At 40.4% G+C, this 248,552-nt stretch overlaps 8 protein-coding genes and 2 long non-coding RNA genes across 18 annotated transcripts; 6 read left to right on the forward strand and 4 right to left on the reverse strand.

The window, feature by feature from the left end:
* Positions 1–3,493: 3,493 nt before the first annotated feature.
* paip1 (poly(A) binding protein interacting protein 1) lies at positions 3,494–7,513 on the forward strand. 2 transcript variants are annotated; one of them, XM_088433733.1, is made up of 11 exons: positions 3,494–3,894; positions 4,539–4,690; positions 4,773–4,970; positions 5,037–5,149; positions 5,242–5,353; positions 5,485–5,610; positions 5,694–5,800; positions 5,869–5,983; positions 6,056–6,110; positions 6,264–6,348; positions 6,761–7,513. In XM_088433733.1, the coding sequence occupies exons 1-11, from the start codon at positions 3,684–3,686 to the stop codon at positions 6,846–6,848; spliced, it is 1,362 nt and encodes a 453-aa protein (XP_088289859.1). In that variant the 5' UTR covers positions 3,494–3,683; the 3' UTR covers positions 6,849–7,513. The 2 variants fall into 2 exon arrangements, with proteins under 2 accessions (XP_088289859.1, XP_088289867.1); XM_088433741.1 differs by having other exon boundaries at positions 4,617–4,690.
* A 3,970-nt stretch (positions 7,514–11,483) lies between these two features.
* itga2.2 (integrin, alpha 2 (CD49B, alpha 2 subunit of VLA-2 receptor), tandem duplicate 2) lies at positions 11,484–30,194 on the forward strand. The gene is made up of 30 exons (XM_088429101.1): positions 11,484–11,633; positions 13,686–13,809; positions 14,174–14,283; positions 14,397–14,488; positions 15,472–15,586; positions 15,725–15,852; positions 16,020–16,168; positions 16,272–16,422; positions 16,747–16,912; positions 17,022–17,098; positions 17,425–17,563; positions 17,651–17,796; positions 17,881–18,024; positions 18,671–18,874; positions 18,948–19,078; positions 19,365–19,528; positions 19,622–19,773; positions 21,345–21,455; positions 21,938–22,023; positions 23,060–23,201; positions 24,449–24,532; positions 24,609–24,685; positions 24,783–24,866; positions 25,352–25,454; positions 25,537–25,647; positions 26,782–26,892; positions 27,013–27,126; positions 27,195–27,284; positions 27,375–27,491; positions 28,494–30,194. Exons 1-30 carry the CDS (start codon positions 11,594–11,596, stop codon positions 28,575–28,577), a joined length of 3,546 nt encoding a protein of 1,181 aa, XP_088285227.1. The 5' UTR covers positions 11,484–11,593; the 3' UTR covers positions 28,578–30,194.
* Positions 30,195–31,126: 932 nt separating this feature from the next.
* fsta (follistatin a) lies at positions 31,127–39,497 on the forward strand. 4 transcript variants are annotated; one of them, XM_088424269.1, is made up of 6 exons: positions 31,127–32,256; positions 32,792–32,989; positions 33,129–33,347; positions 34,244–34,468; positions 35,622–35,852; positions 35,991–39,497. In XM_088424269.1, the coding sequence occupies exons 1-6, from the start codon at positions 32,166–32,168 to the stop codon at positions 36,050–36,052; spliced, it is 1,026 nt and encodes a 341-aa protein (XP_088280395.1). In that variant the 5' UTR covers positions 31,127–32,165; the 3' UTR covers positions 36,053–39,497. The 4 variants fall into 4 exon arrangements, with proteins under 4 accessions (XP_088280395.1, XP_088280380.1, XP_088280372.1 ...); XM_088424254.1 differs by having other exon boundaries at positions 38,320–39,497; XM_088424246.1 differs by having other exon boundaries at positions 32,792–32,983; positions 38,302–39,497.
* Positions 39,498–40,487: 990 nt separating this feature from the next.
* On the forward strand, positions 40,488–58,936 carry ndufs4 (NADH:ubiquinone oxidoreductase subunit S4). Its single transcript, XM_088421934.1, has 5 exons — positions 40,488–40,639; positions 42,355–42,433; positions 57,143–57,315; positions 57,405–57,478; positions 58,732–58,936. Exons 1-5 carry the CDS (start codon positions 40,545–40,547, stop codon positions 58,833–58,835), a joined length of 525 nt encoding a protein of 174 aa, XP_088278060.1. The 5' UTR covers positions 40,488–40,544; the 3' UTR covers positions 58,836–58,936.
* A 14,317-nt stretch (positions 58,937–73,253) lies between these two features.
* Positions 73,254–183,142, reverse strand: arl15a (ARF like GTPase 15a). Of its 3 annotated transcripts, XM_088414461.1 has the most exons (6): positions 174,215–174,471; positions 134,641–134,785; positions 133,448–133,507; positions 121,538–121,746; positions 113,006–113,045; positions 73,254–76,700 (listed from the first exon to the last, which is right to left on the reverse strand). In XM_088414461.1, the coding sequence occupies exons 1-6, from the start codon at positions 174,266–174,268 to the stop codon at positions 76,684–76,686; spliced, it is 525 nt and encodes a 174-aa protein (XP_088270587.1). In that variant the 5' UTR covers positions 174,269–174,471; the 3' UTR covers positions 73,254–76,683. The 3 variants fall into 3 exon arrangements, with proteins under 3 accessions (XP_088270587.1, XP_088270578.1, XP_088270568.1); XM_088414452.1 differs by lacking the exons at positions 113,006–113,045; positions 174,215–174,471 and adding an exon at positions 182,731–183,142; XM_088414442.1 differs by lacking the exon at positions 113,006–113,045 and having other exon boundaries at positions 174,215–174,460.
* Positions 91,182–92,396, forward strand: LOC148429541 (uncharacterized). The gene is made up of 3 exons (XR_015867078.1): positions 91,182–91,282; positions 91,760–92,211; positions 92,280–92,396. It is a non-coding gene; the product is annotated as an uncharacterized LOC148429541 (long non-coding RNA).
* Positions 183,143–185,470: 2,328 nt separating the features above from the next.
* snx18a (sorting nexin 18a) lies at positions 185,471–195,697 on the forward strand. 2 transcript variants are annotated; one of them, XM_088414430.1, is made up of 3 exons: positions 185,547–185,598; positions 185,678–187,236; positions 194,783–195,697. In XM_088414430.1, exons 2-3 carry the CDS (start codon positions 185,814–185,816, stop codon positions 195,034–195,036), a joined length of 1,677 nt encoding a protein of 558 aa, XP_088270556.1. In that variant the 5' UTR covers positions 185,547–185,598; positions 185,678–185,813; the 3' UTR covers positions 195,037–195,697. The 2 variants fall into 2 exon arrangements, with proteins under 2 accessions (XP_088270548.1, XP_088270556.1); XM_088414422.1 differs by having other exon boundaries at positions 185,471–187,236.
* LOC148429543 (uncharacterized) lies at positions 188,904–196,812 on the reverse strand. 2 transcript variants are annotated; one of them, XR_015865563.1, is made up of 4 exons: positions 196,651–196,812; positions 194,793–195,012; positions 189,601–189,703; positions 188,904–189,336 (listed from the first exon to the last, which is right to left on the reverse strand). It is a non-coding gene; the product is annotated as an uncharacterized LOC148429543 (long non-coding RNA). The 2 variants fall into 2 exon arrangements; XR_015865562.1 differs by lacking the exon at positions 196,651–196,812 and having other exon boundaries at positions 194,793–196,641.
* Positions 196,813–202,605: 5,793 nt separating this feature from the next.
* On the reverse strand, positions 202,606–225,950 carry cspg4ba (chondroitin sulfate proteoglycan 4ba). Its single transcript, XM_088433677.1, has 10 exons — positions 225,804–225,950; positions 220,406–220,569; positions 215,217–218,777; positions 214,644–215,117; positions 213,259–213,435; positions 209,442–209,640; positions 208,774–208,905; positions 207,624–207,796; positions 207,364–207,547; positions 202,606–206,612 (listed from the first exon to the last, which is right to left on the reverse strand). The coding sequence occupies exons 1-10, from the start codon at positions 225,895–225,897 to the stop codon at positions 204,550–204,552; spliced, it is 7,221 nt and encodes a 2,406-aa protein (XP_088289803.1). The 5' UTR covers positions 225,898–225,950; the 3' UTR covers positions 202,606–204,549.
* Positions 225,951–227,202: 1,252 nt separating this feature from the next.
* Positions 227,203–232,498, reverse strand: LOC148429545 (uncharacterized). The gene is made up of 8 exons (XM_088419621.1): positions 232,355–232,498; positions 231,694–231,843; positions 231,492–231,612; positions 229,853–230,065; positions 229,660–229,743; positions 228,506–228,647; positions 227,596–227,758; positions 227,203–227,514 (listed from the first exon to the last, which is right to left on the reverse strand). Coding segments are annotated over exons 1-8 (1,110 nt in total). The 5' UTR covers positions 232,357–232,498; the 3' UTR covers positions 227,203–227,279.
* Between the last annotated feature and the right edge of the window lie 16,054 nt (positions 232,499–248,552).

Genomic DNA, 248,552 nt, shown 5'->3' on the forward strand with positions numbered 1-248,552 from the left:
GATGGATGGATGGATGGATGGATGGATGGATAGACAGACAGACAGACAGACAGACAGACAGACAGACAGACAGACAGACAGATAGATAGATAGATAGATAGATAGATAGATAGATAGATAGATAGATAGATAGATATTTTCCCCTTATGACTCCAATATCATGTATCTTAAGACATGTTCATACATGGGATTTTTGGTCCTCAGGATGAAATTAAAGTACAGGCTAGCCTTGAATTTTCTTAATTCATTCCTAATGGGCCCTGATACTATGTAATGAGGCACAAGGGAAATAACCCTAAATGGAGGTAATGAATAGCGGCCTTGTAGGGAGCACGGTCTATCAGCAGAAACACTTGTGTCGAACCCTCCTCCACCATTAACACGTTAGTCGTTTGTCATTTTGTGCACTCCCCAGACACTTAAAAGTGTTCGAACTTCCTCTGGGATGCTGGCATATGGGGGACAGCAATAAGTGAAGATAGCAGCGTAATCTTGTATCAAAGTAGGACCTCGCATTTTGGCGCGGGAATTCACTGTGGCATAATGCGATCCAGCTTTGGGAAACTAGTGGAAAATGGCTGGAGGCTGAAAACAACTAATGAATACTTACGCTGAAGTCTGGTGCAACACATGTTTGTAGTGGATCACTACTGACTGAGCTCGGAGTGAGAGAGAGACGCGTCTTAATCCTGCATATTCAGTGAGGCAAAAATGTGTTGACTACATTACAGTAAACAATGTCACAAAGCAAAGTCTTCATTTTTATTAGATTTGCCACAATAACGCAAATTTTACCCATATAGTTAAGGAGTTAGAACTGTTACTAACAGTGAGAGGTCTCTGAGAGGTCAAACTCACAAGCCTCTTGTAGGTTCATTCTAACATTGTGGCAAAATCACTCCAGTGGGGTACATTTACAGTATCGTCTGTCAACATTTTAGAATTTGAGACTCCACAGGTCACAAAGACCTTCACGGGAAATGAAAATCCCTTCAATTTCTTTGCATCACAATGAATACTTGTTGGCATAAACTGATCATTTTTGAAGCGGCCTCTTATTTTTTTCAAGAGGTTCACTTATTACCAATGAAATTCTGGAATAACTGTGCGTTTCACACCCTGCTCACAGTTCAGAGGTCCTGTGTTCAATTCCAGCTCGTGCCATCCTTTGTGGAGGTTGCATGGTCTCTCTATGCCCCCGTGAGTTTTCTCCGGGTACTCGGGTTTCCTCCTACAATCCCCAAAACATGCATGGTAAGTTTATGGGACACTCTTAGGTGTCCCTTTAGTTGTCCCTTTAGGCCCTCAGGTATTTTCGTGAGCGTGAGTGAGGGTTTATCTCTGTGTGCCCTGTGATTGGCTGGCAACCAGTTTAGGGTGTCCCCCGCCTCCTGCCTGATGACAGCTTGAATAGGTGCCAGCACGTTGGCAACCTTAGTGAGAATAAGCAGCTATAGAAAATAGATGGGCGCACGGACGGACGGACGGATGGATGGATGAGGTTGAATTTATTTGATTTGTGGTCACAACGGCCCCCTGAAGAAAACTACAACTCTGATGTGACCCGCCATGAAAACGAGTTTGGTAACCCTGGTCAAAAACTTCGACGTGTTTGATTGTCCACCACACTTTAGAATACATACACTCTGTTTGGGGAATAAGGGGTTAATTGTTTGAGTTGAGGAATTCAAGATGAAATGAGTTTTAAACATCATAATAAAAAAAGATTAGAAACTTTTTCACATCGTTTTTAATTTTGTGTGCAATTGACTGAATTGCAATAAAAGTTTTACTGAATTCTTGTTTTTGGCATTGCCATTGGGCATTTACTATAATCATCTAGCTACAGTATTTATGTTTTACTGTCATTGTGCTTAAACTTGAGCAGACTTTGACAGATGGGTTGTTTCAAATTCTTTGGCCAGTACGGAGGCAAACTGTTGAAAGAGCTAAGATGACCATATGTTCATAAAAGTTGATTTACTTTCAAAAAAAATGTTCTGCAGCTTTCATTCTGTTATTTTCACAATATGAGTTGGGCATGCATATATTGTATATGCACATGGCATGCATATGACAATACTATACTTAACACCGCCATGAACACATTTTTACTGTAAAAGAGATGAGTAAACAAACAAAGGACGATGTTAATGTTACAGCATGCATGTCCCAGTGAATATGTGAACACCACAAGGAGGCAGCCAGTGTATGTTATTATTTTGATGCTTAATTTGCTTAAACTATTTTTCCAGGGGATCAGGGGCCATTGATATAGGGAAAATGTATATTTATAGTATAAACAAAAAAATTAAATGTGGTACAATTAATTTTTCAGTGATGTGTTGCATTATGCAATGCTATTCACGTTATGTATCCATCATACATGTAGAAATTAAACCTGGATTTGAAATACGTGCATGAGCTTGTGAGAGCGTGTGTGGGTGTATACAGTATATGTCTATCAGCACCAGCCCTCCTAATCTTTGATTTGGTTAGATTTTTTTGAACATATAAACACTATACAAGTTGAATCTAAATTAAATTTAATTTAATTTTTAAAAAAAACTTAAATTAAAGAAGGAAAAAAACATCAATATAGATAAAACTGTTAAGTAATTTACATGTTCAAAAGGAGTAGGAAGAAGTTCAAGAACTTGTCGGGTCCTACCCCTTGTTTTCTCTATATTGCTGCATGACTTTTTAATAGTAGGTAAATTATACATAGTAAAATAATGTAATACTGTATGTCATAAATAAAACAAAACAAAACTACACTCCTCTTTACAATTTTCTACAGAATATCACGTTTTATAGATGATTCATGTATTTCATACTTTTTAAACATTTCTTTCAAAACAGTATATGACTCACTTTTTTTTATGTATTCCAAAATCATTCCATGTGAACACCTTAAACAGAGACGCACATTTGCTTTTTGTTGGTTATTGTCTTGGATTTTTTTTTAAATCATTTTGTGCCACTCTGACTATCACAGCCCTCTTTTTTTTCTAAAGACTTCTAAATGCTGTGGCAGAGTTAATGGTTATATCCTTTATACAATAGTTGTGCTGTTTTGAATTCAACCAATAAAAAAAAATCGACCATGTTTCATCTAAAGAAATATGAATTAGTTTTTTCTGGATATTTCAAATGGTTGATCATACATATAGCTTTTTTGTATTGGAGACAGGCGCAGTGTTTGTTTTATAAATATCTCCCCATATTTCTACACAGTAGGTAAGGTATGGCAATAAAAATGAACTATATAATATATAGTTCATCTCACACCTGTTTCGATCCACCACTGAATTGATTGTGCGGTCTGATGAAAAGGTTTCAGTATGTTGTATAAAAGGTTATGAAACAACATATCAAGTTTTTAATAAACAAACGGCCTTTGAATTCCTCATTTCACTGTACAGTATTTTCACATATTGTTGCTGCGCTTCCACTCCACACCGCTAGAGCCCGACAACTCGCCCGCTAATATTAACACAACAACGCGTTTGTTTTCAGGAAGTGGGCCAAAAAGTTAATAATGGACTAAACGCCAGCACATCTAACATGATCTAAATATTGGTGCTTGAAAACATTGAGAATTTTTTTTAGGAAGCACGGACTTTACTCTTGGTCTGTAGATGTTTCCATCTGAGGGTTAGATCTGGAAAAAAAAGAGGGTCATGAACGACAATTTTAACAGAGCTCCCGGGGCAGGGAGAAGCCGAAATGTTCCAGCAGACGACACACTCCCAAGCACGGGTTGGGACAGCGACAGTCAGTTTTCATTTTTCAACCAGCGGCAACCTTTGAGACAGCCTCGAACATATCCAGCTCCCGGGGACTGTAACATTGGCACGGCCACCGAAAATGGCGCTGCAGGTGGTAGTGGCGGTAAGGAGTATTCGGTATTATGGCTAACGCTAGCTAGCCTTTAGCGTTCATATTAAAAAAAAAAAAACTGCTATATTGCACTTCGTAGTTAGGTTATGGCAGGTCACCCCTTTCTAAACATATCCCATTTTGGCATTCTTTTCACTAGAAGACCAACGACTTTCGCCACGTTCGATTAATTGTGAAAGTGTCATCGCGAGCGCAAGCCGAAAATAACCTCCGAATGGAGCTAACCTAGCACTTGGCATATTAATGTTGTCTCGGCGATGATGACGTAGCTTCAAACTAAAACTATTTGTCATGTTGGTCAATATCTGCATTCAACGTATAAGACCATTTTGAAATGCACGTCTCAGGAAAACTTGCACAAAAAGAAAATAAGAGGCAGCCGTATGTTGTGGTCATGTGACCTGTGTTGCCAAGTCACTGTCCATCCAACAGGACCCGCTATGTTGTTTACGAAAATGTATGTTCATTTTCCATACGTTGTTCAGTATCTTTAAAAAAAAATGCTATATTTAAAAAAAATGTTTGTGTTACTCATTTTAGGGTGAAAACCATGTTATAAAAGTTCCCTGACTGGACTCAGAAATGTACTCTGTTTGAGATTATGGTGTCAGCAATCTGCTTTCTTCTACTTTCAGACAGTAACAGACCGAGCGTAGGCCAGCACAATGTAAACGCCAATAGTCTTTTTGTCTCCATGGGGTGTAATGATTTAGATTCCTTGGTCGAGTCGTCCAAGCTTTCTGCTAGCGCTCCAGAGTTTGTCCCAAATGCTGTGTACCAAAATGATGTAAGTAGTACAATCAATTTAAAAAAAAAAAAAAGCCCAAAGTGATGATTCACTTGTGTTGTTTTGCCATGTTGCTGTCAAGGTTCAAACTTACTATGAGGACAGCGATGAGACTTTCACTGCCCCGTCTTTGGCCGACATGGTGCGGGACTTCCTTTGCCACCTGCACTCCTCACCAGGAATGTTTGAGTCGGACGTTGAACACATAACAAGCGTGCTCAATTCCTACGTTACTACAGTGGAATTGTTGGCAGAGCTGGTGGAGCTTATCTACACAGAGGTACGGCTGTTCCTGAGCTGCAAGCTAGCTCGTCTTTTCCGTGATTTCATATCCTTTTCATTGCAGTCTACCGCCATTCCCAACTTTGCTTATACGGGCGCACGGCTTTGTAACTACCTGTCCCATCATCTCAACCTCAACCCACCCAGTGGTAACTTTCGTCAGCTGCTCTTGCGGAAGTAATATTCCTTTCTGCAATAGTCCTTGGTAGTTAACACCCACCACAAAGAAAAAAAAAAAAAAATCAACAACAAAAAATTTTGTGTTGTAGGTGTCAAAAAGAATTTGAGCAGAGAGATGTAGCTGTGCAGGGAGACCCTGACACACAGAAAAAGTTCCACGCATTTGTGCTCTTTCTTGGAGAGCTTTACCTTCATCTTGAGGTAGGAAGCCCTCATTTCATTTTTCTGTAGCATTTGTTTTTCTATCTTCGCCACGTGATTGTTTGGCCATCAGTCGGTCAACATCCTGAACGTCATGCAGCGTCACGGTTTTTTCCCCTGTCTTGGTTTAGTTAAAGAGTAGCAGAGGAACTTTAACTCGAGCTCATATTCTGCTGCTCGCGCTGAAAGACCTGCTGAACACTCTGCTCTCCAGTCCTGCAGATGCAAGCATCATCTGTGCTGTCAAATTGCTCAAGGTTTGTAACTTTTAATGACACCATTGAATTTAGCTATGGCTGCATTGGCAATTAGTGTGCTCATTTTCTGCCTGTGTTTGAAGCTGACAGGGTCCGCCTTGGACGATGCTTGGAAAGAAAGAGGAAACCCATTCATGGAAGAGCTGATCCAGAGGATAGAAACTATCGTACTGGATGCCACATGCAGTAGGTGTGTGCTTGTAATGTATCAACAGGGCAAAGCATCGCAGCTTTGACAAAGTTTGCATTCCACCTCAGGGATGTCCGGCAAATGCTTCTAAAGCTAGTAGAGCTGAGGTCCAGTGACTGGGGAAGAGTTTGCACTGCAGTGACCAGCAATGCTACGCCTGACAATGACCCAAATTATTTCATGGTGAGTGTGATGTGTATTAGACTCATCCTTCTTTAGTCCTACTTAGTCTTTTTTTTTTTTCCCCCATGACAGAATGAGCCCACGTTCTACACAGAGGATGGAACTCCTTTTACAGCAGCAGACCCAGGTATCGATGTGGTGTGCCAGTGGAGTAACTATACTAAAGCAAAAAACCTGATTCAGACTTTTGCTGAGACTTTTTTTCCCCTGCTTGACACACTATACAAGTCGACAAATTTCTCTCCTCTTAAGTGGGACTACGGTATTTTACTCTTGACAGAATATGCTGAGAAATACCAGGAGCTCATGGAAAGGCAAGACTATTTCCATGATTTCGGTGGGGAAAATGAAACTGAAAATGATGAGTAAGTAGTCATCTCTTTTTTTTTTTTAAGGGTTTGGTGGGCTGAGGTGAGGTAGAAGAAAAATGTTCTTGTAAAATAATTCAGCATACTGTAAAAAAAAGATAATTAATTTTCTTGCTTTAATTCATTATGTGTAATTCAATTTTCATCAACCAATCCAATGATATAAATAAGTGTCAACTGTTTGTATACAATTGTTTATTTGACTGAGATTTTATTTATATTTTATTTACTAAAAATAAATTACTTAATATTGAATAATATCATTTTTTATGACCAATACAACAGAATAAATAAAATACATTCTCAACAATTAACTCACAATTAAATCAGATGTCATAAAAAAAATCGGAATCGAGCATTAAGTCCTGCGGTGTGAACCTAGCCAAAATCTCTCCTGTTGGGTTCACAGATACGACATCGATGACGAGATGGATCCTGAGATTGAAGAAGCCTTTGAGAATTTCTGTTTAGAGTCAGAGAAGAAACGACAGCAATGACCGACGACCACTCCCAAGTATTTTGCCGTCGAGTGGTGAAGTAAATCAATGGCCTCCGAATATTATTTGACTTCAAAGAATAAGTGTTTTAACGAAGATGTTTATACTGAAGATACACATCTGACTTTTTTTTTTCTAGTCATAGTAGATTAGAAAATGCAGACAATTGATTGGCTCTTAAAAAAAAAAAAATCGAATATTAATATAATTTTGTTCTTGGACATTTCCATTTTTTTGTTAGTTTGTTTCATTCAAAGTATCTTTCAGCCTTCTTGAAACTAAGTAAAAAATAACCACCAAGAGGGATGTTGAGTGCTGTGGCGTTTGGTTTTCTCAGAATTGTTTTCCATTTTGTTCAACGTCACATGTCTACAGTAGTTCAGCGATTTAAAACTTGTAAAAAAAATCCTGAATGTAGGCAACAATCAGTAGATCCAAATCCACTCTGCTAAGCATTCATTCATGTCATCTGAGACGCGAAAGACTGTTTAGCAAGCCACACAGAGTGTATAAAAGAATATTGTTTTATATATAGTGTGCACATTTTATTTATTGTATTGTTTGCTTGCAATAAAATCTTTACAATGTGACATTATGTTAGTTTTGAATTCTGCCTATGTAAATTAAGTAGCCTATTACATTAAATGCAGTGTATTTTGGAAGTATATTTAGAACTGCAGTTTTTGTGTTTGGTAACGTACTTTTGTGTGAGGGTTTGTTCACGCTTATGGAGAAGCAGGCCCCTTATGGCCTGTGTTTTGTGCCATTATGCCTAAAAATGTTTTAAATTTCAATCATGCCATTATTTGGGATGCATGGTTATCTGTTAAGGCAAATGGCACCCCTTTCTCATCCTGAAATTCAAGTTAGCTGACCTTTACTTTCGCTGCCGTGCACCTTGATCACCACGGCTTGGTATTCGATTATTATTCTGTAACAGAATACACAACCATTTGCTCCTGTGAACACAGATTGTCACATTCTCTGTTGCCATTTCTGGTTCCACTCAGCTTTTGAAATTAGCCTTAGTGCACCCAAACCAACTCAAAGATGGAGAGAAAAAAATCGGATTTGCACTGAATGCCATTCAACGTTACAGTTGGCAGCAGACTGTGGTGCTTGTCTCAGTTTGAAATCTTATGATATAATGTATGCAATTTGCCAATTGTACTATATAATCAGGGGCTGCATTGTTCTATTGAAATTTAAAAAACACCGGACAGTAGTTTTGTCTGATTACGACGATCCAATAAATCGGCCAATCGCATTTTGTAATGTAGCGCGCCCTCTGTTGGTGAATGGGTGTAACACCTTTGCTCCAAATTCTTCCTCAGTGAGTTGAACGATTGATTGATTGATTGAACGCGTTGATGTGTCATCAAAAACAGATGATAAAATAATACAGTATGTCGTAATATGCCTACATTTCCACTGTCCGCTTTGGGGGGGATTAGACTGTTTTTCCTTTTTTTTCTGGAAAAAACATACAAGATGAAAGAGTTTTTATTGTCATATGAATAGTATTATTTTACCACACAATGAAATTCTTATTCCGTTCACCCCCCGAGTAGCAGACTACATTCCATGTTCGAGCAATAAATAAATAGATCAATAATAAAACATAAACATTTTAACTTTCAGATATTTATCTCGATTAAATGTTCTCATATCTTTGTTGTTGTTGTTGGCTCATTTTACTCTGCTGAAATGCTCTGTGCATGCTACTGTGCATCACCGAAACGTTGGATACACTTCGTGTAATAATATACTCGAATGTATGTGTCAGTCTGTATGTCTGATCAAAAATGAACTAATATGTGTAAGAGTTTTCCAGTAGAGTATTATGTAATGAGAACATTCCTAGTTGTGTTTACGAGTGCAGATATTGTAGTGGCGAGGGGCATTTCATGACAGTACACGACGTGGCTGTCCACGTTGTCGTCCTTCAAGTGGATAGTAAAATAGCAACTTACAGCTGTAAAAAGTTTGACATGACATTTGAATGAAATTAGGTTGATAACTCAACTATTTTTCATGGACCTTTGCTTGAACTCCTTTAAAACCACCTGAAAATGACGTCAAATATGCTCACGGCTCGGGTCGGCTCACCGGTTTACGTTATAGCATTTGACATTCGCAAGCTGATTGGTTGTTACCTGAGTCTGTCTGTCTGTCTGTCTGTCTGTCTGTCTATCTATCTCTTCTGAAAATGGCAACATAAGTTAAACATCCCTTTTAATGTGCAGTCTCTGAGTCATAAGATCCTCTATACATGCTGGATTGTGGGTGCACAATGTGAGAGGGAAAAAAAGTCACATGGGTCAGCAAATGAGTGCAAAAGGGGATTAGCTCAGTGTTGCAATCCATTCACTCAGAATTCCGATTGTGTGTGTGCTTTAGTAAACCCCAGTTGTAAAACTGTTAAATGAATCACACATTGTCCGCTGGCTACATAGACATCAAAGTGAAACAAAAGTCCTGATGGAAAGAAAAAGATTGTTAGTGACTAATAATGTAAAATGTTTGAGAGAGCATTGACGTTTTAATATCCTTATTTATATGAGGCTAAGTGACAAACATTGATGTGACTAAAACAATCCCAATAGACATAGGGACAAAGTCCACAGATAAAAAGTCACTGATGAATCAGTGGGGATTTTTAATGACTTGCCTACATTGTTGCATTTGCTGGAATCCATGTAACACATTTGTATCACTGAACATGAGTCAAATGCATGAGATAAATTGCTCAAACTACATACCTTGACGACTTTTGTACAAGCGCACACCACTGTAATGTCCGTTAAAACCCCCTTTTCATAGGAAGCTACAGGACAAATACTCCTCTTCCTGAGGAAGTTGAAACAAATTCAGTGTTCATTATATAGGAACACAATGCCATTGCTATAGCTACTGTAAACTGCATTGGGGTATTACCCGGATGATTTTTCCAAGCAAGACACTAATATTTGTATAGCACGGTTTAAGTTAATGTATAGACATGAAAGTCAACTCGACAGCTGATGGGAAGGATTCAAGTGGAGTAATATATCCTGAATCAATCTAATGTGGTGTATTGGACCGGAAGGGACCTGTCAGTATTCGCTAAATGATGATACAAATGATCTTAGCTGACTTAGCATGTGTGAGTAGTCCTCCACAAGCTTTACACTCCATTCATAGAGTACAAACAGAGCAAGCGCTTGTATATGTCTCCTCAATGTCGCTTCATGACTTGGGCTGAATCATTAACAGAAGTTTTGTTTGTCTTATCCTCCCCCGAGACTTTTTATAAGTGCGGACACTGGTCTGAGACAGACTGCTGACTAACGTGACGAACTTCATCATCCCTCACACCTCTTTTAAAAACATGTTATTAATGCCGTCTGACATTCCGCCACCTTACATGGTTATTTTCCGTCTGACGTAGGCATAAGACGTATGTTCCCAGATCTCAAGAAGTGATCATCTGAGCAAGCCAAGTTTGAAAAAAGATACACAAGTCCCTCCCTTCTCTAACACTGCTCAGTTGTTTGCGAAAGACCCTTAGATAGCGATCTAGATAAAACCACGTACAGCAAGTGTATATCACGGTCTTTTTAGTCACTTCCCAAACGTCGTTTCTCTTTTACTGTCAACTTCAATCCCAACATCAAGTAACTAGTCTCTTAAGACCCTATACATAAAAGCCACATCTTTCACATTCCACATGGCCTGTCCACAACAAAGACATTTTTGTTCCAACTCCATATTGTATGAGTTTTAATGATGTCATCAGGGTTGCCTCATCCACACCAAGAGGAAATGCAGCAACTTTAAGAAGTCTTCCTCAAATGCATTCAATGTGCAGAATCTGACGTTTGCAGCCGTAATTATGCAACTGGAGTGACTTTCGGGTAAGTTGCCCACTTTCAACATCGATGAATCCAGAATGGAATGTTTGTCATTTTATTCAAATTTCTGAAACAAATGTACTTTGTGCAATATTTTAATTTATTCGGATGCAAATGTGGGTGTAAGATAAATTATTATGTCTTATTTACACTCAAATGTGCCTTTTTTGTACTGTGACTATTGCCTAATCCATCCATCCATCCATCCATCCATCCGTCCTCACTAGGGTCACTGGTTTGCTGCTGTGATTGGGTGTGTGAATGCTTTTTTTTTTTTTTTTTATCCTTCTGTGCCCTGCAAATAAATGGCTGGCAATTCAGGGTGTCCCTTGCCTACTGCCCAAAGTCAGCTGGGATAGGCACCAGCAAGCCTGCAAGCCTAGTGAGCATAAGCAGCTCTAGAAGATGGACCAAGAAAATAAATACTGCAATGTTAATGAATGTTATATGGTTGTTAGCTCTTCCATTAAATCTCAAAACTGCATTATTTGCAGATGTACCTAATGGTGTGGCCAGTATGTAGAGTGTGGACTAGTCCTGGCAATTGTGTTTAATCTTTACCCCTGCTACTATTTACAACAGGCTATAACTACAACCGGCATGAAATGTTGTTTTGTAGTTGTTTCCTAATTTGCTTCCTTTTCCCCCTTGCCCAAGCTGACAATGCAGGGGCACGCTCCGGTCTGAGTCAAAGTTACCACAGACGCAAACAGACGCACATGCGCACGCAGCAGGAAGAAGAGGAGCAGGTCCTTGCTTCGGAAACGTGCGTCAGTCCCTTGCGAAGATCCTTAGGCTGCGTCTTGCTGCGGCTACATTGAAGCCCCTCAGTCAAATGGAAAAAAGTTGACCATGGACTACCTCGTTTTCTTCTTTGCACTGATTGTCATGAGTGAGTATAGAATATTTTCTCCCTCTGAAATCGTCTCTACTGGGATGCGCACGCTCCGATCTGCTGAATATGTATTCCCTTAAAATCACATAGTGTTATTTATTTATTTATTTATTTATTTATTTTCTCGAGTTTGGTCTGTTGAAGATTTAATGGTGATTATTCAGCATTTTTAATGAAAAACATTCCGATTATGCTTCGGCGCTATGGAATGTTAGAAATGCAGCTAGTTTTTCCTCTCGGTAGCAAATATAATTGTGACTTTGAAAAGTGATGTTAAGGTAAGTTAATGTTGGTGGCAAACGGGCGCGGTTGTGTGAGTGAACATTCACATTCCTAAACTCCTGTGCCTGTTCGGACTTGCGGGACTGTGATAGATTCCGTGTCCTCAGGGGGCAAGTTCAAATGGATGCACTTCCTACTGTATGTGGAGCAAAACATTCTTACTCCAATGTGGACTTGCACAATGAGCAGTAGGACCTCACTTTTGTAGCCCAGCTTTTTGTTGTGTGTTACCATAATGAGTGAAACTGTGGTCATTTAGTCCCCGAAGAACCCCTTTATTTGAGACAGGGACATTTTGTACCATTCAGTTTTCGAGAGTTGTCTTTAAATCTTACACAATATTAATGGTATTTTCTTGGGGAGTGGTGGAATTTGGGAAATCCGGGCAAGATCCCGAATGACCAGCCCAATCCAGGCCAACTTAATTGATTAACCAATTTATTATATCTGATTTTTAAAATAGGCCATTATTCCTATATTATTTCCAATATACACAGCTTCTTATAACAAAATTACACACTGCTGTCCAACACATGCGTAGATAAATATTGTTCAACACATGTAGCACATGTTTTTGAAAAATGCAAAGAAGTCTATGTGGGCTACCTGGATAATGTCCACGCAAGCACTGGAAGATCATGCCGACTCCACCTAGAAAGGTGAGCCTGGATTTGAACCCAGAACCACAGAGTTGTCCGGCAAGCTTGATCTCCACAAGAGATTAGTTTTGAAACTAAACAAAACACACGCAAAAAAGCAACCTCTGTTTAAAACTGTCGGAATGACTCAACAATAACACATTGGTAAGTGGATCTGTGAAAAAAATAAAATAAATCAAAACAAACCTCTCTGTCCTAATCTTGTAACACTTTATTTTTTGACTGCACCCAACGGAAAAACAGTCAATCAGAGACAGAGGGTGTGACTGACGGCGTGTCAATAATTTGCCATGCACTGGCAGGCACATTTCTCTCGCGGCCTTCCGTTTACCCCTTACTTTGGCCTTGGGACGTTTAGCCGAAACTACAATGAAATATCATCATCCATTAAAAAAACAAAAAAAAAACAAAAAGAGCCTATCCAAAGTTTGTCTACAAAACACCACATGATTTGCTCTCATGTCAAAAGTTTGGAAGCACCCACTAATTCTGTATTTTCCCATTATTTAAAGATTCCTGAATTTCAGGTTAATATGTTTGGTATTTTGAATAAATATTGATGGAATGATTTCCTAAACAAAAATGATTACCAAAACATAACATGATCTGTATAAATTCTTCAAATTAGGCACCTTTTCCCCAGATAACAGCTTTGAACTAGAGCTGCAACTATCATGTAATTTGCTAACCAGATTTCCCGCCAAAAATATACCGTAATTGGATTATTGGATTAATTGGATGAAAATAAAAACTTTTTTTGCCTGTTGAAAAAGAATTGCTATCACAGGATACCAAACGATATTAGTTCACCCATTTATGAATGACCAACCTTTATCATTTTTAATGATATTTTTTTATTGTTGAATAACATTTTTCTTTGTGGAAACACCAGCAAGATTTTAAGACAAAACTGTCCTCAAAAATTTCCGTCAGTGAGACAAAGTGACGTCAGAACCACACAATCAATGTTTCAGGCTGAAACAGTATATTTCAATCAGCCCTATTTGTTAAAAAAAAAAAAGCGATCAGTAGAAACAACTACATTAAATGGGGCACTTGAGGATTATACTAAATGAAGCTATAACTCCGAATGTGTGTGTTCCTCCAGCTGACAGAATCGGCCTTTCACACTCTTTCAACGTGGGCACTGCGGGCGCTAAGATTTTCAGCGGGTCGCCGGTCGAGGAGTTTGGCTACACCATCCAACAGGCCGCCAACCACGAGGGCAAATGGTATTATTCATTCACAGGTTTTCTTGAATGACCTGTCATAACTTCCTCATGCTTACAACAGCGTTGTTGGGAATGTTGAGGATTTAGTTCAGTATGTGACAAAGCTGTCCTCAGCACACACTGATTCATCGTCTGGAGGAGTGTCCTGTTTGCTTTCATTGAACTTTGAGTTTTCAACTTTTGAGAAATGGGACTCGAATATAGTGTACTCCACTGTTGTTATTTTTTTGACCAAGTAAGCCTCAGACTATTTGCGCAAAACATTGTGACGAGCAAAAGCCTGTGTGTGTGTGTGTGTGTGTGTGTGTGTGTGCGTGCGTGTGTGTGCGTGTGTGTGTGTGTGTGTGTGTGTGTGTGTGTACAGGCTTCTGGTTGGCGCTCCTTGGAGTGGTTACACTCAAAACAGGAAGGGGGATTTGTACAAGTGCCCGGTGTCAGGGTCCAGAACCAGCTGCGACAAGCTCAACCTTGAAGGTGAGGTGCGGCTTCCGGCTGGACCTTTGAGCCTCACCCGCTGCTGCTCTGAACAAATATTAGCGAATCCAGTGCGCTCCATTCTAAAAGCCAGTTTGCTACCATCCCCACAGATGCTATCAATATTCCAGATGTGACAAACATCAACGTCAACATGTCTCTTGGCATGACCCTGACTCGCTTGCCTGCAGTCAATGGTCTACTGGTAAGCCTCCGCTGCCTGTCTATCGATGAGCATTTTTAAGGACATACAACTTTAGAAACGCAAGATGAGAGGGACAGGAAGGAGACTGAACAAGTGAGCAAGGTGATTAAAATTAAGGATGAGCTGGTAACCGCCTGCCTTGTGAACACCAGAGGAAATGGGTGACAAGAGGATGCTGATAAATATTAGCTCACCCGCACCCCATGAGATAATGGTGGCTACTTCAGAAAGCAACAATGTACAATATTGAATGTAGCATTCAGTTGTTCGAGTCTGTATTTGTATGCATATAATTGTCATTATCCATTATACGGGCACAATGCATTTCGATTTTTAGTTCAAATGAATACATGAAACTCATCCAGATTCATTACATGCATTTGCTGAGTATATATTTAAACCCATTTTAATTTTTACATGTAAATTTAAGGATCAAAGTTCACAAGGTAATGAAAACTCAATAATATAAAAAATAATTTTGTTACATTAAACAATCACATTTTTTATAATATTACTTTCTGCTTTATATTACCGATATAGATATATTACATGTTTTATTTTAATTGTATTTATTTTTGAAATGATTACGTATATTTTATTTTATATTATATTAACAGATTTGCATATAATATTTTGAATACAAAAATTATGTAAGGATTGGCCTTCTAAGAGGTATTGAACATAATGTATGTTTAATGTATGGATTTCCGGTTATTTTGTTCTTTTTGGGGGGAAGGAAGGAAGGGGTCTTTATTCATTTTGTGTTTTTTCTTTTTTTTTTTGGTGGAAAGGCATATTGAATTCAGATTCAATTTTGTGGGTTCAAAAAAATATTTGGGGGGTAAAAAAATTGCCCGCCCACCCCAAAATTCCTCAGCTAAATCTATAAAAAAAAAGGATACCATGTTTATTACAGTAGTCATTAAAAAAATGAAACTATACAAATAATTAAAAAATGCCTTCCAACTTCTATTGCCATGCAGACATGCGGTCCCCTTTGGGCACAGAAGTGTGGTGATCAAAACTACTACCCTGGAATATGCTCGAGACTGAGCCCCCTCTTTCAGCCTCAACCTGCCTTCGCTCCTGCTGTCCAGAGTGAGAAGCCATAAAATAATTATCAACATTAGCCCCGCATGTGAAACTGTATAGTAAGACATTTCAGTCCAATTAAACTTACTATAATATCAGTAGTGTAAGGCTATGTGCATTGGATGTTTTTTACCTCCCTCCCAGCTTGCGGCGGGCCGATGGACATTGTAATCGTACTGGACGGATCCAACAGCATATATCCATGGGCTCCAATGAGAGAGTTCATTGAGAAACTCTTACCAAGCCTTGAAATCGGACCTCAGAACACCCAGGTGACACCATGTTTGGTCCTCCATTGTGCTATCTGGATGGATGGATGGATGGATGGATGGATGGATGGATGGATGGATGGATGGATGGATGGATGGATGGAGTGAGTATCGACCAGATGAGACAATGTGTCATCATCTCAGGACACTGTGTGCTTGTTCGTGGCCAGGTCAGTGTGATCCAGTACGCCGTTGAGCCCAAGATTGAATTCACGCTCAACCAGTACAGGACCAAAGCTGATTTGATGAATGCAGCATCCAAACTCACACAAATGCAAGGTTCTTCTACCAATACATTCCATGCCATTCAGTATGCCAGGTTGGTTTTGCAGTTTGTCACCTCCTATTCTGCACTTGGTGTTTATTTTCTTGTATGCTCTGTATATTTTACAATTGTTTATCCATATGTGTTTATTTTGAAGCCAGTGGGGTTTTAATCCAATTTATGGTGCCCGCCCGAGCGCTTCCAAGGTGATGGTGGTCGTCACAGACGGCGAGTCCCATGACCAAGCTTTCAGAGATACAGTCATCAGTGATTGTGAAAAGCAAGGAATCACACGCTTCGGTATCGCTGTAAGTGTTGGCCAGCAGTGCCATGTTTTTATGCATTGTGTAACCCTAATATTGAAGCTTTACCCAAGTCTTGACGTTTGACGCACAATCAATAAAATACAGTTTTGAAATACAAATTCAGTCCTGTGGCCAATATTTTAATACTGTATTGTAAAACTCGTGTGTTTTTGATAAAACACAACATAACCAGTCATTTTTGACTGCCAAAAAGAATGTACAAAAGCAAATGAATGTGTTCCCAAACACTTTTCTCAATATCTAGCAAAATTATTTATGCAATAAATAAAACGATGAACCGATTTATCATTTTCCTGTTCTTTTTAGGTGCTGGGTTACTACACCAGAAACAACATTGACACTGAAAACCTCATCAAAGAAATCAAGTCCATTGCCAGCGCGCCCGTTGAAAATTACTTTTTTAACGTGTCTGAAGAAGCGGCCCTGTCCAACATCGCTGGAACACTGGGCAGTCGCATCTTCAACATTGAAGGTGCTCGGTATCATTTACTCAGCACATTGTGATTGATACTCATCGACTGTAAGTAGGTCGCTACACATCTTCTCTTCCTTTCATTCGTTTTTATTTGTGTTCACTAAAGGCACAGGAAAGGGTGGTGACAATTTCGAGATGGAAATGTCCCAGGTGGGCTTTAGCGCTCACTCCTCCAAAAAAAAGGTACACCGATGCTATCATTTGATACTTTGAACCTCGGTGTTCATCAATGATGGTATTTAAAAGACGTTCCCCTTGGACTTGGAAATAAAAGTGTGCAGCACCAATTGTTGTAGCTCTATCTTGCTGGGTAAAAAAAACACCACATTTTAGTCGTCTACATGTGTACTCCATTTTGCTTCCGTTGCATCAAGACCTAATTCATCAACATTCAATTCCTGCAATTAACAAAACTAACAGTAACAGAGAACGAAATCATCATTAGGCCTTCACAGCACTTTTTGAGTGAAAAGTTGCTTGAAAGATCCTTGTTAATTTTCCTGTTGAAGGACATGTTGATGCTGGGGGCCGTGGGCGCCTATGGCTGGGCTGGGACCGTCGTCCACCAAACTGGCTCCAAAGTGGACGTTCTCCCCGTCTCAGCTTTTGAGGGAACGCTTCAAGATAGAAACCACAGCTCGCTACTGGGTATTCAGCATTGCACTGACGAGTCACAATATATAGCTAACTTCAGATATTTGGTGACTTATTTTGGTTGACAACATTTTTTTGCAGGTTACTCTGTCTGCATGTTGAGTGATGGCATGACAGAATACTTTGTGGCCGGCGCGCCTCGCTCCAACCACTCGGGACAAGTAATTGTCTACAGCTTCAACGCCCGGAAGCAATTCACTGTCATTGATTCGGAACGTGGGAAGCAGGTACTATGACATCCCGGATAGTATGCCACAAATGCCCAGTTTGAAGTCAGTGGTCAGCGAGCAGTAGCGGCTCTTGGGTTCCAGATTGGAGCTTATTTTGGCAGCATCCTGTGTTCGCTGGACGTGGATAAAGACGGGGTGACCGACCTGCTGTTGGTTGGCGCGCCCATGTTTATGAGTGAGCAGAAAAGAGAGCAAGGCCGCGTTTACCTCTTTACCGTCACCAAGGTAACGATGATCGGCACTTGAGCCTTTTTCTGTTGTACGCTGCTGTTCGTGGCCTTAAGGGGTAAACCTTTCCGCTAAATGGCCACATTTGATTTTAATATTAAAGCAAATAAGCAAGTACTGCTTAGATGTCGATGTAAAAATATGAGCTTGTTGCCTTAAAAATGATATAATCAGCATTTTGTTTTGATTTTGGTTTTGATGATAAATGTACTTAGCTTGATAAAACGCATCAAATAGATGAGCTGTGATGAACTCTGATGCCATTTTCAGTCAATAGCAGGTGACTAACTGGCCTCCTCCTGATGATGGATAAAAACGCATACATTTTGCCGCTTCATTCATATTCCTCCAATGTATTCAGAATACTGTGTTTAGACTAGTGAGGGCACATAGAACATATTCTTGTGAAGAAATGTTTAAATTGACTTTTGTTTTAAGATGCCTTTCGCAAGACAGATGTACCAGCAGAAGCTCGTCTTGAAAAGAAATGAATCAGAAGTACAAAGACAAATAAATGATAATAAGACTTGGCTAAATGGGAACCGTGTGCAGCGAGCCTAGGCTAACAAGCAGACAAATGTATTTTCTGTTGTATCATAGTTTTTCAGAACATCCACGCTATTTTGTATCTTTTGTTCTGAAGGGTATCCTGAATGAACTGGGATTCCTCAAAGGCTCTCCTCCCACCGAGAATGCACGTTTCGGGATGGCCATGTCGGCAGTTCCCGACCTGGACCTTGACGGTTACAATGACCTCGTTGTTGGAGCGCCCCTAGAGGACAAAGGAAGAGGTGTCATCTACATCTTCAATGGGAGGAAAAGGACATTAGACAAGCAGTTCTCACAGGTATAGACATATTGTAGTGCTGAAAGGATGGATGCAAATTCTATTCATGACTGGCTGTTTTCTCTTTTTCCAGAGAATATACGGCTCTAAAATGGATCCTCAAGTGAAGTTTTTTGGGAGATCCCTTGATAGCTACACAGACTTGAATGATGACACTCTCACAGATATCTCAGTGGGTGCATATGGAAAAGTGGTACAGCTCTGGTGAGGCAAAGTTCATAACTTGTACTATAAACCGATTCAAACAATAATCTTGCTCATTCTCCGGAGCTTGAAGTTTGCCTGTATTCCCTCTGTGCTTGTGTTGCGGTTTTCTTCAGTTACAGGACTTGAGCTTTCTCACGTTTAAAAAATATTTTAATTGTCCGCTGGTGAAAAAGAGAAATTGAAAAGTTGTTTGTCTCTGTATTGCAACTAAACACGATACGTTCCTTATTAAAAAAAAAAAGACAAATGAATTGAGGTCATGTTTTGTTGAATTGTCCTCCAGGTCCCGAGGTGTGGCCACACTCTCTGCCACTGCTTCCTTTGAGCCTGAGAAAATCAACATTTTCAGCAAAGCTTGTGACGTCGGTGGACGCAAGATGTCGTGTTTCAACACCAACCTCTGTTTCAGCCCAACCTTCAGGCCTAAAAATCCTGTTGGACCCCTTGGTAAATCCATCTTTTTTCTTTGCAATTACACTGATCACATAAATTACTGTCTAGCTAAAACACTGAATCTTAAGGTGTGTTTCCTTTTTCTAGATATCACCTACACATTGACGCTAGATGCTGATTTGCAGGCTTCTCGTGTGACCTCCAGAGGACTTTTCATGAAAAATAATGAGCGTTTGCTTTCGGGGAATGCCAAGATATCATCCGCAGCGCTGTGTCAAGACTTCCAAGTCTACGTCCAGGTAGTGGCTGTAATCCATACAGTAGTTTCTGTATTGAATATCCTCTCTATAAAAGCAATCATTTAACCACTTAAGTGTATCAATTTTGTCATTTATGTTGCATACACACATAAACAAGCTCCCTCTGTTAAAGGGACAATGTGTAAGATTTAGACCGTTTTTCACTACGGACAGCAGGAGGTGCTGCATTTACTATTGTCCCTAGCTATAACAGACAGGGCAGCCTCCAGAGTGCCATCCCCCATGTAATATCATTTAATGATAACTAGACTTGCGATCATATTTAAAACATATTGATGGTTGTTAAGAACACATTTATTTGCAAGTAGTTGAAATGTCTAATCATTTAATTTATTAATTTTTAATGAAAAACGGTCTAAATCTTACATATTGTCCCTTTAAGACAAGCGGATCTGCATTACGTGTTGCGCTGAACGAAGTTTGGAATGCCGCTTTTTGCGCCTAGTAACGTCCATGACCGCTGCTGAAACACTACTTTAGACGGCTATTGATGACCAATGTTCATGTTGAAAAACACCAGATGCCGTTTGGAATGGCGCTTTTTACACTTGACGCTGATTGGCGTTCCTAATGCTGTTCGTTGATGTTATGTTCCAAATGCCATCTGGAGTTTTTCAAAATTAACATTGGTCAGAGCTAGGTATCGAGAGACGGCGTTGAGAACGCCACTTTACCCTCGGTAGTAATCTGCAGTAGCTTACCGTATTTTTCGGACTATAAGTCCCTCCGGAGTATAAGTCGCACCAGCCAAAAAATGCATAATTAAGAAGGAAAAAACATATATAAGTCGCACTGGAGTATAAGTCGCATTTGGGGGGGAAATGTAAATATAATGATAAAATATATGGAGCGTGTCGACGTGTACACAGAGTGGTACTGAAGCTGACGAAACCAATAAAAGGATGATGTGACTGTCTGCTGCAGCAGAAGTGAAGTCACCTGTGATACCCAATGACAGCTACACTCAGCTGTACATTAAGGCAGATGACGCGAGAGGGTAAAAAAAACACTTTTACCCCAAAAAATGTTACCAGATTTGACAGACATGGACGGTTTTAAATAAACATGACTTCTGAAACTGCAAGATATTGCCAATCCAGTTATCATCCTATGCCTATGCCATCGAATGAATGTATATTGCAGAGCTGATGCCATAAACACATAAATACTGTCACAAATACTGTTATGGGAAAACATTAGACCACTACTGCCTGCAGTATACTACTACTTCCCGATCAGTGATGTTAATCATCAAGTGATGACATGTTACGCAATCCACTTGCTCAATCCTGTTGCTAACTAGTAACAGATGAACAAAGAAAAGCAAATATGTGATTTGGTTTAGTTCTACAACTGTTATTTTTTTAAATGGTTGAGCTTCGGTATTGTTGAGATATTGTTTGTAATGAGACATTTTGCTAGGAGAGAACAAAATACTGTACTGACCTGTACATTGGAATGACCAATGATCAGACTTGCACCTAAATGATCATTGTGCCTTTATAGCTCTGTTTGAAAAGAACCACCTGGTGTGTTTGTTTTGCAATCAGGAGACGCCGGATTTTGTCAATTCACTCAGTTTAAAGGTGGAAATCGAGCAGCAGAATGCAGACGCAAACCCTGTCCTTGATGTCTTCTCTCTGACTGCCTGGGAGTTTTTCGTAAGTTGTTTTTTATGCGTTGAGGCACCAGAGTTAATCGTTATTTTGCAGACACTTGATAAGATGACATAACCTAAAGATTACTGTCTTCAGGCACTTGAATGAGTCACATAACATAAATGCTCACCTTTTACAACAAGCTCTAGTTTTGCAATACAGGAAGTGTTTGTCACGCACGTTTGTCTCTGACGGGTCTATGACAAGCATAGATATGTTTATGTTGTATATCAGCCTTGAATTTGGTTCAAGTAAATTCAATTTTGAGTAAGTTGTGAATAAATTGTTGTAATTTCTTTTTAGAAATATTTTTCATTTTTGGTTGCTGGTGTTGCAGTGAACTTTTGTGTCCCTTGTTTCAAACAAGATGTGTTCTCGATAACAACATATCGAGAACACATCTTGTTTGAAACAAGGGACATTATTTACAGTGTAAATAATATTGGAGTAACAACGTAGATAATGCATGTTTTGATATGTTTCAGATCCCCTTCACTAAAGACTGCGGCTCTGACGAGGTGTGTGTCAGTGATCTGGTGCTGAATGTGAAAACTGACACAAAGGGGTCCAGGTGAGATTGACTTAATATCTACTGTGTGTAATATTTAAAACACCAATGACCTGTCTAGTCTAAGAATCTTTTGTGTAAATATTAACTATAAAGTTTTGCTTGATGCTTAATCCCTGAAACCACAGCTTGTCTCAGCTTTGTCTATTTGATGTCATGTTTATGTGTGTTCAGAGTCTAGCTTTTGGTCAGAACAATGAAAACTGTCACAGGTTCTTGGTAATTTTTTCAAAATCTATTAAATGTGGAGCTTTTTTTGATTATACATGGATTTTCAATGCATCGCATGCAGTGGCCAGGTTGATTGCGAAGATACTTTTGATAGATCGCGTGACCGCGGGACATGCACAAAAAAAACCCACAAAACAAACAAAAGACACAGCCGCAAAGAACAGTGCTGAAAGCTAACTGCATGTGCACACAGCAAGTTATGTAGAGTATACTATGAATCTCACTTATGTTCCTGGTAGGATTAAGAATACATTTTTCTTTAGTCTTTCTACATGGCTAAGATAGGACATTTACATTGACGTCCCTATATTCTCACAGATTAAAGCAGTAAAAGTCAGTGACAGTAGTTGAGTTGGACAAGATTGATTCATCCATTGTAAAGATAACCCGCATGGTTTTGTGCTTATATTGTAGTTTCTAGTTGATGTTTAGGCCTAAGCTAATATTGCTAACACCGTCAGACGGACAAACGATTGGCTGACGGAGCGATGGACTGGCAGCTCGAAAGAGTAGATTGTGGGAAGTTTGCTGCTGGAAAAATAATTATTGGTGAAAAAAAAAAATGGAGACCACTGGTATAGTGCATCTACATTTTTATGATCAAAACACAGTCATGTTTTTAAGAGGCTACTAGTTGTTTGTCAGCTCTATCTTAAACATTTCTGACTATGGATACTTGTTTTCCTTGGTTGACAGTGGAACACTGATGATCAAATGATTGCTTTTATTTACAGGAAACACGCAATTTGATTTCCAAAATGGTCAATTATGATTGCATCCCATAATAACATACGGTTATGTGTTCCAGCTCAGCTCCCTTTTTGGTGAGCAGCAACAAACGGGAGCTGTCATTCGAGGTCACAGTCAAGAACAAAAAAGAAAATGCTTATAACACTCAAGTGTTGGCCACATATTCAGCCAACCTTTTCTACTCCTCCGTATTTCCTCCAGTAAGTAGCATCTTTGTGTGTGTATTTTTTCTGTATCATTTAATTTCCATAGAAATGGCATATGAATGCAGCAAAGTTGTTGCAGAAATGAAAGGCTGTGAAGTTTATTGAAACATTTTCAACTCCAGAATGATGTAGTGAGGATAAGAGGCTAAAAAAAAGGGATTAAAAAAATATTTTTAAACAGTAACTAAAGGAAAAAGCAATACAAATCAACTTTCAACAATGTCAATTTTACCTTTTACGCCTTAGGTCCCAAACTCCAGTCCTCCAGGGGTGCAGTCCTCCATGTTTTTGATGCTTCTGTCTTAAACACACCTGATTCAAATTATTAGCTCATTCAGCAAGCTCTGCAGAAGCTTGGAAATGTTCCCAATCATTTGAATCAGGCGTGTTTGCGAGAGCAGCACTGAAAACATACGGGATTGCGGCACTCAAGGACTGGCGTTTGAGACCTATGGTTCACAGGGTTTGTACAGGTTACACTCTAGTTGAATCTGAAAATTAAACTTAAATTGCATCAAACCGCTCTGAAAAAAAAATGCCAATCCTTATTTAAACTAGAAACATTTTTTGACAAACGAGTATGTTTGATGCTGAAAAAAAATGAACTCATAGAATACTAAATTCACAATAATAATAAACTGATCTGCACCTTTATCATTTTAACCTGAAGAAAAAGTATATATTTTTTTCTAAAACACATTAATCATTGATATGATTCATAAAAATATATATATTGTTGACAAGGATTTAAAAAGTTTATACCTCTCCAAACAGACTTTGCCAATGAGGTAGCATCTAGTACCATGGATGTGCAATAACACCTCACCGGAAAAGCAAACCTGCTCCCCGGGGTCATAACCCCACCCCCCAGCATCACATATTGCCCCCCAAGGGGTGCCCGCCCCAATGTTTGAGAAAGGCTGATCTAACCTAATGAGAACTGATTAAATGCTCACAGCTAGTATGCTAACATAATAGCATGATGACCACTTGAAAAGATGAAGTCCTCATGCTAAATGATTATGCGTTTAGACCTCTCCTTGAATTCTGATTGTATTTTTAATAAGAATTACTGAAATGCTACAATGCTAACAGTTGCTATTCTATCATACAGTATATGCTAACAACCTTAGTACATGGAAGGGTGAGGAAAATGACAGAAAGTCTCAAATGGCACCAGGAAAGTTTAAATCATTTGAGAAGTGGAAGTACAAATATATCATGGAGTGAATCTTTTACAGACAGAAGGAGTCAAATGCACCTCAACCCAAGAGCAAACTGTGGTTTGCCAAGTGGGCTATCCAGCCTTGAAAAAGGACCAAACGGTAAATGCAAAAAAAAAAGATTTTCTTTCTCTTTCACATGTGCTTGTTTGCTCAAACTTGTGTTATTTTTTTCTAGATGAAATTTCAGCTCAATTTCCAATACAACCTCAATCACCCGCTGAATCAGGCAAAGGTGAAGTTTGAAGCTAAAAGGTAAACTATTGGCAATAATGACAAAGAAAAATACGATTGCTGTGTTCCTTTGACTATAAATTCATGTTTCTCTGTTGCCTGCTCTCCTGCTTTGCAGTGATAGTAAAGAGCAGGTCCCCGCAGACAACCAAGTGGAGATGTCCATTCCTCTTCAATACGATGCAGGCATTGTTTTATCCAGGTGATATTTTGAAATTAATTTATGAATTAAAATCTCTCAAAATGTAAAAAAAAAAATGCAGTAGTGTGGGACGCCTTGTTATTAAATTATAATACACTTGTTGAATTCCAATTTCCTTGTCACCAATTGTATGAATCACATATACTACACAAAATATCCATGGTTAAATGTACAATTTCAGCAGGTGCAGCATTAATCCTTAACTGAAGAGACTTGCAAAATGCTGTTGCTTTTTTATGCTTTTATCGTAATTGACCACCAAGCTGCTAGTTTTTTTTTTTTTTTTTATAACAAGGGCAGTCAAACAGATCTTCAAAAACGATGATACTGTACTGAGTAAGAATTTCACTTATTTCAAGAGAGAAACAGCAGCATCTAGTGGGGAAATGAGCTTCCTAACACGTTAGCCTCGTGCAATAAGACAATTTGATAAATAAGCATGAATAAATGTACTGAAAGGATTTCTTGTTTTTTTTTCTTTGCAGGAAATCAAACATCAACTTCTATGTAGCAAATTCAACCACTGCACCGGAAACAACGGTGAAAACATTGGATGACATTGGACCCGAGTTCAACTTCACAGTGAAGGTGCAATTCATAAATATGGTGTACTTATACTGTATATGAGACCATTCCTAATCACTTCACTTGAACTTGGTTCATTATAAAGATTTCAACAGGAAATTTTCCAGTCAGCCTCCTCTACTTGACCATCTCCCTACCAATGAGCACCAAGGGAGGAAACCCGCTCCTCTATCTCACCAGTGTGGACACACAGCTTGTGAGTTGTCACACCCATTTTAAGCATCAATAACAACTGCGTCCGATGCTTTACAGTTGCAGTAACAGCACCCCAGTTTCTTTCCATTGCACAGAATTTTGATCTTAAAACTCTAAACCCTAGTCTGAGACCCTACTACGAAACCCCAAGCCTAGTTTGAAACACTAACCTTAGTTTGAAACTCTCCCTCGACATCCTAACACTAGTTTGGCACACTTGTAAACCTTCACCCAAGTTTGAAAGCTTACTTTGGATCTTGCTTAAAAACCTTTGCTCACACATTCTGACATTTGGATATTTTAGTAATAATTTAAAATCTTATCCTATTAAAGTATAACCCTAGATTAGAAACCTACTTTGAAACCCAAATCTTATTTTGAAACCCAACTCTAGCACAACTTTGACACCCTAACTTGATTTTGAACCCATACTTTGATACCCTAACATTAGTTTGAAACACTACCCTAACCCTAGTTTGAACACTTATTTGAAACTCTACTAGTTCAAAATATTACTTTGCAACCGCAACCTTAGTTTGAGACCCCACTTTCAAATGCAAGCCCTAGTTTGAAAGCCTACTTTGAACCTCTAACCCTCATTTGAAAGCCAGCTTTGGAACCGCAACCCTATTTGAAACCTCACTTTTAAATCTTCTTTGAAATTCCTTCCCCGATTTTGAAATCCTAGTTTGAACCCATACTTAGAAAACCTAACCCCATTTTGAAGCCCCACTTTTGAACCCTTGCTCTATTTTGAAATTCTCCTTTGAAACCCGTCCCCCGAAACCATACTTTGAAACCCTAAGCTTAGTTAGAAACCCTACTTTGAAGCGCCTTCTGGGTTTGGTCATGTGACATTTGCATGCTGAGCCGCGATTGGTTGTTACCTGAGCCCCGAATGCAATTTTCAGTCTGGAGCAAATGACACAATGAGTTTTCGGAGGTATTAATTCTACATGGGAAAACACTGAAAATATTCAATTAATGATTGGCAAAATTCTAACTTTTTACTGCTAAAAATGGCCAAAGAAATATCCCTGTTTTAAGGAAAACAGTGGTTTGAACAAAGCTCGATCCACCTACGGTCATTTTATCAAACATTGGTATCGCTTAGCTTGTCGTTGTCCATGTGCAGGGCGGTTCCATCAGCTGCGATTCCAGGGGTCTGGTGGACCCACTGAGGATCGGCGTCAAGAAGCACCAAGCCTCCTTCACTGAGGAGAGCCTGCGAGGCATCGAGAAGCTGGTCGGTCACCGCGCACAACTTGATCGTTGAATCGACGAGAACTAAATGACTCTTCAAATGTGACAGGCTTTTTTTGCGCCTTTGTTGAGTGGTGACTGTTCCGATGCTTTTCGATTCCAGGATTGCCAGAGTGCAAAGTGCGAGCAGATCAAATGCCTACTCAAAGACGCCGATGTCACAAGCGACTACTATGTGAAAGTTAAAACAAGGATTTGGAGTGGGACCTTCATTACGGTATTAACTATCATGAGCCGGTGCCGTGCCACGTTACATTAAATTTAATCGTAAGTGTCTTTGTTAAGGCGGCCTATCAGACCACGGAGCTGATCTCCACTGTCGAAGTCGAGAGCTCCGACCCCGATTTATTAATCATCCGCCTCAAAGAACTGCCGGTAAACTCACATGCAATCCTGTTTGTCAATTCAAGTGGGATCGAATGTATGAGGAGACTTGTTTTTGGGGGTGGGGCTGGATTTTAACAGGTGGTGGTCACAGTGAGTAAACCCGGAGCGACGGGCGATATCCCGGTTGGTGTGATTGTTGGCAGCGTGATCGGTGGACTGGCGCTACTGGGCCTGGCGGTTGCTCTGCTGTGGAAGGTCAGCTCATGTCAACATTTCATTTCGTCCAATTAGTGAGTGAGTGAGTGAGTGAGTGAGTGAGTGAGTGAGTGAGTGAGTGAGTGAGTGAGTGAGTGAGTGACAGGTAGATTAGTTTGTGAAATATTCGATTGATATGTAGCTAGCTGGTAATTCTGTTAGTTAGTTAGTTAGTTAGTTAGTTAGTTAGTTAGTTAGTTAGTTAGTTAGTTAGTTAGTTAGTTGTCTGAGTGGCTGATCAGCAGACGGTTTGGTTGATCAGTTGGTCAAATAGTTAGGCAGTTTGTTGAGTCAGTTAAACAGGTCAGTGGTTCTCAAATGCGGGTACTTGAAGGAACTCCAGGGGGGGACTTGAGATTTCAAATAAATAAAACAAGCATAGAAAAATCCTTTAAAAATAAGTATTGAATTAGTTAAATGTTTCAGGAAAGGATAAGTTCATTTAACAAATATTATGTTCAGTAGGTTATTCAATTTCATTTTTTTAAAACCCGGGTTCTCCCCCATACGAGTGGTTCGACCCAACCTGTCACATGACACCTGTTAAATTAATGATTTGTTTTTTACTGAAATCCCAAAAGATGATGCTTTATGTTTAACATTTTTCTGTGGAAAAATATTTATTTATAATGATTTATTTTTGAGAACAGGTCTGACACTTTATGTTGAGGATTTTTTGTGGACAAATATTTATTAATAATTAAGATCTAATAATTAAGTAATAATAAAATTGATTTTTGATAACCAATCTCTTCTATGATCCAAAAGGGGACACTCTATGTTCATTATTTTTTGTGGACCAATACAAAATAAAAATTGAAGGGTTCTAAAGTTTAATAATTCAGACACTGACGTCATGTTTTGTATTGTTTTTTTTTTGTTTTGTTTTGTTTTGTTTTTTTTGGGGGGGGGGGTTATTTTAAACAAAAAATGTCAAAATTTGGTTTAAAAAAATGTTACTCTTAATAACACTTTCTGAATTGAACTTGCATTTTTCCTTAGTTTGGATTCTTCAAAAGGAAATACCAGCAGTTGCAGAAGGATGCTGATGCGCAGAGCCGCGCAGATGAGGATGGGGTGCTGTGAGCTGCCATTACCTCAACAAGGTTGCGCTTTGCTTTTCCACCAGACGTTCATCCAGTGTACTTACTGGTACTACTCAAGCCCATTGACCAACTGGAGCTCGCTCCCTCTTCCTGGTTGGTCCTTTTGCACAGTTACGTGGTATCTTAGAGACTACGCTCCAATTTCAGCAAATGCATATTGTCATTAATGTGACAAAACATGATGATTTCTTATCGTTCGCATCAGATGTGTGGTTTTGTAAAGAAAAAAAAAAGTGCATTAACTACTGGCATGACTGATCCTCAGGGCTTTTCTTGTTTTGGGGTTAATTGAATTATGGTGGGGCATAGTAGAATAGAGTTTACTGTAGCAAATCTTCCTGATAGTTCTGAGGATTGAGGTTCCAATCTCTGATGCTGTTGGCCTGCTCTCCCTCTTTCCACATACATACGTTAGGATGACTGAGAATCGTAAAGTGTCTTTAAGCGTGAATGCGGGTGAAGAATGGCTCCAGGTGGCAAACTGGACTCGCACATGTCAAAAACCAGCATGCGATAATGAGTATGTGAGAGTAAATAACTGTTCATCAAAATGAGGGCAAGCACCATAGAATGCAAAATTGAACAACTATTTTTATTTGTATATTTTATTGTATATACTGTACTGTAATATGAAATGGTTAAAGTTTTTATGTCTGAATTGTTCAAAAGATTGTGCCTGAGTAATATTTTTGTATGTACATTTTGGGACTTTAAAACTACATGGTTGCTGAATAGGCACTGGAAATGCCCCCATTTTAACGAGACCATCAAATGAGAAAATTGCCAAAGCTAACCGAATACCGAATAACTTTTTTTTTTTTTTAATGTTTGTAGTAATGTTTTTTGTCAAAAGGGGGCGGCATAAGTATGTATTGGCACACGTTTACCACAAGAGAGCAGCAAGGTCTAAATTACTGTTTGTCTTTCACTGTCTCTTCATGACTTGAAGTTTTCTTTTATAGATCATCTTAAAAGAAGACTCGTTCGCGACATTGAATTGCGTTTCCTTCTTTATACAGAAAAAAATGAAACTTGCAAGGAACATAATGTGGCGCTTGTAATTAAGTGTACAAGTCACTTTTCCCCGTGGATATCAATAGCGTCGTGTCACTAACAAGTGTCACTAAGTTTCAGCTATTTGTTTATTTTGGGTTGTCCTACAATTGCTATTAGAAAGTGCGTGGTTTAGAGTTTGGCTCTATGGGGAATGTTTTTGTATCGTGTATATTATAAAATGTCTTCTTCCACACGACAGTCCTGAATATGTGGACATTGTTGGTTTAAAAAAAAGGACAGAGATCAAGAAAGTGACGATAGGTACAATGTAAAGTGTAAATATTTTTTAATTCTCCGACTTTTTAAAAACGTTTTTTAAACCTTAGATTGCACTTTCTGGTTTTAGTGTTGGGTGTTTTTCTTTGTGTTGTGGAATGTTTTTAAATGTTTTCCAGGCGACTTCTTTTAGATCTAATCTTGAGAACAGTATGAATCTTGTTAATGGGCTCCGGCTAACCACACAGTATTTCTTTTTTATTTCTTTTTGTTGTACAAGCAAGTTCAAGATCAGTGAATAAATGCCTTGGCGTCAACAAAGTCATGCTAATAATTGTCCACATTTGATTGACACTGTCAGACATGTTCTCTTTCATTTACAAATTATCGGTTGTGGTTGTATAATTACAGTGTATCATATTGAAGCGCAGTAGGATAGTGCTGCAAACTGCGCCCATGGTTGATAATTATATGGTTAACTTAATGCTTGTCGTAGCAATCACAAGTGAGCATTAATTATGTTGTAGTTTCTATCAAAATAACTCTTTTGGAGCTCTTCTTATCTGCAGGCCAAATGTTGCTTGAATGACTAGCTGACGAGCATCATACACATGTACATGCTTCCTGATTGGATCATTACGCTCAGAGGAATGGTTTTGTCATGTACATCCTAGTTGCAAAAGTATGACTGGCAACCATATAAATACAGTTGCATAGCATGATTTAGCTTTCAGAGAGAGTTCTGTATTACTGTACAGTTTTACGATTAATATATTCTGAGATCTGAGGTGTCTTTTGCTACATGTTATTCAATGCACTATAGAGAGATGACATCAAATAGTTGACATCATAGAATAATTATGCAATTGGTTTGATAAGGAATTTGTTTTGCTTAAATTAGAGGTCACGCGAATCTTTTAGAAACGGCGTGACTTTATTACTGATTCATGTGAAAAACTACCAGTTTGACGGTTAAACAAAACTACATGTTACGCTACACGTTTGATGTTAAAAGATATAAAGGTAAGCAAGAGGCAAATATGTCAGTAATTATTGCTTAAATCTCTTTAATCGTTTACACTTGAATGATCATCAACGTTTCTAGGAAGTCGCGATGTCCCATCACGGGTGAGCTATTTTTACTCGTGCAGTCCTTGGGGGAGAGCATTTTGGTGACCCTTGGCCAAACTAATGACAGCCAATAGAAGACGTTTGCACTTGGGCTGACTGGATCTTGTCTGCAGGATAAGCCACATGAAGTCACGACAACTCACTTTTTTTTTTTTTATGAATGACGCCATATGGAAGAACGAATGAATGAACTATCTTTGACTACGCGTCCGCGTCGCAAAGGTTTGTGTATACGACATGATGTATTGAGGAAGAAGTGATCACCGGGGTGCGGACAGGCACATGGCGTTTGTCTGGCCGTCAAATTGTCACCTCTCGGTGGCATAGTCGTTTCTCTTCCAGGATGACCTGACTCCTGCAGAAGAGGTCGCACAAGGACTTCTGAAAGGTACAAACGTTGCACCGCGTTGTGAGCCTGCACGTGTATGCGGGTGTGTATGTGTGCGAGCTCCATTCAGTGAAACGTAACACCCGGCTCATCTGTCTCAAGCCCCTTCGGAAACAGGTTTGATTATATTTAAAAGCTTGACCCCGGAGTGAAACCCAAACAACTGTCTGTACTAATATTAGACGCATACGCGTCTGTGAGGGACCTGGTGCACGGAGGTGGAGAACGTGGGGTGGGGGACATTATTCCATCCTAAGATTTACCCATTTGTCTGCAGTTGGTAGGGGGGGTAAAATCACTTGAAAGCCTTTTAATTGGAAAGACGGGTGTCCGATAATATTGCGGATAAGCAATGAGAGATGAGGGTGAATGTTATTATTATTATTATTATTATTATTATTATTATTATTACAAGCATTTGTTCTAAAAGTGCATCCATATTTTCTCTTTTGGTGCAAGAGAAAGTTGCACCCATGTCACCTGACAGAATGGAGCGAAAGAACTTTGGTAAGAGAAGAAAGAGAAGAAGAAAAAAAACATCTCCCCACCCCCACGGCAAAAGGAGACCGCCCACCAGAGACAGTCAACCCGAGACCCCTTATAGATTTAAAAAGAGAGGCTGCATTCTCAGACTGACACTTATTCAACAGTGCTACCTTAAGCAGATTAGTTTTTCTTTTTTTTGCGCTGCCTCGCAGGGTCAAACAGGCTCTTTCGTGTTGCTGCTGCTTCTTCTCCTCCTTCTCCTCTCTTTCCACTTTGCTTTATTCCTCCATCATGTTTGGGATGCTGAAAGATCACCTCCAGCTGAGCTTTTTCTTCTTCTTCGTGTGGTTCTGCCACCTCATGGAGCATCAGAAAGTTCACGGTAAGCTTCGGTGTCTTTTATAAACTTTTTTTTCTCAAGCTTAGCATAACTTCACATGTAGCGCACTTGCAACTTCCCCCATTTTTAAGAGGTAAAAGTGCGTAAAACAGGTGCTGTTTTAAATGGGATAAGTAAGGTGACAAGTTTTCTGTTGTTTGGACTAAGTTGCGCCAAACTTGTGAGGGATATTATTCTTGACTCTTTATATATTTATATGTTTATCATTAAATGTTTTTGGACGTAATTAAATCTCCACGCATGTGTCCGGTTATGCAAATCACTTGTTGGATAAGGGAAAAGCGTGTTCTGCGCGTCACTGCGCGCCGCTGCTGCTTCTTGTGGCTCTTTAGTGCTGCATGTCTAGACGCTCGGATCCGCGGTTGTGGAAATTAGGAGCACCCCTCCCGCGCGCTGTCAGTCACACGCAGCGACTGCTGAAATAGCGTGCAGCGGAGAATGTCCGGGGCTACTGATTTGTGGGTGTCGAAAAGGCAACTTTTGACTTTGGATGTTTTGCGTTGTGTGTTGTCTTCAGCTGGTAACTGCTGGTTGCAGCAGGGCAAGAACGGCCGCTGCCAGGTGCTCTACATGCCCGGGATGACTAGGGAGGAGTGCTGCAGGAGCGGGAGGCTGGGCACGTCCTGGACCGAGGAGGACGTCCCCAACAGTACGCTGTTCAGGTGGATGATCTTCAACGGTGGAGCTCCCAATTGCATACCTTGCAAAGGTGGAGGTGCACTCATTTTCCTTTGGTTTGCACTTTTACACGCATGCGTCTGTTCTCTCGTCAAGCCGTGCGTAATTGTTTTTGGCGCGCGAATTGTAACCGACTTGACTTTGTCCCCCTCCCCTCCAACTCCGCTGCGCAATAGAGTCGTGTGATAATGTGGACTGCGGGCCTGGCAAGAGGTGCAAGATGAACAGGAGGAGTAAGCCGCGGTGCGTTTGCGCGCCAGACTGCTCCAACGTCACGTGGAAGGGACCCGTGTGCGGCTCGGACGGGAAGACCTACAAGGACGAGTGCGCGCTGCTCAAGGCTAAATGCAAAGCGCACCCCGACTTGGACGTGCAGTACCAGGGAAAATGCAAAAGTCAGTCGCTTCCCCCGCTATGTCTGTCCGTCTGTCTTTCTGTCTAACTATGGATTGTCCTTCATCTATCTTGTCCTGTAAACCTCTTCTGGATGTTTTTTTTCTGCAGTTTGTCCCTCTCAATGCTCAACACTTTTCTATCTTATATCTGTCACTACTGGATGGAATCGTCCCATCTCCAAAACATTTTTTAAAGAAAAAATGTTACAATATTAACATCAACATATTTTGAGTTATTGATTATTTTGAAGCTATTTTTTTTTATCACTTTAGAAGTGATATCGCAGGGTTTTTTTCCATATTGCTTTGGTAAATTTCAGAAATTTTGCAAGACAAGTGCGTTTCTCAATAAAACTATTGCAAATAGCAAAATACCACAGATCACCTGCAGAAGTCAGTTTGTTTTTCCAAATTCTTCGTTCAATTCTCAAAAGTAAATATCTGTGTATTGAAAATAGCAGTGGCATCAGAATGACAAGTTAATGTGATATTTTGTACAAAAAGGACAGTCAAATTTCTTCATTGTGTTGTCAGTATAACAGTGTACTATGAAGGGAGGGATATTCTGGTGTATACTTTTGGAGAGGACTATATACGTCAGCTCCCCTCCACCAGGCGTGCCAAAAGCATTTCTAACTTGTTGAAAAAACTGAGAAACAGCTTTTTTTTCATGCGCAAAAGTGGCACCATAATCATGTGAGGATTGAAGAAAAAGTGTTGAGATTTTTAGTTCTGATCCTAGAAACGTACCAAAGCAGCTGTGAAAAAAAAACAAAACATACAGCTCACAGGTGGAACTAACCAATAATATTGATTTGATATACGAAGTCTTCCGCCTGATAGCATTGATTTGCTAAGTTATTTGAACTGCGGTGTAACACCCCTCCATCATGCAGAAACATGCCGTGACGTGCTGTGCCCGGGCAGCTCCACCTGCGTGGTAGACCAGACCAACAACGCCTATTGTGTGACGTGCAATCGGATCTGCCCTGAGGTGACGTCCCCTGAGCAGTACCTGTGTGGCAACGATGGCATCGTGTACGCCAGCGCCTGCCACCTGAGGAGGGCCACCTGCCTCCTGGGTCGCTCCATTGGGGTGGCCTACGAGGGCAAATGCATCAGTAAGTCACCCCCCCCCCCCCCCCCTCCCACACACACACACAAACCCGAACCACCTCCTCGAATGAGAATGTTTATCGCTGCCAACATTCCATGGTGGATGGAGACTGTTTGCTCAAGAAATGATGGACACTTGATTATTTCCTGATGTTGGCAGCATTTCTCCTTATGGGGGAGTGGGGAGGAGCAGCAAAGTGCAGTACAGGGGGGAGCTAACTCAACCAAAAACAAAAATTTCCCTACTGTGCTTAAGGACTTTTTTCTAGGTATCCGTACTTTGTTTGAGGATTGATAGTTCAGGGTAACTTTTTTACTTTTACAGTGATCCCTCCATTACTGTGAAAGATACGTTGCAGACTACCTTATGATAAATAAAAATATGCTATGTAGAGGATCGCTCTCCAAAAATATTTTACCTAAAAAAAAAAAGACCAGCTATTCAGAAGCCACCATCACCCATTCATAAAAGTACATGGGAGTTTTCTGCCGCAGAACTACATTTAATACAAAAACCATTGCAAAATTAAAACTCAATAATTCATTTACAATGTATTGCTCATTAAAGGTCAATAACAGTTGTACCTAATTAAATGTTTTCAAAGAGACACCTACCGAAGCTTGAATACGAATGGAAAACAAATTTAAAAGTGAAATACAACTGAACTGGAAGTGATTAAGAGATATTACATTTTGAATACTAAAAAAGCTCTAGCTGTGAATGTACGACTTTACCAGCAGCCCAACAAAATAAAAAATCTGTGAGACTGCTTAAATGTTTATTATTTTATATAGCTACTTAATTGCTTTTTTATTGCAATTACATAGTTTTGTTTTCAATATCGTACTGCATTTATGTTGGCATATAAAAAACTGTGAAAAAATATTTATACAAACCAAAGCATGCTAGCAAAAAAAAATCTCTTCCTTAAAAATTCTCAGTTTAATCTAAAAAAATTGAACATATATACAGAATGTTTTTTTTTTTTTGTAGTCTATTCACATGCTAACTAATGCATGTCTAATGCAAAATATGACTAATATTATACCAGCTAACAAAGCTCATCAGTAGTCCGGTCAAAAGTTGTGATGACAATTGACAAATGACAGTTGTGTGACAATTTTTCCCTAACCCCCGACTGGTCTCTGTGCCCGCAGAAGCCAAGTCGTGCGATGACATCCAGTGCGGCGGCGGCAAGAAGTGTCTGTGGGATGCCCGCATGAGCCGAGGACGCTGCTCGCTGTGCGAAGACACGTGTCCGGAGAGCCGGACGGACGAGGCTGTGTGCGCCAGCGACAACACCACCTACCCCAGTGAATGCGCCATGAAGCAGGCCGCCTGCTCCGAGGGGATCCTGTTGGAAGTCAAGCACTTGGGATCTTGCAACTGTAAGTAAAAATGACAACCGGACGGAAAAAGAAACACCCCCTCTCCTGTCCAAGGAAAAAGACACGATTCCATATTGCTTAAAAGACCCCTTACCCCTTCCTCTCCTTTCCTTTCCTTTCCCTAAAATCTCACCCCAGACACACCACCGAGCACAGCTTTCGCAAGGAGAACGGACTTGGAATGGAATGGACTTGCATGATCTTGTCCTTTTTTTTTTTTTGAATCCCCCCCATCTAATTCCTCTGCAAAACATTGTTACAGAGAGACTCATTCAACACGAGTGATGTGGGAGTTTGCAGTGGAACAATCGTCATATGTAAATATCCACATGAACGTCATGAGCGCCAGAGTATATTTTGCCTTAAATTTCATTCTGCCGAGCAACTAATGGAACCATTCTGTCACACGCGCATAGCTAGTTAGAGATGGGCATTTGGACTACATTCATTTTGCAAATATAGGTGATTTAGCTAGCCTCTGAATGTTCTGAACTCCTGTTTCCATGCCAGTGTTATACTGGGAAGAAAAATGCTACGCAGGGGAGTGTGCACTATCCATCCAGCCATTTTCTAAAGCCCTTGACTTTCATTAGAGTTGAACTGAAGTCTATCCCAGCTGACTTTAGGGCAACAGGCGAGGTATGAGACGGACCTATTCACTTATTTGCAGATATTTACGTGGTTAAAAAAAGAGGGGTGGAGTTTATAATGGTTTTGTGGGACCGCAAACCCAATTTTTATTTTTATTTTTTTTGAGGGGGGGGGGGCATATTGGAGGTTTATCAGTGTTTTTGTTTTAAATATTTTTTGTTTTAAAAATATCCAATGCAATTCAACAGAGTCTATTGTACACCAATTTTTCTATTTTGGAGTATTCACCCGGTTTCCATCCCTCCACTATACCAAGGACGTTCAAACTCGCATCTGTGGACATTTTCATGTCTTCAATGAACTTAACATGCTTGTTTTTGAAAAGTGGAATGACTTTGGGTGTACAAACAACCTTTCACACGGTGCGTTCAATATTGGCAAAAACTGTGCCAAGACGCGAGCTCTTTCAAAATTCAGTAAAATGATGAAAGGGAAAGTCAAGTCTTTTGACACGACTGTCTTTACAATAATACGTTCCATGTGCGCCCATTAATCACAATTCTGATCATTAATCATTCTGATGAATATTGTGTTAGTGGAGTACGACAAGCAACGGAATTTGCTGTTTTCTGAGTATGGTCATGTGACATTCGCAAGCTGAGCCCTAAGCAACTGTGATGTCCTTCTCAGTCAAGAGCAAGTGGCAAAATGGCTGGCCGCTGAGATGGATGAAACAGGTGTATTTTACTGCCTAATTTATATTCTCCTTGCAGGCTAGTCGGGCTACATTAGTAGGGCCGCAAATAATATGTAGTTATAAATAACAGTTTTGACTTGAGTTCCCCTTTAATGATTAGCCATTATGCCCATCTATAGTCGCAAATTCCCCTAATCACCTTACTATTGTATTTGTGGGCTTTTGGTTAAGCTTCTGTATAAATATGTTTTTCGGTCGGCTGTAACTCAATCATTTCCACTGTTTCTTGTGAATATGCGGCCAACCCTTCCACGATAGTCACGTGATGGTGATTGTACCACTGGTGTCGTCATAGGTCAAAACGAACGGCGAATTTGAACCTTGATAATCGCATGTAGACAACCTATCTATCTGTAGAATAGACAACGTTTGTCGGGGGGGGGGGGGGGGCTTGCTGGGGGAAGGCGTGGGTTGCGCTGGAGGTTAAGCGATGTTGAAATTGAGCAAGAGCCCTGAAGGAAGTATCACATTTACATTCCATGTTGCTCCACTCAAAAGAATGTCTCATTGTTAGGTTCTCGTGCTATGACACCCGAGGGACCAACTTTACGATCACCTCATGGGCTGAATATTTCTCAATGTGATATTTAACATAGAAAGGTCACCCGCATCCTCCTTTCGTCGTTAAAAAAAAAACAAAAAAAAAGTTTATTGTCATTGCTGTTTTCCACTGAATGTGATTTATCGTGTTTGAATGTTGATGGATTGATGAGGGATGCCTGTGCGAGGTTTTTTTTGTTTTTTTTTTAATACTGTCACCCTTGTTTTGCTTTGATTTTGTGTGTGTGTGTGTGTGTCCAAAATGTCAAGAAAAAGAAAAGGAAATACCTCAGAGTTGTGTTGATGATGTTTGGAGCTGCTTGCTGTGACACCTCTTCCGCTTACCAACCAACAACACCAAGCAACCTACCGAGCAGAAAAGCAGCATTTTTTTCACAAATCCACCCCGATCCACTGGACCCCAGATCCTCTCAACCTACCTTCCCTCACTGACATTTTCCATCCATCAACCCCCCCCCCCCCCCCCCCCCCCCCCCCACCACCCCTTTGTAGACCCTCTGACTCACAGGTGATGTTTTGTGGTCCTCATTCATACAACAGCTATATTCCTTCATATAGCCATCAGAGAGGAGCAGGAAGAGGAGGAGGACGATGACGACTACAAGGCCTATGTGCGTTTATCTTCTATACTGGATGGATAGCCCCCCAATCAACCGCCCATGAATCCCCCACCTCCCCCTCTTCCAATCACGCCAGTCCCAAGCAAAACCATGTCCATACTGTACATGACGTGTATGCTTATTTATTTTTAAACAAAAAGGAAGTATACATATAGTCCAATCTGCTAGATGTTTATTTATACTTTTTTTTTCAAGTTTTCTTATTTATACATTTACAATGTCAGGCTTACAATCTACCACTCATTTTCTCCCTTTTTTTTTATTGTTGTTGTGGATTTTACTTTTTTTTTTTAAATTTTCATGAAGAAATATATTTGTCCAAAGAGAAACAGTGTTATTTATTTGTCACGTTACCATGTAAGTATGAGTCCTCGACAAATGCTGTAAATTGCATTCCGCTTTCATTCAGCTGTAAAAAGAAAAAAGAAAGAAAATGAAAACCTGCTTATAACTGTCAAATCTCTATCACAGATGTTTATGTCACACTTACATAAATGCATGGCTGTATGTTTATTTATTGGGAATATATCAACTTTTCTTTTTTAATGTACAGATGTGTCTCTGGTTTGTTTACAGATCATAATAATAACTGACCAAAGGGAGTCTCTCAATGGTTTCTTTTGAACAGATGCAACACAGCAGCAATTAAAACAATGGATGAGAAAAAGAAAAAAAAAGCAATTTGATTGTTTTTTCCTGTATTACAGTTCTTTTAGTCTTTTAATTTTGTCAGTGTTCTATTGACGCATTAGAAAAAAAAGAGGTACGTTTGGGATGATACTTGATGACTTTGGAAACAATGTGCCATTAACATTTGCGCGCTGTTGTCTTTCTTCTATGCCAATGTTGCTCTCGCAGAGTTTCGATAGGATTAACTCGTACTTTACTGCAGTATTCAACACAATATCACACTTTGTCACTCTGTTTCTTTTCTTCTTTTTTTCCGCAAACTGATTTTCTTTTTATTTTCAAGCATCAGCAAGAGAAATACAAAATTCTGTTATGAATATATAGTTTTGTATTTTTTATGTAAATGTCATATGTATATACAAAAGGTTTGAGGGTATTTGTACAGATATGAAGAGTAAAACAATAAAAGTTTTTTTTTTCCTTTAACATTTTCCAGGCTGTTTCTTGTGGATCTAATCAGAAACATTATTCATATATAATAATGCCCTGCCAGCTCAAAAATGTATATAACACCTATCAGTAACTATCCTCTGATTGTTTGATCAGAGCTAAATAGTCTTGCAATTTTTCTAAATGGATAAAAGGAGAGGAGAATGTTAGGGATATAACTGCGATATAATAAATATATGATAGTATAATAGGTCGGGCAACATTGTACCTGGCTGTCTTGTTTTAAACTGAAAAAAAACATTCGTGGAATTTGTGGAAACATCTCGGGTAAAACCTCTTAGAAAGTTAAGTCTCTTTAAAATTATGTCTCTTGCCATCTGATAATAAGGAAAACAACAGTTAATTCTAAACTATTACAGAATAAAAGTAATTTTGAAAATATGTTTTTCAGGTGCCTTACTATCTATAACAGGGTTGCGGCAAAAAAACAAAACAACTATATATATATATATATATATATATATATATATATATATATATATATATATATATATATATATATATATATATATATATATATATATATATATATATATATATATATATATATATATATATATATATATATATATATATATATATATATATATATATATATATATATATATATATATATAACTGCATCTCATGAATTAAGTTCCCAGAAGGGCAAGGAAAAAAAATGAATTCCTTGCATTTCCATTTAAAAAAAAACTGAAACTTTATTACGTTTACTTATATATTTGGGTCCGTTTATAAAATTGGTTATTTTTAATGTTTATTTTAGCATTATGGACCAGTACGAGTACTCGTAGTTTACAAATACCTATTAAATGAGCTCAAAGTTATTTTTTTCTCGATTGAACAGTTATTGTTAACATTTGCGTTTTCCTATTTCATTGTACTGTAAACAAATTTTGTTCTGACTCGACATGTTTGAACAAGTGACATGAAAGGTTCACTTATGCGACACCACTCGGTTACCGGTTACCCGTTCCGTAGCTGCGGTTTATTTTGTCCTGCTGCGGCTGCCATACCTGCTTAATGACAACAAACATGGCGGCCTCAATGTCACTTGTGGGACTGGGACGTCTTTCTATGATCAACGCTGCTTCTAGGGTGTTCCCGAACCCCCTCAGGTAGACATTACGTCAGCCTTGTGTTATTTTGACAATCGTTTGTGTTGCTCCGAAATGACTTGAAGTAGAAGTCTTACTTCTAATCGATAAAGAGAGCGTCGCACGCAGGACGTGTGGCTAGCGTATCACTGGATAATAAAACGACTCCGATGCGTTCATGCCCTACAAACTAAAGGATTGTAAATTCAACGAATGGTGAACGTGTTTCAACAATTTGAACGATTGCGGTAAGGCTAAAAAATGTCCCTCCACATTCTTTGCCGTATCAGGCAAGCCAGCTAACTACTCAAAGCTAGCTTAGTTGCTAGCGGAATTTCTTGTTTTTGTGGAGGAGAAACGTGCGCTAATAGCTATTTGTGGCATGACACCACCCCTCGACCCTCCTATTAAAATATTGCAAGAGGTAGTTGAGCCAAAAAATTTACCCACGGAAGAATATTATTATGAAGCTACTCGGTGTACTGTTAAAGATACAATGCACACTATCGACGAGGAAAACTGTAATCAGTTCAGCAGTTTTCTCCTTTAGGATTTTACACCATATGACTTCCGCCAATACCAAAGTCATTTCAAAAATCGAACCATATCATTGAAATTTAATGCCTAGAAATGGCTTATTGACACGCGAAGATGTGAACAAAGATTGTGGCAATACAAAATGCATTGCTTTGTGTAATAAAATATGCTATATTAACTATATTGCATGCTTATATATATATATATATATATATATATATATATATATATATATATATATATATATATATATATATATATATATTACGCATGGGACGAGATACAAATCCCATGAGACGAGATATCTCACGAGTCGATAAGAATGAGATGATATTTTTGCAAATTTTTTACACAGAAAAAAAATATTGCTATTTTTAACCTTTCAATTTCAATTTCAAAATTATATATTATTATTGAGCAGGGTGCAAAAAAAATATTCAGCTGAGAGCTCTCAGAATAAATGAAAATCAACAAAACAACACTTTTCACATGCTGTTTCAAGCAGCGGAACTCTTTCAAAATCGAACATGAAAAATAAATTGCACTTCTGGCTCAATAAGCCTACAAAAAAGTGAAAAGGAAATTAATCTCGTGGCTTGCACGTGTGAAAAATCTCACGAGGACGAACGCCGTGAGATTTTATACAGTACATTCTAGCTGAATAAAATTAAGATTGGCCGTTTTAGGATTACTTTTTGATGCCTCTTTTATTTATGGTGACGTTTACCTTATTATTTGAAATGTTAAAATAAATTTATCAGCCTGATTAAGTGGCATTGATGCCCGTGGTATCAGACCATGTTTTTCAAGCCCAGCAAGTCGAGTTAGGCCAACAGTATCAGCACCAACAACTGTTATTGTTCTCTGAACATCACTCGAGATGGCAAAGCAGAGTGTCTTTATGGTTGATCAAAAAAAACGGTGCTTTAGAGACGCTTTGCACATTGACAAAGAGACACAGTCAGTCCTCATCGGACAGTTGACAACAGTTAACACGAAGCACGTCCAGTCATTAGGATGAATGCCACAGTCGGCCAGAAATTCACCAGACAGAACTAATAGCTGGCAGTGTGGGGATTTCCACCTTGTCGCTTCATTTTCAGAGATTGCCCGAATTGCGTAATTGTCACTTTCGCCACTTTTCATGCATCTTATTCTGTATGACTTTTTGAGTGTAATGCATGTCTAAATGGTGTTAGGTTTACAAGCACGTCTGCGCAGAGGCTGGCAGAGGAAGCAGCACGAGACACACAGCTTATCACAGTTGATGAGAAACTGGTAAGGTTTCCCTACTTGCTACAACGTGACACACAAATTGATGTTTGTCTCATGTGCTGATTTGCAACCACACAATGCTTTTATCAGAGGCCATAACAAGTACGCTTTTGTGCAAGGAAATGTTACAAACTCGTCTAGTCGCCTGCCAAATTGACCCTGGAATCAGTCAAATTGGAAACTGTGTGAAATCCTGGCAAGCGCAGTCATTGTGTTACAATGATTTGTACTCATGGGCAAGGTACATGCTTATATGCTTAAGGTATGGTAAAGTAAAAAAAAAAGAAAAAAAAAAAAGAATATCAAGCCAAAAATATCAAGATAAAAAAATGTACATTTAAAGTCACTGCAATTGCTTTACATTACATTTACATTGCTTTATAAGCAGCAGTCCTTCAATCCACATGCACTAAATATTTTGATTATAATTTACCAAGAGTGAAAACAGACAACCAAAGAACGGGGTCATCCATCCATCCATCCATCCATCCATCCATCCATCCATCCATCCATCCATCCATCCATCCATCCATCCATTCATTCATTCATTCATTCATACATATTCTCTATATAGGCATATAGGCTCATATAGGCAGGGCACACCCAAGCTTGGCCATTTGTACCTATTGGCAATTTTATGTGCGAAGGTTGCGATGATCTTAATGTGCCAAGTTTTTGTAATATGTGAGGAAGACCACCTGGAGAAAATCCATACAACCACAAAATAACCCGAACCCTAACCCCAAAACTCCCAACCGTGAGGCAGATGTTTAACCATGACTACACTGTGCTGCCAATTAATATCTTACACTTTGATTTAAGCTTCATAAGCTACTTCATTAATAAACTGTTACTAGACATGGACTCAATGGTGTAGCTTTTGTCAAATGATCCAGTTGGAGATTTATCTTTGCTGAACTTGGAATCACTCATTTATTTTCCATGAACTTGCTTATATTTTCCAGGTCAATTTGATCTTGTTTAAACACCCCACGCAATGTGTCATTAATGGATTTGGTCATACTTTTGATATGAAGAAGCAGAGTTGTAAGCTATGTGCAAAATAGAAGCAGCATCTTTGAAATGGTGGAACCTCAGAAGCCATAAGAGACTGCAGTAAAACACTCCAGGAAGTCAAGGCCCTTAATATATATAGGTGGAAGAGTGGTTAGAATGTCTGCCTCACAGTTCAGAGCCCTGAGCTCAATTCCAGCTCGCTCCAGTCTTCCTCTGTAGAGTTTGCATATTCTCCTGGAGCCCGCGTGGGTTCTCTCCGGGCATTTCGACTTCCTCCGACACTCCAAAAACATGCATGGTAGGTGCATTGGACACTCTAATTTGTCCTGAGGTGTAACTTGGTGTGTGAATGGTTGTTCGTCCCAGCTGGGATGGACACCAGCAAGCCAGTGACCCAAATGAAGACAAGTGGCAATATAAGCGAGAGATACATGTGACTGGTATGATCACTCCTCCCCTTCTCCTCCTCTGACCACGAATGCACACATTTTCTTTTTCCAACGAGCATGCCGCAAACTGTACAGACATGAACCATGTGCCGTCTGAACCTTAGCGATTGTGCAGCCGGAACCGTGGCAATTTATTCTGTGCAGAACACGGATTAAATCCAATTAAACCTGGCAATCTTGAACACAAATGAACTGTGGTTCAAAAACTTGGACTTGGGCAGGCGCTTCATTCTCAGTTTAGTGATTCCTTGTGTTTACACTAGGCGCAAGGTCCTAAACCACTTTCAAGTTTTGGATTTCTTCTGTGAATTTTATTTTTTGGCTGAAGGAAGGTAAAAAGGTTGGTTAGGAATTGTACAATATTTTCGGGACGTCAAATCCCTTCAGAGAAACCCCTTTTTTCTGCAAATAAATAGTCTAAATGCCAATATTTCTTTCTGGAATTTCTGTGTTTATGTAATAAAAGAAAAGCGATGTTCATTCCACAAACAGGTACTTTTAAATAGCGAACTCAGAGTTGTCTTTTAATGTTTCCAGAGCTTATTTTCACTTATTCAACAAAAAAAAAGGTCAATTGGTTATGAACAAATTGGAGGTAGAGCAGATTGTGCTGGATCCTAAGAGGATTTGCTGTTAAAACCATTCATAGACAAGTGAAATGAAAGATAACAAATAGGGTGTTTGGTAGCAATGAGGGAGTCTGTTCTGGCCTTGTTTTTGGGTTTTGCTGGGTCGGGGGTGGAGTGGGGGAGGCTTGATGCTGTGTGTGGGCAGCGTCAGTGTGCTTTTGTCCCTCTCCAAAGCTGACCATACCGGCAGACAAACCTTTGGCTGGGTGGAGTGTCTGTCTCGGTCCTCTCAGTGGGGGCTACTGAGAGGAACAGCGGAGAGCAGGAAAAAAAAGGGCCTCAAAAATGAGGAGGGGGGCGGCGGTGATAGAAAAGAAGCTTGGAAAAAGTTTGTGAGACACCCTGAGACTTGCGAAAAAAGACAGTGGCCACTTCAGCGTTGTCGGCCACAGAGGTTTCTTTGTGGCCCGCTGTTGAAGAACTCCAACACTTGCTCAGACAGCTCCAAAAAGAGAGGCCCTCAGCTGTTTACAGTACACTGGTCCCCGTCTCACATGGAAGAGGCAAATGGGAGCACTCTCCCGTTCGGGCATTCAGACTATGTCAGCACGCTAGTCATTCATCCGTGCGTCAATAAGTGCGAATTGCTTTCTGGTTAGACCGATCAAACAAAGGTCTCAGTCCATCGAGAGGTTATGTCGGGTTTGCAGGCGAGCTCCCTCCCGAGCAGCCCCAGGAAAAAGTGCTGTCCCGGTGCCAACTCTTCTGAATAACCTCATTTAGATGAGCTTGCATATTGGCCGCGGCCAAACGTCCTTCTAATATGGCGCCAAAAAGTCTTGTCTGAATCTTTGGGTGACATTTGGTATCTTGCTCATCGATCTCAACTGTCCCAAACAAAACAAGGCTTACAGGAACTTGCGTCTGCAGTTTGTGCAACGCTCATCTCCATTACAGATGGATCGGAGTGCCTGGGGGGGTGCTGTGTCCCCTGGAGCTCAGGATTTTGCTGGAGCTTAGAAAGAATACAGAGATGAATAAAGCAATTCTTATTATAAAGCCTTTATTATTTGAGTATTAGTGAAACAGAAAAAAAAATCAACATTGTGAGGACTTCTATTTTTTTTTTTTTAATACTTCTTGTTATACATCTGATTGGGACATTTCGATTACATTCATTTAAAGAGTTACGCTGTTCCCGCCATCTTCATACACTATGTTTTTTGACTGTTTTGTCATTTGCTAATAAAGGACCTGTCTATACGCACACGTCAATGACATTCTTAGTGTTGTACAAAAGAACTACACCATGAGATTTATCGGATAGGAACTATTTCTCCTGCCACCCATTTTGAAACAAACAAAAAATGATGCATCCACACATCCCCCATTCCTAGGGGCCATTCATATTCAGAGGAAAGAAAGAGAAAATCTATAGAGATTGAATAAAAGAACTACATAATGACAATAACAGCTTTTAATGCTTACCCTTTTGTGCAAAAAGGTTTGACATGTCTTTGAGCACATTGTGAAAAAAGCGCCTCAATTGAGACCCTACAAAAAAAAAAAAAAAAAAAAAAAAAAGCCCTGCGTGATGGAGCCCCAGTGCCCAGAGCTGTTCCCTAGACTGCCCATGCCGACCTGCTTTTGTTTGTAATTACTGTTTGATTAAGCATGCTGGGCAGCTCCCAGCGTTCGGCTGGCAAGCCACTGATACACAGCTTTACACGGAATGTCTGCGACCTCTCTCACTTGTGGCTCAGGCTTCTGCTTTGCTTTCTCGCCCTTTGGCAGAGATCATTTACACCGCGAGTCTTGGAAAGTCCGTAAAAGAAGTGATAATCCAATGCCAATATGTCTGAGTATCTATTTTGAATTTAGCCATGAGCAAGCGCATTCCCTCTCCCCACATAAAGACAACACCATGATCTTAAAGTGCTTGTGAAGCCTTGTTATAGAGTTCGCTAAAGGAACTTGGGTTTTACAAGGGAGAGGAGACAGGTTATTGGTGAGAGGGGACTTGAGCGGGGAACTCACGAAAAGACATATGCTAAAGCATGAAACTAGTTGGACTATTTGGTGCTTAGCATGGCGACCCATGGACTTTGAAAATATTTACTATAAACTGCAAATCAGACATTATTTGTCCATATGAAATGATTTAAAATCATTCTTATAATAGAAGAATCAGTGTAAACATGAACAAAAACTCATCTCTTCAGTTCTACTTTCTTTTGGCGAATGGCAAACAGTTTGTTGCATTACCATTCCTGCATTTTCTACCCATGCAAAATATAAATGAATTAAAAACTACCTCTGACCTTGAACTTAGAAATATTAAATCTCACACTTGTATGGTTTAGCGGCTCGCATGTTTTCTTCTGAGAAAGCAGATGACGAACGTATCTGCACAGGCATTCTCTGGCAAATCAGGTTTTGGTCCATTTCTTCTGACGAAATGTAGTCAAGGTCTTTGTTGACATGTTTTTAAACTAAATCCCATTGCTTACATGCTTGAAGTCAGTTTAGGCATCTCTTAGAATTCTGCTTGGACTTTAGGAAAAATATGAAGAAAACACCCATATGTAAAAGAATAAAAATGCTGTACTTGCAGTAAATAAATGGCATCATGCATTTTGACGGAAGAACAAATTCTCATCCGCCGCCATTTACAGTTATAGATGTTAAAGATTAATTTTTACTGGGCTGGGAATGAATGAGTTAAAGGGAGTATTTGTAATTTTTCGCATGCGCCTGTGGGAGCTTTAGGGGCATTAGGGTAAATGCAGCAATACACACACTTCCTCCGGCTGTCCGTAGCTATAACAAACATGGCGACCGGAGGAGTGCCACCTCCCATTTAATACAATTTAATGATAACTACACTTACGATTTTATTCAAAAAATATTGTTGGTCGTTAAAGACATATTTATTCGATGTTTTTTAACTTTATAATTCATTCATTTTTAATGAAAAACGGTTTAAATCTTACACAGTGTCACTTTAAAGGCGATTTTGATGGAGCATATAATACATGCGTTTGTATTATACACTGGATTGTATGGTACTTTTCTGTACATTGGAGGTGTTGGCTGATCACCTCAAGTCCCATTGCAGCAAAGGTTTTGCAGTTTAAACGGCAAGGATTCAGTATAAAGGCTGATTAATGTTGTCTATTTCAGTCCTAAGATGTAATCAAAATAAAAAATGTCAGATTGCCAATCAGCGTAAATGCTGCAAAGACACAGAGTACATTCATCATAACTACAATTATTCCTCAAATAGTTGGGTGGTAATAGCACAAATGTAGCCAGCACGACAACTGCTGATTGTCAGAAACCAAAACGCATCTTTCTTGGCACCAAATCTGCGCCGTCTTGTTATGAAATACACGACGGCTCTAAGATGCATCCAATTATCATCGTCCTGATTGTGTCACAACCAATAACGCTTTTGCTTAGTTCGTATGGCATAGGAAAGTTTTGGACCGTGGTGTTATTCCATTTGCCAATGAGGCTACAGTATGTTCTCATTGGTGCGAGTAGGGGTGTAAGCAAAAGCTACCCACCTTAGCCAAAAGATGTAGTGGCGCGGTGGTTTATGTAACTTAATTGTTTTGCATAAATACACCTTAAGCGTTTATACAAAAACAGTATTAAAATTCTACCTTTCACAAAGACGGAAGTGCAAACTACGAATAGAGAGCCCCTCAATAGGGATTACGACTCATGAACACATTTTTGTGTTGCTCAAGAGCATCCCAGCCTCAAGTGGGGGGAGGGTGGTACTCTAGGGGGATGGGGAAGCTACTCATTCCCTCCCTATGCATTTATATTGTTGCTGGTGGAATTGTGAATTCCTCACCCATGGCTGGAACAAAAATCTCCAAGTCCAGTGCTGATTTGAAACCTCTCCAATACTCTATACTAGAAGTGCTATGATTCATCAATTGGCATTTAGTCAATCACCAGTTTAATTGATTCATCGTTTTGAGATCTAAAACTGTCTAAATGTTCAGAATTTTAGCCTCTCGAGTGGAAATGTCGGATTTCTTTAGACTTGTATGAGAGCAAACTGTAAATCATCGTGTTGATTCAAAATGAAACATTTACAAGCATCTGCTTTTACTTTGGAAAATAATGAGGAGTACTTTTGCCAATTTTCTGAGATGTTACAGACCACACACGCATCATCAAATCATTAAAAACCTTCTGCATTGTCAATTTAAAATAATTTCCTTTTTTTAAATATGGGATATATTTGAAAGCATGTTTTTTGTCCATTTATCGACAAACTCATTGATAATTAATTATTTTTATTGTATTTGTAGTTCTTTGTAGACCTTTGCAGAAATATATTAAGAATAGGAACAAAATGTTCTCCCGTTTACCATTGTGTTTCCTCTTCATCATTTCAAAGAAAAGTTTAAGATGAGATTTCTGCATGATCCTGCTACCTGCTTACATCCTCTTTAGTTAGACCGGTAATTCTCAAATAGTGGGGCGGGCCACTCTTGGGGGGTGTGAGACGATGCCAGGGTAAAGGATTTGTTTTTGCCATGTGAGGTGTAATTGTGATAACATAAGGATTTTTTTTTCAGCTGGCATTTTTATGCACTTGGGTATTTTTCTGCTTAAGCAAACCTTTAACCTGTATAAATGCTGTAAAAAAAGTAGTTAAGAGTTGCTGAAAGTTGGTTCATATTGCTTTTTCTTTTTAAAGATGTTCATAAGGATACAGTTTTAAGTATACGTATTAACTTTTGATTGAAAAAATCTATTTATGGTATGTGTGGCAAGTGGTGGTGTTGGTGGTAGGGGGGAGGCTTTTGCAAAGTACAATTGAGAAGCACTGGATTAGACAGATAAAGATGAACATAATAATCAATCCAAACTGAGCATTAGTGTGATTTATATATATATATATATATATATATATATATATATATATATATATATATATATATATATATATCACACTAATGCTCAGTTTATATATATATATATATATATATATTATGTATGTGTGTGTGTGTGTGTGTGTACACACACCATGGACGCGGCAGTAAAAGCTACTATTATTTATACAAGAACGAGGTGTTATACCGACAATATGACATAAAAGTGAAAGAAAATGTGTTGTTACAATAAAACACAAACTGCTGGCAAGCGGGCTATACTTAGCCCAAGCAGTTTAACGCTGCAGTCCCGGCCAGGGTGTATGTTCTTTAAGTCTGTCTCGCCTCAGACGAGGAGCACGTTGGCGACACCAGACCCAACCTCACCCCCCGCCCCCTCGCTCCCATCCCAGACAACTGAAGTGTGTTTTGTCTGGTCTCCCTCTCGAAAGGCACGTGAAATTAAAAAAAAAAAAAAAAAAAAAATGTCAGCTGTGTCTGCGGACGTCTTTGATGGGTGTCAGACAAGTGGCTTTATTTTTTTTTTCATCATACACTAAATAGTACTTCATTCATTAAGACTCCCTTCAATAGGGACGAAGCCACTTAAGAGGAATCTTCATCCCTCTCGGTGTTGACTAGTTTTATAAGACGTTACCGAGTGCAGGGTGAAGGGTGTAGAGGGCAGAGTGAATAAAAAGCTCGCATGTAATCCTGTTTACTTCTAATATTTGGCTACAATGCCAGATTTCATGTGAAAGCCCACCTTTTATCTCTCTCGGCTACTTAAAAAAATACAGCCACTGGATTTAATCCACTAAAGGGTAATGTATCATTGTTAGATGTGTTGGAAGACTCCAGACGACAGACAGACAGGATTAATGAGTGACAAATTCTAATTGCTGGTTCCATTTCGGCTCGCGTTTCAGGTATTTAGACTCAGGAAGCTGTCATTCCAAATGCAGTTTCTTTGGGGCTTGTCAGGCGCTAACAACAACGCATCAATTGCGGTTTTTATATGTTGCAGTTCAGTGTTTGCAAATCAATGGACCTGGATCGGCGGATTTTTAATAAAGATGGATGCCTCAAAGAAACTTTGGCATAATCTCGCTCAACATCTGTCCAAAGGCTTGAAGCAAGCATGCATGGGATGTTACACAGACACGATACCCACAAAGAACTTGGTCCATCCGGCCTTTTCCATCCCGCCGGTATGCGTAACGTGAGATTTGAGATGACCCTCGCGCCAGCTGCTTCTTGTTTTGTTGGCCACGACCACTCCTCATGCATGAACAAGCAACCTGAGATATGTTTCTATGTCCAATCGGTAATTGGCATGCTTTTTACACTTCAAAGATGTTCCGAAGGTGGGAATTGCGGAGGTTGTTGAGTGAGGGTCTGGATCTGGGCACTGCCTGGACATCGGGGTGGGGCGCGGGGGTTAAGGCTGATGTGTTTGGGCTTTCAACACACGCTGACTCAACATAATTCAGCTCCTCTGACCCCTTGACCTCTCCGGGCTGCCGAGCTGCTGCTTTGTCGTACGGATGTTTGTGCTACAATAGTCTGACCGCATGATCGTCGTGTCCTAGCTGTCGTGGCGTCTGCTGCAGAGTGAGACATTTTGTTAACAACCAGGCTCCATCGGTCAGACACTTAAATCGATTGCCTTATACACTCATTGACTATGTACGGAGTCATCGCTTTACAATACAGTGTTACGAACTTAATCCGTTCAGCGGCTAGGCTCGTATCTCGAATTGCTCGTATGACGGGCAATCCAAACCTATGTTAATTAGTGAATGCGTGCAACGCGTGCAAAATCCTTAAGTAAAAACATCACAACTTTATACACATATTAAAAATTAGTAACATAATCTACTGTACAGTTAAATTAAATAACATAAATATACAAAGGAAAAATGACATTTACCTTTGGGGCGACGTGACTTGAGCTGGTGGTGGGTGGAGGCGGAGGGGAGCAGAGACGAACCCGCAGAATTTATTTATTTATTTTCTTGAACTTTTCTAGAACTTTTCTCAAACGAGAACATATCACCGGCGATTTCCTTCTCTTTAATCCATAATAGAAAAAGCCTCTCCATTTTGTTGTTGACCGAGGTCCGTCCCCTGGCAAGGAAAGTCTTACCCTTAGAAGACTTGCTTGCTTTCATAGCTTCCTTGTTCTTGAGCGGTTACGGCCATACTCACTAGCAAGGTTAACTATGCGTGCGCTTCTTTCGTATTTTTTTATTATCTCCTGCTTGATTTCTATTGTCATCATCCTCTAACTTCTTCCTTTACCGCCACTTGCAATTTTGGAAGCCATGTCTAACAGATAAAGTTTGCAAAGTCTTCACAACACAACGACCAGCTGTGCCATCAAGCTAGATGAAGGCGTTCGGCCAATAGCGTATCGGCATTTCTGTGATCGACGTGACGCCGGCCAATAGCATATCGGCATCTCCGTGACTGAGACCGTGTCTGTGACCTTAATCCACCAATGGCATATCGGCATCTCCGTGACTGAGACCGTGACTGTGACCTTAATCGACCAATAGCATATCGGCATTTCCGTGACATACGAGAAAAGTTTTTGTTGATGCAGCAAAGTGAAAAAAGCAGTGCCGACACACCGACCGGCATGTTGGATGGTTCGTAAGACGAAAGGTTTCTGCGTAAGAGGGGGACAAAAAAACGCCGCGGTCCACATCGCAAGATGAAAAATACGTAAAACAGGGGGTTTATAAACCGGGGGCCCACTGTAGTTCGATTATTTGCTGGTGCCTCATTTGAAATCATTTGACTCAATAAAGAAGAATGTTGTAAACCTCAAAATAAATGATTTATTGCGTTACCTCAATAGACCAGTAGGTTAAATGCAGAATGCTGAGTGAACTGTTTAAATGAGAAACAGAGACACATTGAATCATTAACGCATCATTAATCAGAACACTTTGTTTTAACCAGTGGGGCTGCAAAGCGCATTCTTCAGTAAAAGTTTTTTTTTTTTTTTTTTTTTTTGCTCCTTTAAATACCTTTTTTTTTTTTTTTTTTTTTAAGTCCTACAAGTGTAAAACGTAACCGAAACTGTATGCCTTAAGACACCCTTCAATAATAAAATGTCATGCATGGATGGGCAGTTGCAAACTTTGTTTTTTTTAACATTGCTAATTGTCATGTGTAAGAAGAAATAAACACTTGTAAATATAAAAAAAAAATATCTATGTATGTTTACTGTCCATACATTATTTCTTGAGTCCTACTCTGCAAACGTTAGTTCACCTCTTGGCGCCGTCGTGCGCAGATGATTTTCTAATAATTGAGCCGTCAAGGAGCAACACAAACAGATGTGAATTTTCTTTTTATGGTTTGTTTTAGGACTAAAATAATCCTCTTCGTCCCAATAGCCGCGAGGAGAGTATCAAATGCTGGAGTGAGGAAAACGGGGCTGAGCGAACGAGCAGTAACCCTGCAGAGGACGCGCCGCTCCCAACTCATGGCGACGTTCTGCCAAAACTCCGTGAGGTCCTTTGGTATTAGCTGCTAGTCTTCATCCCCCACGCGTTTTCTACCTTCATCCAACTTGGCTGCCCGTCATCTCAAATGAATTGTCTAGTGCGTTTTCTTGGATGTCGTTGGGAATATTTTGGAGGCACTTTTTTTCCATTTATGTTTGCCACAAAAATCCTTAAAATGTCCCCTAGTTATTTTTTCTAAGTAGCTCTGCAAATGATATCAGCCAAAACGTTGAGCGCAGATATCGCAGAGGAGGCGAAAGTGGCTTTGGATTTCCACTGTAGAAAGTGTGGGAAATGCACCACAGGAAACGTGAACGATCTTGTGTAAATCATTCAAACAATATGGACACCATTTTGGCCCGAGGACAGTTTGTGTCTGTCAAACATACACAGCCAGACTCTTTCTCAGCCATAGTAAGCTTCTTTAGCTGTGCCTTTATAGTTTGGTTTGGAAACAACTCTCAGAGTCTGAAATTCATGCTCGTTAATGGCAGATTGGACGTAACCAATTCGGGTTAAAGGAGTGGAGGTCGTCCAAGTACAAAATAACAAAATGCTTCATTGGACAGGAAGTCAGACTTGACTCGGAATGCCAGAGGAGTACCGAACATCTTTGATTTCACGGATACGGTACGAATATGGACGCGGCGAAATTGTGCTTGCGGCGGCATGCGCGGCACCCCGGTGCAACGGGCCCCTACGGGACTGGTCCCAGTCAAAGCGTTTGGGGCTACCGGCTCTCAGCGTTGCGATGGGCCCGGCCGGGAGCCCCACCGTGACAAGACCCCCGTGCCCTCGATTTGGCACGCAGCCAGGAGGTGTCACAAATACCGACACGCTTTCACGTGAGGGAGACTTTAACGCCCGTGCCCCCCGCACTTAAGCTCCGCATTCTGTCTGCGCGGCCAGGTATTGTCGGGCCCCGTGAAGGCCCTCTGAATAGTGTCAAACTCGATAGTTCTCATTTTGCTTCCTGTACGTGGCAGAAGAAAAAGTGCCCACCGTGCGGGTTTTTCCTTTTGTAAAGGCTGCCGCCTAGTCCTCCTGGGAACCCAGCGCATTCCAGCCACAATCGTTCCCTTTGTGAATCCCAGCATTGTGGCCCACAGTCTGTCGGCCCGATAATCTTGTGAGTGCTCGGTCTCATGCGTGCAGCCATGGTTCGAGTCTAGACTGCTACTTGTGCTTACGGTGGCCCGTAATGAGCTAAGAGCCTTTCCAGTGCCTTTGTTTTGACACATCCCACCGCCTTCGTGGAGGACCTTTGAGTGAGATGTGATTCAAGCAACGCTACATCCGGATGAATCACTCGCCGTACGACTTGGCTAACGTGTGGATGGGCAAATCGGAGCATCAAGTTGTTTGCACCGTTGCCGCTGTGCGCTGCGTGTATTCCTTGTAGTCCAAAAGTTTAAAAAAACAAATATTCAGATGAGCGATTAACACAAATCTACCTAGTTACAAATGGCCAACTTTTTAAATCAACTTTTTTTTCTACCTAAATTACTGTGTTTAACTTGACCTCTATTTTTACCTGTAATTTACTTACTTAAAGCACTAGTTTTCTCTCTAGAAAATGTAGATTTTAGACACCTCTTCCTATAAATTTTGCTTTTTAAGAGACAAGTTCGCATGCCAAGTTTGAAACGGCACAACTGAGTCAGCAATGTTTCTCAAAATGCGAATAGTAGAACCGGCAACTGTTAGGCTGTGAGAATCAAAGTCTGCACAGTCAGTTACAACTATCACAACAGCCTATATGGAGGCCTATATAAGGCATTTGTGTCCATATATTATTTGGTATTATAAGATTTATGTTGAAGTTGACCATCCCACTGCATTGCCAATATTTGCGTGCGCAATCACAATTTTCTTTGTCTATTTTTTTTTTTTTAACTATTCCTTTTTTCAGACCTTTTATGTTCCAATTATGATTTCTTGTAAAAATTGATCTTGTGATTTATGGTAATTTTTGGAAATACTATTTTTTTTCAGAGGCAGCAGCAATGACGTTTTTATTTTCCTTAAGCTCATTCACACTAATAATTTTCTTTTTAATTACGTCAATGTCCAGAGGTAAGCTTTCACTCCAAGGCCGTAGCCTGTCCAAAAAATGGCGGACGTGAATGGCGGGACTCAAGTCACAATTTGTTCAAAATGCCGTCTCTTGGATCCTCGCGTTATCCGCGCACAATCGCTCCGTAAGTCCTGCCGACGGCAACGTTTCCAAGTACGTTTGCTTTTCTTCAGCAGCCCCCTACTTGCTAACCAAAAAGGAAAGGAAAACATAGGCGTCTTAATTTAGTTGCACTCTCACACTGTCTCGGGTGTTCTTATGTCATCAGCCTTCCGCCGTTCTCCCTTCGGGTGAAGAGAACATGTTTTTCTCTTCTTGGCGACACGCAGGAATTGTTAAGGTTAAGTAGATGGGGCACACGGAAATAATTACCGAGCACTTGCGAATTCTTCTCCCCCTTTTGTCCCTTCTTTCCTCTTCCCGATCCTTTTAATGTGCAGATCTTATTTATGATTACATCCAGTCCCAGCACGGCCAAAGATGTTGAGTTGCCGAGGGGTCGGACCTGTCATTTACAAAGCTTAAATAGCGTTGGAAGCTCTTTTGCTGCAGCAGAGAGCTTTTGTGTGTGGAGTTCATGCAATGCGACCCCGCCTCCCTCCGGCCTGCTCTCTCCAAATCGAGCAGCAGATGACAGACAATGATGAAAATTTGATTCTTTGAAGTTGTAATGGCCATTGAAACGTGTAAAATTCTTCAATTGAAAGGGAAGGCCTCAGTCTTGGGTGGCTGCTGTTGGCGGGATGGGCGCCTCGTCTGGGTTTTGTCGCCCACTTCCCTTCACTTGTTTGCTAGTTCCAGCAAGAATTGGACCGGTTCCTTGATAAAGTTTGAATGGGCGCCCGTCGCTCAGGAATATCCAGCCCCTCCACCAACCACGCTCGCGTCTTCTTGTCAGCGTGGCCTCCTTTCGCTCGCTGTAAATTAGGGCCCTTGCCATCAAATAATCTGAGAATCTCTTCTTCCATCCATTCAGTGAATGCAATTTTATTTTACATTAGAGAGTATTATAAAACACATTTTTCCCAATTACTTAACTAATCGTTGTTGTTTGTTTGATATTGCTCCGTGACTTAAAAAGAGCAACCTTACAGCAATTCACTTTTTGCAGACTGCTTAAGTCGTTGTAATTTGGTCATTGTTTTTTTTGTTTTTTTTAAAGTAAAGGAAGTGTTTCCAAAAGCAAGGCTTGAAATAAGCCGTTTCACAATTCTGTTTGCAGCGTAAATTTTGGACTTGCTTCATTGCGAGCTGGCGGTGCCAAATGGTTTTTGAATGACTGTTCATTTATGTTCAACAGTGCGAGGTTTTGATGGACTTGATCTGCGATCCGTATGGAACAATTCATGGTTCGGGACGCACATGGTTTGTGAATTTTTCGGCGGGAAAAATAAGCTATCTTCAAAATAAGCGCACCAAATAATACATGGACATCAATGAACTGGCCTTATCAGGGTTCTATTTTGAAGTTTTTCCTCCTCGACACATCCTCGTGACTCCTCTATCCCAAATCATTTCCATCGCATTATAGTGCTACCGACATCAAAACACCACCATTAAAGAATATCCACATTCAACTTCTGAATAAAGATGCTAAGATAATAATTTGGGTGGAAAAGGCCCATCCATCACACAGCTGACTGGCATTTGCAGCGTCCCGTAAGATTGTGTCCTATGTTTAAAAGAACTTAATGCAGCCAGATGGCTGAAGGCAACTTGAAAGCTATATTTCCCTGTATGGAACACAGACATTAAATTATGTTAAAAATGACTATATACTCAAGTCAGAAGCAATAAAACGTTTAGTGTATAGCAAGTATAAAAGTTGGCCTAAATGTTGTTGACGCATTACAAAGACTCTGATTTACAAGTTAGTTTACGCTGTCTTCTGTGATTTTGGCAAGGAGAGACCATTAGCATTTTTCGCAAACTTTTGAGCACCTGTAATTTAACCTTCTTACATAGCCCCCGTTCGCAAATCTGTCATGTTCAAATGTTGAGGGGGAGATATCATTTAACAAATCGAATGAAAGATCCCGGAAGAGCGTCGTTTCGCAGTTTGCCAAACAACATAGCATTTGAAGCAGATGTTGTTCACCTCAGTTCACCCTATCAACTGTGTTTGGGTCTACATATTGATTTCTCATTTTATTTCAATGGTTTTTGCCCCTCTGTTCTCAGGACATCACTTCTGTGACAGGGGTGCCGGAGGAGCATGTGAAAACGCGCAAAGTTCACATTTTCGTGCCCGCCAAAACCGCAATGCAGTCGGGAGTGAACAGCACCAAGAAGTGGAAGATGGACTTTGACACCAGGGAACGTTGGGAGAACCCCCTGATGGGCTGGGCCTCAACGTAAGAACTGCCCTCTAATGAGTATCTTCAGGCCTACAGTGCTTTATGTACAAGCATCTTGATGCTTTTTTTTTTTTTTTGGTGTGCAGTGCTGATCCTTTATCCAACATGGTGCTGTCTTTCTCCTCCAAGGAAGATGCCATTGCCTTTGCTGAAAAAAACGGTAATTAGCTTTCATCCTTTTAAGCCTCCTTCAACTGGTTAGGCGTGGTTTTATATATATATATATATATATATATATATATATATATATATATATATATATATATATATATATATATATAGGCATTGCTACTGTCCACACACTGTGTTCTGTTGCATGCGAGACAGACGAGATGACTAGCAATTACCACAACACTCCTCAGACATCGAACTACTACAGTACACATATTTATTTAAATTATTAAAACATATAGTAACTGGCGAAATCAAGCTTAAGTGGCTATAGTCTCATGGGAGAGCTGCGGTTATATTAGCGGCGCTTGGAAATTTAATTAAAGTGAAGCCTGTAGCTGACCAAACATGACAACAATCACAGTTTACACTTGAAATTCCAATTTATTCCAAAAGAAATCTCGGTAAGAGATTTACAACGCTCCGGTGAAGTCTCTTTCCTCCTATCCCTTGTGTCCATTTAACATTGTGTGTGTTTTATGACTGAGGCCGGCACTCCTCTCTTGTTCTATCTAACAAGCGTGAGTTCGGGCGGGAGTAGATTACAACTCCTGCCCTCATTGGTCGACGGTTGCGCCGGGAGCCAATCACGTGTCTTGTAGGAGTGCCCATCTCCCTCCTAAAAGTATTTGTGAGTGTCCTACAAGACACTTGATAGGCTACCAGCGCAACTATCGATCGCTACTTTGCAGTTTTTCACTTATCGGGGGTGGGACGTCCGGTCCCCATTAATCAGGAAAAACGAGGGATATATACACACACACACACACACACACCCACACCGACAAATTGTGAAGGTATGAGAATTACAGAGCAAACCTCAAGACAGACCACCCCTGACTCTGACTGTACTGTAGACTGTGACCTGAGCTTACTGAGTCACGAAGTTGACCCTGCGGGTCGTGAGCGAACAACAACCCTCGGTCCTTAAAACTTTCTATTTAAATAACTCTGCATATTACACAAATGGCTTACAATTAAATTCGGATGGAATTGTGGCAGGGAACCTCAAATAATTGCGTCCAAAGTGTGAGGGCGTGGACTAGAAGCAAAAGTTCAAAGGTGCTGATGTCACCCCAAAGCATCTGGCAAAAAGATTGTTGAAAGGACGACATTACTTTGTTTATGACTGGGTGACAACAGCCAGCCCGCCAATGTCCACCTGATGCCTTCACCGCAGTTGGAAGTCGTCCAACGGCAACATCCTCGCTTACCATCAGTCACGTTGACGCTTCCCCCTAGGTTGGAGCTACGACATCACCGACAAACGGACCCCGAAGCCCAGAGTCAAATCGTACGGTGCCAACTTCTCTTGGGACAAGAGGACCAGGAGGTCCGCCAAGTAAACCCGAGAGGCATCCGTTTGTCGGCGTGACCTCTCATTGTACCGCTCGCGTTCCTGTACAATTCCCGTCAATAAAAGCTTCATCAGACATTTAAACCAAAACCTTGCCGTCATTATCTCTTTTGTTTTTCAAACATTCACCTCATTACCGACTTCCTAATGTTCCGCACTTGATTCATGAAGTGTGACGAGGCGCGTACAACAAAGAGGAACATATTAGTACAGTCAGAACCTGTTTAAACACCGGGATAAATATATGTGTTGGCTACACCTGCTGTGTTTGTCTGGGCGACATTTTGTTTCCATCTGCATTCAATTAGGGTATGGGGGGTTTCCTTTTTTTTCTCTCTTCATAGATGATGCTTGAACTCTGATGACGTGTGCACTGTGAGGTCTTTGTTATTTGCTAGCTTTATTCCAATAGGTAGCTTCTTGCACCACCTTTAAACCTCAAATGGTTTTGACGGCAGGAAAGAGTAAAGGCAATAGTCGAGATGATGAGGTCCTCGAATGGTGTCATCAAGGGGCTCAAACTGCCAAAATTGTCTATCTTATTTGAATGTATTGCCTACAAACATTGTTCTGTACTTACTGGTGTGAGAACATTAGCGTAGGTTAGTGGTTAAAATTGCCATGGGTTCTGACCTACAAATCCGTCAAAGCAGGAAGCCCTAACCCTCTGCAAAAAAAGACGGGATGGTATTTTAATTGTTAAATCAGGGCAACAAAACAACTTGACATGCATCTTATCTCTTTTGCTTTCGACGTAATCCGGGAAATCAATGTTTACAAGTGACAAAATGGCCAATCCCAGAGATGAATCAAAACGGGGTGATTTTGCTGCTCAGTTCATATCGACCCAGAACAAGATCTCCCCAAATAACAGTTTTACTAATGAGTTCCTTTTCCTATGCGAGTGGCATCCCACAGATGTATACCCTGAAATGCCATATAACACAGATGTACATGTTTTTAATATACCAGTAACTTTAAAACAGTGGTATATAATCCGTAGTTTTTGGGGAGGCCGGTTGTTTGTACTGCCAAATTCTCCTAAGTATCTTATGGTAAAAACATGAACATTCAAATCACTGGCAACAACTCTGGCGGACATTCCTGCAGTCAGTCAGCAAGCCGACTGCAAAACCCGCCACATAAAAGTTCACATTTTAGAGTGAGCTTTTGTTGGGGGCAGCCAAAGGCACACCTGTGCAAAAATGATATTGTCCAAACAGCGTGTCGATGTACCAGATATGCGGATTTGGTGTGTAAAGCCAGCTCAGGAAAAACGGTACTCATTCCTTGTAAATGGCTTATTTCTGAAATGACACACTTTGTTCACCAGAATAAGCGGTTTGTTCAACACTCTCTGTTCTTTAGAACAGGAGTTGGTTTCACCAAAAACTCATTTCTGACCAATAAATACTAGCCAAAAATACTTGAATACGTGTTAAAATTACAATTCGATTGGTCATCTCATCTAGTTTTTCCTCAAGAAATCGAAACGCACAACTCAGCCCATAAAGTATCAAAACCCGCCGCCGCAGCGACGTGGCGATGTGAACTAGCGGCGGATGGTTTGAAAGGGGGGCTTCACACTTGGCCCCCGGAGCTTGTTTGCGGCCTTTGTGTTCAATAAACAGTGGTGTTACTCTGCCGCCCGGTCCCACTCTGCGTGACTGCGCTGACGTTCACATACCAGCCGTGGGTGCCTAATTGGTATAAGCCTTCGTTAATTAACGCACTGCGTTGCAAATCTTTCACAGCCTTGTGCTCGCTATTTATGTTGTTCCGTCGCCGGGCGCATCAAAGGCCCCGATCTGATATGAGCGTAATGGTCCGATGGGGTCGGCGGGCCGTGAATGACGGCAATGTCTTGCTGTTAGCCTTTCAAATGCGCTCGGTGAGAAGCGGCGCGGGAAAAAGCGTCAAAGTTGAAAGCATTATAAGGACACCGATGTATGCGCGATGAGAGCGCTGATTGTACAACATCCTCATTATGAGCGCCTGCCCATTGCTGTTCAACGGCAGATTCAACGTGCGAAAAGGCCGCAAATGGAATTACTGCCTTTCGAGGGGACTCATTAGAACGCAAACAAAAATGGCGTTGCTCCTAAAGGAAAGCAGCAAATTTTCAACACGACGGTATATTGAATTTTTTTTAAGGTGTTTTTTTTTTTTTCAATGAAAACATTTTGCTATCAGTGGCTTGACTTCTGGGCCATCAGCCTAATATTAGGCCTTTTTCTAGAGAATCTTTATGTTCTCAGCATGTTTTCTGTTCTGTTCCCACTTTTGTTCTGCGTTAATATTGCCGCCACGATAGCATTTATAACATATGATGTAATCTCGTTGCACCTGCTCATTAGTATGGCGTCTTGAAGTGTGGTCTGGCAAACCATTTTATTGTCATATTGACTGTGATGAAACAGCTGGGAGATTAAAGTGGCACGCTCACAACAAAATAACCATTTTACACTTCATATCCAAATTGAAAAGCACAGCATACGCTAATGACATTTTGATTTCGATCCGCAAGGTCTGTCCGAAGGCCTGCACAACAAGCAAACTGACATGCTGCGTTCATACTAAACACGAAGACATGTTTACAGGTTGGGTAAAACGCATCAAAAATGTGTACAAAGGTAATCAGATTTTCAAAATTAAAAATTTCGCTGAAAATGAAATAGGCTGTTCTGCTTTCGCTTTGTCAAATAAATCTAATGTTTCCACGTACCCTCTGCAATGTGCTCACAGAGTCGTCATTTCTGTTTGGTGCTTTGAATTAGTATTGCTATTGACTTTTGAGAGGTCCTACTTTATGAGCGGTCATTGAACACATCTCCAGTCGACTCCGTGAGTCAGTCCGGTACTCGCTTTCTTTTGCTTGCCCGCGTAGTTTTTGACCGTTGAATGCAACGACCGACACCCCCCCCCCCCCCCCCCCTCCCGTGATGTCATTTCCCATGATTGTCGTGAATGTGAACGTAAACAGTTTAAATTCATTTTTTAATTGTTTTATTGTATGAATCGCTATGACCACTTTGTGATTCACACACACGGCCTGAACAGCTTCCTTGCTGGGAAAAACAAAAACAAAACAAAACTAGAAACCCGGAACGTTGGGATGCGACCTCTGTAAAATTGTGACAAAAGAACAGTGGCGGTGAACTCCCTCTTGAATCAAGGCGCTACACCATACCGGAAAAAACACCTGAAAATTCTGAGTTTCCCGGTTAGTGCTTAAGTGTAATATAATGACCATAAAAAAAACTGGGAGAAGGAGATGCGTGCATATGTGAGGGAGGCTTTCGAACACCCTAACCTAATGATCGAGATGGCTATCGCTAGCTATAGATGGCTCCTGTCTTATTTTTTCGATGAAGCAACTGAAGGAGAAAAGCAGTGGAGTTATCCTTGAGGGCATTCGCAGATTTACAACGATGTGTAGTGGAGTAAATTGGAACCAGTTGAAAGTAAGTGAGGCATGCAGCTCGATTCCCCGTGTCTTTAAAGGGGGGGGGGGGGGGGGGGGTGACTCATTTGAAATGGCGAGACGTGTTCTCTCTTTTTTGGGGCCTGCGTTGAGCTTCGGGGTTAGGGGAAGGCCCTCTCCTTCATTACACAGTCATGTTTTGCCATTAATTCGCCTGTGCCGCTTTTCCCATTCGCACCAATATCAGGGTGTATGGGACCCCTCCGCACACCTCACCCCTCCCCAAAAGAGATAAACATTCTCTTTCTATCAAGTCTACCCAGCTATAGTGGAGCATACTTTTCAGACCCTCTGGCAATAGGTGAAAATCAACAATTTAGACCATATAAAAAGCAAGGGTTCTTTTGTTTGTTTGTTTTATCCCTCCCACACACTCAATACACATTTACTATTATTATAATACACTTTTTAAAGTATATCTTTATGCTGGTTCTAACGTTCACATAGTTTCCTAAAGAAGAGTCAAAGTGTGCTTGCTTCACTCGCTTTGTCGCTCCCAGTACTATATCAAATTTTATTTTCAAGCACCAAAATGTTCAACCATACCATTTCATTTATATTAAATTTGCACAAATCTTACGTGTTGAAAACAGAGTGAATCGAGACTTCAACTTTTGACAAATGTTGTCTAACTCGCTTCTTTAAGTCTGCAGGAGCCTTGCAGCGCTAGGCAGCCTCAAGATTGAAATCCTCTATGTGTTATTTAAAAACGAATGAATAAAAATTGAGGTGACGAACATTGACTTATCGAATTAATTATTTGCAAAACTTATCTCTGCAATGCTTCATTGCAGCAGCTAGCCTGCGATTCACAAAGGTAAGTTTGTTTGTAGATCCATTTCCAGCTATTTCGACAGCCTGGTCAGCTCAGTGCATCGCTCATGTCTCTTAGATCTTTTAAATAGTTTGGAAAGATGACCTAACCTCTCTCTCTCACACACGCACACGCACAAACACACAAATCCACATCTTGTTTATTTTCAACAGATAATTATAATGATTGATTTCAGGGAAGTGACCGTTTCTGGTAATTAAAGCTATATGTAAGTTTTATGAATTCATATTGAAAAGTAGTGTTTTGGAAATGAGAAGATCTCACCCTGCAGTGACCATAAGCGACAAAAGATGACCATTCATGTTTCTTGCCACCAGATTGAGGTTTACTGTCAATTTAAAACCAAGGCAATTACAACTTGTGTACCTAAGACAACCACATACAATAGGTCCTGCTAGCTTAACACACTAATTAGCATCTATGTTGCAGTACCCGAGCTTTAAAAGAGAACAAGGAGAAGGACAAATACTGTACTAGTGCTGTTCTGATGATCCGCGAGGACTCAAAAATCCTTATTGAACAATATACCTGTATTGTCGTCCGTATAATCCCAGGCGGAAATGCAGCATAATCGACCCGAATGAGGTCATTACTTTGTATTTAATTTAGCGATTCCAGTAATTAATTATATAATTAAAACCGTATTAAGGAGGGCTTTTTTCTTTACTTAAATACACTCTACGACATTGCAATAATTATGTGAGAAAAGATGCGTGGGACGAATGGTATTTCTCTTCAATAATAATCGTAAATTACGACACGTTCGGAACTAAAGGCGTCGCTGCAAAATTGAAAACGATCGCTTGTAAGTCTGCGACACCGCGGGGGCGCGATCGCCGACCGGCGGGGCGATATCGCCGGGGCTCGCCGTATGCTCGGAAGACAAATTAAGACGAGCGGTCGGCGTGCCGGCGAGCCTCCCGAACATCATTTATGCGCTCGCGGAGTCTGGAAAAGCCATTCATTTAGCGCGCGCGTTTGAAGTGGACCGGGGCGCCGCGGGCGATGATGAATTGTCCCCCGAAGAGTTCATTGATGGCCCGGCTCGGGGCGCAGGGGAGGGAAAAGTTCACTTTGCCGCCGTTTGAGGGAGATGCGAGTTGGCAGGGCAGGAGAGGCTCCAAGACGAATGTGGCCAAAGGGGGCTCTGACAGCCTTTCCGCCGCTTGCGCTTCTCTTGGGTGGCCCGATTGGTTTTGGATGTCACTTTTGCTACTTAATCTTGTGTATGTCAAGCGGGCGCGGCGGGAGGGGCCGAGAGGTGGGCCGCCACGGCCGACGGGCAGCGCCGCTGCAGTAAACGCGCTGTTTGCTACGGGCCGGTGGAAGAGGAACTCTCGGGGCCTGACGGTGAATGTGTGACGCAAGTTTGTAAACACGCGCAGATGTCTTTGTTTTCATTCATTCAAAACACGGAACTCGGGTCACAAATGCAGAAGTCTAATCAAATTTGATAAATACCTTTCACGTTCATTCGGTTACTGCAAGCGTGACCTCGCAAATAGCAGGGGTCGATTGAAAACACTTTGTTAAAATAAAGTTCTTTTTCCGTTGTCAGAATGCATTATAAGGCTCAAGGCATTTAATGAACAACGTTATAAGAGGTGTGTGTCACATTCAGTACGTGAATGCTTCGTTTATGCCGTGCTCAGTGTCGATGATTTTTTTCAAATAAACTTTAGGTTTGCGGGTCAAGTTGTGGCATCCAGGTCAATTCCTTGCACAACTCCCTCACATTGCTAGTAAAAATTAAAATTTGCTTTGTTTTGGAAGACATTCACAGCATGACCTTATCAACAAATTTCATGACGCTGTCCATAATTGAGCATACAAGGTGGATAGATTTATCTGTAGCAAATAACAACAGCAATGTTACTCATATCAAACAGCCGTAAATGGATAGGGAACAAAACAAATGTAAAAATAATGGGCAAATATTGGACATTTTGCCAAGGGCAACAATCAGTCGATCGGTTAGGCCTTACTCGTGTTTGTTTAATAATACAAGAAAAGAGGACCTTTGACGAAATTAATCATACATTAAAGCGCAATCTGAATATTGAGCGTGAGGAAAAGTAAAAATGAGATCAAGCGAAATATTTAATTGTGGAATGAGCCAAGTGGTAGTGGAAGAGGAAGTCGAGTCAAAACATTTTTGGATGGTTTTTGTTGCTTCTCTATGTACACAGTATTTGGTTTATTAGAGTATGAATAAGGCAGCAAAATCCAATCATTTTTGAATCCATCGCAAGGAGCAGCCCGGTTGCCACTTGCTGTCGATTAAAAATGACATCGCAGATGCTCGGGGCCGATGTAAAGTGAAATCGTGGCCACGGACTCGTATATTATTAGGAAAGCCGGCTTACCTGCCGCAGCGCAACGTGAACCCGCTGGCAGCCATCTTTCGTTGCCACTCGTTAAGTGGCCGGCCGGCCGCCCTCTGGCTTCAGATGCCAGTTAGTCCACCAGCGCGGTCAAAGTCGACCTTGCAAACATCACATGGCTAAATCGGCCATTACCTTTGGGACTGTGACGTCATTTTCAGGCGACAGCAAACGACAAAATGGCCGCTCCCTTTGACGGTGGTAGGTTTTGCAACTCAATTCATGTTCGGCAAATGCAATCTGAATGAGAGTTTTTGGACTAGTTGTTATAATATATTTTTTGTAAAGATATTTTTTGACTTGACTTCCCTCTTAAGAGGCGCAGTTTCTTTTCCTCTGGGTCTTTGTGCCGTTAATCCAATTAGGGGATGTTTAGGCTCCGTCCCCAACGCAAACAGTAAACACATGTGATCATCATGTGATCAACACACCGGAGACATTTCAGCATTCTCACGCATGAGCAGCATGTGTTTGTGTGTCCGATGGCTTCGACGCACCTTGACCTTGAATACTTTACGTGTGAGAGGTGTTCCGGAGACTTCAACGTTTCTTTTTCTTCCCCAGCCAGCCATGCGTAAGCCAAACTAAACTGGTGTCTTCCGTGACCCGTGTGACCTTTAACCCTAATCTCCAACCACCTTAAACACTATTTCTGGACGCAGCTCCAGGCTTATTGGCCGCCGTCGCAAAGCTGACTCACGGCCACCTTCGCTGCTTGACGCTTGCGCGTCTGACTTTGCAGTTTCCCGGCGTGAGTCATGCCGCTCGCTCACCGACCGATCGCAGAGAACGCAGGTGTTCTTTCTCCGCGCGCCGGCCCGTGTTTACTCGATTGTCCCCCACCAAAGAAGCGGCGTTTTCCTTTTTTTTCCCTCTCTCTCTCTCGTTTGTATTGTGGAGACGCGCAAGCTGCCCACAAGAGTGTCGTCGGCCGTAAACTGTTTGGATTCAATGAGCTAATCCACCCACGGCGTTTGGCCTACCGCCACGCGCCACGCCGGACTCGGCAAAGTCATTTTGCCAAAGGCTGCATTTTATAAGCGACGCTTGAGCAGTTGCGGCTCAATATTAGCGGTTTATTCACTGCAGCCTTGTTATGGAAAATCACAGGAGGCCAAGGCTTGTTAAAAATGTGATGTGTTCTTTTTATCTTCATATTAACAAAATGTAATTTAAAGCAGAAGCGGAGATTCGTTTGGGTCAGTGCAGCGTGCTCGGTGGTACTTCTGCCTCTCAGCTTGCTCATGATTCGACTCTCAACTTTGGCCTTCCTCGGTGGTGTGACTGGACAAAACAAAATTTAGAAAATCGTTGAAAAAAAAAGGCTACAAGTTGTTTATTGATACCAGTCGAACATTACTGTCAAACTAAACATAAAACATACACCTTGTTTCGTTTAAAAGAAATGCATAGGCTAGGCTTTCAGTGAAATGCGAAAAGTAAATAGCATCTTCCTTGTGATGCCTTAACGTGTAAGCAAATGAGTCAACACAAACGGAGTTTAAGGGACAGAACACAAACGGGGCAGCAACACATAGAGACTGCAAACAGTCATGTAGACTTTATCCTCGAAGAAGACTCATTGAGACTCGAGGCGGCTCCGGCTCACACGTGACCCTAATAAGAGTGGTAATGGAAATGAATGGATGGAAGAAATGGAAACATACTTTTCTGTTATTATAACATGCACATAACTTTCAATTCAATAAAAAAGCATTTCAAAATATTGTTTAAACCAGGAATCATTTTAATTTAAATTGATGGAAAACAAAGATGAAAATGACCATTTCTAAAATGATAGACACTGTTTAGAAACACACACACTACCCCCAAGAGCTGCCCAGTATTCTCTGCAGTTTAGTAAATGGATCTCTTTTAGTGAGTTTATGCGTTAATGACGGTCTTACACGCTGCCACTCCTCCTCCTTTGTTTTGTGACTTGTAAAGTCACAGTCTGATAGGCGGCAGCAGGATGGGGACTCCGGAGTCTAGACTGGTCGAGACGGCCATGTTAGGGTCATGCTCATAAAAGCCCCCCCCCCCCACCAAAAAAAATCACCTGCCCACTCGGCTCCCGAGCGACTGTGCTACTGGGCCTCAACTATCCATTAGATAGTGTAGTTTGTTAAAGGAGACGTATTTGGGAAAGTAGACTTTGTATGCAGTTGTTCCTCGAGATACAAGTGAGCCGACTTAAAGGTTTTTTTTGAGATACAATCCTTTGTGCGGCAAAAATTGTGCTTAATTGAGGTTCAAGCGCTGTATCACAGCAGCTTCCCTTTGCTAAATAGTGACCACATCTTCAGAAAATAGCCTTCAACAAAGCTGTTAAATGTCACTCCACTGTTAAAAGATATATAAAGCAATTTGCGGATTCAGAATAGCCGAAAAAAGTCGCTTATAAGACCACTAGCTTAACGCTAACGCATAATAGGGAATATCAAATACGGGCTAGCGAACAATGTCTTTGTGGGGATGAAAAAGTGGATTTAAGCCATTCAAAGCCACTCCCAGTTGACGTTTACAGTCAAATTAAACATGAAACAAAGAGAACCAAACCTTGTGGATTCTTACAGAACCAAGCAATATTACCCAATGAATGGCCTGCTAGCTTGATGCGAGCATGAAATGAAATGATGTGGAAAATACCATTGGCACAAACAGCGCACATGTAGAGTTATTGAGAATCATGAAAATACTCGCAAGAATAGATTCTTTATGGGCCACTTACTGGGCCACTTACAATTGTTGTGAAAGTCTTCCTGTCTTTGCATAAATGTATTTTACTGCCCCCCAGTGGTGAGGTCGCACACACCTGAAGGAATCGCAAAAACTATCCACAAACTGTTTTACTGTTTACGTTCTGTTTCATTATAAGTATATACTTTTATGAAGTGGAATTTTTCTTTTGCATTCCTGTTTCAGCTTTACGCACACGTGGCATGATTGAAAGCTTGATTCACCATTGGCCCAGGAGTATTTTTGTTCCTTGTTGTATTTTGATGGGGGCGTATCACACAAATGATGAAGACACGCAGGAACTGTGAAAGTTGTGCAATATTTATTTGTCGTTTAGGAACCATTGCGGGATCTCATAGTTATGTGCTTCTGGATTCAAACCTTGGCCCGGAGCTTTCTTCTCTATCGCAGGTGTGAGGATGAGTGCGAATTTGTCTCCATACTGTATGCTGTACGCGGTATGGAAGCTAAATGAAGGCGGATGCAGGTGTCCTTTATGCACTCATAGAGAAGGCCTGACAATAGACTCCATTTTGAAGATGAAAATGTCCACTTCCTGGGCCCATTTCACAGCGGCGACCGCCGTTGACTGACCTTTCCGAGGAATGCGCCGCCCTCGCTTTGACGGACATTTGCTTTTAGCGACGGACGGGTGCAAGAGGATAGCAGGGAAGGGGGGGGGGGGGGGGGGTCGCGAGATAAACCGCCGTGCCCTCTGCGCCTCAGACAACAAAGAAAGTGAGTGATGTTTGTCTGAAAAGCAAGAGGGCCGCTCTCCCTGTTCTTGTTTTGATGTGGTGGGGGGCTAAGTGGGGATGGGGCCCACCTGGGATGCGGGTCTCCATCAGCACCCGGGCCATGCGGAGAGGAAGAGAAACACATTTAGACAGCGGGACAAACAACACGAATGATGAGCCAGGCACGGAAAACACCACGAGGCGTTCGGGTGGCCTCGGAGAAACGCACGCTACAGGGCAGCGACTCTTAACCTGGGTTCGCTGGAGCCATCACAGATTTGTTGTGAGTTCACGCACTACGTTGGTTTGAGTTCTTTGACCAAGATTCATTTAGTGCAATCCAACAAGATTAAGGACCGCTGCTGTAGGATGTACTTTTCCTTTGTGATGATGTGTGGCTGAATACGTGGTTTCTATCAAATGTTTTTTGGTTGAATGAAAACTTTTTGGGAACATCTTTGGAACAATTGCAATGTTGAACGAACCTTGATGAATCCTTGAACGGTGCATTCGCCGCCTTTGTCAACACTCGCAAAATTTAGCATCTCGGTGGGATAGAAACCCTTTTTGATTTTTTTTTAAACCTTTATTTAACCAGGAATAGATTCATTGAGACGTACATCGCTTTTGCAAGGATGTTCTAGTGACAAGTTGACAGAACGTGGACTTGAACAGCGAGATCAGAATTTGACAAAGGTTCAGAAGGGTGAGAGAGAGGAAAGAAGGACAAAAGATAATAATAAAAATGATAAACGAATAATAATAAAATTGACATGAAAATTGTTAACGATAGCAGTATTGACCACAACAATCTTTAGTGTTGATTATGTTTTACTTTAATTTCATGTGTTGATAGCAATAATTCAAGTCACAGAGACAAGTTTACGACGAGTCAACATCTCCATGAAAAGATAACGCCGTTTCTCATTTGTTCCTTTGTTTCCATTGACAGTATTTTTAGTTGGAGGTGCTAAAAAAAATAAACAGGAGCGAGGTGGTGAATAAATAAATAAAGGGATTAAATTTGGCCACCATTTGTTTTTCACATTTTCCCAATAGTCTTGCCGGAACGGTCCCCACCATGGGCAAAAGTGGAACAATCCTTTTCAACCACCAACTCTTATTTTAAACATGATGGCTTTGCTAGGAGATTATCCCAAGCGATCGTCTTGCGGTGCGCGCTGCTGCGAGAGTAATTATTAAAAACGTGCGTACCCGCAGACCGGTTTCCGACACATAAGCGTTACGTGTTGTAAAATGAATGAGTTTGCATTTTTAAACGGAACAAGGCCCGCGCACGGCGACGAGGGATCCGAGGCAGACGAATCGTTAATCTGCGCCTTTGACTTGCATTTCTGGATTCCCATTCAACACACCGCAAATCGGCTGTCTTATGCATGGGCGTACTGTAAACGAAAGGCGCTGGGGACAGATATGACTTGTGAGAAGCGGTTCAAAGTTCAACTCATTAAGAGTCAGTCAGGCATTAATGACTTTTGCAGCTCGGAGCGACCGGATCGCACAAAGATCACGCAGAGGACAGGAAGCCTCTCGAGAAAAAAAAAACAAAAAACTTAGACTGTCTGTTTACTCACTTGGACTTTTTTAATTTCTTGCTATGTGACATTAATGGTTGATGGCACAAGTGCAACCCTGAAAAGAAGCAGAGAATCCTTCAAAGTATCAGACAGGATAGTTCCACCGGAGTAGACTTGGCAGCACATTTTTTAAGACAGGTTTGTGTTCATATAGTATGTGCGATTAGGAATGAATCATCGTGGAATGATTGAACCTTCCTGTTGTAGCATGGGCCATTTTTTTTTTCAGATGAAATTCCATATCTCCTTATTTTCCCTTGAATTTAATCCACCTGTTGTATTGTAACGCTGCTTTTTTATGTGATTACATGTACTTTAGTATGATTGGCTGACCTTTGGCCCAAAGTCAGCTAGCATAGAGATTCTTGGGGAGATAAGCGCTACAGAAAATGGATAGATGGACATACAGAATGTTGTAAATATTTTTGAAGGTATTACCGAAAATTTATCCAGCCTGCTTTTTGTAATAGAAGGGCACATTTTTTTTCTCGTGTGCCAGAAATTTGGCACTAACCAAATGTATGCACGTAAATTTAGTTGACTTGTTTTTTTTCCCCATTATTTTTACCTGCCCGTACCACTACTGACTGATTTGACATTAAAAATAGTTTCATCATGTAAAACTTTGATTTTAAATAAATTTGTATTTCAGGGTAGTTAGGTGACGTCTGCCTCACAGTTCAGAGACCCGAGTTGAAATCCACCACGCTCTGGCCTTTCTGTGGGGAGTTTGCATGTTCTCCCTGAGCCGGCGTGGATTCTTTCCGGGAACGGCCTTGGAACGCTTTTATTTTGAAGTTCCTCCCAGAAGCCAGCTAGTGACAGTGGTTTACTACTTGATTCTCTTTGCCTCTCAGCGAGAGCAGCATCGGATCTAAATAAAACTGTGTTTTTTTTTAAATAAATCTGTGTGTTTTTTTTTCTTCTCGCTTGACGTTCTTTTTTTCGGCTGAGTTTTTCTTGTAAGATGTGCGATGTCATGCGGGCGACTAACAATAGCCAGGTGGGCCACCGGTGTACCGCGATTGATACAATGAGCACCACTGGTATAAACGGCGCTTTAATTGGGCCGGAACTGGTACGGCATACCGGCATTTCTCAACGTTACTTGAGGGACATTGTTTGACGTAAAAGGACCTTGTTACATTCCTCGCTTGCATTTTGTGATACTCAACTGAAAAGAATAATCATTTAAAAAAAACAATCAGAAAAAAGTTTAGGTTAATTATACATATGACTCTTGTGAGAATAAGTGGTTAAGCTAATGGATGAATGTAGGATACACTTCAGCCTCCAGTGTTGGTGGCTAGCCGCTCACGGAAGTGTTGAAATCTAATGATGTGCATAAATCATAAAGTGGATTCAAAAGTAAGTAAGTATGTATGCATGCATTTACCTACCTACCTACTATTATAGATGGGTCTGATTGATTAACTTATCTGCTGTTACTCACTGCCTAATTTTCTCGGGTCCAGTTGACAAGGGACTACTAACCCACTTAAAGCACTGAGTATAAGTGACGAATAAGCCTCACTGGGAGGATCCTGGAAATGCAGTGTTCAGCGTGGACCCTCATCATCAACAGTGGGAAGCAGAGCAGGGGCATGGCGCCCAAATGGATGTTGGGCTAACATCTGTTATCATCACGGCGACACAAACACCCTTGATGGAAGGAGACAGGGAAGATAGCGGCTTGGCATTCTTTGTCGGGTTTAAGAAAACGCGCCTGCTTGCGTTTGTCTTGTAAACACGCTTTTGCATGTGACGAACTCGCAGGGTTCATCGAGGGGAGTCTTCGGAGGACTTTTCATAAAGTTGGTAAACAATATGTAGCCGTGTACCTCCGGCGGGAGCACAACGCAAGTGAATACCGCTGACCTGAACTGTATGCCCCCCGAAACATGTCAAGCTATTTTGATTTCTTGGTCTAAAAACTTGGGCCTGACCGATACAGACCTTTGGAGTAGACTTGATTACCGCAATGTGCTTCTTCAAAAGATGATCAAACATCTGCAGCTCGTTGAGAATGCCACAATTCAGGCCCCGACTGGAACAAAGAGATCGGAACATACAGTATTACTCAAGTACTAAAGGCTTTATTTACAGTGGCGCCCAGTCAGCTGTGGAAGAGATTTTAAAATTCAGAAACCGGCCAATAAAGGACCCAATGGTTTGTGGCCTGACATTTATTAAGGAAATGCTAATTGAATAAAAAGCCAGTAGGGCTCTGATGTCAATGGAGCCGAGGTCTCAAAGTCAACGCGGTGAAGCAGCGCGCAGCTGTTATGCTGCATGCAATTAGAATAGAAATGCTCTTAAATACACTTTTAAAACTAAACTCTCCAAATATTAAAATTATTATTTTATTCAAATTGCAATCCAAAACAGTAAAATGTATTGTTTTGTTGATGTAAAAACTGTCTGTCTTATAAATAAAAACTGTCTTTATTTGATGAATTGGCGCTTTCTCTGACAAAAAATTGTTTTTTGTGACTTGTCCCCACATAAATTGCTTTAAAATTGGAGCATGTGAAGCATATCAAAATGTCAAACAAGGTGCAATACAATTTGTAAGTGTCAAAAAATACATTTATAAATGAAATGCAGAGGTAAAATTTGAAGATTTGACATGGTGATGAAGTTATTTTATTTTTTCATCCCCATAAGATGAAAACGTGTGGTTTATGCGCCGTATAAGGCTCACCAGATGATAAGACGCTCTGTCTGCTTGAGAGAAAATTCAAAGCTTTTAGGTGTGACTTATAGTGCGGAAAATACGGTACAAGAAAAACGTTTGACTGTTTTACAATTCTTTTTTTTCCTCTTGAGTCAGACATGTAAAAGGACATCAGAGTTTTGAAAAAAAAAAAAAAAATCATTCATCTGTAAAATAGAAAGGGGCGGGTGTCAGAAAGAGTAGACAGAGGATCCAGCCTCCTCGTCCAACGTGGATGCTCAAAAGTGATCCAAGTCTCCTTGGGCGTGACCGAAGGCCGAGCGGAGCGAGCCGGAGCGAGGGACACGGGGAGGGATTTAAAACAAACAAAAAAAAAAAAACAAAAAAAAAAAGAGGGTTTCTCCGGGGAGGGCAGCGTCTTGTTCAGGTGCTGAGCTGCGCAGCAGACTGAAGAGAAGCACGTCTGGCCCAGAGGCACACACTGGAAAACAGGATCAAAGGGCCGGCGCGGAAACCTGCATGACACACATTGTGTTCACCACCGGGAGCTCGGTGAGAGAGATTTATCACCGGTAGTGCCTCTCTTACTTGCTCCGATGTCTGCACCTTAGTTGTGTTCTTCAGGCTCATTTTCCTTAGTTTTTATGGGTCCTACTGCAAATGGATGGCACTTTCCGCCCATATACGACACGCACTTCATTGTTTTTCTATTAACCTTCCTTCCCTCCTTATGATCATCTTGCTAAATATAATATGTATCATTTTTAAATCAGATTCGTTGTCTTTGGTACGTATTTGCTTGAAACATTTTTTCATTGACGTTTTGTATAGTAGTTCAATTCTAAAGTTGTGTCTTTTTACACACAACTGTTACGTGAAGTGGTTAAAAAGTTGCCATTTTTTTCTTAAAGACGACATACATTTTCAGGTTTTCTATTAACGACTGAAAAGTAACAACCAATCATGGCTCACCTCTTTTGTGGGTTTGGTCATGCTGAGCCATTTTGGAATGTGGGAGGAAACCTGTGTATCCAAAGAAAACGCACACAGGCTCGGGGAGAACATGCAGACTGCGCGTGGGAAAGGTCAACAATATTATCTTTTTTCTGTATCATTCAATTTATTCATTTCCTCCTCCGCGAACCCACAGTCATGCCGCCCAATAAAGAACATCTGCCTGGGAAGGTTACGTCTTAATTTGTCTTTTTTTTTTGTGTTGAGCTGTTAGTTGCCGAAATGAGAGACACCATCACCGCCACGTAGATGCTAATTGATAGCCTTCTGAAGCTATGTGGTCATTTTTAAATAAGTATCATGTTTTTAGCTTCACTTTGACGGTGAAGAACATTTCCTTCTATCCGAGTGTGGTGAAGTGGGTTGCGTAACCTGCCACCGTGCGGTATCAGTTTGTCAAATTTGCGTGAGCAAGTCAAAGCAAACCTCTTCCAAACTTGAAAAACTCTCCGACATATCACGCATAGCTCGAGGCACCACCGGATTTACTAAAATAGGAGTTTTCTCGCTTTTGTGACAGATTGTAGTCCGTTGTTATAACAAGTCATATTGGCATGACGACAAATGATGTGGTCTTCCACAAAGCGCAAGGGCGACAGTTTGGATTTTTACAAATTTAATAGATGTAGACAAAAAAGAAAAAAGGAAAAAAAAATGAGCGCAAAGAGTGAAAGCTGTCCTGTTTGAAGATGTCGCCCACTGGATGACAGGTACATGACTTGAGGATGTGCGGCGGGGGTCTGGGCCGGTCTGGCCCAGAGGGGGGTCTTGGCAGACAGTTGGAAGGCATTAGGGTGTCAGACAGGGACTCGTCACACGCAGCTGTTGCCGCGGCTGATTGATTGACTTTGTATTGGGGCGCCATGGCAGCAGACTGCGCGCGGGCAGCGCGGCTTACGTCAAATACGACAACGAAAATAACAAGCCAACCGACCGGGAGGCCAAAACACTCAAGTGAAACACATCCAGTGCCCTAGTCAATACATCCAGTCTGCGCAATTACCATCCGAGTGGGACAGGCGCACTGAAAAGGACAAAAATTGGCAAAGAGAGTAATAGCTATTAAGGTCAGATTTTTGGAGGGGAAACAAGCTCGCGATATTATGCGAATCGTCTTTAGTTTTGAGCGAGAGGTCAAATGTGATTTTTATTAGAAAGTAATGATTTAGGTCTCATGTCTTTATTCTTGTGAAATGACGTTTTCTTGTAATATTACACCATTATGCTTGTGCCAAAATGGGATTTTTTTTTTTTTTTTTTTAACACCGCTTCAAGGTCATTCTAAAAAAAAGGTATGGCTTCAAGTACAACAGAATCTTTGCAGAATCATTTCCTCAACAATTTTAGACTCTATTCTTTGAATATTGACTTCAAATTTGCAATATATCCAATTTATGCTTGTAAATTTGCAGCATTTTTGACCATCTCTATGCCATCTTAATTAATCTCCTAAAATGGTGACTCGATTCTCGTAGTATTCCAAAAAATACAACATCCTATAATCTTTACAAAATAAGCGCAATTTCCAGTACATTTCATCTATTTTTAGTGATCCTTTCTGCAATCCCGACATTTTCAGTAGTATACAGTAATTTTATTCTCATAATCCTTAAATTTGATATGTTATTCCATTAAATTGATGATTTTCTTCATAAAAACATAGTTGTCATTCAGCTGCAGTTTTTACTTCTTAGTGAGCCCCTAATACTCGTATCAGCCATCAGGTGTGATATGTATTTCAAAGAAGACGATGATACCACATTTTTCAAAAGCACTGAAGACGTCTGCGCTCTGGCACGGTCACGTGACGATTAGCACTCCTGGCCGAGATCACGCTACAAGGCTCGTGGTTAGATATGGCGTGGCGTGGCGCGGGCCGACACGGACGTGGAACCTATGTTTACTCGGCACACTCCACACATACGGTGGACACGACATCAATAGTTCCCACTCGGGCACCCTGAAAAGTAATTAAAGGAAGAGTTAAACTTATCTACAGACAACGTGGGCTCCACTTTGTGTGCGTGAGTGCGTGCATGTGTGGGTTCATGTCAGCAGGAGTGCAGCTAGAGATAACAAAGTCCACCTCGCGCACAGTGAAGGAGGAGCATTGTAACAACAAGGTTCTAGGCGGTTCTGAAGGCCCCCGGAAGGTGGTCCAGAAGGAGGGGGGCCGTGGATTCGTCCGAGTGGGACCTTTGGGCGCGTTTGTCTCTCTCGCAAATGGACGGCGTCATATTCTGGCGCCCTGCGTGTCTTTGTCCTCCAGCAGACTGATGAACTGGGCGAAGCTTTCCTTCACGCCGTCCATGTGGTCCGTGCTGCTGCCCTCCAGGATCCAGCGCTTACCCCGGGCCAGCGGCTCCAGCTCAAGGTACTTCTTGACCTGCGTGCAAAAAGACACAAAATATTGCAGTGGTTCCATCCATCCATACAATCCTCCGCGGTCAGGTCTTGGGAGCAGCAGCTCCCGCGGGGAAGCCAAGACTTCCATTCCCCCAGACATAAGAGACATAAGCGGGGCATGCCTGGAACACCTCACCGGGGAGGCATCTCAAACCGGATGCTCAAGCCACCCCAAATGGCTCCTCTCAACATGGAGGAGCAGCGGCTCCATTCTGAGCCCTCCCCGGCTGGACGAGCTTCACACCCTTTCTCTGAGGGCCAGCCCGGAGGAAACTCATTCCGGCCGCTTGTATCCGGGATCTCGTTCTTTGGGTCACGACCCAACCCCCCGTGACCATAGGTGAAGGCAGGAACGTAGATCGACCGGTAAATTGAGAGCTTGGCCTCACGGTTGGACGCTGCACAGATCTGCCTGTTGATCTCCTGCTCCATCCTGCCCTCGCTCGTGAACAAAACCTCGAGATACTTAAACTCCTCCCTTTTGGGGCACGGAGAGGGCACTGCACCCTTTTCTGATTGAGCATTGTCATCTCAGATTTGGAGGTACTTTTATTATCAGTCTACATGTTCTTCTTTCTCTAAATTATACAAGGTCTTCAATCCTGGTCTTGATGATTAGATAATCTGCAAGGTCTGCAGAATCTAGATACTGACCCTGATCAGTTGAGTTAAGTTTGTTGTCGCGGAGACAAACGTCACAGGAATCGGCCCTCAAGGGCCAGGATTGAAGCCCCCTGCACTTAATGATCAAACGACCATGTTTGGTAAAGCATTTGTCTTTTGTTCTTTTCTTCATCCTGTTTTGTTTTTCCTTCTTTTTGCAAGCCCTGATTGTTATGTTTTCTCCGCGTGTCATTGCAATGAATTCTGTCATGTGGACCAATAGCAGCTGTCTGTCTGTCGGTCGGGGTCCACTTTCCAGTGCGCCAACGCACAACGAGCAGGGAAAAGGAGCACGGTCACGTCCGAGCCAGAAAGGAACATACGTAGGGAATCACTGTGGCTGGCTGCGGCATATTATCATGCATCTGTGCTGCAATTTTAGTGATTTGTTTTTCCTTTCACTAAGCACCTAAAACATTTCTTGTACATAACTAAAGGTTTGACGTCGCAACTGATTATTTCCAGTTCGTCCCGATGGGATAAATAATTTTGTAATAAGAACAAATTGGACGTTGTTCATAAGTCTGCACATGTTCCTGTGCGAGCAAGCCAAAGCTGGAGATCTGAGGGGCGACACCAACCAGGAAGATGAAAATGGAAGCAATCAATGCAATTCTTTGGCGGACAAGGTTGTTTTTCAAACAGCCATGAGGTCAGCTGGCAAGGAAGTCAAGATCAAATCGGAAACAGCCAACTGATTATCTTGAGTCTTAAAAAAGAGAACAAGCAAACAAGTGCAGTTGACACATCATCAATCTAATGTGAATACACTAGTTTGATATCAGATTTTTTTGGGGGGTGGGGGGTGGGGAGGGCAGTTTCATATCTTGCCAGTTTCACAGTCTGCCTATAAATAAGGTCCGGGATGAGTGACTATTTCCTCATTATGAGGACCCATTAACTTGAAATTGCTGAGCATGTTCCAATGTATTCGTGGAAAAAGACTAAATCTGTTGACAGTTCTTAAATTTTTCATGCCGGTGATTAATGACTGATTGGACTGCTGGGTCATTTTATTTTCCAATATGACGTTCTTGGACAGGGGCAGTGACCCCCGCATACCCGAGTGCCTTGAAGTGAGATTGTTCCTCCCTGCAGCATGGCGTATTGTCAAGCTGTGCCATGGTGTGGGGTATGCCCAGGATGAAGGGGGCCGGGGTGGCGGGGGGGGGTCCCGCGCCTGCTCAAATGCAGCCAGCCGTGCCAGCGAGTGGGAGAGCGAGCGCCGTCTCTGCCCCCCGAGCAGAGTCTCTGTCCGGGCGTAATGTGAGTTTAATGACAGATTAAGTCACCTCGGCCGCGTTTGGCTCAGGGGCCCGGCTCGAAAGCCGAGCGGACCCAAACATTGTTAACAAATCTGTCTGGGTAACATGAACCGCTCGGGTCCAGGCAGTAGCCTCAGACCTGACTGCAGACGATGCGGCTGGCTGCCTGCGTGTCTGTCTGGCCGGCCGGCCCGTACCAAGGCCCTCTTCTGGAACACTCGGGACCCTGCACTGGCCGACAGTCAAAAGGTCTGCAGCGTTGTGTGTACGCAGGCTCCGGCCTCTCTCGCTCCTCTCCCACAATTCACAAAAGGGCAGCTGCCTTCTTTAGCATTGGCAGACAAGCTCTCCCATCAGCACACCGGTCGAATTATGTCCTCCTAGTACAGTAAGAACATGAGACCAAAGATTATGCGCTAAAGGTCTTTCATATTATTACCCTACTAAAATGAGTGATGCTGATTCCAGGGACTGATGCTGCTTCCCGTGACATTTTTTTAAAACTCCTCAAGCACCATCTGTTCACCAAGGAATACATTTAACTGCGACATTAATAAATGCGGCCAGCATAGTGGAAAAGCGTTTGTGGATTTGCTTCGACTTCCAGCCTTCTTGTGTGGAGTGTGCCTGTGTAGGTTTCCTTCGGGCACTCCGGTTTACTCCCACGCTCCAAAAACATGCAGGGTAGGTTTGTTGGACACTATATCAGGAGTATATACCCTAACTGCCAAGATTTTTGGTCGCTCGCATGACATCGCACTTAAAAAAACAACAACCTTCAATTGAGAAAGGGTTTGCCTGCTCACTCCTGGAACCAAAGATTCTCATGTTGGTTGAGCATTGTCGTGGCTATGCTACCAGGAGGAACTTCAAAATAAAAGCATACCAAGGTCTGTTCCATACGTTACTTGTATCATAAGTACAATTTATTTGGAAAGTGTAATTGTGAGTGCGGGTGGTTGTTCGTCTTTGTCTGCCTTGCAATTGGCTGGCGACCAGGTCATGGTATAACCCAAGTTAGGCTCCAGCACGCCTGATGAAAATGGGTGATAATATCTGTTAAGCTTATTTGAAACATAGCTTTTGGCGTCAACTCGATCTTCTTTGACAAAATATTGTCTAATATGTGAACAACTGTGAAGATGAGAACCTTTTTCCTACCATAATAAGAAATAATAAAATGTTTTGACTTTTTTATGCTGTTCCATCACATTTGTATTTGTGAAACTGGTCTGTGGTGCAAAAAAAAAAAAAAAAAGACCAATTAATTGACTTCATACCGACTTTCATCACATTATCGTTGACTAGAAAACTATCTTTAACTGTTGAGCACCTACACCGCACTGTAATGCCCTTAGCAACGGGGAAGGAGAGGCAGTCACCAAGTAACTTTTCAGCTGTATATTGAATGACGTAAAACAGTCACAGCTCACAGCCAACACTTGCATAGACTGGCCTACACAAACCACCTCATCCCACCTCTTAAAAGCAATGACATGAAATTATATGCACTATGTACTTTCCAGTTGTTTATTCTCCACTAGCCTTACAAAATTAATTTGTGTTGGATGGATATCACTTTTTTTATGGTCCCTCAAGATCACAGATTTATATTTATAACTGTTGGGTCTGGAACATCTTCTTAGCCCATGAATTATTCTTAACTGTTCTTGAGTCCTTTAAAAGGAGCTAAAAATCGAGTTAATATTATTGTCTTCATAATTGTGATACAGAGAGACAGGTTTCGTGGTCAGTGTACACTCAATCCAGAGGTTTTAGTCCCAGCAACAACAGGTGGAGCTTTGGCCTCCAAACCGCTTTAGTGTTAGGCGGCTGAAGGAACCCTGTGACCTAACGGTTGGCCGCATCCACGCCGGCTCGCCAACAGCGTGGCCCGAACCCGTTTCTTTAAGATTAAGTCCTCCTAAGCGCACTTATGCTTGCTTAAGGAATTGCGTGAGGCAGCGGGAAGGGTAAGCCACAAGTACGCCGTTGCCAGATGGCTCCTAGAATGACCAGTGGGTCATTCAGTCTAGCGTCTTCTAGGTCATATACTCTGACCTATACGTAAGAGAAAGCGGCTTATATGTACGTAAGGAAGGGTGCCAAAAGATATACAAACATCTATTCACCGCCTGCATGACATGCATTCCCGGTAGTGCTGGAATCCAAGGTGACTCTGAAGAGCGCACCGGCAACCGATAGTGAACTTGCACTGCAAACTTGTGCAAGGCAACTAATACATCACACGGTATTTGTTACGAGACAAATGCAGTCATTTGATTTTTGGCTTAGTTCCCGTCAGTCAGAGGTCGGTCGCCGCAGCCAGCAACTTGCGTGCACATACCAGTCAAAATTCCAGTATTCTCATACTTAGAATAAACATTTGCAAAGACAGCTCCTCCATATATGTTTAACTGGTTATATTTAGCCACAGCTACAAAACAGGGCCACACGCTTCAATACAAAGAGAAGAATGATGTGAAATTGTTAATACAGGTAAGCATTCATCAACAAAATTGATAGTTAGAGGTGTTTAATTTATAATGGTCCTGAGCATATAGTATCTTGCTTTAGATGTTATGAAAGGCATGCAATGGAGTAGGCTGGGAAGTGACCTAATAGCACTAATATTCACTGTAGCTACGAGCTTACAATTAGTAATCGAACAAAGTTGTTGATAGCTGAGCCAGAAGAATTTATGGTATCAATAAAAAAAAAAAAAAAAATCAGTAGTCAACATGTGTGGGGTTTCAAACATGTGATAGCACTCTTGCTTGCACAGGCCCAACCCCTTACTCATTCATCCAGTCAATTCAGATGCTTGCTCATCCGTTCACATTCGACATTCTGCAACACAGAAGTTTGGAAAACTCTTAACAAAAATGCACATAACACAACTGTAACACTGCTAATCTTTACAGTATAACAACCGTACATATAGATAAAACGCTACCATATACAGTAGCAAAGCGCCAGTTGTGCAATGTGGAATGTTGCAGGCAGGGGCGGATGTACATGGTGGTGGGCTACCCCCACTCCTCTAAAAAAAAGTTGGATGTCTGTGATTTGTCTGCCATTTACACAGGTACATACATGCAATGCTCTTAATTGGAACTAAACTATATCATTTATATTAACAACAGGTTTTTAAATCCACCGATCTGAGACGTGAACATCCATCTGCAAATGATGCCAGTAGGGCAAAAGTAGGGGAAAAACCCAACTGCACTTTGAGAGGCAAAAAGCCTTGTATGTATAGTTAACTTGTAATCCAGACACTGAGTAAAAAAGCTATACTCAAATGAAATTAAACTCTTGCTTTCTGTCATAGAAAAACCAGATTGAAGATTTTTTTTTTTTTATTTTGGCCATCGACGTTTGAGAATGGACTTACCATGCTACCATGCTATTAATGTCAAAATGTGATTGTCAACGAAGCAAAGCATTGACAAGTCTGTCAACAGTGCTGGCGCTGGATTCCGGTGCCGACTGACTTAAAGTTAGATTGCCAACATAAGAACAAGGAAAAAGCTCTACCCAGTAAAATTCTCACTGTAAATATGAGGCAACACTGACCCAATCTGTGTAAGGAACGGCTGAACACTTAGTCAGCTGTGCATAAGCTGCAACCCTGGCAAATCTAGTTGCGACAGCTTAGAGCACTGATGGCTATGCATGGCACCTGGCTGCCCGGTGGCCCATGCCAGGTACGCTACATGTGATTCGCACTAGTAGACTCATGTTAAGCGAAGAGGATATCCTGTCAGAATAAAGAGGCTTGGCCGCCGCCCTCTGCCAGTTGCTGCCTCCAGGCTATCTAGACACGCGATGGAAGAGCGAGACTGAGTTGAAACAAGGACCGCACCGATAATGCCGTTGCGTGTGATAGACACACACACAATTGCAGCAATATTAGCCCTTGTAGGCGCTAGGTCTTCAAATTAGTGCCTTTCTCACAGGTGTCATTGGAGGGCCAAAGGTAAAAGTACAGTAAATGAAGATGTACGGGCTATTTTCAATAAAGCAACCCACTTTCCGTTATCTAGTGATATGCTCACATATTTGGAAGTCGGGGCCAGCATTCTTGCAGCGGATAACAGCAAAGCCAGATGGAACACATGTAGGTCTGCAAGACACACTCCTGCAGCAGCTCTGTACCAGAGAATAACATTTAATGGCCCACACTGTAAACTCTGGATTTCTTATGTAGAGAGAGCTATTTGTTGACTCTGGCTATTGCGTTTATTTGCTCGAGGTCCCAGAAGTCTGAGAAACAAATCTAAATTAAATTCAATAATATTGAATAATCCTAATAATACTCTTCCTGTTTAAGTAATAGGATCATAAAAAATAACAGGAAATGTTCACTTGAGAAGATTTGCCTTCTAGCCTTTCGTCGCAAAAAAACAAAAAAAAAAACAAAAGGCCAAAAACAGGAGAAGCCATTGAAAAGGCTGAGTCAAAGCGATATGCTATCCTTCAGACGCTACTTTCCTGCAGGCAACATCAAAACTGCTCTGGAGCAAGGGGAGGTTTACTCAATAAACTCATTGGAGAGCCGACTTGATTTCAGCCTTGAGGTTTTCATTTGAGTAACCTTCAGCATGGGGCTCTGCTCAACAAAAATAACATCCTTTTGTTCCACTTACAATCTTGTGAGCATAACAGACTTACGGGGGAAAAAGAATAATGCTGCCACAAAGCATCTTCAAACAAGATATCGTTTTTATTCAGGCGACGCTTGGAAACGGAACATGCTGCTTTAAATACAAAGATGTGGGGTCCCTGTCTCTCAGAGGAAGAATTGCGACTTCTATGAACTAGGGAAAGTGGCATACTCAAATATCGAGACAATCAATTACCCCGTCCCTTGACATGTCGGCCCCTGCCGAGATATCAGTCACCTGGAAAGTGGCCCACACTGGCGACTGCATTGAAAAGGCGGGGTAACAGGAGATCTACTTACCATATAATAGGTATGCCTTTGTTTGCTTTTCCGGCTTGTCTAAAGAGTCTAGAAGACATGAGAAAGCCTAGAGGTCCCTGCAAGGGGAGCACTTGGGAGGTCAGTGGAAAAAACAAACATTGCACCGCAAGCTTGTAGGAGGTGTCAAATGAAACGGCGCAATGGCCAGTAAATAAAATCCGTTGATGCAAGGCCGCCGCAGCTCGGGCAAGGCACTAGGTGTTTTCAAGCGATTACTGTTAGGCTTTACGTGGAAGACAGTCGAGTTGACGGACCAGATCAGAAGATGGACCAATGTATTTAATTGGGATGGCCTGATCACACTTTTTTGCGTCCGAGCCCAAGTCCGAGTAACCTGACTTTGACGATCTGCCGAATGTAGAAAAGTTATGGCTACAAAAGAATATCCGTTGCACTGGCCATTTACTGGAGTATGCGCAGTACTTTTACTTAAAAATGGAGACAAAACAAAAGGAAGAAAAACATGAGGTGACTTGTGTCGTTGAGCTGTGGGACCACTGGCGTCAGCAAGTATCACATTAGGATGTCGGTCTCTAATGCCACGACGCGAAGCTTAGCTGCAGTAAAATTTACTGTCTTGTTCCATTGGGGTGGAAGCGGGGGTCTCTCCCAGGTTTGGCTCGATGCGTGTTCAAAGAGATGCGTTGATGGTACACTTCTCTTCAAAGCCCAGTGGCCGCCGCCATATCCGAGCCAACCCCTCAGATGTGCTGTAAATCTGAGATCGACCGCACAGGAGACTTTCTCGCTGACCCATTCGCTGCGCTCCATGCAACAATGCTACTGGTCTTAAGCAAGGCGATGATGTCCTTTCCATGCAGGCATACAAGATGTGCACATTTTCCAAATTACAAATCGGGAAAAATAGTTTTGCTAAAATTTTCACCAAGGGCTAGTGATAACAAATTTAATTGGGAATCAATCTGACGACATGCGGTTGTGTCATTTCAGCTCATGCTAAATGCTCACTTGCTTGACAGTTCAACAGCGCCAAACAAGTCAATGCACTCACCATTATACAAGGTGTTGTGTCAATGTATAAAAACTTTATCACCTGCCCCTGCAACTTGAATTGACATGCAGGTGTTCTGATTTTGGTTTGTCGGATGAATAATCAAATGTTTCCATGAACCCTCAGTAAATGATAATGTGTTCCCCATTGTTTGGTGCATTGAATGTGTATTTGTATGTGTATTTGAGATGTGTGGGTCATTGAAGGTACCTCGAGTCAACTGTCAAAAGCAACTGACAACAGTACTAGCTTTTTTTTTTTGGTAAGCACTATTCATCTAGGTAGATTTCCCATGATTCTTACACTATGAAAAAAGAAGTAGTAGAGACTGGGCAGGACCTTAGTAACTGGGACAAACTAATGAGGAAGACAAAACCTGCCAGGACTCGGGACACAAGGTTCAAAACCAAACCGGGATGTCCATTTATCCTACTTTTATTCTATATTGAGAGTATAGAACGCAGTATAGAAACCGGGATGTCCATTTATCCTACTTTTATTCTATACTGAGAGTTTATTTATGTATGAATTTTTTACAAACACAATACAGCTTCGCGAAATCATACATACAGTAACTGTTGGGTGATGGTGGCCTGGGTCAACGAGAGGAATTCAAATCCGATTCACATTAGAAAAAAAAATCAGAATGGAGGCTATTAACAGAATGTTCCATCTATAGATGTAAAGTCTATACTGACTGGCATGATTTATAGTCATATACAGTAAGTCACATACTACATGTCGAAGCTAAAGATTTCAAGGAGCATAACACCAAGTATGAATAGTTGAGGTCCAATCCTCTCATGTGGGCTTGAAAATAATGTCAAATTGAGCTGTGGCTCGGTGACTGTGGCCCCTTCGACGGGGGCTGACCTGGTCCACAAGAAGAAAAGCCTGTGAGGATTAACTACCTGGGAAGTGTGTGTACAGTTTGAAGCGTGGTACCCGTTTGGCTCATTGCAAGTGTTTGCTAAAGGCCCACGGCGCCCTGAGCAAGAACATTTGGTTCTTGAGCAGGTAGGCTGGCATCTCCGTCCTTGCGCCACGCTGCAGGGGGGCAACGTGCCAACAACCTGCCCCCCCCCCCCCCCCCCCCCCCCCTCCGTTTCTTGTGTGGAGGCCTGCCACGTCGTGGAAGCCCACACAGAGGCTTCCTCCGAGCCCAGGCGGTCCATCACAAGCTACCCTCACCCTCCCTTCTGCAGGACCCCCTAGGAAGACCCTCCGCCCCCTTTCACTCTGAGGCCCCCTTTCATGCACTAGTCCTGACAGTTGACCAGCTTGAAAGCTGTAGCAGGCCCCCCACTTCAGCGCACAGCACGCGGCATTACAATCAAAGTGCTCGCCTTCTGCAAAAGATTCAAACCATGCGTCACGTTGGGGTCTGCGCAAACTTTCACTGAGGGAAAAACAGAAACGCACACGCAGATGCCATCATATTGAAAACTCATGCTGCTTTCTAGCCTGACTGCTCTGCATTGTCAATCTTTGCATTTGCTATTCATCAACGTCCTGATTCCGGAGTCGCTTTCATTTTAGTCAAACTAGATTTGACTATAAAAAGGCTGTGTCCAATTGCTGCTCAACTTGTTTAGTAGCTGCCTTACTTGGGCTTAGCGAGCAGCAAAAGCGACGTCCTCTTGGAAATGTGTTCATCTGAAAGCGTCCTTACCCACTGCAGAAATGGATCCTGGCTATTTTAAATGACTTCCTAAGAATCCACGCAGAGCGAATTGAGACTTGACACGAATAGCACTAATGACTATTTTCATACTACTGCAAAACATAAAAGCACACACGAATCAAAGACACGACAAAAGACGTAAAGAGGTGCCACTTGAGTTGAAGACTGAGCGAGCGGTGGCACGACATGCCCACAGACCATTGGACAGTTTGCTAAAAAGCTGGGTTTCAATAGATGGCCCAGAGGTTCCGAGTGTTTGATCCCTGTGAGTCAGCAATGGAACCAGGGGTCAAATCACATGCTGAATAGGCTTTTCGGAAGTCTTTTCTTGGCTAGCCGCGGCCAGTCGTCCGACCCTGCTTAAACAGTGCATAAAAGGGAGGGCACGGGCCACAATTGGATGGGATTTTTTTTTTTTTTTTCTCCAATAGAAAGTGTAGTTTTCAATAGGGTCTGGCTGGCTGAATTCCGTTCCTCCCTGATTTTGAGAGGACCCGCTGAGGTCAGGGTTCACCAACATTTGACGCGAGCTGTGGGAAAAGGCAAGCTACGTGCCCGCACAACCTGCCGACAGCCTTCTCACCCAAAATGCCCCTTAACCTCCCAGAGGGGCGGACCACCGGCCCGGGGATGAAAGGATGAGAATGGCTGTGTGGGTGGGAAAAGAAAGAAAGCAGAGATGAAGATGAGTGGGAGGGCTGCAGGAAAACAAAGATGCTTGAAAGGTATAGAATAGAGATCAATCAGCATCAGAGGTGAAAGATTTTAATGTTATTATCTGGAACAAGCGTGACATGGCAAACCCAACAAACAGTCTCCAGCAAATTGTCAAACTTTCTTTTAAAATGTGTCTTTAAAAATTCTCTCAGCTTTTTAATTGCGTCAAGTACAATTTTCATTGATAGAGTGCGTGTCATTTAGTTCAGTGCATTTCCGCCAAAAACAAACAAAAACTCTTTTCATGTTACTGAGATGTGATCCTTATCTCCGCTCGCGCCTGCTTTTTTGTTTAATGTGCATAGTAAAGTTGTCCAAATTAATTTCAATTTATTTTGATAATCGATTAACTGCTTAGAGCCATCGTTTAGGTTATGATTCGCATGCGGCCATTTTAGAGCACTTTGACATTTCTAAGATTAACAACATTATTATATTTACCTTCAAATCTAAAATAGGGCATTGATGCCATCTACTGGTAACTGTGCAGCAGTAAAGCATTTTCCATTATTGAAATTTACAGTTGAAAAGTATCAAATGTTTCCCCGCCCACCTCTGTTGAAAAACGTAATTGGCAGGGAATGAGTTTAAATGGTTCAATCATCTAAGGTATCCTTAAGTTAAAAATAATATGTATACAATATGTTCACTGTGACGCAACACAGCAGTCTAGTTAATACTGCATTCAAGCAGCAAAATGCACCTGTTTTGATACACTTGCTGTCGACTGAAAATGACCTCACAGTTGCTCAGGGCACAGGTAACAACCAATTATGGCTCACCTGTTTTCTAAGTTTGGTTATGTGATGATGATGATTTTAAAATAGTTTTCTCAATAGCCATTTTTCTTCGAATTCAAAAGGCAGTTTTAGTCGTAATCAAAATACTGTAGATAATACAGAATGCTACAATAACAAACATTTACCATGCCAAATGAAAATAAAGCTGTAAATAAACCTACCTTCAGTTATCAAAACGTGATTACTAAACAATACATGTATGCATGAATTCTTTCTGACTGAACACATCCAATCTAAACTGAAATATGCATGTATACTGTAAAAATGCAGCACAATATTAAAAAATGACTGATTTGAAATCAACTAAAAAGTAAACCATCACTCCAACTACTTTATGTCCCGCTTAATAGTAAAAGGTGCAGTCTTCATGGTGATGAGTGTTTATTTTCTGCACACACACACACACACGTTCCTTCAACTAAACTTGTGAGGACGTCAATTGACATAATGCATACTCCGCTTTTTCAAAAGCCACAATCTTCCCGCACAGCCGGTTAACGGCACATGCCCACAAACTCGTATATCTTTAAGAATAAATATATTTTACATTTACTTTACACGAACTCAATAGCTCCCAAAGCCAACATTATTTACATCGCTTATGTCACACTGCTGACCCAACAGACAAGGTAAAATTTTGATCTGATGGCTAGAACGCCCCATTTCTGACCACCGTATGAGTTAAAAAAACTGTAGTCATGAGACAATGTGGTGGAGCAGGGTGGGCAAACGTGGCGGCCGGCAAGATTTTTCACGCATCGATACAATTGCCGATCTCAATGCTTTCCGTCCCGGGATGTAGCGGATAACCGGCCCGGGATGCTCCATTTTTCCAAGTGTGTATATCAATAACAGTGGCTTCCAAAGTGGCATGCATACTGGTGAGTGTGAAGACTATCAGGATGTCTACAAGCATGCTCTCTGAACGAATGACTGCACGTCCAGGTCCAAGCTGATGTCAGTTTGCACGGGAGCCTCGTTGCAACGTAGTCAATTTGTTTGTATAACTAGGCTATAGAGCCAAAAACGGGGGACAGAACGCAGCAAGGTCACCTGCGCCTCATCCATTTTTCCACTGTAGCCAGCAAATCGCAAGTCGGGGTGGGGAGGGCTGCTTGCTGACCAACTTCAGTCTAGACGGCTCAATACGCAGTTGACTTTTTAAACCCGCTTGTCTGGAAACAGAGCAGACGTGAGGTAAGGTAGGGGGGAGGGGAGGCAGGCGACCGCCGGGGGATGTGCGACAGCAGAGATGCGGCGTGTTTTAGCTGCCGCAGCAGTGGCGGCGGCGGCGCCGAGAGCAGTCGTAGTTGGGGGGGGGGTGAGCGAATGAAGGCAAAAGGGAAAGATGGAGAGCTATCCCTGTCACTCTCTCTGGCTCCATTGTCAAGGTCAAGCGAGCCGCGGTGTTAAAAATCCCACCGCCATACGTCCCTGTTCCTCCTTGCTCGTCCGCTATGCTATCGTCCGAGCCCTTCTCCGCATCAGTACTTCCATCAACCTACAGCTCTAACAGTAATACTGGATTAACTTAGTATTTTGATAACGTGCTTTCATTTTGTCCTATTTTTTAAATCTATTGAATTAAGTTTTCTGCCTTGATTAAATCATGTAATAGAGATGCACTATTTCTTTCCGCTTCCAATACACTATGATTCATTCATTTTCTGAGGTGTTCTGGTTACCTATTATTTTATAATTGACATGGACTAGCAAAGCATCCATCTACTATTTGTCTATTTGCATTCTAATGTGAATGAGAGGAAAAGTTGCTTTGGTGGGATCACTTTTTAACAGATGTTTGTCATCCACGTTCCATCCTCCATGTTTGTCATGAAAATATTACCTTAGCTCTAAACAATGGCACATGAATGTAGTTCCTTGTCTTTCCCATATGTTGTAACCCAAGCTCGGGTGATATCACATGATATCACATGTACCCAGGGCTCAGGTGACAACAAATTACAGCTCACCTCTTTTCTACAATACAATACAATAGTGTGAATGTCAGTCCGAAGTTGAACGTGGAACATTTTAAAAGTCTGCTTTCAATTGATTTATCGCAATAGTTTGGTCTCCATTTGTGCAAGTAGGAGTACCGAGAAACAGGGCATGAGCGGTTGTAAAGGGCAGTCTGTGAGGGGGATTCTCCAGTAAAATTTCTGCAGCTGAGCAAGATGAGAGCACATTTCATCTTCATGTAGACAGGCTAGGACGGTAATGTAGCAAAATTTAATAAAACATCCCTGACTGCACTCATTTTCATTAGTCCCAAACATTGGCCCTCTAAAGATAAGGAATTGGTGACACTGCAAAATGATCTCATCTTTACGGGACTGGCAGGGCGCCCTTTTTGCAACTTTTCTTAATCAATATTCAGCAGAAAGAAAGGGAGGAAAAAAGTGCAGCGTTGCTCAAGTCTCTCAAGGCAAAAAAAAAAGAAGCAATGAATGGAGGAGACATCTGCTGAACCAATTGACAGGAATGCAGCAAGCCTTTACGTGGGGGCCTAAGACATTATCTCTTGCGATCCACTCTATAACGAGGATTAAACCGACCTGTGATAAAGCATGAGACAGAGCATAGGTCCACACAACAGTTACATAAAGTGCGACATCACACATCACTTTGATCCAAAGTGTTTATGAAGTTGCAGGGACTGTGATGAGCACACAAGGCTCTTGGGGACTGCTTAGGGGAGGGACATTTTGATGAGAATTAGGTAAAAGAACGGGATGTTTTGTTTTTGCTCATATTATTATTAAAGGATGTTCTTGTCAGGCGTGTGTGGGTTGTATCAGAGAAGCCAGGCTTTGTGTCACGTTCTGCTGATCTGATCGAATGGACCGAATCGGGATACGTTTTGAATTTTTGTGCTGAATAACTGGAGAACGCTTGTAGCGTCAGAATTTGCCGATTGATCCGTGTTGTTACTGATCGGATATGCAGAATAAGGCACAACTAGGACTCACTCGAGGAATCTTCTTGTTACTCATTGAAGATTCCCCACCATATATGGTCTTTCTTTTTTTTTCTCCCCAATATTTTCAATTTTTGATTTGTGGGGGGGATTTGGTCTGATTTTCCTACACACATTTTTTAAGTGTTACTTTTCCTAACACATTTCAAAGGACTGTACAGTAATTACAAAAGTTATTTAAATACATTGGATGGATTTGGATGGATCTTTTGATTTTTTATTTTTTTTTAACTTAATATTTTTTGTTTTACTGTCCGATCAGTCACTGGCTCTAAAATCCTGACTGTAAAAAGCCTAATGAAGACATCCATGGAACACTCTAAATTGTCCAATGGTGTGAATGTGCCCTCAGATTTGCCTGGAATCCAGTCTGTGGTATACCGTGATTCTTGCCTGAAGGCAGCTTTGATCGACTCCAGCTCACCTGGAACCTGAATGAGGTTAAATAATGGTAATATTAATAATGATGATGGATCATCAAAAGCTTGTGATTTATTTTAAACAGAAAATACCACAAGGTAACCACTAATAATTCACTGACTGCACTCACTGAATCAATTTGTTAATTTCATGCGAGTTTGAATTAATACAAGATTAATTCAGGAGCTCGCAATATAGTCATCATGCCACTTTTTAATTTGAGGAAAAGGTTAAAAAAGAATTAGCCGCTTAAAAAGCAACGGCAGATGCAATTAACAGTTCTAAATCATCTCCAGTAATTCAGAAACCCAAAAGCATCCACGTATTTACCAGTGACTAATCTGCAACTTTCACTTTGTTCCAAACTGCGAGTGAGCTGGCAATAATCAAATAAACATTTCCCATCAGCAGTGACGCAAGTGCAAGGTATAATAAGGATGATCTTAACAAGTAACTTCTGAGACATTTGGTGACAGAGTTGCTCACGCTGTGTTGTTTCCTTCAAAAGGTTCATTGATTGGCCCTCACCTGAACCTCATCGCCGGCGCATCCAATCAGCGAATGGCGGAGAATTTAGAGCCACGGACGTCATCGGCCTCGATGACACACGCGCCATGTGCCAGACGTTGGATGAAACTTTCAGACACAGGGTGCCACATGAGTCACGCAGCACAGCCACCACCCAACGTGTGCCAAGACCTGCAAGTTCACCATGTGCACAAATGTGACGGAGGACAGTGGTCGGCGAGCCGCTTCCGTCTTGGACCGCGGCCAGCGCAGTTTGCCCCAGACCCACCGCCTCAATACGCCTTCCGCACTTTCCCTGGATAAAAACGCACATCTTACATGGCGGCTCATCCAAGGGGATTTTTGTGCAGAGGGGACTTGGTAACCATTTTGCTTGCTGCGATGTGCCTCCTTGACGCCATTCCACAACAATTCCATGGCATACGACATTGTGTAAGTATCCTGTCATTGTGATAAATTAGCCTCGAATTTAACAAATCACTTGCTCCGACACTTTTCAGGAACCATCTGTAATTCGAAATCATGCAAATGTTTGCTGTGATTGGGAGGCACAGGCAAGATTCTGCATGAATCTGTTTTCAAAACTTGTGCGTGGTACGACATGCAGCGGCCTACTGTTTACTTGGCAGCATACTTATTCGAAAGCTACATGCACACAAGGTAACGTGAACTACTGAACAGCGATCTAACAGATCAATTCAAAGTTCAGCTTCCTTACTTCATATTTACTGAGAGCACATATAATCACACTATTAATCAAGGTTTCTGAATTTTATAAGTCAGGTCACTCCGCCCATCATGAAGGGCCACGTGAGTCACGATCTCCAAGCAAGTATGCAGTGAAATAAATCAATCAGTGCAATCCAGACACATTTTAGGAGGCCAACAAGATGAAGATGTTTGGAGTCAGGATGTAACATGTTTCACTGAGGGATCATCTGATACCGCAGTCAATTCCAACTTTCTGCTTATGTGAGGAAATCCTAGAAAAGTGGTGCACCCGCACGGTCCGAAAGATGGTTGTGATCGATTTTCTGAAGACGCTTCCCGTCACCCTGGACACATACCGTAAACAGGATTTTTCAATGAGGTCTTCAGGAGGTTTATTTATAACATACTGCAGTGCATACATTATATATGGTATATATTATTGCAAAAGCATTATTCTGTGCGAGTACAGCGGGCCCCCGGTTTACGAGATTAATCCGTTCCCCGGTTGGGATGGTAACGTGAATTTGCCGTATGGCGGGCAATCCAAACCGATAATAATTAGCTAATGTGTGTAAAACCCCAGCTGAAAACATCAACATTGTATAAACATATTAAAAATTGGTATCAAAATAGTATAGTAAGTGCTACTTACAGTATACATGATATACATACTATTTAATAGCATTATAAATAAAAAAAAATATATAAAGGATTTATTTAGCTTTGAGTGACACTTCTTATGGCCATATTCCCTAGTAAGGCTAGCCTAGGCTAGGCTAGCTTAGCTTTCCACATATTTCTTGATTATGCCTAGGTTCGTTTCCATATAAATCATCTTCTTATTTCTCTCTTTAACCTCACCAGCAATCTTGAAAGTCATGGATAACCAGTTCAAACTTGAATTATGCACCAAAATGCAAAATAAATACGATATTGAAAGCACTCTCACACAAGATCAAGTCTTTAGGCAGCCATCTTTGTGACCCCGCGCACCGACCAATTGCAGACCAGCATTTTCGTGACCCCCATCATGCTGACCAATAGTAGACCAGTATCTTAGGGAGTCGAGACGCCGACCAATAGCAGACCAGCATTGTAGGAACAGCGGAGGCAGTTTGACGCCAATTACCTAAAACGCCTCAAGAGGGAGGCGAAACAACAAAACACAACCAACCCCGCCGGTCATGACAGTTGTTGATGTTTATCGTAAAGTGGGATAAATGCCTTAAAGAGGGGAGGAAAAACTCAGTATTCCACATCGTCACGTGAAAAAAACGTAAGCCAGGGACGCCGTAACTACTGTATACTGTATTACACTGTATACCCTTACTACTTGAGCGACACATTCCAGTTGTACACTGTACAGAACACTAGAACCCTGAAAAATGAAAAAAAGCAGTACCAGTAGTAGAACGTTAAGTAAAAGAAGCGCTTGTAGTTAAAAAAGAAGAATTGATTTCAACTACTGTAAGTCAGTCTAAAAAACTCCAGTTTCAGTGTGGAGTTTGCATGTTCTCCCGTGCTCACATGGGCACTCCGGTCTCCTTCCACATTCCAGAAACATGCATTGTAGGTGTATCGGGCACTGCATAATGCCCTGAGGTGTGATTATGTGTGAATGGTTGTTTGTCTCTGTGTGCCCTGTGATCGGCTGGCAACCAGTCCAGCGTGTAACCCGCCTACTGCCCGAAGACGGCTGGGAAAGGCACCAGCAAACCGGAGTGAGGATAAGCAGCTACAGAAAATGGATGTATGCCATGTAATCCATTGGGAATTACTTTATTTGACTGTATACCATCTGATGGCCAACAAAACTATCAGGTTCCAATGATAAGCTTTAACCCAAATTTTATAATTACCTTGTGAATGAAATAGACCAACTTTTTGTCAACTGAGAGACGTTTATTGAAGTTTATTAACGATAAGACAAAAGAAATCTGCAAATAGCAAAGAATTTCAATGCATATTTAAACACTTTTACTGAAGTGTGCTTACATCCGAAATGGCACACAACCATGCACTTCTGCTGCTATGCATTTAGGGTGGAGCAACCCTTGAATGTGGGTGTTCCCTGTTAAATATGGCCGAGGGTGCGTTTTCCCAAAGACTTAAGCGCTTTTCATCGCCGTATGATTTAATTCAAGTCACTGCTCCCATGGCCTGGCGCCTGCCTGACACGCTAACACTTCTGCACCATAACTGCCAAACATGCATAATATGTCCCGACACAATTTTGCAGGTGACTGTATATCGAAATAGTCTATCATTTTAATTGAAAAAATACTTTTTATTCACCTCTGAGAAGCATTTCTGCTTGCTGCTGGTGGCTTGGAGTCAACTGCTCACTTCAACTAAAGTCATCATAAAGTTACCATGGGGAGGTAGATCTTGAATGATTTGTTTTTATTTGATCTTTGTCCGTCATCAAAAATGTTCAATCGATTTGACCGTTGCAGGGTGTAACAATACATTTTTGGTTACATGCTGATGCACTGACTTGGCCGGGAGTGACATCACTAGTGTGAGATCAAAGAGAATGTACTGCACACGCTGACATACACAGGTATAATTGAAGTTTAAGAGTCTGGTTGGGTCAAGTCCGTAAGTAAGTCTTCATGCGTAAACAGAACAAATTGGAATTGAGGGCAAAGAACATCTTTAAAATGGCAAACGCACCCACGTTTTGTATTGATGGAACTCAAGCTTACAGTCAGTCGTCAGCAGAGTTTTCTGATTTAATTGCTGGATTTACATCAACAGAATAAAAAAAAAAAAAAAGATCTCATTCACGTCACCGGCGTGTTAGCGTCATAAGCGCTAGTGAAAAGAGCAATGGGCACATCCTTGATTCAGCAGTGTAGCGATGACTAACGTCCACCTCAGTATATGCTAGGGTAATTAATTTCACATTTAAGGCTAGCCATACTTTCAAAACATCTTTCTTTAGCAACTCAGTCAGAAAAACTCCTTGCCAAAAATTACAGTAACCCTCAAATGAGCCTTTGCATCCTTATTCCTTGCTTACACTTACTCAGATGAACACAGCAGGTGTGTAAGAAGTCATTAATGGAGAACTGTGTAGTTTGAAAGTGCGCAACTCAGAAATGTAAAAACAGACTGGCGCATTTATAGGAAAACATGGCCCCAAGTGGCCAGAAAAAGTCAACACACAGACATGCTTGTGGTGCAGGGTGCATAATTGAGTCGACTTGCCTGAGAGTAAACTCTCTTGAGGATCATTCTGATAATGTCACATTCGAGACTTTTACCAACCAACCAATCAGATTTGGACTGGGTGAGTCAGCTCCCTGTACATTTTGTTCATGGTCTTGTTACGCACCTAGTGCCGGGGGCTGTGACGAGGTGGTCTAACCCTCATAATCTACATTCTATTCAAATAAAATAAATATAACAAATATATAGTTCAAATCCAGCTCTCTCCGGCCTTCCTGTGTGGGGTTCGCATGTTCTCCCTGAGCCCTTGTGGGTTCTCTCCAGGCACTCCGGCTTACTCCCACACTCCAACATACATGGCAGTTGTATTGGACATACTAACTTGTCTTTAAATGTGATTGGGTGCGTGAATGGTTGTTTTGTCTGTGTGTGCCTGCAGTTGGCTGGCAACCATTTCAGGGTGTCCCCTGCATACTGCCCGAAGTCAGGTGAGATAGACAGCAGCAAGCCTGCGACCCTTCTGGGGATAAGCGGTTCTAGAAAATGGATGGAAATGAAACCTTCGTGAGTGATAAAAAAAAAATCAGCTTTCTACAGCACTTTATGTGTTACCCCCCAAAAAGCCTTCAATATTTCATCTGCATGGTCAAATCCAATTTTTTCCAATAATGAGGGGGGCAATCTGGCATTGCGCAGCTTTGGGCATACAGTATAATTAAGCAAACCCAAAACCAAACACTATCAACAGTGAGTTACAGTACACCTTTCCATGAGCTCTTCTGTCTTAGCAGGAGGATGTTTGCATAGGAGGTGTACAGCGGTTCAGGTGTATGCCCCCAGGCTGAACTAATCCCGCTTTGGAGTGCCCATCCCATTAGACCATGTAATCAGGAATGTGCCGCGAAGCAGGTGTGTAAATAATTCACATTCAATAAACGTTCGTTTACCACCGTGTGCTTTGGATACCTGACGTGAGTGACGTCATGGCAGGGACGGATGGAGGAGAGGAAGGTGGAGATAAGGTTTGTCAGGAGTATTTTCACAGACTTACGAGTCCAGACACAGGCACAGCGAAAATAGCTCAAGGGGCAAACAAGGTAACCTCTTTCAAAAGACGCTTCAGGGGGTGTCTGCCAAGTCCCACACAATACTGTCTGCACTGAATAGCTGTGCTCGCAGTCTTGCTTTGCAGAACAAACCATCTTTAAATGTCTGGGCGCATCAACTCTAGCCTGAAGCTGCTCATCTGAATACCAAAAAATGTTCACCTCATCCCTTTATGTTGCTTGTTCTCCACGTAAAACGCCAGAATTGCTTTATAGCACAGTTTTTGGCTTGTGGAAAAAAAAAAAATATATATATATATATATATATATATATATATATATATATATATATATATATATATATATATATATATATAAAATGGGATCCCGACTTGAGACCACTCATGAGTCAAAATTTCTGTCATTTGTGCAAACTGCATTTTACCCAGAATTTTGATTTAACTTATTGTGCTGTCTGATGTGGAGCAAAGTTTTTAGCACACTGGAGAGATGAATGAAGAAGGAAGCATGAATCGGTGTCACTGGAGTGTATGAGATCATAATGCAGGAATGCAGACCCTTGACTCCCCTCTGGTGCCCAGGGTTAAGCCTCGTGCATAATCATGTTGCGCTGAGGTCATGGACGTGTCTTGTGCTCGTGACAGCACAAGCACAGAATATGTCACTATAGTGCTATAATCAGATCGTCTACATAGTAACCAATGTCAGGAATAAGGCACGAAGGGTAACACTGCCCAATGTGCTGGAAAGGTTAACATATCCCTTACAAGACATGCCTGTGAATCACAGGGAGGGCCTCCGGTTAGTGGCGGGGGCAATGGCCGGACAACAAGTCCCGACATGTCGATGCCAGCCCGGAGATCCCCATCAAGGGGCTGCTTGCCTCTAAAAGTAGAGAGAGATAGTGCGCATGGATCACATATCCGGTTGTTTACAAGGTGTTTGCCCAATGACACAGATAGGAACTTGCGGTATAAGGAAACAGGTGATGCACCATTTTGCCCCTGCTATTAGAAATACAGGGTGTCTAATATCTGATGTGAAAGTACTTCTAGGACAGTCTTGGTCAGACTTCGGGGGTCACATTACTTACCAACTCATACCCATTTGGGGGCACGAGTACCCCTACGGATACGTGAAAGCATTTCAAGGTATTTGTGGGATATGAATAGGGTTCCTGCAAGGATCAGCAAATCTAATTTCATGTTTTTGTTAATGCTGGGACAGAAACACAATCTATTTCTTTTCAAATGAAGAGAAAGTTCATTGGAACTTGAAGCAACTTTAGATGTAAGGGTTGTTACAGTGACCCCTTTGCAAAATGCTGGATGTTTTTAGTTTACGCCATCTATTGTCTGGATTTGCAAATTCAAATATGCCTAAACCTGCCTAAAAAAAAAGACAGCTGGCAGAGCGCTCTTTTTTCCTGCCATCCAAAACCTTCCGCTACTTGGGGGGTGCTTGCCTTGAAATATCATTTTGAAGGGGTACACAATTGGAAAAAAAAAATGTTTTTTTGACCGGCCAAGACTGTTGCCTCCCTTTGGTCTTCCCACATTAACTGTGGCCCCCTGCCCTTATTGTGGAGTCCATTTTAGGAGGGCAGCAACAGGAATGCCCAGAATTCCTAATCTCTGGCCACCTATTTCATCTTCATTGGCAGATACCACTGAGCGTGTACTTTGCACAGAAGGAGTTAACTAGGAAGCATCTGCAGAAGGTGCCAGACACACCTCAAACGACACTTCTTGAAAAGCAAGAAGTTGATTGAATATTCTGAAGCCCGTCATGACTTGTGATCCATGACTGATGGCTATGTATAAAAATTCTCCCAGACAGAAAAAAGAAATTCTCACACTCAAAAGTTGCGTAGCAAATCTTAACAGTCAATTTTATAAGCAACACTTGTAAATGTGGTGCATTTTCACACAAAGGTGGATAGCGGCCAGGCTGCAAATCGCAAAATCGGTTCCATTCTTTTTTCTTTTTTTTTTTCACTCCACGTAAGTGTAATGGACAGGTGACCAAATACTTTTCTCGTGATGTACGGAAACGAGGTGCCTTTAAATGCTACAAAGTGAGTGGATGCGGCCTTTCTTTGTTTCCTGAGGCCAGAGTGCACCATCTGTGAATCGGGCCAACATGCGCAGTCCTCATTCATGGGTAATGTAGCAGACAGAACAGATGACTCCTCTTTCTTCATTCTCTACGTTCACCAAAGGAAACCCTCTCCGTCAGTGCCTCCTCACCCACTTTCTCTCATGTGTGCCGACGGCACCGATACTCCTGACACGGAACATTGAAAGCCGTTGAGCCAACGGTCGCATGGATAAAACGACAGATTCCAGAAAACCTGAATCGTTGGGATTTTTTTCATCATGCGGTACAAGTTAAATATTACTCAAATAAAAGGTGAGCAAAATGGTAGTGTGTTGTTGTCCCACATATTATCCTATATTCCTCTGCAGATCCATTTGAGGAACACGATTTGTTTTGAGTGGCGATAACAGCCGACACACAGATAGCAATCTGTAGCTAGTGTTTTCCCAAAGTACTTCAAGAGCATTCTGAAGAGTTCCCCATTGGTTGTGTGCCACAGACAGTGCTGCGACCCTATGTTGTGTTTACACACGCTCACTCATCCATCTCACACACAATGGTGATGGAAGAGTGTTGGGCAATGAGGCATATAGTCCATTGCCTGTTTGCTTCCAGTGAACAGTGGCTGTTTAGACACACACACACACACGCACACACACACACACACACATATACTCATTACTTGTGTCAGAGTTGGGCTGAGTCAAGAAATTTGTTAAACTTTTTTATGAGGGATAAGGTATTTGCTTTTAAGGTATGAGTCAAATATAGGAATGATGGCAATTCATGACTTTCCTGTATCATGTTTTTGTTTTGTTTTTTAATTGTTTCAAGCTGACAGACTCACCGTACAAAAATTGCTGTTAAAACAATTTATGACTTTAATTGTAGCCTACAATGTTCAATAGGTTCCCTATCATGTAACAGCACAGACGAATCTTTTGCCAGCGACTATGACACTGCCACAGAGCGAAGCAGACACGGTGAAAAGACAGCGTGAATAAAGAGCTGGCATTTGAGTAAGCCCGACAGGTTTGGCATCAAGGGACCTTGGCAGAAACAGAACTTAAAGTGGCTGAGTGCATTCTCAATCCTGGCAGAACAAATGGAAGCGTTGTTAAGGTTCAGATGAGCTGGCTCTTGGAAAGGACACTGCAAGAGTAAGGTGGAGGGGTGCGCGTCCCAGACACGGACAGATGAGGACACTTGAGATCTGGCTCACACCACCCACCGTGACACAAAAAAAAAACAAAAAAAAAAACAAAACAAAACAAAAAACTGCCAACGTGTTTCCAGAAGAAAAAAGTAGGTGGACTTGAAGTGTCATAATACTGATAACTGGGCTCTCCACAGGATTCTTATTTATTCTTTTTTTTCATCAGCTTTGAAATATACGTGTTGAATTTATACTTTTTCACTTTGAATTTAAAGGCAGCATGTGCGATGCGTACGCATTCGCGGGACACGGTGTGAAATTCTAAAGCGGCCATGCCAGCAGACTATCCAAAGTGAAGATTTTCGAGACGCAGGCATAGAGGCATAGGACAGCTGGCCAACCGTGCTGCTATTTTGCCAGATAACCACTGATGCAAATGAAAGCGCCCAAGTTGTTATGCAGTTGGTGACTGTGTAAGCTAGCGCTTCATGCTGGAGTGTTATTGAGCATCATTTTCGTCATACCCCCTGAAAAGTTCTCACGCTGTACTTTTTCAAAAATTACCACTCATGTAAAATGTATTTTGAAATAATTCTTTGAATTTACAGTTCATTTCATGAAATTACACAATTAATATAATGTTAGCTAGGTATAGGTGTAATTAGCATCGTTATTTGTACAGTAACCACCCTTTGAACATAACTACTGGAAGTGGTCCCAGTAGGTAAGGTTCTGACACAACTAAAAATTGAAATTAAAAGTCAAGCTGCCGCCTAGCAATGTTGACAACTATTTGAAACATTTGAAAAAGTTAAACAATTAAAGCCATATTGGGTTATGTGGTTCATGCGAAAAGGCGATGGAAATACGGCTGACCTACATGTTCATGCTTGTTGCCAAAAAGCCTCTCGGAACATTTGGGAAATCTGATAAAAACCTTTCAGAAGGACTGCCCCCATCTGTGTGTTGCTGAATTAATTTCCCATCAAGACTTCTCTGAATGTTGTCTTGTGTGTTCAACCAAATTCGTGTCAATACATGCCAGATTGGATTAACGATTATACAAATATCTTTTCCACTGGGACATCATTTTACTCCCGAGGGTGTTTTTTTGGTCAGAGCAAAATACAAATATGTGCAAGTAGACCGCAACAAGTCAAGTTTGCAAACCTTGTCCAACAATAAATGAGAGTTTGGGTTTGAAAAACTACTGTCCATGATATCACACTAGACCTCAGCGCACTCTTACAAGTTGAGCAAAAAAAAAAAAAAAATATATCTATACCTTTAGTATGCATTATTTCTGTATGTTATCGCAAAACGGGTTCTAAAATCCAAAGGAAAGTGAGGTCAAATTCAATTCATTCAATAGCAAACAGATTTCAGTTATTGTAAACTAATTACAATTTTCACAGTTATACAATTAGTATGGGATTAATTATATAATAAGGCATTTGTGGCCTGCCATGTGGTTGGCACAGTGTTGCAATATCTTAAAAAACGCTATCTGAAGCCAGGAGCAGCTTTATCAGCATCTATTTATTTGACTGATTGATTTGATCGAAAGATTAAACTGTTCCTGTAAACGCGTGGAAAAACGAAAGACCACAGTCACTGGAACTCAACAAGGAAAGTATCTGTCAATGTTTTATGAAGAATAGGCTGCACCTTTGATTGTCTGCCAATCCTGTCATCACAATTTATTTCCGCAGACCTTTCCAAAGGCACGCCATGAAATTCAGGTTACATCATGTTACACTGCAGAGCTAATCATTCTTCCAAAGGGCCATAAACTCTCAAGGTATAGTCAAAAGTAAGCACTGGAAGTACTTTTCCACAAAAAAAAAAAAAAAAAACAATGTCTTTCACACACCGCACAGAGAGGTAGCTGTAGAGATAATTTTGTTGTTGCTTTATCATGGCCTGGGGGAGTGCTGAAATGAAAAGCTGTATAAGAACTACAATTGTACCTTGACTGTTGGGATAGGTGTTTTCTATAAAGAAAAAATATGCACTTTTATTTAAAAAAAAAAAAAAAAAAAACGACTTTGCACAGATGTGACAGACTAGATCAGATTAGAAGATTTTTTTGTATATTTTATGCAGTATCTGTGATTGGTTGTAATGTCACAAATTGCTGAATGATCAGTGGCATCGATTCAACCTAGTGTTGAGTTATCTTTTTTTTTTCACTTGCTGCTGGGTTGCAAAATACTGACTTGTGTGAATGCTAATAAAAACAAACAAAAAAAAATAAAATAAACAATGAAAGAACTTTTCTTTTCTTTACAAATTGTAATTGATATGCACCACTTATTCTCGATGGTCGGGTTTAGTCGATGCGGTATTCTTAAGTCCTTTCACTTTGCAGAGCTAACATAACATCCGTTTACAGTATTTATTTGTATATCCACAACTAAATTTTTCGTCCCTTGCCTCCGCATCCTTTTGAGACTGAGACACCATAATCAAGTTGACTTTAGCCTTCAGAAGAAGCTGACAAACTCGTCTTCTTAAAATGCAGCTAAAGAAATAGTTTCTTTATGACCTCTTCCTACAAGATACATTTTGATCACTTCATGTTATTGTATTAATTTCAATTCTTTTCACTTTATTGCATTCCATTAAAAGCAAGTGCAGTGTGAAGACAAATTTCCCCCTGAGAACAACAGAGTTCATCTTATCAGAAATGTTGAATTTGAAACCGTTCTGTGTCAGATTACACATTACCCTAAGTCTGAAAAACAAAGAAACTAAATAAGAGCCTGCGATTGAGTGTCAGGACACTGTAAAAACATAAAAAAGGTCATTGGGAGTGAATGAGTTAATTTACATGACTGCTAGATATTTGCATTTTATTTTATCGGCGATAATATTGAAGCAATTTTGTGTTTTCAAAACAAAATGTCTTTACAAACAGAGAAATGAATTGTTATACTTCTCACGTAGGACAAAGGGATAACGTTAAATCCGGACATGTCTTTTCGTCACTATCGCCCAGCACATAAGACGCCCATATGGTATTGGTAAATTGATCCATAAAACTGTGCAGAGGAGTGAAAAAAAGCTTCCCCATCTGCAAGCATTTCTACTGATTAACACTAAACACTTCCCTTGCGCATGACAGCTACAACAGGTAACAGCAAATAATGGCCATGAAAGCCGATCCCGGCCGACGCAACACAACATAACCGCCTCCCTCCCCACCTCGCTCTTGGCAGAGCGCAGCAATTTCCACCTGGATGGCCTTCAACTATGTGCCAAGAGGATGTCACGGCAGCTCCATATCCTCTGTGTGACAGTGTAATTCCCTCTGCCCTGCAGCCATGTCTGCAAAACTCAGACAGTTTACATGTTCATGTGGCTACATCTCACTGGGGAAGAGTGACATGCCAAGTATTCGGCGCATTCATTTGATTTCTGGCACTCGCAGATTAACCCCTCCGACATGAGCTGTCAGAGGTGTGATAAAGTCAAAGCGGGAGGTGTGTTTGATCTTTCATTGAGTCTAGGGTAGCGCGGCCATATGGCTTTGTTACTGGCTGACTGTTGAGTCTTCTGCTTTGTTACATTTTAATATATGAGTACCGCAAGCTTAGTGGCACAGTAATGACAGTATTATGTGAGTGAAACGAATGGGCATGGAGAGCAGGAATCTGTCCAGCTCCAGACATTATCCAATGCAGATATGTAGAAAGAAATCGCACATAATTAGGTAATTATCTATTTCACACTTGATTACAGAGAAAAGTGAATTTAATTACCTTTCAAAAGGCAAGGCGAAGAAGTAAAGAGCACTCACTATAATGCGATGTGACTTGTCATGCTATGGCCAATTTAGGGATTGCCCAGTAAAATTGGGAATCTTTTTGGTTGTTGTGTTTTGAAAAAAAGCTGACCTGACCGAAAGTTCAAAAAGTTGATTAGGGCCGGGCACTAAATCGAATTCATTTGACTAATTTGCCATTTTAAAAATTGAAGATTTAAAAATGAGTTCAATCATGAAATTGAGCTTTTGGCTGGATGTGTTTTACAAGACATGTTTACAAGAGGCAAGAAAAAGAATTGGAATACTAGTCGATCTAGAGTATTAGTTGACCCTTATTACTGCAATTTGGGTGAATTTGACAAAAACCTTAGGCTGAGTAGATCAATGACTTTCATGGTTAAATATATTATTGCTGTCCAATCAAAACACATCATGGTGTGTATTATTAAAACAACAAAAATACTTTTAGAGGCATTTCTACATCATATATCGCGCTGCATATGGTACCTGACTGACTGAATGCACAAGCGCCACTCCAAATCCTTGCTTCCTCTTTGCCCACTTCACCAGGTCCAACAAGACTACAAAACCCTCAGACGCTGTGCACATTCCCAAACACGCAACGCCACTTGGCCCCAGCTGGCCGTTGCCGTTCAGTGCCGGCAAAACATGCGAGTTTGTAAATGGTAACATCAGGGCAATATACCCAATGTTTCTTTTGTAATGTCGTTTTTTTTTTGCCTTTTCATACGCAAAGCGTGAATTAACTGAAAAAAAAAATGAACTCTGCGGCCTCGTTTTTGACCATAAACAGACAAGATGGCGGTGCTTGACCAAAGTGGATATTTGCAATGTTAGCGGTAAGCAAGTACATATAATCATTTTACCCCTTGTACGTGACATGATAGGGAAAGGCAACTTAACCATTTTTAGCCATAAAAAGTTAAAATTTGGTCTATAACTTTTAGTACCAGTCGTTTTAGACACCACTTTTGTCAACACTTGAAAATATTTGGGGAAAAAAAAGATCAATAAGTAAATGGAATTGAAGGTTTGGACTCTTAAATGTAAAAAAAATAAAAATAAAAAAGTAAAATACGAGTGTGGGACTGAACGAGTTAACTGGATAACAATGATTTCACATTCAATTAATACTTTTAAAATAATGTTTTACTTGCAGTCGATTGAAAATGAAATCACATGTGCTGAAGACTCGGGAAATGACCAATCAATCACGGTTCAGCAAAGGCATTAGTCTTTACTCAAGCTTTGCGAACAGGCGATGTATTTTCAGTCAACAGCAAGTAGAAAAAAAGTCTTGTTAAAGGTTTTCAATTTGGGTTACGGTTAGGCACCCTGGCACTCAATCACACCTAAGTACAATTTAGAGTGTCCAATAAACCTACCATAGCCGGAGGGAACCCACGCGGGCTGAAGTATGAGGCGGACGTGGTAAGCAGTTTGCCTCCTTTGCCGCTCCTATTCGCTTTTCATTGCTAAAAATGGCAAAATAAATGGGCTTGTTAACAACATTATGCACAAACTATAAATGTTAAGTTTACTTTAAACCTGATTTTAAATCAGCGTGGATTTTTTTCTAAATATTTTGAAAAGGGTTGCATTTTTAAATGCATCAAACCTTTGAATAAATGTGTGCTGTATTATTGTCTACCATTACAACTGAATAAAAACGTAATTGTGTAGAATGATTGAAGAAAGAGATTTTTAGGGCCATATCACTCAGCCCTAAGACTGATGTCACCACAAAACACATTGTGCGTTTAGTTCAGAATGATCCGGTGCAAGCGTCCCCTTAGTGTGTTCAAGTTTAATTTAAAAGCTGAGACGTGTGAAGCAAAAAACAAAATCCTCGCACAATTATCCGTGGACATGACAATAACTGATGATACGAACAAAAGGAGGAGGGTGTGCATGGAAGATTTTGAATCTTGGGGCGTCAGTCTGTTTGCACGAGCCAATTAAATATAGAACAGAAATGACAGTAGAATCAATTATTTTAGTTTGTCTCTGCATGTTACCATAGGGAGAAACAACAGAGTTGTTTTTGTGCTCTCATGTTTACATTTAAACACTAAATTCAAACACAACAGTGTATAATTTTGTTTAGCAGGATAGCAAAATTTGGTCTTCTATTTGGTTGCATTATTTGGCTTGCGAATGTAATTTTTTTCTTTGTAAACAGTCAATCGAACAACCCTTATCTGACGAGAAAGGAGCCTGGTAAATATATATAAAAATGAGTGAGTATAAATATTGGTAAATATATGTATCGGCCTTATCCTAAGGTTAATAGTACCCATTCGCACACACCCTGCCTCACCCATACAATTCAAATGACAAAGACCCGTGAGAGAGCTGGATCAGTACACCCAAGCCATTTGAGACTCATTTTATAATATGTTAAATTATTGAACCGTTTGCATTTAATACTCATTCATTAAGGATCGTGTTTATGTACACGAACAAGTCGAAGCGTTTGTTTTTTGTTTTTTTCTCATCTTCAAATTACATCGATAATATTTCTCTGGAAGCTGATGCAAGTAATTCTGGATCCAAGAAAAACTATTTTGATAAAAGGTTCAACGCGTATTAGGTATCAGGAGAAACTAAATCAGAGGGAAAAAAAAGCTCATAGCAAAAAACTTGGGGTAAAAAAATTCTCACTGTCATTTAGTAGTTCTATCAACAAGGGAGCATCTTCATCAAAAGCAGAAATTGGATCGTCACCAGTGCGACATTTGTTGAATATTTCATATAACTACCGGATATGGATTACAGTGTATTATGTGCGATCAGAAGAATGGCTTGACATGATTATGACCCGGTTTGTGCACATACGTATATCAAGGAGGCAGGCAATAAAACAAAGACTCCTAAAACCGGTTCAGATTTCAAAGCAGGGTGAGAATTGCAACACAAATTTCTTGAAAACAGGATGTTGCAGTCGTTAGTGGCAGCTTATGTCAACTAATGAACATGAGTCGAAAAACGGGTAATATATTAAGCGTTGCTCATTGAAGACAGAGCCATGCAAGAACCAAAAAAAAGACCAGCCACCCCCCTCGTCCACGCTCCACCCCAAGCTAAGACATCACACAACTAAAGCTGCAAAAGTAAAATGACCCGGTGACTGGAAAAGCTCTTGGGAGAGGTATGTCTGCTTTCCCGGCTCATCCATCAACCCTGAGACAGCATTATTTATACTTCACAGACAAAAGAAGACTGACAGGATGCTCACACCTCTGTGAAAGAGGCAAATGGGAATGAGCCTGTTGTGTTTCCAGATTAAGCTTTCTCGTGCAAATTTTCTCAAAGGGTGGATATGAACGGCAAAAGGTCAAATTCATTTCCTTATATTTTCACGTCTGAATTTCAGAAGATATTCTGACCTATTCTGCAAAGTAAATTAAATCCAAACTTAAATCACAGTGTCTGGGTGAAATCTTTAAATCATATCGCTTGGCTTCATCGCCCGCCACAGACGGGCCACTACACTGTCCCGGTCCTGCCCTCCTGGCCTGCAGGTCACTGGACGCGCCTATTACCCACAAGTCCTTGACACAAGACAAATCTGTGCGCTTTCATCTGTGTCGGTGGGTCGCCCCTCAAAGCCTTGTTACAGGATTGGCGCTTGCCAATTAGCACAATTAGCTTTTGGCAAGCCGCCGGGGGCGTCACATGGCACCGGCTTTGCACTGATGGTACCTGACAAGCCCACAGATCAAGTCATGTCTGCCATTGCGGGGGGTAAGATGCTTCAAGCATTGAGTACAAAATGAAGAAAAAAAAAACCCAAAACACTGCTTCAATGAAACAAAAATACCTGTGGATTTATGAGATCATATTGGCATATTTTTAACATTTTTTATTTGTCAAAGAGAGAAAAAAATCATCAGATAGTGGCTTTATGAGTGTAAATTTGCTCAAGGCCTGAGTTTCTCCATCTCATAATATAAATGCGTATGTGGTGTGGGGGCTGAAGCAGAAGAGGTGAACATCTGGAGGTGGTTGTGCCATGAAAGAATGCAGATGCTTTCAGTAAAAGGCTCTGGATTGAGTGTGGATTGTCATTGTGTCAATATACAGAATGTGTACGTGTGTGTGGGCCCGGTTTATAGCATTTAATCATTTAGAAAATATACATCAACATCTGACTCGTCAATGTTGCTGATTGAGGCCGACGGCAGCCATGTAACAGGACGCTCAATGCTGCTAGGCTAGAAGCTTGTTCCAGTTGCAATGCTGAGATGCGAGTCAGGATTCGGATTATGACGTGTTATGAACTATCATAATTTACGCAAGAACTGACCTCTATTTTGAAAAACAACTAACAAGGAGACCTACTGCATGTATGAAAAAAGTGCATAACTCCAGACCTGGATAGCATTGCTGTGCTGATAAAACAAACTCAGACGATTGGTCGAGAGATAAGTGGAAAGCAAGGTCTGGCGCAATGTGTTCTGCTACAGTGCACTCTGCTACAGTTGAATGTTTCTTCCTTCACAATTTGCAGTTTAACCTCAGAGGCAGGCTGGACTGAAAATTTTAAGCAAAAGCCGGTCAAGATTGGTATCTTCCATCAAAACAAGTAGCCAGGAAGTGTTCAGTCTGTCATTAGCAAAATTTGCCCAGCACTGTGGGTTTCCTCCTAGCATCAAATGCAATCGTTTCGGACTCTGTTCAGGACACCTTGTGCAACGTACTACAGTTTTTAAGTCTTTAAAACTGAGGATATGATGAAAACTACTGGCTCTTTGAATGCCGATGTTGTTTTGTGGCACTCCGGAGCATATGCAAGGGCTTGACTTGGTTCGCACTTAAGTCCCCAAGTTGGAGTTGCTTGACTCAAATTTTAATTACTCAGCTTGACTTAGACTCAAAGTAGATGACTTAACAAGTCTTGTTTAATACGCTTGAAAACCTCCACAATCCCCCCCCCCCCCCCCCCCCCCTCCATTTTGAAAGAAGCTATGATTTTTGGTGTACAACACACAAAGCAGAGAGCCCAATAGGATTCTTTGATGCCGAGTGCAAAGATATTTATGTTTTGATTGAAGGATTATATTTTTAAATATTTAATGACAACACACAAGGTTTCCCCCACCCCAAAGAAACATGCTAGCAATTTCATCTGCAATGAAATCCAGAAGGAGAGGGACACAACAGTTAGCCACAGTCTAGCTAACCATTTACTGGTCAAAAAATAACTTTATGTCTATTAAGTTGAGAAAACAAACAAATTGACAGTATGAAGGCTGGTTTAGGACCATTAATACAACTGTAATTGAGAACGTGTCCGTAGCTAAATAACACAAGTGCAGATACTGAGTGTGTTGTGGCCAATTGGTGACGAATGACTTGTGACTGAGCAAGAATGTTTTTACTTGCTTAACCCAAGTAAAGACTTGAATAGAAATTTGATAAATTTGTTGAACTTTAGAGGAGTCGACTTGCTGATATTTGCCACATTTACTTGGGACTTAAGACTTGATACTCATTATTTGCACATTATACGATTTTTTCAATCTCTGTGCCTAAGGTTTTGTCTACATGTATCCAAATCCGCACATCCTCCCCTCTTCGTGTGTTTAAAAAAAAAATCCTTCATTGGCGTAAACAGATTGCTTCAATTGCGTAAACAGACTGCTTCTACAAGCAAATGTAAGTGCGCCTTTGAATTCATTTACAAGCATGCCAAGCCACTAGGCGGTAGTAGGGATGATTTTTTATAGCTTAATTTAAAAAAAAATGCAACTTACATTAACAACTACCATATCAACTAGAAATAAACAAGCAAAGCCTATGATACAAGTCAAAGCATAAAAACTAATAAAAGAAAAAGAAAACACAAGAAGCCTGCCAGTGGATAAAGGAAGCAGGAGCACATTTTTCCCTTCTATAACCACAGTATCGTCCAACGTGGAGCTGTGTAATTTTGCATGAGACCCAGAGCAGGTGAGCTGCACACACGCAGTTACCAAAGGCGAGAGGTACTTGCTTGGGATATTCTGTGAGTGAAGAATATAAATCGATGACTTAAAACTCTGTTTATATTTGAAAGTACGCAAATTTGGGGAATCTCCACTTTGGCTGGTGATTTTCGAGACCTTTTTTTTTAATGTGGGGAAGAAATAAAACTCCCGGCACGTTTAGAAGACAGGGCAGACCCTAGATGTTTATTACCCATTTGCAATAACTCCAGCAACATGTAGACCACGAGATATCCCACACCGCCAGCCTGCAGCAGAAAACTTTGTTGGTGTAAACACAACAGTTGGATCACGTGTGCAGACATCTGTAGGGCGTGTCATATATGGGAGTGCTGGAACTACACACCTTTTAAAAAAATACTTATCTCATCAGGTGGTCCACATAAAGAGCAACTTAATTAGCTTGGCCAAATACCAAAGTCGCTCGAACGAAAACACTTTCACACCAGCTTATTCCCTCTCTGATCATTTACTCCTCTCTACATAAAATAGCTGTATTGTAGAATGTTCGCAAAAGCCACAAAATAAAGAGAACATTTCAATGTCTCAGCGTTGTTAAGAGTAAAGTATCTCAAATAAACACCACAAATCTGTGATTTGTAAAGTATGACAAGCATACAGCTGTTCTGTGTAAAATTAAACCTAACACTTCGAGTAATGGTTTATTATCCCAATCCATGGCCTATTGTCCCAATACAATTTCATGATCGAGATGGCAGAAGACATGCATGATTATTTTAGAGAGGAAAACTCATGTAACCAGGTCTATAGTCTAACAACTGAATGTAGTTGAGTAGACATAAAAGACGATTTGACGTCATATCATATGTAGCAAACACGGTGCAGTGCCAACATAAATAAAAGGGTGGTACCTGTCCTGTCACAACATTCAGATTGAGCCCTGAAGACAGACACCGTGTTATCCTCTTATTGAGATGAAGAGTAGTACTTTGCAGTCTCCAGGAACAAAAGCTGAAGGAAAGTTAGCCTTAAATCTTCTTTGGGGATAGACTTATACATGACGGACAAACATTTTAAGCAGGATTGGAGTTTACACAATGGGATGAAGCCACTCCCCTCCACAAACACAGCAGCCGTAATTTTGTCTCTAAAATTTGTAACCACATATCAGGAACAAAAATAGCAATATGTATTTTACATGAAGCACAATTGAAAGTACCATATCACTTCAGACATGTCCCACAACATTCAACCATAGACCTCCCAGGCTCATTACGCCACTCTCCACTCAAGTGGAAAAAGCCCCACACCCCCAATCACTTTCACCACAGTATCCTCACTCTTGATGGTTCCCAGTAAACATCCACCCCTGTTGCCCTCCCTCAAAAATATCCTGGAAGAGGTCAACTGAGAGATTAAGACCCTTCAAATGGGGTCATGGAGATCAATGATCAAACAGGGAGCCAGCCCCCACGGCCCCACTCCACCTACTTTATTATCAGGCTTACTGAAATAGAGACAAAAAAGATGGCTAACAATTACTTTTCTAAACCATGACCAACCCACCTTCCTAATCTGCAACGGTGGTGTCATCAATGGCTGTCGCTGCCCCAATCAACGATCACGATGTCTCCATCACTTGAGAGTGTGATACAAAACTGTCGAATCCGAGTGACGTCATTAGCGAAAGTGCAAAGCATTCAAACACTTATTATGTTCTTTCAAATCCTTGTTTGCCCTTTCTAAATTCCAGCGGAATTTATAGACACTCCGTTAATGATATTTAGGACTTTAGGAATTTGTAGTCTTACATGATATGGCAAACAATGAGGATATTTTGGTGGGATTTATAAATTTACCTGTACAGAAGGCAGCCTTTCATTTTAGAAACTAGAGTAGTTAGGCCCACTTTAGGCTTGCAATCTGCAAGCCATAAATGACACATTTTGCACCTTATATGAAAATATTAAAAGCAAAACTGCAAATGAGTGTTCAGGTTGGACAAGAGATCACCTACACGCAAGAGGGCAGAAGCGAAGCCATTTGATTGACAAAGCGGGAAGACTGCGAAAGTCTGGGAACATTTCAGACTAAATTACAAGCACCACGACAACTAATTGTACGAATAAGGACATTGCTCTCCACCAAAGACCCTCAGGTTGAAGCCGCGTACAACTAGAAAAAATTTGGAATGTGATGCCCATCATCATTATTACATCACACAGGGTACGTTTTGCTCAGTATCAGCACTAGGAAATTTATCACATATGGCCAGTGAAGCGCTGTGAGACGGGCTGCGGAAGGAATTGGGAATTTGGGGAGTTTCCCGAACAACTTGTCAAAACCTCAAGCCAAGATTGAACTCTGAAGTGCATGAATGAAAATGGTAAAACTAGTAGTGTGTTAGGGATACTTTTTTGGCATTTACCTGAATAAGATTAGAAAAACAAAACAAAGCAAAAAAAACAGCTCCCATAAAAACTGTTCACTCCTGTTGGGACAGAACATCCCACAGCTTAAAAAAATAAATAAAATAAAATTGCAGTGGGTATACAAATCGTAGCAATGAAATGAAATGGGATCCCAGTGGTTAATTACAGACCTATCGAAAGATCCTAGTGGCATTTAGCATTTTTTCCATACGCAAGCCCATGCTAGGCCAACTGTCAACAAGGTAGCTTGCGTTTTACATTTTCCTGTGAATTAATGATCTAGTGTTGCGGAAATATAATGATATGTGCGATATATGTGTTACAATAGATTTCACTGATTACTATGGATTGTAGGCATTTGGTGGGATATACAGTCCCAGTGGTATTTCTTGGCGGAAGAATGCATCCCAGTGGTATATATACAGTAGGTACGTATTCATATGTGCCCTTGTTCATGTTTGGCAACAAAGTAACTGCCACTTCTATGACACTTTTTTTGTACAAGTATCAAATTCTATGGGCACTACAGTTCCAATGGTATTTTCATGCATATTGCTAATATGCTACTATAGACCTTATAGTAGTGGAAGTGGGACTTTTTTTAATTAAATATCCAAGTGTCCCAGACTTACAGACAAGTAAAATATGCCATAATTTTTATTAAAAGAAAAAGAAAAAAACAGTAAGGAAAGGGTTAAAAGTCACCTGCTACTACGAATGCTTAACCTTATTTAAAATGCAGGCAAAATGGAATCATAACTGCCAAGGAATTATTACCTTTAAATAAACATGAAAACTCAAGAGTGAGTCACGTTTGCAGCTAGTACAAAGCAAGAGGCCTTTACCTTCAACTCCTGTTGAAATGTTTATTCGACGACGCAGATCCTAAAAACAAGGGAAGAGATGTTTTTAATTGGGCGTGCAGTTCTGTCAACAGTGGTCAAGAGGAGCCAAGACATAAGCTTCCATTTCAGAGAGTGAGCAGAAAGCTCATACGTGAGATGTACAAACCGTTTGCGTCAGTGAGCCAGAGTGTGTGTGTCTGACTGTTACTGCCAAAAGATGGCAAATTGATGATTACTAATCGTGTGTTTGCTGGTCTAGTGTTGACTGTCTTCATTCTGCTTCTTGATATTGTTGTCCACGTGGCAGGGAAGTTAAAACAAGTAAGGATTCTGTACGAACTTTTTTAAAAGTGACAGACTTCATGTATTTCAACTTTCCGGTTGTGGAAGAGGATTGATTACACATTAAAGTTGACGCTTGTCAATGTGCTGTAACTCTGTCACGATGCAGAAGCAGATCTTGATTTTGTCCAGTGAAAACAGATGTTCTGCAACTCATACCAGGCATTGTTTTTCTCACAGTGGACGAAAGTTTAAAGGGATGATTCAGGGCCAGATTACCTTGGGTTTGAAAGAGTGACCGAGTCTGTTGGAGTGGGCGATCTGTTCTGTCATCTGGGGATTTGACATCAAAGTTTGAGTCTTCGTGTTCTTGATTTTAGACTGGAGCGGCCATCATTGGTAATACGCTTGGATATATGTCATCAAACCTTCTTCTTTTCAACTTGATCATTTTGGTCTTTCCATCTATTTCCCACAAAGGTCAGCTCAGACAATGATTTGATTAAGGGATTACAGAGTGCTGTATCACCAATGTCAAGTAATACCAACTTTGTCATATTCCTCTATCTTAGTTAGCAAAAGTGCTAACAGCCAGTGAGAGCTCCGCATTTAGCCTCAAACAGAGACAGCATTTTGTAAAACAAGAGCTTCACGTGGACGCAGTCCATTAGGCCCAACCATCTATAAACAGACCTGCTTTGTTGAGGTGTTATATCAACAGGGTGACCTCCTTCCACTCCTACCCGGCTTCCTTGGGGCCCCCCAATGGCAGGAGATTGATGTCAACAAGGAATTTTGTCCTATGTTTCCTTCGCACTCCTCCAGACCCACCCAGCTCCTGACAAACACTTGCACCAGCACAGAGAGCCCCAGTGAGGCCTCAGCGGCCCTGCAGAGCCGTATTAGGCACCGGCACCTTCGTTCACCCCTCAACTCAGGCCCTACAAGCAACACCCAGTCACTCATGTGATGCTGTAAACAAGGCATTCCATTAGAAAACAGCATTAGCCAATGCCAATGTATTTGTATGTTAAGGAAATGAGACACCTTTTCGGTCAACACGCCAGTTGCTGTGAGGAGGCCAAAATAAGGACGTCATTTGTATACGGTGTCATCGACAGGGTGCATTTGAATTTTTGAGAACTGAAAATTTTTTTCTGTCAAATATTCCGAAGAACCTGAAAAGCTGCTGATATCGTCAGAAGTCAGAGAAGTTCACGTGGAAACCAAATGCAGACCCCAAAAATCTCTGTACTGAAACAATTTCACACATATGGTGGCAAAATCAAATAAAAAGCAAATAAAACACATTCACAAGGTTAATAACTGCCTCGGCGTGGTTTTCTATAAAGACTTCAATCAGTGGTTGTAAAGTCATACAGATCCATGTAATGACTGTGAGTGTTCATATTTATAACAACATTCTTTTAAAATCCACGCAGCAGGAGTGCCCAAACATTTGATCGCTGTCTACTGGTAGACTACATGGTGATCCTGGGTCAACCATGAGCAATTATTTTGTTTTAGTGTACACCAGCCTGTGTACCAAATCAATGTCACATTCACACAAATTATTTCTTTTGCATGACAGGAAGTTGAGTGTGGTCAGCAGTAAAACAAAGTATGTGCTTTAGAGAACGTTTCTACTCGGTACAGTACATTTACTGCATTTCTTTTTCTAGAAAAGTCATAGAAACAAATTTTAGTCACACGACAAGGGGTGTATGAAAGGTTTAAGCATCAGAAAAACTAAAAGGGATAAAAGACTTTTTCCACTTGTGTTTTTTCAAAAAAGTCCCAGTCAAGCACTGAACACTTGCTCCAACGGAGCCGAAGCGCTTTTATCCCAGTGTAGAAGACACTGTTGAAACTTGACCAAGACAAGGCTTTAAAGGGTTATAACTCTGGATGTCAAAAATTATGGTCATTTTATATATCATCTTGCATCATGGTACTTGTTCCTGAAGTAGTTAGCCTACTGGATGTGTCATGACCACATACAGAATGTAAAAAAAAGATTAGCTTCAGCATCGAAAAAAGTTTACTTGAAGTAGCTCCAGTGGCTCAAAACATCTGAAAAGAAATGTGCACTGACCCTGAACACGACTTACATGTAAAAAGCTAATGGAAATTCGAATGAATAATGAAAAGATACATAGCATAGGGTATATATGGGTTTTCCTATAGGGCACATGTGACATCCCATCAGTATTTTGGGGCGAAAAGGCTATGTGGTGAGTGTGTGTGTGTGCGTGTGTTTGTGTGTGTTTTTTGAATATGACTACTTCTTTTTTAAGTTTACCTTCATATTAAAGTTGAAAAGGCAGAAAAACGATCTTATGAAAGAAATGTGTGGTCGTAATTGTGTTGCCTGGGCAATTTTGATTCTAAAACAATTTTACAACAAATAGAGCTTCAGCTACAAAAAAATAAATACGTTAAAAAATATGAGCCATATAATGGAAACTACTTCACAGTCTAACAATTCTGAAACAAGATGGATCCTGTTGGACATTAATGTTTCTTGAACTAAACTTTTGCAGAGGAGACAACTGCACTTACACTGAGCCACTAGTGAGACATGTTTCAGACATTTACCTGTGTACTCTAAGTGTACCTGTCATTTAATATTAAGCACCTTAGTGGAGCATCTTGAACTTCATCAATGAGTAATGCCAAGACAAACAATTGAAAAGAACCTCTTATTTTCTGAATAATTTATCATAGAAAGTGTATTTCTAATTCAGAAGCAAATGCCCGTTTTAGTAATATGGGATGTGATGATCACAGTACATAGGGAGATGATTTGTTGACCAACTTTGCTTATGTTCAGTCTTATTTTAAATGACATGAGGTTCATGAATGGCACAGCGGATGTCTGCTGACATGTAATACCAATTGCTGAAATGATGTCATGGATTAGCAGCGCCTCTGCTGCTCGCGGCCAAGTTGCTTTAAGATATGATGCACTCATTCAATCCCAAAGACATATTTTTACATTTGAGAATCCGGTGCTTATAGGTTAAAAAATGGCCATTTGCTTGGCCAAAGGAGGGGCTAAAAATGGCTGATACCAAAGGAACAATTCATTCAATTAAAAACAAAAAAGGCTCATTTCCACTCTGACCTGCCTTTAGGAAGTTGGAAAAGACCTGGGAAACTCCTAGTCATTTTCAAAGAAATAAGTACAGTGGGCCCCCGGGTTACGAACTTAATCCGTTCAGCGGCTACGCCCGTGTCTCGAATTGCTCGTATAGCGGGCAATCCAAACCCATGTTAATTCGTGAATGCGTGCATCGCACGCAGAAGCCTTAGGTAAAAACGACACACTGTATACATATATTAAAATTGAGTGACATAATCTGCTGTACACTTGCATTTTATAATAAATACATTGGATAAATAGCTTTTACCTTTGAAACGACGAGACTTGAGCTGGGTGTAAGCATAGGGGGCAGAGTCCAACGTTCAAAGTTAACACGGCGATAGATATGCTATTGGTCTTACAGTGTTACAGTAACTCTTTCAGTCAGGGTGCAAATCACGCAGATACTAAAACATCATCCTCTTATTTCTTTCTTTACCGCTGCTAGTAATTTTAGAAGCTATGTCTAACAGATAAAGTTTGCAAAGTCTTCACAACATTCTGTTTTTCACTAATTTTCTCTGCTTCCTTCCATCCTGTCCCTTCAAGCTAGATAAAGGCGTTCGGCCAATAGCATATCGGCATTTCTGTGATTGACGTGTGACGCCGGCCAATAGCATCTCCGTGAGTGAGACCGGGTGACCTTAATCGACCAATAGCATATTCGCATCTCCGTGACTGACTGATAATTATTCGCACTTTTTTTTTTAAACGGTTGGAATGTATTGACAATTAATTAAAAAAAAACACATTTAAACCAATGACAATTCTTTGTCCTGCAATCGGCACATTTAATTTCATGTCAGCTGTTTTTCCCTTTAGCTGTACAAACACTACACTTAAATGGTAATATATTTAGACACCGTGAGTGAGACAGTCAGTGTGACGTTGTAAGACCAATAGCGTTCACGTAACTGCCACAAGTATCTACTGATGATTGATGATGTCGCTACTGTTGATTTTATTGACGCAATTAAACGAGAACATTTCTACATACTCAATGGCCGGCATGTTGAATTGCTCGTAAGGCGAGAGGTTTGTTCGTAAGCGGAGGACAAAAATCTCCCTGATCCACGCTCGTAAGGCGAATTGTTCGTAAATCAGGGTGCTCGTAAGCCGGGGGCCGACTGTACTTTTATAATGGTTCTACATTTAGATTATGTCTAAAACAAATAAATAAATAATAAGCACTTTTTTGCATAAGCACTATTGCAAATATGAAAATATGTGCATTTTGCACAAAAATAAAACAGATTGATTTCAATGGAAAAAAGTTAGTGAAACATATTTTTGCTAAGTTATCGTACTGTCTGAACTACAAGTTCCATTTTAACTTCAATTGGGTTATTCAATACTGTACACCCGTATAGGAAGGAATCAAAATAGAAAGAAAACTATGAACAAATATGACTTGTTTGCTCGTTAAGGTCGATATCCGTTCTGTGCACTGCACACATACTGTACCAGAGGTGAAGCCAAAATCTCTTTCAAGAGAACATAAAGTAATAGAATGAGAACCTGAGGAGAAGTGTAAATAAAGCCTCTGAGACCCCTGCAGATGTTGAGAAAATGTTTGGTTAACATATGGCGGCACGCTGCTTTCTTCCGGCACACTTGAGTGGTCGCGCAAGTTTACTATTTCCTTGTGTCTTTTCAAGCGTGTGGGAGGACAACATAGTCTGAAGGCAAGACTGCCGTGACTTCATTGACGGGAAGCGGTACGGAGGCAAGGGAGCACGTGGTGTGGGCAGTGACTGATTGCGGTTTCATCTCAGCAACGCTTCTTTTGTGAGTCACCGAATACCAAGTGACGCAGCCCCGAGCCAGTGATAGCACAGTCACACAGTCAGAATGCGATCTGAAACGTAATACAAATGGCATCGATGACTAAAGACATCATGCTAACACTTGGTAATCACAAATGAATTCGTGTTGCCATTTTTTTTTTTTTTTAAATGAAATCGCTGTGGAAATTTTGTTCAGGTTAAGGCCAATTAACGAAGCAATATTTGTCACATATTTTCACTCGTCAAATAGTTTCCGCAGTTTGTAGAAAGTGCGTCAATAATTCTACAGGACATTCAAACATAAACTAAATGAGTGATTTTGTTTCCTTTTCGGGTCAAACTAGGACCTGACTATCCCAAGAAGTCTCCTTGCAATATGTAGAGTTTGCGCCTACATCATATTCTGAGGATCCTCATACAATATGTTGTACCAAACATGTTTTTAATACACAAAAAAAATTGAGTCCCAGTCAACTCAAGGAAGACAAAGACTGCTACAAAAAAAGATAAACAAAAAAGGGGAATAATGCAATTCAAAGGCCTAACCCTAACCAGTATCAAATTGTCATTATGGTTAAGTATTGTAAAACACAAAATGTGGACTGTACACAATACTTCTCTCAGATGTCGGTGTGTGGTGGGCAGCTGCGTCATGCTCGCTTATAACCCCAAAATGGATTTTGTCATCTGTGTGAAAGCTTAATTACGTTTTGATGGGCTATCATTTGTGACATCGCTATGTCGCAAAACTGCATTTAATATTTTGAGTGACTGCAAAATCAGGGTTTGAGATTTGGCCACTCGTGGAATGTTGTGGCAGAATTCTGCACACTGCACATTATTCAATGTGCTGCAGCCATTAAATGCTGGAGAGACTGTTTACACGTCTGAACATCCTGCATGTATATCGTTCCTCTCAGGCTCAAGGAGGTCATCGATGCAGGGAAAAGAAGGCTAGAGAAGTGAGATTACTGTATTAGAAAAGGCTAGAAAAGTGGGATTACTTCTCACTGAAAAAAAACTTGTAGTGGGGATTTGAAACACCTGGTATTTTCTGACACACCTTGTATGATGTGTACATGTAAACCAAAACGTTGATATTAAAAGTCATTTCAATGCAACGAGCAGATGAAATCTGAGAAAGGGCTTGCAGTTGCCGGTCATAAGTAATGTAGAAAATAGAAATATAAAATAGCAACATGATCATCAGAGCTTAAATGTCCCAAAGATGGATTTTACATAGTTGAGCGAGGCACACATCACATCAGTAATAGAAACAGACCTACTTTTTGTAAGTCATTCAGTTGAACTGACATGGCCTTCCCAACAAAGTGCAAATGAGGCCTTAGGGCAACATCCATCCCCATTCATACATCCAATATCAACCAGTCACACGTGTCATTGGTGTTTGCAAACAGTTGCAAAAAGTCAATACTTCCCGTAATTGATACAACGGAGGGTCAAATATGGCAAAGGACACATCACGCCAAGACCAGCGATGCAGTGTGTGCAGCTTAAGCGCTGGATTAACTGGCTAGGTTATGGGCAACAACAAAGAGAGTGCCGTCGTGGCGTCCGCAGCTACAAGCGCTTGCAATTGAAACCATCAATGAGATTAGTGGCTTTCCGTGATCGTTGTGACTTGTGTGCAAATGCAATCAATCCATACTAACGACTTAACCCAAGTTAAACTGATTGAGGGGCAGTCAAAAGGTTCCAATTGGGGTCATATTAACAAAATCTCAAAATTCTCTCACCATCGTCATCAAGAGCGAATTTCTCATCCTGTTGGAGCCCTAACAAAGGTGGTCTGAACAAGGAAATACAGATGGCCCTTGAAGCAGGCATTCATCTGAGTGAATCCTTCAGGACATTATAATAGTCCCTGGCATATGATGGATCTGTGGGTGAATGCATTTGTCGGAAAGTGAGGCTCCAGTTTTGTTGAAGTGTGAGCGGGAGTCGTATTGGGCACGCTAGCCATAAAGACTCCTGCGAGGGAGGTGGAGTGGTGAACCAAGCAAGAAGCACACTAAAGAAGTGAGAAGAAAAAAAAAAAAAGGTAGACCAGACTACACCAGACTCCCTTTTTTTAATCCCTGCCTCCACAAAGAATGATTAATTGTGTTTTGCAGGGAGGCGATAACACGCCCTACAACTCTATGACTATTCCATGACATTTATGCCTTTGGATTTTTTTGTCAGAACAACAAATTAGTGATGATACAGGAGGACTTAGAGGCGCAAAGTGTTCAATGAACTTCAGTGATGCAAACAAAAAAAAAAACAAACAAATGTGGCAGCAACTGTAGCAACAAAAAACAAGCAAAAAACTGTAGAGTTCCAATATAAAAGTTATATTATATACAAGAATTGGCCAAATGGCAAAACAGTTTTATGTGATTCAAGGGAAATAGAAACATGGAGGGTCATTAAAAAAGGAGGGGGAAAAAAAAAAGGGGGGGGGGGGGGTAAATCAATGGAATTTGTGTGCTTGAGCCCCAATTTGCTAGCAGGGACAAAGAGTGAGCTAAAAAAAATAATAATAATATTTCACTGCTTGTTCTGGACCCCAAACACACAAGTACACGGTAGTGCCTTGACTTCTAAGTAAGTAAACTAAAAGAGTAAGCATGGAGCTGTACTATTAATAGTTTTTTGGCGAGAATCAAGAATGTACTAGAGAACCCAGCATCAGAGATGAGTTAATATATACTGTAAGAAAAGCACCACCACTCCAATATATGTATATATCTCAACATTCTCCTAACCCTCCTACAAATATGCATGATTGTATTCCAAAGTTATGTGCAAATCAGGGGTGAATATATTTGTGGGTCAGGTAGAATATCTGTGAACCTCTAAGAAGAAATAATTCGTTTTTTTCCCCAGCTGATGGAACATCCGTGTTCTGCAACATGTGTGGTTGACTTTCAAGGTGAATCCCCAGATATCAATGCAGCAGCACCACCCTAATATCTAATCAGTGGTGAGAACAGAGCAGAGCAGTGATCAGCACGTTCCCGCATATATCTATTAGAGGCAGTCAAACAATTTAGCCTGGACTCATACGATACGTGCGCCCAACAAACCTGTGGTGATATCCTGTCACTCGCTTGCATCCTTGACACTATGAGTGGTTGTGCTAGTGTCAAGCCAGTTGAATACCAACACATACAGAATATCTGACGGTTTATTATAACCGCGCAGAATAAAGTAGAATCCAATATAATCCTATTCCATATTGGGTCAAAGCCTTTAATGTGGGGAAAGTAAGTGGAAGAGATGTGTTGAGTTGGCCTAGGGGGCCGGCATTACCTGATTTGACGTCCTTGCAGCTGGCTTGTCCTGGTGATTGGCGAGGATGAGGAAAGGCAGTGTGCAGAGCTGAGGGTGCTGCAGGGCCGAGTGCAGCTCATTACGCGCTGCCTCAAGGTCCTCGTCTGATGAAGCGCTGTCCAATACAAAGACGACACCCTGCGACCCCTGGTAGTAGCGGCACCAATATTTCTTGATGCTGTCAGCTCCTGTGGAAGGACGGGACGCCATTAGATGGTCAACTTTTGAAGGGAGTCATTGTCATTAATGATGTCACTGTTGGTATGTAAGAAAATCAAATGGCTATGGTGTGGGAATTTCTCCAAAATAAACTAAAATGTGAATGAAATATAAACATTTTAAAAATGTGTTAAAGTTTCTGTGCAGCCCAGCTGGTTCAAGAATCCTTCATGTAGAGGGCAGTAAAATAGATCCCATGCCAATACAGTATCATCAAATAATCTATACAGTAAATTTCATAGTGTAAATTTTACCCGAAATTTAACTTTTTGAATATTTTAACCACATTTCAATGTTAATTGCTCACACTAAATATCTCCAAAATGTTATTTTTCTTCACGGATGCATTTCGAAGTTTGAGCACCAGCCCCGCTTGAGCAGATAATAAGTGCGGTGTCTACTTGGTACATCACAGATATGAAGAACGCTGTCGTATCACTTCTACACTTGTCGCTGTAGTGCCGTGATTAAATATGGGGACCCCTATACGAGAAGATGTTTACATTTTTATTTTTTTTTAAACTTTTGGTTTCATTCGGTGGTTGGGGAGAAGAGACTTTGCACCGAGTCGGCCAAACAAAAAATACATTTCATTCATTGGTTACAAAGTTGTATTATAGAAAACGTCCAAGTGGCGAAAATAGGTGTTCGGGAGCACATGTCTGGACAATCAACATTGTAGTAGATAAGGTAAAATTCCATCATTTATGTCCATATATTAAACTGTGGGATGCTTAAAATACGATGATATAGGCCATTTAACATTAAAAAGCTAAATTTACACTTGTTAGAGTAAAATCTGCAAAGTAAATTGAAGTGTAAATTGCATTACACTTTTCAGACCTGGACCACATAGAAAATGTATTCTAGAAATTTACTGTGTACAGATGGAAAAAAAAAAATCTGATACACCAGGTACCATTATTTAAAAATATATTTTGAACAGTTCCTTTGCGTAAATGTTTTACAGTTGTTGAATATTATTGACCTTGCAGGTAAGTCAAAACAATCAAACATGAAATCATCTTACCTGTTAAAATTAATGGATGAACAAGTGTCTTTTTTTAAAACAATGGAAAATGACACTCTGTAATAACAAAATATAATATAGTCCTGCAGACGCAAAGAAAAAAATGGGCTCGAAACTATTTTAAGTGACCCATCTATGGTGTTTCCAATCATGTGTAAGCATTATGCTGGCAGACTTCAGGGTTGTCTTGTTTCAAATTCACATGTAATTTATTTTGTTCCACGTTTAATCTGACTGTCCACTTCAACTGACAACTTGACCCTGTTTTTTTGAAGAACTCTTCCCTGACAAATAGCTGATTGTTGTGAAGAGAGTTGAGCTCACTGCCTCTGTGTATTGTGTGATCTCGATTCTTTTTACTCACAGTCACGATTAGAGTTCCATTCTAGTCTGAAAATTAATTATGTATGGCGTAATGTCATTGATTTCCAACAGATGGATGGGAGCCAAGAGATTCTGGGGGACTTCCACATTAGCAATCCTCCAACTGTTGTTTTTCCATCACATCAAATTAAGCAAGGAAACTACATGTTGACTTCATATGGACAACATGAGGGACTGATTTTAATAGAGACATAAATCCTTGAAACACATTTGTGAACTTCTCTCTCCTAGTGGTGTAATTCAATCCCAATACACAATGGAGTGCATGTACAAAAATGGAGTGAAGAAGATATTGAGATGGTCGGGTGCGAATAAAGCTGGAAGAAGAAGAGATACCGTCAGGTTTACGAGTAGTTTAGAGTTCAAAAAACAAAACTGAAATCAAAGAACACGATGCAAAATGTGAAATTGCCCCTTCCAAACAAAAACCCAGAGGAGACATCTTCCTTTCCCTTTTCTCCCCCCTCCCCATGTGCTCCCGCTGCCTTGGTCCCTTCCTCCCCCTCCCTGCTGAGACCTCCAGCTGAAGAGGAAAGCTGTAGGACTAAGTGCCACTTGCATTGACCCTCTCATCTCTGCCATGTCCGTCATGTCTCATTGACTCTTGTTGGAAACTTCTGCCACCTATTGGTGTGACGGCAGGACAAGCTCACAACTCACAGATTCCAAATAGTAAGAGCACCAAGGGAGACTTAAATGAGATGAGGTCTCTTACATTGTCTCTTTTGCCCTAAATACTTGTACAAATAGAGGGAAGTGTGTGTGTGTGTGTGTGTGTGTGTTTCTGTACGGCTATACTTGTGAGAACCGGTTTGAGTTGTCTACCGACGTAGTGAGGACATCTTAGAGAAGTGAGGACATTTAGGCCAGTCCTCACTTGTTCAGACCTCTTTTCGAGGGTCAAGACTTGCTTTCAGAGTATAAGTTTGAATTCAGTTAGTGTTATGGTTAGGGTAAGGGTTAGGCAATCATTTCTGATGGTTAAGGTTAGGGGCTAGGAAATGCATTATGTTAAAGGTTGTCCTCACAAGTATAGCCTTACACACGTGTGTGTTTGTGTGTGTATTCCGTAGGACTATTGTTACATTACACACTTGTGCAGCTGTCCTGGACATAACTCGATGAGAGAGACCTCAGAAGGAAGTGGCGCAGCCACAAGACCAGGAATTCCTTGACAAGTGGACCGTAACATATTCATCTGCGGTATACAATTCTAACACTTATGAAAGTGTTGAAAAGGGGAAAAGAGTTAACAAAGAGGGGTCAAAGCGAGGTCTCTGTGGAATCAAATGGCTTAACATCTGATCTGAGGCAAACACGTCAAAGCAGCCCACCCACTGGTCCCTCCAGCTCCAGCCCGGCCAAGAAATACTTTGTCAGCCCTCGCTCGCAGATGAAGACAAGCTGAAACAAGGACTCCAATAACTTCATCAACATGACACATTCTCATTTATTTGGGTGTGCTGTGAGGTCAATGAGAGATCACTGAAAGTGAAGGTAAATGTGAGAGTCAACACGTTTACTAAGCAAAATAATTCAAAACAAGGAAGAGGTTTTTGTGCTTTGCAGCGGAGGCAAAAACAACAACAACGCTCAAAAGGAGGACGTCTTGTTCAGGGATTGATGGGCTTGTGTTTGTCAAGCATAAGTCCTATAATTAAGCCTACAACACATTTACTGTGAACCACTTCTCGTTGCGTTTTTCATTTTAACTCGGTTGAAAAAGCATTGCACCGTGAGCTACGCGGAATCTCTTGGTAAACAGATTACTCTTCCTGACAGTGCTAATAAAATCCAGATAGGCACACTTTGTTTATCTTGGGCTACAATTGAGATTTTTTTTGTTTGTTTGTTGTAAGAATTTGACAACGGTTCCGAGCCAACTTGAAACATTTTCTCACACAGCCGTGGACTGCGCACCTGCCATTTGCATTAAGTCGCGCTAACTGCGATTCTCAAATATGAGTGAATGACTCAATATCACAATTGCTTGATTTTCTTAATCCAATACAGTAGATTTGTTAATTTAGTTGTTTTTAACTTTTTCGCCCCAAACATATATTTAGACCAATGTTTTTTTTTTAACTTAAGTTTTGTAAGACCCCATTTACCTGTAATGTTTGTTTAAATCACATGCTTGTAGAGCTAAGCATTTTTTAAGGTGTCAGGGTAAAAAAAAAAAAAAGTCAAAGCAGAATCAAATCAGCTCCAAATGAATGAAATTTGTTTTATAAACAAAATGGTTAGAGGGACTTTGGGGTGTCGAGGACCAGCTCTGGCAGTTTGCTTACTTCACTGACGAATGAGCCGAGTGTGGATGCAGAGCTGTGACGTTTGAAGCGCAGCTGTTTGGAAGTAAACAGTAAACAGGAAGTCCTGGACTGACACATGTGTTAGACCCCCGGCAGATGTATGTGGGAGACTACACTAGACTTCACAAATTAAATAGGGTAACTAAATATTTGACATACAGTCCTCCACATAAGTGAGTGCATCTCAACAGTTTTTAAAAAACATTGACATTCTAGTGCACAAAAAAGGTTTTCTTACTCTAAAGTTACCAAAAAAAAAAATGTGTTTAAAAAAATAAATAAATAAAAGACTGATCTAAAAGCTGTAAATGAGTAGTACAGCTACTCATCAAAGGCAATTTGCAAAATATTCGATTGGACAGCTTTACAATATTTAGAACATTTGAACAAAATTAAGTTGTGATCCACTCTGGGTTTCTTAGAGACCAAATGACACGAGAACCTCTGAAGCCAAACTCCCCGTCCGTCTCCAGTTTTAAATTAACCCCACCAATAAGCCATTTAAAACAGTCAAGTATAACTTCAAGAATCTGAAAAGTCGGTTACAGTTTTCAACCTAAAGGCATCGGTGAGCCGTAAACTATTCTCAACTTAAACATTTGGCAACCTCTGTCATGAATATTTGACGAGATATGTCGGTGTATCTCATGAGACAGCAGTGTATATCATTCAACTTTCTTTCCTCATTTGTCTTTACATCATATCAAAACAACAATACTTTTGCTTTCTTGAATCTGTGACATGGCTCACACCAATTTATAAAATAAAATTTGGGGAACAGCAATTACAGAGTAGATCTAATTCTCAACTTCTGCCAGAGGTCTAAGATGAGAATAGCCCTGCATCGGACTGAAGAGACCAGTGCATATGATTTACTGACATCTTGAGGTTGAAGTTTGCAAAAATGTATACATGTAACTGCAAGGATGGAGGAGTGACACTATGTCATGTCCGTGTCTGCCTTGGGATATCAGCATTTCAACATACACAAACTCAGCATGGAGCTTGATAATCGTACAAGAGGCAGCTGCACTCTGTGTTTCCAAAATGTAATGCTCTGTCCCAGTGGAATCAAACCAGTGTGACTGCCAATTGCACTTCTGTACATTCAAAAAAAGCAAGGTGAAAAAGCAATCCCTAGTGTATGGACAGCACTCAAGATCAGGATCTATGTTGGCAGCGAAACTGTTTAGAGAACAATGAAACACATACCAGGACTTCTGATGATGATGATGATGATGATGATGATGATAATAATAATAATAATAATAATAATAATAATAATAATAATAATAATAATAATAATAATAATAATAAGAAGAAGAAGAAGAAGAAGAAGAAGAAGAAGAAGAAGAAGAAGAAAAATAAGATCATAAAAATTGTTTTGATTTCTTTTTGTCACTTTTTGTTAAACCTGATCTTAAAAGCAGAACATAGCACATCATTGTGAGATTTTCAATCAATTGCAGCCTAATGACTATGCAGTGTACTTCTACATAGAAACATTGTTTATAAAAAATATGTGCACAGCATGTGCATATGGTAAATCTGCCACTGTATTTCCGGTTATGACAGGCATGATTCTAAACAACAGTGATGTGTGTGTGGATTATTTGGACCACCTCTTCATCAGCTGTCATAGTGTGACATCAAAGCAGACTGTGAAATGGTCTGTCTAGACTTGACGTCACGTCATAGTCCAGCTTGCGCACATACGGGCACACACACACACAAATACAAACGCACTCACACACACACACACACACACACACATACAGGCACACACACACTTAAATACATGCATTGCATTCCTGCCACGATGTACATGGCAGCATCTGAGTGACAAATATGTGTCATGTTTGCAATGGACAAGATAAAGTATTCCAATGATCAAAAAAGATATGATCACAATTGATTTACTGCATAACAAAATGGGATGTTAGTCTCGACCTATAGTGGACACGTTCATAATGGGTACAGAATGTCTTGATTGCTGAATTTAAGAATTGTGCAAACAAGTACTGTTTGCAAGACATCAAAGCATTCCATGATTTATAAGAGTTTTCTGAATCATTGAATCACTGAATTTTGAATCAAGTAGGCAAAAGGTATTTGGATGGTTTATGTTGAACGGTATCACAAAATTATTCTAATCAATCAATCATAAAAGTCACCTAAATTCAGATACATTGCCTTCACTCGTTTACATTAAAGACCAAGTGTACCTTCAGATTTACAACCTACAGTATTTAGACATTTTTTTTGTTATGCACTTCAACAAGAAGTGCTGTTTAGTGACAGTCTAGAATTATGACACTGAAAGGCAGAAACTCAAAAGAGGAACTCAATTCAAAATTTGTCTTGACAATAATATGTGCCTTCAGTAATATTGGAGGCGGCCGCCATTTTGTTACTTGCTATTGACTGAAAATGATATCAGTGTTGCTCACATGTTTTCTAAGTTTGGTCAAGTGATGTTTGCAAGTTCAGCTGTGATTGCTTGCTATCTGAGCCCTGAGCAACTGCAATGTGATTTTTAGTCATCCGAAAAGCTAAAACGAGCCACTGGCAACAAAGCACCACCTGAGGGAAAGATGTATGTTAGCGACAGGCCATGTTAGGAGCACCCCAAAGTATTACAGGCATCATACATCAGGGTTTCCTGCACATAAGCCGCTTGGGCTTCTGGTTTAAAGGACAGCTTGATCCTACAACTGGGCCAGTAAACTCAAATGCAGAGAGTTACACACCGGGCTTAACAACAACAGGGAAATTACAGGTGAAGATCTGTGGGTAACCGTATTAAATATTCTTTTCAGGAGTAAAAACTGCCTCTTCTTCTTCAATGCTTACGCCTGCGTACTTATTAGAGTTTAATGGTGGCGATTACAGTGGTATTTGGAAAACCCTTTTCAACGTGATACTTGGAGTATAAACTTTTGCAAAGCACCATTCTAGGGAAAATGAAAGCAATTCATTGTTAATTTCAAACCTCCCATAAAGATGAGCATCTTTAGTTTCTCATGTGTAAAACGTACTATTTCTTTCCCACATTCATCCACAGGCAAATAATTAATTCAACAGCTGTGTCTCTGTTGGCCTTTTGAACCTCTTGCACTTAAAATACAACTGTATGTACGAGGCTTGATGCATAGTTCTTTTTACATCATAGGGATGGCGCATCCAAAGGAGCCTTCCATTGCAAAAAGAAGCAAATACATAGAAAGTGCTTCTTGTGTTTTAACAGACGCCCTCTGCCCATGCCTTAGTCAAGGCTGAGTGAGCAGGACAAGCCACAAATGTAGCGTGTAAAGCGTGTTCTAGAAATACTGACGCTTGTGCCTCACATCTTGTATCGTTTTTCCGCATCATTGCAAAGTAATGCAAAATATCACAAAGCTAACGCAGGAATGTTTGCTTGTTTTAAAACCACTGGGGGAGAGCAGAAAATAAAGAAAGGCAAAGTGTTGAGCAAGCTACAAGGGGCCATTAATCAGGCAATCGGAAAGACTCATTTTGCACACTGACAAACGGAACAACAAGCAGGTTTATGAGTTCCCCTTACGCCAGGCTTACGTCACGCACATTTAGAACAGGCGGCGTGACTCTTCACTCGACCAAACATACAGGGAGAATGTCAACATTTCACCTTAACTGGCAGCTTCAACCACATTCCCCAAATAGAAAGCTGTCAGTGGAGGCGTCAAAACATCGGAGTACCTTTTTAACGGGGTGTGGTGCCACTTTGATGGACGGAACCACAAAATCACAAGGGATATGCTAAAGGAGGATGCCCCAAAATTCAAACCTGTAACAACCTGGAAAAATTTATGACAAATGTACAGGTATACGCATATTAAACAAGAAACTGATGTTGAAATGGAAATTAGAAAAATGGTCAAAATCGGCCAGCGATCCATTTCCTTCTTTGATTCAGTCACCAAAGCATTTGCATTACAAAGAGTCTTGTAATATTTGATGAATTAAGTTACGTTGTTTTTTTTTTAAAGGTATATATTTATGATTCATAATAATTAGATAATTTACCTGATGTACCAATGTAAAAATACGTTTTTATGTGTTTTATTGAAGAGTTTGCACAACATAGAAAGTATAATTAAATGAATCATCAAAATCGAACGCATGATAAAATTAAAATCATCAAAATCGAACGCATGATAAAATTAAATGATGAAATTTACGACTTGGCCCAACTGTCTGCTTCGTGGACGTTGAACAACAAAATATTTTGTCAACTTTAAAACAATAAATTAATCAATGCCATAACTGCTATTTTTTGAGTGGTTCTCAACTATTTTTGTGACAATTTCTATCACATAGTGTGTTTTCTAAGCTGGGGCATTGTAGCTAGGCTCCAGGCAATAAGTTTTAATTGCACACATAAATTTATTTTATTTTAGGATACATTTGCTAAGAGTATAGTTTTGGTAAAATGTTTCCCTCCCCTTTTAGCAGTCATGCCGCCATTTTGAACACTGATGTCTGTGTGTATTGCCGTTGGTGTGATGATGATGACTTTGAAAGGTCTTGTTCGCGCATTACATTTCACAGACAAAGATGGAGATTCGCATTGCATCATTGCCTTTGTTTTTTGTTCCCAAGGTACTGCAGACCATAATATTTTTAAACTGGGACAGCCGCAACTGATGTGGCTAACCGCTATGCTCTTCCACATCTGATAGTAGAAAAAATGTTCAAATGTTTCCGAAGAACACTGGCTCTAGATTTTTTTTGGAATTTATAAAAAAAAAAAAAAAAAATAACAGAACAGCACCAGTGCCAACTTAATACAGAGAATAAAATGTGTCCTACTGGAAGTTCTTCTGTATTTACAAGAATAGAGCAACATGCAACCGAGGTTGCTAGGAGCCGGGAGGACAGAAAACAAGCCATCGGATTCCAGTATATACGCTAACTCCTTTAAATCAAAAGTGTCATCCGCGAGACAACTGTTATTTTCAACCACAATAGTGTCCCAGCAGACCGGCTTTGACTCAAACCAGAAAATCCTTTTTCGAACCCCCTCTTATGTGCTCTGTCCAAATTTGGTAGCGCTCGCGTTGGTGGTCCCCCAGTGCCTCTTTGTATGTGCTGTACATGTGTTTTATCTTCTCAGGAGGCTATGTTGGGTGAGCCTTCAAAGTACACACTGCACCTGTCACTTGCAGAGTGTGCGGAAGACAACATTAATCATTGCAACGTTCAACAAAACAGCTAGTGTTGCAGGCCTGCTGTCAGGAGAACTTCGAGCACCTATGCGCCTAAGGCTCCCTTTAAGGTAAGGGGAGGTAATTCCCCTTGCCTTCCAGTGTGTTTACGCTTCTCCGCCTCAAGATCGTGCATCTGTGCTTGTTAAACGGCTTCCTCGAGTGCTGTGCATTTCCAGGAATCACACCATTTAGATTGTCCAAAGCAACACGAAAGAAAAACAATAACAGATCTGACGTCTGTACGAAAACGTCAGCATCACTATCACGGGGAGAGAAAAACATGCAAAATTAATTAGAGTGTCATCTTTAGAATGGTGAGGATGCAGAGCACATATTATTGTAAAGAAAACATTAGAATTGACAATCTTTAATATAGCTTAGGGAAATTGTTTACCAACTATGGCAAGACTGCACACTTGAAATTATCGAATATGCTTACGTATGCATCTTGCTGTTTTGCAGTAACCCTTTTTTATGCTTGATGAAACAAACTAACGTGAAGTGTCTATTGGGGAGAGGAAAGTGTTAAAAATGCATGCTGCACTTGGAGACTGTGGCTCAGCATCTGTTAGAGGTATGGTCACTAAATTATAAAACCTATTTATTCCGTCAATAACTAATTTCACTAACCGTTTTTAATAGACAATTAATACCTTTAAAAACACATTCCCTAACTTGCTGTTAACTGAAAATTACATCACGTGTTTTCAGGGATCAGGTAACGAGCAATCACGGTTCAGCTCATAAAAGTTACATGACATAACCCAGAAAACAAGTGAGCCCTAATTGGTCGTTACAGGAGCCTTGAGCATGGGAAGTCATTTTCAGTTGACAGTAAGTAGAAAAATGTGTTTTTTAACAGTACTACTTGTGCAACAAATACAATTTAGTAATGAGATTAAGTATAGACAAAATATGATCATTTAAGGGCGCCTCGGTGGGGCAGTTCAGGGACCTGAGTTTGAGTCCACCTCGCTCCGGCCTTCCTGTGTGGAGTTTGCATGTTCTCCCCGAGGTGGCTTCCTCCCACACTCCAAAAACATGCACGGCAAGTATATTGGACATACTAAATTGTCCTTAAGTGTGATTGGGTGTGTGATGGTTCTTTGCCTTTGTGTGCCCTGCGATTGCAAAGCAACCAGTTAAGGGTGTCTCCTGCCTACTGCCCGAAGTCAGTTGGGATAGGCACCAGCAAGCCTATGACCCTTGTGAGGATAAGCGGCTGTAGAAAATGGATGGATATGATCATTTTCCAGCTGAAAATGTCTAATTAAGTATATCACTTAACAATAACGTTTTAAAAAGAGTCTATGAAATAACATTAAAGTCTAGTTTTATTGTTAACCTTGCCAACAACAAGTGGCAGAATTCCCCTCTATTTCGACCCAGTTTGTGTAGTTTTATTAGATGTACTTATAAACATTTGTACAAGTCCCTTCTAGGCATGGGCCAATAAAAAAAAAAAGCATGATTATTTAAAACTGTCCAAATCTTGTCAAAACCGATAGTGCTGCACAAATACTCGAATTTTAATTGCAATCACGATATTGGCTGCCACGATTAATTAAGTTGATCCTTGGAGATATTAACATTAAAAAGCCGACGCTACATGTAAAATCAAGCACTTTGTCAACCTACCACCAGGAGGCAATGTTTCCCTCATGTTTGCATGACAAAAGCTTCTGCTTTTCTCATCCTAATATAATATTTACCAGTGTGAAATTGTGTTGAGTTTCTCACCTGATTCCTAGTATATACAGTGCTAGCTGTCAATTGAGACCCATTTTGAAAAATGCCGATTAAAAGAAAAGAACAATTGTAATAAATTCAGTTTGAAATTGATGACTGCTAATGGATTAAAATTGGCTCAAAAGTAAATAATGTGCTTGGTTCTATGTAGGCTTAACTTTTATCATTGGTTTGCACTCAGCAAGTAAGTTAGCTGTGTTCCCCTGTTTGTTTTTGCCATAATTATTATTTACTTTACTTTATTTAAATTTACTCGTATTATTTGTAAGTAACAAGCCTTGACACCATGTTTATATACTGCTTGTTTGAAAAAGGGCAATAAATAGACACGTTTGACCAAACACGATGAATAATTGTGATTCATAATCGTAATTTCAATATTGACCATTATTATTTCGGCCATAATCGTGCACCCCTAAAATCCAGTAAGGTCCCCCACGCCACCCCTACGTTGTCTGCCAGAACAGGCAATTGCAGCGGGAGCCTCATCTCATTGTGACTCATACGTGAGTGCTCTTCGGCTGCACCAGCCCATCACACTCACTTCCTGGTTTGTCAGCATCAGTACCACTGTAAGTTAGCTAGTGTGTGACTGTGCTTGCAGTGAGTAAATCATGTATACGTTTACTGGTAAGCACAACCTGTTTTGCTCACTGAAGGTTTGTGATTCTGATTCTGATTTTGTTTGCATACTGTACTTATTTTAATTTAGCATGGTAAATATTTGTAAAGGTAACAAATGCTGTATTATGTGTTTTGTTTAAAAATAAAGCTGTTTTGATTTAGCAAAAAAGATGTTAAAATTATACATTTTTGAGCTGTAATTTTAATATGTGATACTGTGATAGCATATATATTTATACTCAAGTTTATCATACTCTCAGATTCTGATATCATCTCATGCCTAGTCCCTTCATAAAAACAATATCACAGAGAAACTTTAACAACCAATAAACTGTCTTACCTCCAAGTTCTTTTACATTCAAGATGGCATTAGGAAATGGCACTGCTTTGATGCTAAAACCTAAGGAGAAACACAAACATCATTGTAATGAGTATCAAATATGGTGGCATTATTCCTAGATAGTCCCCAAAATAATTCCAAAGAATGTTTCCATGCCATTTTGTTACCTCATTCAAAAGGTATTCTTGCTGGCGGGTCAATGCACAGATTGAAAACATATTTGTATGACATAACAACAACAACATTTTGTGTGGTCCAATTTGAGAGACTGGGGGGGAAAAACATTATGAGTTAAACATGTATTGTGCAGTTCACATGTGGTGTGAGAGGAAAAAAAGCAGAGTGTGTGTGTGTGTGTGTGTGTGTGTGTGTGTGTGGGGGGGGGGGGGGGGGTCAAGATAGCATCTTGATAATGTCCACATTTTATTGACTACTATTTGTAGAAACTAACACAATTTATTTGATTGTGTTTTGGTTTTAAGTGCATTACAGCAGCGAAAAACTATGAAGGCAGATGTGGGTGGGAAATGGCAGGCGCATCACTTACAGTTTTTCCCAGTAGATTTTGGCAGATGGACATGGTGCTGACAGCTAAATGTAATTTCAGAGAACCTTACTAAAATAATTTTCTGCTGAATAAACAAACCCAATATTTTATCTATGGCAGGTGCAGACAGATTTTCCTTCCTTTGAGCAAACTCATGCCAAGAGACACAATCGGTGGCCATCGGCAGCACATTTCTCCCAGTTAAGGTACACAGTGACTAAATCTGTAATGGGGATTCTGCAACAGCTCAACGCTGATTGCGGACAAAGACAGTGGAGGGAGGAGGAATGTCAGTGACCTTGAGGGTTCGCATTACGAGTATGGAAAGTGGAGTAGTGACTACCAAGAGACTCGTGCGCTCACCACGAAGCCTCCTCTTCTGGACATGCTTAACACCCACCTCCCACAAGATTGCAAGGGGGAATCTGTGTATTGGCTGGTGAATTGCAACAGATTTTCTGGCCTGACTACGGGACAGATGTATGAAGACACACCGGATAGCTGTAATAAGTGGGTTTGTTCAAATTTGAAGGACACCAATACAGTATGATAGAAGGACTGGAGCCGTTCAAGGCTTGAAAATCAATTACTGGAAGGCAAAGGCGATAGACTTCATCTTCTAATGACAATGGTGTAGGGCGCATACCTGTGGTGGGAACGATTCCGTCGCTGCCTTCACTGCAGAGGCGTGTCAACAGGCTGGTCTTTCCAGCACCTGTCAGGCCAATGCACACCACATCATACTCCGGTCTTGGCGGCGGCGGTCCTTTACAGCACAGTGCCCTGAAACACTGAAACGAAAACAAACACGGCCATGGATCGACTGGAGAAGGGATCAAATTCTTCAGCGAGACTGGAATAGTGATTAAGTTTCTGCACTTGGAGTCACAAAAGCTCTGAAGGAAGACTCTTAGGGGACTCTCAGCAGTCATCATATGAAAAAGCAGGAAAAACTTAAGAAAAAAAAATAACGTGTTTGCGCTATGAAGCACTTTCGGAATGGCAGCTGATGTAAGAGAGTCAAATACTTTAAAGTCTAGAGCACCGGAATCTTAAACGGGGATTGAGTAATGACAAAGAAGAAAACCTCAACTCTGATTTGTTTCATGTCAATGTGTCGTATTGTAATAGAGGTGTGCATTGAAGCGCTGGTGCATATTTTTTGTATCTTCACTGTGATGTCTGTGTGTGTGTGTGTGTGTGTGTGCGTGTGTGTGTGTGTGTGTGTGTGTGTGTGTGTGGGACTACCCTGTCTAACTGGGCCCTTATGTCAGCCAGAGGCAGACCTGACACTCAATGAATCACGGCTTGCAACTGAAGGCCTGCTGTGAGACATTAAGGGGAAAATGCAGGGTGAACCGTGAATGAAATCTTTTTAACTTGTATGCAGGGATCTATATCCAGAAGAACAGATTTTTTTTCTTACTAGCGAGACAAGAACTAGTCTGGCCAAGGTGAAGCAGAAACACACAGTGACACTAGTCTTTGACCATCTAATATCACATTTCAGGGGGAAGAAGATCAAAACAACTTAGCTTAAGGCTCTTGTCAGTTGATGACCCTGTTCAAAACATACTACCCTTTTCAATCAAAGGCTGACAGGAACAAAAACATGACAGAACACAAACTGCAAGCACATTCACCAGGTGTGCTTAGGCATGGCATTAAAAACTTCAGCATTTATTTAAAAAACAAAACAAACCAAAAAACATGTCGTACCTGATTTCTCATTAGATAGACAATGGACTTTGAAACTACGTACATCACCCTCAGTCAGGCTCTAGTACGGTGAGATTTAGCACTTGGTTTCTCTAGAATCGTTCACAAATGAAAACACTTCAGTGATATAGTGACTCCTTTACAAAATGTTCTATGCCTTTATTTGTAGTATTACACTGATGAGCATTGTCATTAGTTATGGAATTTTCTGGCAAATGAGCTAGAAATAAAACAGATGACGTTACACAGTTTATCTTAAGGAGTGGTAAAACAAAATACGCCTAAAGATATCACAACAAATGTAGTTCCAAAGTTTAATAAATCAGACAGGGACGACAGAGCACTCAAAATTTAGAGTCTTTTTTTTTTTTCATCCAAAAATTGCTCTGCTCTTCATCACATGTACATCATTGAAAAAAGTTGAGAAGCACTCCTTTAGAAAATAACCTTACGATGGAGATGCCTCGAGTCGTGTGGAGATTCCAGACAGCAGTGACCAGCAGGGTCAGCTTCTTGTTCTGTGCCAAAATAGAGCTGCCGTTTGATTGAGATGTGGGGAATCTGCTTCAGCAGAACCAGACGTCGACTGAGCAACCCGACCCCCCGACTCCTTCATGAACCCATAGGTCTACTCAAACAGGAAACATTCTCTACTTCCAGAGAAATGGGAAGATCAGAAGCGCATGCACACACACACACGCACACACACACACATACATACCCCCCCCCCCCCCCCCCCACACACACACACACACACACACACATAGAGAAAGAAAAATACATGTAAAAAGCTGGTTTGATGAGGTCGTTATATTTGGTACCGCCCAGCTACTTCCCCCAAAGACTGCATGTAAAGATGTCTGTGTTGAGGGTCAAATCATCCCTCAGCTGTCAATCCTCTGCAATGACAGACAAAAATGCTAAACGTGCAGGGCCTAAGTTGATTTGGGTGATAAATATTTGTTCACCCATTTGATGGTGTAATAAAAGTGTTCCAAACTGCTGTTGAATGAAGACAAACTTCTTTCTGTCACGTACAGTGGATATTTCACAAGAGCTACTACAGGAGCTTCCAGTGCCTGACCCCTAGGTCCTGATCCACAACGGGTCACCACGAACAAGAGAAATGGTAGCTCCCACCTCTGGCCCTGCTTTGACAGCGCGGAGATTGACGAGCGGGAGCTTGGTCAAAAGACACTCAAGAGAAAAATAAATACATCAGAAGGCCTTTACTGACTTAAAAAGAGTCAAGAGATGACCCCGCCATGTCAGATAGACTCCCAAAGATCGGTGAGCCAGAAATGTGTTGTACCAGAGACTCAAAAGTCAAGTGTTAGTCCTACAGTGACTACCCGCACTTGATGCCAGATACATTTAAGCAATGAGAAACGCCTACAGTGATTCCAAAGTGCAGATAGATGTGGCCATTTTATAATGACTTTGCCATGATTCTTATACCCATTTAATTTCATTGTATAGTATATGTCTTCTAACGCTACCAAAAAAAACAAGAACTTCCTCAGACCATCCGTACAGATAATGATTTGCCTTTGAAAACACATATCTTTACCCAAGATGCACATCACACATTAAACCTACTATAGTTGTTAAAAAACGGTATTGTTAATAACTGAAACCAGTAATTTCAAAATTATGCCAAATAACTGTAAATAAATGTGCCAAATAACAAGGAAATGGGCACTTCTACTCTGCTCAAGACGCCAGTGGAAACTCCGGCTTGACCAATGAAATTGGCCGATTACAGCTCATCAAACACTGGCCAAATATAATAGTCTAAATGGCTGATACTTGCAGATTATTTGAACTTTTTACCTTTATGTACGCCAAAAAATTTACAGCAGTTGTGTATACATGTGACACCAGGGTCATTATTTATTACAACTAAATTCATACCATAAGCTTGCGTCTTTAAATATAGTCATTGCTTTACAATCTCATTTTGAGTCTCTGTCACACAATACAAAGCAAATATTATTTTTGTTTTTGGTTTGATAGGTGAGGAATGCAAGGAATTTTAAAGATAAATTACCCATAAATTTGTTAAATATGACACCCACACAACTACTAACACTAACATATGAATTAAGTGTCATTCTAACTTTATTAATTGTGCCACGCAGCACATTCTATGAATATATTTACTGTTGACTCACTATTCGAGGGGTAGAAATAGTTACCAGTGCAGTTCGTGAATAGTGAAAATCTGCATACAATTTAGACACACACTTGGGCACAGGGAGAACATGCAAACCACATACAGTAGTGGGGTGGGAGCAAGGGTGGGAGCAAGCCGCAATTCAAGAGATTCAAGAGTGTAAATGTCACATGTATAGTATTATTATACCACACAATTAAATTCTTATTCTGTTCAATTCCCCGGGCAGCATCATTCCATGATCGAGCAATAAATAAATAGCAATAAGAATAGCAATAAACAGCAACAAAACAACAACAGGACTCTGACTTGTTAGGCCAATATGCTAACTCTTCCACCGTGACGCCCCATTTCTACTCCTATATAAGAAAATGAGGCCCAATGCTTCAGTAGAGGCTTTTCAAGCAACTCTGGTATATTAATGATGTCATGAAAATTCCAAGGATGCATGCACTAAAAACTGATCTGTAATAAAAGTGTTGTAAGCCCCTGCCAAACATTCTCCATTAGATAACAGTTTATTGATTGTCTGTCCCTTGTAAGATTGGGCTTGTGATTGCTTGAAAGGCTAGTCCGAGACGTTACCTCATTGCTACTGTGAAAACTAATTTACAAGGCTTTATGTAAATGAATGATTGCAAAATATGTAAATTTCACAGGAATGTTTTATTTTTTCCATATGAAGGATCTCCTAAAAAAAAAAAGTATATGAAAGAAAGGATGAAAATAAAAACTCAGTGATTCCAAATTAAAAAAAAAGAAAGTAAACAAGTGAAGATTTGAATGGGTGACATTACTGGGCCCTTGGTAGCTCTTTGACAAACTTAAAGACATTTCGTGTGCTTTGAATGTTGCAGGAAACATTTTTTGGTGACATTTGAAACGTTTTACATTCCTGCCTACGAACACTGTTCAGGAAAGTTTATAGTAAATTACGTTAAAGGGTAGGCAATCCAAAAGCTATAGACGCTGACCTCAGATGACCGTTTGTTGATTTGCACTTTTATATCAGGTCAGATCCATGGATGTTTGGGCTGTAGAGTGATGGAAAATGCTCAGGGCGCTGGATTGAACCATTATCAATTGGAGTTGAAAAATAAAACGTGAAAACTATCCCGCCAATGGGTCGACAGTCGTCACCCGACGTGTTGGAAATACACCTGCTGTGGCCGGACATAACAGGAGCCAGCCTCATTTTAGAAAACCCCTTTGTATTTTTAGAGGTAATAAATGTAGGTTAGAGGGAAGCCACTACTGTTGCGGCAGACTGGTTCATGTTTCACTCCCATAGTCCACGGCTACCGTTGGGACACCAAAGGACATAAAGCTGAGCTGAGACATCAATGTGAGCATAGTCCAAATTGAGGCGCCCAACCAAGCGTCCAGTTTCTTTTCCCTTGTGAAACCACTGTAGAGTGTCAGGGTTGTCACAAGGGCACATGTACTTGTAGTGTATGTCAATTTGTTTCCGTTAGCCATTAATGTTTGCTTTTATATTAACATTTCTGTTCCTTAAAGCTGCTCTTTCCAGGCCGTTTCAGGTAAATCCTTGTTGTTTTTGTTCTTAATAGTTGAATTCAAATGTGTGGAATAACTGAAGTCAAACCAAACCGATCATCGTGCCCCATCGAACACTTTCTTGCATGCTGCGTGGAATAGAGTTGCCTCCCCCCTTTTTATCTTCCTTATCCTTCTCGGCATACAAACCTTTTTTTCCTCTTTTTTCTGTTTTTATTTACAACTGGCTTACAAACCACTCGGCTCCACACAAGACACAAACACCGACATACAAAACACAATTTTTTCTTCCTTTGCTTTTTGTCACTAAAAGAGACATGACAGCCTCCATCTGAGAAGTGCCCCTCATTTAATATAATTATCGATAACTGGACCCACAATTATTAAAAAAAAATGTTGCATCTGTATGTTATTGAAATTTATAGTGGGTTTTTAAAATGAGTAATTCATGGAAGTTTATGCACTATTTACCTTTAAAGGGGAAGTCAAGCTCCAAAAATGATTTGGAGGTGGCCATTTTGGTACTTGTCGACTGAAAATGATATTGAAGTGCTCAGAAAACAACCAATCCCATTTCAGCTTGTGTCACAAGACCAAAATCAGAAAACAAGTGAGCCACATCACCAGAGTTCTGAGCGACTCTGATGTCATTTTTACCTGATAGCAAGTGGCAAATTGGCCGGACATGGATCAAAACGGGTAGATTTTGTTGCTTAATTCATATTCCACAAACTCAACATTAATGAGAATGCCATGTTTCACCTAGTGGAGGCACATAGAACATATTAAGATTTTTTTTATACCCTTTCAAGCAACATTCAGAAGAAGTACCTATGAGATGTGCTTTACAATAAAAACTGCAGAGAAATGTACTTCTAATGACCATAATAATGAAGAATCAAACACCTGCTCAGAACCCATACAGCCTTATTGTTGGGATGCTACATAAGCACACAGCAAAGACATTAATTGTGATTGACAGTAGGGTCGCCAAGTGAAAACCAAAGAAGCCCACTGCTACTATGATTACACTATCCAGTCACTAGTAAATTCTAAACCGTCACTAAACTGTAACAATTTTTTATTAGATTGATTTATGCTTGAATCATCATCATCTTGTTAGCTACAGACATGAAAGTAACATACATTTTTAAAACAGACTATCACTGCGGTGTGCTATTATTGTGCACAAATAAATTCTTACTCAAGCATTTGGCATGCCAATGGGAAGATTGCGCAACAAGTGTGTTGAAAATATTTGCAAAAATAATGGCTCAAAAAAGGTTTGGAAACACTAAAAATAGCTATGCGACAGGTAGTCCTCGTCTTTTCTAAAAAGGTGGAATGGGTACTTGAAAATGCTCTATTATACCCCAGAACAAATATATCCACAAAAAAACAACAAAAAAAAAACTGCTTTTGCAAACGACCTATTTTTTAGCCAACCGTAATCTTTCATTTGCATCTTTCATTTTTTCTTTGGGCAATTGTCAGCGATTGAAAAATGAATTTTGACACTGGCGTCTCAGAATTTTGGCCTGCCCTGAGAAATTGGCGAATATCTTGAACTAAAACTTGTCAGCCAATCTCAGATGGACATTCCCTGAGTAGAAGATGAAATGGAAGACATGAGGAGAATATTGGGAAATACAAAAGTTCTATCGGTCTACATGAATTCAAAGGTGGTTTTTGTCCAGATGTTCAACAGGCAATAGCAGCAAAATCGTTCCCCAAATATGCAGTTTTTCCCCACATAAAAGGCTCACCTTCTCCGGAGTACTTCATCTAATTTTCAATATTCTTTGTCCACAGTTGAATGGCTTTTCCAAAGCCAAATGTTCATTTTTAAAAAACCCTGTCAGTTTGATACTAAAAGCAGACTATGAGGGTAGAAAGACATACAAGATACCAGCGCCTGTGAATCATTTCCACAAACAGGCGGACATGAGACACGAACTGGCTACAGAGCCACTTTTTTATATTTCCAGACGACATGTCGGGACAACACTTGCGTGCAGGGCTCACTTCTGACCTTTGGAACTGACAGTCCTTTATATGGTCTTCCATCCTGACATAGGAGTGACGGTAACAGATTAGCGTGTACGCAGTCATAACACGGGCTCGCAAAGCCAGCAAGAGAAAGCAAAGGCAGGCGGGAGAACGGCCAGTTGGGGATGTAAGTGAGAGTAGTGGGGAATTGGAAACAGGGAAGGTGAAGCGACTGGGGGGGGGGGGGCATTCATTCATCCTCATTCATCTTCTCCCCCTTCAGTTGTTGTTATTTGCCGCTTTGAAGCTGGGTGGGGGGATGCACGGTGGGATTCAGTACAGTGAGGCAAGTAAGGGTGAGTTGCATGCCATTCTCATTAAGGGGGGGGAGAAAGACATGCGGGACACATCACGGCAACTGGACTTTTCCCATGCTTTGTTGATGCTGTGTCAAAGCTTAGGTCCTTGCCACACAATGCCCAAACCATCCAACTTATTTTATTTGAGTTACAAAGATAAACTAAGAAACCGGAGTGTGAAAGGCACTTGTAATATCCATCCATCAGAGCAATTCACTTTGTGTTCACACTAACAGAAAAAGTACAAGACACAACTTTCAAACAGCAATATGCCAAACGGATCGCTGTCTTGCAATATTTCTTCAAAGAAATACAGTAGGACAATCACAAAAAAATTGTCAACAAAAATTTCTCTCAACTTCTGTATTATTAATTATTTGATTAATCTATGGAATCATCAATAGGATAATCTATTCCAAAGTGGCTGTGATTAGTTGATTAATTAACAACTCGTCAATAATCTATTTAATTGACCATTGTTTTTGATTAATGACTAACGATTACGTAAGCGAAGCTTCAGAATTCCAGCCTTTCATCAATAAATATTCTCTGGTGTATTTAGTCCTCAATAAAAGCAGACTGTTTATCAGTGTTAGTTTAAAATGAGATATTTACAAAACATTTGCTTTTAACTGGGCTTAAATATTGATAATTGATTTCCAGTTTTCTGATTTCATGGACCAAATCTGTAATCAAATAATTAAACAAAAAAATCTTAGTTTTCTCAAAATGAAAAAATTGCTCTTTCAATTTGAGAAAATGTCCAGTGTTTGAAAGAGTAAGTAAGTAAGTATTTTTTTTTAATCCGATGTGTCAATTAACTGACAAAAGACAGACTAATCAATTATTACAATAATCGTCAGTTGAAGCTATAAACAATTCTAATGAGATGTTTTACTGACCTCTCTGGCCATTTCACTGTTAAAGAATCCTGTGCTTCACTGAACTTAATATTTTTCCGAATTGCCTGTTTGTTGTTGTTGTTGTTGTTTTTTTTTTAAATGGTCATTTTAACACTAGTCTATGGGCAAGGTAATATTTACATTGCTGTTTCACTAAGCTGCAATCTGGACTCTATGCCTTCTCAGAGTCAGGGTCTAACTGTTAGTCGATCAGATGAGAGCTTTTCCAGTTGCACATTAAATGACTTGCACTACCATCAAAGGTTGTTGATGTGTAGCAACCAAGAGTGTGTACACAACCTCAGGTAAACAATTCTTTTACTGTCAGGCGTCAGTGATCGAAGCTTTCAAGCTTATGCAAAAATTCATATTTTCATTTATTTTAATGTGACCTAATATATATGTCACATCTGGGATGTTGTCAATGTTAATTTAATTAAAATCTAGGTTTTAATGACATATTCTAAGCTTGACACGTCACAGGTACAGTTACTTTATCCACCGCTAGAGCTACCAAAAGTGATGTTAAAATTGCTAGGAGGCAGGCTGTAGCATCGAAGTATGGAACAATTTCAATGGCGAACGTTTTTGAAGGACAAACATGATGCATTAAAACGCCTCTACAACGAAACCTGCATGAGCAAAACTACTCCCCAGTGTGAAAAAAATCTTCATGCATTCAAGTCTTTCTCTATTTCTTAGTTAGGAAAAATCCCCGTTGCATAATCCGAAATGTTTTTCTATGCATTGAAATTCACTATAACGTAAACCACCCTGCAGTAAAAGTCTAGCTTGGTTTATGCTTGATGCGCCGGCACACGTTTTGCAGCACTTTATACTCAGTGCAGCTTTCCCCCGCAGTCAGACGATATTCTCCCATACTCCAGGTGGAAGCAAATGGAATTTACAGCATAAAAACAGCACCACACTATAACAGAGATAGAGAATCCCAGTAGATTCGAACGATCTTCAAAAGTGTTTTTTTTTTTTTGAAACTCCTCATCTCTCCCCAATGTGGTGCTCAGGCAGGAGTCGTTTACGGTAGTTAGGTCACGGTAGTTCTTTTCAGCCGAATCATAAAGCTGTTTGTACCGGCAAAATTCCATAAGCAATAGTTCGTCCGCCATGTTTTCCGCTTGTAAAGAAATTACAGGCGGTACGTGTTGCAGAAAATCTGTTCAGCACGGAGGGGCGTGGTTGCCGAAAAAAAGTCATTTGATGTGCAGAGCTCGTGGACGCGTCAGGCGTAAACCAAGCTTAACACTTGAAGACAGGATAAAGTAATGAAGATGAAAGATGGATGAATCGAAGTGAAAGACATTATACAAGAAATTGAGAAGTATGAAAGTGAATGTAAATTTGGCAATTTCTTTGGCAATTTTTCTGTTTATTTTTTCTTTTTAGTTGGATGGTTTTCAGTCAAATTGTACATTGTACAACATGTTTTTTATGTTTACGTTCGAGACGTAGAGTTTCGATAGTGAAAAGTCTCCTGATGTGAAAAAATTCAGGCTGCATACATGATTTCGTTGTAGAGTTCAATTGTATGTTGAAGCTTCAACCATTCACCAACAGAGGGTGCTAAAACACTGTGAAACAGCCACAAAATCTCTTTTCACATGGCCTCTGTGGCATCAAAGCTCCAGAAATACCCAAATACGCCCGGGTATGTGATTCAAGCTGCAAAGGAAAGATTCAGAACTGTTTATCTTGCCGTATACCCACTATCTAATCACTTTATAATGACAATTACGCTTTGTAAAGGGATTCTATTCAAGAAAAAGTTTTCCGTTTTTGCTCTCTTAAACCAAGGAGTGGCCACATGCCGTTGGGCAAGAAACATTTGTTACCACAGCACACCTGTATGCAAAGATGCAAGATAAAAAAAAAATGCATTTGGTAATACACTTGTCTGTTGACACTGAAGATGAAATTCAATATTTATTATGCTTTAAAAATGATGGCCTACTAAGGGCACTAAAACAGGTGCCAGCCATTACCTCCCATATCAGAAATAGAACCCTGTACAAACAGACAGAAACACACGACCACAAGGACGGACGGACACACACACACACACACACACACACACACACACACACACACACACACACACACACGCACACACGTAGACGAGAACCTTTGGGGGATACAAGACACTCTGCGCCTGAACAATGCGCTTCCAGTGGTGTGGAACGATTCAATGACTGTAGAATATGTCCACTGTTTACTTGGATGGCTGAAAGGGTGCTATCGCCCAGACGGAGTGGATTGAAATGACAGACATGGTGCAATAATAAGACGACCCCGTCTGCGCCAGCTCAATATCCCGTCTGGGGAAGTAGACCGTGTCTTACCTGGGTGGGCAAAACAGCCCACGAACTATTATGCTATGTGTACCCCCGCCCCCTCCCAGTTTGAAAGCTGATTTTCTTGTCACCATTTTGCAGGCACATCTTCCCCTTATACTGAAGCCATATCCTCTCCCCTTCTCCCTCGCTCTCTTTCACTCTCTCCTATCACCCCTGCTGCCTAACTCATTCACCCCACTTCTGTCTGTCTGGCCTTCATTTCAGAGCTTCGACACTACTGCCCTGACGTTAAGGTGTCTGGACAAGGAGACAAGCTGGAACTCACACGTGCACACATATACACACTACACGTAAAGAGCTATAGTGATATTAGAGCGCCCCCTGGCTTTCCTACAGAGCAAATTACATTTAGACTGGTTTAAAAAAAATTAAGTCACTAATTTGTACTTGAAAAATTCAAGTCCAACATGTTTTACACAGTCCCATTGGTCTAAAGATAGCATTGTGATAAATATTGTGATGTGGAATATAAATTATGTGGCAAAATACTTTTCTATCCTTGTGTGTACCTTTGAGGGCGCCCACTTTATCACTTGCAGTTAAGAGAATGAGATCACAGTTGCTCAGGCCTCAGGTAACAGCCAATCATAGCCCACCTGTTTTCTGCGTTTGACCATGTAGCATTTTGCAAGCTGAATTCATAGTTCACAAACCCATTAGAATAACCCTTTAGAATAACCTGTTTAGACTACTTATAAAACTGCCATATAAAACTTAGTGTGAGAAAGAAGTTTGATTTGACTTGTCCTTTAACTCATTCTACGCCAGGGACGTATTTTCATGTTTTTTTTTTTTATTTTTTTTTTTAAGAGTCCAGACATTTGATCCCAGATACTGTTAAGTATTAAATTGTTGATGTTTAATTAAATCAAGGACATTAAATCTCTGTATTAAATTGATACTTAAGTATCTAGAATTGATTGTCTGGACTCATGTCATGTTTGTAGAAATTCCTATCATGTATAGAATATGCACTTCTGTAAGAAAACTGTAAGAAATCTGATAAAAACATTCAACTACTGAAGTACATGACCTATTAGTAAATGGTAAAAACGGTGAATGGACTTACGCTTATCAAGCACTTTTCTACCTTAGGTACTCAAAATGCATTACACTGACAACTCATTTACAAACTGATGACGGAGGATCAGGAGCAACTTGGGCTCAGTATCTTCGATATAATCATGGCGGTTGAGAGATCGAGCCCACAACCTCAGTTGGTAGACTACCACTCTTCCACGGAGCCATGCCGCACCTAACTTTGGTCTTCTCCCTATTTGAGCTCATTTTGACTAGCTACTTGAATAACCCCTTGGAATTTTGTGCATAACAACTTGAAGCTTTTAAATTGAAAATTGTCAGGAAGGAGAAGGGGTTGCCAGAGTAGCAAATGAAATGAAAGGATTGAGAGTATACTGTATGTTAGTTAATAATCAAGACGGATTTGTTTTAATCTAATTTGTGGAACCATCTGATTATGTCATGGTAGGCACCCTAGGCATGATGCAAATGAATGTGTCCTTCCATATGATTATTGTTTCCAGGATCCAATCACATGATCAGCAATTTGGGTTAATCATGCAATTATTAGCTAATTGGTAATAGGTCAAAAAGATTTAACATCACACTTGATTTTTAAAGCCCATGATGTGACAAATTAATCCTGACGTACAAGATACAGTGGTGCCTTGAGATACAAGTGTACTTGATTTGATGCTTTGTGAATCAAAAACCTTCATCTCAAAATCTGACGGGTGAACAAAAAACAAATATATTTTAGTTTGCAAGAAAACCAAGTCGCATTGACAGATGCTGCATTTGACTGAATGTCTTTAGAGTCCCAGGTCTTTCTGCTCCCTTTTTCAGGGAGACGTACCAAGGCAATCCTTTTGCTTTGACAAAGTGGATTGCGAGCCGAGCATTTTGGGTTTTTTTTTGAGGGGGGTGGCAGGGGGGCATCAAAGGCACAGAGGTAGCCTTGGAAAAACATTTGGGCCAGAATGGTACAGACGTCTGTCATGAGTTCTTTCCCACCAGGCCCGGATGCTGGATATCGAGCGGCACACTTACGGCTAACGCAAGAGCTCTGGCCGCCATCAATAAAGCGTCTGCTCTAGAACCTTGTCCTTCTCACCAACACCAACAACAGAGCACCCCCTTAAATCCCCAAGCTGCACAACAGCCCCCCGCCCCCCCACCAGCCCAACCCTTCACCCCAAAAAACACTCAGGCTTCATCACAGAGGATTAACCGGAAACCTTGACACAAGCCATTGTTACGGAGGCAGAAGGGGGCTTGTGTGCTTTTGCCATCCTGTGTGGGTCTTTTTTTTTTTTTTTTTTACCTCCACTTAAGATTGTGAGACTGGGGTACGCTCAGCCCTCTCACTAACCTCCCTGAAGCACACACATATTTACACACACGCACACACACAATCTCACCTTTCCAACTACAGGACGCTATGAATGTAACTTCGATGCGAAAAGATTGGCGCGTGAAAAGAAAGTGAAATGGGGGGGCAAATGTGCTGAGGATGAGGATTGTGTGTGTGTGTGTGTGTGTGTGTGTGTGTGCGTGCTACTGTTTTTGCGTGTGTGTGTGTGTGTGTGTGTGTGTGTGTGTGTGGTAGGGGGTGAAGAGTGCTGTAAATCTTGATGTCACTGACAGGAAGACTGTTTCGGGCCATTACCATAAATCTGACAAACGCTAATTTGATGGGAGGCTTTATCTGTCTGCTAAAGGACCAGTCTAGACGCTCCTATTGAGGGGTCCTACAGCGTAGCACTGTTTGTTTCCAACACCATCTGGATGTGGCAGTAAGTGTCTGCTGTTATGGTTCACATACACACAGCGACACACACAAAAACCAGTGTACAAAGCGCACCATTCCAACAGCCGCTGCAAAGGCTTTGACATGGATATTGCTGAAGCAATACTGGGAATTTTGTGTAATTTGGTGTCAATCTATTCAAAGTGTCCTTTCAGGCGAACATAAAGTTACCTACTGTATGTGTATACAGTACATGCACATTTATAGACAAACAACATATACATAGTCTATAGCAAGGTGACAAGAAACAAGAGCTTGTGAGATCAAAATGCCCCAGGATTTTCCGTTTCAAGGTCCACAGCACCAGGTCTATTTTTTTTTTGGCTTGTTGGGCAACGAGTGCAATGGAACACATAGCAGATTGCGCTGCATAGGAAAAATCACGCCACCAAAGATGAGTGAGAAAGCCAGCCGACAAAATATATCTCACCATACCAAATAACGTATGGGCACGATGACCTTGTAATGCTTTTATTTTCAAGTTTTTCACAGAAACGCATGCTGCATCCTTGATGACAACACTGAACAACTTCTGCGAGTCTAGATACTCAGTGTAAACAACCAACACAAAGTTGTTCAGAAATCACATTCAATCACCAACCCAGGGCACTAAAAAACGACTTCATTATTGTGATATTTAATTGTACGGCGCCTGTTGTCAGTATTTAACTCAGCCTCTAGCATAAATTAGCCACTAGCTAGCATTGTTCAAAAGACCCTGAATGCAGCTGGATTACTTTTCAGACAAACAATCTATTACGTAATAGTATAATAGACGAAAAGCAAAACGGCACACTTCAATGCTAATATTCTGACATGTTTGCTGTTGGTAATGATCACTTTTGAACATATCAGCCAGAGTTGAAATGTGTCTTCTGTGGTTCTGACGTCACACTTGGTCACAATGAAAAAAGACTTGGGGAGACTTGAGCAGATGTTGAGCATTTTTTAAAATACGATTGCTTGTTTGGTGCATAAAAATACATTCCAGTATACTTTGATATACAAAATCTATTTAGTGGCATGACCACACTTGTAACTCAGAACATCCATCCGCCGATTTTCCGTAGCCGTTTATCCTCACTAGGGTTCGCTGGCTTGCTGGTGCCTATCCCTGCTGCCTCTGGGGAGTAGGCGGGGACACCCTGAACTGATTGCCAACCAACTGCAGGGCATGTGGGAATTTGCGACTCTGAATGTACTGAATGTTCTGCCACAGTGCCACTCTGATAAAAATGTTTGACCTATCGAAATGAATGAAAATATTATCTTCCCAACCCCTCCCCCCAAAAAAGTGAACAAAACAAACAGTGGACATAACAGAATAGAATGTTGAAAGAAATATATTGTTTCAAATGAAAGAACATTATGATGTACATTCTTATGAGTGCACCTTGTCCACCTGGGGGACAGCAGAATAAAGACACACATTTAAGGGCCTTAGTTGGGTAGACTAAATAACGGCACATCTTCAATTTTGTGCAGAAGCAAGCCTTTTTTTCTGTTTGGGAATTTAGTAGATCATATTGCGCATTACTGGGCGTCTCAGCACACAGAGAGGCCGCTCCCTGGGCGCCTCTTACATTTGGGCACAAAGAATAAACTGCCCAGTGTATAGAAAGTGGTGCATCCTAAAGTTAATGAGGGTACAGGTCCAGCCTGTTGTGTTTCGGATAAAGGCAAAAGCTTTTCCTCAACAAGAATCCTGGTGTGATTCTATGTTCACAGCGCATTTTGCAATTTTTAGACCAAAAGTAGAGAAAATAAACTAAATGCAGATCAATTTCGAGGCGCAGACAGCGTAACAAAAATTAGATGGATTTGTTAGGGGCAAGCAGGTAGCAGGTAGTTTTAGCTCTGGGGACTTGTGTAGTGCATTTCATTCATAAATATGAACAACGGGCATATTTTTTTAGTGTCAACCTACACACACACACATACACACGCAAACACACAAAGTGACTGAAAATAGCACACGATCGGGGTATGGATAGTGGTTTCTGTGCCATCAACAGCAGCCAAACGAACATCTTTCATAATCCGTAATGGAGATCATCTTGCACATGCAAATCACGCTGGCTGCCGAGGTGCACTCTACTCTGTGGCACATTTAAAGGGAATAAGAGGGGCTTTTTCCATTGGGTGGCAAACAAGGTCTCAACATTCCATCCCACAAAAGCGCAAAAGGATGGATAACTTATGACTGATTGAATGACACACTTTTTATTAAGCGTTACTGTACTGGTGTAATAATTTTAAAGTTTGTATTAATGGTGTGATCACAGGATATTTGTTGGCCTGCAAGAAACCAAACTCTTTCTTGCATAAATGTGGATGGGGAAAACGCAGCCCCACCGAACTTTGCCCACTACTCTTCACAGAGATCCACTAGTTTGCCCTTGGTCCTCGGTCTAACGTCATTGAACTGCTTCTTACAGTGGACATGCGGTTCTCAGTGTTCCGCGGGGGGACTCATTTACATCAGTTGGGACTTCCTCCCAGGCGAATTTGAAATCATGTGCCCAAGGAGGTTCCTTTGTTGCACTTCGACGTCCTGGACAAGCACATTAGATTCCTCTCAGGTAAAGTTGGGTGTCTTTCCCTTTTCCGCCATCTGGAATGTCCATGTGAATCAGGTGCACCACATTTAAAGGGATAGGGAGGGGCCGCTTTGCTTGCACAACTGGAGCAGCTTTGACGTGCAGCTGGCGCAGACCGTCTCCATCTAACTGCACCAAGCTGTGCCTGTCTACCAAATAGCCAAATATGGGCCTGGTCCCAACTCGATTACATCTGTGCCGCGCCATTCACTAGACTTGTACCTGAGCATGAAAATAGTGCCCATACATTTTTACAATTGACTCAGTAAGCTGCAGCAGTTTTATCATTTCAATATGGGCTGAATAACAATGTTGTAACATCCCATTGCTTCAAAGGTTATATCAGTGCAAGTGTTATGCTATTTGTTAGAACCAACCATGCCGTTCTTCATTGTATTTGGTCAATTTCAGGCAATTCCCACTGGTTCTTTGATACAAGTGTATTCTTTTTGTTTTATGCTTGGTTTGACGGTAAACTAGGAGTGGCCCCAAACAGCTGGAAGCCTCTTTAGCAAACCGGGAGTGGTAACAAACAGCTTGAAGTCCCTTTTTTGAAGACTTGTTCAGACTGAAGGGACTAAAGGGCCACCGCTTCCAATACCCACCCTGCCCGACACATTTATCTGTCTGGAGCCTACCTGGCAGCCACTGTGCGTTTCTGCAAAAGTACATTAGGTAGACAATGACAGGAGGGGGGTGCATTAAGGGGCCCACCCGAGGGCTGTTTTCATGCTGCCCCCCCCCCCCCCCCCTTCTTTTTTTGTACAAGAAAGCAGGAGACCGAGGTGGTGGCATGGCAGCTGCATTCAAAGACAGAAGACACCTTTGCTCTGTGGGACATCCGGAGGGTAGATCAGGCAGGCACAGAATTGAGAGGAGCCATGGGGCACCATTATGGTGTATAAATCTTGTAATTGGAAAGGGTGATTAGCTAGGCTGTATTAGCATATGGCGGCAAAAACTTTGGTTTCATGGGCAAACTGTTGGGCAAAAAGATGTTTTTCCATACCCATGTAGAGGATCAAAGCTGGAGGGGCCCCCTTTTGAACGCCCAGAAACCAGTGTGCAAGAACCGAGGGGGGTGCAGGGAGCCCCATGTCATAGACATTAAGAGGGTGGATGGGGTGGTTACTTGTCCCATTTACATCAGTTATAGCTCATTTTCATATGCATCTTGAGATGACAAACTAAATTTTGATAAAAACAAATCTTTGGGCCCCCGCTCTCACTGAATCAAGTGTGGGAAAGTTTGCTGTTCAAGGACATTGTCATTAAATATGAAAGCATCTACCCCATCAACTATTTCAAGGCCCCTTTGAGACAAAAAAAGGACTTGATGGGGACCAAGTGAACAATAAATCTGTTTTTAAACATGGAGAATCGTGCTGATGAGTGGGACCCACAAACTGGGAAAACCTTTTCAATGACTACAAGATCCTTGCTGGATACGGCACATGCTTGTTTCCTAAAATAGAGGAAACTAATCCTTATATTGTATCACATCACAGAAACAAGGTCAGTCCACAGGGACCAGTTTCCAATTAACCTTGTGTAACATTGGACGAGCAAACAAGATACAATAATATACATGAATTATGACAAAAGCATGGCATAATACAAAGAATTTACAAGAATACTACTATAATACTAATGTTAGTATTCCTGCTACTACTGGTTCTATTACAACTACTACTACTATTGTGCATTGTCAGTGTATTTATGTTAATCCATAACAAAATGTACGGTATGTTCCGAAATGTACAAATCCTTAAAGATTGAATCCAGACAGGTGGATTCGTTTTAAGTTTTTCTTTTCTTGTTTTTCAAAAATTCTCCAAGTATTTCTCATGAAGTCATGGACAAGGCTATCGAATGAAAAATGGTGGGTGAGCCTTTTGCCGTGACTACCGTAACTGGGCCATCTTTTGTAATACTTAAACTTAAATGTTCTACCCTTTTTAACTGATAAGCATGTTCATAAAATTCATGAATTTTACTAGAATGATTTTGGTTTGTATTCCTTTCTATGGAAAACCTTGGATGCGATTTGTACCACGGACTAACCACACGAAACCAATAACAATTTTCTCAAGAGTTAGCAAAAATAAAAGTAGATACTGATTTGTCTGCACTGTGAGCTATTAGCAAGACATGAGCCTTACTACTATAAAGGATAATATTACCTATTTTTGAGGTATTAAATGGCAATGACAGCCAGCTGTTCAGAGATGCCCCAATGGGAAAGTATTTGCCTCTCTCACAACACACATCCACTGTACAATATTCTTATGACTTCATTCTGGTGTTTTACTAACCAAGAAAAGAGCTACTCCCACACTTGGCTCATATTAGATGTCCATTCCCAACAACAACATACTACAGTATATAGTAAAAATCTAACAGTAATCCCACAGGCTTTGCTTTTCCTGTGACATACTTTATTCATGTGAAGCGGCTGGCCTATATGCACTCCATTAATGTGCATCTGGTAGGGAATGTAGCTTTGGTATAGTTTTAGCATGTTGTATAAATGATGTCTGACTTCAAGTCTCGCCTAGTTTGCAGATGTAGAGGAAGTTTAGCAACATCCATGAAGAACTGTCACACAATACTCATTTTATTTGCTTGACAACACTCACATGGATTCAAAAATTCCAATCTTTGAGTGATATGTCCATCACAGTGAAAATATTCAAAAGTAACTGCAGGATTAATACAACATCCATTTTCCACAGTCAGTCATAAAAACGTCAATAAATACCAAATACCAATCTCGAAAAGATAACGCTGGCATGTGATGAGCACATGGTGGACCTTACTTAGCTTTTGCTAACTGTCCAACTACTAAAATAATGCACTGAAAATTACAGAAGTATAAATAATTATTCTGCGACCATGTAGTTGTAGGTTGATGCATCAATGAAGAAAAAAAAAAATCTGACAACATCGCATGCCCATTAATAACAGGGTGGAACTGAATGTTAAGGGAAACATACAAAATGCTCAATGTGCTTACGAAATTGGAAAGTAAATTATCAAAATGACATGTTTTCTCAAACAATATTGTGGACCATAAAACCATGCAGGGAAAAAAAAAAATATTTAGCCAAGCAGGGTGTGATAGCAAAATCGGAAAACAACTAAACGAAATGAAGCAAAAACATTTGAAGAGATTCATCATTATGCTAGTCTGTGGGAAACTCTTTGGTCTCTTACAATAAGACCTCAGTTTCATTATTCCCCTGCATGATCATAATGAAGGGGGAGTCGCAAAGCATCAAAGGCACTTTGCCGTCACATGGACCCGGTATACATGTTATCGGAGTTTGTTAGGAAGTAGATTTAAAAGATTAAAAAGTCCATATTAAGTCAGTGAAGTCTGTGGATCGTGAATGATAACAATAATAACGGATGTGGCGGTATGTGGAAAATTGGAGGTCGTTTCGGATGGAGTGTGATTCTTTGTCAGAGACTAAGCAGACACATTGTTTTAACCTTTGTCGGAGGAGCCTGTGTCTCATTCCCAGGGCCTGTGTAGAAGGGTCAAATGACTTCAATAGGCCTTCATTAAGCACAGTTAGTGTCAGCAGTTAATTATGTAAATTAGGAGACCCAGTATGAGTCCATGGCCTTACCCTTTCATTGCCTCCTCACATACACAAAATGTACCACCCTGGAGATGTATGCCATAACCCACATATGTGCGGGACCGCCTTTCATTCATTATTTTTGCTCCTCACTCACTTCTTGTCAAGAAGAATCAAAAATGTGCTATGGTGCCGATACATAAATGGAGGCCAACAAGGCCCCTGAGGTCTCCAGTGGCTTTTCTTGCCATCAAAGAACCTCCGGAAGATTCTTGCTGGGTGAGGCTGAAAGCCCACCAAGTTCTCCTCATCAAGACCTGGCGTGTGGGGGGGCACGGGTGCCTCCTCGAAAACAAAACTGAGGTCAAAAAAGTGCATCAAAATATTTAACTAGGCAAATAAAATGCATGACAGCCAAATTCAGCTATTGTTTCAGGGTGAATGTAATGACAGGCCTTTCCATACATGTGATGTCAATGGACCCCATGACTCTGCTGAGGCAGGGAAGCCGAAGCCATCAGTAATTAAGAATAGAACGCCTCAGGCCCCTCAGTTGGGTCTAGTCAAAATCCTGACTCCGATGTCACCAAGTAGGCTCTTCTCAATACAGATACTGCTGGATTGCAAAAACAGGCTGGACTTGGGATTAGGTACGTTGTTAGTCAAATATTAAGCGGGGGCTCTCTCCAACTGTTATGCGAGCAAATTTAAGCAGCCCAGTCCTCTGTCTAAACCAGTTCACTTCTGACTAATCGGGGAAAAGCATGGCGTTTTTGGAGGGAGCTAAGGACGTTTTAAACATCACGTATTTCGGATGGATCTCTCAGCGGCCCTTTTGTTGACTTTACTTTCCCAAACTAGTAAATAAAGTGCTCGATTCTAACAAACAACAGACTAAATGCTCTTACCTAAGAGAAAATGAGAACCAGGCAGACACTTTCCAGATGTCAACCTTGGAATAGGCGATGGGTGCAGAGCTCCACTCTGCTCGCGCTGCGATGTGGGTGTCATCATTTTAATGATGCGCATCAAGGATCAATGTCTTGCACTGGTTGTGTGCCCTTGTAGCAAAGTCATTCTGTACCATTGATGTGGATATGTTTGACATGGTTTTGGCTCAAATGGATTCCATTTGATATGTAATCTTTAGCAAAAGCGAACGTGAATTTCAACGTTCAAAGTCGTTTGAGGTGTGAATGACTCATTCATCAAGTGTACCTGGCTGCCACAAGCAGTTAAATTGCAATTATAGGAATGAGATCTGCTCTGACTCTTGGGGTTTGTGGTGTTACTCAGAGACTTGAAAAAATCTCTGGATGCTCATCAAGCAGGTAATTCCTTTTTTTTTTTCTTCTTCTTTTTTGTAAGGGGCGGGGGGGCTCCTCAACTTGCATTTTTTTTTTCATCCAAGCGGATTCCAAGGAATAGGTTGCTTGCTCTTTGAAATTGTTTGAACTTTGAATTAATTGGAAAAATAAAAGTCGATATATTGCCCAGACCTAGCCACAATTGTAATAGATTTTTTAGTATAGACAGTATTTTCATTTTATTTACATGTATATGCGTTATACGTGTTTGTGTATTAAGTTGTAGTTTGCATACATTGTTTTGTATTTTATTTTGTTTTACTTTGTTTTGTGGGCATGCTCAAGTTTTGTGTCGTTAGTGTTAATGTTAGTTTTAGTGACCATTTGCTTTTTGTTCTGGATAAACATTTGTTTCTGCGTGATTGGAAACTGCGATAGTCACGGGAAAAGCCACTTTTAAGACCTAAACAATCACCGAATCTGTTACGGTCGAACCTCATTCGTTAGCAGCAGAGTGAAACGTTGCATTCACATTCACAGCCATGTGGCTTTTGTGGGTCACACGATTTTGCAAAGCGTGAAAAAACTGCGTTGCTTTTGTCCACGCATCACTTTGGTGCCACTCTGCTCATTTTGGTCAAGGCACTGGCAACTTTTCTTTCTCTTTATAAAGCAGGATGGTATAGTGTACCTTTGCTCCGGTATCTATAACATGTAGCTCAATCACCCGTGTTCCACGACACTGGGACACTATTTGGAAGTGCTTCCATGAACAGGACGTAACAGAGGCTTTTGCCACTGGATGGTGTATTGGGTTAGTGATTCTGAAATCATTCAGACAACCCCTCACTTGGATGGGCAGGCTGATGTCACCAATTTTTCAGGTCGCAGGAGATATTGACCAAAACTGTATTAAGTATATACTGTATCAGGAACACTCTATACAGAAATAAAAACTGATGGGGGTGACCATGTGTTTCTTTTCCACAATGCATATTTGCCCTAGTATCACATTAATTTTACTTATCTTTGGTTCAAAAATGTACAACATTTATTCACAAAGCGAATAAATTAAAAAAAACTGCAAACATTACAGCATCAAGACACCAGATTTCAGTAAATAATGAGATACAGTATTAAAACAATAATGCTGTTGATAACGTCATGACTTCCCTGCTCCAAGTCTGGCGGGCAATTTGTGTAATATGCCCAAAAACGAAACAAACAACAAGCCTTTAATGCAGCCAGCTGTCGAACATGTCTGGCCCATTAACAATATGAACATCAACCATTTTTTTATTAACTATAACCACAATTGCTACAAGTAAATACGACTATGCTTATTTTCGTTATAACACACACTGTGAGGGTGTAAATCTTTGCGCTCAACCAGGATGAGCCATTGTTTGTTTCCGCCATTGTTTGTTTGTCCTGTCGAGCAAGCTTGACTTTCCAGAACAGGATGCGTGGTAACGTCATTACACATGGCGTAGTATGTAAACTGACAGGAAGCGGATCAAGCTTTTTATCTGTAACATCACTTCTATGACATTTTAAATCAATTCTGAATCGTAGTAAATGAGAATCCTGATTCTTATGTGAATCCATTTTTGGCACACCCCAGCAGCTATCAAGAGTCGCCTTATCACATCAGTTTTTGGTCTAGGTCATATTCATCTATTAGTGTTCATGAATTACCAACAAATGTGGCTAGCAGTTTAGTGTTATTTAAAGACACTTTGAAACAGTGGTGTCAAACAAATTTTTATTTTGGGCCGCATTGCAGCGATAGTTTCTGTCAGAGAGCCGCAATGACAGTGAATTCAAATACATTTTAAGTGTGTTGATCACACATTTACCAAGATTTGATATCAGAAGCCGTCAAAAACTGTTCAAAAGAGATTTGGAGAAGAAGAAAATGTTTGTTTTTCTTCCCCCAAATTTTTAAAAGTTAAAGACAACTTGCAATTTTAAAATAATTGTAGTCTGTATAGTATATAATCATCTATATCACTACTATTTCAAAGATAAACAAACTTTAAAGCTAACAAAGTGATCCCTGCATACATGTAGCCAAATCTATAGATATTCCACGGAGGTTACTTTAATACATTCATGCCACTATCGTGAGTGACAAATAAATGAATGCGTGACCAAGGATATATTTTGAGCGCAGAAAAATATATTGAGCAGCTCCCTTGTTGGTTTTTGTACTTTAGACATAAGCGAGCCAAATCTTTTTCTGTTCTCGCAATCTTTCAAATCTATCATTGCTTGCTCGAATATAATTCCACAGGAGGCCCACATTAGGAGCTGTTATACAAGCACTTTTTTTTTTTTTCGAATGACTTTTCTTGCACCTCCTGAACTTGGTGTATAATTTCACAGAGCTAACGTGCGCAATTTTGAAAAATGTGCTGCAATTCAATGTAATGCCTTCCAAAGCAATCTGTTGAGTGCTACTCCACCAACATGACAAGTAAAAAAATAAAAATAAAAAACAGTGGAAGTGACGACAAGTACTCGTGATCTATTGGTGATAACCTGGGAATGGGTGTGCACATATCAAAGAAGCTTGATTCAATGACATCCCACCCTGGAGACACGAATTATGCCTTTTTCCACACTGTATTTTCTTTTTCTTGGCGTTTGCCATGGGAAAGCAATGACAGAGTTTTCCCATATTTGGAAGTGCTTCCATGAACAGGACGTAACAGAGGCTTTTGCCACTGGATGGTGTATTGGGTTAGTGATTCTGAAATCATTCAGACAACCCCTCACTTGGATGGGCAGGCTGATGTCACCAATTTTTCAGGTCGCAGGAGATATTGACCAAAACTGTATTAAGTATATACTGTATCAGGAACACTCTATACAGAAATAAAAACTGATGGGGGTGACCATGTGTTTCTTTTCCACAATGCATATTTGCCCTAGTATCACATTAATTTTACTTATCTTTGGTTCAAAAATGTACAACATTTATTCACAAAGCGAATAAATTAAAAAAAACTGCAAACATTACAGCATCAAGACACCAGATTTCAGTAAATAATGAGATACAGTATTAAAACAATAATGCTGTTGATAACGTCATGACTTCCCTGCTCCAAGTCTGGCGGGCAATTTGTGTAATATGCCCAAAAACGAAACAAACAACAAGCCTTTAATGCAGCCAGCTGTCGAACATGTCTGGCCCATTAACAATATGAACATCAACCATTTTTTTATTAACTATAACCACAATTGCTACAAGTAAATACGACTATGCTTATTTTCGTTATAACACACACATTACACATGTCATTAATATAATCATTTCCAGTGACACAAATCAGAGTGTATTAAAACCATGCGTCGGTGTCATAAATACTTTGTTTGCGTAAGCAGACATGTCCAAGCAGTAACATATTAGGAAAACAAGTGTGCCTGCAACAAAAGCAAAGAAAAGAAAAGAAAAGAAAAGAAAAGAAAAGAAAAGAAAAGGAAACAAAACGAAACAAAACAATTCCGACGTGTTTGACTTATGGCAGTGGTCCTGATTTTGCTGGTTCAAAGGGGGGACTAACATTTCTTCCCTGTATTCAGTGATAAACATTACATAAAATAAAAGAAAAAGTAAAGCGAAACAGTCACAACATTGTCAGTCCTCGTCTTTTTACACAATAATACTTACTCTGTAGTTATCATCAACTCACTGCAATTTGTATGTGTGGTTTGTGGTTACACTGCTACTTGACTGGTTCTGATGCGTTCGCTGCATTAGGATGCCACCTACTGGATATCACAAAATCCGTACTTTGAGCGTACAAAATTCAAAATAAACAAGACACTGGACCATGATATAACACTGAGAGCTTAACGTTATTCTTTGAGTACAGTATATAGTGATATATGACAATATCCTATATATTTTAGCAAGTGGAAAAAATGTTTTAACTAAAGTCTTAAGCTGAAAAAATGTTCAGAAAATGACGCTCTACCTACAATAATTAAACTAACTAGGACGCTGGATATGCCTAGATTGATGTAGGTCAGTTTAGCCCAAATTTGACTGAGCAAAGGCACTCCTTCTACATGAGAAAAATCTATCTCATGGCACACAACTCAAAAAATGTCACAAAGGTCATTTATGTAACGCCTCTTGACCTTACACGTCCCTCAAAGCGCTTCACAATTGACTACTCATTCGCCTACGACGCAGCAACCGAATTATTGCTTGCCCGCGTGGTTTTTTGTTTTGTTTTTTTGTTTTTTCACAGGAATGAAAGTCACTCTGTTTTTGTGAACTAGCTCCTTTTTTTCATCCACATCTTGGAACTACAGAGCAGCTAAAAGTTGTTTTTTTTTTTTTTTTTTTTTTAATCACCCAAGGCTGAAACTTGATCAGTGACTAATTGTCCATCCTTGGTTATGAATTTTTATTGTTATTACGGACATGGAACATTATGATTGGAAACGGAACAATAAAAACTGTATTTTCCTATCCATTGATGTCACTAAACACGGGATCTTAACATCTTTTTCTAATCCCCTGTATCATTGCACTCAATTTGAGACAAATAAAAGCTTGTGTTGATGAAGGAAGACTCCAGAGTCACAACCAAAAAAGGCACATGTGTAAACAGAGTGTAACCAAAGCAAGGCTGATGGACACATGCAGGTCTGGAAGAAGTGCAAAAACAGATACTTCACAAATGAACACAGCAGGAAACATTTATTGAGTCAAAATACAGGAAGGGATAGAGACCAAAAGTGACATTATCCATCACAGGCCAAACACAGCATCCATATGACCCATTGAAGGAATAAAAAAAAAAAAAAAATGATGACATGTCCAGATGCTGACCTTTTAACAGCTCATATTACGGTCATATGTCACCAAAGATTAGATTCAAATGAAAGAATGTCAAACAAACATAAGGAAAATCGTAAAGAAGAGGTAGTGTTAACTCTACAAAAGTATTGTAGAGTCAAAAGTAATAGACAATGACTTGTGGAACAACTGAAAGAGCGCATGATACGTGATCCTAACCTAGCACTAGGCTAAGGATGAGCGATCAATTTATAATCAAATCACATTATACTAACTATGCCATCAAGTTGGCATCCAACTATAAAATTCTAATTTCCATTATTAACAACTATATTAAAACAAAATGTATGTGAGGAGAATATGCATTGTTATTTTTTATTCTGAACATACAGGACCACTAAAAATAGGAAATTCCTTCAACTTGAAATGGTCTCAAACAAAATTTTAGCTCTTAAAAAGAAAGTTGTGAACAGTCATTCCCAGCAATAATGCATCATCGACATCATGACAATATGCAACGCTGTTATCTGAGCAAGGAAGGGTGCCGATAAGAATGTAAATTCTAAAACTTCAGCTTTAAAAATTCAGTCTTTACCAGATAATCCTATGAATAGTTATTCAAAAAAGTATGTAGTAACGTAATTCCTCCAAAGAAATGGTCAAAATGAGAAGAAGAATTATGAGTCCGGAGAGTAGGTTAACTTATTTTAACCATATATTCATGCTTCTGGCAGTATAATACAATAGTAATAATAGAATAGAATAGAATAGAATAGAATAGAATAGAATAGAATAGAATAGAATAGAATAGAGATTAAAAACAAGCATAATATCAACATAAAACACCATATTACATAATGTTATGCTAATAACACTTTGTTCACTGTAAACAACCCTGGATGTACATGTTATCAGATTCGTTCGGTAGTCTGGGACAGACTGAAAAAAGATCCAGTGGAATTGAAGCTGTGTCTGTGGGGAAGGTGAGAGATTTGACATAAAATGACCCAACAACATTGAGGTAGCTCAAGGGATTGGGCTCAATTTTGTCAATAAAATTCAATTAAAATTCACTTTATTTTCCATTTGAGGCCAGCCCTACTGTAACCACTTAGCGCGCCGAGGCCATTTTGGTTTTATACTCAGATAATCTCAGTGCAGATCATCAAACACGATTGGTACATAAGCACTTTCCTACTCAGTATCAAGTGTCACAAAGACACTTGTGTGAGCAGTGTAAAATGTAAAAAGGCATCTAGCCTGGGTGCCTTATTGCTGAAAACTCACAAACAGCACTAACTGTATTTTGGATGTTTCTAACCCAGAAAGCGGTGCCCGGGATATTAATATTTGGAGTCACGAATGGAGCCAGAGTTAGGTAAAACCGCAATGAGAAAATGTGAAAAAACAAAATAAAGTCCAAACAAACAAGTGCTTATCATAAACATGCGAAATCGGTCAACATGTTTTGGCTGCTGTTCACAGAAAGTCTTTGTGCAAAGGGCTGTGCGTAATGAAACCAGATCATGATCTAGTGCCTCTTTGATGTGCCTGTTGCGACACATACATATCAAACACCACAGAAACACTTACAATATGCCATTAACTGACCACATACCGTAATCCCCAAATATAAAATGCACCTGTGTATAAGATGGATCCTGAATTTGGGGGGTACATTCTGGTATTTTCTATGTTACCATGTATATCACTTATAATATATCACAATAATGTAAAACCTATAGCAAATCAGAATACATCTCATCTTTTGTAAACTCTTTATATTTACCCGTAAGTTATATATTTGTTGTATGTTAAATTAAGCATATTTCAGATTTCCCACAATGTGATCAGTCAGTGAATGCCTTGCCAATGTAATTTTGAATGTGCGTAAAGGAACAGTGTGTAAGATTTTTTTACTACGGACAGTAGGAGGTGCTGCAGGTGCCTCATTTACCATTGTCCGTAGCTATTACAAAGGGAGAAGGGCCACCCCCAATGTAATATGATTTAATAATAACTAGACCTAAGAGTATATTTAAAACATACTATTGTTCGTTAAGAACACATTTATTAGCAAGTTTTTGAAATTTATAATCATTTATTTCTTTTTAATGAAAAACTGTCTAAATCTTACACACTGTCCCTTTAAAGCAGTTATTTTTAGACTACATTGCCATCCCATTACGGTAATTATTTTAAATAAGAATACAGCCAAAATAAAAAAGGACATCCGTGCGTCAAAACTCTGCTTATGTGGCTGACAGATCAATCTTCCACTAATAGTGTAGAATTAAAAAGAAAATCTAATCTTTAAGTTACCGTTTAGCAGATGCACCCACTTATCGGATGCACTTTTGGCCTTCATTTTTTGGGAAAAAAGTGTGTCATGTTTGGGGAATTACGGTATTCTCCCTTTAGGATCCAGGTTATTAGTGCTCATGAAAACAAATTTCAGTCATATGTATCGGCTCAGGTAAGACGAATAAATGAAATAATACAACTCTTCAAGAGATAATGGATGCTTAAAGTTTCATACTGCATTGGGTGTAGCCGGGTAACCAACAGTCTGATTTGAGGCCTGACTCGACGCCACCCAGAGGACACAAGAAGGAATTTCTCCCTATATTTGGCATATACGTACAGAAAGTTTTTTTCTTTAATCGGTTACACACAATAGTCGAAAAACGCCAAAGAAACAAACAAAGCAACTGATGATAATGGAAAATTACTATCATGCAAATGCAGTTGTAATTAATGTTTTCAAAAAAAAAAAAACAAAAAGAGCAAAATACATCTCCACCTCACACAGGAAGGCGGGAGCGAGGTGTGGTCTAAAAAAAAAAAAAACACACTAAAAAATACAATACTTGATCTTCATGATTTGTTGGATGTTAGTAAAGTGTTACAACAGACAGACAGAGACAGACAGACAGACAGACAGACAGACAGACAGACAGACAGACAGACAGACAGATAGATAGATAGATAGATAGATAGATAGATAGATAGATAGATAGATAGATAGATAGATAGATAGATAGATAGATAGATAGATAGATAGATAGATAGATAGATAGATAGATAGATAGATAGATAGATAGATTTGTCAGCACCATTAGGAGGCTACTCAATGACATTTATGCTTACCACCAGTAGAGGGCGTCATTGCTCTTTCTACCAAATGAGAAAAGGGATACCTGTGCTGTGCAGTACAGTACTGTAGCTATTGCACTGCTGGTCAGTTATATTTTGCAAAGCCCCCCGAGGGAAGAAATATAATTTCGCGCCCACCCCCACTCAATTATAAATGTGAATATCATCTACAAAAATTGTTTAAATATACATAAAACGGTATACTATGAAGATTAACAAAAGAAAAAAGCGATATAAAACAACTTTCACCCACCGTTAGTTACTTTTTCCTTGGCGTTAAAACAGGTTGAGAAAAAAAAATGATGCCAATCCTTATTTTATTGCAAAACAATCCTTATGTAATTGCAAAACAAAACTTTTCTTCTGGGGTCATCTAGCTGGCATCCACCCTCCAAGTTTCAATTATCCACTATTTAACAAGCAAGATGTTCATTTTTTGTATATTTAATTCAATTTGTTCTGGTCCATTTGAGCCAGCATCAATCAACATTAAATAAAAAGAAAATCATGAAAATCGCATCTGGAAAAGGATTTGTTTTCCTAATTAAAAGCCAACTGCCTTTTCCCCAAAGAAACGTGACTAATGGATATTTTTAAATTCAATCTGATATTTGTCCACAGGAAGTTCACGTAAATTCCAAGTTCTGTTGTGTGCGTGTGTGCGGGGGCTCTAAGCACTTACTTATCTTAATAATCTCTAGCTAAGCATATGACAGGACACTTTGGGGCTAAGATCTTTGTGAAAATGCCTTTTTGACTCACTATCCACCAAAAATGTAGCAAGATGTTGTTTATTGTATTACAAAACAGTAAAAACTGACACAAACACATCATATGAAAAAACACACTGTGGTGACCCCTGTTGCACAAAAATGAGTAGTAGTAGCTCAACAATGTAAAGTAATTTTTTAAAGTTTTCATAGTACCTCTTGTATGAGTTTTTTGAAAAATGAAGTGTCAGTTTGTTTGTTTTTCTTTGTTTTGTGAGCAAATATATGAGATACTATATGATATGATGGTCATGAGCTCAACTCAAGTTTGCAACAACATGCATAAATAATATTTTGCACTATATGATATTTGCAATATATTATTATCATCAATGTTTGTGTTGTTGTTTTATTGTTTATTGTTTTTGTATTACTGTTAAAGTTTTGTTTATTTATTCATTTGTTTGTTTATTTATTGCTCGAACATGGAATGTAGTTTTCTACTCGGGGAATGAGCGGGATAAAAATTTGTGTGGTATAATAATACTATACATATGACAATAAGAGCTTTTGAACTCTTGAAACATAATGGGTACACCACATAGATGGGCTAACGATTAGCCTCAGCATCATGGTTATTGTTATAACCCTTCAAGAACCTAATAAACACACATGGTTTAGCCACACGACAGATTTCATAGCAACACCCAAACATTCATTATCCTCTGCCTAATATTGTTGCATCTTACTGGCAGCTGAGACTTGCCGCTACATTTATGTATGACTGTAACTAAAGCATTTTTTTATTTTTTATTTTTTTCCCCAATCAACTTCAAAACTTCTGTTAGGTTACAACCTGGATAGCTACAGTATTTCATTTCTGTTAACCTTAACAATCACTTTTTAGATATTAATTAGGGAAGAAAAAACACTGAACCTTTGTTCTATGCTACTTTCTCACATCTTAACATCATTCCACTTTTTATAAATTTGCTGTAAATAAATGTATAATAAATTAGACTGGCTAAGTGTTAACGGCAAGCCTACATTTGGCAAACCTTGTATTTTTTGTGGCTAAAAAATATGAATGTGCGTAAGCATCAAAAAATGCTAGGCAGAGCTACGTTTGATCAACAGTTGACAGCTGAGAGAGGGCGAGTTTCAGTTCATTCAACAGACAGGTAAACTCTTCTCTGGGGTGCGGCAACTTAACAATACCTTGTGCTTTTTACTTAAGAAGGATTTTAATGCATACATTTGAAAGTTTCTGAAAATTGAGTGGACATAATCCCAAATTACAGATCTGTGTTACTCCACAGCAGAGTTTCTTGTCATCTCTGGTTTATAACAATGTGTGTGGCAACTGGCAAGGTAAGACAAGATGCTTGCATAAAACAATTCAAAGCATTTAGATTTTATACTGAAATCAGATTTTGACCGAGATACATTGAATCAGTTGGATTATTGAACTTTATAAGTTTGACAAAATCACCCACTAGAAACATTATGTTCATAACCCAAGATTGTTAGCACATAGTTCATTAATACAGGGATGGGAATCGCCTTATCTATTCAGCAAGCTATATGTTAAGTAAAAAGAATGGGAGAGTATTGTGATCTGCTGTGGTGCTTTGACATGGTTCGATGACTGTATTGATTGCCTGTCCAAATCACAAGGATACTGAGAATCATTAAAAAAACTTTAACTGTTTTCTGAACAATTGCCGCTCTGCTTGAGCATAACACATGTACTGTAATCTACATTGTGAGATGCTTAACTACGCCCCACTACGTTCCTGTTATACAAAGTTCACGAAAAGCAAATGTGGTACCGGCCCCATTGGTGAGCTATCAAACCTTAAACAGGAAGTCCTCCTTTGTTTTCTCCAAAACAAGCAGACCAGAATTCCTTCCGAAAAGCGACCTTGACGCAGTAAAACAAACCAGTAAAGCTGGGCATTCAGGTTTAAGGAAACTGGTACAAGATAGCGGCTGAGTGACCCTTTCAATCAACATCCCATCATGCATTTTCGTGTGTGGGACATTTACAGCCCGGTATGGCCCAACCATTGCTCCCATCCTGCTTTAGAAAAGAACGGAAACAAGTTGGAACTCTAAGTTGGTCCCACACATGAGAGCACAGCTAAGTTTACAGCGCAAAAACTTAATTCCTAAGAACCAAAATCACAAACCTAAATCATACCACTTCCACATTTTCGATCCTCGCAGTTGTTCAATATACACATTTCATGCATACAGTGTGCCCAGTTCAAAGTTCATGCTATTCTACCATGACCTAAAGTCTTAATAAGATAAGGGGATTACACCCAATACCTGTGTATGGCAAGATAAGGTAGCTAAAAACAGCACATCCTGAGTCCCCTCACAGTAAACACAAAGGGCGTTTATTATCAAGATTGCTTCTTAAACACGAGTTGTTTTTTTTTCCCATGCTAACAGACAAAAAAAAAACAAGCTCTCTACAAAGAAAAAAATTAATAAAGCTATCGGTTAGGTTTGTTTGGATTTGAAATCTGCAACAAGGTCCCGTGTGTGCTTCTACAATACATACTCAGCACAGTAGTTGTATTTTACAAAGATCCCAGAATATTGCTTCATAAAAGCCGCAACTAAAGCCTTTAGCCATCTGTGCTTTTTACAAAGAACTAAACAAAGTACGACAATTACAGTAAAGCATGCTAATTCTAGAACGGATCAAATAATTGGACTCAGGGCCAGCAAAGACCATGTCAACACTAAGTTGTTGTGTTCAAAGTAACTCTCAGTCTGCCTAGCATTTCAGGTCTGGTAAATACATTTCATGCATGAGTCGCCACTTTATTTTTTCTTTCTTTATTATTTCCTTTCCGCTTTTCAAAATTTGATTTGGCGGTCAACATATACAGTATTTCCCATATGCAGAGGTGGGCTATGCATTTAAACCCAAGGCCTTTAGTAACGTCATGTTTATTCCTGCCAAAATTAATATGCCTCATAGTGTCAATCTGACACCAGGGCTTTAAAATCCACACATATACACTACATAACCCTAAAAACTTGTGTGGCATTTTGTACAATCTTTTTGATCTTGACATCACAGGCATTTCACCTCAAAGGGACAGCACTGATAGAAAATAGTAAGGAGCTGAAATTTTGCACAGATTGGGACTGCATGTCAAAGTTCATCATGGCGAGATCACTTAGATATCACACTACCTTGTGTGACATCCCTTGGCTAAAATACCGCACAAGGGTTAAGGCTAACCAAGTAACAATTTTGGTGTCGTATTTGCTGCTTTTCATCAGACCAGCAAACAATACAAACAATAGGCACTCCCCACAATACAATTTGCAGCCTTTTTCAGAAGCTGTTAATCACAGGTATCACTCTTAGTATGTATGAAAATCATGGACAACATCTTTTCCCTACTGGGTCAGACTAGCTAGCACGCACAGGGGTCGCCCGACCGGTGCTCACAATATCCAGGTTTTCTTGGAAGCTCTGTCTTGGTGTGACAAGTATTTCTGCAGACATATCCACCTCTTCTCCCCTTTCTGCCATTGTGAATATTTTTTTTTTTTTTTTAAAAGTGTCGGTAGCAAACTAATCTCCTTGGTGCAAATGTTGTATCACACATTTTTGGGGCAAAATGAAACTGTCAGATTCCCAGAGAGCTTTTCTAATCACAGGACACAGGATCAGATGTTGCCTTCTATGTAGGGCTACCTCACACGCCCTGAGGTTGCAAACTAGCGAGATGATTGGTCCGAGCAACTGTAAACTGATCGGGCTGTGTCCATTAACTTATGGTGGGCAGGTGCCCCTCTTTCCATTCTGAAGGATATGGTAGATTTCATGGGACCTGATGACATTCGCTAGCGGAAATATGATTGCTAGCTGAAATATGATTGGATAAAAAGTTTTATTCAACTTTTTAAATGGAAGAACTCTAGTACAATAGAACTGAAAGCACTTAAAAAATGTCATTACAATATTATCAATATTATCAATATTATGTCATACAGAGAACAGAACAGGGAGAATAATTTTAGTCAAAAGAAAGGTATAAATAAATGTCCGTCCATACATCCATCCATTTTCTAGACCCGCTTATCCTCACGAGTGTCGCAGGCTTGCTGGTACCTATCCCAGGTGACCTCGGGCAGTAGGCGCGGGACACCTTGAACTGGTTGCCAACCAATTGCAGGGCACACAGAGATGAAGAACATTTCAGGCATTCTAATCATACCTAAGGACAATTAAGAATGACAATGCACGTGCCATGCATTTTTGACGGGTGAGAGGAAGCCGGAGTGCCCGGAGAGAACCCACACGGGCTCGGGGATAACAAACTCCACACAGGGAGGCAGGAGCGAGGTGGATTTGAACTTGGGTCCCTGAACTCTGAGAAGGATGTGCCACAGAGCCGCTTCAATGAATAAATGTATTTTTCTGGATATGTTTAAGCCAGCAGAGAAGGCCTTTCTCTCCACCACTGGCCAAAAAGCTAAAGAGCAAAGAAGGGCAGTCTCTAATGACAAAATGCAGTCGCGCAGACAGTGAATGAGGTCATCGATCATTGCCAACTGCCTCCCAAAACTCAACTCTTTCCTTTATTGACATCAATTCGTGTCTTTGTTGCGATCTGCTTCGAACAGATTTTTTTGGTTCAATGAAAAAAAGAATACAGTAAAGTTCTGGCTTGATGACATCTCTATCTGTAGATGCACATTCAAGATATTGTTATTGAAAATTAAAACAATATCAAATATATAGGGGTTTCGAACTTATTGACACACAAACACACACAATCATCAAACAAATAAACGCCCGCACGCCCGCCTCACAGTTCAGAGTCCCGACCGAGTTTAATTCCAGCTCGCTCTGACTCCTTTGTGTTAAGTTTGCATGTTCTCCCCGTGCCCTTGTGAATTCTCTCTGGGCACGTCAGCTTCCTCCCACATTCTAAAAGCTTACATGGTAGGGGTTTTGGACAATCTGAATAAGGGGTGCTCAATGCATCGGCCACGGTCTACTGGCCGTCCGTCCAGCTATTTTGGTCGCCCGCATGAAAAAACATCAATCAAGAAAGTTGCTTGATTGTTATTCTTTTAGTGCCATGAACTGACAGTTTTAACTTCATTTCCACACTATACCATGTGAACGTGAGTGATTTCACAACAGCGTGGCTCACATCAGAGCCTGCTTACTCTGGGAACCAAAGATTATCACGTTGGTAGTGTGTTGTCATGGTAAAGCGTACCAATGTTGTTCGTGTAATATGTTACCGTATTCTCCGCACTATAAGGCGTACCTAAAAGCCTTACATTTTCTCAAAATCTTACAATCTATCATATCAAATTATATATATAACGTAACTGTTATCGCAACGTGTTGGATACAAGTATGTGAGCGCTGGTCAACAGCAAGCCCAATGCCATGTCTCACAAGCCATGAAGCTGAGCGTCTTGCTACTTTATCTCAATTTAGCGGCATGAGCTTCATGAGCATGCAGAGTCATACTAAAAGTAAAAACTAAATAAGCATTAGCCATTACTGGACAAACAATGTGCCACAAATAACCCGTGTGAAGGGACGTGCATTGATGCTAACATTAGCTATTGCAATGCTAAACAAGCATGATCGCGATCTTTTCAGATGCTAATTAGATTGTTGGCAATCGTATGATATTCTGCACTACGATCTACATATGACAATAAATCTCTTGAATCTTGAGGTATTTTTCCCTATTCTGATAGTACTCGAATAAAACAACTGTTTATTCATTTTGACAGTTGTGATAACGCTTATATTGTATGAATAAAGTTTATTCTCTGTGAATAAAGTTTGATGACTTAGCTGATTGTTCTTAAATCCCTTTTCGTGCAGCACCATCTGGTGGCATAATGCAACTCCATCTAGTGGATGCATAATGCAACCCCAGCCACTACTGCAGTTTTTGTTCAATGCGTGCAATGAATATATGAATTAAAAAAAAATATATGGCATTTACTGACGGTGCGCCTTATAGTGCTAACCCTATTTTGAAGCATTAGCTGCCTTCCTTACAACATTTGGCTTTGACCACAATACCATAGCTTCACAGGCAGCGTATTGTCCCGTTGATGTAGAAGCAATTCTAAAAAAAAGTTCTAAAAAAGTCATCCACCCCCACCCGAAAAGTAGATCTTGGGCAAAACAAAAATGTGTAGCCCTTATTGGGGGAGTGAATGTTTTTTTTTGTTGGCAACTAATTCAGGGGCCCCCGTCTACTGCCGGAATACATCGGGGATAGATACCAGCAAGCCAGCGATCCTAGTTAGGATAAGCAGCAATAGACCATGGTTGGATGGATAAAATAAAATAGCTGGCATAAACAGTGATATAAAATTTTGTCATTTCAATTTATACAGTAAAAATCAATTCCAACATTGTTCCGTGGCAGCTCTATTGAGTTTAGTTCAGTGCTATTTATAGGAGAATGTGAAAGTGCATAAATCAGTGACACTATACAATATTTATAAACTCAGTGCATATTCTGCTACAGCTATCTTTGCTTACTGAGGCCAATGGCCAAACAGAGGCATATGAATAATGTAGTTCATTTTATTGAAATTACAAAATGTAGACTACATGCACCACAAAATTATCTCCTTGCAAAGCCAAAGCCGCTTATCTGCTGTAAGTTGCTGCGATGTGTAACTTTCAGGGTGTATTTTTCCTTCAATTGGGCCATTCCAGTATGTACTGTACACTTGGCTGGGTTTGCTTTTCAGCGAAGCACGAACCAGCCTTGAGACTGTCGAACTGAGCTGAGAGATTCCTGTGTGTGTGTGTGTGTGTGTGTGTGTGTGTGTGGTGGGGGGGGGGGGGGGGGGGGGGGTAATTTTCCAGCTCATTAATGACATAATGAGGTGACCACATCGGGCCTTATATGTACACATTAACCCCATAGTATTAGATGAGCAGTCTGGGTGTTCAGCTTTGGGTTTGAAACATAAAAATGCACAAATCCAGAATTTAAAAAAAGAGAAAGAAAGAAAATCGAGCCTTTGGTGGAGCGGCACCTTGGGTAATTTTACAGGCCCCAATGTAGACAGAAGTTACACAATGGCAAAAGGCCTATTAGTTTGACAGTTACACAAAGTGGTGTTAAATACTTTTATCAGTTGAATTTGTAATGAACAGTGCATCTGAACTGCTTTGCATATCAAAATGAAAATGGGAAATTTCCAAACAAGTCATAACAATGATATTTGATGTTTAAACAGCAAAATACCAGTACTATGCCATTTTACAACCAATAAAGATGTTATGTTTTGTCTTGTTTTTTCAGAACTAGTAAATATGCAGATTAATTGAGTGTGACTTGAATAGAACAAGGCTCTACAGTAACTTTTGAAGTGACAATGCTGGGGTTACCAACTTTTTCAGTCACACTGCACAAGATTGCAGAATTTTATGGAGTGATACAGCTTGACTGTACTTGCTGATCTATAATCATAGAGTCCAGTCCATATAATCTAAACTCCATTTGCACACTGGGTTTTTATATGACGCAAAATTTGACAACAATTCAAAATTTTAAAATATTTTACTGTAAAAAGTGTTTGTAAAAAGAGTTTGTTCATCTTTGTGTGCCCTGCCTGAAAATGGCTGGCAACCAGTTCAGGAGGTATCCCACCTACTGTCTGAGAACAGCTGAGATAGGCTCTAGCACACCGGCCAAGCTCGTGAGGATAAGCAGCTTGGACAATGAATAATTGGATGGATGGATGGATGGATGGATGGATGGATGGATGGATGGATGGATGGATGGATGGATGGACGAATGGACGGATGAACTGCAACAAGAAGCAGCTGACAAAACAGGACAGTTAATTTTAAAAGGAGACTGAAAAGAAATGCACATGTCAGAGGTCTGCATCACAGAAGAGCCAGCTCTTCCAGCGAGGCTGTCTCTTTCCCTTTGGAAAACCAGTGCTTTGCATCCTGCCTAGTGTCATAATCAGTTATGTCTGGCCCCTAAACATTGGCTCTAAATAGGTCCTTCAATGCAAAATTTCCTTAGGAGGGATACTTGAGCACATTGCAGGAGGTAAGTGGAAACCCATTAAAGCTCACCCATACTGAAGGTAAATTAAATCTGTATTCAATGTGTTCTTTATTTTGATTCATTAACAAAACAACTACTAGAATGGAAGAGGGAAGCCTAGTTATTTCGTTTAGTGTTGTAAACATAAGTGACTAGATGGACCATTCACTGTAATTAAATAAAATAATCTTGATTTCACTACCACATTCTTCTTAATAAAAAGCCCATATTGTACAGATACTTTAAGTTCTAACATTCAACGCATAGGTCTCAAACTCCAGTCCTTGAGGGCCGCAATCCCGTATGTTTACAACGCTTCTGTCTTAAACACACCTGACTCAAATTATTATCTCATCAGCGCACTCTGCAGGCGCTTGAAAATGATCCTAATCATTTGAATCTGGTGTGTTTAAGAGAAAATCATCAAAAACATGCAGGATGGCGGCCCCGAGAACTGGAGTTTGAGACCTACTATTTCATGCATTGACGAACTTTTGATCGGAGCTTGAAATACCAGTCTGCATTTGAATGCACCGCGTGCAATACATCAGCAGCTAGCACTAACGCCGAAGACTTGTGCCCTATCTTGTATACAGTGAAAGACTAATTGACAACCTCTTAGCATCCTTAATCACCAAATGAACATGTTTTTTTTTCATCACGTGGTGATGTTGGTAGATAGCTATGTGATGGCAATAAAACAGGATTAAAAGAGTCAAGTAGAGTGAAGCCAATGGCAACGCCGCCACAGCTGCGAAGGCCAACTGAAAAATGAAAGCCTACTATTGAGTAGTAGGCCTAAGCCTACTATTGAGTAGGCTTTCATTTTTACGTTGGAACATGAAAGCCTACTATTGAGTAGGCTTTCATTTTTAAGTTGGCCTGGAATTGACGTCTATAGGTGTGTTTAGCTTTGCGGAGATATGCTTATAAAGGATCAATGGCTTAATGGACTTCATTTAAAATGAAAGAAAATGAAAACACAACTTTCACACAAATTTCAGTCACATGTATTTTGGCGAGTAACTGACAGTTGACCAGGTAACAGCCAGCGGCTAAATTGAGTTCAACATGTTCACAAAAGTTTCACATACTCCAAATCACAGAAACTCGTAGAATGTGATGATGACGGCCCTCAAAGAGAGCAAAACTAATACTTGCACGGCACATGCAAATTGCTAATGGATATGCTTGTATTGTTTAAGAATCCAAAACCAACTTTTATATGATTACTCGAGTATCAAAATGGATAATCAGCAAAATACTTTGTTCTAAAAATAATGTTTAGCAATACTCAGCAAATTATTAGATTTAATAATAATATTATCCAACAACCTGCTAATAAAATCTTGCAGCCAATCAAGTGTACAAAAAGCGCTATTATAGGATGACGTTCCCTGGGAATAACCTGACTTCAAGATGTCACCTATGTCAAGTTCATCTGGCTGCATGATTTACAGAGCTGGCTTAGCAATGGTCTTGCAATAAACCCAACATTCATTTGTGGCGTTCCCACAAATTCGATTCAAGTGCGACTGAGGGGATGAGTCATGTGTGAGACATGATATTAATAGGCGCAGCGAGGCTCAATGTTCATCTCATGCTCATGCCACATTTAAAATGTTATCATAAAAGAGATTTTTTTCTTTTTAAATGTTAGTGCAGAATCCAATGCTATGGTCTACATACTGTAAGAACCGGTCAACCCAGGTTCCAGATCCTGCTATTCAGAATAACAGGGAACAGCAGTGACCAGCTACAGATGAAACTCAATCAATAAATGTGATATTAGATGATGTAAAATGGCTTAACGCTTTCTTCAATATGGTGAACATGGCACCAAAACAAGCCTCTCTGTAGTAATACCTTATTAGTAGCCGCGCATTCACAGTTCTCTGGTTGCTGTGACTAGCATCCATGAAACACAGCAAATACTCCATTCAGTGACCAGGCAACAGAGCCTGCTTCAAAACAGAAGTAGAAATCTAGCATGCTGAAACTCACAATGCATATGCAAGTCTGCCAAATGCAACCACAGCTCTCCGATACAAGCACTGCAGTATTTTTTGAGAGTGTTTCTTACCCTGTAAAGCCCAATTCTGCACAACGCAAGGGAGAGCTGCACGCGCGCAGACATTGCGCTCAGCAACAGGCGTATCCCACGGCAACACGCAAGCCAAGCCTTCCTGACTGAGTGAACGCATGGGGGCGAATCATGAGTAGTAGCTGAGCTAACGGCATCAGGGCAACAACACAAATTGTTGCGGGCTACTCAAGTCAGTCTTCATCTGAAAGAGGACCCGAATTGCTTTGTGTTTACTTGCCATATTCATTCATGAGAAATACTGAATAAATTACACTCACATGGGATCAATGAGAAAGCGTGTGAGAGCTCTTGCCACAAAGATTAAGGACCCGGCGACAACTAGAGATCCAGAATAAGACGTCAAATTGGATTAGTCGCCATAACACACCCACGCACTCCATACTGTCCGTAGTAGTTTGAAAATGTTTTTGTGTTTGAGTAGTGTATGGTATGCATGAGGAGGATGAAAGAAACATTTGAGCTTAGATGTTCATGTGGGGAGTCTAGTGAGATAAACCTGATTCAGCTCAAATGTCAAGTGAGTTACTATTATCACACCTAAGTACACGAACTGAACAAAACCTGCAGAAAAACATAAAGGGAGAAATGTCATTAAGTGTGACGTCAAGATATTGTAAGACTTCACCGTACCTTACTCGCAGACACATGCAGTGTTGCAATGGTGGCCACAAAGCTAGACCCTCACAAAAAAAAAAAAAATGGATATCACAAGTTTGGAATAATTTCTAATTTAAAAAAAAAAAAGGACAAACAGTGGCATAAATTAATATTCACATTACAGCGGTACAGTACAGGAGTGGGGCCTATAATGAAAAGTAAACGTTTTTGAACGTTTAAACATGATGCAATGTTGACTTCTCCTCCTAGACACACTCAAAGTGTTATTTTCTTTTTGGCCTATACCTAATTGATTATTTTGCTGATTTGTTAATATTTGGAGGCTTTTTGAACCTGTGCAGCATCCTGGAATCTTTTCTGGTCCTGGGCATCATAAATAGTGATGTAATGAGATAGATAATGGTGTCCAAAATCATAAATTTCAAGAGACCCTAAAAGGCTTAACCATTAATATTGCATCGTTAAAAGGCCACAAGCTATGTTCAACACTTTAGATTGGTTAAACATTGGTAGAAATAATTCCCACACGTGGATTTACCAATAGTATAGATATTTGAAGCAAAATGAAATTCACCAAAATGTGGTTTTTGAGGTTTTCTCCTGACAAGAGTGGAATACTGCTGAACTACTGTAGTCTTTTCTTTAGATTTATGATTCGGCATGGGTCCAATACCCCATTTTTTTAAAGGGCCTACAGGATATTTTAAACTTTCCACAATAAAAAATATGCATATAAATTGCATTAGGTACATTGGCGATTTAGTTTATTTTCTATTAAATATGAATTGTAGGCTTCCTGTGCGGTGTGATTTGGAGTATGAATGGTTTTTGGTCTCAGTGTGCCCTACAATTGGCTGGCAACCGGTTCAGGGCCCCGCCTACTGGCCAAAGTCAGTTGGGAGAGGCACCAGCAAGTTGCAACCCTCTAGAGGACGGATGGGTGGCTGGCTGGATGGATGGATGGATGCATGGATGGATGGATGGATGGATGGAATTTGATCATTCATTGCACAAGGCTCAATGCAAAACAACGTCAATACACCACTCTTACCGGTTCTTCCTACTAATTCAGTCCTCATGGGAACCCAGTATTCATAACAATATTTCCCCCTGCAGGTGAATTATTTACTACGGACATTGATTGTCCAGCTGTGTGCTCCCAAACACACATTTTCACAACTTGGCATTTTTGTTGTAACTAATAAATGAAATGTTGCTGTTTACTTGGATGACTCGGTCAGAGCATGCAAAGCAGGTTGGTCATCAAGCGATCAGACAGCCCAAAATCTTTACCACTTGATAAAACAGTTCACTTTCAGCTACTGTAGCTCAATAAAGGAAGGATATGCAAACAATGCTTGCATAAAGTATATTGGCTGCTAAAAAGAAGAGTACGATATTGTGGTGGAAGGGTACGATACTGTGCTGTATTTGCAAGAACCCATCACAAATTCAACAATAAAACATCCATCCATTTTCTTTAGTCGCTTATCCTCACTAGGATCGATGGCTCGCTGGTGCCTATCCCAGTTGTCTTCAGGCAGTAGGGGGACACCCGGGACGGATTGCCTGTCAATCACAGGGCACACAGAGACAAACGACCACTCATACTCTCATATACACCTAAGGGCGATTTGGAGTGTCCAATACACCTTGCACACATGTTTTGGGGATTGATGGAGGGAACCATAAAAAAACACACACACACACACAGGCATGAGGAGAATGCGCAAACTCCATACAGGAAGCCTGGAGCAAGCTGGAATTGAACTCAGAACGCTGAACTGTAAGGTGGACGTGCTAACCACTCTTGTACCAAGCCACCCAAGATTCAAATGATTGAGATCATTTTCAAGCTCCAGCAGAGCTTACTAATGAGCTCATCATTTGAATCAGGTGTGCTGAGGAAAGAAGAAAAGTAAAACATGCAGTACACTGGCAAAAAAGTCGGAATTGGGTCACTTCAGGCTGCAGTCTGAAACTAAGTGTTTTAGTGTGTCCAATTGGGTTGTTATTTGTTTGCTGTGAGTTATGGAAAACAAACAAACACACAATACACAAAAGAACTAATTAATTAACTTACATTATATATAGTTATATTACAGTACATGCTCAAAAATAAAGTGTAATCCATTATGATTCTATAATAAGGAATAACTCTATAGTTGACCCTGAAAAACTCTACTGCTATTAGATGCAGCATCATATTTCAAAGTATTTCCTGTCTACTCATCTTAGGAGGTCCATTTACAGTATTTCTTAACACTTGGCCAGCTCAGCGTGACATGCCTCGAGGACCTTACAATGAATGCATACTTTAGAAAGGAGGAGACGTCATCCCGCCAGAGTGGGAATTGAACTGAAAATCAGGCACGTGACAAGATTTGTAGATAATGGGGGAACATATTGTTGCCAGCTATCAATACCAGGATGGAGCCAGACGAAAGCAGTCTTGGAAAATGATGGGCATGAAAGTTGGCATACCTGGTTTGTATTTACCTTTATACAGCTGTTAAACTGTATCAAAGATAACAACAGTGTTTAGCTTTAGCCAAATATTTACTGTCTGATAGAGATGTTGATTTTTTTTTTTCTGTCAGAGGAGTTTTGTCACAAAAGGCAGATAACTTTGAGGGACAGCTATGTCAAAGAGAAAAGTCAGGAACTGCTGGAGAAAAGGAGTACTTATACTTATATGTTTAATGTACAGTGCAGTGGTTAACTTCCTTTTACACAATCACAGTATAGAATAGTGTACTTCACAGACCAAAGTTGGGTTGTATTTCGCCTCTCCAGACCTGTTCTGGGGCGTTACATGCGTAAATGTCGCTTTATTTATTCATTTATTAATTTTCATATAGGCATCCTGTATGTCAAACAGGCAATTGCTACTTCAATTATTTTCAATGGGAATGTTTTCTGTGTTTTAAAATAATAAAAATAAATAAAACATAAGCCGTTAAACTGACCTAGTTCAACTATAGAGGTTTCACTGAATTTTGTGGGGCAAAGAATTCCTGCAGGGTATGTACAAAGAATAGCATTTCACTACTAAATACATGGAGGAGTGATGTGGCTGAAATACCTAACCTTTGGATATCATTTAACTATCCTGCCATGTTTCCTTTGTCAGTGTTTATAGTTAAACAGATGTGTTATCCATTTACTGCAATGCGCCTCAAATGCAGGATGGATAAATTACTAAACGGGTTTGTGGTTTAACTATCCTGGATTCTGAGACAAGTACAAAACACGAAGACCAATCAAAGGAAAACAAATATTAATAATGATTGTTTTGTCATATCAATCTTTCCTGTAAGCATTCTACTCATCACAAGCTCTTAAGCACACTGTTGCATTTTGCGCTTCCAAAACACTAAAGAGGTTCCTGTACGCCACAGAAAATCCAGCTTCATTTTTAAATGACAGACAGGAGTATGTGGAGAGCAGATAAATAATGTGTGACCATCTTCAACTTAAAAAAGCATAGCTTAAAAGCATAGCCCGGGGGCTGTGAATAGTACTCAAACCAGAAGGGAGCACAAATAATGCAATGAAATGGCTTTAGTATAAATTCAAGCATCCAAGCAAGACAGTAGTATGAATCCAAGGCATCCAAGCAAGACAGTCAAACTTGACAACGTCATAGGCGGACCATCTCACACTAGACAAGCGTCCAGTACGCTGCCAGGTCGTGTCTGGCCGCTTCGTGGGCTTGTAATTTACGAAGGCTGTATCATGGCAACAACTAGCAACAAATGTTTGTTTAGGCACTGCACTGCTGTGTTGTGTGGTCTCTTTTCACAAATTGCTCACTATGCACAGCCAAAATTCTCCATACAAATACACACAACACAATAACTGCTATTTGGGATCTTACGACCATTTAAAAAAAAAAACCACACACACACAGGGGTGTTAAAGAAAAAAAATGGTGGTGATTTCCATTGTTGCGAAAGGTTGCAAGCGAAAGGTTTGCTAAATTAGCTGGTTCTAGAGCAGTGGTTCTCAAATATATGTCAAGGGTCTGAAGGCACTTCAAGGACTATGTGAGGTTTTAAAACATGCATTGGTTTGCCTTGGCCCTGCCTAGCGTTTTTTTTTACCTTACACTGTGGACCGTGACGTTTTTTTTGTCACATCCTTACGCCATTTCTTTCATCTTCCGACGCTTGCGTGTGCGATACACCCGTCTCCACTTACATCACTACAATGCTGGTCCGCTATTGGTCGGCGTCACAGTCAAAATGGCCGCACACTAAAAACTGGATCTTGTCTTGAGTGCTTAAAATAATATAATATTTATTGTGCATTTGTGCATTTGAGATGGGTCCCAATATTGCTAGTGATGTTAAAAGAGAAGTAAGAAGATGATTTTTGTGAAAACGAAGCTGGAGATAATCAAGAAATACGAAGAAGGCTAAGGTAGCATAGGCTAGGCTACCCTCACTAGTAACTATGGCAATAACAAGCTCGTCACATCAATTTGAAGGTAAATAAACCCTTTTTATACGTTTTATTTATGATGTTATTCAATTGTATACATGTATATTATATATACGTAGCACTTACTATACTATTTTGACACCAATTTTTAATATGTATATTCAATTTTGATGTTTCTACCTGAGGTTTTACACGCATTAGCTATTTAACATAGGTTTGGATTGCCCACCGTACGGTGAATTCGCGTTACAATCCCAACCGCTGGACAGGTTAGACTCGTAAACCAGGGGCCCGCTGTATTTGAAAAGTAGCATCAATCCAAACTTTAAAAAAAAAAAGTAATTCAAAATGTTATTCAAATTTGTAAATATAAATAAATGTGTAAAAAGAATTGTATTTTCAATAAGCTAATAAACATCATTATGTTAAAATGCCAGTTTACCCCATATCACATCATCTGTCAATTACTTAAAAACTTTATTTACAAATAGGTTAATAATATTTCTGGAGACCATATTTTTACTTTGATCACAAATGAGGATACTTTATATTGAAAACATTTTTATGTGCACCTAGGGCTGCACAACTATGTACTGTATGTCCAAAATATTAATTACGATTATTTTGGTCAATATTGAAAGCAGGGCAACACAGCTAACTTAATTGCAGAGTGCAAACCAATGAAAAGAATGAAGCCTACTTAGAACCAAGCACATTATTCACTTTTAAGCAAATTTTAATCAATTAGTAGTCAGGATGTCATTTTCGGTCAATTCAAACCAAATTTTTTTCGGTCATTTCAAACCAAATTCAAACCAATATTTTGCCAACCAGAATTTTCAAAATGGGTCTCAATTGACAGCTAGCACGGTATATATTAGGAATCAGGTGAGAAATTCCATGCCATTTCACACTAGTAAATAACATATTAGGGTGAGAAAAGCAGAGGCTTTTAACATGCAAGAAGGGTGACATGGTGCTTGATTTGACATGTACACTAGCCGGCTTTTTAAATGTTATCGCAGAGGATCGGCTTCAATAATCGTGGCAGCCAATACTGTGATCACGATTAAAATTTGATTAATTGTGCAGCCATATTAACGCCAATCCTTATTTATAATTGTTCATTAATTTGTGTTATATTTTATTTCAAAATAATCTGAGAGACCACCATACAAATAGAGTGCTAAGGTTTGATAATTCAGACAGTATTGGCTCAGCAATCAGTAGCAAAAATGTTTTGTGCTGGTAAGTGGTTATTTGGCTGAAAAAATATTTCACAGGGGGTAAATCACTGAAAAAAAAAGATTAAGAGCCACTATTACAGAGCAGTCTCTTCTCAGGCTCTAATCCCTAAGCTAGGAATGAGAGCAATTACCTCTGTATAAGTGTTTAAATCTTGACATAAGAAATTTCTGCATGTTGAAGTTTGGTTAACCCTTTACTGGGCATTTTAGACTATCGGCTGAAAGCGGCCGTTGTGCCCAATAAAGGGTTAAATATGTATGGCTACGGCATAACTAGCTAGTGCAATGCAAAATAATTTCAGATTTGCACTTGTGTGCCACGGGACAACGTTTTACCAATTAAATACAAATGACCACTTTAGAGACTCTCAAGTCAAGTAAGCTTCCTGCCACTAGGTGACAAAGGGATCAAACTGTGATTTAGCTGTATGTACTGTATATAGAAGAAGTAGCACTAGAGGAAACCCAACAGCCAAAATGAACCTCACTTGAGGAAGAAGTAAGAGAGGAAACCCAATAGCCAGACTGAACCTCACACGCAGGTGAGGACGCGCAGCAAAAGGGAGTATGTACGGTGAGGACGAAAGAGAACGTTGAGACGATATTTACAGAGGGTCCTGCGGTAGTAAATTGGAATTTTAAGTGTAAACTCTGCTGCCCCGTTATCATGTTTGGTTAGCTACAGGCTCCACTCGAGGTCGACATCCAAGGGCCATAACTCAAAGGTCAACTCCGGCCCTCCGTGATCTCCGACTATGGCCAACAGGTGGAAACGGGAAGGGTTAACAGTACAGTCTGTATAAGACTTAATAATTAAAGATTTAAGTAATTATGTATGCTGCAGTAATCTTTGTATCAATAATTTCCAGTATAAATACTTGTCGCGTTGTAGAACTTCTGGTACCCACATACTCATGCATGAAAAATTCCTGGGTTTTATGGGGGGGGCATTAATCGGAAAAAAAAGGGAACAATGTACGGTAGTCCCATACTTCCATATTGGTTGCATGCACATCTTCTTATAAGCCATCTGACAACACTGAGTGGTCAACTGCATTTTAGCCTTCCTGAAGGATGACAACAACGTCTGTGTTATTATTTTCCTCTGCTTCCTGTCTATTGTTGCATTGTTTCAGCGAGGCAGCACCCTTCCCATCACAGGCAAAAAGTTCACCCCTTCCCATCCCCCACATGCAAAGCACCCACCACTGAAGCCAGACCTACCATTGCACTCTAAAAACAGTTTCTTCTGTCACTGGCATTCATAACCAAGTGGAATAAAGCAGCTGAAGTAAACTTTGGTCGGTTAAGATTTGAAAGTACACAAGTACAATTTAGAGGAGTCTACCTTTAGATATTGATATGCAGCGGTGCCAAAAGTAATTACATTCTGCCCTATTTAGGTAAAAGCAGAAGTTCTGACTAAACACCTATTCTGCGATATATAGAGGTAAAAAAAAAAAAAAAGTAGACAAAGGTGTCCACTGCCACATATTCCTTATGATATAAAAATAACTAATTATAGCAACACTGGGATTACTATACGGCCCCCAGCCAGCAAGGTGGTCACCATCAGAAGAAAAGCACAATGAATTGAACTGTAGCATGATGACGTACAAACGTTTTATGTTTTCACACTTATTCATTGAATATACAGACTTTTTTAAATCAGAAAATAAACATATATTGAGACTCAGTTGTATTTTTGAAGGGTAATAACGAAATCCTATATATTATTATTCAATGCATTTTTTTATTAAAAACATTTTTTGTGTGTGTTGCATGGCTGACTATTGACATTTCATTGAAAAAAAAAATATTGCGACTTCTACGAGAGCTACGAGTGTATGAATGTGATCATAATACAATGTACGCACGCATCTCAAAGCAGCAACGTACCTAGAACTCATGTAAATAACACCGTAAAGTGTACGGGATCCCGCCTCAGCTCATCTAATAAGTAACAAAGTTGTCAGAAAACGAAAATAACTGGCATGTTTGCACAAAGTAGTATAAATAGGACTGTCCGGTTCAGTCAGCTAATTAGAGTCAGGAATTAGGACCCCGCTCCCTGTGGTTGTGGCAACCTGGGCGACCCCTCACGACCATCGACAGCAACGTCAAAAAGCGTCACGCTGGTGGGCAGAAAGCAGCAACTCCATTTTGACACAATTTACTCACCAGATAATCCATGAACAACCACTGTGCGGTCCCAGCAACACGAGCACCTGGAGGGAAAAAGCCTTCTCGGCTTCAGCGAGTCCAAAATAGTAGAAGAGGGGCGTCCAGGCAACACGTCGCTTTGTATTCCCCGCCTTCCGACCAGCCACAGTTGGGCGTAAAAACAGCCTTCAGTGGGCTAGCTCTCGGGGCTTTTCTTCATTAGTCTCCTCCGCATGGAAGCACACCGAAACGAGGCAGGGACGGCCCGGATCGATTCGAGCGGAGGGAGACAAGCTATTCGTTGTTCTTGACTGGATTACGCAGGGACAGTTTTTGTCCTACACACACATACACTACAACAGTTTGGCTGTTGCTTCGGTGGGTTGGCTGGCTGGCTTGTCGAGGAAGCCGACGAAGCCTCCGCGGTGACGTCACGAAATAAACCACGCACGTCCGCGTATGCGCGTAGCGTGATCACGTGACAAAACACATGGCGACTGGATTTTTGTTTTTTCTTACGGCCACGATCGATCTATCATGTATATATATCTTAATTTTTGATTCATTTCTAATGTATTTGATAAACACAGTACGATACATTTCAATATTATAAAACATGATTTTAGAAATGTCTATGTACATTACCAATCTATGTGTCTTTGATTGTTCGATTGCTGTTAAATTATATTGTTTCTATTGAATGACAACGAAGCATGTCTAAATACAAACATTTTTTTTTTAAGTATTCACCAAATCCTAATAACATCACATACAATATTCACCCACAGTGAATTTACTGCAAAGTAATGTCCACGGACACAATAACTTGCCCTCACCTTGACAATCTGGTTTCAGTCATATAGTGTGTCTACAAGCTCAGCTGTTACGCTAACTGTGAGCATGAGTTCAACATCCTTCCATCAATTCATCACTTTTCTATAGCTGATTAGCTTCTCTAGGGTCGCAGGTTTGCTGGTGCCTATCACAGCCGTCTTCCAGCAGTAGACGGGTGACACCCTGGACTGGTTGCCACCCAATCGCAGGGCACACGGAGAGAACAATACAACAGCAATTCAATAAAATACAAAATACAAAGGGTTAAAATGCATATCAGGGTTTCTGATCTGCTCCGAGCATTGACGTAATATATTATATAACACAAATGGGAAGGAAGATGACACAAAAAGTACTTTGCGAGACAGTGCAAAGTCCACATCTGGTTCCTTGTTAATGTGTAGGCCGTGGCTAAACACTACGAAGAAAAAGAGACTCAGCAAACTGTGTTTGTAAAATTCACAAACAATTTCACGTCAACCTCACAATTACACACAATTTTCATTTCAAAATGATTTTTAGGGGAAAAAATTACAGTATTGTCAAAATTGTATTGGTGCTATGCAAGCTCCATGCTGAATACAGTACTTCATTTCCCTTCGAGGACAAAGTTTTGGTCAATATTTTATGAGCTGAGGGATGAGGGAAAACCCATGAATAGCTCATGTAGTAAGTGAACAGCGTGTCCTCAGCACAGTTCTTTTTGTATGAATAACATGGAATGTGCTTGACTTTATTGGTGTAGAATGCATTCAAAATTGTAAAGTCATACCACACCAAAAGGTTTTATTTAAAAAACAAAAAGTGAATGTTAATACATTTCTAAAATCAAATCTAAAAACACCCACTGTAGCATTTGCCTTAGATATCGTCTGGAATATTTTCTATGTTAATCATTTCTCTAGTTTTTCTTCATCATTTTTGTGGAACAATATGTTTACCTTTATAGGTAATGGGCCATGATGTAAATTATTATTATTACTATTTACTTAAAATAATACGGTTCCGTAAAACATACAAATGACATTATATGTCATTTAACTAAAAAGAAAAATGGTACACTAATATATTCTGTATCTGTCTATATATGTATGTATCTATGCATGTATGTATAGTACGTTTGGGACAATTCAACTACAAATTGCAAACTTTCAAAACACCACAAGATGGCAGTGTCTATCTGACGTAAATCACCAATTGAGCACTTAGTGGGTTTTTTTTTTAATAGGCTTACACGTTGATCATAATTGATGTACTTGACGTTTAAAAAAATCTCGAAGGACTCAGACTTTCAAATAATCACATTACATCTGTGTATCTATCTATCTAGCTAGGCAGAGCGAGAGAGAGAGAGAGAGAGAGAGAGAGAGAGAGCGAGAGAGAGAAGAGAGAAAGGGCCTTTCTTTAGATGGGTCACCATCAGTAAAATTATTAAGTTCATTCAATCAAATTTACATGCACAAAAACTATTATATTTTTAAAGAGCACGGGGAAGTCCACATGATGATGTCATTAATATGGAAGCGCTTGATAGACTGAGTGACGACCTGTGAGTTAATTGACGGTACACAGCTGTTTGTCCATAATGCTACATCTAGAGGCAAACGGGGAAATTTGTTGACCGTATTAGAGAATACCATATCCTCCGTGAAGCGTAGAGCTGGCAGCAACTAAACGAAAATGTAAATAAAAATAGTGCTATTGTTATCTATGGTTGATTTATTTCATACATTTTGTTATTTCATATATTTTTACATAAATTTAGACTTCGAACTTTGCCAAATGCAAGCGTTCTAAAATTTCCATGTAATTATTTTGAAAATACTCATTTAAATGATGAACGTCCACATAATTCGTCATAGAAGATATGATTCATATCCCATTCTTTGATATGATAGAAACTACGGTACTTTGAAGCGGCGAGGACGATTGATTGTTGATGTCTTGTGGGGGAATCACAACTCCGCCTTCGATTAAACAGCCTCGGTGACGTGCTGTTGCTGAGCAGCAGGCAGCAGGCAACCTCCGAGGAGGTTCCAAGGCAGTCCGGAGGTGAGCAGCCCTATTCACGCGGGAGACTAAAACGTAACTTTTACTGCCTTTAGGAATAAAGGGTGCATGCCGTTTTCAGAAACGCGATTACGGGCTTGCGCGTTTCTAGTGGCGGCCCGAGAGGGGGAGTCTTCCGGGACTAACGGCCACGACCAGCCGCTCGGAACTTAAGCCCGCCGCCCCCTCGCGCTCGTCGACCCATCTTCACTCCGAGCATGGCGGCGCTCCTCCGGGCCAGAGCCATTTACGACTTCAACTCTGAGAACCCCGGCGAGGTGTCTGTGCGCGAAAATGAGATAGTAAGTTTGTACAGCGAAAAGGACATCGAAGGCTGGCTGGAGGGCACGAACAGCAAAGGCGAGAGGGGGCTCTTCCCCGCCTCCTACGTGGAGATTCTGCGAGGGGACGAGAGCAACACTCCCGTGGATGCGCAGCCCGAGTCCCGCTACGCCAACGTGCCATCCACGGCGAGAGCGAGTGATGACTTCCCGCTCCCGGCGCAGCAGCAGATCCTCCAGCAGCCCAGCCAGGGCAGTGACGATGACTGGGATGACGACTGGGATGACAACTCCACCGTGGCGGACGAGCAAGGCACCGCGGGAGGTCGGTACCGTGACTTCGAGGGCAACGGGGCGTCCACCTACAGGGTGTCCACATCCTCCATGGCGAGAGGACAGCACCCCAAGAGCTCGGCGACAGTGAGCCGGAATCTGAACCGGTTCTCCACCTTTGTCAAGTCCGGAGGCGAGGCGTTTGTTCTGGGTGAGGCGTCGGGTTTTGTGAAGGACGGCGATAAGATCTGCGTGGTGATGGGCCAGCACGGACCCGAGTGGCAGGAGAACCCGTACCCGTTCGCCTGCACGATCGACGACCCCACCAAGCAGACCAAGTTCAAAGGGATGAAGAGCTACATGTCCTATAAGCTGACGCCCACGCACACTCAGGAGCAGGTGAACCGGCGTTACAAGCACTTCGATTGGCTTTACGCCCGCCTGGTGGAGAAGTTCCCCGTCATTTCGGTGCCCCACATTCCCGAGAAGCAAGCCACGGGGCGCTTTGAGGAGGACTTCATCTCCAAGAGGCGGAAAGGCCTCATCTGGTGGATGAACCACATGACCAGCCACCCAGTGCTGGCGCGCTGCGATGTCTTCCAACACTTCCTCACCTGCAGCACTGACGAGAAGGCCTGGAAGATGGGCAAGAGAAAGGCCGAAAAGGACGAGATGGTGGGCGCCAACTTCTTTCTCACCATCAGCACGCCGGCGGCGCCGCTCGACTTCCAGGAAGTGGAGAGCAAGATCGACGGTTTCAAGGCCTTCACCAAGAAGATGGATGACAGCTCCTTGCAACTGAACGCCACCGCTGGAGAGTTCGCGCGCAAGCAGATGAGCGGTTTTCGAAAGGAGTACCACAAGATGGGCGTGTCCTTTAAGGTCCTGAGCCAAGCCTTCGAGATGGACCAGCAGGCCTACTCTGCCAGACTCAACCAGGCCATATCTTTCACGGGGGATGCCTTCGAATCCATCGGGGATTACTTTGCGGAGCAGCCCAACAAGGATCTGGACCCTATCATGGACCTGTTAGCTCTTTATCAGGGACACCTGGCCAACTACCCGGACATCATCCACGTCCAGAAAGGTAATATGCTTTACATTAGCTTGGTGCCAGTAGTGTCCATCCTATTACTATCTTTTTTTTTTTCAAATTGATAATCCCAAAACAGTTTTGGTAATGATTTCAGTTATCATACTGTCAGAATCTGATTATCGTCCCATGCCTGATTCAAAGGACATGAACATCAATAAAAGACCGTTATTCCATTTTAGCACAGAGTGTAGGAAGGACACAAGGCTATACAGTTCATTGAGATCTCTCAACTCCTTTCACCTCTACGGTACAGCATTAATATTAGCCATTCTTTGGAGATGATAACTATGTTTCACATCAGATTGTTTGCATACATTTTGTGCGGCACTTTTTGTTCAAGCTTTTGCTTGAAGAGTTGTAGCGCTGCAACAGAGACATTATTCTGTGTTAGCATTAAGTGGATTGAACGACAAAGTTACGTGGTTGTTTCAAACACACAAGGTGAAGCCTCTTTTTGAGAGCTGGTACACCATTTGCTCAAGTCCCAAGGCACCAATTGCAGTGGCACTATGTGAAATTTTGACATATGTCAGTGTAAATTTCACACGTTCCAATCATTGCTCAGAAAGTCGGTCGAGGTCAACATCTCACAAGAAGCAAAACCCCGATTGTTCTCGCGATGTGGTCGCGTTCTGAGAGGCAACATTGTTCAGCAATGAATTCAGAATTTTCCTTATGGATAGCAGGCCTCCAATGTATAAACAGGATTACATGGAGCACAGACCTCCAACAAGGTTTAACAACCCGCTCCAGATTATACACCTTCACTTGGTGCAGAATGCAAATCAGTGAAAGTCTGTCTGAATGTATTCCTAAGCAAAAACGGATGCAATAAACTGAAGCACGAACATTAGGCCTGTCACTGTCGATCAATTATTCCACTGAATAATAGCCAAGTCTCACTATTTTTCTTTCAAATCTCCTATTGTTGAATGTGCTTTTTTTTTAATCTACTGAAATTGAATGTGGGTTGAAAGGTGTGGATGTAACTGCTCATTATTTATAGTCTTCATGTCTTCAATACATATGAATTTATGATAAAATTTGCCTATGCTAAAAAGTAATTGCGATAAACATTAGCACACTAGTGATTACTGTTTAAGGTCAACAAACACCAACTCCCAACATTATGTTGTATGTACATTACACGTGTAATAGGAGTACTTAACATCACTTACAGACTGCTTCAACAATATCCCACGAGTAAACTTAAGAGTGAAGCCATTTTAACGGCTAACAGATCTTGTACAAGGTGGCATTGAACGCTTGTATTTATCTTAAACATAAAAGAAGGGCAAATTGAGGGGAAAAAATTGAAAAGAGGGCACCGTACGTTGAACCAATTAGATATGGGATTTGACCCGGCTTACCAAAAAGGGTCACGCATTGCGACAACTGCCTACATTCCAAAGTAACGTTGTTGAATGTCCGAGTTGACACTGGGCCCATTGACTCCATAATAAGCAGATCTAAGTGGCATCATTCACTAGTCAGCTGCCCTTACACAGGTGACTCAGTGCTCCACGCTGACTGCTGCGCCAGCATGTCTAATATCGCCGGGATCATCATGACAAATAGCAGGAAGTAAAAGTGACAGCCAGAGGCTTTTTTCAAATCTTTAAACAAAATGATGTTTGCTAGCTCTTCTTCATAAGCTGATGTGTTTTCATCTTGTTTATTGGTTTTAAGAGCTGCAGTATTTCCTTTATGACCACATGAGCTCTAAGGTTGCGTTCCTTGCAGTTTTATTTTCTCATAAAACAACGGTGACTTTTTATTTTTTGTACCACACACGTAGTCAGACACGGAAATGAAAGCCACAACAGACAATGTGTGGCCAACTTCAGGAGAGAAAAATTGTAGGCCCAGTGAACATCATTATTGATCTATACTTGTGCTTTGACTCCATTAGCCATGGGCCCGAGGTCTTGCTCGCTCACGTATGATGTTTGCCCTCATTCATCTTTTGGAAGCCAGTTGAATGTTCTGTCATTTCTTTATTACAACCTAGCTTTTGTTTAAACCATACTCAAATGGCTAAAAATGATTTTTTAGGCCAGTGGTTCTCATCAGTTTTCAGTGATGAATTTCCTGTAAAAAAACAAAACAAAAAAACAACAGTTCCAGGTGAATTATGTACTGCATCGATTGTCTGGCTGTGTGCTCCCATACATCCATTTTCACCAGGTGGACTTTTTCTCCAATAAAACTTTGTAAATAATGAATGAAATGTTGCTGTTTACTTGGCCAACAGAGCAAATTCTCACCTCCCCAACCCCAGAATGAAAACGAAAGTTAAAAAAAAAAAAAAAAGGAAGGTGAATGTCTCCTTGGGTAAGGTGGGCGTGTACTTACGCTTGCTCCGGTGGTACGGGGCTGGTGTAGAGTTGTTACAAACGCATGTTATCGTCTTGTTGCCTCTTGCGCTCTATTTTTATCTGCTCAGTTGGGGCCGGTGCTGGGAGTGCAGAATAAGATAGGAATGCTTAGATGCATTAACATTGTAACATGGTTAAAAGCTTCAAAAAGTTGGATTTCCGTAATACGGGCCCTTTTAAAGTACTCAAAATAAACACAGTATAAATACATTCTTGTTCTTCTAGTCCCAAATCTGCCTGCAGTATTTTTATGAGGACAAACTGTTGACTTTGGTGCAGTTCTTATGAAGCACTTAAGCTAAAAATAATAAAGCTTTGACCATGTATAAACCCCAAAAGTGATAACAAGAGATTGAGGTTTGGGATTACAGTAGGCCAGCTAAAATAACATTGAAATGGGTTCAGATAGAATGACATCACCTACATGAAATTATTCCACCGATGAGCCAAATCACACAAGCCTTCGTTTCCGGTATGAGCCAAGTGAGAAACACTTGTCGGCAGCCATCAGATGTGGCGTGGTGCGCTAATGGACGAGCACGGCGATCAGATAGGAATTGTTGCTCAAATCGCACGCTCGAGATTCTGAGTATTATGTAAAAGGAGATTACATAAAAACAGGGCTCAGTGCCACCTGCGCCTACCCCCTTGGAGAGCGCTCCTCGGAGGCATTTGGTGTTCCATAGAACATCTGCCAGTGCTAAACGATCTGTGGCCAAATAACTATGAAATTATAGCTTTGGATCTATTGTGAGCAGATTTTTTTTTTTTTGGTATGATTAATTTTTAGTTCAGCTTGGTGACATCCATGGCAGGTGTATTGGACATAATAAATTCTTTTTAGTTGTGATTGGGTGTGTGAATTGTTTTGTCTCTCTGTGCCCTGCGATTGGCTGGTAACCAGTTGTGGTTGTCCCCCTGCCTACTGCCCAAAGTAGGGATAGGCGCCAGCAAGCCTGCTACCCTTGTGAGCTCTGGAAAATGGATGGAAGGATTTTACAGTTCTATGTCTCGAAAATTGCGGAGACGCCTATGTGGCATGTGCGAGTTTTTTTTTTTTTTTTTCAGGCTTATATTATGGCCCCTATTGAGGACACGACGACTTTTTTTTCCCCCTTATCCCTTGTGTTTTTCTTTTCTCATCTAAGATCTCCAGGCGTTTTTAGCATGTAATTACAGGCCTTTCTGTCCTGTCTCCATCTATTGGGCATTGTCTTTGTATGTTAGAGAAACTCAATAAAGGAACCTTGTATAATGAACTTTTGATAAATGCAATAAATGCCTCAACCCGTCCTCCTAATTACCCATTACATCAAAGTACTGCCACATCTAAAAAGGAAGGAAAGTTCGTCTGATGAACACCTGTTTTGCTGACGTACAAAGAAGAATATACCAGTGAAAATTCCTAAATTGTGACAACGGAAACGTGGGTAAAATGAAACGATGGCCTGACGTTTACTGTTTGGTTTGGTAGATGAATGATGGACCCCAAAAAGTTTGTAAAATGCCCACCTCTAAGGCTGGGTTTCTGTTTGCCTTAATAAAAAAAAAAAAATCTACTTTCACTCTGCTTTTAAAAGGATCACCCAACTTGATGGATGAGTATTGTAGCTCAAACCACAAAATAAAACTTTACATTTTGATGCAGATCTGTTGAACCTAAAAAAGAAAAAAAAAATGTGCATCAAATCGTCTTTTATGAGAAAAGCCCACCTCTAGTGTTGAAACAATTCAAAAGCTGATTTCCTGTCATGTTCCCTTTTATGCCGTATTGAGTTTTCAATGTTTAATTAGTTGTTAAGGTTTCATTGAACACATCTTCCTGTTTAGAGCATTAGCGGTCTTTGACAGCACAGGAGGTAACGTTTTCACCTTTGAGGTTTGAAATATTTCAGTCTTTGGACAGCTGTGTTTACTCTTATTGTTGCTCCGCTCTGAATGCAGTTTGCTTCAGTCGTGTGTGCTTTGGGTCACAGGAGGTGGGGAAATGGCGACTCAGTAGGACTTGTCTTGCTACTCAGTCCGGTATGAGAGCACCGGACATTGGCGTGATGTCTTCACAAATTAGCGATGCTTGTTGAAAGAGCATGGCTGAGGAAAAAGGACATTCGCTGCATTCTTATTAGAGGTGTCAAGTTTCATTGACAAGTACTCAGTTATCAAATGAACCCATATTTTTTTACCATGTACGGTATTTTCCGTACCATAAGGTGCAAATAAAAGCATTTTTTTCCTGAGCCCTACAATCCAGTGCACCTTGTGTGTGCCCTGAGTCCCAAAATCTGTAAAATGTTATTGTGCGACTTTGGTAAGCCTGACTATTGGAGCGCTTCCTGCACATCGACGTAATGGAAGGAACACACACAGTATGTACGCTAAGCAGTGATAAACTAATTAGAGAACATTACGTAACACGTACGGCATGTATGCCGGCAGCGGTAAACCAGATACGGAGATGGGAAGTATCAGGTCCAGAAAGCAAAACCCTGCCGGCCGGAATTTGGCTTCAGCCATAGGCGCTTCTATTCAACTGGTAGGTTAATAAGCTCATTTGATTGGCGGTTGAGTAGAAGCACCTGTGGGTAAAGTGAAACCGTGGCAGGGTTTTTTCCTATCTGGACCTGGATTTCCAATCTCTGACTAGGGCACATTCAATAATACATGCAGTACGTATTCTGGTGGCGATTAACCAGTCATTGAACATTACGTACAGTGCAGTAAGCTGGGAGTGACAAATCATTCACTTATGTTGTCTTTTATTGCTGACAGTACGTTTGAACAGGTGCCTCTTAATGTGGTGCGCCCTATGTCTGAGTTAGGAACGGAAGTAGACCCCACAATCGAGACTGTGCCGCCATATAGTGTGGCAAATACCGTAATTGTTTCGGCTATTGTTCAATTTAAAATTGTCCAAATCTTCTGATTTTGAGCCTCTCACCAGTAATTATTATAGATTATTTTTTTATTTTTTTTGTAAAGCAGACTATTTTTCATAGCCAATCAAAATAAGACTTTTGCAAACATCTGCTTTTTCTTTGGAAAAACAATGATCAAACCAGTAACTGAATCAGTTTCAAAAAGTTTGGAGGTGTATAACCTCCGTCCTTCTCCTGTAGCATTGCTTAATTATTGTTTAGCTGGTGTTTTGTTTTTTCCTCAACTAAACCATCCAAAACAAACAGTCGTTAATTTTGCAAAACACTTTAATGCAAAATGATATTTTAGTCAATTATTTGATTAATCGATGGGATGGATAGGTTCATTCTATAGTGGCAGGCTGACAGCCCAAATTCCTATTCATTTTGAAAATGTAAATGTAACTTTTTCCTTTTGAGACCTTTTCCTGTGTTATTGACCACTTAGTTTGGCTAACAGGATGGCTCACACATTGCAATGCGCGCATGTGTGTGTGTGTGTGTGTGTGCTTTCAAGGAAGTGGCTCCATTTTGGTTTCACTGTGAAAATGCTACAGTAGTTTGCAAGTCATCATGTCTCAATCTGCTTGCGCCGCAAGAATTTGTCACTCAAGTGCAAATCTTCCCATTAATGTGGAAAATCTATACGTTTGACTGAGTGATGATTCGTCTCATGGACTGTAATCTTTTTAGGATAATATCATTATTCAAATTGAAGCGTATTGTCATTCCAGTGGAGGTGTGGATGTTTTACCCTTGAAATAGCCACTGACCTTGGCGGGCGGCGAACATTTCCTTAAATGGTGCTTTCACAATTCTTTCTTGTGTGTGTTGCACGCACGCAAAGTTGGACATTAACTTCCAGAAAGTTAATAACTTGAAGCCCGTTTTCCCCATTGTGAGCTCATATCTCAAGACTGCAAGTATAAATACCACATTTGGCCTTCCCTATAATAGATGCATCTATTAATTTAAGACAAATAAATGCCAAATATATTGTAGGTACTGTATTAAAAAAAATGCTCATCCCATCTAAAGCCTATTGCTAACTGATACAGCAGCACCCACCAAAGCAGGTAAACCGTGTTTCAGATGGGTCAAATACCTTTTCACACATCCCCACCCATTTTATATAAAAAATAAATAAATGTTGGTTGCAAGGAAAGACTTCGCTCCATCTGCAGTTAAGTTTATAAATACAGCTCGTGTACTGTATAGATAAAGGCCTCCCATATGCAGGTGTTTTAATATTAAAATGCAAAATAGTGTCATGAGGCTTTACACTCTAAACAGACGTTCGTCCTATCAAATCGGTACTGTGGGAAACCAGCATTCATAACGAAAGTTGTGCCCGCGGGGGACTCATTTACTACATAAGATTGATCGTCTGGACGTGTGCCCTCAAACACACATTTTCACCGCTTGGACACGCTCCACAGTGGCTGTTTATTTGTTCGACTCAGTGCAAAATATCTCCTCCCCAACTCCGGAACAAAAATGGAACTAAAAGATGTGGATAAGGTTGGCGTTTATGTACTCTTGCATGGGTGGCACAAGGGATTGTTCCCATCATGTTGCCTCGCAAGCAAATTTTATCTGCATATATGGGGCCGGTGCTGAGAGGGCAGAATAAGCAAGAAATGCAACAATGAAGGAAAATAACACTGGGGGTGAGAAAACATCAGAAAGTTGAACTCCCACGATACAGGCCCTTTCAGTTAATGCCCTTATGCCAAAAATAGATCTCCTTTCGTTGAACCAGAATATCCATCCAACCATTTTCTAAAGCCGTTCATCCTCACGAGGGGCGCAGGCTTGCTTCCAGCTGACTTTGGGCAGTGGGCGGGAGACAACCCGAACTGGTTGCCAGCCAATCGCTGGGCACACAGAGACGAACAACCATTCACGCACCCAGTCACATCAAAGGACAATTTAATATGTCCAATACGTGCAATGCATGTGTTTGGACTGCGGGAGGAATCCGGAGTGCCCGGAGAGAACCCATGTGGGCTCGGGGAGAACATGCAACCTCCACACAGGAAGGCTGTAGCCAGGTGGATTTGAACACTGGTCCCTGATCTGTGAAGCGGACATGCTGACCACTGCTCCACAAAGCCACTTGAACTAAAATAAAGTGTTTATTTGTATGTACAAATAATGCATTTAAATGTTTTTTTTAAATAAGTGAATAAATGATTTTGTGAAGTCAGTCATCTATCTCCACGTGATGTTTTGTGCGATCAGGGGCCCTTACCAAGGTGAAGGAGAGCCAGCGTCACGTGGAGGAGGGCAAGGTGGAGGCGGCGCTGGCGGAGGGCATCACGGAGCGCTGCAACATCATCTCCTGCGCCACCTTGGCCGAGATCCAGCACTTCCACCGGATCCGTGTGCGCGACTTCCGGGCGCAGATGCAGCACTTCCTGATCCAGCAGATGGCCTTCTTCCAAAAGATCACCGCCACGCTGGAGGAGGCGCTGCGCAAGTACGACGACGCCTAGCTCCACGCGTGTCGCTGCAACACGCTTGGGACTGAAAAGGCCGGACGCCGGCGCTTGCGCTTGCTGGGACTTCCAAGGGGGGCAAGTCCAAAGATGAGAGGACCGATGTGTTAAGTTCATGCAGGAGTGTCCAAAGTATGGCCTGCGGGTCATTCGGGGTCTGCCAAACTTTTTTTTTTTTTTTTTTTTGTGCTGTATAAAAAACTATACTTAAAAAAATGAAGGGGTAGGGTGTTCCAAAAGGCAAGGCAGGTGCAGCACCTCTAACAACTAGTACAACTCGGGCTCAACAATTTAGAAAAATAATTAATTTTTCTATTTTTTGTATTTTTTATTTTCAAGGTCATCTTCCCATGTATTTTTTAACATGTAGACAAATTTGTCAGAAAAAAAGATTATACATAAATGTTTTTGGAGCACTTAACATGATTTTACTGTGGAATGGGCAGAAAATGTTTGGACACCCCTGATTTCATGCAACTTTTAGGTCATTCTGTTTCAGCAACTGGCATTAGTTAGCAGACGGGAATTAATCATGATGTATTAAAAAAAACATCCAGCCTTATTTTTTAACAGACTACTGCAGCTAACCCAGACAAAAGTGTTTACACATCCTCTCACTGTGCCTTCTCCTTTTGTCATTAAAGCTTTATATACTGTACATGTTGAAATTGGTTATTACTCAAGTATTTAACTAAAAACCTCCACCGTCGCGTTTGAAGGGATTTCGGGAGGTTTTAAATGCAGGTGCACCTCAATAAATGAAGATTTTTTTTTTTTAATGGACTTTAAAAAAGTCTGGTAGTTCTAAAAGTGAAGCTCATGCAGCAGATTAATTCCAAAGAGAATGAAATATTTTCTGATTTATTATTTTGATGAGTATCGCTAGGTCAACCAAAACCATACTCTTCATTTATTGTGATGACTCACATTTGACATTGTCCACCATCCGAAAATGTCAACACGGTGCAACCAATGTCTTTTTAACTTGGAGGGTGACTCATCTGATCTCATCTGGTCACATTGGTGGTGCAGTTCCAATGGACATCGTGAGTGTTGCACAGCAATTTAATTTGATATGACCTCCCAAAGAAAAACCAACAACAACAACAAATCTTCAAATCAAACTGACAAGAAATCCAAATATTTTCTGTTTGCTACAGTCCTCATTTTGGTCATGGGGGACCTGGAGACTATCCCAGGTGTGATCCTAGACTGGTATAAAGCCAGTAACAAAGCACACCAAGCAAGACAACAAGCATTCACACTCACATTCAAACCTGTAGACAATTTAGAGTCTGGCATATATGGCCATGCTATGTAGGTGGGGAGAAGTGATTCAACTAGCCAAATTTCTCTGCTCAAGTACTCAGTTAAAAGTCTTCCAAAAAATTACACGAGTAACTATTCAGGTATTCAGTAGGGGCAAAAACGTCTATTTTCTGTCTACATGCGTTGCCAAAATTCCCATTGTTTAGTCGTTTAATACCACCACAAAGTGGAGATCCAAGTCATTAGCACGTCTATGACGCTTCCATGACACGATAGCATTAAATAGCAGCCTGAAAGGCAACATGTTAAGAAGCACAAAGGTTAGCCTACTACCCGGCTTACAGTTTTGTGGAATTGTGGCGTAGACAGCACAAACGCTGCAGGGGTGGGACGCTTGCCTTCATGCCGCGTCAGTGTTTTCCTGCCCGGCCCTCAGATGTGCTGACGCTGGCCGGACGGGACATGTGGGTCGCGTTAAGTTGAATGGGGGCGGACGAACGGCATGTGGCGAACAGGAAGACGTCACCAACGGCTGGCTGGGGAGATTTTTCATTTTATCAGCTGTTTTGCCTCAGCCGTAACAAAAGGTGTTGATGATTAGTATTAGTTACAATAATGCTATATTTTTTTGATGGAATTAGTTCGTCAATTATTCTTTGTATGATAATAATAATAACATTATTATTATTGGGATGAATGGCTGGAAAAAGATGCATGAATTGAAATAGCATCCATCTGTTCCCATTTCCCCCACAAAATAAAATTTCTGATGTCATATTTTATAATAAATATGCAATAATGACATAATTAAATAAAATTAAGCTTTTCTTTTTCTGTTTGTGGAGTATATCCTGTCCGGTGGAGGATTTAACTGGCAACACCAGACTTCCTTTTCCTCGTCTCTTTATTTCTCCACATGTCTTTTTCATTGTCTATTAAGTGAAAAGATGCACACATGCTGGCCCGAGGCCTTTTCGTTCTCTGTGTGCTGCCAACACCGTAGGAAATGGGTGTTCTTGTTTCGCGACTTCTACAGCTCCCGCAGGGCTTCAAGACGTTTGCTTGAGAAACAAGACGAGCTGGGATATTAGCTCTTGATTGTGTGACCTGCAAAGAGGTGTTTTGTGAACGGGTCTCCGGAGTCCTATGTATGTGTGTGTGTGTATATGTGTGTGTGTGTGTGTGCGCGTACATACATATAAATCAAGATTTAATTTTCAGACATTTGCGGCAGGTAATAATATCTCAGTCCTGCCAGAGTCAGAAAAGACAGGATGGCTGGAACAGAGAAAACCGGTTTTACCTCCTGCAAAAACATCCAATAAAGATGTTCAGAGATTGACCGAAGACTCAGAAAAAAAGGCATTCTTTATCATTCAAGTGTACGCTAGATTTGGTGAGAGTTTGGAATAACCTCAAATCTAATGATTTGGCACAGTTTCAATGGCAGCCATAAAACTAAATCTGCCTCCTACAAAACAAAGGGAGTTAGCTCACGCTTGTTACAAGTGGCTCATAAGTATCACCCAAATGTGGACAATATGAGAAATGGATGGATAGATTTCTGCCGTTTCAATGGCTGGCACCAAGAAGCAGAACAGTGACTAATCAGCGTCTCCACATCACGTCCTGTTGGACCCGCATTGCTTCCTCAAGAAAAACACCAAAACACTGACAAAGTCTCCGGTGAGTTCTTCTTTACATCTCTCTCAATCACAGTCCGCTTTCTCCTGTCACCCACGAGCAGAATGCCACGGGTATGATTTATTATTGACTTCCCTCTGTGGATTTGGGTCCACCACTCCTGTCTGTCAGGAAATTCCCCAAGGGCCACAGCAAAATACTTCATCCCGCTTATTCCTCCGCGTCATGGTGCTATCCTGAGACCGGAAGTGAGAACACTCTGGTCTATGAAAAGTAATGGCTCGTTTGAGATGGCCGTGCCACATTTCAAGAGGAGATGCGATTGTGGGAAAGCACCAAAATGTGTTTAGCAAGCTTAGGAAAACAGTTTTCTCCATTTGGTGACCAGGTCCACAGACATAACATTTTCTTAGGCTTAATAGTGCAGCAACGTGGGAGTTAGCTTATTTTAGCATAGCATAGAGTACGTGTTATGCTGTGGATTAATGGTCCCCAATCTTCGGTACATAGCCTGGTGCCAATTTATGGACCAAACGTGCCTCAAACGCATGAAAGCTACAAGCACAGGAACGAGGCAAACACAATTGCAAACACAAAAATGAAACAACAAAACAAGTGCAAAAAAAAAAAAAAAACCCCACCTCACTCACTACTGTTATTACTTTTGCACCCCTGTGGTGTGGCTGACTGGTCAATGCCTTTTAGTCCCGCCCCCCCAAGCGGCCCCACTGCCATTGTGTGGTGTCAACTTGCAGTGTATTTTGCATTTGTTTGTTTGCAGCTGTGTGTGATTTTTTTTCCCACTTGTTTTGAGGCAAGTTTGCTGTCATTCATATTTTTAAATACATCTTAATTTGGCCGCACGCATGCAATGCATTTTGTGTCCATGTGTTTTTTGTTTGTTTCCCCACCTGTCTTAGTAACATTCTATCCCGGTGGCCACCGAAATTTGATACGGGTTGCGCACATATATTGAAAAGAGAAAAAAAAAATGGTGGTAGTCTTACTGGGAATGTTGGAACCAATTTTGACACAGACATATTAGAGTGATCCAAGTGTCCAGACCATTTGGAAATATCTGGCAAGAAAATAAACAGTGCCCCAAGGGAACGCACTAATGAGGAATGATCCATCAGTTCTATAAACCAGACATATGCTTCTCCTCACATCATGACACAATGGCGGCTACTTTCCATAACCACAGAAGAAAGAAGACATGACATATTAAAGACAGCAGCCCTAATAACCAAGCAAGTATTGGCCTTTATACTGTATTTGCTAGTACAGTATCTCATTTCAGGGATTATTGTCCATCCCTGCAGGTGTGGAAACATCAAGTCACACTCCAGAGTGTGCTTGCATGGTCACGTTCTTATCGGCTGTTTTTCGATGGCTGGATGACAAGCAGCCCCTTATTGGCGGTGGTGAGGCCGGAAGTGGACAGATATCATTGTTGCTGTCATCATGGGACTATTATTGTCGATGAAGCTGTTGTTGTGTCTTTCCACGGTTGCTCATGTCCCCTGTCCTGATTGCTCCACCATTTGCCCCTCTGTCTCTTTAATTCAACTCAACTCAAGGCAAAAACAACACACTTCTTCTCATGTCCTCTGATAACTCTTAAAAGCATCCACCTTTTTCTTGTGATTGTATTTCTCCTTTCCAAGTGTAAATGACCTAATGCAGTTCCTCGACGGCCTCACACAAGCAGGAAGTGAGATTAGACAAACATGTGGGCCCGGTCAGCGCGCTCCCATGAGATCATCCGCCGAACTCAGCACAACCGCATGATGCAACGACAACAGCCTCCTCTGAAAGCACAGCAATTTTAACCCAGCTTGTCTGCTAAAGCTTTAATTCGAGACTTGTGACGTGATCAAACTTGCAAAAAAAGAAGCGTTTTTAAACATGTGTATCACACACATTGATGGGAAACTGACGCACGAGCCAACATTAAACTCAACCTTAACCACTTTACATCGCTACCGCTCTACCCCGTTGTACTAATAATCTAAACCTACTAATTTGCCATTCCATTTTAGCAGATTTGAAATTTTTCAATGATATGTAAAGACCTGATTTTTTGGCAGAACCTGCCCACTGACATTCCGGCATCAAATGGTTCTGCCGAGAACTCAGGTGAGAGTCTGGACACTTTGAAATGACTCAACTTCTCTCAGTTCACCAGAAAGGCGCTAATTTTAGTCATCGTAAGCGTCTCCGTCGCTGTTCCTCTCAGAGGATAAAGTTTCCTCTGCTTGTTATGTTTTGGGGTGCTGTTAGTGTTTTTTGTTTCTTTTGTGTCTTGAGTTTGTGTTCATGTCTTGGGTTTGTGTTCCTTTCATGTTTTAGTTTTGAGTTTGTTTTGGTTCTTAGTTGTTCATTTTTCCTTGTTTCTTGCGTCAGTGTCTTGATAGTTTGCTTGTGTCTACCGGTCCTCCTCAACCTGTTTACTTTTATTGGCTTCCCGCTACAATTCTTGTCCAGTCCTCATTATGTCATCTGGTTGGTGTGTATTTAGTGACAGAAATTTTTAATAACAGCTCTGCCAAAACCTATTGTTCGGGAAGTTTCGTGTTTGGATTCCTCTGTGACTTTGTTTTGGATCACAGGCAATGCATCATGGGAAGGTTGTTGTTTCTCTCTTTCTGTGTGGGCCTCATTCGTGTTGTCTGACAAAATGCCGACTGCCCCCCCCCCGATCATTGTGGGTCATTGTGCGTATGCACAGGATGGCCTTGATCGAAAAGCTTAATTTAGGACACTAATTAAACTAAACAAGCAGTAACAGTCAGGGGATAAAATGCCTCGAGTCTTGCTCCAAATTACTTTATGGCTTATGTACACCGCGTGCTGGTATACCACTCTTCCGTATGTAATAATCCTAACCCATGAAAAAATAAAGCAAAACAATTTACTGGTACTTACATTATCAGTCTGAGCTGCATTCTATTTACGATAGTGTCCAGTTGGCAAAATTAATGTGCGTATGATAATTATCTGATGAAACCTTTCGCTGCCGGCCCAGTGAAAATGGATCTTTACCATCTTTATGGAATTCGAGAGGGGGAAAAGTGAAGTAGTTATTGCCAGCTTGCATACACGAGGCATCTGTTTCTAATAGGTGAAATCAAAGCCAAGCTTTAAGTCCTTAAGGAAGAGCAGTACATGCATCAGCTACATGAATTTTAATAGTTATTTGTGGCAGTGATAAAAACTATGCGGCAGATCCAATTAAGCCATTTAGCACTGAATCCGTATTTTTTTCTTCCACATTCACCGCGCTCCAAACGCTTCCTGCCCTGAGCACTAACGTGTGAGATTCTGTATGTCTCTGCAGTATTTTACGCACCTTGATTGGCTCTTAGGAGCAAACGAAATAGCTTCTAATGGTGTATTTAAGAGGGCGTTGAGAAAGAGGCGCCTCTCAGGAAGTGAAATGGAGCAAGCGCGGAGGTTGGAGAAGTTCAATAAAGCATCAGTGTGAAACCTCATTAAAGCGAGTAAGCCAAAAGCACTCTGCGCCGTCTTGTCTTGGTGCGCGCCCGCAATTACCAACCCTTAAAATACAGTCACCACTTAGACGTATTGTACAAGAGGCACTTCTACTCAAAACAACAGAAGTGCGCCGCACTGACAGCTGTTTCAAATTCTCGATTGTGGCCTTGCTCATATGGATAGGTAATGAGGCAAACAATGTCTTGTCATGCAAACAAAAGGTCAAAATGTCAAACTTAGAAAAACGCACGCATAGATGGCCTGCTTTTCTGCTCTCCTTGCCTCTGTTTGGGTCATTTGGTTTTCCGCTCCTATTTAGTACAGAAGGAAATAGGTGTTTTTGTCCAAGGCTAGAACTTGTTAACATTCCGGTCCGTCCATTTAATCGAGGGCATACAACATTCGGCAACAACTATGATGCTGCGCTTGAAACTATTATCCTTGCCACCAAGCTGCCCGGCTGGTGAGAAAATTTTAAAACTAGCTGTGGTCGAAATAATCAAAGCTAGCTAACCACTGTTGTCAGTCACAACTATTTTTTGTGGTCTCATACCTTAACAAGTATACGGTATCTGTTGTCACGTTGGCCAGACATTTCGCCGCTTTGCAAAGCATCAGACGTGTAAGTCGAAAGTCCTGAAAATTGGTTGACCGGAAGACAACTTGTCAACAAACAAGCACTGTTGATGCAGTTGTAACAATGACCCGTCTGTCCAAATCCTAGCATGAAACAGGAAAGAACCACAATGAACTCTGAATGAGACAAGCAAAATAGAGGAGAATGAAAGTCATTTTCGGCATGAAGCGCAGTGAAGATTGTAAGGTATAAAACAGCCTCCAGTGACGAGACACACCAAGATAATCTAATAGTAGCCTTAGTGAGTACAAATGGGGTGTGCTGACCGAATAAGTGCCACGCAGTGGCAAATGGGGCATCATTAAATTGTCTTTGCGAACAATACATGCAAAAGTAACATGAGAAATAATGGTAATTGTAAAAGTATATGCTACTAACCTTTTATTTTAACGTCATTTTGGTACAAAGAGAAGAGATCCATGGCAGGCTGTAAAGTGCTTCTTGTAATGCGATTGACAATGACCCTAAATAACTGCAATTCAATGAGACATACTGAAGTCTGCTGGAGAGACAAGACAATCATTTAAAGTGGTTTATTAAAAACGAAGCATAAATAAAATATGGCATTGTACATCATGTCACTAACATCATTTCAAGATTATAATACTGTACATTGGGTAAAGGATCTAATCAGTTCAGTATAAAATATCATGCGTCCAGTGATTATTCAGTACCTTCAATTTACAGAAGCTTTTCTTTGAAAGCTTTTCCTAAAAATCCTTTTTTTTTTTCCCTGCTTAAGTGGACTCTGAATGAAGCCATGTTAAGGAGACCTTCCCATCATAACAAAAAGATGAGCGTTATACAGTGTGTTAACTTTAAAAATCGCATTTGTGTCTCCCACATGCTAGTAGAAATAATATCATACAACAAAATATGTGCAGTTCTTGACCAATTTTAACTTTTTAATCAGGCCTATGAACACAGCATTTCAGAGCATACCGCTTTCAACAAAAAAAAAATAAACATGGAAAATAATACCTGAGTTTAGAAAAAAAAAATGCTGTTTAGAATCATGTGCTGAGCCAGCATTTGCACCAATCTTAGAAATTCCCAATTTTCAGACAACAAACTACTTGGTTGCTATTTACCACATTGTCAGGTGGCCAAGACACCCCCCACCCCAACACACACACACACACACTCTCATGTCATTAGTGTCAGAACAACAGCACCATCTGGTGGTTTTAACAGTTGCAGCGGCGGCATTATTTAAAAAGTTGCAGTATGGCCCATCCATCCATTTTCTACCGCCACTTAGCCTTACCAAATTTGCCTGGTGCCTATTCTGGTGCCACTGTATTTGCGCAGTAGGCGGGGGATAATAACTGAAAACAGGATGTTAAAATTTCCCTCATAAAAATGGGTTCCAGGCTTCCAAGATGCATTAAACATTATCTCATAATGTGATAAGAGGCGGTGTGCCTTCCCCCTCAATTTTTTTTGTGTAAATAATATGACTTGTAGGCTACAAGACTGCAGTAGAAAATCAAATGATTTACATGAATTGACATAATCGTCTTATCTCTTCACTTGTCTCTCGTCACAATGGCAGACAAAATGGATATAAAAAAAAGTCGAAACACCCTTGTTCAACTACAAGGTTTTGATGATAAAAACAATTACACAAAAGTAATCATTGCATTTTTTTTTTACACAATTAATGTGAGTTATATCTTGTGTCAAACGGCTTTGAGCAACATACTGTACATAATGAATGCATAAGAAAGTACACCCTGTTAATAAAGGACATAGGGCATCGGAACTTACTAGAAACATTCAAAGTGATGTTAAGTAGAAGTGAGCACACACCTGCCACCATTTAATGTTTCTCCGGTAAACCAAGATAAAGCTCAGTTGTTCTCTTTTCCCTTACAGCACATGGATGTTGAGCTTCTAGGGGTCATCTACTGTACTTTGTACATGCGTCTGCAGTGTCATAAAATGAATGCAGGCACATGAAATGGCTGGATCATTAATTTTGTGAATATTCACACAGCAGAAGTGGAATATTGAACCCTGTCTACGACAGTTACTTTAAGGTTTTAAACAACAGCAGGACGGCATCATTGTCAGCGTGCACCCACTTCAAGTGGGCCAAATTGTGCATTCAACAAAAATGAGAAAGAAAGACAATAGGTTCTTGGTTTTATAAATGCAGCTTGGTGGATGTGAGTCATGCTATAAATGCAAATTTGCATTTCGTCGCTGTCCGAGGTTTTTTTTTTTTTTTTTTTTTTTAACTACGCTGGACTAATTTTCGCACAATATTACATCTTTTGTCAGAGCCGGGCAGAATGTTATCTGCTCTAGGCAGGCTTCAAAATAAGTGTGATGACCTTGACAAACTCATGATGGACAAAAAGTCTCAGGGAATCTTTCTAAATCAAAAACCTTATCTGCTTTCGAATAATTATCCTACCAAGACATTTGGACAGTTCCATGCATCCGGCTGCCTGCGCTCAAACCCAATACTGATTCCTCTGAAGAGAAGGAGTGGCAGTCTGGATCATTTGCGACAATGCAGCGGGAGAATCACGACTCCAAGAACTTACAAGAACGCTGGAATCAACAGTGTTATAATCGTGCAGTCGCTGGTTCCGTACCAGTAGGTGACTGAGAGCAGGGCTGCCGGTGCGGCTGGGGCTCAATGGGGTAACAGTGACACTAGGAACCGCGGCGCTCCTCTGGGCCAGGCCCAGGTACGACTGGCTGTCGGGAAGACCGGCAGGAGGGGGCTGCTGCGGGGTGTCGGTCCTCTGCTTCCGCCGTCGGTGGTGCCGAAGGAAAACAACCAGCACCACGAAAATGAACACGAGCAGCAGCAGAGCGAGCAGCGGTAAGATAACCAGAAGGGGGTTCGAGCTTTTTTGCGGGTAGGACTCCACGCGGACGGGTGTGTTCGCGAAGGGAAAACCATCAGTCCCTGTGGCCGGTTTAGCCAGAGTTGTGCTGAAAACGCTTGTTCGATTGGACTTCCCCCAGCGGTTGCGTCCTTTGAACCTCTGTTGGTTTTTGCTTGGCTGCTGGGTATAAATGACAGCTGTGGAGCGCGCCGGCGAACTGCTTGCATTTCTCAGAGGCCGGATTGTTGTCTGAGAGGGAGATGATGCGGTCGCCACAGGATTCTTTGTGGTCGGAACATCCGCGGGATCGTACGGCACAACCGTAAAACGGAACTCCCCTTTAGCAGGTTGGACGTTATCGGCTTTCAGTAAAAACACCAGCGAGTCATTTAACTCTTGGACTCCCGTCATATTGGCATTCATCTCCAGGGCTACTTTCTCTTGCGTGATATCGTGGAAAGTGAAAGACTCAACCGGTTCGGATTTCCGCCACTTTTTAGTCTTCGGCCGAACAACTTTGCCATAATTGGGGTGTGACACAATTTCAAACACAGGGTCGCAACTACAAATATCAGCCAGTTTGGAAGCATCAAGGGAAGCCGGGTTCAGTTTCACGACAATCCCAGTGGGTGCCTTCACACTTTTGCCAACCCGGATCAGCGGAGCGACAGTCACGTTCATCACTTGCGCGCTCAGATTGGCCTCGGAAGTGAAGGCCGTGAACTCAAAGCTGTCTTCAGCGGACGAGAGATCGGTCATATGGTAAGCTAGACGTCCCGTCCGTACGTCTTCCTGTTCAAACCGTGACACCTCTTGGTCGTCCAGCAGAAGTTTGCCAAACTTTGGAGGTCTTAAAATCTGGTAACGAATTGTTGTGTTCCTGCCATTAGTCTTGGCGCCAAGGTTGTCTTGAATCAGAAAAACTGCAGTGCTGCCTTGTTCCAGTGTCAACCCGGTGCGGTTAACCAGAGAGATGGTGATCTTTGTCACGTCTAGGTTGAAGAGTTTGTAAATGGGCTTATGATGGCCGTCCGTCACACTGAAGTAAAACACCCCTGAGGTCGGGCTCCCGTCATGGATAAAAAAAACACTTCCGTTATTGATCTGGGCTTGGGTGAAGGCCCCGACTGATTCGTTCAACCTTCCGCCAAGGGCTAGGTATCCGTTATTTGGCTTGCTAATCACGGAGAAGACAATATCATCAGGGGGATTGTCCAAGTCTTCCACGCTGAGGTTTTCCGGCTTAATGGCTACGGCATCTCCTTGTACCACAGTCAGACTTGGAGCCTTAGTCTTCAAAACAGGCGGTTGGTCATTCACAGCAGAGATGGTAATGTTGAAAAACTCCTCGATGACGTCAATGTCATCGACGGGCCTCCGAGCAGTTTTGCCCTTTGGGTTTACCCATGCGCTGAAGGCGAATGAATCGTGGCTTGTCTCCGAGTTGTCATGCTTGTAGGTAATGCCGTATTTGTTGACGATAAATTGAGAGAAGTTAGGTTTCTCCTTCGTGAGGTTTCTTTCGCCGATGACAATGACGCCGTGCTGCGGCAATGATGTCACCTGGAACCAGACTTCGTTGGCGCTCCGCTGAGGAGTTGGCAGCTTCGACATCAGGTTAGTGGCGTCGAGCTTGAACTTGTCGATAAGGACGCTCCCTCCTTCACTTACTTGAGCACCTGACAAAACAAACGCTACATTGTAAGTTTTGAAACGTAAAGTCTCTGTAAAGTTTACTAAAAGTGCTAAAAAACAAAAAAAATCCTGCTTAAATGTCAATTGTCAATCAAATACCAGCGCTAAAACCAACACAAACGGATGCTGCTTCATTTTGCATCTTCTGTATCTTTACATGTTTGCACCGCAAAAACATTTGGGCTAAAGCAACTGGTTAGTTCAAAGTGTCCTTCCGGGTGATTGCAAGGCATCTCTACGCCGCAACCTAGTGGTGCTTCAAAGTGGCCATGCCAAACAAAAAGCCCCCATCTACACCAGCAGTATTATAGTTGACAAAAACCAACAAATAAACTAAAACTAACCGTGGAAAAACGTTTTGTTAATGAATAAAGAAAAAAAGTGAAGATATCCGTTCAAAAGAAGAAAAGTCAGTCGTTTGACAATTATTGTTTACTTTGCTTCATAACACAATATCAATACTATACTTTATTAACTACTCACATCATATAAACATCTAAATTAAACAAAACATTAAAATCCTCGATCCAAAAGACTAATTAAAACTAATTCAAAGAAAAAAGTAAGTCGGAATGAAATAAAAACTAAACTTCTAAAAAAAAATGTAACCTGTCAATAATCTAGTACAGAGTCTTTGCACACGTTCTCGGCAATGAACTTCAAACATGTATAATGCATTTAGAAAGGTTTCTCGGAAATCACATTCCTGGGTTAAGTCGGGTAGGATGTTGTTACCTGTGTTTGCCAAAAGGACTGTGTTATGCTCAGGTCCTGTATTCTCATAGGAGATGTCAACCTTGAAAGTGAGACTCTCCAGAGAAGCAGGTGGGGATGTCACTGAGAAGGTAAGCGAGTCCGTGGCTTCCCAGCCCACAGACTCAATGGGGGTCTGGATGTACGCGATCTCTTTCCGATCCACCTGAAGGACAATCGAATGACATTGGTTGTTCTCAGAAGCTCGCAATCAATGAAAAGATGCCCTGCCCTCTACCAACCATATCTTGCGTGAACGTGGAAATGTCAACCGATACGTTTTCAGACAGCCTTCTCACCAGGCGCCCCAGTTTAGGATGTTGAATTACACTGAATGTAATTGTGCGGTTAGAAGTGTTGCTGACATCGTTGGTTACGACTTGCAAATCCTCAATTGAAATTGGTGTTGAAGATCCTGAACAAAGGGCATAGATTATTGCATAGATTTTCTCACAAATGATCATGAAAAAAATTGTTGCGTCGTCCATTGTATTCTGCTATCTAAAACCTTATTTGGGTGCATCAAGAGTTCTACTATTTTTTAAGACACATAATAATACATACCCGTGAGTTTTTATCAAAACAAAACAAACTCATTGAGACCCTTCTAGTACTTGCGCGGGGACGTGTAGGATGCATGCTAAAATATAAACAAATACAACACTGAAGGCAAGCAAATAAATAATTTTTCATGGGCATTCCATGATCCTTGTCTTTCTTATATTACGCTAAAGGCATTTTACAAAAACACTGTGAAGAAATTATGAGTCCATAATGAGGCATATGCAACCATTTAGTGAAGAGTGGATTTACCCAAAACCAAGCCAAGACATCTGAGAAGTGTGTGAAAAACGAAAACACATTCATCTCTGCATCATGAGAGCGATTCTTTCAATTTCTCACACCACGTCGTGCCCCTTTATTTGTCTGCAAAAGCTCGGATCCAGTTGGCAAACACTCTCTGCTTCCTCAGACAAGGCAGTGTAAAGCCCTTCAAATATCCACTCTGGTAAGCCCAGCAGAGCGTGCCATCTGGCTGTTTGCTATCCTTATAATATCCTCTTCCTCCAAACTTGCCACCCAGACGGCTGGAAATCCCCAAAAAGCTTGCAGACTGTCAGACTATTTTTAGCTCAACTGTATGAAAATAGCATTGCTACGATTAAGCGTTATTAATGGCCTCTCTGATTAATTAGGTTTTCATCTCACATCAGTTGGTAGTAAATCATTTAGGAGAAGACAAGCCAGTATGGATCGATGAGTGCACAGAAAGTAGAATACACTTGAAGGAGCCTACTTAGAAATAGCCTTTGCTTGGTCAGGAAAAGGACAGATGAATTAAACATAGAGGTATCGAGATGAGTTACCGTCTTACTTCATGGTTTGATTTACCTGGAAAGACCTTAAGGGGGCGATTTTGCGCCAAATTGAGGACCAAGGCCCTTGCGGTGATGCTAAAAATCTGACGGGGAGTAAAATTCACACCGTCGTTCACTTGGAAATTCAACCCTCCAGACATGGCACCTGGAAGAAATCAGATTCTGATATTAAACCCGAAATATTGAGCTTATTGTTTTCAAGCAGTAGAGGTTAAAGGGACAGTGTGTAAGATTTAGAGCGTTTTTCATAAAAAAGGAATACATTCAATGATTGTAAATTTCAAAAACTTGCAAATGAATGTGTTCTTAATGACCAACGGTATGTTTTAAATATAATCGTAGGTCTAGTTATCATTGCAAGAAATTGATGTAGGTATGGAAATGAATGCTTATTGTAGCTTTGGCAATTTATTTCTTTTTTCCAATGTTGAATGGTTTTGTTTTTAACTTCAGCCAGATTGTAGATTGCGCAACATGATATTTATGTTTACTTCCAGGACATAGATTTGCTCAAGTGAAACATTTCTGGCTGCAAACATGATTTTGTTGTCGAGGAGTTCTACTGTAAATGCAATTTGTATGATATGGGATGTGTTTACATTAAAAAGGCCTCTTAGGGGACGCAGGAGAAACAACAGCCACTTCCTGCTGCTTCACAGTTGACTAAGAAATGACTATTACCTTTATGCACAAACAGCAAATGTCCCTGGTCGATGTGGGCCTGAGTGAAGTTGAGCACGGCCTTCATGGGGGCACTCTTGAGGGCCAGGTGCCCATTGCTAGGTGGAGTCACCATGAAGTGGAGCTCCTCTGGCGGCGAGTCAAGGTCCTGTGCCCTCAAATCATCCACACTGATCTCTGTCACTGAGGACACCCAGACCTTCGCAGAGGGAAGGTAGACAAAGTGTTGGGAAAAAAAAGGCAGCCTTTAAAAAACAGGCTTAATCAGTTGATTATTTTCTCTAAGGACCCTAAATCTCAACAAAATAACCCAAAAATAAACATTTGAGGTTTACCATAAATGAAATGAGATTATGAGTTTAAATTCAACTACAGAAAAGGATGATATAGAAAAAAATTAACACTATCAAAAGATGACAAAACAGCTGCAATAACACAGCTGAAGGCCATTGGAGGCAGCTGTGTCCTTTACTTCATAACGACACACAATGGACGCGGAACGCTGCAAATGATTAGCTCCAAGGCGATTTTTACATGCCATTCTTTTCTTTCCTTCGGCCTTTTTCCATTGCACATCATCCTATGAAGCTAATCAGCTGTAAGAAAAAAGCCTTTCAGATAAAACACAAAAGGACAGCACGAATGACCAGTAAAAATGTACAACCCGATCCAAACACATATATTAAGCATATTTCAAAAGTGGTAGCATTTACTACAAAATGTATTTTTCAATAGTAATTTAAATTCAAAAAAGAAAAACATCAATAAGAATATAAATATACAATGCAAGTGTCAGCACTTCAAACTCCATCATAAAACCTCAGCGTCATAGATGATGTTCTGGCTGCACATGTTGTAATAAAAGATGATCTATAAAAATATCAAAGTCGGTCACTCATTATCGAGTCTTAATGTGTTATTCACACTTCTGTGTTGATATTTTCTTTTCACCAACCGATAAAAAAAATGTATATTAATTTTATACCCAATTTCAATATACGCAGCACTTCATTAGAAAAAGAGGATGCTGTAACTTTTAAATCACCTGTGACAATAGTTTGGTTTTCCAGTTAAAAAAAAAGATGGTAAAGTATTGGCAGATATGACTGAGACTGTTTGTAAGCATAGGTAAAAAAGGCCATAAAGTGCAGCCAACAGGAGATGTGTTTTGTTAAAATATTCGGAATGAGAAAGGATCGCAGAAGGAGCTGAATAAGCCTGGCTCCTCTTTTATATTTACATTTACACTCTAGATCATTCATTTAGTTGCAGTCTCCTCAGTAAAAGGAACAATGTTCGGAAAACAGGAAAATGTATGTTTTGGAATTAGTTTATATTATATTATTTTAGATTACAAATCTTGTCTTGTTTTGGTGGACTCCATCTCGTGAGAGAGCTCGTCTCACAGGATTTGTCTCGTCTCATTCCTACTAATAATGTATTATTGGTTAAAGCGGAGGCCACTAATTGGGAAATAGGGTATAATGTCTGTATGCCTTCAGACTGAGAAGACATTCGAGGACAGTGAAAATCCAAAAGCCTAATGATGAAGTGGAAGTTTAATTCCTCGGCCAAACTACTGAGCTGTGCAAAGAGTTGACAACAAATGATGAGCTTCTACTCGCTGTGCCAGAGCAGTTATTGCATAACTCTACCACGAACACAGGTCGTAATTCCCAGAGGCAGTTGTGCAGCGAAGATCAAAACTGTGACAGTACTTGGTCATTGTTGTTGCCGGTGTCAGTTATGGCTTGGTACAAGGAGCAATGTACAAAGCACGAAGGTGGTGTCACCTTCTTTTAAATAAGGGTGAATGCGAGGGCTCATCTTGTCCATCTGGCAAACGAGTGTCATGTGACTAAAATTGCTATGTTTTTTCACCCATTGTTTCCCGAAGCCTCTTTCCTTTCCGGGGTTTTATGACTTAGTGGAGATAGCAAGGTGTTGAAATTGTAGGCTTTGATTTAGTGGAGATGAGATGGTGTTCAAATGATAGGCTTTGTGCCAACGTGTCACTTGTTCTGTGAGTAAACTGATCTCACTGGAATAGAAGCACAGGGTCCTTTTTCAATTAGCACCTGTATGCCACCCACATGAGACCCTCAGACTTCAGAACGCCTCCGTATGTGCGTGCTAATTAGCACCCTCCCAGACGGAACGGCAGGCCACTCGGGCAGTCCCCCAGTTAACGGTAGTTGCAGCGGGGATCTGCCTGATTGGCAACGTCAGACACACCAGTTCAATTTGCAAACTGATGTCTAGATCACAGGTCAAAAATCAGGCTCTCCACAGGGTTCAAACAGGCCATCAAGCTTTAGTGGTCAATCTGACAGCAACCGTGTCAACACTTTTTCAACAATTTTCAGACAGATGACTCATTTCAATTGGGGGTTCGGTGGGACTGTGGTTAGCACATCCGCCTCACAGTTTCGATTCAAGTTCAAATCCACCTTGCTCCGGCCTTCCTGTGTGGAGTTCACATGTTCTCCCCGAGCCTGCATATATTCTCTCAGGCACTCCAGCTTCCTCCCACATTCTAAAAACATGCATGTCAGGTGAATTGGGCACTCTTAAGTTGTCTTTATGTGCGATTGAGTGCGTGATTTGTTGTTTTCCCTCATTGGGCCTTGCACTTGGTGGCCAACTAATACAGTTCAGGGTCCAATGCGCCTACTGCCAATAGACAGCTGGGATAGGCACCAGCCTGCCTGTGATCCTGATGAGGATATGCAGCTACACAAAATTGATGGATGGATAATTTCAACTTAATTTCGATATAAAAACATTTTTGATTGTTTAAAAGTAAATATTGTAACTTCTTGAAAAGGTGAACTGTGGGTTTATTTTCTGTAAACTGTAATCTTCAATATCGGTCAGAAACAAATTGTTCCCTATTTGTAGTGAATCTATTAAAAATATTCATTTCAACGTTAGTTGTTTTTGACAATAATGTAACGTTTTCATTTACATCTGTATATTGTATAGCTAGAGTTGCTAGAAGTATTTAGTTCCAGTTTGAACAAATATATAGATTGTAATTTGAAAGCAAACCTCCCTATTATTTAAAATGTTTTAAATTCCATTTCATTACCCTTGTCCAAACTTTGGGCAATTCACATTGAAGTACAAGAGAGACACCTTGTGGACAGTAATCAGGCACGATAGGTGATCATTGCATTTTAGATTCTAAAACATTGAGTGGTGTATGGTAGACGAAGGCCAAAAGCAATTCTGTCAGGTAGGTTATATGGACAGTATTTGAATACCAATGTGAAAAATGTACCCCCGGAAGTTAACATCCCCCTAGATATTAATAAATCACCATATTGAATCACCATGTTGCTTTATCTATTTGATGTAGTAATATAAGATATTTGTTAGTTTTTCTGTAGGGGCAATTATGTCCACTGACTTGAGTATGTGCTCTCTTTTTCATTTTTTTAATGAACAGTTGGTCAGTCCGGCCCTCGACTTGTCGTTAATTTTTTTCATTTTGTCCTCGTGTCGATTTGAATTTGACACCCCTGACTTAGTCTTGGTTGAACATATAAAAGGAGGATCTTTCATTTTGGAATGGTAGAGAAATCCAAAGTACACTGAGAAACCCCACATAAGCAAGGGGAGAACCTGCAAACGAGTCAAAAAGGCCTCAGCCAAGATTCAAACTTAGGACCTCTATGTAGCCCTATTGTTTGCTGTGTGTGCATGACTCATAAACTTGCAACAAAACACAAATAAAAAGTTTCTGGAAGTGAACAGAAAGTGTGGCGCTGGACGAACTGACAAAATAAAAAAAAAAACAGCAGTGGAAACTCACCCTGAGGACTCTGTTGGCGGTGATAACCGGGGGCTCGTCGTTGACAGCTAAAACTTGGATGAACAGCGTGCGAGCCTCACTCTGCTTCCTCAGGCCCGTGTCGTTGGCAACTATCGTGAAGTTGTCTGTTAAGGTTTCACTGTTGTCATGGACGTAGTAGATGAATTCATGCTCCACCTGGTTAAAATCATTAGGACAGAATATTTAGATAGCTGCAGATTTGCAGCCCTGTGACCTGCAACACTGTTGCTGTGATTAGAGTAAAATTATTATTTATTTATAAAATGCTAAAATAAAAACTAAAATGATCTGTAAGCTGTACTAATCAATAATCAAGCCTATGATGGTTAATTACTTAAAACAGATAACATGTTGCAGAAAATCAAAAAGCGAAGGTTGAGTTTTTAAAGAATTTTGAAACCAATATGTCTTCCAATTCAATTACCCTTAAGTCAACTTATATGCTCAAAATTATCCAAAAATAGTATTCCTTCCGTGTACTTGTAAATGCCTAGATCACTGGAAATGTAATATAAATGTATAAATAAAACAACCTAGAAAAAATTCTTTGCGCGTGCCAATACACTAGCACCATCTTAAGGCAAAGAAATAAACTGCATTCACAATGTCAACTGCTACAATTAATGATTAAAGGGATTAAGGGTGTTTTTTTTAATTAGTCTTCCCATAATATGCTTTGAATTCCATTAATATTATGCCTAATGGAGTCCGAATATGCATGTTGCAGTTTTTGAGGCATTTTTACCATATTGACACTATTCATTAAAAAAAAATTAAATGGATTTAGTAGCATTTTAGGGGGCTTGGAAAGGATTAGGTGACTTTCATGTAGTTAAAAAAAAAAAAAAAAAAGAGTCTCTAATTATGAAAAATACACATTACAAATTGACTTCGGGAACAAATTTCGTAAGTAGAGGTACTGTACCGCTGTATACAAATTGGCTATTTTGGTAAAACAATCTTCAATGATTTAGCCTATTTTCTATGTTATGGACAAACCCAGTAATCAAATAACAAAAAAAACCAAAAAGAGTTTTTTTTTTAATGTGCAATGTAATTTGAAAAAAGTGTCCTATTTTTTAGAAAAACAAAAGATGTTTAATCAAATTCCAAACAGCTTAATCAATTATTAAACTAATCATTAGTTGTAGCCTAGGTGGTCTAATCAGTAGTATACAATGTTTCAATAGCCGCAGCCAAATTAAACGCAATTTGTTCAGTTAATTCTTTGGATGCCGAATGCAGTGCTTTCCCAAAAATGTAAAGGTTACAGCCACATTAGAATGTAGATGTTCCACTACCACTATATATCTTTCATATTGAAACTTTGCAGTAGTTTAATGACTGTCTGGATAGTATCGTACCTGCCTCCTGCTGAATGATGTCAAGGGCACCCCAGGGTGTCGGGAATGCTCAATGTGGCCATGCCGTGGGGCCTCAGTCACATTAAACAAAAAGTTAATTCCAGCAAAGTGTCGATTGTTGACTTCAAGTACTTCCTTTGTGAGTGCTTTGTATCCACCCTCTTCCACTGTGAAATTGGAAACCTCAAGTGGGATGAGGCGGGGTATGATATCGATTGACATCCTAATGTCGCCTATGTTGGTCACACCATTGGTGGCCTCCAGGAAGAATGTGTCATTGACTTTGTTGGGCTCCACCTGCACGTACTGGACGGTTCCGCTGTTAATGTCCTTTTGGGTAAATGTCTTGACAGGAGACTCCTTGCTTCCGACGTAACGTTCGTCCGCTTCCGCAAAATGTCGGAGGAATCCATGATAGGGACCCGCCTTGACTTTGAACACAATCTCAGATGGCACATTGTCCTCATGTGTGACCTGTGTGTCGGGCAAAAAAACTCCCTGTGGTTACACTTTAGGCAAATACAAAGACAAGAAAAAAACAAAGTAAAAGCTGAAAACATCTCTCTCACTAACCTCAAGTTTCGCTTCGTCAATCTGGACTGGTTTTCCTTCCTCCACTAGAAGATTGTTGTGATGCTGCACAATGGGCGGTCTCTGATGACTTTCCAGGTAAACCTTCACATTGATCCTTGCCGCAAGGTGGAAGCCCTTAGCCGTTACTGTCAAGTTGAAATGGTCTGCCAGATGTTTGCTGTCATCATGTCGATAAGAGATTATTCCCTTCTTGAGGTCAGACAGCGTGAATGACTCTACCACAAGTTCGTCCCGGTAAAGTCTTCCATGCTTAGGCGCGTCATCCAGCTTGAACGTGACTTCACGGTCATCTCGGATATCCAGATTGGAAGTGACAGTAAAATTACTTGTGGAAAATTTAGCGAATTGACCCTTCTGCACCAGCAAACCAGTGTTATTGTCAACTTTTAAGAAAGGTTCCTGCGCACTGATATCTAAAAGACTGGACACAAAGTTTTTGCCGTCAGATACAAAGAGCACAAACCTGCCGAGGCTTACGCCTTTGTGAACGAACAAGACTTTTTTTTCTTCTAAATCTTTTTGCCGAAACTCAAATAGTCGATGACTTGTGTCATTCACCAGCACCAGATCTCCCATGGGAATTCCCCGACGGATGTAAATCAATTGGCCGTCATCGAAATCCAAGTCAGGATCATGGTAACGCAAATCTTCCACAGTGAGCAGCCTCTGCCCCTCCCTCACTACATGAAAGACTTTGTCAATGACTCGCACTGGTTTTTGATCATTAACAAGTTGAATGGATATGTTGAACATTCCTTCTTTGGAGCCAATTTCATCATCTCCGATGAAAGATTTGAAACCTTGGGCGGTAGAGGCAATAAAAGTGAACTCATCCTGACTTGTTTCACTGTCATCATGAACATACATGATGCGGTCCCCTAAGAGATCTTGATTGCTGAAGGTTAAAATGTTGTTATAGGTCGAGTTTGAATTAGACTGAGTAATACGAGCAAGCCGTCCATGTTTGGGACTACTTATCACAGTGTAGTACATATCCTGTGTAAGCAAGGTTTCTGCAAACAGCTCATTTTTTGTGATCAGCTTACTTGCCCCCTCTTGAAGAAACAGTCCAGCATTCCTGATGAAAACATTATTGACATCGGCTTTGATCGAAAACTGAAAGTCATAGTTTTGAGACTGAGCGTGTTTGGAAAACAGGTGAAACTTGAATCTGTCATGTGTGTCCTCGTGAGGCCTGTCAACTAGTTCATAGTGCACTTTTAGATCTGTGACATCTCTTTGACTAAAGGTTGAATTCTTTGTCAAGACGCTAGTGTCCAGTAGCAGTTTTCCTTTTTTTGGGGTGGTGAGAACCCGAAAATACAGATCCTCCTGAGGAATAACCACACCATTGGCTACAGCAAACAGATGCTCTGAGTCAAGTGTCACTTTCCTAACTTTATCCAAATCCATAATTATGTTCCTCAACAAAGTGTATCTCACCCATTTTACGGTGATAGGGAAAATGATTTCTGTGCTTGCCCTTGCAGCCACAATGACTTTACATTTAAAAGAATCACTGGCATGACTGGATGTCTGAATCTCGTGGTATGTGCTAACATACCTCAGACGTCCTTTTTCAAGTAGCCTTTGGGAAAACGTGTCAGTGGGCCTCCATTCGCCACTTGAGTGAAGTCTCTGGAGCTCTCCATACTGCGGCGGCTCAGTGACATCATAACGGATGTCGATCACTTGTTTGACAGCGTTGGTTTCCACAGACAATTGTTCCGAACTAATTGCGGCTATTTCTCCTTGATTGACATTAAGACCTGTGTTGTTAGCTATTTTATACTCAAGAGCTACTGCCATCACTCGTAAAACTACAGTGTTACTAACCTTCTCCCCATCACTGACTCTCAGCACTATCCTGGAGTTTCTAACCGCTGTGTGAACATAATACACTCGCAATTCCTCCAAGTCTGAGTGAGAGAATGAGGTCACTGCCGTTCCTGGGTTGTTCTCAATTTCCAAATAGCCTGCGTCGGCATTCAGGTTCCCAAGCACAGTAAAAACAAGATTACCATAGTCGCTGTCGATGTCTGTGGCCTTCAGAACTTCTGGAGTGAGTTGCTTTTTGGAGTTTTCCAATAAGACAAAAAGATTTCCTTCGGGGAGACTCAATTCAGGGGCATCATTGGTGGGTGTTACTGTTATGTTGAAGCGGTGCAGTTTGTTGGCCCTGAGATAATCTGGAACTTCTTTCCGACTGCTGGAAGCTATTGAAAACACGAAGAAGTCGTCCGGCTCTTCAGAGCCTCCGTGGATGTAGATTACCCGTTCATGCCAGAGGTCCAACATGCTGAAGGTATTCTGAGGCTGGTCCTGAGCAACATCAAGCCTGATCTGACCATGGGTTGGCTGCTCTTGGATTTGGAAGACAATTTGAGACTGACGAATCCCAAGCATCTTGAAATCCAAAAGTACCTTGATGTGTTTGGCCTCAAGAGATGCCCGGCCCCCTTCTTCAACTAGCAGGGGTTTTAGCTGCACAAAATTATAGCCGTACCGTCTGTCCAAACCCTTTGCGAGTGACGGCGTTGGCGTAACCAAGAAAAACAAAGACTCCGGGGCAACTGTTAGACTCATAGTGGTTGATGGCACTGGTTCTTTCTCAGGTTCACAGCCAACCGAGATATCCTTTGTGACAACTGCATTGGCAAGTCCAATCTTCACTGCGTTCACTTCAATATTCTTCATACATCCCTTGAAGGAGCCTCCACGCATTTGTTTTCCTGAAACAGACATCAACTCAACCTTTCTGACTTGTGATCTGGTGCTGTCATCAATGCCTCCAATAAAGATATAGCCTTTAAACTGGAGGCCCTTCGAGTGAGAACCAATACTGCTTTTCACCATTTCCCCATCGACAGTTAACTCCAGTGTTTTAGAATTTAAATGCATCTTGATGGCATGCCATTTCCTGTCATTGATAAAAGCAAGTGAACGAAGCTCCGTTTTGCTGCCACCTTTCCTAACAATAGCCACTAGCAAGCCTTCTTGGATCTCCAATGCCACAAAGTCTCCCTCTTTGGCAGAGTTGTACAGGACTATGCCCTCTCTGGCTGAAGTATGCACAACACACTCAAACGTGGCTTCCTGCTGTCCTTTCCAGGGGGGGAGAGAAACATAGGCCCTGGAACTAAAAAAGCTAATGGGGTCCTCTTCGGTGGCAAAAAACTGGGGACTACAACCTGGTGAGACCTCATGAACAGTCTTGAACCCAGTGTATGACCGGAGTGATGACAGCAAGTCATGTTCATTGAAGATGACGTCGTCCATGCAGCCTCGAAAGCCAATTAGGTCTCTGGGAAGGTAAAGTCTGTCAAGGCCAACTGAACCTCCGACATAGATACCATCTAAGATGTTGAGAACATGATGGGGGCCGGGGATCTTTGCACTTGTGTGAAAGTTTTTGTTTACTGTCAGAGTGACATTGTGCTTGAAATGGTTGACCTCCACCGAATGCCAGGCAAGGTCATTGAGCTGCATGCCTCTTTCGGATAGCAGTAGTTGCTCCCCGGATCCCAAGTCCAGTTTCAGCTAGGAAAAAGAAAGGCATAGTATGTAACAAGACACTCACACACAAATTATTTGAGGCCTCATGTTAAAGGAAGATACCTGTTGTTCTAACAGTGGAATTTGTCAAAGATTGCTAGCAGGAAGAGCATTATTATCTCTTTGCCCTGAGCCATACCCTGAGTGCATCATGTCACCTTCTCAAACTAATTCTGATGACATGCTTGTCAAGGCTTGCTGCTGAGTCCCTGCTAATCGAGTGCGGGCTTCCAGCGAGAGACGCTCAAGCCTGACTCACAATTGTTCACTTGTGCCAGTGAACACAACAATTATTTGGTGGTCTGAGCCTGTTGAAGGAAGAGTAGATGAGCAGGCCCTCCCAAATGCTCACTGACGGACAGCTATGAAAGTGTGATTCAGTCTGTGCTCTAACAACCGGAAGGCTGGTCCCCACAATCACTCGAGTTGAAGACCAATGCATTGAAATAACCCAATTATGGGTCAAAATAGGATCAACTCAATTATTGGGTCAATTAGCTCCAAGTTTCTTATTTATTGTAAAACAACCTGTACAACAATAACACACAGTTTGGTCAAACTGACCCAACCCACTATTGGGCCAGTCTCTTTTGACTGGTAATTGTGTTATTTTTAACTAACCCGAGTGTTTTTAGTGTGTACAGTGAGCTTTGGAACAATCCGAAAGGTACGCATGTATTTCGTTCCTAAATCCTTCCAGCATTACCCACATGGTTAAAAATAGTCCATAGTGGCATGATAGATGGAATTTACGTACTTCTAAATGTGATTGTTCAAATCAGAATTTGAGAAATATTTGGGTACAGCACTACTCTATAAGTAGGTACAACAAAGTAAAAAGTTGAACATTATTAGTAGTAACCTAAATTTTACACTTTTACAACAATTAAAACTCAACTTAAACATTGGTTTGATGTTAGGTTTATATAGTGTAGGCGTAATGATGGAAAACGTTTTACTATAGGAGGATTTTTTTTCTATGAAAAAACGTTTTCTACTCCTTCCTACGGTGATCTAAATCCCATCAAGTACCATTGCTTGTTTGCGTCTAAATGAACTGATAAAAATTGTCTATTCATGGTAAAAACTCTGGACTGAACACGTTAGCAGTCATGGGAATAATATAATCCTTTTATTTTGTTATTTTTTTATTTAATCTTGGTTTCAGGTATTTAAATTATGTTTGATGTTACGTTACGTTACGTTGCGTTGCGTTACATTGTCATTGTGTGCCTTATCCTCTATTGTGAATCTGGTGCAACATTAATTTAGCCTAAAGAAATAATAAACTGTTTATGATTCTAATAAAAGTGTTAATTGACAACGTTCATTCTGTTCAAAATAAAGACAATAGGTACAAAGATCCAAGAGCTCTCAATGCGTAGCTGTGACATGAAGGAACTGGTATGGCGCTAGCACTCAGCTGGCGTCACGCAGACTTGTCTGCTTGCGTTACCGGGTCGAGAGACTGACACTGTCAGTGGAGCTGGAGTCATCGCTTCGGGTTGGTCAGCGATGGGAGTGAGCACGACTTTTCGTGGCCATGCATGTGTGTTCATGCAATGTATGCTTGAGCACATATGCTCATGCATGGGGGCCATGGATGTACTCACCTGCAGGCGACCGCCGCTGAGCTCTAGCAGAAAGTAGACGCTATGGCCGGCGGCAAGAAACAGCAGGCCGTTGGTACTGGAAGTTCGGAAGCGAATGTGGAGCTTGTTATGGTCGGACGACTCTGTTGCCTTTAGCTGTACAAAGCCATCGCCATAAAAGGACGCTGGAGAAACACAGCGAAAAGGGCAGAGGCAAATATCTAAAAACTATAATATAATCTTAATCATAGTAAAAATATACTGTATATTTCTTAGATGTAACTTGCATCTGTTTTGCCGCCTTTTACATCAACCAGGAGCAAGTATTGTGGTCTTAATATAGCACAGATCTGACATTTAGATAGAAAAACACCAGGCTAATTAGCATTCTGGTTGTTCTTACAAGAGTAGTGCGCACGAACAAACACAAACACACATTTGCACAAATGCATGCACGCACATATGCACACACACACACACACACACACACACACACACAGTTCAGAACACATGACATTTCTTTCCAGAGGGTCTTAAAGTAACCTTAACTTAAACTTTTCTTGACGTTCATAAAGTTTTTGCCTGAATGATATTTAACATTATGCAGAGTTGCTTTTATGCACTAAAGGAAAACATGCTGACAGAGTACATCATAAATTTGCTTTACTATGCATCTCTGTTTTACCAGCTGTAATTTTTGTATCATTGTAATTCACACTGAAGCACAACAGCAGGACAGTCATAAATTGAAATAAGGTATTTCCTTTCAAAAGAAACACACCCCAGCTTTTGCATAGTATTCAGCTTGAAAGAAAGTGTCTTTTAAATTAATTTAGCTGGTGTTTGATTTTAAGAGCAGTGTACAACTGGAGGCTCTGAATAAGACAGGCAAGCTTAGACCCATCCTTCCCTGATGGAGACCTTCAACCTGAACATGAAAGGTTCCCATATCCCCATATTTTCTGAGGTCACAGGTTCCTGTAACAGCACACAAACAGTTCCAAATCCATCTGTTTCTTCTAGCTGACTTCCCTGCCATTTCACGTCAGCCTGTAATCTGGACTAATGTGCTCTGAAGTTGTCCCATCCAAGCCTTTATGCCCAGGCACCAGCAACATGCTTTTCAATCAGTCTCCACAGACAGAGTTCAAAGATCCACAAATATGTTTGCTTCGGTAAGCAAATACAGCACATATCTGTTTCACTGATGCGGACAAAAATAGATAATTTAGAAATTAATGACGCCAATGATTTATCTTTTTGTTCTTCAAGGCAAATAAAAGCAATATACCACTAAACCGTGTTAATCAACCCTACAGCCATTACGGTACACAATCGTCAACAGTGGATAATGCTCATATTTACAATGGGTCAATGATGCAAAAAATAGGCCACAAATTTAAAAAACAATGTGGAGAGTATGGCGAACCTTTGTATTAAAGCTGCTGCTAGGAAATTCCTCAGAATTTTTCAGAAATGTCAGTAAAGAAAATCACACAAATACGTAAAGGAGATGAGTAGATATGCCAGTCAACTGTTGCTCATGCAGAGAAGGTTTCATTTTTCAGCCTCGGTGGAAGAGTTTTCTCCACCGAGGGCATTCTAGTTTCTTCTGAATTGTTACTATTTTTGATGACATTTAATTAGCAGTTATTAACTGATTATTCTACTTTTAATCTCTCTGTCACTCAGCTGCAAATGATATTGTGGAATCACTTAATGAACCAAAATATATCGGAAATGTAATGCTTTGACACAAGCAGACAGAAAAAAAACATTAACCATTCATCACTCATCAAGTCCCAGAAAAAAAATGTATGACATGTTGCCCTTTTGCTGTACTGACAAGGATGGACGTGCACGCTCAGATGCATTTTGGTGTGATCACAATGACGGTTAATATGTCTGACTGAATGTCACGCTGGCTTAAAAACACAGGTCTCCCCTCAAAATGCACTTGGCTGTACAGAGCTGCATTCTTACAGAGTGGTAGAAAAACACGGTTTGTGTTGGCGGAGGCTTGTGTCAGCCGTTTTGCAACATAAACCCTTGAAACGGACATTTTGGGAGCGGCGGCAAATGAGAAAGGAGAAGGCAATAGCTACAAGTACGAAGAAGCATGTTCTGTCAGCTCAGCGCACAACAAAGCCTGTCTTTATTGTTAATTAGAGAGGCAAGACCAGAGCTTGTCACTGCTTGTGTGCCAGAGTTTATCCAACAAATCGGCGATGCAACTTGACTTAAGTGTCGCCGTTTGTTTGTCAAATCCCTACATGGGGAACAGGCCCCTTACAGAATACTCTAGTAATTTGTATGGGCACAAAAGGAAGCAAAGGGATGTCAATAACGCAAATCTTATAAGATCTGGAAGTGTAGCGAAACAAAAAGGTGCCAATAATGCGGACATAATGTAAGACGTCACAATGACGACACGGGCCATCAGCACATAGTACGAGACATCCTTTTTTTCCAGCATCAAAGTACTAACTCTGTGTGCGTGTTTCACTTTTTGCAACATTTTTCCTGGAAGTAGATAGACTCTAATTGCCATGGATGCCTAACAAAATTTCGAAAGCTTTAAAGCCTTTGCCATGCCAGTCACTGTGCGGATGGCAAACCTAGATAACTGTAGTAAAACGAGTCCGATACAACCAAAACTGGCAATACAGACTTGTGTTTTTCAAAAGATAATTTGTAGGTTTTTTTATTCTCACAGTTCGGCCAGTCAAACGACCTATAATGTGTGATTAATATACACACGTCTTTTTCCTGTCTCATAATACATTTTTTTCTTTTTCAATGTTTTCACTTATTTTTTACTCATTAATTAAAATTACAGCATTTTCACCTGATGGCAAAAAGTACACAATTCAGCTGCGCATCCACATTTTATGTTTTTACAGCCAATTCTTACCATATCTAGAGACACCACCAAGAAACAGACATTTTATCTTGAAATACATGAACAATCCAGTATTTCTGGAGGCCCTCTTTTTTATAGCATGCTAAACCAGTTGGCGCTACCACTGCCAAAACGGAAGTAGAGGAAAAGTGTGAGGCCACCAAGCGGGCATTTTACAGAGCCAAGGTAACTGTCAATTGTTATTTTTTCACTGAAAACAGATATCAGTGCATCTTCTACACCAGGATCTATGTATGGACTAATGAGTGCACCTCAAAGAACAAATTTCACTCTCTGCATCAAGCATTCAGTCAGTTAGTGACCTGAATATTGGCATTGTAAGATGGCTGCTGCTGACTTCACTTGTCGTTATGATGCGCAAGCGGCATTGTTAAAAAGAACATTTATATATAGCCTTCTGAGACCCAGCCTATTCATTTGTGCCCACTGTAGTGGACATTTGTTTTCGGTCCATATCTTCTTGACTCATTCAAGCTGCCCTACTGCGCAAGTCCTCATGTGCTCCATAGAGGAAATCCTAGTTTTTCCAATGGCACCTCATGTGTTTGGGTGGGATGCAGTTAACCTTGCTGTCTTGCTGAGACAAAATGGACACAGTGACCCAAGTCAATGCTTTGAACATAATGTGATAGGATTTTAGTTAAGGTAAGCAATTTTTAGTGGCACATGGTGTGTGTTTGCATGTGTTATTTTGAAAAGGTAGCTCTGCGATGCATTCAAATTAATACACAGCCCATTTTTAATGTTTTATATTTACTGTAAAACCTAGAAGTGTTTCCCATTCATATATTTACATAATTAACTAGTCCATTAGAGCAAATGTGACAGAGTGTGTTACAAATGGCCATAGGGAAAGAACTCAAGGATATACTCTGGAGCCGGCAAATTTTATTTTGAACAATCTATAGGATGACCATTGTCGCATAAAGTGTGTCCACTACTGTTGCTATTTTGAATGCACGATGGAGTGAGTGAGTCATAGTGAAATGTTTCCTGATTATCCCCACTAGCACAGTCGGAATGAGTGAAGCCCACTGAATTTATATGACACGTGCCCAAGATGAAATCAAGCAGATGAGCCTAATGAACACACAGATGAGAATAAACAATGTATATAGCCATAAAAATCACACACATGCACAGTCTTGTCCCTTAGGAGAGGGGGCTGAAGTCACTTGAGTGTGTTATTGTCATCACCAGACTTCTTCATGTGCAGTGATTGTGCTTTGCTGCACTGCTGTATTAAAGTTTCAAACCAATCATTTCATTGACACGTTACGCAGTTAAGGAAGTAAAATTTTAAGCAAAAAAAAAAAAAATTTGGTAAACCAATTCAACATACGAGCTGTATCAAAAATTAATTTAATACTCCCACCCCAAAATATATTTTAATTTAATTAAACAATATGCATTCAGGGAGCAAGATATAAGGACCCGAAAGGAACTGAAAAAGTAACAAGAGCCACCCATTCACATGTTACTCACACACTATAATATACTTTTGTACTTGTTCCTAATCAAAAGTAAGATTTGGTACAAACAATGTACTGTTCAACATACAGTACAAAAACAATGGTATATAATCCTAAAATTGTCATTTTGAACACTTTTGGAAAACAAGAAAAAATATACTTTATGCAGTTCTGATCATCTTTTCAATATTCTATAATACTGTACTTTGTTTGAAAACCTGAAAGTTTTGTTTTGCTTTTTAGTGGTGACCTGAACATACAAAACAAAATTCACACTCGGTTTACACCATGCAAAGGACAATTTCGATTCTTCGATGAAACTAACATGCGCGTTTTTGAAACTGAGAGAAATACAGATTAAAAAAAACATGCACGCAAACAAGTGCTGAACACGGCACTGAGATTCGGACACCGAACCTTTGTGAGGCAGACAGCGGAAACCATTAGTCCACTATGGTGCCAAACTTGCACGATTTTAGATTCAAACGCTATATGAACTGCGAAATTGTATTTGCAAAGAATGCTACGCCTAAGTTAAACTGAACTGTACATGTTATGAGTATTATATACATTGAAAACGAATACAGTACAGTCTTATTTTTGATGCGACTTTGACATTGAATGCCACAAAGTAGAATCATTTTTAGAATTTAATTTCTTTTTTTCTCTCTCTTTACAGCGCTCGGGTGGTATTGTACAGGTGTGCCCAATAAAATGAGCGGAAACTGGAGAAATCTAAAATCACGGTACTGCCCTGCAAGATTGACGACTTTACACTATAGTCGTTTATTGTGATCATTTCAAAATTATTATTAGCAATATGTCACTTGAAATGAGAGCTAGCACCAGCTAACACTACTTTTGACCTTTTTAGGCATTTGTTGGTACGGTCGGAGCCTCGACCCCTCTTGTCGCCTTTAAACAATGAATGAATGTACTGTAATCGGAAGCAAAAGAGTTGAAATGAAGAGAAGTTATACCCAGTTTGATTGTCGAATGTAGGAGTTTAAAAGTAGCAGTTTACCTCCTGACGCTAGCTCGAGCAGGAGCGACCACCAAAGCAGCCCGCAGAAGCCCAGCAGCAACTTCTTCGGGGCTCTTTTCCCAAAGGAGAACATCTTCCTTCATTAAGTCGACATTTCACCTGCTCGCACACGGCGTTGCTCTTTTTGCCCTTCTTCGGCGGATAGTCCGACACGGCTTCAAAGTTGGCTTGAGGTTCTGTGATAGAAACCTGCAGCAAAGAGCAGGTCGCCGAGCCCACCAAGCGCTGGCTCGAAACACACGACTGGAGAAACTCCGCCTGGTGCGCGCGCGCGCGAGCGATCACGAGAACGCGCCTTCCAAAATAACAGAGCATGTACACGTGCATTGGGGGATTTATTTTTGTATTTTATTTGTCGATGTCTTACTTTTAGAAGTAGCTTTTTATATAACAAGTTAACCATAGTAATAAAAGTAGAGAGAATTACTTCATTTTTTTTCAGGCACATGCTTGGATTGCCAACCAATGAAAAAAAATGTCTTTTGGTAAACGTCCCGTTTTGCTACTTGAACGGTGAAGACTGAAGCAAAAAAAAAAAAAGTCAGACAAATGCTTGAAATTAACCATTAAAGCAAATGACTTAAAACATTGAATATATTTCACAGGATATGAAGCAAATCAATCAATAAATGGAGTATTATTTATTTATCCACATTAATTTCACAATCTGAAAAATTGCAATACTTGTCATAGATTAATTCTTCACTGATCAATTTTTGATTTATTGCAATAACTTTATACAAACATGGTGACCACTACACAACAATCGTGTTATAGTCCAACATCACATACATTTTGGAGAGTACCTAAATTAAATTAGTCGGCAAGCTCGACATTTAACATTCCAGAGCTGTATAATCACACGAGGTGAAAGGATTTTCCTGCTTGTTTGTAGGTCTTGGCTTCCTAATATATTTGAGACTATGTTAATGTAAAGGTGTTTCCAAGTTGTTTGATTTAAACTGTATACTGTATTTCTTATAGCCAAGAATTTTGATTGTGTTTTTCCTGCAAGTGATTTGGAATGGGGCAGCATGGTGGAAGAAGACTGGTTAGCACATCTGCCACATGTGGAGGTTGTGGGCTTGATTCCTGCTTCGGTCTGTCTTTTGTGGAGTTTGCGTGCAAGGGTTTTCTCCGGATTATCCAGTTTCCTCCCACATTCCCTAAAACATGCATTGTAGGTATAATGGACACTCCAAATTTCACTTAGGCGTATTTTTGAGTGAGAAAGTTTGTTCTTCTCTTTGTGCCCTGTGATTGGCTGTCAACGAGTTTAGGGTGTTCCCCGCCAGCAAGCTCCGACATTTGTGAGGACTAGCGGATGGATGGATGCAGAACAATATTTTAACTTTGACTAAAAGGACTGGGAACATGATGAGCTGTAATATAAAAATATTTTTAATGGCAGGAAAATTACAAAAATAAACTGTCTTTCACTCATTTGCGCTGAGATCAGCTGACTTTCACAAGTTTCCTGAATTCCTGTTTAATACAGCTGTAGATGGCATGGTAGAAGCGTCGCTCGGTCATCATGAGGTCAGTGATCATCTCCATGTGGTCGACAGCAGGCAGCAAGTAGAGCGACGCCTTCACGGACAGTGAGCTGAGCAGCTCTGAGAACTTGACAGAAGCTTCCACTGGAACCACAATGTCACTGGTCCCATGGATCAAAGTAAATGGCGGCACTCTAAAAGAAGGAAAAACGGGTCTTACAAAAAGTGTTGTCACCGTAATGACAGTTGAAATTCTAATTTCTGCTTGGCATCACCTGCCCAATTTGTCCTGGTCAAAAGTTCGCAGGCAGTGCATAGGTGAGTAGTACGCAAAGTTCTTCACTCCATTCATGGCTTTATGCATGGCTGAGACATATTCCACTCCTCGCTTTTGCTCATGCTCATAATGCTCCGTGATGTTATACACACCACTGAGACCTTAACAGAAAACTCACAAACAATTTCCATCAATAGTCATTCAAGATGACCAAATGACATCCTTTCCATGTTGGCAGTAATGGTCAATACTTATTGTATTTGTCCAAGTACAAGTCAAGTTGTTTTTCCTCATTTTCAACCCCCATATTAGGGGGCGTGTTGACTTACAACCGCATAACTCGAAACCAGACCAAATTTTTCCAAATTTAACATGAATTCGAATGCAAAATAAGTAATAGCATGTCGTGTTCGACGCGTAAAGCGATTATAAATAGCTCTAATTCGAGTATGCTTCCATCTTAGAGTGTAAGTTTTAGGAGCATGTCTGACAGTTATATCCATACATTAAAATGAACGGAGATATTTGACGTATCAGATAGTGATGATGACTTTTGGGCGAATTAATATGCAGCTTTGTCCCAAAAAAATAAAACATTGAAACTTCAAATCATATTATTGTTGCGACATCATTTTCTGCATTTGCATCTACGGGGATGCGTAGAGTGCCAGTCTTGTCTCTTGTCTACGAACTTGTACTTGGAGAAATACGGTTGGTGAGTTTCTCAACTTCCCTAACTATAGGTCTAGTTCTATAGTCTATAGTTCTATAGTCTATAGTTCTATAGTCTATAGTTCTATAGTTCTAACATTCAACAGGATAAGCGGTATAAAAATACTGGATGGACTTAGAATCTGGATCTTTCGGTATTGTTTTCATTCGTAAAAGAAACCGGATGAAATGCTTACCGATAACTCCTTTAATTGCCGACGCAAGGTCTCGCTGCTTTCTCGACTCAATGAAAAGCTCTTCTCTTGCATCGATGAGAAACAGCGTGGTCAGTGCACACAGATGCGCACCTGCAGAATGGCCCATTAAAATGATATTATCCTGCGAAAGACAAAGTAGAGGGGCTTATACTTATATACTTATATGCAAGACATACATTATATGCAATAAGACCTAATTTTTTTTCAACACCTGCTTTGAATGAAGAAGCTTAAAGAAAACAGTTATGTTAAAAGTGACTTCAAACAACAGCCTAATTTGCAAGCTCAAGTTGATTTGCTTTGACAGTGGATGGGGAAGTCACAATTGTACAATTAACTGAGTTGGACAAGACAATAAATTGGGAGTCTTGACACATTAATATAAAAATGACGATGGCTGCTAATGTAATGATGTGCTGTTTGGTCAATTTTCTCTTTGGGATGGTTCACAAAAGATGTGGTTTCCTTGAGAACATTTTATGAGCACTGTCACATACTTGCAGTTGAACACTTTAGACTCAAATGTAAAGTAATTTACTAATTTACATATTAATATATATATATATATATATATATATATATATATATATATATATATATATATATATATATATATATATATATATATATATATATATTGATGTGTTTCAATTTAAAAAAAAAAAAAAGTACCAATCTGTTTACCAACTTCAACACTGGCAACAGCGCTTACTGTGCTTTCTTCCACTGCCTTCCACTGCCTTTAGAGGAAATACAATACTGTACTATAATGTCAACTAGATTTTAGCTTTTATAACTTGTCATATCCAAAGTGGGCAAAAAGCATAAATGATGAGTAAAAACAAGTTTCATATTTTCTTACTTTGTCAAGGTTGAACTTTGGTCCACTTTTTCTTTTTTTGGTACACTTTGATGTGTTTCAATTAAAAAAAAAAAAAAAAGTACCAATCTGTAATTTACCAACTTCAACACTGGGTGGCAACAGCGCTTACTGTGCTTTCTTCCACTGCCTTTAGAGGAAATACAATACTGTACTGTAATGTCAACTAGATTTTAGCTTTCTATAACTTGTCATATCCAAAGTGGGCAAAAAGCATAAATGATGAGTAAAAACAAGTTTCATATTTTCTTACTTTGTCAAGGTTGAACTTTGGTCCACTTTCTTGAGCCCAAATCAAACAGTCTGCAATATCTTGTACCATCCCTAAAACATTCATCTGGCAATCAAGAGGAAATATAAGGTCAGTAACAGATTAGAATTTCATAAAGATGTGTCCTCACTCCATTTCTATCTTGGAGGGGAGAAGAAAGGTTTAGAGTTCTAACCTTTGGATAGGTAGTGTAGTCAGGACAAATGACAGTTGCATTGAGTTCTTCTGTCAGGCGTCGGGCCAGCAGGCAGTAAATGTATCGTTCTCCAGAGGACCAAGCGCCGCCATAGACAAATATTACAAGGGGTGGTGGTGCTGCCTTATCTTGGAAAAAGCCGGGAGGATGGTACAGATCAAGCTGGTTCCCACGGCGACCAAATCTGATGCCCTTTCAAAGGGAGACAAACGCAGAAGAATTTGCCATTGACTAAAGCAGGTAAAGGAAATCATTCATATTACTAAACTAAAGGTTACTGTCATATGGATTCTGCACTGAACGACAGGACGAGATCAGAAAGGGACCGCAATTCCCCGCTAGCATAGTTTTAAGTTTTCTTAGATGACTTTTTTTTTAATTTCTATTTTATTTATTTTTTATTAAATTGTGTGGTTCAAAAATATGATTCACAGTTAACAGGTTCATTTTACGGACTCCCTCCCTGTGTGGGGTTTGTAGCTACTCCCCGTGCTTGTGTGGGTTACTCCAAATATTCTGTCTTTCTCCCACATCTCAGACTCATGCAGGTTTAGTTCATAGAAGAGTCTCGATTAGGGGTCAGCAATCCGTGGCTCTAGAGCTGCATGTGGCTCTTTAGTGGCGCCCAAGTGGCTCAGTGGAGCTTTTTCAAAAATGTGTAAAAATGGAAAAAGATGGGGGATACATCAGTTTTGTTGTTTTGTTTTAATATGACTTGACATCATTAAACAAACATTCGTGACAGTTTCCAATGCTATAAAAATATGTAGAATAATTATTAAATTAAATCATTTCTGTCAATGGAGGTTTGCATTATTGCCTGTGATGCATATTGCTTTCAGCTAGGTGCGGTGCCAGGCAAGTGGTTGTTTAAAAATTTGGATCCCAAAGGGAAAAAAAAAGAGAAACATATAAGAGAGGATTCAACAGTTCTTGGACCGAATCATTTACTTTTATTGCCAATGCAGAAGCCTGCTTGTTTGCTTTGTAATGAGTTTTCAAATAACAAAAACATCTTACATGCCCGACGTTGAGAAGCTATCCAGTGATGCCCGAAAAAAGAAAAGTAACATATTGGGTGTTTTGTAAAAAGTAATTTCTGATTTTTGGGATCTATAGGGAACCAAAATCTGATTTTTTTATTATATTTCAATAATTTCACCAATCCAATGAAAAATACATTGATATTGCAATGGAAGTTAAACGCCCCATCGCACAGCAGAGTAGTCACGTGGTGCATCATTCTCTCAAGGATGCGCTTGAGGGAAAATAAACATTTAATCATGAAGGCTCATTATCGTAACCTACTTAGTCATTTTGATGGGCTAGTCAACGCTAATACAGACACTTACAGCATGTGTTGCCTTCATTGTAATGCCAGACGGATTTTTTTTTCCCCATTATGTCTCTTTGTACATTTTGGGTTGCTGACCCGTTGTTCTAGAAGAGTGAAAATACTGTATGTGTGGATTGGCGGTTACCACTCCAGGGTGCACCAGCAACAGAAAATGTGTGGCTATTTTTTTTCTCAAGTTACTGCATCTTCACTTAATCCATGGATGCCACCTTAAAAAGTAGGGACATTTAAAAAGAATGTTTCTTTAAAAAGTGAACACACCTTTTCATAATGCAATCTGTTGTTGTCGTTCTCATACCACGTCTTCAGATGAAAATAAAGTCTCCCGTACTGCAGGCATTTCAGTGACTCCAGCACTGCTCTTGTAATACAGTAAATTCGCCTTAAGATAGAAAGTGTCAGATCATAAGTAAGCCAACTTTATCATTTATCAGGGCAAATGTAACTTTCTTTTAAAAGGTACCTCGGTTTCAAAGCTTCTAAGTACTTTCTGTAGCCAGGTTTGTTGGGCCAGCCAAGCATAAACTGGGCTACCAGGGAGATGGAGTAGGGGACACCCACAAACATGATGCTCACTGTCACCGGCAACCACAAGTGGTACTTGAGACCCGACCTTGAAAAGAAAATGTACTGTCAGTGGTCATTTGTAATGGTTCCAGAATACAAACACAATATCCGAATGTTTCTTAAGGACAGAGGTGGGAAATTCAGGTCCAGGAAAGCACTTTTTCTTAATGGCCAACCCTAAAACTATTATCGATGCACTAATCGCACTTTGAGCATTTTCCTCCTTCCTCAGTCAAGTCCAAAAAGTAATCGCACAATCGAAATTATTTCTCGCCTGTCACAAAACGTGCACAGCCATAAAATTCTTTTAAAATCGCCAATATTAGTACCGATGCTCGCTTGTCTATTGGCATCCCCACAATTAACCACTTGCTAAAGTAGTGATACGATACCCCGCTGGTTTTAAAGACTATAAATGCCTAGTATCGCATCATTTCAAGTAGAGTGCAGTCACGGTATTAAACTAGGTCAACAATCCCGATTCTAGATGAGTTTTTCCTTATTTTAAATAGCCGGCAGCGTTGAACACAGTGAAACACGACAAAACGGCCACGTACATTGCTATAGCTACAAGCGGAGTTCACAATAGACATCCAAATGAACGTTTAAATTTATTTTTCAATATCAATATCCTCTTCCTCGATAGGCCATCACATTCAGGTACTGTGCTGACAAACGAAGGTTGATGATGTGACGTGAGGGTATAACACTTCCGGGTGTTACGTAAAATGTCAACGTCCAACCAAATTGCTAAGAACTTGGCAAAACAGAGTTTGTGTCATTTATATTTGTATTCTTAAATACAATAACTATGTTTTTCCCAGTAAATGATTAGTGGTTTTACAGAGCGTATACTTTCTCGTTTCAGTGAGAGAAAAAAATGTAGGCCTACGTATTTGCTTTGGTGAAGACCCGGAAGTACCGGACTTTCCTTTATAAGGTGGTCCTTAGGTTAGTTTTATTTTAAACGTTCCGTTGTTTTTGTCTCCTTTTTTTATTTTTATTTTTACATTCAAAAAATGTTTTCCTAGCAACTGGTAGAAACAAAAGTTGTTTATGTCAGAATAAATTCGAAACGGCTGCAGGGGAACACTCCGTCCAGCAGAGGGAGAGACTAGGCTGTATTTCACCGCGCACGCCACCGTTTTATTATTTGGTATAGTCTTCACCTTGTGCTTCGGCAATGGTATTCTTGGAGGAAAGTAAATGGTGGTTCAAGATATGAAAATAAAGAATGGGGACTTCAGAATATCTTGAGTACATTCTGGTAAGTTGTCATTCAAAAGTCAATGGATGATTGGGTCACATTTCTTTGACCCCCTCAAATTAGATTAACAAATTACTGACTTCAACTTCCAGCATTCATAATGTGGTTCTGGTATGCTTACATTGGCCTTGTAACATGGAACCTCTTCGTGTAAATTCACAAAACGCAGTACCGATCCAAAGGTTATTATGTTTGGCCCCTTGGAGTGAAGCCTCCAAACCTGAGTGGGTGTGTGGTTGCTCCTCCATCTGCCACGATGTGGGGAGTCCCAAGTGCTTTTCTTTTTTTTTTTTTGATTCCACAATAGAAATGTAGCTGCTATACATGCATACACACACACACACACACGCACACACACGCACACACACGTGTGTATAAATATATATATATATATATATATATATATATATATATATATATATATATATATATATATATATATATATATATATATATATATATATATATATATATAAACATATAGTGCGAAGTCAGGCTTTCGACTTACAGCTGAGTCAGCCCCTTTCCTATTCAGTGGTTGGATTTCACAACAGTTGCCCCGTGCTTGTTTAGGAATGATATGATCCTTAGCGGAATTATTGTATTCACAGTGGTGCTAAGATAATAACTGTGAACAAACCTACATTGTGTGTCAGTACAAGGGGAGCCCTTGAAACATGTAACGGTGGAAAGCAGTTCACTGAGTTGGTGGTAAAGTGAGTGAATAATAATAGGAGGAGGTGGTGGCATGAATTAGATGCTGACGGGAACTCCCGGCCTCCTTGCACATTGACCTGACATTTTCAATTTATCCAAAAACTTCATTGAGATAACTGGAAAGATCCGGTAGCACTGGTTGTCAAAGTAGAAATATCCTCTTCAACTGTGCTGTGGATTCAAATTTTAAAAATATTTTCTTTTCAGGTCCTATTGGGTGTGAAGCAATTGTGATAAATGAAAATTCTCATAACCACCCTGTTATGGTAGGGCTCAAATTAAAACATTTGGAAATGTAAAGGTACAAAGGGGGTAACTTTTATTCAACATGCCGTATCCTGTTTAAACAAAATGAAGACGTTGACCAATACATGCTGTTGGTAAGAACCAAACACAGCAGGAGGAATACACTTCAAGTATAATATTTTAAAATGTAAAATATTTTCGGTTATCCTTAGATGTGAATGGCTGTTGCCAGTAGGCCTTCTCTGCTGGCCTACTGGCTGCCAGGCAAAAGCCAATCTCTGTTTTGGGATTGCCCCAGAAGAGCTGGATGAAATGGCAGGGGAGAAGGACATCTGAGTTTCCCTAAACTTGCTTACCCTGTGATCTTACCCTGGATAATCAAATGGATGGGTAAAGAGTCTTATTGGTCTTCTTCAGCACATTCTTTGGGAATCCTATAGTTGTCAGTAGGCGCGACCGGCTCTTCACCTACGAGTGAATCACCGTGGGCGTTGCACAGAAGCTTCCAACAAGGTGTGTAAAAGATGTGGATGAAGAAATTATAAGGTGTGCCAACAGCAAAGAGATGAGTCATATGTAAATATTTGCAGGAGAAATGTCATTATTTGCTAATTGTGAATAACACGGTTCTTTCTACAGGTTCTTTCTAATGTGGAGTTTGCATGCCCTCCCAGTGCTTGCGTGTCTGCTAGGTTAGCCTAAGACTGATTGCTTGTATGAATGGTTTGCCTGATAGGTTATCCCAGTCAACTGAATCAACAATGCATGCAAGGAAACATAATACAAAATAGTAAACCAAAATGTGGCTTGAATTCACAATTTTCCAGGTCATACTGATGCCGGCCCATGCCAATAATGTTTACTTCCTCTTGTAAACCCCTCCTGTGGCCCATTCCCCGTAGCTCTTAACTGATGCATGGCGCCTAGCCAGGACTGAGAAATGTCGCTTCTGTTTTCTCCTTCCACACCGCACACCTCGAGCAGGGTAGCGGTGTAAGGCAGCTGTCAGTGGACTCAGGACCTCCAGGATACAGAGCCATCTTTTCACGCGAGCTTCACAAACACACACCAGGCTCAGAGAGGACCTCCCTTTGATTCTGGGGGGGATACCATGGAAACTGGTAATGACCGCAAGGCCCAGTTTCTAGGCATCACTATGCCCAGAATCACACCCAGACGGAGGCGTTCTGAGGGTACTGCCTTTTTCACAGGGGCCCTGTGATTGATTCCAACGACACAGTGATACTATTGAGATGTACTGCATGAATACCAACAAGCCAGTGAGGATGTTCGAGCATGCGGGAGAGGAGGGGAAAAACATACTGTAGATAAGAGAGTTGGTGGGAAAAAGGAGCAAGCAAATACTGTAAAATATGGTTAGCACACAGGCGCTCTAGCTCTTTGGTCCCACAAGTTCAGTTGGACCTCCTACCTTGCCAGAACACTAATTCATTTCAGTTTTGCTATCTATCTATCTATCTATCTATCTATCTATCTATCTATCTATCTATCTATCTATCTATCTATCTATCTATCTATCTATCTATCTATCTATCTATCTATCTATCTATCTATCTATCTATCTATCTATCTATCTATCTATCTATCTATCTATCTATCTATCTATCTATCTATCTATCTATCTATCTATCTATCTATCTATCTATCTATCTATCTACATGCTCTAATTCAACACTAAATTCCATTTAAAAGAATTTGTAATACATAGAAGTAGCTCATGAATTGACAAAATTCCAGCCATTTGATTTTTCCTCAGTTGACATTCCTTCTTTTGAGAATAACACATTTAAAGTTTTGCCACATTCATCATTCGTCTTTTAACATCTTTTAATGGTGCACATCATCTACTAATAACTTATTATGTACACTTCGATTACAATTTTAACCTTTTGACTGCTGGGAAATGAAAGTCAAAACCTCAAGGAGATTTTCTTGTGGAAATCCCCAAATTTTTGACATCTCTGTCAAGAAATCAGTCAAAAATTCGAATTTCCATCAATAATTCGAAACACATAGATTTGTTAGTAGATTATATATACTGAATATATATATATATATACAGTCGAACCTCTACATAGTGAACTTCAAGGGTCCGAGGAGAGAAGTTCACTATGAAGAGAGATTCACTTTATAGAGGTTTTCCTAAAATGTTCAGAATTCATTGATGAAATATGTGAATAATTTTTTAATAAATATGTAAATAATTTTATATACGTTTATATACGTTTTTTTTAAAATAAATATGTTAATAAATATGTAAATAAATGTACAGTGCATAGCGCTCGACCAGCACCGGCAGCTCAGTCGTTAGCCAAGAGTTAGCAATTGTAGGATCGACGGAAGCCGCTTCGCCCGACACAGTCTTGCAGACGACGCCGTGTCGCAGTTTGAACTTCTCTAGCCAGCCTTGACTTGCTTTGAACGAAGTGTCTCCATAATGTTTAGCGAATGCCTCAGCCTTGGCCAGAAGCGTAGGTCCGCTGATGGCGACGTTTTTAGCTCGCATCTCCTGAAACCACAACAGCACTGCCTTGTCGACACTCTTGAATTTTATAGGCTTCATGCGCTTTGTGCTTCCACTAAGCTTTCCGCCTTCCACAAGTCGCATTATATCTTCTCTCTTCTTCAGAATGCCACATATCGCAGCAGGCGAAGCATCGTACTCCTTTGCAATGGCATTCTGCTTCACTCCACTCGCACACTTCCGAATTATGTCGCACTTCTCCTCCAACGACAAAGGCTTTCGCTTCCGACTTATAGATCTAGCATCCATACTTTTCACGGCAGATTCCGACATCTTAGAATTTTCGGAGGGATGACCAGCGGAGAAACGCGTGCGCAGTGGACGGCGGACGAAGTGAAAATGCAAGAGAAAGTCGCGGCGCGCGAGAGCGGCTAGGCAGGGAGGAAATCCCGACAGTGCGCCCAATTTTACAACTTCACAATTTTCGATAAGTTCAGATATTCACAATTTAGAGGTAGATGCTGTCAAGGGACTGACTAATAGCATCACTATGAAGAGATTATTCACTATGTGGAGTTTCCCTATGAGGAGGTTTTACATACACGTCAAATATAGCTGTTTTGCAAGGGACCGTAAAGATTCGTTCACTATGAAGAGAGATTCACTTTGTAGAGGTTCACTATATAGAGGTTCGACTGTATATATATATATATATATATATATATATATATATATATATATATATATATATATATATATATATATATATATAAAATAAGATTATTATCCATAAAAATTGGATGAGTATACCTAAACCTGTTTCCTTTTTTAACATTAGCAAAAGAAAAAGAGCATTATGACTCAAAGTTCAGCAACTTTTGATGACTTTAACTACAGCGTTCATACGAATTACAGCTTAGTCTAAAACTAAAAATAACCAAGTGTCTGAAATTAAGAAAAAAAATTCAATTTCAATTAAACTTTACATGACAAAACAAAGCCTTTTCCCTGGGATCATGCGCACCCCCCCATGGCATCACCTCGCCTCGAACTCCCAGGGGGGCCCGCCCCACGATTTGAGAAGCGCTGATTTAGTCTTTTGCACGCAGCGGGGTCTCAAGTTGCAGTGCGTCATTTTTCTTTCCAATGAGTCAACAGAAGCTTCTGGCCAATGGGCTTCCCTCCTTTTAAATTAATTTCATGCATGAATGCAACTTGCAAGATAATAGCTGTGCCAAGCAATGCAAACATACAGTACTTTATATGCAAAAAGCCCTATTTAGCTTAATGGTGGTTCAAAAGTGAATGTTCACTTATCTACTTGTTGCATCTTTTGCAAGGACAGGCCACCCCACTGGAAGAGGCTACTGTTACAGTGTATTAATAGAATAAAAGTGACGCTTCTTCTACAGGTATTATGTGTCCAAGATCCTGACTCCTTATCTAAGCAGAACATGTTTCTCCATGCTTTTTATGTCCTCACTGACTTTGACACTGACATGAGGAACAAGTTGGTATTCCTGCTTCCTAGGAGAGCTATGAATATTCAACACCAGACGGCTACTTGCAGGGGGGGGGGGGGGGGGGGGGGGGGGGGGGGCATGCTTAAAATGTCCTTGAGTCATGCAATATTTCACCAGCATTTCTTATGAAAACACATAATAGGAAAGAACATGTAACCTTGAACTGTCTTTCTGACTTTACTCATTCATTTTGAGGCCAAGCTGTCCGTGTGCGTTATAAGCAGATGGGATGGCATAAGCTTTGCAGACATAGAGACTTTACAAACATCTTTGCCCCACAGGCAGGACCATGAGTGTGTAACATCTGCAAAATCTCTCACAGCAAATTCACTGCCCCAACTTGTTGATCTGTGTACATAGTGTCATTGACAGTATATCAGTAGAATGAGCACTGAGGCCTAAAATTAGCATTTATCTAATTGTTGATAAGTGAAACATCTGCTTTTTGTCATTCTTTGCGGAGGCAGCAAGATTAGTAATTCAAAGTAACTCCATCAAAATAATGCCATTGTGGTCAGTTAAAATTTGACTGGACCTTTTTAGGCATATCTTGGGTCTGTAGCCCCTGAGTCATGGAAGGAAATGGTAAGCAAGATTCTTAAAAAAATCGATACGTCAATATCAGTCCAGAATGTCATCTACTTGGACAGGTTTCAGTTCCTGTGGGCATGAACAGACTGAATCATTAAAAAAAATGAAATCAGAATTCAATTTCATGTTGGGATTTGAATTTAGTTTCACTCAAAACTCATTCAGTTACAGATATTTAAATTCCGGCAACAAGTTAGGAATTAGGAGATTATACGTTTCAAGTTAGCCTTTCAATTTGCATTTTCCCCTTGTGTGGGTGTTAGTCCTTGTCCTTTAGAGTGATTTTGGTATGATGACTGTTAGTACTGGCTTTTGGCGATTGGCTGCAGACCAATCCAAAGTGTATTCGACTTCTTGTCCCAAAGTTAGCAAGGATATGCTCCTGGTCACCTTTCAACCTAATGAAATGAGGAGTTATAGCTAAATGGATAGATGGATATTTCAGGATCAGGCTTCATTGGAGGCTAAAGCTTCAAGTCAAGGCTTCAAGTTAGGAATCGTGTGTCCACTCCGTTTACCATTCTCAGTATCAGTGGCCTGGTTGAAAATTGGTTGGTTGGTGATTGAAGTTAGACTTTAAAATGTGTGTTTTTCAATGGGTGGAGTTTTGAAAATTAGGTTTGTGAAAGCAGCTATGTTATGTTAGCAGCTATGTTATGTTATCTAAAGGTATTAAGAACTAGACTGTCATGTACATGTTTTTTTTTTACACCTTTATGGATGAGGCAACATGGTACAAATGAGCTATTTAAGTCACTTGTAATCTCAGTACATGGTGCAGGAAGGTCACAACTCGGTAAATCAGTTTTGCTGCTTGTTTTGTTCATGTGCTCCGTCACAGATGCTCATGATGATGTGTGACCGGAACAGGACATACCTTAATCGCAACACAATTAAATAGGGCTGAGACAACGATTTAAAGAACGCACAAGCACATCTGTCCTTCACATGGGTCTGTAAAACAAACCGTTTTTTTTCTCTCTCTGAGGCCATGGCACGCTCCTCACCACGGCTACAGAAAAAAATGGCATAGGCATCACTTTTTAAATTCAGCACCTTTTGTTTTCTTTGCTGCTCTAAGCGTGCAGTGTTCACAGCTAACATTCTTTCCACCGTTTAGCCGTATCAAATACTCTATATCTAGCATGCGTAAATGGGCTTTCTTTTTCTTTTTTTATATTGTGGTACACTCATGTATTTTGTAGATTTTCTGAGGAAAATGTGAGTATAATTCCAGCATAAATAACTGTTAAACCTTATTAACTATTCTGGCTTGCCAACAATGGTGACTCAAGCTGAAGCCAGCTCTGCCTTTGTCCATTGCCTAGATTCTTAACAACACTCCATGGTAACAAACACCTTTGTGAAAAGAACAGGGACTACGGCACTGTACACTTTGATATACACCAAGAAGCCAAACAATGAGAGAGAGACATTTTGGCTGCTGCTCCTGTGACATTTACAAGAAGGTGCAGCTTTTTTTTTTTTTTTTTTTTTTTTTTTCAAGGAGATGGTGGAACAGGTTTGATGTAGAGCATTAGGGATGGTTGACAGGGATGAGAACAAGGCGTGGCCTGGCTTGTGAGCAGGTGTGCCATTGGATGTAAACTTCCGATGACATGCAGTAGGTCTAATGTTATCTGGTTGACATAATATAACAGTCAAATAGTAGTAGCAAGTACAGTATTGGCTAGTTTGTTAGTATTTGACTGGGAGTGCAAATTCAACATTCTTTACAAAGACATCCACCGGATGACAGTGTTTTTTTTTTTAATTCCCAATTTGTATGTTTTATATTTAATAGAGTTCATCTTGAAGGTGTATAAATGAATGAATTCTCCTAAAAGCATAGTTTGTATAAAAGACCTTAGTGCATCTTAAATTCCTGTCTCCTGACTTGCTGTGATGTTTGTCGTTCAAACAGAAGTGTGAGCGTGTTTCCTCTTTTCCCCCATTACCCAAAATGGTGCACATGATTGAGCCAAAAGATTTTTACAAACATCTGAATATGAAAATGTTGTATATGACTGAAAATGTACTTATTTGACCTTCTAATCCCAGCAATTTCAGCCGTCCTCTGTTTATAAATAGTGAGAGCTTTAAACTATTATGACACATGCCTCCAATTATCTGTCTGCATCTGAATAGAGATTAGCACAATCCTGTATAAGACGGTTACAAAACTTAAAACCACAGGTAAGTATCTGATCCAGCTAATTATGCCACATGTTCTGGAGTTCTGCTCACAGCTTTGGAATGTCATCCAGCAAAATAAACACATTTACACAAGACCACACAGAGGACCATTGTACAGTAATATCATAATCCCTCCACACCTCACACGACTGTACAATAATCTTATATGTGCGCAGTATATTCAACTACCTTTCACTCCCACAGAATCATCTCTTTTTGTGTAATTTTTCTGTGACGTCAGTGCAGAAGCATACCAGTGAAGAAGCAGCAAGACATGGAGGTCGAAAAGTAGAAAAGTCAAGGTACACAAAGGAACAAATGATTGAATACTGTATACCACGAAACAAAAATTTGTTCATCACAGTTTAAAACACAAAATAACAGGGTTTTTTTTAATTTACTTGTACAACTTGCTGGTCACATGATTGGTGGAAAAAGAATTAAAAATGATCTAGGAAGTATTCCTATTCTACCATTGGCAGCAAGGACAATAGAAGACTGTAAAACTAGTCAAGGAAATGGTCAATTTTTCCAATTACAAAACCATTCCTTGATATAACGTGCAGTATCACCTGTGTTTGCAAAATAGCAGTGACTGAGGTCAAAGTTATTTCGAAGTAGACCAAATTCTATCCTAGAGCGCTGCCTTCACATTATGAGCGGGGAGGACCCCAAAAAAAACATGCACTCGCTGACCAGAATATAAAGCTCACGTGCAATTATGAAGAATGAGCAAATACATACCCTACCTTTACAACGATAACAATGCTGTGATTGACACTGTTGAATCAGGAGCTGTTTATATGTTTTATGTTCTTGTGGACTTACAGTGCGTTTATGTTCAATTTTGTAAATGTGGTAAAGCCAGATTTGAATCTCTGTGGGTTTCTTCCTTTTTGGTAGTGCAGCATGTCAGATTAGTGGTTAGCACATCTGCCTCTTGGCTCTGAAGTCCGGGGTCCAAATCTGGTGTTCACGTGGAGTTTACATGTGGTGGTATTTTCTTGGTACCGTGGCTTCTTACCACATTCCAAAAACATGGAAGGTCATTGAAGACTTAATTGTTCACAAACATGAATGTGAGCATGAATTGTTGATTGTCTTTGTACAGGGGTGCACATAACAATTTTGGTCTGATACTAAAAAGAGCACCAGAAGTTGCTGCTTGATGCTGGGTTTTTTTTTTTTTTTCATGCCCCACCGAGCTCACTGGATAAACCTACAATATGGGACTGCATAATCATGTAATTTGCACTATACTTTCAGGCAGCATTCTTGATCGGACAAGCTTTTACAACAAATGAAACATGCTCATTCACCACTGGGACACACTTTGACTTTTTTAATAAGTCATTAGACAAAGTCATAAGGGCTGTTCTGGCTCCCACACCTTGTCTAGTCCACCAAACCAGAGACATAGGTTACAGTAGTTCCACAGCGGAATGCTCTTGCAACATCAGTAAAAAGTACTGGTGTATGGTAAATGTTTATAGTTAATATTGTATCCAAATAGAATTTTATACGAACGCCCTAAACTCTTCTTTGAGTATTTTATACAACAAATTAGAATTTAGAAACTCTGTGGTCGAGTCGAACAGCAGTGATGTCTCGCAGCTCCATCTATGTTCGTTTCTGTTGCAAAAAATAATCAAATAACTATCCTAAAGAATCTATCTGTCTGGCTATGTTTATTTTCCCCGCTAGTTCTCCTTCAAAATTAGATACAATAGTTCTACAATCACACAGTGAGGAGGTGACTGCACACAATGAAAACAATGAAGAACCATTTAAACGTTTTGTTTCATGTGGCTTAAACCCTAATAGAAATACATTTAGTGCAACCATGTTCCAGTACACCCCAAACAGAACAGACACACTGGTTATATTGAAATCATGAAGAAATGACACAAACATAACCCTATTTTTTTTTAAGCACAACTGTTGCACTCATGCTTTCAAACGTCAAATAGCCTCCAGCAAAGGCTTCGTCCATCCGTCACTCCATCTTAGCTAGCCCGTAGTAGCTCCTAGAATCAGGATCGTGCATAGGACCAAGATCTATGATCTTTGCTCCCTAATGCGCATTTGAGGCACTCCCAAATATGGCGACGTGAAATCAGCTTCAACATTTTGAGGAGCAAGGAGCTAGAAACGCTACAATTAAAGTACATGGGCCCTGCATCCCCCTGCTCAAAACGTCGCTCTCTGTTCCGCCATGTCTTCCGGTCTCTCGCTGTCAATCAGCAATATGGTCCATACTCTTTCCGGTTACTCTTAATCATAATTCATTTCATCTTTTATTAATGTGTTTTCTGAAATGTAATTGTGTTTCAGCTTTTGGTCATTTGTTTTCTGAAATATATATTTGTTTGTATTTGTTAACGTTAATTTGTTTTAAGAGATCTAAATTTGTTTCATGAAATGTAAAAGTGTTTCACAGTTTGTTTATTTTTTTAACTTCAGGGCCACCAAACCATTCCGTGTCAAAGTAACGGTTCAGTTTTTGTTTTGTAAAACTCCAGCCTGGGGGGTGATGAAAGTGAAATACTGCAGCTTTTAAACAATTGCTTGGCTTAGTCTGAACATTCAAAGTGTCAAAAGTAAATGTCATTCCGTGTAAAATTCAACTATAGGTGCCAAATATCAATTGTAAATGGGCGAGCTGAGAGCCAATTAGAGCCAATATGCAATTTGGCTTCTATCCCAATTTTGAATAAAGTTCCAAGATAAGCATGGAGAATCCGATTATTTGTAAAGAAAAAGTCGAAATCATATCAAAAAGGACATTGTGTTAAGTGTTCATTTACATGACTTGAAAGACAGTCCGGTGTATTCGCCGTGAGAGTAAAGTTTTGCACTTGCTTCAAGATTGAGATATTTACACAAAATTCGCAAAAAAGCTTTTTGATGGACGTGCTACTATACTGAACTCTGGGAAGTCTGGTAACTCTCCCTAAAAATGATCTTGATGGCACACTAAGTTATTTCCTCTGTTGAAAGTGGACCATGACATACTTTTTGTGTGCTCCTTGCATGTTCCTCCCTGCACACGTGTCTCTTGTTGGGGAAGACACACCTGTTTGCCGGCCATACCCCCTCATTACATGAACACCCTCGGGTTACGTAACATACTTTGTAATAGGATACACTTTAACATTACACATAACTCCATTAACAGACTCCATAGTCTGACACTTGATGTGAATATTTCTACAAAGTTTTTAACAAAAGTTAAGGTTACGTAATGACGCCCTCTGCCAAACAGGGGTTTCATCATGTTTGTTTGTTCCTTTGAATGATTACATAAAACTACTGGATCAATATCACTATAAAGTGTCTCTGCTGCTCCTATCGGCATCATTCAACATGAAACTGTAGCTGACTAATGAAAGTAGATAAACATTTGCACACATACCACTACAGTGATAAGTCTTGTAAAATGTGTTTCCTTTATTTTAGATCATTCATTTCCCCAGTGGGTGTAGTGTATATGATTTTTGACATGTCCCACACACTGTTCTGCAGTGTGTTAAATTAGTTATTAATACCAAGCCAACATTTTTTTTTTACACGTTTTGTCCGAAACCTTTTTCTAAATTTGATCCAAACATGTCATTTTGATTGTGTATGATCATTTTTTATCATCGTATTAAACATTTTACTTGCTTCTGAAATTCCTGCCCACGCTGTCATAATGGGTTAATTGGCCCTTAATCTAACAAACGTTGCGACCAGCATTTTGTTTTCCTCCAGCAGATGATGAAACAGTGAATATTTACAGAATAAATATTTAAACTGATATTTTTACCATATTATATGTGCAGTTGGATGTTGTTAAGCTAAACATTTCTACTTTATCATATTGGAATATCAATTTATATAAAAAGTAAAGGTTCCAAAATTGTAACCGTATTTGTTGAACAGTACACAATCAGCTTGTTGACATTCTAAAATCCTACATTTTACTTTCTTTCAAGTATGAGTCTAAGTGGACGTATTTGATTTGCAACCAGTCCAATCAAATATCATTTGGGATAGGCTACAGCTCTCCCGCAGCAAGTGCTTCATACTCTCTGGATGTCTGGCGATATCATGAACATGGTTTCTCCATTCAACACTTTTTTTTTCATTTGATGCAAGTCTGCAGTTCAACAAAGCGAACAATAATTACAACCTGGTGCCTTTCATAAAACTATCCCAAATATGTGTAATTGAATCCTAAAAGTACAAGAGGCATTTTCTCGGCCACGTGTGTTGAATTAGTCAAAGAGTGATCTGGTTTCTCTAAACAAAACATTGCGGGGGCAGATAAATGTATTTCTGGCCACCATGACCTTACATTATATTTACTCTGGCCACTCACTGTTAATTATAGGTCCGCTGGAAGGATAACAGTTTTCCTCGCACTGTGGACTTCATGTCATTCCAGCATTCTTTTTATGACGCAGGCATGACATTCCAATATCAGTTTTCTGTCACACTGCCAACATTACACTTAGTCGCTTGTGTGTGTGTTCAACATTGACTCAAGCAATGTAAACCTTCACTCAAAACGTTAATATTTGTGGATGAGGTCCTCTAAGTTAGACTTGAGTGCAAAGAGATTAAAAATCATGCCATGCTGGAGGTTCAATGCCTAAGACGATTTCAATGTCTCATAGATGGAATCAATGACAAGCAATCTGGGTCCATTTTTGAAAAAGTCCGCTGTAGGGCACTTTATTAAACCAAAAAACAGATAACATAATCATGTTAGTTGGGCTTTTGGAGACTTCTTACATACTGTACTAGTGAGTACTAGTGTTGTGGTGAGATAACTAAATGGTCATGCCATGTTGAACTTTAAAATTTTGTCAACATTTGGGTGAAATTTCAGCTCCCTGCAGTTTTCTTTCAACGCTTCCCCTTTGAATAGAAATGCCTTTGATGTAAAGATCAAAGGACAGAATACCACACAAGGGTGAAATAGCCTTGGGTGCCGTGTCAAAATGTATATTTATTATCAGCTGCGAGCTCCAAAAATGTGGATAGCAGGCCGCAAATGGCCTCTGGGCCACAGTGACCATAATCTTCAACTTGCCGCTTACATATTACGTCAAGAGGATCTATCTATCTATCTATCTATCTATCTATCTATCTATCTATCTATCTATCTATCTATCTATCTATCTATCTATCTATCTATCTATCCATCCATCCATCCATCCATCCATCCATCCATCCATCCATCCATCCATCCATCCATCCATCCATCCTATCCTATCCTATCCTATCCTATCCTATCCTATCCTATCCTATCCTATTGTGTCTTGCCATTCTATGTGTGTCTGTCTAGCGATGCATGTTGTTTACTCATAATCAGAACCACTGCAGTCTGACTGACATCTGATTGGTGACAAAGAGTGGGATGTGTAAGGTGACTTGAGTTTGTGTCATTCTCTCTGTTTGTGTTTGTGTGTGTGCAATGGCAATGGCACGGGCACATTGACTTTGAGTCAAACTAGCTTGCTCTCTTTTACTTTAACCCATTTAAGTGTCCCTGTCCTATAACGGAGGTCTGCGATAAGCGCGGTGTGCAATGCAATGACATTTTCTAGACGTGTGCAGTGCAGTATAGGTAATTAATTAATTTCTGTGCTTAAAAAATCAATCTTAACAGTTTTTTGTCTGCCAGTTTGGCTCATTTCTTAAAACAAAAGGTCTCACAATTGAAGCAATCTTTTGGCCAATCAGTCCTCCGCTTCTGTGCAACAATACAGCTTATTATTAAAGGCTCATATTTACTCCTCAAACTGTTCTCACATGCTTCAAACTCGATCTCTTTCAATACCACCAGAATTGCAAAGCTCTTTCTCAATTTTGTTGGCTCATTTTCAATCATTTAGTGCTTTTGCCAAGATAACCTGTATGGCTCAGCAGAACACCATGGGTCTTGCAAACACTCATAACTCTCCCGTAACGGTTTACCCATGTGTCAAAACTTAATTTGTTTCCCCATTACAGTCAGTGACCCCAAAATGTATGGTACCTTTGGTACTGTGCAAGCATGTCTAGTCAAATGTCTAGTCAAATATGTTCAAAAATAGCCAACAGAATACAATGCTGTAAAACATTGGGGGGAGGGGGGTCAGCATGTTTTTTTTTTTGTGTGTGTGTTACCAGCAAAATCTGCCCATCTTTTGAAAGAAATGATCCAAACCAATCGAGAAAATTGAATTATTTCTTATGTCATATTTTTAATGAGTGAAAAAGTAAACGTTTTAGCTGTTGTGAAAACCTCCTTTCACTATATTACTGTAAATGGTATGAAACAGTGTTTGTTATTTTTCAGAATCATTCGAAAAATAAATATCAACCTGGCGTGTAGTCGATCTATATATGTTTATTACTTTTTGAATGAAACAAGAGAAAATAATATATTTTTTATCATATTCTGTTTTATTGACATACATCTGTATAAAGCCTGTTCCACAACGTTTTAAAAATTGTCATCACGCTTCCAAATAGTGAGACCCCACAAATGACAAGAAAAAAATTCACAGGTACAACAGTTTTGATTTTGTGACATGCAGCCCAGTGAACTAATTTTATTCATGGATATTGCCATCAGGCAAAAAATCTCACAAAACTGAGATTAAACGGGATTTAAGAGTAAACAAACTGGCTGGTTAAAACAGCTGTCCAAAAGGAGATGGTGACATTGATATGTTTGACTAGACATTGGGTCTAGTTTTTGCTTTTGAGTTCCATGACCACCATTGGATCCAATGGTGAAAATTTGCAAAATACAGTTTTTCAAATGTACAAAATTTGCGCATTTGCGAGTATTGTTCATTCTCGACTCCGCAGTTTGATTTACTTTTAGTCATTTTCTGAGTTTTCCTGGAAATGTGTCTTTTATTTAGGAGATATGGTAGAGTTAGAGTTTAGTAGCATACAGTATTTGCTAATGTTGACATGTGTACTACAAAATTATGATGCTCCTTTTTTGAAGGATTTTTATTTTTCATATGTGACGCGAATACTGCCGTTGCTCAATGTTGTACAATAATTCTATGACGCACACATTGCCAGAGTGTGAAAACTCAAAGTATCAAAATTATATTTTTTCCAGTATTTTTAAAACGATTCAACTCCTACCCCTTGTCTGGGTCGTCAAACTACACGATAATTGCCCACGGACTAAAAGTGTCATTATGTTCTTGTCAAAGCTTGTCATGAATAAAAATTGACTCATCTGGCGAGCCTCTTGACAAAAAAAGTGTGTGGTTGGTGGGCTTCCAAAATGATGTGATGCCCAGATGAAGCGGATGATGCGAGTGTGTCTTGCAGATGGCTGCACACGTTAACAAGTGATGGGAACTTACTTCTGCAGCCAAACCTTTTGGTCCCACGACAAATTCTGGGTGATGGGATGAGAACATTCCCTTCCACTGCACGTATTTCCTTCATTATATAAGCAAGAAAATAATGCCATGTGTGTTGGAGTGGCCAGCATAATTTGTTACTGCTGCACTCAGCACTATTAAATTAATGGAAGGTAGAAACTGTACTGGCACTGATTACGTCGATTCTCATTTTTATAGGCCACTCACTGAAACAGCACGTTGAGTAAGATATTTGTTTATTGTCTAATTGTGAGACAGGTGGCAACAAATATGCTTCTTTGTCCTATAAAGGGCCAATTTAAAATAAAGATATAGGCTCATCTTCTATGACAAAAACACGTT

The sequence above is a fragment of the Hippichthys cyanospilos genome, chromosome 1 (assembly GCF_059441005.1).
Source record: "Hippichthys cyanospilos isolate Australia breed blue-spotted pipefish chromosome 1, RoL_Hcya_1.0, whole genome shotgun sequence".
NCBI classification, from domain to species: domain Eukaryota; kingdom Metazoa; phylum Chordata; class Actinopteri; order Syngnathiformes; family Syngnathidae; genus Hippichthys; species Hippichthys cyanospilos.

What these genes read in the sequence shown, in the direction of transcription:
- paip1 (XM_088433733.1), top strand. Translation starts at nt 3,684, where the DNA reads ATGAACGACAATTTTAACAGAGCTCCCGGGGCAGGGAGAAGCCGAAAT. An exon ending in AGCTTTACCTTCATCTTGAG is followed by an intron (nt 5,354 to 5,484) that starts GTAGGAAGCCCT and finishes GTCTTGGTTTAG; the next exon opens with TTAAAGAGTAGCAGAGGAAC. An exon ending in GTGCTGTCAAATTGCTCAAG is followed by an intron (nt 5,611 to 5,693) that starts GTTTGTAACTTT and finishes CTGTGTTTGAAG; the next exon opens with CTGACAGGGTCCGCCTTGGA.
- itga2.2 (XM_088429101.1), top strand. Translation starts at nt 11,594, where the DNA reads ATGGACTACCTCGTTTTCTTCTTTGCACTGATTGTCATGA. An exon ending in TCGGACCTCAGAACACCCAG is followed by an intron (nt 15,853 to 16,019) that starts GTGACACCATGT and finishes GTTCGTGGCCAG; the next exon opens with GTCAGTGTGATCCAGTACGC. An exon ending in ACTCCTCCGTATTTCCTCCA is followed by an intron (nt 23,202 to 24,448) that starts GTAAGTAGCATC and finishes AATCTTTTACAG; the next exon opens with ACAGAAGGAGTCAAATGCAC.
- fsta (XM_088424246.1), top strand. Translation starts at nt 32,166, where the DNA reads ATGTTTGGGATGCTGAAAGATCACCTCCAGCTGAGCTTTTTCTTCTTC. An exon ending in CAATTGCATACCTTGCAAAG is followed by an intron (nt 32,984 to 33,128) that starts GTGGAGGTGCAC and finishes GCTGCGCAATAG; the next exon opens with AGTCGTGTGATAATGTGGAC. An exon ending in CTACGAGGGCAAATGCATCA is followed by an intron (nt 34,469 to 35,621) that starts GTAAGTCACCCC and finishes CTGTGCCCGCAG; the next exon opens with AAGCCAAGTCGTGCGATGAC.
- ndufs4 (XM_088421934.1), top strand. Translation starts at nt 40,545, where the DNA reads ATGACAACAAACATGGCGGCCTCAATGTCACTTGTGGGACTGGGACGT. An exon ending in TCACAGTTGATGAGAAACTG is followed by an intron (nt 42,434 to 57,142) that starts GTAAGGTTTCCC and finishes CTCTGTTCTCAG; the next exon opens with GACATCACTTCTGTGACAGG. An exon ending in CTGATGGGCTGGGCCTCAAC is followed by an intron (nt 57,316 to 57,404) that starts GTAAGAACTGCC and finishes TTTGGTGTGCAG; the next exon opens with TGCTGATCCTTTATCCAACA.
- arl15a (XM_088414442.1), bottom strand. Translation starts at nt 174,268, where the DNA reads ATGTCTGCGCGCGTGCAGCTCTCCCTTGCGTTGTGCAGAATTGGGCTT. An exon ending in GCAGAATTGGGCTTTACAGG is followed by an intron (nt 134,786 to 174,214) that starts GTAAGAAACACT and finishes TTTTCGTTTCAG; the next exon opens with TGTTTCAGGGCACTGTGCTG. An exon ending in GAATGTAAAAGAACTTGGAG is followed by an intron (nt 121,747 to 133,447) that starts GTAAGACAGTTT and finishes GTCCTTCCACAG; the next exon opens with GAGCTGACAGCATCAAGAAA.
- snx18a (XM_088414422.1), top strand. Translation starts at nt 185,814, where the DNA reads ATGGCGGCGCTCCTCCGGGCCAGAGCCATTTACGACTTCAACTCTGAG. An exon ending in CATCATCCACGTCCAGAAAG is followed by an intron (nt 187,237 to 194,782) that starts GTAATATGCTTT and finishes TTGTGCGATCAG; the next exon opens with GGGCCCTTACCAAGGTGAAG.
- cspg4ba (XM_088433677.1), bottom strand. Translation starts at nt 225,897, where the DNA reads ATGTTCTCCTTTGGGAAAAGAGCCCCGAAGAAGTTGCTGCTGGGCTTC. An exon ending in TCAGCGGCGGTCGCCTGCAG is followed by an intron (nt 218,778 to 220,405) that starts GTGAGTACATCC and finishes TCTTTTTCCTAG; the next exon opens with CTGAAACTGGACTTGGGATC. An exon ending in TTGACGAAGCGAAACTTGAG is followed by an intron (nt 215,118 to 215,216) that starts GTTAGTGAGAGA and finishes CCCGACACACAG; the next exon opens with GTCACACATGAGGACAATGT.
- LOC148429545 (XM_088419621.1), bottom strand. An exon ending in CAAAGTTCAACCTTGACAAA is followed by an intron (nt 228,648 to 229,659) that starts GTAAGAAAATAT and finishes TGTCTTTCGCAG; the next exon opens with GATAATATCATTTTAATGGG. An exon ending in GGCAATTAAAGGAGTTATCG is followed by an intron (nt 227,759 to 228,505) that starts GTAAGCATTTCA and finishes TTTTCTGTTAAG; the next exon opens with GTCTCAGTGGTGTGTATAAC.